Raw genomic sequence first — 267,618 nt, 5'->3', positions numbered from 1 at the left:
AGTGGAAATATCTGTCAGTTCCTCCTCTTGACAGATGAGCCATCATACAGAACCGCTGACCAGTTGGCCTGGTGGGAACAAATGTCTATTTTTATTTTAGTTAAACCCAAGATGGAGAAATAAATTGTGTCACAGAGCAGGCTAAGGCATCGACTACGGAAACAAATAGCCTATAGCGAGCACACCATGATATCCTCATTGTACTTGTACATTGTAGGCTACTTTGCCATTTCTGACTTATAAATAGTGCCCTATGAAACGAAACAGCTTTATAAAATTGTGAGACCAACACTTTTCGCAACGCATAAAATATTTTAAATGCTAAGCCATAAACTCTTTTAATTGTCCAACTATTCACACTTGGCAGTGACCTTGTTGCCAGTGCTTGTTTACAGTCTTTGTGTTGAGTAAACAGTGGCGTTAGCCTACTCTTCAATGAGTCCTAAACTGCGTGACTGCCCTAATATTGGTGTACCAATCATTGTTGCCTAATTGGTAAAAGCCTTCATTAATTAACGCACTGCATTGCAAATCGTTCACAGTCTTGCGTTCGCTATTTATTTTGTTCTGTCACTCGGCACATCACAAGAGCCGATCCGATATGACCGTGTAATGATTCGTTCTGAACGCAAAAAGAGCAACGGCATGTTGTTTTCCCTTTGAAATGCCCACAGAAAGAAGAAGGGGAAAACTCAATTGGCACAACTTTGTACCATAAAAGTTGAAAGCATTCCAGCAGCTGGCCTATAGTAGAATAGTGTATGAGAAATGGGACGGGAGATGGCGTAATGGAATTGTTTGAAGTATTAAAAGCATAATGAGGATAGCTATACATTGAATATATAATTTATATATAGGATATATAGAATCCAATATTATTTTAAGGGCATGCAGCCTATCAGGTTTGTTAAAATGTATTTTTTCCCCATGTCATTCGAAGAGACAACCATTTTACAATGAAAATGACAGAATGACAAATATTGAGTATTATGCCTATCCGAAGTGAATTGTATTAGCTCTCTCTCTCTCTCTCTCTCTCTCTCTCTCTCTCTCTCTCTCTCTCTCTATATATATATATATATATATATATATATATATAAACCTATATATAGGCCATATAATCAGTTTGTCTGAGCAGAACAGGCTATGTTGAGAAAACCCTGCTTTCTAAATAATATTTGACAAATTATGTACAAATCTAAAACATAAAGTAAAATAATGCACTGTGATATATAGGATTTTCTTTTTTAAGGGTCATTCCCCCAGGGCAAGATACCGATAAAGATAAAAAACTAGAAGCAGTGCTCTTCCAAGCACAGGTCTCCGCCAGGTCAGGTAGGTTATTGTGGCCCCCTGGTGGCGCTATAATAGGCAAATGTGAAAAGGGCGCCACGTCATCTGCTATCTGTCATGATTTGAGGCATTTTGTTCCAAAAATGTGTTTTGCAAAAATTGAGCTGCTGGTGGTGCTATAACAGGCCATTGTGAAAAGGATGGCATTAGTTATTTGACCTATTGGTGTGCGTGCAAAATTGAACGGAAATCGCAAGCTGTGATTATGATTATGAGGCATTTTGTTAAAAGGCATTTGAGGCATGCTTGCAAACTTTGCAAGCCAATCAGGATGGAATATGAAATATCGGACAGATCAGTTTTGATCACATGACTATAATGTGTACTGATTTGCGTGATTTTGGAACAAATCTGAAGGAGTACAATTTGTTTTACATAAGTCGGCCTCCTGGTGGCGCTATAAAAAGCTGATCGAAAAATGCAGGGCAAAGGTTTTTCCTTGGCCTCTAGGGAGTGTGCATAAAAAGTTTAACACTGATCGGTGGAGTTATTGGTAAAAACACAAATCGGTGTGTTACAGCGCCACCATGAGGCTGATTTGAACAATTTGAAGTGGCATTTCTTCCTCTGCCTGGGAATGTGCGTGCAAGATTTCACAGAAATTGGATTTTGTGTTCATGATTTGAGGCATTTTGTTCAAAAGGGAGCACTCTTGCAAACTTTGGGAGCCAATCTTAGCCAATCAGGATGGAGTATGAAAAATCTGAAAGCTGTTTCGTTTCACCCTGGCCACAATAGGCGATGCAAATGGCATGAATCTGCAGACACCGGAAATGCCGCGGTTAACAGAAGATACGTCATGCGTTGCAGTCTTCCGGTGAAATTCTCCCGGCGAAAGTAGCACCGTTTCATGCCGTTTCAGCCTGTTGTTGTAACCAGGATTTTCTCTTTGCAGATGAGTAAGCCTGGCTACGCGAGGCTAGTTTCGTTTGATGACTAAGATACTGTGTACCAAAATGGGGGCAGAAGTTCTGCTCTGGCACCCAGAGAGTGTGCTTGCACAGTTTCGCTGCCATTGTGCCAACGGTGCCTGAGATTAGCTTTACACTATAAAATAATACTGATTACACTAATTGACACAACCCAGTTACACCACTTGAGAATTACTTGCAGTGTGTGTGTGTGTGTGTGTGTGTGTGTGTGTGTGTGAGTGTGAGAGAGAGAGAGAGAGAGGGGGGGGGGGGGGCAGGGGGGGGGGGCGTAAGGGAGAGGGTAGAGACGCAACATTTCACACAGTTTCACACTGATCAGTCCAAGGGTCCTGGAGATAGCTGCTCACAGACAAAAGGACACATGCACACACATGCACACACATACACCCACGGACGGACGGACGGACGGGCGGGGGTATTAACATAATCTCGGCCACGCCTTCGTCCAGGCGGAGCCAATAATGTCTCATATTGTTGAGGAAGGTGTTTTTATTTCAAGTGTTTTCACACAGTGGTGATCTGACATATTGAATGCCATCCGGATCGAGACATATCATACTTTTTCTATTCTCCTCTAGAGCACAGCTACACAAACTACTCTTACGGTCAGGCTATTCAAAAAGCCTACCAGGCAGCATGACTTTTTCAATGTGTCTTTGCTTTACTTTTGTAATGTAAACCAATAGCTCTGTCAAGGTGTGAAGCTGTCCTAATAACAGGTTCACTGTCTGCTGCAGCTTCTTTTTCATTCTGCTGCCACAGTGTGAAGAATGGTATCCTCTTCTACTGCTGTCAGACCTGGGCCCTATAACTATTTGCCAAAATGATTTTCTATCCTGTATGTATGCTATAAAACTGAAAAACATATTATTATTTAATTCTAATTTAATCTATAAGCACTTAGAATTTGGATGTAGACTAAACATTTTTTCAGGTAAGAACATTGTGCTTGGATGGACGTACAAATTCAGTAAATGAGAGTGTTGTGTGCTGTAGATGTATTTATTTTGTCCTGCCACCTCTCCCTTAAACCTCAAATATGCCATAAAACATCTGTTTGACGTGATAGGCCGGGCTGGTGACACAAGATAAATGGAGACGCTTCACAAACTGATGGATAGGGTACTTTTATTTTGTGTGTAAGTCCCCTTTTTTTTTTACAGCGAATAGAGTGTATGCGTGTGACATCATCATGATACCTGGAAGTTATGCGGGAATGCCTACTGAGTGGCAAAAAAACTACTTTCTGGCGCATACCCTCTATTGTGATTTGGTTTTAGTCATAGTCTTTTGAATAACATTTTCATTTATTTTTAGTCATATTTCAGTCATCTGAAATGTTTTAGTTTTAGTCTAAAACAGTATATGATAACCATAATCATCAATGTATGATTATTTCTCTAATTATTTGTTTCAATGTCACCTTTTCTTCTTCACATGGCCTGTTCCGTGGAGGAGTTGAGTTTAGCTGAGTTATTAATTCAGTTAGTATACTATCTATGTCATAAACTAGAAATGACTCAAGTCCTTTTATAATGGCTTTGATTAGTCATATATGATGACGGTCGTATGACGATGGACCCCCATCTGCAATTATAATTTGTGCCAGGGACTCCCTAGCTGTACCATGTTTCAAAAATATAAAATGTTGCACTCCCCCCCAGAATAAAGCCAAGCAATAGGCCTATTGCTAAAACAAAGGTTATGGGTGGCACCTGTCAGTAATGTGCCTGCTTGCTGTGGATAACTATGGAAATATTGCTTCCCATGGCTGTTTGCAATTGCTTTTTGAAGCGGTGAAAACCATTTCCAATGAGTGGCTTTGTGTGTCCCACGCCCATATATGGTCATTTCAGTCCAGAATGAACAGGTTTTTTCAAAAACAAAATGTGTGTTTCATGTCCATATATGGTCATCTCAGTCCAGAATGAACAGGCTTTTTCAAAAACAAAATGTATGTCACCTCATGTCCATATATGGTCACTCCAGTCCAGAATGAACAGTTTTTTTCTGTCCCGTACGTCCAGAATATCAGTCCAGAATGAATAGGCTTTTTCAAAAAGCAAAATATGTGTCCCATGTCCATATATGGCCATTTCAGTTCAGAATTAATAGGTTTTATCTGTCCTGTACGTCCAGAATATGTGTGTAGTGTCCCTCCCGGTCTGATGAATGGATACTTTGAGGATTGGTCAAGCTTCACATGATAATTTGGCCTTCAGGTTTTATCTGTCCTGTACATGCAATAGTTCTCACCTACTGCATCCACAACTAATGCTACTATGAAAACCTTATTCAAATAACAATTCAGAATAGAGGTTTTATCTGTCTGTCTGTCTGTCTGTCTGTCTGTCTGTCTGTCTGTCTGTCTGTCTGTCTGTCTGTCTGTCTGTCTGTCTGTCTGTCTGTCTGTCTGTCTATCTGTCTGTCTGTCTGTCTGTCTGTCTATCTATACATAGAAAGTATAGATCTAGAACACAGAATGTATAGATCTAGAACACAGATTTCATAGCTCTAGAACACATAGAATAGAAATTCACCGCTTCACTTCGAACCGAGGTTTGATTTTTATACATTAAATATGTCAAGTTTCCCAACATTCAATACTAACAAGCACAGCTGCTAGTAGTTAAAATGTTTTATAATAAAAATCGCCGCTCTGTCACTATCACACACTCGGGAATGTAGACCTATGTTTCATGCAGCACACTGTGGTCACCGGAGAAGAGCCGATCACCTGCCCAGGAAATGTGCATGAGAGGTGGGGTGATGGAGGCAGACAAAGGCCTACTCAGAAATGGCTTTCGCCTACTTATTTATATAAGTTAATATCCATTTTGATACACAATCTTCATTAACACGTCACAGACGACACGGTCCTGTGTCTTTGTGTGTTGTCTCTCTCTTTCCCACCATAGCCTGGAGCGCGTTACCATGGTTTACCATGGCCGATCTAAGCTGTCCTGTCATTGGCCATGGTTAGCCAATCCTGGAACTAGTTGGCCGTTACCATGGCCACCGTTAGCCAATCCTGGAACTAGTCGTGCAAAAGTTCCCCATTTGGTCACAGCTCCTTTAGAACGGCTTCTGCAAAGCTGTTAAAAAACTAAGTCATGCAATACTTTTAGTTTTTGGTCTTTATAAGGTAAGGCACATGGAGGCAGCACCGCCACCCTTCTCACACTCAATTTTACCTCTAGGGTGGAGGAGGAGCATGGAGTAGGGTGACCAGACGTCCCGTTTTACCCGGGACAGTCCCGTTTTCAAGCTACGTGTCCCGGTGTCCCGACAAATATCTCTAAAACACTAATATGTCCCGGTTTTCAACATTCACTACAAAATTGTCCCGGTTTTCGACAGAATTAAAATAATAATAGCTGTTTTCAGTGGTTGCATAGACATTTATCATGTTCTTTTCATGAAAACATGCTCACCTAACCAATCAGAAAAAAGGAACAAATTCATTGCGTGTCTGAATTCAACACTGAGCCTGTTTGTCAATCACTCACTGCCAGTTTGCAACCCTGCGCTGCGCGTGTGCGCGTGCACGAACGTTAGAGAATGGGCACACGCGTGCGCGGTAACGTGCGCATTGCTTTTAGGGTCCCAGTTTTAGGCAACAGTGTTTTGCGTCCCGGTTTGAGTGGCTGAAAATAATGGTCACCCTAGCATGGAGGCAACCCACCTCCAGAGGTTTAGAAGCTTTAAGCTGGCTCTCCACCAAACAGACTACAAGAGACTCTTTCCAACTCCTTCAGACTGGCATTCTGTGGCATTTAGTTGGCACAGACTAAGCACAAACTCTAGTCAGCGGAAAGAACATTGTTTTTGCGCTTATTTGTGATTGCCAGTGTGTTGCCAGGTCTGCTTATTATAAGCAACTTTGGGCTTGTTTTCCTGTAAAGTCAGCTTGTAAATAATATTATTTATAGTTGCGTGTTGCTTTAGTTTGGGCTTCTTTTCTGAAGTGTAGTTGCTTATTTGGGCTTGCTTTCAATATTATTATATATATTTTAAGATGATATAGGGCTCAAGTGGTGAAAGTGGTCACCTCTTTTGGGCTTGTTTTCATAGACTTGTTTAACTCTCACACACACAATATGGCAAATGTGGCAACACTCAGCGAGTACTAGTTTTGCTTTGTACGGATGGGAAATTCTCTCTGCAGCAGTAGCAGACTAGAGGTCCACAGTACAGTGAAGTATTTAGCCCCTCATCTCTACAGTCTCCTAGCAGGGACGGCAAACAATTGAACATGTTCAGTTCTTCATCGATGGCAAGCGTCTCTTGCCGAAAAGGTGAGGACAGCAGCTTGTCGGCAGCAGACGCTTTCCAACTTAATCCGTCAGCGAATCGCCGCCGAATCTGTACGGTGAAGAGCCAGCTTTAGACAAGGCAAATGTATTCTTATTAGATTTTTTTATTTAGTGCTTCACATCATCATTAGTGCAGCTGTTTTGTTTGGAAAGCACATCCATTGAGACATTTGATTTTCACCCATGTTAGTTTTGCATTGAGACAATTTCTTTTTATTTTTTTTACTTTTTTTAAAAAAGTTTGATTTGATAGATGTTTTATGAAAGATGTCCCTTCTGTTTATAAACCCCTGACTTATCGTTTGAGCCACGTTTTAGCCTTTTGAATTTAGAAAGTTTAAATGTTCCCAACAGTGGTCTTGAACAACAAAATGTGTTAGTAAAACTCTGACATCCCTTGTGCTATGGAAACTACCAGTGACAAGTTAATACCTGGTGGGATTTAGATGCAGAACATTTTCCCACTGGTGGTTTCAAACCACAAACCTTCTGTATACAAAGAATTGGCGCTTCCCAGAAGCATGGCAGACACAGGTACTAACTATATACATATTTGTGTAGGATGGTGATGATTGAGCCGCACAGGAACTGACTTTGTCATTGTATCCACAATGTTGCGTTGGGGATCTGAAAAACGCATCTAAAAGCTTTCATTGTCGATAAAAAAACAACCAAAATTGAACATGTTTTGTCCATATTCTCATTCTGGCATAATCTTCAGTGAAATATTAGAGCCAGTGCAAACTTAGAAACTAGAAAAGAAAATTCCTACGAAATTTTAAGTGTGCCTGCAGTGTGTGTGTATTAGCCTTTTTGAAGCGGTGAAAGCCGCGTCCAAGGAGTGGCTTTGTGTGTCCCGTTTATGTCCATATATGGTCATTTCAGTCCAGAATTAACAGGTTTTATCTGTCCGTAAATGTGTGTCCCATGTGTGTCCCCTCATGTCCATATATGGTCATTTCAGTCCAGAATGAACAGGTTTTATCTGTCCGTAAATGTGTGTCCCATGTGTGTCCCCTCATGTCCATATATGGTCATTTCAGTCCAGAATGAACAGGTTTTATCTGTCCCGTACGTCCAGAATAATGTGTGTAGTGTCCGTCCCGGTCTGATGATTGGATGATTAAAAATGTCCAATGAGACCATACTTTGAGGATTGGTCAAGCTTCATGACAATCCGGCGGATGGAAATGGCAGGAGGAAATGGCACAGCGCAGAGGTTTTCCACCTATGCTTTCCACCACTTTCCTCCTTTGTGGAAAACATAGGTGGAAAGCCTTTGTATTGTGCCATCTTGGTGGATTTTTTCAACTTTTTTTTAATAAATCTTTATTCAAAAGTCATGACATACAAGACAATACAAAACAGACAGTGAAAGACAGAAAATGCTTTTCACTGGTCTTGAACCACCAACCTTTGCTTCTCTAGGCAAAGTTCTTTCCTCTGTGCTATAAAGCCATGTATTCTAATTGGCTGGTTAAATATTACATTCCTGGTTAATTCTCCATGTCAGCATGGCTCAAAAGATATATCAAGGTTTTATATATTTTCATATAAAAAACCTTGATCAACATTTTCACTGTCCATTTGAATTCTAAAAGGTGGTAAATATTAAATTCCTGATTGGTTCTCCATGCCAGTGTGGCATGGAGAAGTCATGGGTTTATATATGAAAGATATTGGGTTCAAAACTCAACTTCAACATTTTCACTGTCCATTTGAATTCTAAATGGTCGCTTAAATATTATATTCCTGGTTATTTCTCCATGTCAGCATGGCTCAAGAGATGAGTCAAGGCTTTAAATATGAATGTTCCGGGGTTTAAAACTCATGATCAACATATATTTTCACTGTCCATTTGAATTCTAAAAGGTGGGTTAAATATTACTTTCCTGATTGTTTCTTCATGTCAGCATGGCGCAAGACATAAGTCTAGGGTTTATATATGAAAGATCTGGGGTTCGAAACTCAAGGTAACCGTTTTCACTGTCCATTTGAATTCTAAATGGTCGGTTACATATTACATTTCTGGTTATTTCTTCATGTCATGATCAACATATATTTTCCACTGTCCATTTGAATTCTAAAAGGTGGGTTAAATATTACTTTCCTGATTGTTTCTTCATGTCAGCATGGCGCAAGACATCTCAACTTCAACATTTTCACTGTCCATTTGAATTCTAAATGGTCGGTTAAATATTACATTCCTGGTTATTTCTTCATGTCAGCATGGCTCAAGAGATGAGTCAAGGCTTTAAATATGAATGTTCTGGGGTTCAAAACTCATGATCAACATATATATTATCACTGTCCATTTGAATTCTAAAAGGTGGGTTAAATATTACTTTCCTGATTGTTTCTGCATGTCAGCATGGCGCAAGACATAAGACTAGGGTTTATACATGAAAGATCTGGGGTTCGAAACTCAACTTCAACATTTTCAATGTCCATTTGAATTCTAAATTGTCGGTTAAATATTACATTCCTGGTTATTTTTTCATGTCAGCATGGCTCAAGAGATGAGTCAAGGCTTCAAATATGACAGTTCTGGGGTTCAAAACTCATGATCAACATATATTTTCACTGTCCATTTGAATTCTAAAAGGTGGGTTAAATATTACTTTCCTGATTATTTCTTCATGTCAGCATGGCGCAAGACATAAGTCTGGGGCTTATATATGAAAGATCTGGGATTCGAAACTCAAGACAAACATTTTCACTGTCCATTTGAATTCTAAATGGTCGGTTAAATATTACATTCCTGGTTATTTCTTCATGTCAGCATGGCTCAAGAGATGAGTCAAGGCTTTAAATATGAATGTTCTAGGGTTCAAAACTCATGATCAACATATATTATCACTGTCCATTTGAATTCTAAAAGGTGGGTTAAATATTACTTTCCTGATTGTTTCTGCATGTCAGCATGGCGCAAGACATAAGATTAGGGTTTATATATGAAAGATCCGGGGTTCGAAACTCAACTTCAACATTTTCACTGTCCATTTGAATTCTAAAAGGTGGGTTAAATATTACTTTCCTGATTATTTCTTCATGTCAGCATGGCGCAAGACATAAATCTGGGGCTTATGTACGAAAGATCTGGGGATCGAAACTCAAGACAAACATTTTCACTGTCCATTTGAATTCTAAAAGGTGGGTTAAATATAACATTCCCGATTGTCCTCCTGTGCCAGCGTGGCTCAAAAGATGAATCAAAGGTTCATCTATCAAAGGTTGAAGGTTCGAAACTCAAACAAAACTAAAAGCCAACTCAAAAGCTCAAACAAAACTCAAAGTCAACTCAAATAAGAAAAAAAAAACACAAAAGCCTCAATAAAATAATAAAGGGTGAACAAAAAAAATGCAGTGGAGTAAAACCACAATTAAACAATAACCATCCCCTCAAACGTATCATACAATAATATGTAATTATATAATTAATATGTAAATGTCCTAAACTCCTCCCCCTGGAGGCAGGCTTTATCTAAGCTCCACCCTCTCCTACCGATTAATATGTAAATTTCCTAAACTCCTCCCCCTGGAGGCAGGCTTTATCTAAGCTCCACCCTCTCCTACCGGAGCTAAAAGAGGGCGTGAAGAAGAGGTTGGGCCCCTCCCTCTCCTACCAGAGCTAAAAGAGGGTGTGACGAGGGCGGTGGGCTGCTTTCATGCTCTTCGCCTTAAAAAGACCAAAGTTGAAGACTTTCCAGTAGTGGGATTCAAACCCACAACCTTCAGATTGTGAGTCCTCTGCTTTACCACTGCACCACCAGGATTTTCACACTAATAATGTATCGGAGGTTATATTTAAAGTGAAAAGGCTAGCCGACAGGTCAATAGATGAAAATCCACAGCAAACACCTCTACCCCTGATAGAGTGACTGAATCTACTAGATACACCCTCTTATGACCAGGGTTCATTATGACAACTGCAATTTAGGTTGTTCTTTAAAACCATCTTATCAGAACATCCAGATTTACACGTTCATTGAAAGCACATTTTATTAGTTTCAGATGATCAAGAAAGACTATAGCAGTTTCAACCAAGTTATTTCTTTAAAATATTTTTTTGTTAAATCAAGTGCATTTGCGGGTTTCACGTTTGAATAAAAAATATGACTATGTTTGCAACTAGTTTCTCAATGTGGTATTATAACCATAGCTTCATTGATTAGCTAAATTAAGTTTATTCGAGAAAACATCTGAACTGCATTGTTTTGAGCTGTTCTAATAAATTACGTAAATTGAAAACTACCACTTCCATTTTATGTATTTATTGCAAAAAACACCAATTATTTAAACAAACAACTGATAACTGTACTGCAAACAATTTAGCCTCACAAGAAAGTATGACATTATTTTTTTAGCATGACGTTAAGTGACATTTTTCATAGATTACTCCCATAAAACATACTAAACCCCGTTTTAGTCAGGGTGTGACTCAAGTGTTAGTCAAGAGGCAGAGCAGATCTAATAGACAATGTTTTTTTCTACCAAACACAGGATCACAAGAATAAGCATAGGCATATATTGAGAACACTAAATCGTAGCTACTGCTACTAAACACTGTGTAAACGTTTAACTACTTGCAGAGGGCTCAAGAAACTGAGGGTTTATATACTCACAGGGTTAACCAGACACAGGTGAACACAACTGACAATCAACACAGGCATTGGCTAAGAGACTAACAGGACACAGGTGGAGAAAACTAGCAAGTGCCATGCTAAAATTAAGACAGTAACAGAGTAGAACAGGAAAAATAAGAACAATAATGCCTACAGAATGAAAGGAACACAAAAATAAAGATTAACCTAAAAACAACAGGACACACTGAAATAATGATACAAAATAAAACACAAGGATTTTTAAAATAAGACAGTAACAGAGTAAAACAGGAAAAATAGGAACAATAATGCCTACAGAATGAAAGGAACACAAGAATTAAGCAAACCTAAAAAACAACAGGAAACACTGAAATAATGCCACAAAATAAAACACAAATGTTTAATTTCTCTAACAAATTGCATCAGAACATTAAGCAATATTAAACACATATCAACAGTTATATGATCAAGACCTGTGTGATCTTCCATGGTACTGCTTAGCTTCTAAGGAGATAGTTTGACAAAACCTTTCAGTGCTTCTGTGGCAGCAGACCTATGTCAGTGGTTTGAAAGCTCACGGTTTGCGGTTCTAGACCACATTTGTCTTTGATACTATGGCGCCATGCTAATCTTTTCTGTATCGTTCCAATTTTAGCATGGCACCATACTTATCTTCTCTGTATCGTTCCAATTGTAGTACCACTTTACCTCATGGTTCCACCTCATATAGTAATAAGGTAAAGTTAGCCTATTGCTAGACCAATCTGGGAACTAAATCTAAATCACTATAGCTTTCTTCACAAATGTATTCATAAAGGTAATCTACTATCACCCTTGAACTTTGTCAAACCCAACTCCCTTGACATACTTTGTGGGAGCCAATCAAAGTTGGGGGTATCGGGATACCCAGGGCCTTGGATTAAAGGGGGAAAAATAGAAAATGGCCAATATGAACATATGAGGTGTGTAATTAGGGTATTGTTGGGCGGCTGAATCCATTCCAACCATTAGTTTTCAGTTAAAATTACTCCTTGGCCCCCAAAAAAGGCCTAATTGGCTAAGGCTTAGCCAATCATGTCATTCGAGTTCACCTGTGTCCTGTTAGTCCCTATGTTTTAAACCCTGTGTTTGAGTGTTCCTTGTCAGATTGTATCATGTTATCATGTGTGTCATGATGTGCGCTCACCCACCTGATCTTAAATAGTTTTCATGAATCGAAACCCTACTCCAACCTTTTTTTTTATTGCCAATATGTCTCATGGACACACAAAGGTAGGTGTGGCCTATTTTATGGCCAAGGAGTCATTTTAACTGAAAACTAATGATTGGAATGGATTCAGCAGCCCAAAAATACCCAAATTACACACCTCATACGTTCATATTGGCCATTTTTATTTTTCCCCCTTTAATCCCAGGCCCTCGGGATACCCAATAACTTTGATTGGCTCCCACAAAGTATGTCAAGGGAGTTGGGTTTGACAAAATTCAGAGGTGATAGTAGACACCTTTATGAACACATTTGTGAAGAAAGCTAGTGATTTAGATTCAGTTCCCAGATTGGTCTAGCAATAGGCTAACTTTCCCTTATAGTCTCAATAAAATATAGCCTCCCAAAAAGTACCGCCCCCTTCTCGAGGGGGTCCAATAGGAAATGGGCCCTGGTGTGACATCACACCAGTCCCCTTTTCAGGAGAGAACTGTTCGGACACACTCACTCAGAAAATCACAGAAATTAAAACCAAGGCTTAAAGTTAATGAATTGTATTTTTTGGGGTGGAAAAATACACTGGGAATAATAAAAATAAGACATTTTTGGGCATAAAACGACAAGGGCGTTTGACTCGCATCACGGCAACCACACTTCTTCTTTCTAGTCTATTCATGAAATTACTGAGAAAAATATCAGAGCCTGCTTACCATCCAGAACACGATGAAGTACTGTAGGTCTGTAGCGGTGATGAACAGGCAGTAGACCAGTTTGAGATTTGAGGCATTTTGTCAAAAACGGACCAATCTTACAAACTTTGAAAGCCAATCTCAGCCAATCAGGATGGAATATGGACAATCAGACAGATCCATGTCGATCACATGACTGTAGAGATACTGTCTACCGATTTGCGTGATTTTTGGACAAAATCTGTAGGAGTGGCCAAAAGGTAGTTTTGCACAAATTAGCCTCCTGGTGGCGCTAGAACAGGCCCATGTGAAAAATGTGGGGCAGAGGTTCTGAATTGGCATCCAGGGAGTGCGCCTACAAAGTTTTAAACTGATCGGTGGAGTTATAGGTAAAACCACGAATCGGCCTGTTATAGCGCCACCATGAGGCTGATTTCAAAAAGTTGAAGTGGCATTTTCAGCCTAGTGGGAACGTGTGTGTGCGATTTCATGTTAATTGCACTCTGCGTTTGTGATTTGAGGCATTTTGTCCAAAACGGACCAATCTTACAAACTTTGAAAGCCAATCTCAGCCAATCAGGATGGAATATGGACAATCAGACGTCGATCACATGACTATATAGATACTGTCTACCGATTTGCGTGATTTTTGGACAACATCTGTAGGAGTAGTGTACAGAAATGTGTTTTGCAAACAACGGCCTCATGGTGGCGCTAGAACAGGGCCATTTGAAAAATGTGGCGCCGGAGATTAGCTGGTAACAAACTTGGAGGACGGACGGACGGACGGACGGACGGACGCACAGACGCACAGACAGGGGCGAAAACATACTCTCCCCCTGCCTTCGGCTGGTGGAGACAACAACTCGAAAGGAAAATAAACTAGAAAGGGTTTCACAGCCAGACGCACATGAGCACCCTCCCTGGAAGGTCCTGAGAGGTCAGAGTCAGTACAACTATAGTTCCGTCATCCTAGGTTAGGAAGGTAGTCCTCCTCAATCGACCTTTATGTGTCTCATTGTACAGCTTAAGGGCAGCCGGTACAAAAGACTTTCCTAGTCTCTCGCAACTCCGACCTGGGTAGACAAAACGGTCGTTTCCTCTCTTACTCCAGTAACTGAAGATCTCCAGATGGAGGGGGTGGGAGGAGTTCCTCAAGATGGAGTCCAGCTTCTTAGCCGTTCGCACCCTGGTTACTTCCTCCACCCCCTGCAAAGAGGACCCAGCGACAGAGCCCACTTTCCTCACCAGTCTGTTTAGGTTAAAGGAGTCACCTGCTCTGTTGTTGCCACCCCAGCAGGTTATTCCAAAAAAGAGGACACTTGCCATGACAGACTGTAGCATCCTATTGCACACACCAAACAATCTCAGTCTTCTCAGGAAGAACAGTCTGCTTTTCCCCTTGCTGTGAATCGCCTCCGTGTTGTCCGACCAGTCCATTGAACTGTTCAGGTGCACTTCTAGGAATTTGTAGTTGTCCACTAACTCAACCACCTCTAATGGTGCTTGGCACTGGGGGAACTCTCTTGGAAGTGCGGAAGTCCACCACCATCTCCTTGGTCTTGCTTGCGTTGAGCCTGAGGTGGTTAGCCTCGCTCCACTGCACAAAGTCCCTTACCACACCATCGTGCTCAGCCGTGTTGTCACCCGAGATCTGGCTGACCACTACGGTATCATCTGAGAACTTCTGCAATGGAGGAAAGAAGCGGCCTGTGTGCCTGCCATGCAATGGCAAAACACTTATAGTAATCCGCCATACTTAGTTAGTTAAGTGTGCCTGCCATGCAATGGCAAAACCGCCATACTTATTAAGTGTGCCTGCCATGCAATGGCAAAACACTTATTGTAATCCGCCATACCTACTTAGTTATATAACGTCACCACAAATTTCGGCAATAACTGCCGGCAATAATTGCTGCACGATTTACGCCACCCCCGCAATATATAACTCAAAACGTGCAGCTCGGCCGGGAATGGGGTGCTATTACTTTTCTTGCAAAACAGTGTCGCCACTCCGACATTGACTTCTTATTGTCGGAGTGGCAACACTTCGATTTAGGTTAGGTTTAAGGTTAGGGTTAGGTATAGGGTTAGTGTCGGAATGGAGTCATGTCGTAATGGAGTCATGTCGTAATGGAGACATGTCGGAATGGAGACATGCAACCAGAGCAGAGTAGGAGTGAAAACAGCTCTCCATGTGCCAAGAGGCATGAGGGTAGTGGTAAATGAAGGACAGCACACAGTTAAAACACAGGTGAAAGAATTACTCTGTTTTTTTTTACTTAAAGGAGCTATAGTCAACTTTTTCATTGTATGGCCGACACTTTGTTTACATCCTAGTCTATAGACTAGAATGTAAACAGTGTCGGTCTGACAATGGCCAAAATGATTATTTTATCATTATTTTACGCTTGTTGTGGTCATTTTTGAATAGAAACGCATATATGAAGCTTATTTATTTATAAAATATTTTTGAAACATTATTTTTATTTTAGCATCCGTTTTTCAAGAAAAAGTTGACTATAGCTCCTTTAACTAAAAGTAGCAATTTTACAGAAATTTTATATCCAGGAATTCACATTAAAGACACTCCCATTACCTGTCCTTCTAACAAATTGCCTACAATGTCCCACTTCAGAATCAGAATCAAACTTTACTGTCACATGAAATTCTTAATTGTGCACGCCCATCATCAATGCAGTTAAAAGATAGAGAATTGAAGAAAAAGTGGCAAATGTGAATAATAATTTAACATGCCTGTAATTCATTCGAAACTTTGTTCTAATCTTTTTTATAAGTTGTCCAAAATAGGGAAGCTACTGATAATGTCATAGGCTTTTAAAAGCGGGACTCGTACATGGGTTGACATCGCCCTTTGCTTCTCAGGTCTCTTGCCGATGAAAGGTTAGGGTGAGATGCTCTCATGGGACAAAAGGCATGCCATGGCATAACACACTCATGTTCTGCAATGTATCAATTGCTGTATTCATCTGTTCTGTGTTACCATTCATACTATCAGCTTGGAGGGGTTCAGGAGTTCCATCCCCCTTGAGATCAAAGATGCTATTGGTCAGTAAAGGAGACAAAAGGGTCAGTTAGGCTGGAGTTAACGTGCTGATCCCAAGACGTGCATTTAATGGTATCTTGACGTTTAAGCTAAATTCCTAAGTTGAGATAGCCTTTTAACAATTTAATGATTAATGGTTGGGAAAGTCTGTGGAGTACTTTAAGATCTCATGAAACACTTTTAAAGGAATTTCAGTGTAGTATTTAGGCATAAATTACACTTGGAGATTCCGTATGATTTCGGGCCACCATCTCCAAAAATGTTCCACTATTTGCCGGATTAAAGTCAAAGATGTCTGGAAAACGAATGAACTGCTTGTCTGTTTGAAGTTTTGCGCCACAAGGCAGGTGACGATGAATTGTCCCCCAAAGAGTTAATTGATGAAGAGGAGAAAAACAGGGAGAAGTTCAGTTTTCTATCTCCTCGTCCCGTTTGAAGGAGATGTGAGTTGGCAGTGCAGGAGAGGCTTGAAGATTAATGTTGCAAAAGGGGCTCTGACAGGCTTTCCGCTGGTTGCGGTTCTCTTGGGTGGCCCGATTGGTCTTGGATGTCACTTTTGCTACTTAATCTTGTGTATGTGAAACAGGCTGATTCGGAGAGACTGGGGGCCTGTCCACTAAGACAGCAGCAGGAGACAGACATCTGCAAACTTTCATCTGCAAATTCTTGGTTTGGTCCATTTTTCACAACACCAAAAATATTTGTTCATATGATTGACTTACATTTCGTATTGTGTATAGTGTTTGCACCTTCATTTTTTCCATTTTTTAAACTGATTTTATGGAAGATTGCACATTAGCGTTGCTTCTAAGTGGTTTGTTTTATGAAAGCTTGCTCTGTTTATTTTCAACAATACACAAGTATGCATATTCTGGCGATTTCGTTTTATCAAAAGTACAACAATAAAATAATTTAAAGTTAAGGATACGCCTTCTTCATGGATAGGGATGAGCCATCCACTAATTGGGGAAAAAGGTCATTCTGAATAAAATTTCTGAAGATATGCCGGTCAAGATATAAGTATGTGGTTGTTTTGTCCAACATTTGTATGGGAATTCCAATAGATATGTTTTTATCATGACTAAACGAATGAATTAATATAGTATATATTAAAAACAAATCATATGTAAGCTTACATTCTTTTTAAATGTGCTCTCATTATGGATGTTATAAAAGGGGAACACTGGTCACAAAATAATGGTGGTTGGGGACATAGTTGCATTGAGATGCTGTACAGTTGTCATCCATAAAGTGACTCAGCTTGGTATACAGCCAGACATGTTTCCCTGTTAAGTGAGTCATCCTCTGGCAGGTAAAGAAATGGAACACATTTTCTTCTGCTGAACAACTATTGGCAAATCCCATTAGAAGATGTTTAAAGGCCCAATTCCTAAGACAAATGTAAACAATAGGGTAACACTGCCATGGAAACCCAAATCAACAGACTGAAGACATGTCTCAATTCTCAAATGAATTAAACAAATAAAACAAAAAGAAAGAAAAAAAAAAAAACACACACACAAAAAAAACAGATCATTTACATTGAATGCGTAAATGGTTTGTACTATCTAAATCTAAACCATTGGTTCTCAAAGTGTGGTCTGGGTACCTCCAGGGGTCCTTGGGGTGTACCAGGGGGTGCCCGGCAAAATGTGTTAATATAGCGTCACAATCATCTTAACTACTTCATCCAATTTATAGGTTGGCTATTCAAAAATAGCAGATATACAAGCTCACATCGCATCACTGCGAGCTTATAAACATCTGCTATTTTTGAAAATGTTTGGAACAGTTTGAATAATTTAAAAATAGTTTTTACATAAATCATCTCTTCTGGGGGCCCTGGCACAAAACCTTTTCAGATGGGGGTCCGCGGCCAAATTCAATTTGGTCATCAGTGACTCAAAGAGAACATATTTAATACTATCAAATGTCTGAAATCAGGGCCATTTCTGATGTTACTGTGATTTATGAAGAGGAAGCAGCCCATTCATGAAGAGGCCAGGTCAAGACCTTGTCATTATGCCATGTTGGACACATGGCCTCGGTCACTGTTAACATGAAATTCATATGAAATACATAAGATGCTTTGAAATTAAGCATGGCTGGCAAGAGGCCAATTGTCCGTGTAGCTCCCTCCAGCTAACATCAATAAGCCAATCTAAACTAGTACCTTTCTTGACCTGACTTTTAACGCTAATCCTCGACACCTTAAAGCCTATTTCTGGCAACTATCCTAAGCCTGTTCCCATTATTTAACCCCTATTTGTCTCATATTCACAGCGGAAGAAGTTGACTTAGCCCAACTCCCTATATCTGAAGCCTGCTTCTCTGAGCTCCATACTAAGCTGTTGTGGTTATAGGTGAACAACATCAAACCATTTCGTAAAACACAGGTGTTCTCTCTGTCCGGAAATCGTGTGTTTACTAGATTGCGCCTGTGAAAGAGTCACTTTTCTTCGCTTTTCTCTTTCACACAGAACGTTTGTATTTCTGAGAGCTGCAAGCTGCCCACATAGTGTCGTCATCAGAGCTGCTTTCCCCTGTAAACTGTTTGGATTCAATGAACTAATCCTCCTACAGAATTTGGCTCTGTGCCACGCAGCACACCAAACAGATTGTGCCGTATAAAAGGCACAATTTACAGGGGGCTATTAAATATTTACAACACATTAGCAATTGATTAATTAACTGTGGTTTCTTACGACGCAGTCACTGCTATGCCTCATTAGAGAACGTTGAATTACTGTGCTGAGGACACAGGCCAAGAAATAGCTGGTCTTATCTTTGAAACTGGAGGCCAATGCTCATAAAAAAATACTGCAAAACGCTGGACATGTTCACGTTTCAAACCTGTGCTTTTGACTCCAGATTGACGCAAGAATTATGTCACAACTTGACGATGTGCTGACAATTTCACTTTGATTTACAATGACCCCATCCTGTGGAGAGAACCTCCCCTCAAGTTACTGTCCAGTTGTATCCATCCATATGTGCTGACCGTGATCCATGTTGATATCAATCGAAGGTTTGCAACAGTGAAACGTAAAGGCCCCATTATCATTTCAGAGTGCAGCCAAGCCACAGCTGTATTCTCCACATATTCATCCAAGATCTCAGGTCTCCTGCAGAGAAGGAATGGACTCTCATCTGTTTTAGAGACTTCTCTTATCATACCCCTATTTAATCATTATAGAATTACAAAATGGCAGTAATTATACTACTAATTGTACTTAACCACTTAAACCCTATATATTTAGTTGACCGGAGTCCCCCAGGGGTCTATACTCAGCTGTCATTTCCCCCGAATGTTCGCCCCAGGAGACGGGACTCTACAGTTCATGCGGTTACTAGAGAACATCAATTATATAATAACTAGTCCTTACCCGTTCAAAGATATGAGCTCCGAAATGATGTGCAGTGTGCACACGGTATATGAGGGATGGAAAGTAACTTTAACTGGTACTTGCATGATAATATGTAGGAGCATCAATGTAAGAAATACCCGTTTCGTTTAATGGCTATGTGTGTGTGTGTGTGTGTGTGTGTGTGTGTGTGTGTGTGTGTGTGTGCGTGCAGCGGTTTGGACCGTGAGACCATCCGCAGAGTAGTCTGTGTTTCTTTTTGAGAGGGTCGGTCCGCCTGAAAAACGCGTTTTGGAACGAAACGGTTACGTTTTGCGCGTTTGTGACGCCCTCTACGGGTGGAATTGGAAATGCTTCTGGGGATTCGTTGAGTAAGCCACCCGCAACCTGTGGCAGAAATTCAGTGTTGACTCGACGTTTTGTTTGTGATTTATGGCTATTGTTTGCAAAACGGGCCCCTCCCGCTAACTTTGGAAGCCCGTTACGAACGAACGGTATGGACTATCAAAATATCCCTTGACTATGTTCATTGCATGGGTTCAGAGATCATGTGTACCCATTCTCGTGACATTTGAAGAAAATATGTAGGAAAAGGAGCAAAAAGTGTGTTTTGGAGAAAATTCAAAATGGCGGAAAATCTATCCTGACGCAAATGGGCGGGGCCTATATGGGGAGATGCGTATTGACCCAAGGAATCCAGGGAAAAAAGAATTTTAATTTTTCGACCTACGGTTCAAGAGTTACAGGCCGAAACGTAAAGTGGACTGTTATAGCGCCACCATGAGGCCAACTGACAAAGTTATTTTTTATTTAATCCTTGATATCATTATAAATCTCCTCTCAGAGTTTTGTAACTGTAGCCCCTATGGTTTGCGAGAAAAAAAATATTGAATGTGAGTTTTTGCGATTCCCATTATAAGTCAATGGGAAAAATTAATTCACTAATAAATTAATATCAATTAAACGATTTGTGAAAGTGAAAAAAGGGCTTCACAGTTGTGCCAGGTGTGTTCATATGCTAATGGTGATGCGATTTCAGATCAATTGCTCCAGCCACTGAGGAGAAACGCTGTTTCAGACACTCACTCAGACACTCACTCAGACATTTGGTGAATTATATGTTAGATAGATCCCCATAGATATATACAGATCATTGGAGAGTCGTGCCTGTTCCCAGGGCAAACGTGACAAGGAGAGAGTCACCAGTAAAAGAAACAACAACCTAAAAACAAGTCTGATAGCCATCAGTGGGTTGAGGACTCTAGTAAACGGCGCACTGAGAGTCTAGACCGTTTGAGACGGGCATGTTAGGGTCACGCTCATAAAAGCCCTGTAGACATGGTGCTCCTTGCAGCCCTTGAGGGGAGACTAGGGGAAGACAGACCATGAACCACCTGCACCAGATGGACCAAGTGCTGTTATGCTGAGGGTTGCTGCTGGGCCCCATCACAGAGCCTGGGATACCAATAGAAATCATACCGTCGCTCGCTGCAGGGCGGAAAACGTTTATGTCCAGGACCGTTACTCTGGTAAACGCCATACAAGGACCCTGTGTTCCAATGGATCCAAAGTTGGTATTAGACGCAAGCTCTTGTTGATATATTTTATTGGTTAAGTAATATTTATAAAATCCACATGATAGACTTAACCATTTTCAAACTGGCGTTCGGTCTGTCATTGTAGGTTGGTTTTCAACAAAATTCGCAGAATTATTCAAAAAGTGTGAAAACTGAAAATAGCTGATCCACAAGCTCACATCATTGAGCGTGGGGACCTGCTATTTTCCACTTCTTTCGTGGGACAACATTACCATGATGATGTATAAAACAGAGCGTTAATTTATTAAAAAAGAAAAAAATCAAACCTTGGTTCGAAGTGAAGCGGTGAATTTTTATTCTATGTTTTCTAGAGCTATGAAATCTGTGTTCTAGATCTATACATTCTGTGTTCTAGATATATACTTTCTATGTGCTTTAGTTCAATATTTTTATGAATTCTGAATGAATGAATGATTTTGTCTGGAGGGCCAAATTGTCATAAGCTTGACCAATCCTCGATTCTGCATGCACGGGACATGTACGGGACATGTATGGGACAGACAAAGCCACTCCTTGAGAATCTATGGGAATCCTCAAAAAAACATGTACGGGACAGACAAAGCCACTCCTTGGAAGCGGCTTTCACCGCTTCAAAAACATAAACAGATAAAATACGGATATACAAGGTTTCTGCCCGACAGTGACGATATGCACTGCACCGTGAATAAGGGCCCAGGTCAAATAACTCATGGAGAAGTACAGAGTGTTCTGGCTGAAAATCACTGCATGCGGTAGGTAGAGAAGAGAGTGTACCGCCAGGGACGTGCAGAGAATGTTAGAGAGGCAGGGGCTGACATTTCTAAAAGGGCATTTTGGTGACAGCACCAAAAATAGCAGGTGCTTGATACAACACTGAACTAAGCATAATCAAGTCAATACTGGAGATGTGACGGATGGATTTCTACACAGAAAGGGCAATTCTTTCAACATAAGATGCTGCATTCAAGTTCAGGAGAGTTTGGACAAGGCAATTCTCTTGAATGCTGCCTTTAGGTATGGCATGGAAAGGAGGGCATTTGCATTTATTTCACTATAGTAAAAATTGCATTCATGGTCTGGAGAGGGCACTTTTTACAGACGGATAAAAAGGCAGGGACTCAAGCCCCCTTTGATGTCTATGTGTGCATGTGCCTGTGTCCACCGCCACAAACAAAAGAAACGTAGGTTGCAACGGGATGGAGGCGTCAACAAATTGCGAGCAGAGGAGGGTGTTTCTGGTGGTGGTGGTGGTGGTGGGAGAGGGGGGGGGGGTTGCTTTTGAGCAAAGACAATATTACATTGCTTTCTATCATATCAAAGACTTGGGGGTGTCTCTCAAAAGGCCTATGGCAGGTCCCCTCTGTTTGACTTTTAAGCATCCACAAAGATCTTCCAATGGCCACCACTAGCTGACCTTTCGGAGGAATGCGACGCTTCGACTTGACTGACGTTTGCTTTTAGCGGCTTCTGTGGGATGGGTGGGGAGGTGCTGGAAAGTGATAGCAGGGGAGATCCTCCAGAGATAAACTGTCATGCCCCCCTGTCCCTCAGACAACAAAGAAAGTGAGTGATGTTTGTCTGAAAACCAAGAGCTGGGATGGCCTCTTGTTTTGATGTGTGGGCCACCAGGGATGTGGGTCTCTCTCCATCAGCACCGTGGCTTTAAGAGAGAGGAAGAGAAACAGGCCTCATTCCCCAGGACAAACAATGTGAGTGACAAGCCCACCGGAATCCCACGGAAGTCACCCAACAGACCGAGCATTCAAACTCGCATAGAAAAAACATCTATGGCATGGGTCTTAAACAGGGGGTCTGGGACCCCTAGGGGGTCCTCAGAGTTACTACAGGGGGTCCTCCAAATCTTTGTGTGATAGAAACTTTTTTTCTCTTTTTCTATATAACCACTTGAACCCTAGTGTCCATATTCTAAAAACTTCAGCCAAAAATAGCTCACAACGCCTCGCGCTGCGAGGGGTTGTGAGCTTGTAGATCGGCTATTTTCGGCAAAGAGGTTTGGAGAAAAAGAGCAGACTAAGTACAGAGTGAAAGGACAAGTTTTATAAGTATTGACGGTTCAAGTGGTTAAATATCTGAAAACACAAATTGACATGAATCCAAAATACACTAATGATTGTGCTGTCATTAAAACAGTGAAACTATATGGAATCTATGAAAAGGTTGTGGGGGGTCCCTGCTTCATCTCCCTCTCAACTAAGGGCCTGGGGTCCTTGGCCTGAAAACATTGAAGACCCCTGATCTAGTGGCCACAAAGGCCCAGATGGAAAATGCATGGCATGGATTCTTTTTGGTGGAAACACTTTGATGGCAGGTGATTTCCAAGATACACAGCACAGCAAATAATGAGAGCAACACAGCTGTCATACACACGAAATCTTCATAACAGTGAAAATGAAATTAACCCATAAAAGGCACCGCTCACTTCACACTGGAGAACTTGTTTTGTTTGCTATTTTTTTACAGATTTGTAGTTGCTTTGATAAGGGAAGAAAACATACGCACCTGCTTGGTGTAATATTTGTTTTTAATATTTTAAAGCCTTTTTTATGTTTCTCCCTGTAATATCTATAATAATTGAAAAAGAGAAAAGGGTTCAAGGGTTCAATCTATAAATTAATACAATGGTTGAGCTCTCTCTGGATGATTATACTATAACATCAGTTCTGAGTTTGACTTTAGTATGCAGGGAAGATACCTGGCTAGCCTGCTCATCCTTGGCAGGTTATCATCTTGGTTAAGGACAAAAAAGCTCTTGCATATCAGAATTATAGTATGGCCTAAATAAGTGCCAAAAATCCTTTCCTGAGTGAATGTGTCATACCGTATATCATGGGTAGTGTGCAATAATGACCACAGTACACAAAGTAAATGATAACTGCATGGGCGAATAAAACAAAGGATAGTTGAGTTAATCTCCATTGCCTCAAAATGTCTTAAGACTGGAAGCAACACATTTAGAATACAGTAAAGGCACAAATTAAGTCTAGAGATTAGATGGCTATATTTAAAGCTTAAACCAAAGGGTTAAACTATGAGGTTCAAAAAGACGATGTAATTTCAGTGACTCACAAAGTGGTGTTAATGAAACCCAGTATACCACTTCAAAAAGTATCTGCACTTCAGATCAAGTCAGATATTTATTAGCTATGATGTCATGGTGGCAAGCATAAACAACACTGCTAAGATAATTTGGCAAGTTGCTTCAGAGTGCACTTAGAGCTTGGCAAGGGTGTAACTCATTAAGATCATATCAGGTTTGCGCTATTCACACTATTCACCACAAACTGACAACCAGAAACATATGCGAGACTGAAGGAAATCCTCTTGTCTAATTACATTCATCATCACAGCCTGTCTGTTTTCAAAGCAACCTTCTACAGAGCAGGGGTTCCCAAACGTTTTCAGCTCTAAAGACCCAAACGAGACATTACAAAATTATGAAATAATCACTTTGTGTTATCCATTTCTAGCTGCCCACTTAAAGGACAACTTTGTTTTCCTCTCTTTTTTACAAAAAGGGTTCATATTTTAGATTGTAATGAGAGAAAAGAAAATATGAGTGTTAAAATGTTTTCATTGACTGCTTTCTATTGTTTTAGCGATTTTAGTTTTTTGATTTCAGTGGTTGGGGGCATGTGTACGTGACTTATTTTTAGACACAATAAGCCATACATTTCTTTGTTACTATTTACACCTGCCCCATAAGTCACATCTGCCCATGAAGGATTACGGTGCATCTTGGGAATGGGTTTATTGTGTCTAAAAATACATATTTAGCCACTTGCATGCATGCCCCAACCTGGGCAACACGAGTGATGGCTACAAGCTTCCATGCCATTCAGGGGTCATCGCCATGGTGGCTTGTGGTGGAAACTTTTGTCTAAATTAATTTTACAAAATGAGTGGACAAACACATCAAAATAAGAACATTATAATGTTTTGTACAAAACTAAAAATCCAAAGATTTGCCACGGACAAGGCCAAGTCTTGCCACAGACACATTTGTACGGACGTATTAATGACCTCCATTGCACAGAGCTCTTAAGAACTCTCTGGATGTCTTCAGTTGTGCTGTGTCTGGTGGGAGCTTATCAAGGCTTGGTAGAGGCTTCCACGGAGAGGCCTGAGAATGTGGGCTGTCCTGCATAGTCCAACCGATGGCAGATTATTTTGGTCCTAGATTTTTGCTCCTAGATGAGTCTGGAGACCACAGATTACCCATGTTTTGACCGATATTTTGTAATTAAAAAAAGAAAATCCAGAAAAACTTTGATTATAATTTCAATATTATGAAAAGAACGTTTAATCTAACTTATACAATGAACAAGAAAACACATAAGTACACTGAACAATTTAACTACTAAAGACCTATTGGGTAAAAAAAAATCTTTTTAACTACTCATCACTACACAATACGGATATATTGGCCTGGCTATAATCCTCCTTCACCTATGGAAGGCAGAGCAGGGGTACAGGGCCGAGATGGATGTCATGGGAACATCTGTTCCACCTCGGTAGGGGCAGGACCTTATCAGCGGAAACATTACCACGTAGATTGGACCGTGAAAAGGACAGGACGACAGGACATGACACAGAAGAGGAGGCATTCTTGGTAGAGTTTAAGAAAACATCCCCGCTTTTGTTTGTGTTTGTGTAAACGAAAGTCAGGTTCCCTGTCGGGTCGATAATCTGCATTTCACAAATGTCACGGGGTTCAGCGGTCTGGGTGTGAACAGATAGATCTATTTGTCCTACTGCTGATAGGCAAACATTTGACATTATTTTGGTTCTAAACAGGCACGTGCACACATAGACATCAAAGGGGGCTTAAGCCCCTGCCCTTTTATCCATCTGTAAAAGTGCCCTCCCCAGACCATGAATGCAGTTTTTACTATCGTGAAAGAAATGCAAATGTCCTCTTTCCATGCCATACCTGACGGCAGCCTAGGAGAATGTCCTTGTCAAAACTCTCCTGAACTTGAATGCAGCATCTTATGTTGAAAGAATTGCCCTCTCTGAGTAGAAATCCATGCCGTACGCCATGTCTCCAGTATTGACTTGATTATGTTTAGTTCAGTGTGGTAACAAGTACCGAAAATACCCGACCTCCAAGCTGTGTGCTTTTAGAATTTTCAGCCTCTGCCTCTCCCTCTCTCTGCACGTCCCCGGTTATAAAAATGGTGAAAAGGCTCCATAGCAGGAGAGCAATCATTATGGAAGGGGGATGACATGACATTATTCACCCGACATGACATGCAATATTATATTTTTATACAATTTTTGTCATTTGAATCACATTTGTATGAATTTGGGTGGGACCTGGGACCTGCTTGTGGGCCCTGCTTAAGAGAACATTTGTGAAACCTTTTTGAAAAATAAAAAGCAATCTAAAAGTTCACAATCTTGTGAGCTTGTGGTCTATTTTTGAATGTAGCCGGAAAATAAAATGTTTGAACTGTTCCTCATTTTGCCTGCAGGTCATCTACAGCACACAGCAGGTCTTGACTCTTACCTCTACCTGTCCTGTGTCCCACTCACCAGAGATCAATAAAGGTTTGTCTCGTCCAGTGCATATACATATTATGCAGTGGTGGAAAGTAACAAAATACATCTACTTACTTTTTTCCAGTACCTTTACTTCTAATCCGCAATAGCCTATCTCACAGGCAAATGTTGTACTTTTACTCCACTACAAGTATTTGAAAACATTAGTTATTAGTTACTTTTTAGATTTTGATTATTATTAAATAATGTACATTAACCACTTCATCCCTATATACATTTGAAAATAGCCAATCTACAAGCTCACAATATGCATTGCAATATGCTTGAGCAAGCACGTTTTGATGCTAATCCCTTTTTACTTCTACTCGAGTACATTTTGAATTCCGAACTAAGGAAGGGCACAGTCACACCGCACTTTGATTCTACCTGTGAGGGCGGATTCTGCCAATCATTTCAATGGGAATGGATACTTTTATGAGCTGTGTCGCTGTCCTTTGAGACTACTCTGCCCTCAGTGTCCTGTTTCTCTACTATCTTACCCTACTATGAATGTGAAACGCAAAATCTCTGTATGTCTGTACGTCCGTCTGTTGTTCACTCGATAAGCGGCCCACCAGCTGACTTCAAACTCGGCGCTCATATCGCCAACGACCCGGGGTAGTGCCTTGCCCAGTGGCGAGTCATGCAGGATAGGTGGTTGTCTAGAATCTTGTTTGACTGCACAACCATCAAGTGTTGTGCATGTTAAATGTTAGTTTGGTTACATATTCTCTGCTAATAATACGTTGGATTCACGTTAATGTGTATCTTCAGACATCACACTTTTTTGGAGGGGAAAGTACAGAAAGAGCTCCCGTCCCATCACTCAAATAATTTGGCAGCCCCCCCCCCCCTCCGTAGTAACTCTAAGGACCCCCAGGAGCCCATCACCCCCTGTTAAAGGACTGCACAGGTCTTGAATATAAAAAAAAAAAAAAAATCAAGCAAAATAAATAAATTAAATTATTATATTGCTTTGGATTTTAATCTTTATTGCATCATTATGCATCAAATCAGACGAGGCTTTGTGCTTTGCGTTATTAACCTCTTTAAAGGGATAATACTCATGACTCCAAGCTCCGTCTAGACTGTGGTAATGGACATCCAGGTTCAAAAGTCCAAATTGCGTTGTCGTTTGGCGGTTAAATATAGCACTCCATCCACATTCCAGTCTGAGGAGAAGGGCACTTTCCTAGAGGCTTTCTTCTCATCTGAAGAGGGTATCCACATGCTGGAAGGGGGGGGGGGCATCTGAAGACTTAAGGGCTAGATATACTTAGTAGATCTACAAGCTCACATGGAAAATAGCAGATCTACAATCTCAACCTGCTGCGACCTTGCACTGTAGATCTGCTATTGTCAGTGCCTGACACCGGCGCACAACTAACTAAAAACCCCATATACTGTAGGTGACTGGAGTCCCTCAGGTCTATATACTAGTGTCTTTCCCGTTTTCTGTTTGTCGTGGGGGGAGCTTTCCTGAACATAACCGATCGGCATGCTTGTCGATCGGCTATTTTCAGTGAAAGCTTTCCCCCACAATAAGGATGGTTTAAGTGGATAAATCCGTCTTCATCTGATAGCACCAACCAGGGAACCTCAACGCTAAAGACAACACACAGGTGAATGTGTTATCTTGTGGCTGTAGGAAGATAGGCGGCATCGTCGTTCATTCTTACTTGACAGGGAGAGGGTTAAGCTGTCTGTGGTGGGGAGGGAGAGAGAGAGAGAGAGAGAGAGAGAGAGAGAGAGAGACAGAGACAGAGACAGAGACAGAGAGACAGCAGTGGTGGAAAGTACATTTACTTAAGTACTGTCTGTACTCAATTAACATTTTGAGGTATTTGTACTTTAATTCCCAAAGTCCAATATTTTACTTTTACTTCACTACATCTCAGATCCAAATATTGTACTTTTACTCCACTACATTTATTTGAAAACTTTAGTAATTACAGTAGTTACCTTGTAGATTTTAAATATTATTACAAAATGTAAATCAGCCCTACATAGACCTCAGCTATTTGAAAATTGCCGATCTATATATGCTATTTTCAAATCATCCGATGCATTTTGAAAACATTAAATGGAAGATTTCTGCTTTTACTTTTAAATTCTGAATACCTAGACTTCTACTTATAACAGAGTTACAGTATTTCTGCATTGCAGCATTGATACTTTCACTTTAGTAAAACATTTGAGTACTGAGAGACAGAGCTCCCCCCCTCCCTCCCCTCCCATCGCTGTCTTCTCCTCCCTGGGGGGCTGCTGGGCTGAGGTCCTGGCCTCTCCTGCTCCCCTGGGTGCCCATGCTGAGGGGAGGGGGCTCATCCAGCATGACCAAAGGGAAGCAGAGAAAAGAGAGAAAGGGAGGGAGAGAGATGTGTGTGTGTGTGTGTGTGTGTGTGTGTGTGTGTGTGTGTGTGTGTGTGTGTGTGTGTGTGTGTGTGTGTGTGTGTGTGTGTGTGTGTGTGTGTGTGGTGAGGAGAAGAAAGCAAAGCGAAGAGTGAGACTCAAATAATAAACACATAGAGCAATGGCTAATTCGGGTTTAGGGGTGAAAATCTGGCATAAATAGCTGACAATTATAGGCTAGCTAGCTATAGCGCCACAGCCGTACAATGAGATAGATATAAATCAGGCTTTTAGGAGAGAGGCGCGCGGGGGGGGGGGATATGTTATCGCGATAAAATATTCCCAATATCCATTATCCTGGGGCAGAACACGTTGTGAGCTTGTAGATCGGCTATTTGGTAGAGAGTGGGAAAAAAGGCTGTATCAAGGAATACCAGAAGAGTCGCCGGAAAGAAACTCGCCTGGGCTGATGGTTTATGCCTTTTGATTGATTGAGGTATTTATTATAGGTATCTCTAACCCTTACCCTAAACTTAACCTCTATGGAAGTGTCGCCACTCCGACAATAAGAAGTCAATGTTGGAGTGGCGACATGTCGGAATGGAGAGCTGTCACCCAGTTTCATGACAGTACAGTTCACAGATACAATTGTCAACTAAAGGAAACTCGAGTAAGGCAATGCTTATTTGTTATTTTCCATTGAGATCCTCAATATCCTTCCTTATATACCTCTGTAAACTATGCCTAAACAGTTAAACCTAACCTTATTCCTAACCTTAACCTTAGTAAAACTGTGCCAAAATCTAACCCTATTCCTGATCTTAACCTCAGAAAGATATGCGTAATCCTAAAGTTATTTCTAACCTTATTCTCAGTAAAACAAATAGAAGAATAAAAATCTTGGCAAGTTTCTTTCCGGCGACTCTACCGGTTACCGTATCAAGTACGTTATGTACAGGTCAGTTTAACCAATTATAGAGGGTTTAAGTGTTTCTGGATATGCAGCCCAGCAATTAAAAGGTGAATTGATGATTTCACGATAAATTAAATCTAATAAAAACGTTTTTTTTTTTATCACAATAAACGATAATAGCGGTTATCGTCCCATCCCTGGCTGTGAGCCTGTGGCTGTCTGCGAGCGGCAGCTTCCCCATCCTGAGCCACTGGGAGAGCAGCCGACTGCAGCGAGCCAGCGAGGTCTGTCTCAGAGGAGAGGCAGGGAGGCAGGGGTGTCGCACCAAATTCTGGGCCCTGGGTACAAGGATTCACTGTGTTATTTTGTGCTTTAACTATTGAAAAATAGCAGATTATACAAGCTCACAGCGCTGCAAGCTTTTAGATCTGCTATTTTTGAAAAATCGTGAAAATGTGTGCAAGTCTTCGAAGGTTTTTTGAAAAAAACTATGTTTCTATGTGAGTGGTGCTCAAACTTTTTCATGTGAAGGACCCCCAAAATGACATGTATTTGGCCACGGACCCCCATCTCAAAGTATTTAGTTCCAGGGACCCCCCAGAAGAAAAATGTGGTTAAAAAATACATATACAGTATTCAAAGATTTGCACACATTTTCACGCAGATCTACAAGCTCCCACTTTTCCAGACCAATCCCCCCCCCCCCTTGTGATGCCCCTGCATGATGGGGGGACTGGAAAACAGGATCAAAGACATCGCCAGGGCAACCTGCGTGACACACATTGTATTAAAGCCACGTGGTTCATTTGGAAAGAGAGGAGGGAAGAAGGACAGTGGGGGAGAGGAGAGGAAGAGAGAGAGAGAGAGAGACAGAGTGGAGAGAGAGAGAGAGCATAACAGTGCAGAGTGGAGTGTATATGGCGTTGTGTCATGAGCTCCAGTCCTGTCTCACTCGGTTACCCTCCCGCTCAAACTCCCTGCAGCCGCTAACATGCTGCACTTTCTCCAGGTGCATTTTTCCCTCCTTCCCGTTTCTTTTCTACCCTCAGTGAGACCTGCATCTGTGGATCCTCACTGCCCCGATTACCCTCCATCGAGCCAGAACCTGGAGGAGAAGAAACAGTCCCCTTCAAATCCCAACCCTCAACCCCAAAAGACGCACGCACGCACGCACGCACGCACGCACGCGCACACACGCACACACACACACACACACACACACACACACACACACACAGACAGACAGACAGACAGACAGACAGACACAGTGAAAGCCTAATGAAAACGCAAACGCTGTTCTCTCTGCTAGTTTTGTATACTTTTATACTGTTCGAATGGGTACAAATATACACTTCAAAGAACCAATAAGAATTGAGAACCCTTCAGATCTTACAAGTTTCTCTGGTTCGACTACAAAACAAATAAAATGCTACAAAGCTTTTTTGGAGGGGGCTGTTCTGTAAAGACATTTTCCACAACTTATAAAATGTCATTCATAATCGCTTTGTGCTGTAGACCAGGGGTCTTCAACGTTTTCAGGCCAAGGACCCCTTAGCTGAGAGAGAGATGAAGCAGGGACCCCCAGATTCCATATAGTTTCATCGTTTGACAGCACAATCATCAGTGTATTTTGGATTCATGTCAATTACCACTTGAAGCGTCAATACTTAATAAACTTGACCTTTCACTCTGTACTTGGTGTGCTCTTTTTTCCCCTCTACACCAAACCTCTTTGCCGAAAATAGCCGATCTACAAGCTGACAACGCCTCGCAGCACGAGGCATTGTGAGCTTGTAGATCTGCTATTTTTGGCTAAAGTTCTCCGAACATGGACGCTAGGGTTCAAGTGGTTAATATAAAAAAGGAGAACAAAGCGTTTCTATCGCACAAAGATTTGAAGGACCCCCTGTAGTAACTCTGAGGACCCCCTAGGGGTCCCGGACCCCCTGTTGAAGACCCCTGCTGTAGATGCTAAACATTGTCAACAGCACACAAAAATAAAATACACAAAAGGTGCAAATGACCTCCAGGTGAGAACAACGTTAACACTTTGCAGCACGTTTCTCTTGTTTTACTGCATGGTTGGAGAGTGAGACATGCATCTAAAGCTGTGGTTCTCAAAGTGGGGTCTGGGGAGTTCCAAAGGGGTCCCCAGGAGAGGCAGCTAAATGATTGATAGTTAGGAACCAAACGAACCCTTACAGGTCTGTAACTCTCAGAGTGTACATTTGTACATTCTCAAGATTTATGGGTGTCTGTGGACTGTGGCCTAAAGAATAAAATCTGGATGTCTTTGAAATATAAAAGTTTGAGAACCACTGATCTGAAGGAAGTTTAATTTATTACAAAAAAAGGCAGAAGCAATGAAAAACAGAAATGATCTTTTAGTAATTTAGTTTATCTTTCAGCTTTAATTGCCATTGAACAAAACTCATAATTGAGTTAAAAAACAACAGTGAATGTGTGAAAGGTCTAATGTGCAGGCAGATGTGATACTGGTATACAGTCCCTTTTCTAATCAGTTCATAGTGGCTTCATCTCATAATTGAATGTGCACATCTGTCCACATAACAAGACAGGCTTGTTGGCAGATCTCTTGTCAGGTAAGAAAGAAACAAACAAACAAACAAACAAATCAAATGCTTCTGCCTAACAGTCTATAGTCTATACATTAGAAGCGCACTTCAGTTTCGCCATCGCAGCATAATTAAATCCTACTTTAAATGAAATTTGCCAAAGCCTATCTACAGTATCTTTTTGCTCAGCATAAAATGGAATTCAAAAATATATAAAAAAAATATACATTAAAACCATTAAAGTCTACCATACCGGCCCGACAAAAAAAAAGAGGATAGTCATTTTTTTATTTTAAAACAAAAATGTGGACACCAGAGTTAAAGACACTTTTAGTGAACACCACGTTGTGATTGGTCAAACATCTTCTAGCCTGAACAGCGGATGGGTAATTCTTGTTCACGACTTTTACGAGGCGGAGTTACTGACTCCCTTGCATTCGAATATTGTGGAAGAGTTGCCTGGGTTGAGAGACTAGTGATAATAAAAAATAAAAGAAGAACACGATAAAGACAGCAAAGGTAGATGTAGGTGTAGGGATGGGACGATAAGCGATATTATCATCTATCGTGATAAAAAACTCTCACGAAAATTGTATCGTGGGGAGATTACATTTATCGTGAAATCGTCCTCCATCATGTACTGGGATCAATTCACCTTTTATTTGCCGAGCTGCATATCCAGTACCATTTAAACCCTCTATTGGTAAAACGTACTTCTAATATACCGGTAGGTACTCGATATAGCCTTTTTTTTCACTCTCTACCAAATCTCTCTGCCAAAAGCAAATGGAGGATAATGGATGTTGGGGATATTTTGATTATCGCGATAATATCGTAAATCTCGATTTCCCGAACTAGTTCCCCAACTAGTTCGGCTCTTTTGTCGGCAAGCGACACTGTCCTTACCGTGAGCTGATTCTTGAAAACGTAGGTGGTCCAAGTCGTCCTACGTTTACTGACGTTAGTATCGTCATATTCCGCCGATTTATTCAATGTAATCCAATGCAGATGGCCAACTTTGAAGCCCATTTTCTCTGAATCTATGCTTTTCTGGACGAGGACAGCCTTTATTTGCGGCAAAATATCCGAAAAATTGTGCTTCTAACAATAACATTAGCCTAGAGGTAATGGAAGCCAAGGCCTTCTGGCGCATATTGAGGACACGCACGAAAGTCATCGCCACGGCTGCGCAGAGCTTGCGCAGCTACAGCGTTGGTCAATGGGCTATATTCCGGCCATTGAGCAGGAGTTGGGCTCCATCTAGTGGTGGCAATGGACGAGTTAACACATTCACCGCAGAGGGCGTACATATACGTTTTATCAAATCTAGCGATTGAGTGCCAGAGACGTGTATTTTTACGTTTTGGGTCTTTTCAGTGGTTTACGATAGATTTCTCTCTTCTGCAGCCCAGAGTGATGCAAAGACTCAAATCTCATGATCCATATGGAAATTACGTCATCTGGAAATCCTTCTTGCCGCCCGGACCAATGTAAAAACTGGATGAATCTCGGATTTATCTCCCAGATTGCGTTTTTGGTCAAAACAGACCATATAAAGCACGGATGATCGTGGTTATCATTTTTCTTTTCCGGGTGAACGAAAAGCCTGCAGCTCCCAACGTTGTGTGAACACACACACGGTGCATCCCTAATGGCTTCGGGGGAAAAAAAGTCGAAACGTACAGGGCCTGGGTTGGGAATAGGACGTGGTTCAGATATCAGATGGGGTGGGTTTGGGGAGGTCGGAGAATGGGGTGAGGGGTGAGGGGGGGGGGGGTCCGCGATAGACGGCAGCGAGGTGGCAGACGGGGAGGGGTCTTGGCAGACAGTTGGAGGGCATTAGGCTGTCGGACAGGGACTTGTCAGATGCAGCTGTTGTCGGGGCTGATTGATAGAGTTTGTATTCTGTCATGACGGGGAGAGACCACGTAGAGCGCATGGCCAGAGCCAGAGATGGGAGTGTGTCAAATTCAGAGAGAGAGAGAGAGAGAGAGAGAGAGAGAGAGAGAGATCGACACACGAAAACAGAACCTATACTGACAAAAACACACAACAAAACCAAAACATCGTGAGACTTAAAGACACTTAAATGAATGCTATTATCCACCACATCTCTCTATCCCACAGACGCACCGAGTGAAGTCAGTCCGTTTTCTTCTTCTTCTTTTTTTTCCGTTTCGTTTTTTTGTTTTGGTCTTTGATTAAGAAGGACTCATGATGGTTACTACAGTACAATATATAAAAATGTAATAGGAGCTCTAACAGGTTAATTACGATCGAAGAGCTATAAAACATAGCCTAAGCAAAGTAAAACAAAAACAAAAAAAGCATTCAGACTTTTTATCCAGACCCATTGTCTCTGCATGGACTCATTTGTCCTTCAGGTTAGCTGTCATGGTGTCACACGTTCCATCACAGTTGGCTACACAGCATTATGCTTCTCTTTGCAGGTACACAAAACTCCTTGAGATATTCAGACTACTAGACTATTCAGACTAGATAATACAACATGTGTGGGACACGGATATGTAACTACAGTACATAACACGCCACGTAAGGCTTTGGACTATAAGTACTTCAATCACACAATGACATTCTTTGTTAGCGAGTCAGAGGAGAAGCGCGCTCGACCACCATTACAGTAAATTTCTGCATTTCAGTGGAATGAACATCAACAGTGTCCATCCTGCAACATCTTGTAAAGTCACTAGCAGTGATGCTAAACATATTTACAGACAACCTGATCTCCACTGTGTATGTGTGTGTGTGCGTGCAGGTTTGTGTGTGTGTGTGTGTGTGTGTGTGTGTGTGTGTGTGTGTGTGTGTGTGTGTGTGTGTGTGTGTGTGTGTGTGTGTGTGTGTGTGTGTGTGTGTGTGTGTGCCCAATGGCAACTTAAGGAATGCCACATGTCCAAGCCTTAAGGTGTCATAGATAGTGGTAAACAGGAATTAGATTTCTTACAAAGTTTGATGATTAAACTGCATAAAGTTGAAATGGGGCCTGGATGGAATTGCCTCTGCAAAGATGTAGTGGTTGACTCACTGTTGCCCTGCATCCACTGCCTTCCATTTAGAAAAAGGAGTGAGCAGTGAGGATGGGGGGGGGGGGGGGGATCTAACACACGCCGCCACACAGAGAGGCCATCATCTGCCATGTCTATGTGTGTTTTGCCTTGGTGTGTGTTGTGTGCTATGGACACGGGCAGGATGGTTTGTTTCGTCATCGGTAGCCGCTAATGTCCTTTTTTCTTTCTTAGTTTTTGTCACTAGCAGGGTTAGCATCATATCCTTGCAGGCTCTGTGTCTTTGTCCTCTAGCAGGCCAATGAACTGACCAAAGCTCTCCTTCACCACGTCCATGTTGTCCATGGTGGTTCCTTCCAGGATCCAACGCTTGCCCCTGGCCAGTGGTTCCAGCTCAAAGTACTTCTTGATCTGCAGGCAAAAACAGAGGATGAGAACAGAGTTATTATCTAATTGTCACGCACGGTGAAGCTTCAGTCATACTTGCCAGAAATGACAGATTTTCAACTTAAAACTTTCTTTTCTCTTTCTTTCCTTCTGCCAAGTCTCACCCTTTGAGAATGAGAGTCAGCCATTTAACCTCTTCTCACGCCACACTCATTTACAGAAATCCCACCTCTCCCGAAAGTTGCGGGAGTCTCCCGGAAATTTGCCACTGCTCCCGGACACCCGCGAGTGGCAGTAAAGCTCCCGCAAATGCCGACCATATGCGGGAGAATGGCGGGGTCCGGTCTATTACATAGTTCTACCGTAGTAGCCTAGAGTTATTCATTTTAAGAACCTATTTAACCAGTGAAATCACATTCAGACGGATAAATACAGGCTATTGGCCACATCATCTGGACGGTGTTCTCTCCTGAATGCTACAGTGTTGCGTGCTTTGAACTTGAGGGAGCAGCACTGACGTTAATGTTTCATCCGTGAGACACATGAACCTCTTAACGTCTTCCTCATACACTGTCAATGTGTAATACTCAAGATAACTTAATTGAAAATGCAGTTTAATGACTTTAAAGTAACGCGTCGGGCGATGACAGCGTCACCACAAGGCGGGTCTTGGCACCAACGCGGTCAGTAAACACACGTGCTGTTGTGTTTCTCCCAAATAGGCAATGCATTATATTAGCCTATTAAGCCTATTTCTGCCGCTGTGCAGAACCGTTTTTAACCGAACCAGAAGCAGTGTTCACTGTTCAGCCTGTAGGTTTGTTACACTTGATCAATCATTCCAGCCCAAGGACTCAAGGAAAAGCTGGACAGAAAACGTAATAATTATCACACTTGCGTGCTTCACATGTGTTCATAAGGAACCCAGCCGCCCCAATGTCTCACTCCTAACTTTTCCTGAAACTTGGCAGCCCTGATACATTTTCGTACACCAAACTGTAAATGTGCCATTAGAGACCATATGTTCAGAAAACTTCGATCGAAGAATTTGCAATGCCCCTACTTTGTTTTAGGTGTACATCAATTAAAAAATTTCAAGGCACACCTGTATTTGTGGCAAAAATAGACGATCTACAAGCTCACAAATATCATCTATTTTTGCTATTTGTTGTCCAACAAAGGGTATAGGGCTAAAGTGGTTAACACAGTCACTTGAAAAAGCCACAGGGACACACAAGTGAAGCCCAGTCCCCCCCACCCCCACCTCCAGACACTGTGGCTCGGAATTACAGAATTACAGTACGCATGTACACCAGAACCAAATCTATATATAAACATAAAATAAAAAAAATAAAAAGTAAGCTATGGTGTTCAAATCTGGGGAAAATGTGGATTCTTAACTTGGCACAAAATGTCTCTAACAGTTGATTATGAACATCATATGTTGGCTTTACATGCAGTGCCTGGTTTACTTTATTGTGTTGGCAGCTCACGACAATAGAGCCGAGAGAGACAAGCAGAACCAGCTGTCATGTAAAAACACATCTGAGCAGCAGGGAAACGATGGCTGAGAGACCTCCACTGAAGGCACCGCAACTTGAGTAATGGCAACAATTTAGTGTGCCTGTTGCAAATATGTTTTGGTGACCTCCTAATGCCTGTCTGATAGCCATCAGTTGAACGTTGAAAGACGTGTAGCGCACAACTAACTCACGCTGAGCTGTTTCTAATGAGAGCCTATTCATGTCACTGATGCAATAAAACAGCATTTATTGGCATTTATCTTAACATATGTACATAATTAGGTCCCCTGGCACTCATATTCAGTGGTGGAAAAAGTACTCAAATGTTTCACTTGAGTAAAAGTATCAATACTACAATGTAGAAATACTCCATTACAAGTAAAAGTCTGGAATTCAAACTGTACTTGAGTAAAAGTATGAAAGTTTGGCAATCAAAATGTACAAAAAGTAAAAGTACAAAATGTTTGAAAATAGTAGATCTACAAGCTCAAAACGTGTCGCGATGCTACGTGTTGTGAGCTTGTAGATCGGCTATTTTCAAATAGCCATGGTATAAAATAGGGCTAAAGTGGTTCATGTGTGTTTTATAATATTATAATTTATATCTGCAAAGTAACTAGTTACTATAAAGTTTTCAAATAATTGTAGTGGAGTAAAAGTACAACATTTGGATCCGAGATGTTAGTGGAGTAGAACTAAAAGTACTGAAAACTGGAAATACTCCAGTAAAGTACAAATACCTCATAACTGTATACTTAAGTACAGTACTTAAGTAAATGTACTTAGTTACTTTACAACACTGCTCATATTAAGGTTATGGACGGGCAAAGTTTTCTTCTTTTTTTTTTTTTTTTTTTTTTTGAGGGCCAGTTCGTTTCTATTTTTATCTACCGGAGGGAAGTAGCGATGACAAGATTGCAGAGGCCAGCTGAGTAAAGATAACATGCCTGGTAATCTGATGTAGTGAATGTTTTAGTACAGTATCTCTTTATTTTTAAATCACTCAAACCGTCCGGTTAATATAGCAACAATATGTCTTTATCTCCTTGTAACAGCTGATGGAGAGATTTGCCACCTATTCTGTACTAGGAAAAGATAAGGTGAGGTGTACTTTCACATATCCAAATTAAGTAGCTTCTTCCTTCCTACTACAGTATAAACCTGGGTTGGTCTCTGAGCATTTGTCAGACATAAGTCTCCCCAAAAAAGGAGTATTACAATGCTTACTAATGTTATATTTCTGTTAAACATTGAAATTACAATCTGAACATTGACACAAATGGAAGGTGCTTTTTCTACAGATATTCCCTGCTGTTCAAAACTATAAGGAGGGGGAGATCATAATTACAATAGTATAATTATGCCATCATCTTCACAGCTTTATCAAAATTAGAAACTTCAGGACGGAATTCACACAGGACGAATACATTTGCAAGTGTGATTTGAGTTGCGGGTTGGTTGTTTAAAGCCCTTTGCACACAGGACAGTTGCGTTTTTTTTTTTTTTTTTTCATTTGCTGCATGAATAAAACGCATTGGATTTGGTGTGCAATGCTGTGCGTAATCGGCGCTGCGGATCCCAAAAGGAGTCATAAAAGGAGTGATGACTTTTTTACCGCATGCGACAAGACGCACAAATCGAACTGGGTTCGATCGAGAAAAAAACACACGGCCGCAGCCACTCGTCGCACGGCTAATTTGGATCCGGTGTGCATGAGGTCGTAGAGAATCATAGTTTTCTTTAAAAAAAAAAAATCTGTTTTATCCGTGCGGATAAACGCACCTGTGTGCAAAGACCTTAACTCATTCTGGGCGATGCCCGTAGAAACCGTAGATTTCCCGCTGTACCGCGGTGCCATGCCCGTCGAACCCGGAAGTTTAATTCTATTGTATGGGCATTCCCAGATATGGGCTTAATATTGATGGGCATAAAAGGGATTCTCCATATATGGAGATCAAGGTGATGATTCAGTCGTCTCCATGTATGGATATCCAGGGTTTGATCTTTGATGAGGTGATGTCACAATGTCAACAAACAGGTCAGCAGCTATAGACATTGAGGCGTTAATCACGATACGGACAAGATGTGCCGGTTTTCATAGTTAACTGAGACCAACGGTCGCAATAATAGTAATATTATATTATTACAATTGCAACAAATCTATTGTCCATCATTTCTATCCTTCCTATGTAACAGAACATGGTGAATAATCTCTGTCTGTTGAATGTGTGAGTGTGTGCGTGTGTGCGTGCGTGCGTGCGTGCGTGCGTGCGTGCGTGCGTGCGTGTGTGTGTGCGTGCACGTCAACACACAAAGCATGCAGACAAACAGACCGGTGTGCTTTGGAAACACCAGCAGATCCACATGAGTGCCTACCACACCGTCAAATGACTTCAACTTCAAGTGAAATTGCTTTTGTCTAGACCTTGCTGAGCTGTCTAGCTGTGCCATGGTGTGTGGCATGAAGAACAGGAGGAGGGGGAGGGGAGGGGAGGGGAGGGGAGGAGGAGGGGAGGGGTTTGCGTCTGCTCCTATCCAACCATCCACTCTGTGTGTGTCTGTGTCTGCTCCTATCCAGCCATCCACGCCAGTGAGTGGGGAGAGTGAGTCCATGCAGCCTCTGCCCCCCTGAGTTGCCTCTGTCCGGGTGTAACGTGAGTTTAATGACAGATTAAGTCACCTCAGCCGCGTTTGGCCCAGAGGCCTGGCTGGAAAGCCGAGCGGACCCAAACAGTGTTAACAAATCTGTCTGGGTAACCTGAGCTGCCCTAGTCCCGACTCTAGCTCCAGACCTAGACTGCAGACGAAGCGGCTGGCTGTCTGTCTGGCTGAATGGCTCACTTGTCTGCCTGTGGCCAAGGCCCTCTTCTGGAAGAGTCTAGCCCCTGCACTGGCAGACTGTCAAAAGGCCAGCAGTGACCTCTGTTTGAGCGCAGACAGGCTCAGGATCCGCTTGCCTCCCCTCCTCACCCCGCTGGCCTGCAGAGCTTATACCCCAGGGCTGTCTGGGCACAGTGCTCTAATGACATCTTTAACCACTTGAACCCTAGCATCCCCATTCTGGGGGGAACATTCACTGGAAAAAAAAGAAGCCGTTCTACAAGATCACAACTCATTGCGTTGCGACACGTTGTGAGCTTGTAGATCGCCTATTTTTGGCTAAGAGATTTGGTGTTGAGGGAAACCAAACACAGAGCAGCAGATTAGTTTGCTAAATATGAGGGTTTAAGTGTTTTTTTTAATCATTTGCCATAGACTTCTCTGCTAATGATAACACAGCTTGTTTGGGTTAATGAGTCCAGTCAATGCAGTGAGTATAGAAGCTTTCAAAATGGTCAAATCCAACTGAGAAAATTAACAGCGGGTGGATAAATTATGTCCCCAACAACACCTTCACCTTATACTTCTTTTTACTCTTTGACAGTGTCAGAAATAACTGATTAAAAAGAAAAAAAATGAAAGAAAAGACAAACATGACGCCTCAAGACTATCAATTGTGCTTCACGCATGCTGAAGGAACCCCATGACCTTATCTTATGGCTGGGCATAGCCCCACTCGCACTTCCCAGTGTGGCCAAAACCAGTTTCTCCCAGATTAAGTCCTCCTAAGCACACTTATGCTTGCTTAAGGAGTTGCGTGAGGCTGCGGTAAGGGTAAGCCCTACAAGACGTGCTTGCCAGATGGCTCACTGGGATGACCAGTGGGTCAACCAGTCTAGCCTCTTCTAGGTCAGCCAGACACCGAACGCCTTGTCTTGTCGACGGGAGAAAGCGGCTTATGCTTGCAAAAGGGCGTCAAAAAGTTACAACACCACGCCGTGCCTGTAGAAACTGTGTTCCTGCAGTCAGGTTGCAAGGATAGTTGGCCACCCGTCTGCCCGTCTGTGCTCTTGGATTCTGGACCGCATAACTCTCTTGGTCTTGGCTGCAGGCCCTGCACTGAGTGACTGCATTGTTATTACATCCAAGCTTAAGCTGTGCGGCGTGTACCGTAGCGAGACTAAGTGTTTTGTGTGTGGTGCATTTTGTCATTGTTGCTTGTACACTGTATAGCCCTGAGCGTTCATTTAACTTCCATATTTATACTCTCTGAGTTAAATTAACACTCATGTCTTTGCACTCTGTATAGCTTGTCACGTTGCTCATTTATACGTTTCGATATGCAAGAGGTTAGCTGTCTATAAGAGGGTCGGTCGGTGTGTTTGTCTGTCTGTCTGTCTGTCCGTCCATCTGTCCGGAACTTATCTCGCAAACCACTGGGCCGACACACTGTCAGTAGGCTACAGAAGTAACTCTACTATTTTCTCCCTATGTTTTATACTTTGACACATTTACCTTTATAATAGAAGGTCGGGCTACACACATGCCCAAATTTGGAGTTGTACGTCATAGAGATCCACATGCCCTGCCCATGTAGATCCTGAGTTCCACATGATTAGATTGTTCCAAGACAATTACTCTTTGCATTACTACAACGCTTTACAGGCACTATTAAACAATTCATGCTTCAGTGTCTTTGTTTGGCATGGAGGTGTGTACAAGAGTTCAATCGGACAGGTTACAGTACAATTGACTCTGTGCTGAGTGATTGAGAAAGAGAAAGGTGTGTGTGTGTGTGTGTGTGTGTGTGTGTGTGTGTGTGTGTGTGTGTGTGTGTGTGTGTGTGTGTGTGTGTGTGTGTGTGTGTGTGTGTGTGTGTGTGCGCGTGCGTGCGTGCGCGCGTGCGTGCGTGCGTGTGTGTGTGTGTGTCTGTGTACACGTGTGCACCCACATGTGCGTATGTGTGCGTGCGTGTGTGTAATACATAGAGTTAGTGTGTTGTATATTTTCTTTAATCCCCATGGGAAAACAGGCTCTCAGGCCAACCAAAGGACAGGTGACACTAGCCCAACCAAGCATGAGATGACCGGTGTTAGCTTCCATGACTGGCATATCGCTTCCCTGCCCTTTTCTTAGTTAACTGTCGAGTGTTTATGTTAAATGTAAATATTAAAAGTATTTCAAAGGGTGATTCTCAACCTGATGACACACATCACTAGCATGCTGGAGAGAACTGGGTAGCAGATGTATATGAACAATCACGTGAACTTGTATATCGGTAATTTATTTCATGCAGTTCATGGTGTATTTATTCTAAAGCAGTGCATCAGATAGAAAGTAAGGCAGTTTTTCATGGTGTATCTATTCTAAAGCAGTGAAATTGGGCATCCGTTCATGAAACAAATACAGTAACACAGTGGTTCTCAAAGAGGGGTCTGGGCATTGGAGGGGGTCCCCACCCAGCTAAATTTGTTAATACTGCGTCACAATCATTTGAACCACTTTAGCAATTTATACAGAAAAAAAAGAAGAAAAAAATAGTTCTTGAATGTTTTAATAGTACAAAACGTATCTTCTGGGGGTTCCTTGCTCAACATTATATTCAGATGGGGGTCCATACTGTACAAATCAATTTGGGGGTCTCTGACATGAACATGTTTTAGAACACACACACACACACACACACAGAGTAGAGACACACATGCACGGTACAGTATCCTAACACACACACACAAACAGAGCATAATGTTGATTTGCCACCCGGTGCACTCGCGCAGCTCTGCCGTTAATCTTAAGCTGCAGCCCTGCCAAGCCTGCTTTAAGGGCCATAATGACCGTGGATAGTCGCCCATGATGGTGTAAGCACAGCAGTGCACACAGCTGATATCTGGCCCTGTTATCATTATTATTATTACACTTATTCTTCTTCTTCTTCTTCTTATTATTATTATTAGAGTGGGACGGAATTCATTATTATTAATATATATATCGGACCAGTTACCCATAATGGAGGTTGTGTCAGTAGGAAGATACGTTTTTTCTGGCAACGTCATCATTAAATAGCCAAAGAGAGACCAGCATTCCTGGTGATGCCAGTGATGTCAGCGGAGTTTGGTATATAAAAGCATTCCTGGTAATGTCATCATTAACATTATATTCAACATTATAGCAGAGCGCACCTCATGGCACGCTCTGCTGGCGCACAAGTAGGCCATGTATGGGGTAGAGAGAGACAGAGAGAGAGAACTCTGTCTCTGTCTCTGACAGAAGTATGTCCTGTGTGGCTATGGTCAATGAGTTACTGTGGGTCAGGCACTGAGAGAGCATGTGTGGAAAGCCCCAAACAAAACAACAAAAAACAGCCAACATTGAACAAACGTTCAACCAAAATAACAAGGCAACACAGTGACGAATGACTGCAGCATTTGCTTCTGTTGCCAAACATCGTCATCGAGTCATGATGAGCATTTTTTTTGTTTCAATCAATTGTACAGCCTTGATGATAAATGGTGATAAGGGCAGAAATGAGTCACATGGTAATTATACATTTACCCACCCACGGCGAGCGCACCACATCCCATTGGCATTCATGCAGCCAGGCATGTGCTGATCAGTGGTGGAAAAAGTACTAGTGTTTTCCTTAAGTAAAAGTATCAGTACTGCAATATAGAAAAGGTCTGGAATACAAAATTATACATTTACCCACCCACGGCGAGCGCACCACATCCCATTGGCATTCATGCAGCCAGGCATGTGCTGATCAGTGGTGGAAAAAGTACTAGTGTTTTCCTTAAGTAAAAGTATCAGTACTGCAATATAGAAAAGGTCTGGAATACAAAATGTACTTGAGAAAAAGTACAAAAGTATTGGTATCAAAATGTACTTTAAGTACCACAAGTAAAAATACTCATGCCTAGTGTCCCATTTCAAGTTTTCGAATGTAAAAAAGAATCATTTGAAAATAGCAGATCTACAAGCTCCCAATGCACATTGGGAGCTTGTAGATAGGTTGTTTTCAAATGGCCGAAATGTAGATTGTATAGGGTTGAAGTGGTTAATGTATGTTTTGTCATTTAATTCAATTAAATTCAAAATTATTAAAGTGTCAAATCATAACAAGTTATCTCAAGAACATGATAGAAAATGATAATCAAAATCTATAAAGTAACTAGTAATTAAACTTTTTTAATAATTGTAGTGAAGTAAAAGCATAAAACAGGGTTCCCACACATTTTACCAATTAATTTCCAAAACTTTTCCAAAACCTTTCCAGAATATTTAACCCGATTTCCAGGACTATATAACAATAATTCAGCTCAATAACGAGTCGCTTACTCCTACTGTATGCGCAATGCACAAAGACAGGTAGTGTATGCCAGTGGTTCTCAACCTTTTCAGGCCGTGACCCCCGAAATAATCATATTTGAACAGGGGACCCCGGCACCCTGAAGAGCACTAAGAGACTGAGGAATTTTGTATAACACGGTGTCTATTGTTCTATTGTGTTGCGTGTGAGCATGTAGATCTGCTATTTTCACAATTTCTGACTCTAATATTTGACAATTTGGCCAATGTTTAATTTGTCATTTCAGAGGTATTAACAAAATCAATAACCAAAGACAATGCATAGCTATTTTTTCCAGGACCTTCCAGGACCCTTGATCAATTCCCAAACTTTTCCAGTACTGGAAAAATATTTTTCTAATTTCAAAATATTTCCAGGAATTTCATGACCATGGGAACCCTGATAAAAGCATGTGCTGATACAGTGGCAGGGGTCCAAGGCGTCAGAGCACAGCACCCGCTGCCAGTCCATCACCGCGTACATCGTGTTAAGGATCTTTCAGATAAAAACAGAGCTGCTGTGGTTCGACGGTGCTGCGCTATGCAGGGATATATTTTGTGTGAAATCTAAAGCTAGCGCACTACATAAGCATTCTTACAGAGGTTAACAGCAAAGCCAGATGGAACAGAACCCAGTTTGTTGGATACACTCCTGCGGGAGATCGGTATCTTAAAAAGAAAGTTAAATGACCCGAGCTGTCAACTCTCAGTTTCTCATTGAAGGTACGTTTCTTTGTCCAGTCTGGCCCGAGAAGCAGCCTCGGGGTCCAGGAGTCTGAGAAGAATATCTGAACTTAATTCAATAAATATCAAATAATAGTAATAATCCCTTCCTGTTTAAGCAATAAGATCGTAAAAGTAAGAGCAGGAAATGTTCACTTGAGAAGGTTTTGCCTTTCAGCAATTATATACTGTATGTATATAAAAAAAGAAGCCATTACATAAAGGGGAGCCGATAAAGAGAAGTTATCCTACAAACACTACTGCTGCTTGCCTGCAGGCAAAACTATCCAAACTGCTCTTTAGAGCAAGGGGAGTTTTACTCAAACTCATTGGAGAAAAGAGAACTATTTCTGCCTTGAGGTTTTTTCTATGGATACATTTCAACAGAGGCCCACTTTCAATAATAACATCATCTATTACTCAACACCTATCTTAGAGTACACATGCAAAAAATGCAGTGGAGGAAAAAGTACTATTTTTCTTTTACTAACTACTGTAATATAAAAAATACTGTGTAAGGGTACGGTCACACCAAACTACCTATGAGAGTGGATTCCCGATACTGCCAATGTAATTCAATGGGAATGGAGCAGTTTCCTGCCAGTAGAGGAGTTCTGCAAAAAACAAACAAAAAAAAAGCTCCATTCTCATTGAAATGCATTGGCGGAATGGGGAATCCACTCTCATAGGTAGTTTGGTAAAAGTCCGGAATTCAAAATGTACTTGAGTAAAAGTATGAAAGTGAATTGGCATCAAAATGTACTTAAAGTACCAAAATTTAAAGTACAAAATGTTTGAAAATAGCCAAAGTATAAAATAGGGCTAAAGTGGTTTATGTATGTGTTATAATATCATAATTAATATCTGCAACGTAATTAGTAACTCAAGTTTTCCAAATACGCATAGTGGAGTAAAAGTACAATATTTGGATCCAAGATGTAGTGGAGTAAAAGTAAAAGTACAGAAAATTGGAAATACTCAAGTAAAGTACAAATACCTAAAAAATTGTACTTAAGTACAGTACTTACGTAAATGTACTTAGTTGCTTTACACCACTGAAAAAATGACCTGCCTGGCTGATGCAGCGAAAAGTGGCCTCACAACATTCTTTTGCCCAAACTAATTTGAAGTATTCACCTCATGCTACCAAATAGCAGCCATAATAGAGGGTTAGGGTTAGGGTTAGGGTTAGGGTAGAAGTTGCCAATGGCAAAATAAAACCTATCCTATATTGTAATTACAAAAATAAATTAACGTACTGCATGGTCATCGTGGGCCCTTTACAAAGACATGCTGTGAAAATATGTCTATCCCACTTGAGCTTGTCAAAAGCTCACCACACGAGCAAGCTTTCAACTGGAGAGGGAACCATTAGGGAGTCCACAAACTAGGGAAAGTGGCCTACTCAAATATCCAAGACAATCAATTACTCCATCGCCTGACATGTTGGCCCCTGTGAAGATATCAGTCACCTGGAAAGTGGCCCACACTGGAGACGGCATTGCAATGGGAAGTAATGCGAGATCCTCTTCCATATAATAGATATGCCTTTGTTTGCCTTCCTGCCTCACCTAAACAGCCTTAAAGACATGAGGGGGACTGGAGGTCCCCTGGAAGGATGTGTTGTTGGAAGGATGTGAAGAGCAAAAGGTTCCCAGCACATTCTGGGAGGGAATCCAACCAAAGGACCTACAAGTCTCTTAATAAAAAATATATAATCTTAAAACCCTATTTAGGCAAGGCTCTGACACCTTGGGAAATGGATGCAAGGTTTTGTGTGAGAGGGGGATTACCACCCTCAAGCTTTTCCCAAGGAAGTTAATGCCCCTATCACCTTAAGTGAGAGCATTAGCTGCACGTGGGGAAAATGCACTATCACCTTTGGTTCCAGATTATGTAGAGCGAGATGTTTGAATCTTCACTGTTATGTGGTACTGGTAGGGAAATACCTACGGCGATAAGAACGGTGGAGAAAAAGAGACATTTACAGAGATGATGGAGGAGAACTATGAAGATATTAGAGAGAGACCGAGAGAGAGAGAGAGAGAGAGAGAGAGAGAGAGAGAGAGAGAGAGAGGAGAGGGGAGGTTTGCATGGGTCTCCATTTGAGTCCCACCACTCACTGAGGAAGCCGTCTACACCAGGCCAAGACCACCAATAAGCCTGGAGGCCACCCTGGCGACAGCCCAGAACTGTACAACTGTTGGGACAAGTGCTCAACTGGACCAGAAGGCCAGGCAACAAATTAAGACATTAAGCCCCGCTTCGTAGCAGAAAAAAAAGAACTCTGCTGCCTGCAGATTTACTGTCCTGCTTGGCTCAGGTGGGGCCGAGGGTGTCCCTCAGGCTCAAGCTCAGCACAGGTTCAAAGTGATCCGCTCACAACACGGCAGTCCTCAGTCCTCAAGCCAGCTGACCACTGCCAGATCAGAGCTGTCCTCTGGGGCCCTGTAAATCTCAGCTCGGCCGTGCATGGGACTTTCACTCGTACCGTCTCAGCGTGCGACTTGGAACAATGCTATTGCACTTAAGGCCCGTGGATGTGATAATGTTCTTTCCATACATGCAGGCATCCCACCGAAAATGTATCTAAAAGATGTGCTTGAGAAGATTCCCACTTGGACAATGAGCGGGACACGGCTTGCTTTGTTGGTACAACCGTGGGAGAGACTTCTTGTTTTTATTTCTCTCGTGGTGCATAGCTCAGGTAACTTCCAAAAAAACACCAGCTGCCAAGGGAATCGACCTGTACCTCCATCTTTGGCGGTTTGCGGGGGGAGCAGATGTGTGCGGCGCGTTCAGAGAGAAGACGTCAAACCAGTCCTGGAGTTGGACGGGTCAGGTGTTGGGAACTTGCCCAGTAGGAGAAGATAATTCAGAAGCTCTCAACACGACACACAAACACACAAAAACATAACTTAAAAGCTGATAGTCCTATTTGCCAGTACAGTATTTTATGAAACGTTTCAAAAAGACCTCCTGTAGTGGTGTTTACATCTCAGAAGGTATTTCACTTCGGATCAGGCCTCTGGGAGAGATCAAGGACTGTGGGTCACACACATGGTGATGTTACAGTACAGAAGCATGAATGGAACTCTCTTCCCTGCGGGGGCCTGGGGTGATGCAAGGGTAGTTGGGGAGGAGGGGGGGGGCATGAAGGGAAAGGAAAGTATCCCTCCTCTCATGCAGGATTGAGAATAATTGGCAGGGTCAATGGCTGGGCCACGACCCCTTCACCAAGGCTTGACCTGCAAGATATTAAGGAGAGGCGAAGAGGGTGGGGATAGGGGGTGGGATATAGAGGGCTGGAGGGGGTGAGTTTGGGTCAGATCCATGTTTGCCTTGACTTATTACAGATTTACAGTAACTCAATTTATTAAAGCCCAGAGAGCTCCCTGACGGGGAACATCTGGTCTGTGGGACTTGAACGGGCGAGCTGGCAGCTTGCCCGCGTTCCCTGCTGCAGGGGCCGGCGTGCCGGCACCTTCCCCTGGAGCTCGCCTCCCCGCTCTCACTCTGGCTGCTGCTTGCGAAGGGCCCACACAGAGGGCCTCAAAGCCCAGGAGGTCTGTCACAAGCCCTCCTCCCCCTAGGACCCCCCTAGTGGGACCCCCCTCCACCTCTTTCACTCGGAGGCCCCCCTCACACTGACAGTTGACCAGCTTGGAAAGCGGGTTGCAGCCCCCCTATGCACCCATGTCAGCACACACGTGCACACACGCACGCACGCACGCACGCACACACACACACACACACACACACACACACACACACACACACACACACACACACACACACACACACACACACACACACACACACACACACACACACACACACACACACACACACACACACACACACACACACACACACACACATACACACACACACACACACACACACACACACACACACACACACACACACACACACACACACACACACACACACAGCACTACAATCAATGTGTTCCCCTTCGCGGAAGATTTAAACCATGCACCAGGTTGCCGTCTGTACACATACGCCACATGTCTGAAGGGCCATCGTTTCAAATTCAAGGTTCCTTGTGTTTTCCTATGTTATTCGCCTTGCATACCTTCTCCTACTCGTAATCGTGACATAATTTAGCATTGTGTCATTGTGCGCGCGCCTTTTGTGTGTGTGTGTGTGTGTGTGTGTGTGTGTGTGTGTGTGTGTGTGTTTGTCTGTGTGTGTGTGTGTGTGTTTCTGCAAATTGATCGCAGAAACTGAAATTGGCCTCAAAATAGATAGCTACAGTGTGGAGCAGACAAATGGGGCAGGAGAGTAAATTAACTCAAGGCTCATTTCTGCAACAGGACCCACGCAGGCAACAGTCCCCATGCCATCCACAGCATCCATATCCTGATGACAGTACGCAATGTAACAAACCAGACAGTTAAACACACAACTTCAAAGGCTCTGTTTGTGCACTGCATTGTGTGGGTGCTGCACGGACAGTGAGATTCAATGTACTTTAAGAAATGTGTTTATTTTTATGCACTATTAATTCCCTCTGGTACAGAACTGCTGCTGGCTGGTTTTAATCACTACCAGGAAATCATGAGCGTGTCAGCCAACGCCGGGCCCGAGCTAAAGCATTCCCAGCCACAGTATTGACAAACTTCAACATGTGCATTGCACTGCTATCAAGGATAAAAGCTCTCTGGTAAGCAGACATTCTTTTAGTTTTTTTTCCCCAGTTAATCACAACTTAATAAATTGCCTCAAAATGGATAAATAAAAGTGAGGTATTTAAAAGCGAGAAACAAAAGCAGCTCCACATGTCACCACGCGGAGCTGGTCAAAGCCAGGCACAGGGTGCTCTCTCTGTTCCCCTTTCTGGAGGAGAATGTCAGAACCATCTCTAGCAGGAGTTTTTCTATGTCTAAAACATTTCTATGCCATCAAGGAAAACCCTGAGAAAAAGAAATCATTAGTCATTTGGATTTTTTTTTGTCAATGGGGGAGAAGTCTCAATGGAAGAGAAGAGAACCCCCAGAGATTCCCCAGAACGTTTGATCCCTGGGAGTCAGAGCCCATGGTGGGGGGGGGGGGGGGGGGGGGTCAGAGCGCACGCTGAATAGACTTTTCGGAAGTCTTGTCCTGGCTAGTGGCGGCTGGTCGTCCGACCCCGCTTGACCACTAGACAAAGAAGGTGGGGGTGAAGGGTGGGGGCACGGATCACAATGAAAAGACGAGGGGTCCTTTCTCCTCGAGTGGAGAGTCCAGCCCTGAATAGGGTCTGGCTGGGCTGAATTGCATATCCCACTGATTTGGAGAGCGAGGACCCACCGGGGTCAGGGTTCAGTGGCATTTGACGCAAGCTGTGTGGGAAAAGTCGAGGGCGGTGCCCGCACAAACCTGCATGCCACTGCCCTGTCACACACATGGTGCCCCTTAACCTGCCCAAGGGAGGGACCACCAGCCGAGGGATGACAGGAAGATAAGGCCTGTATGGTGGGGTGGGGGGGTGGGGGGGGGGATCAGGGGCGTCACAAGGGGGGGAAAAGTGGGACTGAGTTACTAGGGCCGAAGGTGGAGGGGCCTTCATTATTTTATACTTCAGCTATTGAAAAATAGCAGATATACAGGTGCAGCGCTGCAAGCTTGTAGATCTGCTATTTTTGAAAAGTTGTGAAAATGTGTGCAAATCTTTATATGTGTATTCTTTAAGCGAACATTTGTACCGTAACTCAAATTTAGTTTTTTGGGGTCCCTGAAACTAAATATTTTGAGATGGCCAAATACATATCACTTTGGGGGTCCTTCACATGAAAGAGTTTGAGCACCACTAGTCTCTCAAGAACAGACGAACTGAGCTCGAGTTACAACTGAGCTCCAGTTAAACAAGTGAAAAGGATCGACCTTTTCTTTGACGATGGCTAGCCAGATTGGAGCACCACTGACATAGAAACATAGGTTTCTCAAAAAAAAACTTAGAGGGATTTGAAATATTCAAAGAATTTTCACGATTTTTCAAAAATCTACAAGCTCGCAGCGCTGCATATGTTCTATGTATATTGTATATGTGCTATTTTTCAATAGTTAAAGCGCAAAATAGTTAAAAGCTCATGGGGGGCCGCAGTGAATCCTTGTACCCAGGGCCCAGAATTTGGTGCGACACCCCTGGGGGGGGGGGGGGGGGGGGGGGGATAGACAGGGTGGGAGGGCGAAGGGTGCTCTCAGAGGAAAGACAAAGACAAAAGAGGTAAGGAAGAGAAAACATCAAAGAAAAATAAACACTTCTCTAAGTAGCTTCACATATTGTGCTCCGAAATTCTAGCACGCAGTCTCGGGAGGGTAATCAATATGTGCCGCCTGACTGCTTTTCCAACCGCCGCCTCCCACCCAAGGTGGGACGCGTCAAGCACTGTGGTGGGTACACCTCTGGGAGGGGTCTCCTTACATGTGTACACTCCTCTGTGTTGCAATTACGGATAAACAGAACGCTGAGGATTGTACCGTGTGCAGGGGTGTCGCACCAAATTCTGGGCCCTGCATGGGTACAAGGATTCACTCACATATTGTGCTTTAACTATTGAAAAATCGTGAAAATGTGAGCAAGCCTTTGAATATTTCAAATCCATATGTCCTTATGTTTCTATGTCAGTGGTGCTCAAACTCTTTCATGTGAAGGACCCCCAAAATTATGTGTGTTTGGCCACAGACCCCCATCTCAAAATATTTAGTTCCAGGGACCCCCCAGAAGCAAAATTTGAGTTACAAATGTTCGCTTAAAAAATACATATATTCAAGGATTTGCACACATTTTCACGACTTTTTTGAAAATAGCAGATCTACAAGCTCGCAGCGCGGCACTTGGTGCCGCGCTGTGAGCTTGTATATCTGCTATTTTTCAATAGCTAAAGTATATAAAATAAGTAAGGCCCCCCCTCCGCCTTGGGCCCTAGTAACTCAGTCCCACTTCCCCCCCCCTTGTGACACCCCTGACTGTGTGGTCTGCATGTTTTTTTTCTTTTGCCCCATCTCACGCACAAAAATGGATCCTGCAGATAACGTGATGATAACAATTCTTTCTATACCACAATTCATCTGAAAAATGTACAGCAAACCCCTAGCATTCGTTTAATTCCGCGAGCATCAAAATGTACCCATACACACAGGTTTATAAGCTCTGTGTGTTTGTAGATCACACAAGCGTCCAACACAGTATAAAACAGGCCGTGGTTAAATTAACACTCAGGATTTTATGGTGTGCTTGTGCATAAGCTACCAATGTGTTACCATTTTCGCACCTTATGCTTATTGTACATACATACTTACTAACGTACATACGTATCTTGATATACTATATACTGTAGATCTATTTAATATTTGTTTTTCTCCATGCGCCCTCACCCCTTTCTTTCTTCTCCATTTCTGGAAAACAACAACAATGGTGGAGCTTACGCAAACAAATAATAATAATAATTTCTTAATAATTTATTTACACATGTAAACCAGTGATGTGACAATAAAGTTGATTCCGATCATGAAAAAGCCATGTGTTTGATTTCAGCTAAATGACCTGGTCAAAATAGCTTTCTTTAGAATGCATTTTGATACAAGACCACCTGACATGTTTGCATAGTAATATAAGTCCAACATTTCCATTCTTTAGATGTGCCTTTTGGACAGCTGGGCACCGTGCCAGACAGTAAAAAAAGAAAAACTGATCTCCCAGGGGCGTCGATTGGGTATGGCAGGGGTATGCAGCTGCTATACCCTGGGTCCAAGGGGGGAAATAAAAGTTACTTTTAAATATAAATCCATGAATGTCTCTTTGTCTATCTGTGCTGGTAATTATGTTGTTAAATTACAGTAAAATAACTACAAATGAAAAATTTCACTTTAACAAGGTATTATAATTATATTCTCCACACTTGTATTCTCCCCATCTTGACAAAATGGTATATTCCCAGTAGAGTTGGAAAATACTTGAGTAAAAGTACTCAAGTAATTTTTAAATGCTTTACTTTTACTCTTACTTTTAAGTAATTTAAAAAGTAAATACTTGTACTCGTTACTTTTCAACTATACAGGTTTTTGACATACTGTGAAAGCAATATGGGACTGCTGGTTTCCAGCAGGTGGCAGTAATGCAGGATTATGTTTGCCCTTAAAACCAAGGGAGGAGGAGAAGAAGAAGCTCCAGCAGAACCAAAACAAAACAGACAAGGCTAACGTCTATGGGAGAACTGATTGATTGATTGATTGATTGAAGACTTTATTAGAAGTTTGCATAGAAAAAATCACACCCGTGTGAACTGAGCGGTGGTCGTGGGGAGGGGGGGGGGGGGGGGGGGGTGCCTGTGTGTGTGTGTGTGTGTGTGTGTGTGTGTGTGTGTGTGTGTGTGTGTGTGTGTGTGTGTGTGTGTATTGCAGTTGATGCTCAGGGCAGGCTAGACTCAACAGCACCTCTCTGGTCACCCAGGGTACTCAGGCTACACCAGAGGCTACATACAGACAGACCCACACACACCACCACGTATAGGAGCGTTGTGACCACCGCTCAAAAAACGGTGTCTGTTTAAGCTTTAACCGTCACATGATCGTGACCCGGAGCGTTTGTTCCAATCCACGCACGACGGAGATGTCCATCTTTTCACGAGATATCGACCGACACACACACACACACACACACACACACACACACACACACACACACACACACACACACACACACACACACACACACACACACACACACACACACACACACACACACACACACACACACACACACACACAGTCACGGGGGGGGACTTCCACAATGGCCCACATGTTTAGTGTTAGAGCACCATGAGGAAGGAGGACCCGGTCGGTGGCCGAGTGGAGCTTAAGCCCCGACCAACGTCAGGCTCGTAGCGGCGTCCTCTCTTACGCATTCCACGCGCGGCCATCGCGTGCCGTTCCGGGGACGAACCGTGGTTGTCTTCCGTGTGTGTCTGAGTGTCGACGCGTCGAAGGCGGTGCACTGCTGCTGCTACTCCTTGAGAGCGAGTTGCGCACGGCAATCGTCGCCCGCTTGGGTCCGTCACCGTCCGTGTGTGTGTCTCTTGCTGGTTCCCCTTCTTCTTTAGCAACACACACACCACCACCACCGCGCGCACACACACACACACACACACAGAGTCTCCATTTGCAACTCCATCTCGCCCCCCATGGGCGTGCACGAGGCCGCGGGCAGTGACGCAAATGACACTGGTGGTGATGGTGATTCGCGAAATGTCATTATATCCTCCTACTAATTCACTGTCGCGCGGCGTGTCGATACCAGACCGAACTACTAACACTGTGGGAACGTTACTATAAAATCCCATCGGTGGAACCACGCGAGTGATCCCCCCGATCACTCATCGGGGGGATGTGTGTTGCATAACTAACTCAGCCAGCAAACTTAATAAACACCGTTGCGCTTAGGTTCACCGGGAAATACTCGGTCGCCATTGTTTGTGTGTGTGTGTGTGTGTGTGTGTGTGTGTGTGTGTGTGTGTGTGTGTGTGTGTGTGTGTGTGTGCGCGCGCGCGCGCGCCCTCATTGCTACCCGTGTGTGTGTGTGTGTGTGTGTGTGTATGCGCGTGTGCGTGTGAGAGAGAGAGAGAGAGAGAGAGAGAGAGAGAGAGAGAGAGTGTGTTGTCTGCCTGCCCTGCTCAATAGCGCCCCTCCTTTAACGTGTGTGTGTGTGTGGTCTGTGTGTGTGGTCAGGAGAGGTATGGCAGGCGACAGACATACACGGCCAGCCAGCCAGTAACATCTTGAAAGCGAATTACAGGAGCGGCGGGACCACCGCTCAAAAAGTACAGTTTCATGCCGGTATAGTTCACTGGTACAAAGTCAACTAAAAGGAGATCCTAGGAAAGCACTTGGCTTATTTACACAGGAAACCATTAACTGACTGGGAAAAAATGAATGAATCTGAATCTGACAATGATTCTTTGGATATTGTCGGACCTCCTGACAGCGGAGCTAGCTCATCTGACAAAGTAGGAGAAGGAGAAAGACAAACACGGGAAAGTGAACAATGTGCGCATCCCTGGCCACATCTGAACACGTTTTTCATTATGAAAGGAGTTAACAAGAAGAATGCAAACTACAGTATATAATGCAGTGTATTAAAAGTGGTTTTCTGATTAGTGTTTTTCTCTTCCTGGTTAATGACATCGCATTGGGACAGCTTAGGTAACCGGTAACGTGCAACATGTAATTAATGTTAAAAAAAATGAAAAGGTACTTTTACTTTTTACTCAAAGAGTAGTTTTCAAATGGGCTACTTTTTACTCTTAGGGTGCCCTCACACCAAAATACCTATGAGAGTGAAATCCGCGTTCCGCCAATACATTTCAATGAGAGTGAAGCGGTTTCATGCCAGCAGAGGATTTCTGCAAAAAACGCTCCCTTCTCATTGAAATGCATTGGCGGAACGCGGATTCCACTCTCATAGGTATTTTGGTGTGAGGTCACCCTTACTTTTGAGAAATTTCCTGGACTAGTACTTTTACTCTTACTCTTACTAAAAAAGTAACAGTACTCTTACTTTGAGTCGTTCCACCTCTAATTCCCAGGTTCCGCAGGTCAGCTGCACACACAGGTGCAATTCATTATTGTTAATTGTGACACGTATACTAAGTTTAGCTGCACTTGAACAACTGTTCCAGGCTGCCATAAGCCCAAGAAACCATAGAAACCAAGGCAAAAAGCAGACAAAACCAGATTCTTCAACATGAGGACTCCCATCTTTTCCATGCCTTTGCTGAACTGACACCACTGTGATCTCCCCTGACCCCCCGGGAGCGTGTCACTGTTACTACATCTCATCTTTTCGACACCCGACTCTAACCCTCACCCTAACCTTAACCTCCATGGAGTGAGTCGCTAACCCTCCGGTCGAAATGATGGGCGTTCGCAAAAGCGAGATTTCCCCGACCCCCCCTCCCCCATCACACACACACACACACACACACACACACACACACACACACACACACACACACACACACACACACACACACACACACACACACACACACACACACACACACACACACACACACACACACACACACACACACACACACACACACTTCCTTGACCATAATGTGATAATTGGTGATTGACATCCACAAGCTCTTTCTGGTTGCCAGTAGAAGAGTGGAATCCTTCCTGTCTGAAGTCCTTCCAAGAAGAGCATATGATAATGGGACAAGGCTGACACTCCGCAAAATGCATGACTGTCATCCGCACACTCTCCAGCAACCACTTGGCATTGTTCTGCTTCCTAAGAAGAAAGAGCTTTGCATTGCTAAACCCTTAAACTGATTTATTTTCCGGATATACTGCCATTAACTTCACAAAGTCATTATACTTTGATTCACAGCCATCAGCAGACACTGTACATGACGCAGAGCGAGTCTTTTACATACCATAAATAAACAATATGCATTGTTTATAGAGCACTACCTTGCGGTCAGTGATGTAATCACATTTTGCATGTGCGTGTCTAATAAAATGTCCTTCCAATGTCTGCAGCATGAAAATAAACACATTTCAGTTCCATTAGGGGATTGAAGGAAATCTTTGCCTCGATAACTTTAAGATAGCGTGACAGAAATTACCTTACTGTGTCTACTGCGTAGTTCTCCGTGAAACGCTGACGTTTTGAAACAACAACATATTGCAGAGAAACACACCAAAGACACAGGGTATATCATTCATTGATCTCCACTAATCAGAACAACAGCATTCAGGTTGAAGATCTGCGAAGTTTCCCTTTAACAGACAGAGTGGCTGAAGGACACATTTAATGTCCTTTGAAGAGGGCGAATGTACAACGGCGTAATACCACCTGTCAACACTGAGCTTTACAAAAGGGGGGTGGAGGTCAGGGGCTATGAAATAGTCTAGCAGCAGGCAGCGCCCGGTAGGGCTGGATGGATGGAATACAGGTCTGTTCGCCCTCCCGGCCGTTCGCCTCGGGCGTCTATCCAGTGTAATGTTAAAACATAACGTTAAAACCTTTACGTTTACATTTTTTTTAGTGAAGTAAAAGTGCAATATTTGGATCCGAGATTTAGTGGAGTAGAAGTAAAAGTATTGCAAATTGGAAATACTCAAGTAAAGTGATTGTTTTTTAAAATACCTCAACTACAGAGTTTAGGTCCTATACTGCAGTGGCTGGCTCGCCTGGCTGGTAACTCTAAACTGTCTAACCCTTATTTCTCATATTATCCTCTGTAAAACAAATACGAGTACAGGCTGCCCAAACAGCCCCACCGAGCGGTCAGCGCGGTGAGCGTGAGACTGACAGAAAAAAATAAGGCGAATGGCCACGAGGGCGAACAGACTTTATACCGATGGATGCATCTCAGGGGTCATCAATATTGTTCATACATGGACAAATGTGTCCATGATAAATTCTAGATTTAATAGAGTAGTGAAGTGTGACGTAATTTACACATCCTACCTGGTTTGCGGTTTTCTTCCCCCATTCTGAATTCCTATAGACCTTTTTCATATCGCGTCATATAAGAACTGTGTTCCAATTATAAACAAATGATCTCAGCGGTTTGACTCGTATGGATATGAAGAATCAACTGATGGTGAGAAAACAGGCTAAACAGGCTTTATCAAATATGAGTGACTGACTATCATAAACCACACAGAGCCACCTCGCCGACAATATCGCAAAGACCGTTTGTTTATTTTTGGACCGCAATGCTTATATGAGACGATTTTAAGATGACTCAATATCATCCCCCGGTTCCAATTAAGTAATTCTTCATTGGAACCGGGGGATGAGCAAGTCACGTCATGACTTCGTTACTCTATACACACCATTATTATGTTCTCATTTTGATCTTAAGACCTAATTACTGAACATCAAGTCTCCAGGTTTTCTTCGGAATGTCTTCAAAACTAGTACTAGTGGTTCTCAAATGTTTTGTTTGCAAAGACCCCCACAACTCTGAGAGTGTACAAATGGAACCAAATGAACCTGTAAAGGGTCCATTTGGTTCCATTTGTACAATATGTGTTTCCGGTGACATTGTCCACAGATTTTTGTAATGTCTGCTTCAAACACAATGCCACACTTTGAGGTTGCCACACAGTTACACCTCAGCGGGCAGCAGGGAACAAACAGACTCTGGACATTTCTGCAGTATAGTGAAAGTGCCCTGCAAGCGTCTGTGTGCAACCACGCTTCAGTCAATAAAATAACATGTGGGAATAAAAAACTGATGACTGATACCCCCCTGCGCTGTTAACGATGGAAAGAATAAAACACGCTTTTGTTGTTGCTGGTGTCAATGTCAGAATGTTACAACAGCACCACGTGTAAAAACCTTCAACTTCCTGTCCAATGACTCATTGCCCCTGCCGCCACCCACCCACCCACACACACCGACAACACATTTTGACACAGTAATCCAACGGTGACCACAATTATGACAGGAATGCGTTATTTACTACCGACTGCCAAACAGAGAGCTTAAGAAGTGACTCATAAAATCCCAACATCAAAACAAGCAGTAGTAGTTTCACACTGGCGGCGCCCACACTTGTATTCACAAAAGCATCCCCTCGTTTAACCACTTAAACCCTCCATACTTTATACTTAGTTGACCGGGTTTTGGTTCTGTACTTCGACCGCTCTTTTTCCCCTCAACGCCAACATTTCAAGCTGACAAGCTTGTGGATCTGTTATTTTTGCAGACATGTGGATGGGGTGCTAACGCCATCATGTACAGTAAATGCAAAGAGGTCCAGCAGTAGAGTAATCTCCTCTGTAACGCGCTGTCACGTCGATGAATAATCATTAAATGTAATTAAAAAGGCAGACTGGGCCACAGTACAGTCAGACAGTGCTTCTTTTCCTCTCTGCGCTGTCGGGGGTTGGCGCGAGCTGGCAATCAGTCGGGGTCAGTATGTTTATATAATGTGGCCATTGAGCTGCTTTACACTTGGCTGGCGCTGCATGGGGGGGACAGAGCTCAATAAGGTCACCTGCTCCTCCATCCGTTTCCCACTGTAGCCAGCACTCAGGGGTAAAGGGGGGGGCTGAGGCAGGGGGGGGGGGGGATGGGGGGCGGGGGTTGGTTGCTGACCGGCTTCAGTCTAGACGGCTCAATACGCAGTTGACTTTTTAAACCCGCTTGTCTGGAACAAGAGCAGACGTGAGGTAAGAGGGGGGGTGGGGGTGGGTGAGTGGCAGAAGAGGTGGTGTTTTCTGGCTGCTACAGCCAGCAGGAGAGAGTGAGAGAGAGTGAGAGAGAGAGAGAGAGAGAGAGGGAGAGGGAGAGAGGGAGAGAGAGGGAAAGAGAGAGGGAGAGACAGAGAGAGAGCGAGAGAGGGAGAGGGAGGTGCTATCAGAGAGAGCTATCTGAGTCGCTGGCTGTGGCTCCATTGTCAAGGTCAGTGAGCCAGTGAAAAGTCACGCCACCTGACCCTATAGATCTGATATTTTCAACGTGCAACACGGGCACGCAACTAAGTATAAATCAGGCCCAAACAGGGACGTGCTGGCCATTGGGAAAAGCGGGACAACTCCCGAACGGCCGGTTCATTCCCGGCCGGTCCAGGCCGGCCATTAGGGAAAAAAATAAAATAAAATGTCGGCCTTTGTTCAGCGAGGCGTTGTGTGCTTGTAGATCTGCTGTTTTTTAAATGATAAATACAAAACAAACGGTTTTGGACATACAAGGTTTCCACCCGACAACGACGAAATATAACTAATGTAATTGGCCCACTGGCTTGTCACTTGTCATGATCTGAAATGCCAAATCTTTGAGTAGCAGCAGCGCTATAGAGAGAGATCTCTCTCTATAGCGCGCAATGAGGGCCTCTCCAACTCTTTTTCCATGGCTGAATCATTGGCCCAGCATGTCCCTGACGGGCACGCAACTAAGTATGAATCAGGCCCAAAGGTCGTCACAATGTCATCATACTACAAGTTCCACTATTTCAGTCTTAGGACAGAAATCACAAAAAAAGATAAAAAATAAATCACTTCCGCCACTCTTTCGAGTTGCGTGCCAACAGTGTACGTGCGTAGAAACACGACAGTGCTCTCCCCTAGCAGTACAAGCTGTCATATTTCAACGCTGCATAGCGACAATTCCACATCACTGAATTTCTGAGGTTCATAGCATGATGTCTGCCGCCCGAGAGAAAGTGGAACTTTTGCTGGCTATGATCTGCCAAGGCGTTTTACGCGGACAGCAACTTTAAAAAATGCTGATCGCACCACTCTCAGTTTTCTTTAGTTCCCAGTGTGCATGATGAGAATGATTTGGTATTGAGCAATGATCTCATCCTCACAACACTGCCAATGGACCCTTTTGGACACTCTCAATTATTATGCTGCAGAGAAAAAAAAAACAAGAAAGATGGGATTGGCTCACGTCTCGTATTGCAACATTACTTAACTCTCTTATGGCAGAGGCAATTCACTGAAGGATACTGACATCTGCTGAATCATTTGACAGGCTTTGACGATAACGCGGCCCCCACCCTCATTATTGATCCCCCCCCCCCCCCTTTCTTCATCTGGGATGCTCATTCATGTCCATGACACTCCACATCTCCATAAGTGAGTTATGTTCAGCATCCTCGGGTCAGCAGCACACAGACGGCCACTTATTGTCGTGTGCTGCTGACCAGACGGTCCTTCCGGCAGTGACGTACGTGTAAAAACAACTCGCCAAAGCAACGGTGACATCCTGTGCTGTGTTAAATGTGTTGTCACTCCATCTTGAGCTTAGCGCCAGTGTTTATGGAACAGGAGAGGCAGCGCTGCGAGCTTGTAGATCTGCTATTTTTGAAAAATTGTGAAAATGTGTGCAAGAAACGTATGTTTCCATGTCAGTGGTGCTCAAACTTTTTCATGTCAGGGACCCCCAAGATGATATGTATTTGGCCATGGACCCCCCATCTCAAAATATTTAGTTCCAGGGACCCCCCAACAGCAAAATTTGAGTTACAAATGTTCGCTTAAAAAATACATGTATTCAAAGATTTTCACACATTTAAAAACAGCAGATCTACAAGCTCGCAGCGCGGCTGCGAGCTTGTAGATCTGCTATTTTTCCATTTCTAAAGTATAAAATAATTCCAGGCCCCTCCACCTTGGGCCCTAGTAACTCAGTCCCACTTCCCCTTGTGACGCCCCTGCATATGACCCCCCCCCCCCCCACACACACACACACACCGCTCCCCTCCCCACCCTTGAGAGAGCCTCTCAGAATATCACCGCCGTTTCCTTCCCTGAAAACAGCCTGCACAAACACAACAAGTGGGACAGCGCGTACGAACCGAGGCCCGTGGTGATTTAGACACCGAAACAGAGTGAAATGGACACTCAAAGAACAAAGTGATCCTCTTAGGGTTGTCATTATGAGGTGACCACATGCACGCACATCGGCACATGCACAAACACAAACACACACACACACACACACACACACACACGCGCACACGCACACACACACACAAATTAGGGACATACTGGACAGTAAGGTATTCCGGTCGTCATACTGTATCTACAGCGTTATCAGTTTTTGTCAGATATGTATATATATAAATTAAATCATTCTTGATATGTGCTGATATGGTGTGCCAACCACGTTGAGGCATTGGTGGCAGAACTATATACTGTTTAAACCTACCTACAGGTGTAATCTGCAGTGGCTGTGATGTGGAATCAAAATCTCTGAAAGTGCCCAAGAATTTGACATTTGCAATTATGCTACTGCTAAGTTGCATCATGTGAATTTGAATGCAGATCTCCCCCAGGCTGGGTTGCCTACCCAGAGAGCTGTGTCAGTCATGGGGTGTAGCCGGCAGAGATATAGAGTTTGTACATCATCATGGGTGGAATTGAAATAGCTTTTGGCTCAGCATTTCTTAGAGGCCTCTCAATGTGAGATTACAATTAGGGATAAATCTGCTGCTGTGTTTATGATTCGTGCCATTTATTGCTAAACGAGCCAATACTATCTGACTGATTACTTGACTCAAGAGATAATAATGTGTTTTGGGAAAAATCTGTAAGAATAGGCCTAGTAGCAAAAAGTGTTTCAGACATGATCCATGGAATACAGTTTTTGGACTGTACCACCAATCATTTCTTTTTTGGGTCTCGACCTGAAAAGTTTGGGAACCATTGATCTAAAGTTTAGATCAGTGATTTTGAACGTTCAGGTCTTGGTACCCTTTAGATTCTAAAGGCTACTAAGACCTGAAAGTTCAAAATGTAGAAAAATGGACAGAGGACTGTGGTGTAAGTGTTCATTGAGGTAACTTCCGTATTGGCGTATGCCTAGGCAGACTTTGATGAATGGACTGTGAATTCAGAATAGTTTTTCCATCCATGAGAGCTGTTTGTGCCGCTGCATGCAGTCAGACAAACGTCTGCGTTTGTCACGACAGAGAAAGAAACAGAGACACAGAGTTTTCCCCTCAGGCTATCGGAGTCCTGAACAATGACCAAACTGCCAGGTCAACTGTAAACATTCACTCACAACAGAGCACACACGTTTTTTATTCGTATCTCCACCAGGCCGGAACAGCTGGGGGTGGGAGATGTCCCTCTACATCTGTGTTTTGGCTGTGTCTTGTCTATGTACAGTACAGCTAACCTCGGGCACCGCTGGACTGAACGGCGTGAAAATCATCATCGATCGGCATGAAACTTATATCAAATGGTAACATGGTCACTATCATGTCAGTATTATGTCAGTATCATGTCAATATTATGTCATTATCAGGGTCAGTATCATGGCCAGTATCTTGTCAGTATCATGGCCAGTATCTTGTCAGTATCATGGCCAGTATCTTGTCAGTATCATGGCCAGTATCTTGTCAGTATCATGTCAATATCTTGTCAACTCAGTACCATGCCAGTATCATCTTAGGTATCATGATCAGTACGCACGCACACACACACACACACACACACACACACACACACACACACACACACACACACACACACACACACACACACACACACACACACACACACACACACACACACACACACACACACACACACACACACACACACACACACACACACTCTAGAACACATAGAATGTAAAAATATAGATCTAGAACACAGAATCTATAGAACACAGAATCAAAAATGTAGATCTAGAACACATACTGTAGAATATGTACGGTACAGTAAGGTACAGTAAGGTACAGTATGTGAGCGAGCAGACACATGCCATGTGGGCACATTTCCTAATAATTGTGACACAACTTTCCTTTGAGGTGATGCGTAATCAAAGTAACCAGTTAATCTGGTGCACTGTTTCTCAATCTTCGTTCTGCAGAAATGATCTGTATCTAATTCCCAAGAAATGTTGTACCCCGCTCGGCGGGGCGTCATGGGGTTCATCGTCGCCTAAGATGGCGCGCCTTCGACGTGGTTTGGTCAATAAAACGAAAATGTCGGGGGCGGCGCCTCCGTCTCAGTAGCGGTCTCAGTAAGAGCGCATGGCTAGAGTTCCCAACCTGGTAGTCTCGAATCCCAGCGTGGGTAGGACTTTTTTTTTTTTTTGAACGTGTGTTGGCGCATGAGCATTGCAATGACAAGACCAAGGGTGATAACGGGTCTACCACCTCCTGGGAGCTGGTAGTCAGACTACTGAGCCTTAGCTAAGGGATGACAACAGTGATAACAGACCCATACCAAGGGATGATAATGCATGTATCAGGTGGTATAACTGATCTCTGACTTGTGCCTCCTGGCAGAACTACCGTACCACTGACATGAGTGTTATTGTGAGTGCTGTTCTACCCATGAAATCACACACACAAAGCATAACCATCACCACCAACAGTAGAATATTGTCTGGTCTCCTGATTGCCTCATCGATTAACGATTGATCCAGACCTCCACGACAGATGAAAACACAAAACCTGAATGAATATTCGGATACATTTGCAGCGTGTACTGCATAGAGACATGGGTCTTCAACAGCGGGTCCGGGACCCCTAGGGGGTCCTTAGAGTTACTACAGGGGGTCCTCCAAATCTTTGTGTGATAGAAACTTTTTTTCCTCCTTTTTTATATTAACCACTTGAATCCTAGCGTCCATATTCTGAGAACTTTTGCCAAAAATAGCAGATCTACAAGCTCACAACGCCTCGCAGGTGTAGAGGAGAATAAGAGCACACCAAGTGAAAGGTCAAGTTTATTACGTATTGACAGTTCAAGTGGTTAAATATCTGAAAACACAAATTGACATGAATCCAAAATACACTGATGATTGTGTTGTCAAACAATTAAACTATATGGAATCTATGAAAGGTTGTGGGGGTCCCTGCTTCATCTCTCCCTCAACTGAGGGGTCTAAACATGTTGAAGACCCCTGGCATAGAGACATGGGGGACTAATATGCAGATGATGAGCTATACTGAAACAGCCATACAGATTTACCTAGTAGAAACTATTATTTTATCGAAAATTAATCATGTTTTTGAGGGCCTAAACATACTCAAAAAGTTGCACAATTTTGTATACACATCACAAGGGGCAAAGATTTTTATAATTAATTGGCATTTTGAATTCATTGTGGCGTTTTAGTGCATTTTAAGATTTTTACAGGTCGTACATTAATGAGCTTGAGAGTTTTAGTGCATTTTATGCCATTTTCACGGGTCCTCCTCGGAGCGTGGTCAGATCCACCTCAAACTCGCTCAGCATACATAAAACACCTTAACGATGAAAAGTTATCAAAAGCATGTGTTTTCGGAAAACAGCGTGACCGTGGCGAAGCATTATACTTCCATCTCTCAGTGAAAATAGACGATCTACAGAGTCAAGTTTTTCCTTTTGAGGTGATCGGCATACAGACTTGTGGGTAATGTCATTGGACTTGGTTTAAAGATGATTTATAATCTGCATTGTGTGAGCAGTATTAATTAATCAGCTTAAAACCCATTTAGGCCTGAAAAATACCTAAAAATTTCTTTTAAGCCGTTTTCTGAAAAACGTATGTTTCTATGATCTATGGTGCTCAAAACTTTTAATGTCAAGAACCCCTAGAAATATATGAATTTGACTGCCGACATCCATCTCAAAATATTTTGTTCCAGGGACCCCCCAGAAGCAAAGATTTACTAAAGTTTGCTTTAAAAATATATATATATTTAAAGATTTGCACAAAAAAATTGCAGATCTACAAGCTTGTATATCTGCTATTTTTCAATAGTAAAAAGCATAAAATAATGGTTAAAGTGGTTAAAATCTGAAGCGACATTTGCGTTCCCGGTCTAAATGGTAAGGTTGTAATTCTAACTAATTACTTATTTGGATTGCAACTGCCAGATCGCGTGCTAGCAATTACAGGGGACCTACTCACATTTGGATCACATTAACATGGTCTAGGCACTGAGAGGGGAGGCAAGAAGCGGCATGTACTGGATTCACTAAGTTATGCAAGACTATAGTGCTAGCAGCTGCAGTCAATATTCACTTGATAATTATTATTCAAGTATTAGACGGTAAATAGACCATGCCATGATTGTGATCTATAGAAACTTGGAAAATCCCGATGGCTATCACCTACTGCAGGTGAAACAGAAATGTCATATTTCACATAAAGATTGTTGCTTTTACATTAACCTTGCCATTACCAAATGACTGTTGGAGGACGTTTTGAAAAGCACTTTCAATCTGCTTCATATTGAAAATTGTTAAAGCACTAGGACTGCTCTATTTCATCTGTCTCTCTCAAATATTTTCTCCCTCCCTTCCTCTGGTTCTTTCCGAAACCACGAGGTACCCATTATGAAATACTTTCAGACATTTCTGCACTCGATTATGTGTTGTTCTACCTCCAAGTTGCTATAGATGTATATGGTAGTGCTTGAAAGTTTAAGAATCCTTTAGAAATTGCTGTACTTCTGCATAAATGTGACCCAAAACATAATCAGATGTTCAAAAATGTTATCATCTATTTACTTATTATGTCATCTATTTATTGAGGGAAATGATCTAATATTAGACTACATACTAGCCTACACAACCTCTAGGATTTGAAGTTTAGTAGTGAAATTAGTCAGGTGTTTTCAATCCCACAAACAGCCCAGTTGGTATGATAATATGCTACAGGCAGAAACAAATGACGCATACTGAAATTATGCTTTTTCATGACGTGACCCTACTCACCACCTCTGGTATGAGACATTGAGTGCATCTCTCCACTCCGACATGTCTCCTTTCCGACACTAACCCCATCTCTAACCCTAACCCTAAACCTAACCCCTATGGGAGTGTCACCACTCCGACAATAAGAAGTCAATTTCGGAGTGGCGACATGTCGGAATACATTGCCTTTTCTTGAGACATTAACATACTGTATGGCAGGGGTGTCCAAACCTTTTTCAAAGGGGGCCACATTAGAAAATTAAACACCCAAGGGCCAACTATCTCCTGACATAATGTACTTTGAGTATGCATCACATTTAAAAGATTTTATTTAACTATCATCGTCAATATTTAATATGGTCTGTTGTCAGGTGTCTGCTCTGAACAAAGCGTAAATAATTCACAGATAAATAACGCCTTATTTCATGTCACCAAATGTAACCAGACGTGCAAGGTAAAAAAAAACCCTGCTGTATGGGTTTACTCAAAAAGGTCAGCAGGACAACAATGGGGTTCCAACAGTATACTTAGTTACTGTCCACCACAGATAATTATAATTATATTAAGTGTCAAACTTTCAATCACCACTGATTACACGCCCCCATATCAATGCCTCTGCATACGGGAATGAATATTCTTGGTGCTCCTCGTGCATTATGATAACTGAACTGAAATTATATCAGCATTTCTTTCAATTAACTCATCGCCGGGTCAGATCGCTCTGTGCTAATAGCAAACACACAACATCAAGGCTCTGCGCATAAGCGATGACAATGAGAAATGTCTGCAGTTAATGGTGTTTGTATTGCTCCGTGCTAATGGAGAGTTGAGTCAAACAACTGTCTAAGTAAAAGAGATAATTACACTGTCACGTCGTTGAGACTTCCTCCAGAAACACAAACAGTAACAGACTGTCAAGGCGGTCCGAGGGAGCTCAAAATCATTAGCGCAAAACCCCCAGTCTTCAAACACTTTAGTTCAAACTAATGCCCTTAATGTACAACATGTAAATAAAAAGAAACACCCAAGTCGTCTGTGCATGGTGCAACGTGATCATTTGTAAATCCTCCGTCATTTCTGTTTGTCTTCCACCGGTTTCAATGCTGCCAGTGCTGGCAATGCTAAAAGCCATATTAAGGCTTTAGGACAGTGGTTTTCAACCCTTTTCATATCAAGGTCCTTTGTTTATTGGGTATTTGAGCCACGGGCCACCGTTTCATGTGATTTATCCTCTCAGACCCAAAACCTTCGAATATTTTGTTGTCGTTGGATAAGATTTTGTCCCCAATTCCATGCTGTATGTATTGATGTGGGATAGGAGATGACAGGCAAACATTGATCAAAATTGTAAATTGAGTAGTGTAGATGTTTAACAATAAGTTAACTACGGGTCTATTTAGTTTCATTTTACGCTCTCAAGAGTTAAAGATCTATAAGGGTCCATTTGATAACCAATTCTCCATAATTTAGCTGGGGACCACCTGGAACCCCCCCAAGGACCACTGGTGGTCCCTGGACCACTGGTTGAAAACCACTGCTTTAGGGGGATTTCAGTGACATTCCTAAACAAACACATAATGCCTCAGAAATGACAGTGTATCGGTTGAGGGTAACAGTATATTTTCAGGCGACATCCAGCTAACACATAATTAGCGGCGGAGCAAAGGTGAGAGCTCTGAGAAAAAGCCTGAACCCCATTGTCATCTGCGAGCTACCTTGGAGTGATTAAGTGCAGCCTTCACCACAGGGAGTGAATTGGTATATTTTGGCTCAGGGTCAAATGAACATTAATTACAAATTCAAATCAAAGGCGATAGTAGCGTCGCTTGCTGACGGAGCATTGTTGTGGTGGCTGGACTCCTTCCAGAGTTTGGAAGAGGCTCCATCTACCTGCTCAAAGGGCTGTTCATTCTTCTAGTCCTCCCTTTCATCCCACTCTCTTCAAACTCCTTTCCGCCCCGTCTACGTGTTCAGACCATTGGGAGTGCACAGGAGTACCACAGGGGTATTACATGACCAGTTTTAACGATGACAAACACTGCGCTGAAAACAAAGAGTTCCCAATATGGCGCCCGGTGGTGAAGTAGCTCCGCTGGCGGTGTGAGAACAAATGGTGTGGTGTACATGTCAAGTACAGAATAACGACCCTCAGCGCCTGTGCATTGCTTCCACAAGGGCTCAATTACAACAGATTATGAGATGTAAACCTTTCCGCTTAACACACCATTATTATGCATGTATACTGTTTCCACAGGCAAGTGTCTGGGGTGAAAACATCCTCTCCGTCCTAAATGACTGGCAGCTCCGGTGTTGCTTATTTAGGAAGTAGAGTGTGGCGAGTCAGAGAGAAGGCAAACATGATGAGAGTTAGTTTCGAACTTGGGTCCTTGGTGCACATTGTTTGGATGTGCGTGCCTGCGTCTCTCAGTCTTGTCATATCACATCACCGGAGGGCTTCAACACATCATCATTGTGAAGACCATTTGCTCATTCCAAGTCTCTGCTAATCAAGGGCACCACTTACAAAGAGTGAGTCATTATCTTAAACCTGAAGGGGATTTTTTAGGCCTCATCATGGGAGTCATATCCTCATATCAACTCTTTATACATGGTCCCTACCACATGTATGGATAGTGTTCTGCATGCAGGGTTGCAACATCCAAATGCGTTAATTTAATGTTTTCTGCCTTTTGTGTGGAGCTGAATAAATGGACAGCTAAAAGGGACTTTAAAAACAAGAGGCTGGCATGCTCCTTACACCCAACTAGCAAAGTGGCTTGTCCTGGCGTTGCCATTCTCATTAAGGTAGCTCTCCACCAAACAGACTACTACAGATTACTACAGTCTGGCAGTTGAATTACTGTACGTCGGGAAATCAGACAGTTGGAAGGTCTGAAAACTAGAAAGATGAAATTCTGGGAAATTGCAAGTGTGGTTGCCCTGATCTTGTCCCTATATTGTCCCTATTTGAGCGGTGCTAACCATGCCCACCTTTTTCCTTTTATGCCCATATATGGAGATCCCTGATGTCTGCAATATTAAGCCCATATCTTGGAATGCTCATATATGGACATACCTTTTCAGTCTCATGTGGTCTATGACGTCAGACATCTCCATATTTGGAAAATTAATTCACGAATAAATTAATACAAATTACATTTTATAACGTATCTCTTAGCAAAATGCAAGAAGACGAATCCTAATGATGCCGAAGAAATGGTTGTTGAACCTGAGAGCCGACACCGACAGATGGCTACTGTGGTGCTGACCAATGGGGTCACCAGAAACAATAGGGCTCAACCGTGTAAATTTGATATTTTGGCCTGCAGGTGGCACTAGAGGCAAGGTCCTGGGGCTCAAATGGTTAAGGTTCATCCTCTGTGGAGCATGAACATGCTCGACTAATAAGCTCAGCATAATACTTTAACCACGTAAACCCCAGCATCCGTATTCTGAGGGACAACGTTGGCAGAAAATAGCAGATCACCAATTTTCATCTTTTTTTTTTGTATTTGTGTTTTTGAATACACCCCACTACATTTCAGAGACAAATATTCTGCTTTTGACTACAGAAATGTTCTAGGAAAGGAAAAACAACATTATAAATAATCATTTTCACTAATAGTATTATTATGAAGTGATGAGTGACCACAATTAAGTACTGAACTTACATATTGCAATAATAGTGTGTGGCTGTCTTAAAATCCCAAGGCACACCTGAACTTGTCTCCTGTGTGCCCTGACACTAGTGGCTATTCCACCGTGCCAACCAAAGGCAGGGACAAACCATACCGCCAGACCACATTTCCTTCATGGTATAATACAACATGGCACACTGGAGAACAACATGCATTTGGATTGGTGCTCAAATACCCACACTTCAAAAGGATGAATGGCTGGTTCCAATAATCTGGTATATGCCTGTGGTTCGGAAACTGTCCAGTTTCATCTACTGTACTTGCATGTAGAAAAGTGATGAGAATTATCAACTTCCACTTTGGATGTGGAAGAATAACGTCCCATTGTGGGAAAAAAAGGCAAATTTGCTGTTGAGATATTTAACCATTGCCACTCTTAATAGCATCATGTTAGGCGTAACAAAATGCAGGCATTGTAATTGTCACGCTCATGATTTACCATACAGTGGCTCAAAAGAGCCGCTAAACAGAATATGCATACCAGCCTTTAAATGTCATGGGTGAACAGTCAGGAAGACGTGATCCAAACCTGCACTCATTTCAACTGACACACGGGAAACTGGTACAGGTTTGCCGGGTAGCCAAGAATGGCCTTTCCCGAGGACTTTGTGCTGTGTGCATATGGGCGTAGGCCTGAGGTTCAGGTGTAGGCCCCGAGGCTGGATTATCCTACTGCTAGAGCCTGCCCCATTGGACCTGGTATTGAGGAATGTAGCTGTGAAGCATGCATGTTAATAAGGTTTATTAAACAAATGTCTGTTTACCGTCTCGTGCCTTGGATACCTAATGTTGGTGTGATGTCATGACAGACATGCGATTGGAGAGGGTTAGTGGGAGAGAGAGAAAGAGAGAGAGAAAAAGAGAGGGGAGAGAGGCAGAGAGCGAGAGAGAGAGAGAGAGAGAGAGCTAAGGTTATTGAGGAGTATTTTCACTGGCGAGTCTAGACAGCAAGGCAGAATGAAAATAGCTCAAGGGGCAAACAAGGTAACCTTTTTCAAAAGACGCTTCAGGGGGTGTCTGCCAAGTCCCACACAATAGTGTCTGCAGCGAGTGTCTGAGTTGCAACTGTATTGCACCATTGAACAAAATATATTAAAATGTGCGCATGCATTCTCTCAAAGAAGATCAGATCTACCTATTTAATCCAGTGTTGCTCACCTGAGCCCTAAAACATCTCTGCACTGTCACGCTCATGCGTAACTCTAGACGTCTTTTGAAAAAAAAAATGAAAAAAAAAAACATTAATTTGGAATCAAATAAAGGTGATATGGCCAGCAGCCTGCACGTCGGAGTTGTGAAATATTCAGCGCTATAAGAGAATGAAACTGAAACTTGAGCAGCACCTCCCACCTGACACTCAAATTTAACGAGGTTGATTTTATTGGCAAATTGGTTGATCAGGAAGAGAATGAATTATGTCCAAAACCGTTACTTTTCACGAAAAAAAAAACTGCAATCCAATGGTTCCAATGTAGTTCAATGTAGCTTGTAGTCACACAAGCTCTTGTTAATAGTTTTCATAAATTAAATATTCATAAAACCCAAAGACAGACAAGTGCTCTCAACCCGACGTCCCTATTTTAGGCACGTCATTATAGGTAAAACTATTCACTTTCATCTGCTATTTTTGCACAGCACTGTCATAAAACAAAGTATAACATAGATAGGGCATTCATCTATTTAAAAAAAATATATATAAGAAAAACAGACATGAAAAGATAAAATATGGAGATACAAGTTTTCTGCCCGACAATGACAATATACTGCTTGAGTATGCCAGTTCAATGGGTACATAAGTAGTCTACTGTGAAGTAGTCTACAGTATCCAGACAGTATGCAGACATCTACAGCAAGAATGGCTGCAGTATTCTGCAGGAGCGAACTGTTTTAGATTTTGCACTATTAAAGAAGTTAGCATTTGGTTTGAATTGGGACATCTGGAACACAGAAATAAGGCATCCATAAAATTATGATAATCAATATGGGGGGGATGAGAAGAAACGATGGCAGTTAACAGTATCTTGTAACCAAATCCACAAATAGATATGTTCCAGTTTTGCACACAGTTTTTGTAATCTGTCTCTTATTTGAATTACAACGATTGTCGCGTGACCATAAAGTATGATATCAAACAGGGTCAACTTTAAAATGTCCTAAAATCTTTTATATTGTGTATGAACAGAAATACAGAATCTAAAAGCTCTGATGATGGCAACGTACACTTTGTATCAAGGCCATGGACAATTGGAGATCTCTTGTTTTCATACGATGACATGGTCCATGCAGAATAGACCATGAGCACCCCGTACAGGGCTATAATCAGACGTCCTACATGGTAACGGTTGTTAAGAATAAGACCCAGTGGAAAACACTTCCCACTTTACTTGAAAGACGAGCATATCCCTTCTAAGACATCTCCATGATTCATGGAAAGGGACCCTGTCATCGGTGGGGGGGGGCATTCAACAAGTCTGGGCACATCCATGCCAACCAAGCCATGCCCATGAGGGGGCCACTTGGTTCTAAAAGTGGAGAGAGATGGGGTGCAGGGATCAAATAGCCAGTTGTTCCTGAAGGTGTTTACCCACTGCCATGGACAGGCTCTTCAGAGGCAAGAGAGCAGGTGATGCTCTGTCTCGCTCAGACACCGACAGAAGCAGGAGAGCACGAGTGGAGCCTTGCATACAGACAAAAAGAAAGAACGAGAGTCAAGTTCAAGAACATGTCTGACATTCTTTGTTCAAAATGACTAATTGGTTTACTCTTTCAGGGGGAAAAGATGCACTTGACTTCAGTGAGGGTTGGCTGAGTATAATCCAGGCGGAGGCGGGGCAGTGTTATTTCTCTAGGTTATTCAGGGTGCCAGAAATACAGCCGTCATTAAAATGAAAGGGGATTTGAGGTCACAGGAAGGGGAAGCGCACATGTGAAGAGGGGGGCAACATTAAATTAACAGCAGAGCTCTGCAGATATTAAATTCCCCAGATGCATCATACAACTTTCACCGGAGATACGCTTTTCAGCAACAATTTACAGTAAATGCAAAAGTACTCGCCTAAAACTCTCTAAAGGAAAAGAAAACTAGATGAAGACAGTCTAAACCCCCCCTAATGGACCCTAGAGGCAGTGCTGCTCACCCAACCAGACCACAAGTGATGTCATTAGAGGCGTTTTACATGGACAACATTTCTTTTGTCCGATTGAAATCATTTTGATTAGACATTACAACTTAACAGTTTATCTGCGTCACACGCCACAAAGATCTTTTGACATGAGCAAAGGGATTTTGTTTCTGCCAACTTTCAAGAGGGACGGGGTTCTGCTGGTCTTTATAAATAAACACATTTCCGAATTACACGATGGTCATCCATGAAATTATGCACGTTAAATTAGAATAAAATATGGATATACCAAACAAAACACATTTTAAACTATACAGGAATCATTTTGGAGGAGCATGGCACGCTTCGTTCGGGTCGTGGGCTCCGGGCACCTGATGGCGTGAAGTTATTTCTGCTCCGGCATTGATCCCAGGCTACTCAAACGGGTACAAAGACATTTTGGGCTGATTGTGGAACTAGTTGTCACTCAAATCTGAAGGGTTCACCCTCCAGGAAATCCCATGGCAATCGAGCCAGTAGTAGCAAGATTAATTATTTGTGATGAAAGTGGAAGACGGACATGGCCATCCTAAAAATATCCCATCACTAAAGCCCATCACCTACCTCTCCCTTCAACACAAGTCAAGAGAACTAGGCGTTCCACAAATCAAGAGGAAGTAATGTAGGCAAAACATTGCCACAATTGAACTGAAAGGGCAGGAGTGGTGGATTTAAGTGCTACAGAGTGACTGACCATGTCCTTCTTTTGTGTCCCGGAGCCAGAATACATCCTCTACAAGTCCCCTGGCTCGCCTAGGCCTCATTCAGAGGTAATGTACCAGACAGAGAGTAGATTACTCTCCTTTCTCTCTGCTCACCCGAGGAAGCCCTCCCGACCCATGTCGACTTGTCAACTTTCCCTGTTTACTAGCATGGTGAGACCACAAGTAGCGTTGTATGAATTTCAACAAATGACAGATTCAAATGAAAGACAACATAAATGGCAACACAACAAGTATAGGTCTGAATATGTCAATGAATTCGGGAGGGGGTTTTCTTCCACGTTTTTTCGAGTATTGCTGAATAGAAAAAAAACACTCTATTACTCTGCCCATGTGGCTCTCCAAACAAAACTGAAATGATCTGTGGCCCACTTCTGCATCAAAACATATTGTTAAAGAAACATATCTGCCCACATCAAGCAAAGGCTACGAATCACATCATGAGCACAATCAATTGTCTCCGAGAACATCAGTTCATATTCAACAATTCCCAATCAACTCTGAGTGAACACTTAGGAGAAGGAGATCTCTGGAGACAAAGCGTAGAGTAGCAGCGGTCAACTTGTCTATTAACGAATCCTTTGAAGGCACTCTGAAGGGCTCCACATTGGTTGTGCGCAGTGAACTGAGTCAGGACCCTGTGCAGTGTTTACATACACTCACTCTTCCATCTCCCACAACAACGGTGATGGAGGAGTGTTGGGCAATGAGGCGTTCAGGGCCAGTCCATGGCCTATTTGTCTCCAATGCTCAGCAGCCGCTCAAATGCAAATAGCTGGGAAAACGTATTAATTACCGGTCTCTTGACTCACGACCCTGGAGTTGGAAAAGGTACACTGTCCCAGGAAGGGAGACAACGAACGCCCCTTGACATGATTTGTAAGATGTAATTGACACGATAATTACCTTTAAGTATTCCCTTTCAAGTGTGTAGAAAGGGAATTTTGTAGGACATGGGGTAACTAAAGAAAGTTTAGAGAGATTAAGCATGAGCACTTTAACTTAAATGATTAGATTACATGTGTACACGTCCTTTATGTTAAACCACCACCCCCACTGCCACTGGTAATTGTATTTTGCCTGGCAAATCAGAGATTCTACATTGTCAATAAAATGACAGAAAGGCGTGTGTATGGAATGCTTTCTGGATTGTGTAAAACTAGAGGTTTGCGGGCCTTCGGCCCGCTCACATCTAGTTTAAAAAAAAAAAAAAAAAAAAAAAAAAATTAAAAAAAAAAAAAAAAATTTTAGAGAAAAAAATTTTTTAGAGAAAAAAAAATTTTGAGAAAAAAAAATTTTTGAGAAAAAAAAATTTTTTTTTGAGAAAAAAATATTTTGGAGAAAAAAAAATTAGGATAAAAAAAAGTTTTGAAAAAAATAAGAAATAAAACGTATTGGTGATGTGTGCGTCTCTCTCTGTGCATTTCCCCCCCCCCCCCAAAGTGTGAGTCTCTCTCTGTGAAGTCCGTTGACTGTGGACTGCCCTGTGCCCTGTGCCTATGCTCGAGTGTGGGCGTGTCTCAAAGTCCGTTGACTGTCCTGTGTCCGTTGACTGTGGGCTGCCCTGTGTCCTGTGCCCTGTGACAAAGTGGGCTGCGGCCTTAAGCCAAATGTAAATATAAGATATAAGACACAAGCAGAAAAATCCACATTTTCAGCTTGCCCACCTTGTGTACAGGTACATAAAAGTGGGTTACTCAGACATTGTAGCAGCATGAATAAGAATAAGAATACGAATAAGAATAAGCGCAATAGTAAACAATCAACAACACGTCGCTTTTGCTGTATACAGGTCAGCAATGATATCAGAATTGTGACATCGGACATTTTTGTGATGTCAGAATGTCAGAATGTCAGAATGTCAGAAATGTCAGAATTGTGACATCGGACATTTTTGTGATGGAATAATCCAGACATGTTGCTGTGACATAACCGTTGCCTAACAACATTGATTTGTAGCCAATGAATTCCTCCCACTGCTTGTCCTACTCCACCCGTTCAACATTCCCCGCTGACAGTGGTGTAAAGTAATTAATATCACTTAAATACTGTGCATAAGTACAATATTGAGGTATTTGTACTTTGCAATTTGAAAATAGACGATCTACAAGCTCACAATGTGGCGCGACGCATCGTGAGCTTGTAGATCGGCTATTTTCAAAAGATTTTTATACATTTTTAAAACTTGAAATGGGACATTCTGCATAATGATTACTTTTTACTTTTGCTACTTTAAGTACATTTTGATAGCAATACGTTTGTACTTTTACTCAAGTACATTTTGAATTCTGGTATTTTACTTGTAACAGAGTATTTCTATATTGCAGTATTGATACTTTTACTTACAGTGAGTAAAACATTTTAGTACTTTTTCCAGTACTGCCCGCTGGCAGGTTGGTATAACCGCTCAGTCAAACCGGATGCACCACCGTGGATTAAAATCCCTTGACTTTGCAGTGGCGGGCATTTACTTATGCCCAGACTGACGCCTTATTTTGTGACATTGTGTTGCAGAAGCTTTCAACATTGCAGCAGTCAACCGTCTATTCGTTGAAACAGGGTGCAACTCTTCAAGTGGGTAGTACTTTGCAGACAGTATTATCCATCTCCATTTTGGCCCTGCGGAAATTAATAAGTTCACTATCAGTGAGCCACACAGATGGTCTCTGGACCCTTTTACCAGTGACTTAGACATTGGCACTGTCACGAAGTGACGGGCAGACAGAGAGAGAGACAGAGAGAGAGAGAGAGAGAGAGAGAGAGAGAGAGAGAGAGAGAGAGAGAGAGAGAGAAAGCACTGGCATATGAGTAAGGTCCACAGGTTTGGCATCCAGCAGGGCAGGAGGAAACAGAGCCAAAGACGGCTGAGTGCATTCCCAGCGCTGGCAGAACAAATGGAACTGTTGTTTGGGTTCAGAGGAGCTGGCCCTCGAAAAGGACACGACAGGAACTGGGAGGGAGGGGGACGGGGGGGGGGGGGGGGGGGGGTGTCTGCAAGCCAGACAGGGACAGACGAGGACACTGGAGCGGGGTGGCAGTATTGCACAGCTCACACCACCCACACCAGATCCAACAGCGAAATCGAACAGTTCCCAGAGGGGGGCGCTTGTGTGTGTGTGTGTGGTTGTGTGTGTGTGTGTGTGTGTGTGTGTGTGTGTGTGTGTGTGTGTGTGTGTGTGTGTGTGTGTGTGTGTGTGTGTGTGTGTGTGTGTGTGCGTGCGTGCGTGCGTGCGTGCGTGCGTGCGTGCGTGCGTGCGTGCGTGCGTGCGTGCGTGCGTGCGTGCGTGCGTGCGTGCGTGCGTGCGTGCGTGCGTGCGTGCGTGCGTGCGTGCGTGCGCGCGCGCGTGTGCTTGCGTGCGTGCGTGCGTGCGTGTGCGTGCGCTTGCGTGCGTGTGTGCTTGCGTGCGTGCGTGCGTGCGTGCGTGCGTGTGTGCGTGCGTGCGTGCGTGTGTGTGCTGGGGGATAAAGGTGGAATGATGAACTGGATGATGTATATGTAAACTAAAAACCTGAGACTGCTTCGGGAATCTAATGTCGAGAGGAAAATACTGACTAGAATTTACAAAGCAACAAAATGGCATGGCGATAAGACCACTATGTAAAAACATCATTTAACACGCGCTCTAGGCACATTCAATTATTTAGCTTGCACCACTGCGTCTGTCTCAACATCAAAGGGATGTTTTTGACTTTGCTCTCCATGAAAGTGACAGTAAAGTCTGATTAACCAATTAAGGAAGGTGTTGAGGCTGGGGGGAGATTCTTCCACCTCAAAGTGTCTGCAAGAGCGACTGCCGTCGCGCGGTTGTTGCTCCGACGGTTTCCCCAGTGTCTCTTTGACTGCGCGCTCACTCAAGGACTTTAAGGGTGGTCTAATCTACATCAGAGGAAGAATGTCTCATGTGGCTCAGACAGCCCAGGGGACTTGTCTGTCATCTGGCACGATTAAGTCACGAGTCAACTCTGAGAACGACGAGCCCTCCCAGATCAGCACAAACGATCAAGCAGTGAACACCTTCAGGGGCGTAACAAGGGGGGGGGGGGGGGGAGTGGGACTGAGTTACTAGGGCCCAAGGTGGAGGGGCCTTAATTATTTTATACTTTAGCTAATATAGCAGATATACAAGCTCACAGCGCGGCACCGAGTGCCATGCTGCGAGCTTGTAGATCAGCTATTTTTGAGAAGTTGTGAAAATGTGTGCAAATCTTTGAATATAATCTTTTTTTTTTAAGCGAACATGTATAACTAAAATGTTGCTTCTGGGGGGTCCCTGGAAATAAATATTTTGAGATGGGGGTCTGTGGCCAAATACATATCATTTTGGGGGTCCTTCACATGAAACAGTTTGAGTACCACTGACATAGAAACATAGGTTTTTCAAAAAACCTTAGGATTTGAAATATTCAAATTTTGTATATGTGTTAAAGCACAAAATAATGTGTTCCCAGTCTAAATGGGTTAAACCCCCTCCCCCTATGAAGAACATTCATGGGGGGCCCGCAGTGAATCCTTGTACCCAGGGCCCAGAATTTGGTGCGACACCCCTGAACACCTTGACATGCAGGATCCACTTGGGGTAAGAAGATGATGTATATGGCTGGGCTTATAAGATTGGTTTTAAACTTTGCGGCAATAAGGCTCAAACTAAATCACAGACTTCAGAATTATGAACGAGTGTGGTAGATGCAGGGCAGGCTGTGAGGGGAGGTGGAGCTTCCCAGTGTTTAAGCGTAAAGGCACACCCGTAGGTTAAGGCAAGGAGGGAGGTGAAGGTCTAGTTTTAGTTTAAAAATCACACTCGTGTGAACTGAGCGGTGGTGTGTGTGTGTGTGTGTGTGTGTGTGTGTGTGTGTGTGTGTGTGTGTGTGTGTGTGTGTGCCCCCTGTGTGTGTGTGTGTGTGTGTGCCCCCTGTGTGTGTTTGTGCCTGGCCTATGCCTGGCCTATCCTGAACAACAGCGCCCCTCCCTTAACATGTGTGGTCAGAAAAGGTTACTGCAGGGCCAGGCTACATACCCGGAGACAGACAGACATACAGACATACAAACAGACAAACAGACAGACAGACAGACCCACACACACGGCCACGTATAGGAGCGTTGTGACCACCGCTCAAAAAAAAGTGCCAACAGAATTCATGGGGCACTTGCAGGATGTCTTGTAAGATGTAATAGCGATCATCTAAACTAGAAAAATAAGAATAATCTCTTAGGACTATAATGAAACCTCAGACTTCAGAACTAACTGGCATACCATGCAAGGAAAATCCAAAAGAATACAAACACCCATACGGATTCAATTTACAATTTAAGTGAAATAGTTTTGTTCTTTCTAGTTTGCCTTTTAAACACTGGACTCAAAGCAGACTCCTAGTGCAGACTGCAGTGAAAAGTAGAAAAGTAGACATACTGTCAGTAGACCAGAAAGCTTCCTGTGTATAAGAAAACACCCAACCCTTTAAAATTAAAAAGTAGGGAAATGCAACCTACGGTAGCCTACTACACATGAAAGTGCTGGTCACTGAAACAGGAATGGCTAATGTACTTTATCTCTCAGGCACCATACTGTATGTTATCCATGCTCCCTGAAGAATGTTTGAAATAATGCCTCAGCTTTCCACATAATTCAGGACGCCTTTGTGGCACACGTGGGTTTGAAACCCTGTCAATCACATCTCCATTTTTCGCAGACATTTCTCATAGTGCAATGTTATGCCCTGTCTGTCTGTAGACAGGGTGGCTCTGGCAGTTTAACAGCTTGCACTTGGCTGGGAGGATAAAGGGATTCTGGGTGTTTCAGAATATTTAGAGAGATAAAGTGTGTGAGAGAGCATGAGAGAGAGAGAGAGAGAGAGAGAGAGAGAGAGAGAGCGAGAGAGCATATGGGGGAGAGAGAGAGAGAGAGAGAGAGAGAGAGAGAGAGAGAGAGCAAAAGCATTTAGGCTTGGACACAGGTCACTTATTTTAACAACGTGGAATGTAACTACTGTGAACCTACAGTACAGTACTGTAGACTGACACAGGTCATGGACAAACATGCAATATATCTGTATCTACTGTACAGATGTGTTGAGAAATTAGCTGTCATTTAGCAATCTAAATTAAACAGACCGATGTTGTATGCCAGGGTGTCGTGAAAAGGAGATTGTTTTAAGATGTAAAGCAAATTAAAAAAAATCTGAAATCTGTGCATCCCTGATGCACCTCCCATTTTAAACAACAGTGTGTAAATATCCTGATAATTATTGTTAGATTGGTTATTTTCAGTAACAGGATTTGGTCTGGAAGAAAAGAGAGGATCAAGTACAAAGCCGGCCACGATCAAATAGGGTTTAATGGGTTTAAGCTCTGTTTTTATCCATTATTAAGTTGTTTTGTACATTTGCACCATGGAGTCAGGTTACATAAACACTGTAATCTTTACCATGGTTGGAGACATTCTCCATATTCTGCTCAACTCCAGTAGTCACTCTATCTTAACACTTATGTTGCAATGATTTTTTCTCTTCAATGTCTCGCGTTGCCATGGTTACCATAGACTTCCATGTAATTGTGCAAGTGTGTAAAAAGTGCACGCCCATGCCTAGATGATGCGCCACGTGTGTAGATGCTGTTCACAGCTTTCAAACAAAAAAATCCGCTTGGAAATCCGTTCAGGCATTCATGATTTATCAGCCATTATGTTTTCTTCAGATGTAAACAAAAATGGCTGCCATGTTTGAAAGAATGGGTTGGTATGGGGGTTAAACATGCAATTTCGCGATCGCGACCATGCCTAATACATTTCTGGAGGTCCAAAAAAAAAAATTGAAAAAAAAATTTTTGAAATATTTCTTTTTTTTTTTTTTTCAAAAACGGCCCAAACTCGGGAAACTCGGGGTTGGCACAGCACTAGTACCAATACAAACTCGGGAAACTCGGGGTTGGCACCATATGTGTTAAAAGGTAGGTAATTGATATTTTCTGGTTAGAACAAAATTCAGTGTTTGTTCAGTAACAGGTCTGTCTCTCCAGTTCTTTATTAACTCAATTACTGCCGGGCGCCGCAAGGTGCCGCTAGAGTGCCAGCCATTCTCCCGTAGACATTCACTATCACATCCGGGTCCCCAGCCTGAGCTGGCTTGGCTTTACACTGGAATGAGTGCTATGCTAGCGAGCCGGAGGAAGTTAGCTTTCAGTTAGCAATCGGCTCTGTAATTTTTTAGAAGACCGATCTAAAGTTATTCAGCCGCCAAAAAAACTTTTCTGCTGGCCTCGGAACACAATCCGGAGAAAATCCGCTGTAAAGATGTGTTTTTCTATTGGAGTGGGCGGCGTGGCGCGGCCTTTTTTTCCCATTACGAGCCGTAAACAGAATCGCGGCCTTGTGCTTGGATGGAAAATTCGACCGGGGCTTCGTTGAGGCCTCCGATTATTTAATTCATTTTACTAAAGGAACCGAAAAATGTCGGTTCTTGTAATCCTTAATACGTCTTGCTGAAACAGCGTTTTTTTGGGGGGGCTCTAAACTTTTTTCTAAACCATTTTCAATGGAATAAATCATCGGGACAAGTAGAATGGCTCGTTGTGAATAGGGTTGGGACCCGAAACCGGTTCTTTTTAGGAACCGGTTCCATGATAGCGGGTCCAGAACCGGGTCAATCATTTTTGCCGGTCCGATTCTCTTAACGGGTCTCATCAGCGCGCATTAGCTGTGTGCATTCCATTACAAGCAGCTGTGGTGACGTCAGGCCACCTCTACAGAAGAAATGCTGGGAATGTCCGCGTCACTGAGCAGCGCGAGTCGGCCGCAGCCGTTTGTCCTTTGGGGGGGGCCGTGTGTCTCGCTCCACTCCAGCGTGATAGCGTCACCTCCTTCTCACACACGTGTTAATATTAACAAGCCAACAACAACAACAAGATCAAGCATGAAGCCATCAGAATGGTCGCCGATGAAGAAAAGAAAAGACAGCGCGCTGTCACACCGCATGCATGGATGTTACACCGACATTCCTTTGGAACCGAAATGTGTGACACCAATGTCTGAGTAACATTACCCAATGCAACTATGCGATGCAGTCACACATTTCTTTGCCAAACCGATGTCGGTGTAACATCCATAAGTTCCACACGCACGCTGACAGACAGTCACAGAAGCTTGTTCTTCAACAGGGAACAAAATGCGAAAATTGGATTTTACAAAACGGACCCCGTCAGCGTCGATCCCGTTTTAAAGAGGAAAAAAGAGCTTAAAACCAACTTGCTAGGGTTACGTCGTCTTGGTGTTGATGAAGACAAGTTTATATCGGATCTGCAAGCTCAAAAGTAGTCGCGCATAGTTGTCTGAGTTGTATGAGTGGAACATTAAATCAGACGCACTGCAGTGCAATTATTTACTATAAAATCTACTATTACATTTGCGTGTACAGTACACTGGGACTTGGGAGTTAATCTGTTATATGGGGCTCGTGATCGCGCTGCTGCTGTTGTGATGTGTTACATTATAGACATGATGTCTGCAAAAAAAACACTTTCTTTAATATAGAAAACATTTGTATCATAGCCTATTCTTCTTCCTCGTTGTATTGTTGTTTTTAATGTAATGAAAATAGGGAGCTTTAATTATTATGAGGAAAAAACTGGTGTGTTTTCCCTTTTAAAATTGGGTAAAATCGCGCATTTTTAAACACATTTCCTTAACGGTTATCACTTATGTAACCGATAAACTTTTGCTCCCGACAACCCCCCCCCCCCCCCCCCATGGTTTAAGTTGTGTTTATTATGTAATTGTATAATGGATGTCAGAAAATATGAAAAAATATATATATTGGAACCGTTAAGAGAACCGTTAGGAACCGGAATTGTTAAGAGGGAATCGCTAAGGACTCGGAATCGTTAAAATCCTAACGAGTCCCAACCCTAGTTGTGAAGCGGTGGACGAGCCAGGACCACCCACGTCGCTACTAGCAGCTCAGGGTAAGCGAAATAGATTAAAAAATGAGTATGGGAATGGAAAAAAGAACCGAAATTATTCGGTTCGGGCACTAAATGAGTTAAAGAAAAAAAACATTTTCAGGTGGCAAAGTTTCAGCCATTATTCAACATTTATAAGCAGGGGGCAGAACTGACTGAATAAATACCAATTAAATACTAATAACCTGCTTGGGTTATACCTTTGATTAAATTAAATAGTAAGTTCCTAAGTAAAACGTGAAATCTGAGCTCACTCAAATTGGAGCAGACAGGACTGAATACTGCCAGAATGTTAGGGCTAGCATTAGAGGGCCATCTGTTATGACAGTTTGAAGAAGAACTTGTGTTTCTATCATTACTGGCCAGCACTCTGAACATTGTCACCAAAAACTACCTTCGGCAGACTTTTTCAAACACAGGCCTTCGATTTCATGCTAAACCAGTTTGCTCTGATAGGGCTGGCCAAATAACCACAAATATACCAAAACCGACATTTAGAACCGGTCACCGACTTTATCTTGCTCATGTTGGTTAATTCTCAAATGGATGTGTTCATGAACTGTCTCCTTAAGGTGTCATTTAAATCAAATCACTGGTGCAACCAGCTTCGTTCCCAGCCTTTTCTCATCTCAGAGGCCCGATGCCCGATGTGTCTAATAGGGTGGGGTGGGACTTCCGTCGCAAGTACTCCCCCTGAAACGATCTTTTTCGACCAATCACAGCACTCGTTTCATGAACGGAGAATGTTAACATATTTGTAAAGTCTCAACATAATTTGGGAGGCACTTCTGCCAAATTCTAGTACTTCCGACACTCAACCGGCTAGTTCTTGCCCAGTATGCTAATTATGTACAGACAGAGACACTTTATCAGAAATTGTCTAATAAAGTTTCAACTACCATTAAAACAAGGAAGAGGCATTGAGTTACAGTGAACATAGTAGTTGTTGCTATACTCGCCAGTATCACTCTGGTATGAAGCCAAAATGAACAGATCTACAAGTTATTAATTTAATGTGCCAAATCACACTATGTTGTTAGCAGTGGTGTGCTGTGGATTTGTCAGCTAGTGGAGCGGTCACGGTCGTGAGCACGTAAACGCGCATGTAAGCGATCGCCAATTGAAATAACCTCTCATATGTAGGCCTATAATCCACAATATACTGTTCATCAAATTGTATTCTATATTTACTTGCATAATGGGGAAACTTTAGTGTTGTCATAATTATGTATTTACCTCGCAGCCACCTCTGTAATGTAATTAGTTCATCAGCCACACTGTTATCCAACTCTTTTGACTGCTTCAGATAGAACTTCTCACACCTACTAGGCTACTATTAGCAGGTCACACAATGGACGGACCATTGATATGCATCAACCAGGTCGGTCATTGCTGTTAATTCAAGATGTGACAATTCAGCGTCGATCGGCATCTTTTGTTAGCGGTGCGAAAGCAGTCAATGGTGCCTGTGAGGGCCTGCGCGCAGCTTCAAAGCTAGTGGAGCGGCGCTCGTCAACGAATGTTAACAAACAAGTAAAATGAACTTTAAAACGAATATGTGACCTTTTTCTCAGGATGATTTCATTTCACGATATGTACTGGTTTAAACTTTAAACCTTAAAGTGTTCAAAATGTTCCAAAATACATGTTACATGTGCACGTTTATGTGCATAAAATTACCTCTGGTGTTAGGTTGCGGTCGCGAGTCAATGACAGCATTATTTTGGGATCGGGGACTGAAAAGATTGGGAACCCATGCTTTACTGTAGGGTGTGTGGAGAAAAAAATATTTTATGTTATATTTATGTTATATATTATGTTTAAAATAAAAAGGATAAGATATGCACTCCATCATTAGCATATTTACAGTACAGATCATAACAGAGAACTAACTTCTATGAGGGCAGTGTAAAAAAAACTATACAAAATAGTTTTCATCATAATGAAGGTTAAAGGTTGAAATAATTGTGATATTGAAGCCCAGGCCTAGTTCTCCACAACTGACCTTGCTTGCCCTACAAGGAAATAAAAGCTTTAATGATGTTTAAGCATTTTTCTACCGTTGTCCTAGACATAAAGCAGTGCTTGTATTAAATGATTTTGTTTTCTGCAGGCTGTTTATAGAATCCAATGCCATAACTCTAATGTCTTCATTAAATACATTATTGTAAAGTACTTTATATAAACTGAATTATTTCCAAAGAAACAAGACTATGGGTAACAAAACATTCCCGCTAAAATACCTTATAGGCCATAATGCTCCTTCCATACACCCAGCCAGACAAAAGTGGTTTGAGCCTACCGACATTAGCAACCTACTGTATTCGGGCTAATAATCTATCTATAAATGCGAGAAGTCTCTGCGTGTCTGTCTGTCTGTCTGTGTGTCTGTCTGTAATCCGCGTATCTCGAGAACCGTAACAAAACATTCCCGCTAAAATACCTTATAGGCCATAATGCTCCTTCCATACACCCAGCCAGACAAAAGTGGTTTGAGCCTACCGACATTAGCAACCTACTGTATTCGGGCTAATAATAATAATAAAACAATAAAGTTGACATTTTGGCCTAAAGGTGGTGCTAGACAAAAAGGTAACCAAAATCAGTACTGAATAGGGATTATCATCTGGGAACATAAAGGTAAAGTGTGAGATGTTGGATGTTGCGTTCAATACAGTAACTCTAATTAGCAGTATTAGCACAGCCACTATTATCAAGTAGTAAACAACCTCTGCCAACTACACAGTAAAATCCTCATTTATTCTATGCACTTTGTGTGCCTTAATGCACTACGCATTGAGGCACACAAAGTAAATCACATGGAAACATGCCACTTTGTGGCAAAATGTTACGGTGTGGTGTACATTTTTGACTATTTTTGGAGTAAAAAATAGGCATGAAAAGTGCTCAAATCCGGGCGCCCGCTGGCCTAATGGTCCGGGTGCATACCACTTAGGCATTGCCACATAGGCATGAATGCCTGGTGGCGGCGCCGGTTTGATTCCCAATCCGGACGACCGTTGCCGCGTTTCACTCCCCATCTCTTCCCCCCATTTCCTGTCAGTCTACTGTCCTATCAATAAAGGCATAAAAAGCCCAAAAACGAATTCTTTTTTTTTTTTTTAAGAAAGGAAAAGACAAAACATATTATACTACAGATGTGCCGTTTCAACTCTTCAGTATCTACCGCTCTTTTCCTGAAAATGCATTTTTTCCCTGTTTTGCTTTTCTATTTTTTACGGAGAACAGAGCTTATTTTTGCAGAAACTAAAAAATAGCTGATCTACAATCTACATTTTCTCAGAATCCCCTGAAAATGTACTGTCTTGCCAATGGCAGGACGTGTGAAGTTTTGAAATAGCACATCTGTATATCATGATTATCCCAGACCGACGATATCTAATCTCCTATCACAACATTGATATAATATCAATATACCTGTATTGCTCTGCTCTACTTTCACATGGTAAAATGAAAAATGAATAAAATGGAAACACACATCTTCATGTTTCCACCCCCATCCTCTCATCACACCACCTCCTCTTTCTGTCATTTGCAACAACAGGTAAAAAGCCATCTGTATTGTTTACAGCAGTGGTTCTCAACATGTGGGTCGGGACCCCCAGGGGGAGTACCCAAAATATTTGGGGGGGTCCCCAGATGATTAAATTAATGTGTAACATTGTTTTCTCACAAACCAACACGAAGTTTAAGTGTATAGAGGGTATCTGCACATTTCTAAAGTGACAATTTAAGGACTTTTTAATACATCTAAAATGAAAAATGTAATATTGGCCAAATTGTCAAATATTAGAAGCTGAAATTGTGAAAACAGCCAATCTACAGGCTCACAACGCCTCGCAACGAGAACCCCTGGTTTACAGTACGTTGAGATTACGCTTTTCGATGCCGATGAGTCTCCGACTAGCGACTACCCCCCGTCTAGCTCACTCTCCTCATCTCTCACTCTCTTTTTTTTCTTTCTTTTTTTGGTTGCAAAGCATACAGGCTTCCACCTGGATGGGCTTCAACTATGTGCCAAGGGGATATCACGGCAGCTCCATATCCTCTGTGTGACAGTGTAATTCCTGCTGCCCTGCAGCTATGTCTGAAAACTCAGACAGTTTACATGTTCATGTAGCTACATCGTACTGGGGAAGAGCAAAGCTAGCCAAGTATTCTCTGCGTTCATTTGATTTCTGGCACACGTCATTTAACCCCTTCAGCAGCAGCCATCGCAGATGTAATAAAGTCAGGGGGGGGGGGGGGGGGGGCGTGTTTCATCCTTCACCCAGTGCTTGATTGGGTGTCATGTCCTCTGCTTTGTTTCTTATTATTAATACATAAAGATGGCCGCCTACAGATTTTTGGGAATTGTAGTGCTGCTGATTGACAGAGTAATGATAAGTTACAATGCGGATGAATGGATCTGGTGTAAGGTGTCTTGTCAAGTCCTAGACATTATTTAACCCAGGCATGCAGAAAGAAATTGTGCTATAATTAGGTAATATTGTATTTCACATTTGATTAGACTACAAAGGTATATGAGGTAATGTGAGAAAATTAATTTACCATCAACGTTAGCCCTATAACATTAAATCAAACATCCTAAAGAAATAAAAAATAAAAAATAAATGTGGGAAAAGTTGAGCAAACAAACATTAAATTACAGTAAGTTCATTATAATATACATCTGTCAGACAAAATGCCCCTGGCTATGCTATGAGGACTAAATAACCACTATACCAATGTGCCTAAAAATGATTAAATGAATGTGAGGTTAATAATCCATAATACTTAGTTGACCGGGGTCCTCCAGGGCTCTATATTAGATCCACAAGTATTTCCCCCCATATCAAATGTCTTCGTCAAAAATAGCCGATCTACATACAGTACATGATATCAAATGTTATTGCTAAATTGTCAATTACATCATACTTCAAATAAATAATAATTTGCAGTCACTCTTTGCGAGTCTAGGGGTTCTTGACATTAAAAGGTTTGAGCACCACTAATCATAGAAACACACGTTTTTCAGATAACCGGATTTAGAAGACATTTTTAGGTACTTTTTTCAAAGATGTTCAAAATAGCAATAAATAGTTAGATATACAGCTATTGTCATTACCTTTGCATGACACTGTTGTGCACTGCAGTCATTGAAATACCGTACGAGGTTTATGTCTGACAGCAACTATAGACAAGTCATAGTTTTGGTATTTGGTTTGTTTTGCATTTGTACGGTATATTGTGCACTCAGCACCTAAAGAATGCCTTCCATTCTAGAAGGGGTTCCCCTCTTTTGTGTGCCTTTCCAAGGTTTCTTTCTTTTCTTTTCCTTTTTTTACCCTTCTCAGGAGTTTGATTAAGGGCTTTGAAAGTAAACTTGACTTCACTTAACTGATAACAGGAGGACATGCTGTAGCCCTTAGAAACTCTGACGCCGCAGTGGCTTGGCGCACGTATAGTGTTCATAGACTTACGGCACTGTATTGAGAATGCATTTTGTACATGCTGTCTTTTATCAGCTGTCTGGCTGTGGAGACTAGCAGGACTGTACATGCACGCCGAGGACTGTAAATCAATTATGTATGCAGTCAGTAATGATCTATGCAGCATTATAATAGACTAGTGATCCACTTTGAAAGGCTGTCCATTTAGAACTGAGATAAATCTAACCTGTCTCAAGTATTTTAGCTGGAATATTCTTTTCTAAAAGGCTGAGGCAATGAGGGGAAAAAGGTCAGCAGGTAACTGTTACACAGCTGAATAAATGCCCAGTTCAGCAAGTTTTAGTAGCCAATGACAGAATAGATGGAATACGATGTACTGTGCATGAAATGATGAGAGAATTAACTTTCAAACAAAATGCATCAAAAGCGGCGAACTGACAATAGAAAGTTCTGTTTGGCGGCAGTGGCTCAGGAGGTAGAGTGTACGTTTTTATTTTTTAATTGTTTAAACATTCAATGTAATTCCTTAATTTTAAATACAAATATATATTTTTACTTATTTAGGATATCTCATTCTTGCCATGAGGGAAAAGTTAAATAGAACTCAGGATCGTCGGCATAGGAGGCAGATGAAATGGTGTCCAAAAATTGCAGCTTGAGGCACACCACATAATGAGGAAATATAATAGCCAGTGAAGATTTAAAATGTTCTGTCTGACAGTTCAGACCATCATCCTAACAACGTTCTCACAGTGCAAGAAACAACAGAACCATGACTAATCTGTGATGTCACAAAGACCAACGCTGTCACCAGCGTTACAGTAAACATTGGACTGTAAACCTAGTCCCAGATGACAATGTTTTATTATTATATTTATTTGTGCTCAGCTGCTCACAGAAATGGATGAAGTGCCATGTAAATTATGTTGCAGAGAAGATTTTGGTCTTAGCCAAAACCAACAGGCTGAATATTCGTTTGTTTTCTCACTCACAAACTCACAGAGTCATTTGGTTGAAGTTCAGGGTGCAGGTTTGGCTGAGGAGAGCAAGTTGACAGTAAAGCGCTGCACTTATTATGGCATGGGTTTGATAGACTTGTATAAGACCTTAGATCCGTGCTACTCAACCCGCGGCCCTTTCCGCATGTCTGTACGGTCCGTCATGATCATACAAATAAAAATATGATTTTTCTAAGCCTGTCAAAGTTAACGCGGTGATGTTTGAGCCTCGGTGCACTCTGTCGTCCGTAGGTTAGGGATACGAGTCAGGAAGCAAATGCAGTCAATGCACAGAGTGCACGCATTCCAACAGATCGCAGCAGCCAGGGAACTATGCTTATTGTACCACAAATCTCCTCCAACGAGCTGTTGTGTTTTACAAAGCTCAAAGCATCAAACTGTTTTACAAGTGTACAGTGCAACTGAGGCTGACTTGAGTTATTTTTCCATACAACAACTCTTCACCAAAAAAAGCCGATCTACAAGCTCACAGCGCATCTTGTGGTGAGCTTGTAGATCGGAGTTTGAGTGATTGAATAATAAGTATAAACGGCTATTTACAGGTCTGGATCAATAACAGCCTGTCAGGCCATGGCTACAGCTGAAGTCAGATGATGACATTTTCTCTCCGAAACCCCTAAGAGACTTTTTGTCTTGTTTTAAAACAAGATTTGTATTCTATTTTATAATTTATTTTATTTGTTACATTAAGAAGAAAGACTTAATTTCATTTCTAGGATATCATTTGAGTCATTGATTTGAATTGTTGCACTCTGACTGTTACTATCTGTTCAATTCAATTCAAAGGAGCTTGAGCTTTATTGGCATGAGAAAACATATCTTTACATTGCCAAAGTTCACTAGCCTCGCATACCCAGACACTGTTGTGGATATTAGTCTGGTCCTTCTCAGTGTTATTTATTTCCAAGGGGCGGTTACAAAAAGACTGAACCAGATCTGTTCATTTTCACTTCGCATTTTGTGAATAAAGCCTAATTTGATAAAAGGTGATAATTTCATCATTCCACCCATGACAATCTTTTGGTTCAATGAGGTTTGGCCTGGCTTATATAGGTGGAAATGTGTCTGTTTCTGTACGTTTCCTTAATTATTAGACTTGTCATGAAGTGTGTTACAAAATCATTGTAAACGTCCAAAATGGGACCGTCATTTTTAGCTTGCGGCCCTTTGACTTTTGGTATTTGGCTGAGTGGCCCCTGAGCCATCTTAAGTTGAGTAGCCCTGCCTTAGATCTTCTTGACCAGCTACAAAGTGTCAGGCGACATGTCAGACAATGATTCAGTTTGCCTGTCAGTCTGTTTCACTCTGCGCTTCTGTTGATTGAAAACGGAATCTATTTGACCTGTCTGTGTAGGTCTTTTTGCCATCTGCACTGAAGAAAAATGGACAATCCTACGCATGCTGAGGGCTCTGTAATAAACTTAAATAGATGTGTGAGCCGAATGATATGACAATGTGAAAGGATGACTTTGGACAGAGCTAGGAAATAGACTAGGGCACAAGCAGAGACATATGTTCATTTTTTAAACCGATTCTCCATTGTAGACAGCCAATGCCGAGCAGACTTGTTCCCCTCTAAGCTAAGGCTATCAGACTAAATCTGCAAAAGTAAAATGACCTGGTGGACTGTTAAAGCCCCTGTGAGAGTTTCTATCTGCTTTCTAGGCTCATCTATCAACTGGGACTGGATTTGGCCTACTGGAATATATTTATCACGTGCCAAAAACATGGCAGCAACGGCTGATGATCATCACACAATATGACTTTAAATTAGAAATTAAAAAGCTCCATAGTTCCATTTGGGGAGTGTATTAAATGTATGAAGGCTCATGTACATCGTTACTGAAAAAAGAAAAAAATACTTAGATGTGGAAACCTGTCCACAAAATCAACATGTAACTGAATGGGGATTTAAACCCAAATCTCTGCAATGTTCACAACACTGAGAGGATTTAGGGAGAGTTGTTCAGGTTCAGACACAAGCTGTAATAAGGTCACCTTTTATCCTCTGAGACGTGGATGTCTGGGAAGCACCCATGGGTGGGGTCCTCCTGGGCATGCTCTCTCCCCTGCCTCTTCCCTTCTCCACGGCCAGACGGGCCACAATGCTGTGGTCCTGCCCTCCCGGCCCACAGGTCAGCGGACGCGCCGATTACCCACAAGACCTTGACACAAGGCAAAGCTGTGCGCTTTCATCTGTGTCGGTGGGTCGCCCCTCAAAGCCTCGTTACAGGATTGGCGCTCACCAATTAGCACAGCTCAGGGTCAATTAGCTTTTGGCAAGCCGCCGGGGGCGTCACATGGCACCAGCTTTGCGCTGATGGTACCTGACAGGCCCGCAGATCAGTAATGTCTGCCATGCAGGGGGTAGGTTGGCTGCGGCTTGGACAGGAAGACAAAGATGCAGCGGGTGAAGAATATAAAAAGAAAAAACATCACTCCCACACAGATACACACACATTGTTGGCAATGGGAAACAAAGCATGCATGAGAAAAGCTCAGTGGAAGGTTTGAAATATCGCAGCGGAATGGCGAAAGACTAGCGAACTGGCCGAACTATCGCTTTGTGACAAGTGATAGATTTTGCACGAAATAAGAAAAAAGAACTCACGATGAAGCATGTGTATTGTGAAATGTAGAGTACTGACTTACAGCTGGGGTGGTCTCATTAAATCACTGTGAAGAAAAAAAAATCACAGTCATCACAGTCATTATAACATGATGAAATTCAATGACAATGCTCTGGCTGGGAAAGTACAAGAAGAACAAGGCCTTGACAGAGCCCGATGACAAGACTTGTCAAGGTTATTTTCCAGGGTCTGTTTGTAAGTTCACAGTTCTACTACATCGAAGCTGTCATGCTGCTTTCATAGGTATATGGAGAGACTTTTTGTTTGTGAGGCCTGGTTCCCTTAATGTTTTATCCAGAGTGTCCTGTCCAGAGTTGGGGGCTCCCATGTCAAAGCCTTTTGAAGAGATGAAAAACATTGGCAAATAAAGTGGCTTTATGAGGGAAAATCCTACTGGTGCATGGCTCCCCTGTGTTCCCAGAAAGAGTGGAACATGGGTACAGCGGGAGCCTAACCGATGCCAGATTTTGGGGTCTATGCCGATTCTGAATTTGGGTCGTTCCTAGACCACTGATTACCAGTATTTACACCAATATTTGATGATGAACAAGCAAACAAGAAAATATTAAATACTCACATACATTTTACTTTATTTTCATGTAGTATTTGAGCTTGTAGGTGTGCTATTTTTTTTAAGGTTTTGATACTTTTGGAAACATTTTGAAACTTTTCAAAAAGTGTTGAAAGTGAAAAGTGAAAGTTTAATTGCTGATACTGATGTTGTAAAAAAAAATGTGAATAATAAGCACAATGTCATTTACAAGCGCTTCAATATATTACCATCGATCCAAAAAGGTCAATGAACAAAGTAAAACACATCTAAATAAAAAAATCGAATCAAATAATGGCAGATATATCAGGCATATATATCGTATTAGGCAAGGGTCTTCAACAGGGGGTCCGGGACCCCTAGGGGGTCCTCAGAGTTACTACAGGGGGTCCTCCAAATCTTTGTGTGATAGAAAGAAAAAAAGAAAATCTCCTTTTTAACCAGATTCTTAACCAGATTCTGAAAACTTTAACCAAAATAAATAGCAGATCTACAGAGCTTGTAGATCGTCTATTTTCGGCAAAGAGGTTTGTTGTAGAGGGGAGAATCATTGACAGTTCAAGTGGTTAAAACAGCAATTGACATGAATCCAATTACACTAATGATTGAGCTGTCAAACTATTAAACTATATGGAATCTATGAAATGGCTGTGGGGGTCCCTGCTTCATCTCTCTCTTAACTAACGGGTCCTTGGCCTGAAAACGTTGACGACCCCTGAACATCTGGAGGTGCTTGTGCCAAGAAGGAAAGTGAGCCAAAGGGGACAAAATACAGAGCATCTTCTCATCAACGTGAGTGCGACTGTCTGTTGGAGGGACACAGGTGTGGACTCCCAAAATATTTAGATAAAAGGAGGGTTGCCAGGGCAGCAAATCATCAGACAGGGGAACTGGTCAGGATATTTCAGCCTGTGCTTCTTACAATGCACATCACCCACAGTATCTTTGGCAAGCATCACACAGAACGAACGGTTCATTCTTCTCCACAGACCAAACAAACCTCCTCATTGTCTGCCTACAGACATGTGTTAATATGATTATAGAGTATTAAAAAGGGGGGAGAAGTGGGCCAGGGCTGTCCATCTTTTCCTCATCAGCGATGCAAGCGCTTGATATGGCTGTGTTGTAGCATATGTCACCAAAATAGATCAGTTTATGAAAAGGCATAAACCACAGGCATAAATCCATGGCCTGGATACAATCGCTGTGCTGATATAAGGGCCCTAGACGATGGGAGGGGAGATAGACGGGAGAGAGAGGTCTGGGGGCATTTGCGTTCCACCACAATACCTTTCTCGTTTGCGGCTTCGTGTTTCCTCTTCCCCGCCGGTGTGTAATCTCTGTGGCGGGCTAGATTAAGTATCTTAGGTAAGGCTGGTTTCAGATCCGTATCTCCCTTCAAAACAGCTGACCAGGAAGCACTCGGTCTGTCATTAGCACAATTCAGTCCACACTGTGGTTTTCCTCTTTGCATCAAATCCACTCTTTACAATTTCCTACCCAGGGCCCTCCTGCGAGGCGGGTGTTGTTGTTTTTATTTTTGGGAACCTATTCAAGCAGAGGTGTGTAAAAGGAGAGGATAGGGAGACCGCAGCGTGCATGTGTAGGCCAACTACGTGCGTAGTGTAGCTGGTGCTCGGCTGCATTCCTGAGGGTGAGCGGTGCATTGCGAGCACACCGCACTACGCTGTGTGTGAGCGTGGCAGAGGGAGATCACCAGCACACAGGCCTGTCATGATCAAGACGTTTTAGTTGACTGTTAATTGTCATATAAATAGTTGTGATTAATGATTTCAATGTTGTCGTTTTTTTCTTGCATTGAACATTGAAACATTGAAACAAAAAGTGCACAGGGGGGGGGGCAGTTGTGACAAATAACTTAAATATAGTATACAAAACCCATTAAGCCTACTGAAATACACGATACAAAGAAATAATGTACCATCACTACCAAAATAGGCCACAAACATTAATTGTTATACTTAATTTGAAGTGCCTAGCTTGTAAAATCTGCAGTTTTTGGACATTTTGAACATTAAAAAAATGTTATGTGTTGCCCTAAATTCCAAAAATAGGGACACCATGTGTTAGAAGGGTGTGGAAAACGTCATGGAAATAATGATGGGAATATGACATTCATGTTAATCTCGTCCAGCTGTATTTCTTTTTTGTTTTTCTTTTTTTTTACACAGTTGAACGGAAACAATTCTAATGGTTATGCAAAAATAATCATGATTAGACCAAATAATTGTTGCAGTGAGGTGATTATGTAATAACTGTGACAGGCCTAACCACAGACAGGACAGGTTTGTTGATGTGAAACACAACTGTATGTGATTTCTATAAGAGAGTGTGTGTGTGTGTGTGTGTGTGCACGAGGAACGTGCACATCCGCACAGCTGCTCATAGATGGTCGTGTTGGAGCGACACACCTCGTCTAACAACACTCGGGCGCATCTGGAGGTCTTGAAGAGGAGACAGGTTAAAAGAGTGACTTAATTATCCAGCCTGGATACCAAAGACACGCATATGAAAACATTCCCCACATCTCTCCTTTCTTCTTAGCTTTTTTGTTTTTTTCTCCTTCCTGTCTTGGTGTTTCTCCCGCTCACACACAAAAAAAGAAAAGAAAAACAAGTGTTAGACGCATGCTATCCACATGAAAGTCTTAAACGTAAGTGTGGACCAATCGTCGGTTTCATAATTGCTTCAGGAAAGCAGACAAGGCAGTCTTGAGTTATCGTATCGTGTACACGCAATAAATATTACATGAAGTGTGAATTATGTCAATCAAACTAAAATCAAAGAAAGAGTAAAGACCACAAACTCCCTCTTTAATTCATCCACTTTCACCCCTCTTTCACCGCCAAAAAGAGCAGATGTACAAGCTCACAAACACAGCTAAATCCTGAGTGAATACGTTAACACGGGGGGAGTGTAAAAATGTAACCTTACTCTGGTTGCACACTGCTGCGTTTTTCGTTGCGAATTGCGTTTTTCAGGGCAAGGAGAGAGAGAGATAGAGAGAGCAAGGGACCGAATGGTGCGCGAAACGGGCGGCAGTGTGCAAACGTGACTGACATAACGTGAGGTTGATTTTTTTATTCACGCGCTCCGAAATTCACCCCGATATTTGGCCCGAAAAACGCAGCAGTGTGCAACCACCTTTACTCTGGACTTTACGGCGTAGTAAAAGTAGTTCATGACAATGAAAATGTCATCGATTTTATTATCGCGATAATCAAAATATCCCCAAAATCCATTATCCTGGGGTGGAACATTTGCCAAAAAAAAGCAGATCAGCTTTTTTTTCTTTTGCTTTTTTAGAGTGATTTTAGAGTGAAAAAAAGACTGTATCAAGTACGTTATTTCCAGGTCCATATTACCAATTGTAGAGGGTTTAAAATGGTACTGGATATGCAGCTCTGCAAATAAAAGGTGAATTGATCCCAGTGCATGAAGGAGGATAATTTCACGATAATTTTAAATCTCCACGATACGATTATTGTGAGCGTTTATTATCACAATAAACGATAATAACGATCATCGTCCCATCCCTACAGCATAGCCAAGACTTTGCCAAATTCCGGGAACTCACAACTTTATGTATAATTCTTGTTCGAACAAGTAAAAACTTGTAACGTTTAAGAATCACAACATACATTTTTTTCCACATTTTCAAATTCCACGCAGACCGTTGTCAGCAAACATTAAACAGACCCGCATCGGATGCTAGACAACATCAACAGTTGAGTGCACAGAGCAGTCGGCTTTTGGCGTGGATTTGTGTGAAAGGCTCCAGTCTGGCCACCTTGTCACAACATTCTGTGTGAGCCCAGAAGACGGAGACGGCGTTATCCTCTTATTGTCATGGAGAGTAGTGCCTCGGCGACGGAGACTCAGGACACAATGGCAGGAGAAAAGTTGAGCCTGGTTTATACTTAGTCGCATGACAGCGCCGCTTGCTGGAAAGGGAGAATCTGCGAGTTCACAACGAGTCTCATCGTGACGTGCAGATTAGTCCATGGGCCATACGAGATGTCGCTCACCGAAAGGTGGCAAAGGTTACTATGCATTTTTTTAAAGTTATATATCTGTAGATTATATTTTGGTATGATAACCCTTTCTGAGACACAGCTAAATTGGTGTCAGCTGCTAAACTGCGGCCCCACAAAACTATGGTTAATGATGAAAAGTGATGAGTCATCACTTTTCACAGTTTTGTGGGGGCTGTTTTTAGCCCAACGATTTTTTTTCACTGTATAGTGAAGTTAATGGGACACCGACTTTAGCAGCTCATAACACCAATTTAGCTGTGTCTCAAAAAGGGTTATCATACCAAAATATAATCTACAGATCAAAAATGCATAGTAACCTTTGCCACCTTTCGGAGAGCAACATCTCGTATGGCCCATGGACTAGATGTAGATGTGTACAGATACTGGGGGTTGGGGGGGAGGGGCACTCCACACTGCCAGGTGCATTCCACACTACTTCAGTGCCACCTGTTCAGTGTCTTGTCAGTGTCTTGTCAGTGTTCGGTGTATGAATACTGAATCAAATCAAAAGGGTTGTTTCAAAACACACTGGTAATAGAGAGAAGAAGAATTTATTTTCACTATTTCAAGCTATGTGAACTCAAGTGTGGAGCTTATGGCAATGTGTGCGCGTGTGTATGTGTGCGTGCGTGCGTAACCCATGGTGATCACAAAGTGAGTAGAGAAAAGCAGCTCTTTCCAAGTTTGATGTCTTAAGTGGGCTCAACATCCACCTCAGAAAAGCATGCACGCACGCACGCACGCACGCACACACGCACACACACACGCGCGCACACACACACACACACACACACACACACACACGCACGCACACACACACACACACACACACACACATGCATGCCCGCACGTACGCTCATTACATCCTCAGATGGAATATTTACCCCCCCTGATCACATTCCCTACAGCATCGTCCCCTCCCCTTGCTGCATGCATGCACGCACGCATGCACACACACAGAGCAGGTCAACGGAGAGATTAAGACTATTCAAATGGTGTCATGGAGATCAATGATCAAACAAGGGGTCGAGTCCCCCACCCCCCCAATACTCCGACTCCACCCACTATTTCAGCAAGCCTGATAATAGAGACAGAAAGGCTGGCCAACAATCACTTCCCAACGTCATGACCTCGGCACCCTCTTAAGCCTGAGTTATGCTTGGTCGCGCACGGGTGTCGCGCACCGAAAATAGACGATCTACAAGCTCACAGGGAGCTGCAGCGCGAAGCGCTGTGAGCTTATAGATCTGCTGTTTTCGGTTGCGCGACACTGGCACGCAACTAGGTCTAAATCAGGCTTAGTGGTGGCAGCCTCACCTTATGGCCGACACTGGAACCTGTGACACTATGTGACAGACGAGACGCTCACCAAACAACAGCTCCGTCAATCACTGAGAAGCGCAACTTCATTCATTCTCTGGGGAGATATCTCAGAAGGGATAAATCAGCATTAGCCTACATATTTAATATTACATTATACAATGATTATAATGGAATTGTCAATGAGGGTTGTATAACTGAAGATAAAATTTGACTTGATCTTAAATCTTTAACTGGCTTAAATACCTTAACTAGCTAAAGGCAAATTCCCTCACGATGTGTGCGGTAATTTTGAAACGTGAAACACACACACACGCACGCATGCAATCACATGCACGCACACGCACACATGTGCGTGCACACACACACACACACACACACACACACACACACACACACACACACACACACACACACACACACACACACACACACACACACACACACACACACACACACACACACACACACACACACACACACACACACACACACACACACACACTCTCTAACTAACTTTACTCCACAGATTTATGAACAGAGCCACCAAAGCCTCCACTGCCTTTTTTTTTTATGCAAAAAGTTATTTCCCAGAGACTCGTTGCTGCTTCTCCCTCATGTCTCCAATCTCCGTATGTGGCATCATTCTATATCAGTAAGTGCTCCATAAAGTGAAATCACACATCTCTGGTGATTCTCAGCTTTCTCTCTCCCGCTGTTCAAAGTGCGCTCAGATTTCCACTGCGCGGCCGTCTCTCACAAGAACATGTCGGAAGAACAATTTGTTGGCTCTCGCATCATTGCGTGAGCCACATTCCGTCAGACCACAGGAGAGAAGAAACTGGCTTCGGAAGGAGCCCACTCAACACTGAAGCCTCAGCTATGTTTTCGTCTTGTGCCGGTGTTGCGCGCCGCACACAGCAGATCTACGAGCCCACAGCTCTGTGGGCTTGTAGGTCTGCTGTTTGCGGCGCGCGGCGCCGCCGTACGACGAACCACAAGCGGGGCTTCAGTTGTGGGGATTAGGGAGGCTGTTGCCGTCAAGAGGACGAGCCCTACGATGAGTTATATGCTTTCAGCGTGCTGGAGGGGGTTCAGGTTTTAGCAAAAAGGAATGCAGCACATTTTCATTGGGACATTGAGAGAGTGAGGAAAGGGGACAAAGGGAGAAAAGAAAACAGTTGATAGAGTTATGGGCAGAGGAAAATGAAAGAGACAGAGGAGGATGTACTGTACCAGTGCCTAAAGACAAATGCACAGCGTGTGGCATCAACTGCAGGTGTGGCATCGACTGGAACCACTGTACACAGTGCACTGCAAAATCCTTAGTGTTTATTTAACTCAGAGAGCTAGTGCACAGATGCACAATTGTACACTTTTAGAGTTACAAATGCATAGATTAACACAGGATTTTACTCTGATGTTCTCAACAAGGGCAAGTGGTACAGTTTATCACCACAATGCAAAAAAAAAGAAAGCTAAGTATCAAGCATTACACAGCTTTTTACATTTTGTGATAGCAAAATGTCTTTAACTAGCCCCTGGAAGTCACTTTGGCAGTGACGTCAGAATGGAAAGTGGATAAATGTCCCTTGATGATAAACGCGGGCGGTTCTCTCGGCTGGCTCCACGTATTCTATTGAAGTCAGTGGGCGCCGCCCCGCTCAGCGTGTAGATCATGTGGAATCAACTGCTCCTCCTTCCGTGGGCATTGCTAGTCGCTTTTTCGCCCCCCTTCTTTGGTTTGGGAAAGGCGATAAATGTGTCAGAAGGTGGATGGGCGGGCGGCACGAGGCTTTCTCCTCCTATGCAGTGCCCTCGCTATAGCAAATATGTGGAATCGAGCGCCACAGCCCACCAGCCTTCCCTCTTTTGTGCCTTGGTTTCATAGGGGGAGTGGTCTTCCTTTCTCCTCTACGGTTCTATAATATAGCGTACACAGTACACTGTAGTTTTACTCACGTTCAGAGCGATTTTTTGGACTATAGAGACATTGACAGCCAAGAAAAATCCATCAGAAGGACTTCGCCGTCGGAAAGTTCACTTATTATTAAGCACCCATGTGCTCGGATATTTTTAATTTTTCAACGTGTTACAACACCGCTATGGGTTACACCACGGACAACCGCTTTTCGCTCGCGTCGCGCGTGTGTGTGTGTGTGTGTGTGAGAGTGAGTGAGTGTGCGTTAGAGAGACAGCGTCTATAAAAACTGCGTGTGTATGATGTTTTAAGCATTGTTGTTTCCCAAGTACTGGGTCTCGACCCACGGGTGGGTCGCGGAATGGGACTGTGACGTGTGTGTGTGCCAATGTTGTGTATTGTAACTGCGTCTTCTATTGCAAACAGTGCTAAACTCTTCAGTCAATCAATCAGTCTATACAACAACCTCGCGAATTTGCCTATACAGCCCCCACCCCCACACCACGCAAAAGTCCTCAATTTGTCAGTAAAGGTACAAAAGTATTGACTTGATTTCATAGGCAATTAATTGTTAGCCTACTGTCAAATCTTTTGTCCCAGTACAGTTTTTGCTGAAAGACTGTCAGCCCAGACTACACTGGACGAATACAGGTCCACTCGCCAAATTTCCAACTCGCCAAATCAACTTGCTAGGACACCTCGCCAATGAGCAGGGTTGTCAACATTGGACTGTCAGTCCAGGAGAATCCAGGAGATTTATTTTTTAGGGGGTACACGGAACTCCCCAACAGGGGTCTGGTGGTCCTTCCCCCAAAACTTCTTAACAGATATATTTTCCTGTGTTCTGTTGAATTTTGTGCATGTTTGATACTTTTATCAGGCTTGCTTTACTAGCATGGGTACAATTTCAGCCTTAAAATGCCAAATGTAGGTGTACAGATTTGATGACTGAAGCAAAGTAAGACATCCTTAATAATGACTTCTCATCTGGGGGTCCTCCCCCAGAAAATATTTAACATAGTAGATGTAATTGCCAATCATCCTGGCAAATCCAGGAGCATTGACAAGCCTGCCCAATGAGTGTGGACAATTTGGCGAGTTGGATTTTTGGCGAGAAGACCGGTTACCCACTGGACAGTGGACACCTTACACATGACAGTTCCTGGGTACCCAAAAAATATATGTAATGTCGGTACTGCCTATCGGTTCCTAGATGTGATGCGCAAAAAAAAAAAGACAGCACAAACAGCACAAATTGCACAATCCAAGCACCGCGATGCATCGAAGCATAACGCTGGAGCGTCTCTGTGTTGAAGTTCGGCGGTCCTTCGGGCCACTCACCTCTAGAGTTCGGGCCACTTCTAGAGTTCACAGCAAGATACTGTGTGTGTGTGTGTGTGTGTGTGTGTGTGTGTGTGTGTGTGTGTGTGTGTGTGTGTGTGTGTGTGTGTTGCTAAAATGAAACTGAAAGTGAATTCTCCCCAAACATTGGCAGGCCTATTATAGTAATAATAATAACACAATTAGGCCATAAATGTGCAATTATGCAACTGGAGACATATTTCCTTTTATTACCCAATAAATAAATAAATAAAGAATGTTTAAAAATAATGTGTGTGTATATATAATTAAAAAAAAAATCTCTATTCAGTTTCAGCTAAAAATATATATTTTTAACCATTTTGGAACCGAAATAGGAACCGTTAGGAACCGGAACCGATAAGCAGAACCGGAACTGGAATCGTAAAAATCCAAACGATACCCATCCCTTGCCTGAGCACCACTAAACCCCTTATGTTGATCAAATATAGAGCAGTTGTGCCTGAGCGCCCACAGGGCGATCTGTTTTTTTTCCGACTGCTGTCCTCTGTTCAGCTCAGCCTCTGGCCGGACACCTAATTGTCCGGTTTTCAGAGTGGTGTTATTGCTTTAATGGTTACATTTACATATCTCTGCTAATCTCCCGTTTCATTGGTATAGAAAAATAGCAGATACACAAGCTCACAGACACACACGTGTGTGCATTTCATTTATAGAGCTCGCTCGGCAGTCATCGCTTACACTGAATGCTCCGGTCCACCGTCACTCCTCCGTCCTCCCACGCTTATTGTGGATGAAACCACGGCGAAAGTAGTTAGATGAACTGCAGCTCAGATTTGCCCAAAAAACGCCGAAACGAAACGTCATTTAGCCAACAATGGAGCAAAGTAAATTAGTTAATAAAGAAGCGCAGAATTGACGAGTATTATCATGCACTTTGCAGCACTGTGTGCAGTGGCGTAGGGGAGGGGCACGCAACCCCCGCAATGCAGAGGGGGCCCCCACACAGCACACACCCAAATGCTCCCTACTGCTCCAGTCTAATTCTCTCTCCCCCTCCCCCGCCTGCTGGCCCAGTCTCCACACAGCTGTGTGGAATGTAGTTAATGAGCACTCCTTTAGCTTTCCCTTACCAAGAAAGGAATATACATTTACTGCACCCAGCATTTAGCTAGTGGTCGTGTTGGAGCGCCTCAGTCCGCCAGCAGAGTTCATGTGCAACTTCTTCCAGAGAGATTGATTGATTGAAGACTTTATTAGAAGTTTGCATAGGAAAGGGTACAGTTTCATGACAGTACAGTTCACTGGTACAAGGTCAACTAAAAGGAGATCCTAGTAAGCTTTTCAGCTTATTTACATAGGAAACCTTTATGTATGACTCATATAACATTGAACAGATATAACTCCGTCATCATTTGCAAAAGGGCCCCCACCCCCCTCCTCGCAGGGGGGCCCCACAATTTTCAGGAATGATGTCAGCAAAGAAAAGGTAGAACGCAATGCATTTTTAGGTTTTCCTCTTGTCACTAGTAACAAAATAACTGCAGCTGAGCATAATTATATCCACAAGTCTCCCCTTCTCTTCCCCTCTCTCTGTTCTATTATTTGTGCTATGCCAGTCATGTGGATTAGATTTCTAATGGGACAATTTAACTCAAGAATAATTGCAAAAAAGATACAGTGTAGGGCCATCATGAAATAAAATAATTCATGAAGGGTATTTGGGTGCATAATAAATAAAGGAGGTAGGCTAGTCTTAGTTTCAGGGCCGTGCAGCCCATACAGGCAAAATAGGCAGCCGCCTGGGGCCCCACACAGGCTGGGGGCCTCATGAGATTTTTTTTTTTTTTTAACTAACATGGGCATGGTGATTCAGCAGTGATTCATGGTGGTCCATTGGCTAATAAGTGTCAATTTAGGGGTCCTTGACATAAAAAGTGGTGTAACTTGGAGGGCGCTGGTTTAAGCTTCGCTTGTTTAGCCTTGGATCAAGACAGTCATAGGTCAGTCTTGTTAACTCAAATATTTACTTCTGGGGGTCCCTGGAACAAAATATTTTGGGATGGGCAGGCCATGGAGCCGCTCCGTGGACCAAATACATATCATTTGTGCATTTCCAGGGGTTAGCTGACATTTGGTGGGTGAACACTAGGCACAATCATTGTCATTTTGTGCCATACATTTTAGGCAGATTACCCCCCCGGACCCCCTGCGGCTTAACACATTAAGAAAACAACAAGCAACAAAATGTTATTATTGAAATATTCAATTCTAGTTTTAATATACTCAGTCCTTGTTGGTCAGTCAAGGCATTCTGTGAGCTTGTATTTCCCAATACGCAGACCACTGTTTTCCCCGTCAGCTAATGAAATCATTGTTAAATCAAGATTTCATGTAATTGATTTCATCCATAAGTAGCTGTGTACTGAATGAGATCATTTGGATTTCGGGAACCAGATTTTGGGAAAGGTTTGAGCACGGAGCCCCATTGACTTCAATTATAAAGTTAAATATTTAAAAGTATAAAACATATGTGAAAACTGGAGGTACGTCTGTGGCCTCACTGGCAGTGTGCACAATACATTTGGCTCCGATCGGTCCAGCGGTTTGCAAGATTAGCTCCGGATACACAGAAATGCACGCACACATGCACACACACACAGACTGAGTACAGAGGAAACGGCATCTGGCACGAAACTGACACTACGTCGGCATCACGTCATGTGATGTAATGATGGAATATGAATGACTTCTGGAGAGTTCAGAGTTTGGACAGAAGACTATACACGTTCAGCGTTAGACAATTAACGCTAAATGGTACAATAGAAATGGAATAACCTTAGCGTATTAACTAATAATAACCATTTATAACCTCTGCTTTGATTGACTTGCCTGGTAGAAAGCCTGCAGTATTGAAGCCTGCGTGAAGCCCATGAGGCCACTGGTGAGCGCCCTACCTCTAGGGCTGTCACGATTATGACATTTTACATGACGATTCATTGTCACTCAAATAATTGCGATTGACAATTTAATTGTGTTTTTGTCATTGACAATTACATTTCTGTTTGGCTTTTAGGCTTTGAAGTTTCACATGGCAGATATGACACATAAATATACAAAGAAATGTCTGACATATTTGACAACTTTATACTTTAAAAAGAACTGATAGTGGAAATATAGTTGAACGCATTGCGATGCGACGCGTTGTGAGCTTGTATAAGCTATTTCCACTATTTTTTTAAATGTTTGAACATTTTTCAACATGGAAACGATTATGACGATTATGTCAAATAATTGCGATTAGATGATTATTATGTAATAATTTTGACAGGCCTATCTACCTCGCTACACTGTGTAGTGAGGAAGCACTCATCTCCCAACCTGAACCTGCCGTTCTTTTAACCTAAGCTCATTAACACCTGTAGTGACATAAACAATATACTGTACCACCACTGTACAGCGCATTCTCCACCGACCCCCATATAGACGGCTAGACTCCTGCAGAGCCACACCATAAAAAGAATGGCGGCACACTGTAGCTCCCCTAAGTGCACTTCATTGGTAGATCCAATGAATTTGCAAGCCCATGGGCTCGAAACGTCACCCTATGACGCCAATAAAATGCACTTAAGGGAGCTACGGTGTACAGACATTCTTTTTATCTTCTATGATTTTCTTTGGTCCACCATCAGCTTTAAATGGTTTATGGATGAGCCCAACTATTATGAACTGTCAGATAAAAACAAGAGACCAGCGCCCACTAGAGTATATTGATGAATGAAATCTGTGGGGGGAAAAATAGCAGGTTTTTGTAATGGAATACAAGCATCTTGTGACGTGTTGCCAATTTAAATGTCATTTGGTCCCTATACAGTGATATGACATGATGATATGATATAGTACTTAATTGTCAGTTCACACCAAAATTTTTCTTGCGACACAGCAGCCATGTATGCGAAAATATATATACAAACATTTGACATAAACAACAAATGAACGAAAAAGGATTACATACCGGTACATAACGATAATACAGACAAGAGCAATGTCCACCGCCTAGCCTACCTCCGGCCAAACTGCTGATTAAGCCTTAAAGTCGACTGATGGACATCTCTTCCACAACCTCTAAACTTCACCCAGTAAAAGTTAAAGGTGATACACAATGAAATTTCACTTTTCCTATTTTAAAACCTTTTTTTGGGGTCCCACTAGCACCTTCTATCCTCACAAAGTCCCATTTCTGACCATTGTGTCTTTCTCTGTTTTTGGGAAGGCGGAGGTTAAAAGCTTTAGAGGGGTTCTCAGAACAGGCTGTCCTGAATTGCTGCCGTCGCTGAGGTCAGCGACAACACTACTTGCATTTCCCCTCCCCACCCTTCAGGTCCAAACCAGAAGAAGCAAGCTGTCAAAATCCCATATTAAATAACCTGCCACAAATGCATGTCCCAGAAGTAAACAATCTACTAATGTCAGATTAACATACACAAGTGTACTAGTTATATTTTCTAATTACAGTAGGTGCTTCTGAATTGTTCCAGAACGTCTCATCTCTACTGCCGACGGGGCAGCGCAGCGTCTGTCTATCGGTGTGCATGCAGTGCTGTGCAGACAACGTTGTGTTACGTGCGTTGTGCTCGCATCGAAAACACTGTGTATCGTGACAACCCTGCTATTGTACAGTGACCATGAACATCTTATCATAGGTGATTCTGCTAGCCCTGCTTACCTGGGGACATGTCAATACCATTCTGTATGGAACAATGAGCAATATGAAGAGGCTTATTATAGATCATATTTTCTTTAGGATTAGCCAATAATCATGTTTCATGTTACAGTAGGTGTAATACTGTAGCCTAATTCAGGTGTAGGACCTGTAGTGTTTGTATTGCGTGTCTGTGTCTAAATGCAGTTTTCTATGCAGTCTTGTGACAATCATTGACGTGAGGATGTCATTCAGTCTTGGCCAGGGGTGGACTGGGTATCTGGCATACTGGGCATAACCAAATTATCTTTTCCCCCATTTTAGGATAGTTAGGGTAATATTTGGTCTGGGCGGCCCACAGAGCAGAGAGGCATCAAGTGATTGGCCCACTGGTATGTCTATCATCTAAATACCGGCCTAGTAGCCCAATCACAGGCTACTGTGGTCCAGGAGTCCCACCCAAACATATAACAGCTGATTAAAGCCCACAACGCGTCGCTGCCTCGTTCAGTTCCAACTGGTTGTGGTGGGCCGGTCAGGGCCAAGACGCCAGAGCCTAATTCCACTTCTCATGCTGAGCGTATAGTGTATTATTGTTTAGAGAACAGCTTGTGACTAAGAAAAAAAGCTTCCTCTCATGCATGTGTATAACCATGTTCTGATCTTTGCTTTTGGCAGAGAACTACTTGACCACTGACCTGTGTTAAAGTTACTTCTCCGATGACTTCATGTAATAAACTTCTAACTCACCAATACTCAAGTGTCTCCGACGTTTACTCAACATCCTGATTGAATCTGAATTCTTTGACACAAACTTCACTGAAAAACAAAGATAGACATGTATATTCTGTAAAGGCAAGATTATCTTAAGAGAGGCATTTACACTTGTTTTCCCCTCATCACTGACGTGGGTAACAGCTGCGCACAGTCTCGCTTTACATAGAACTATAGGGCATACAGCTATTTTGATTATTGCTGCTGTTGTTGGCTATTTAAAGGCAGTGTAAGTAATTTTGGTTAAAACTCTTATGTTCTGATAGTAATCATTGCTATATAGAGTGTTTCTTCAATAACAAGGGTCTTCCTGTCTCACTCCATCTCTTTAATAAACAGAAGATAGATTTTCAGGTGGGTTGCCAATTTCCTTCAATCATAAAGTGTTCTATATGTGTTCTAGTTTCAATTTTGTCTGCTTATTTCTGTATTATCATTTCCAATTCCACGTGTTAATCCTATATCCTGTATGAGTTCTAATTGGATAACGTTATTATCCCGACCAGAAAATGCATTTTCTGTTTACTAAATAAGCTGGAGAGATAGGGAGAACCATGTTACTGAACAAAAACCCTGTAGCAATGATTGCTATCAGAATATATATCTGAACAAAAGAAAACAATCAAGTCGAAACCCTAAATTATCTCGTCTTGCCTACTGCCCAAGATTCAGTTCTGATGTGATAACTGCTTAAGCCTTATATACTTTGTCATAAGACAATAGAAATAGAAAAAATAGCTGATTAACAAGTTCACAAGCTTTTAGGGATGTATTCAAGAATACATGATGCCATCTGATTAACAGAAAATAAAATGTATGTACTGTAAATGTGAAAATCCAAAAGCTCAAAGCCAGAGGCAGGCAGCCAACAGTGACTTCATCCATTCAATGCAGATGCACAGTCTCACTTCACCAATCATCAGATCCAAGCTCCATGGAGCTGCACTGCTCTTTCTCACTGTCCATCACTCTCTGTCTTTCTCAGACCCACACTGAAAACATTTACCCTTATGGGCCTCTTACACAGTAAAATCAGCAGTGTTCAATTAACAAATAACCAAATGGACCCATATTAAAGAACAAATGAACAAATGGACAAATAATGTATTTGTTCATATCAATTGTCCCTTTTTCTCCCAATTTAGTCGTTGGTCTTCGTACTGCCCTATGTGTGGTAGTGAAACCACATGCCTCCACCAGAACACATGGAATCACCTGCCACCTCTTTTCATCTGGAGGAAACATGTTCAGAACAATCCTATTCCTCGTCATATTGGATTGTGAGATGATAGGCCCCCCCACCCTGGCAGGTACACTGACCTGAAGTCAACACCACAATAACAAGAGGATTTACTGTGCACCCCCCGGAGACAATTGCAGATCTAAATGCTATTGACATGTGAAAAAGTATATCGGGTTTACTGTAAGTGGTTAAACTGTCATTTTGCAATGTACTGTAGATAAACAATGAATACAGCTATAACAGATAATGCCTTGAGAGCTCTCATCTGGCATCACTGATAGTGATATCCATGCAGATAATATGTTTTCAACCTTCACAGGGAAAGCCTCCCAGTGTTAAAGGGATAGTTCACCCAAAACAGTTTTTTTCCCCTATCGATTACTCTCCATGGGATAGGGGAAAACAAGTCATTTTGGGGGTGAATATCCCTTTAAAGGACAACTTTATTTTTTTACAACAAGGGTTCATAGATTGTAATTAGGAAAGATGAGTGTTAAAATGTTTTCATTCACTGCTTTCTATTGTTTTAGCGATTTTAGTATTTTGATTTCAGTGGTTGGGGGCATGCGTACAAGTGGCTTTTTAGACACAATAAGCCCCAACCTGGGCACATGCATGCAAATCAAAATCAGTAAAATCACTAAAATGATAGAAAGAAGACACTCATCTTTTCTTTTCTCGAATGACTATCTAAAATATGAACCCTTGTTGTAAAAAAACGAAATCCATTAAGTCCATTTTCACACTTCAGAGTTAACCACTTAAATCCTATATACTTCATCAATTGGGGTCCCACAGAGGTCTATCCGTGGCACCCTCCTTTTTCCTCTATACACTAAAACACCTTGCCGAAGATGGCAAAATCTTTGCCTATTTTTGCTGAATATTTTGCCTATTATGAAAGGCCTAGAATAAGGACGCCAGTGTGGTTAAATCAACACTGTGGATTTTACGGTTTTGTAGGCACAATGCAAAGTCACTGAGACCACAAAAAGCCAGGCCCACAGCTGAACCAGCTGTTTCAATCACTGGTTTTGAAACCCCCTGAACGCATAATAAGGGTCATTTATAGAGTAACACCTACTACAGTCACTTGTGCTCTGGAAACTGATGGTGAGAAAAAGGTTGTGCGAGAGCACAGTGGTTTATAGAAGCTCTGAGACTCTTCAATTAGACCTGCTGCACAAAATGGCCATGTTTATTCAATCCCTGACAACAGATGAGGAGATGTTCTGGGCTTGGCACGTGATCGTGTCAACAGCGGTCAACAGCGGCCCGGGAGTAAAAATAATACAAAATCCCTTTTGTGAGGGAAGTTTGGTTGCTGGGCCTTTTCCAGCATCGGTGGCGGATGAAATAACCGAGGGATAATCAAAACAATCTACAGTATGCCCCCATCAATTAATGTGCATTATTGAGTTTGTATGCAAGTGCATGTATGTTTGTGTGTGTGTGTGTGTGTGTGTGTGTGTGTGTGTGTGTGTGTGTGTGTGTGTGTGTGTGTGTGTGTGTGTGTGTGTGTGTGTGTGTGTGTGTGTGCGCGCGCGTGTGTGCGTGTGTGTGTGTGTGTGTGTGTGCGCACGCGCATGTGTGTGCACATGCACATGTGTGTGCACATGCACATGTGTGCGCATGCATGTGTGCGTTTCTATCAAAACATTGAAAATTGATGATTGATGATGTGTTTGCTTGGTGGCTGTGAAGGTTAAAATCTCACATAATTCTTTTGCTGCTTGGGAAACATTTTTTCCATCTGTGTTACTTGATTGTCCGATGCTGATAAAAAAAAAGAGAGACAAAAAAGAAAGAAATATCTGCATAACACTTTGGCCGGGAATCATAAAACACATTTTGCTGGCGCAGCGCGAAGAAGGTCCCACAAAATGTATGATGTGTTTCGAGTGCTTGCTTGCCTGTGTGGTGTAACTTTGTCACAATGCATAAGCAACATCGGTTTCAGCTTTGGTACACTGAAACCAGATGTGCCTCAATTCATACCAGGCATTGTTTTCCTCACAATGGACTGAAGCGTAAAAAGGAGTGTTGAGTTCTGGATTGACTTGTAGGGTGTGGGTGAGAGAGAGAGAGAGAGAGAGAGAGAGAGAGAGAGAGAGAGAGAGAGAGAGAGAGAGAGAGAGAGAGAGATATGGGGGGTATGGCGTACTTTTCCTTTTCGGTCACTGGGGACCAAAATGTTTCATCACTTCTGTGTTTCTAAGGGGAGTCGTCATCACGGTTTTCGAGGTTAGATATTGAAGCCCCGCCCCCACTCTTCCTCCATTTATCTCTGTCCACTCTTGAGCACTTGTTCCCAAGCACTGGGTCGGGACCCATTTGTGGGTTCGCGGACACGTTTTTATGCGTCCCATAATTTTTGGTTTCCTACATTTGTTTTTTTAATTATTATTATTTCAAAACATAAAAAAGCTAAGATGTTCATGAATATAAAAAAGTTTTTCTATGTAATTTAAATAATTAAAACGTAAACTAAGAAATTCCATAAATTAGAAAACAAAATGTCTAAGAAGTAGTGAAAATAGTAATAGCCCATCTACAAGCTCACAACGCGGCACAGAGCATCACGTTGTGAGCCTCTAGATCTGCTGTTTTCACTAGCTTGGGTCCCGGGCAAACGTCTAATCTTTTTTGGGTCACGAGCTAAAAAGTTTTGGGAACCACTGAGCTATTCCATATTGGTACCCCCCCCCCCCCCCACACACACACACACACACACACACACACACACACACACACACACACACACACACACACACACACACACACACACACACACACACACACACACACACACACACACACACACACACACACACACACACACACACACACACACACACACACACACCTCTGCCTCCACCAAGTACCATTGATAGTGTCTCAAGCAGCCAGTGAGCGTTTTCCATAACAAGAGACCGTCGTGGACGCAGTCCATTAGGCCCCGCCATCCAAACAGACCTGCTTTGTTGAGGTGTTACATCAACAGGGCGACCTCCCCTCTGCTCCTCTCCGGCTTCCTTGGGCCCCCCAACGGCAGGAGATTGATGTCAACAAGGAATTCTGTCCCACATCTCCCCTTCTACCTCCTCTGGGCCCTCTGTCCCAAAAAAAAAAAAAAAAAAAAACTCTCGCAGCGACACAGAGGGCCCCAGTGAGGCCTTAACAGGCCCGCTGAGCCGTATTGCCACCCCTCCCCAACTCAGCCTCCTTCCCCGCTAACCCCCCCCCCCCCCCCAATTTCAACAGTGCCAGAAACAACCCAAGTAACCGACGTGACACTGTAAACAAGGAGTGCCCCGGAAAAGCTGCACTAGCAAATGAGTGTGTGTGTGTGTGTGTGTGTGTGTGTGTGTGTGTGTGTGTGTGTGTGTGTGTGTACAGGGGGGGAGGGGGGGGGGGGGGGGGGGGTCGGAAATGGGCCTACTTTTTCTGTCAACAGAGTGGCCGCTGTGCGAACAGGATGACGTCATCTGTATACAGTGTCATCGCCAGAAGCTGCCAATACAGTTCAGACCAACAGAAATTTTGGGCCTGTTTCACCGACAGCGTATGTCAAACATTCAATAGCCACAAAAGGCAAAAACCTGCTCCACAGCTGCTGTCTTTGGAGGTTTGCATCGCAGAGCTCCAGTGTGAACCCACCGTAGGAGCATGGGAACCAAACAGGGGTGCAGTGGTCTGCTTGCAAAACCCTATACATGATCCAATAAAATGCTGGAACAGAACATCAGTTCATTCTTCTGTGGGCCTAATCTAATTCTGCAATGCAGATCATGAACAGATCTCTAGTGATTGGTGCACCGCGTGCCTTTCTCTGGAGTCCTCCCTCCACGGGGCTGAAATGTTATACGCCATGTAATGACTATCTGAGGAAATGTGTGTTTTCACATTTGAATTCAGTGTTTCTTTAAATTCCACACAGACGCTGACAGTAAAATTCCATTTAGAAGTAATTTATTGATGCCCATACCATAATGGTGTTCTTTCAAAAGCCTGTCACAGGCATACGTGATCATGGTACTGCATACAATAAGATCGTACCTCCATTTATATCCTTCTTGAAGCGAGAGGTTTGCAAAGAAATCAAAGTAGATTTTAAAACAGAGACCTACAGTAAAGTTAATGGACGTTGATTTAGAATGTCAAATATCTTAGAGAAATTCGATCATGTCATCTTTTCATTTATCACTACTGCCCTACTACTAAGCTAGTCCCAAAAAGAACGTTTTTGAATATTTTCAAACCTCAGCATATGTTTCTACGTTAGCGTGATTCTGTGTTCCACGATAGTGATTGTGTATCTCTAAGTGCATTTTTTTGTAAACTTTTTTTTTCTTCTTTGCTTTTTGTATATAAAGATCTTTTGTGAGAGAAATCAAACACCATAGACTGTGTTTATACCCTCAAATTCTGCATCTTAAAGCCAGGGACTTTTTTTCCTCCCCCATCTCAACGTTCTGATATGTTTTCAAAACAAAGTAATTCACACCAGACACAAACAAGCCTGTCTTCTCTTCTGAAGACTACTTTAAAATCAGGGTACTTTGTGTTGTAATCATTTCTACTGCAGTTATTAGATGAACCGACCAACACTTTACATGCAGGTAACTTACTTGTCCACGATAAGAGTGAAATCTGGTGACGTTTTCAGTCTCTGGAGAGAAATAAATACATTTTTATATGGTTCTACAAAACACAGCATTAACTATTAGCCTACTGTATAACCAATTAAGCCCTACTCAATTGGGATTCATATTATGTTGTGATTTGGGAAAGTTTCAGAGATCACCAATTATTTTATTTCCATGCAATGACTTTGACTACATGAAATAATGGAAGAAACACTCTATTTCAAATGGCCCATCATGTAACTGGTGCTAGCTAAATCGTTTGTGTTTCTTTCTATATTATTGTTATTCTACCACCATGGCAAAGGCCTAGTGAATGGTGTTGAGTAGCCTGAGAGCAACGTTTCTAGGTGTGGCACTGGCCTAAACCGACTCTGAGCAGGACTAGTGTTAAGTAAATATTCTAATATAGATAATGAACACATACAGTACGTGGATTCGAGGGTCCATGTGCTAGGCCTTTATAGGATACAGTTGAGATTATTTGGGGACCTGCAAATCAAGAGGGCGTTGCATGGGCACATAGGAGCTTACAGATATTTCTCTACTGAGGGAAAGAAGATACACAGTTGAAAACTTAGAAAAATTGAATATGCTGCACTGTTCAATATACAGGGGGAAAAAACTCACATGATACCTTTGAAATGTTTGTCCCACAGCCCTCTTTTAAGTCCACATCAAAAGTCTTGAGTATTAAAAACACAATATTTACATAAACAATTTTTGAAATATATCCTCAAGCATCTATTCAATGGATACAATCAGTACTCAATATCAGCTTTTCCCCTCAGGCTGTAAAAGCCCTGAACAATGACTAAACTGCCAGGTCAACAGTCTTCAATCTGAGCAAACAGAGCACACACAGGTTTTTATTCTTATTTTTCTTTTTTTGTCAAATCTCTTGCACATTTAGGGCTATGTTTATACTTTTTACCCTACCCCCTTCCAATGTCGTGTCTGTGTGGTGCATGTGATGACAATGTTGTGCTATTGTGAGTGTGTATAAAAAATGGCAATGGAGGAAAGGCTATGATAAATCGTTAAATGCCTTGTGGCAATTATGTTTGTACAGGGCCGGACTGGGAACACAAATCAGGCTGTGATATTGCCTGATTGATGTCCCATGCCTGTCCAAACTGACATAAACATAATGAAGTAGTCAGAGCAGGCAGCCAAAGCGCTGCAAACCAGCTGATCTGTCAATCTATGAAAGTAATATACACTAGACTAGACAATTTAGAGAAATGGCAAAGTGTGGTTGGTCCACCGCAAGATGTGGGTTACAGCCATCTAGCATCCAAGGAATGTTTCTGCAACAGGGAGATGACCTGAAGAGATGGCTGTTCGTGGCTACAGTAGAATCAGCGCTGCTAATTGGTCCGGGACATGGATGCTCTCACAGTACAGGCAGAGAAGGCTCTTCTGGATGGTGTCTACATAAGAATGTTACAAATGGCAACACAAGAGAGGACCACATCAGAAATGTGGCACTCGGTGCTACGCTGTGAGCTTGAATATCTGCTATTTTTTAATAATAATACTCAATAATGTGTACCTGTTCTGAATGGGTTAATTGAATCATATCTCTTTTTTTTTCTTCTTTTTTCTGTATATTGCTAGCCCCAACATTCCCCTGCAAATACTTCTAAGGGTGAGGGACAAATACACCTTCTTTAATCTGAAGTAAGTAAAACTAAATAATACAATCCATATTTTCAGGGAGGTGCTACTGTATGGACTATACAGGGATGGATACTATACAGTACTGTCAGTACATGACCTGACACTTCCTCAAGTTCATAAATCAGGTCTGCATTTGCATTGAGCAATGCTTTGAATAACTCTGCTGCTTGGGATAGTACAGTTCCTGAAAATAATCAGTGGCATATGTTTAATTGAGCTCATAGCCCCCACCAAAGAGACAATGCACTCGCATCAGGACATCTGGGCATTCACATTGTGCTACAGTAAATTGTCGTTTGCCACCCGTTTTTGACATGCGTACATCCGGTGGAATATTTTTCATTTCGCCCTAGAAATGTATTTTAAGCGTGTGGTGGGGGACCCAGACGGCATCCACTAAGTAGAGTAAGCTTTCAACTTGGTTTAGTGAGTAGCGTTACGGTTTTTGCTATTTTCGGACCAGACGAGAGGGTTTTCTGGTTTTGCTAAGCAGGTGCGGAGGTAGATTAACATTGCGTTAGGCAGAACACTCCTCTAACGCTATGGACCAGAGCTAACTAAATACCATATTCTCAATCTCAACTCTTAATTCCTATACCAATCGACTCCAAAGGAAAGCTAGTTAGTCCTGTGTTTTGTTTTGGTGAGAGAAAACACGCAGGGAGAGGAAAACCCTCTCTGTCACATTCTGTGAGTGAAACAAGCGTCCAGGTCTATGAAAACAAGCCCAAACAAATGCAACCCACAACTAGAAACTTCAAAGGAAAAAAACAAGACCAAAGTCGCTTATAATGAGAAGACCTGGCAACACTACCAAACCAGCGCTGCAGGCTACCGAGGTGTCATCTGAATGCGATGTTCTGACTTTTAAATGCCAAGTTTGCCAACTAATTCCACCAGACTACAACAGACTGGCAGTTTGAGGTTATTAGATGTAGTCTGTTTGGCATGGAGACACCTTAACTTTCATTTAACCACATAATCTGCTATTTTCTAAACATTTCTATACATATTTAAAACTTGTCAAATGGGACATTCTGCATAATGACTACTTTCTACTTTTGGTAATTTATTTAATTACATTTTGAATTCCTGACTTTTACTCATGAGAATTGCAATATTGATCGATTACTTTATTAACAGTTTGCAGAGACAGGTACAGGGAAGAACAGTACAATACAAAGTCTACTAAAAAAGATTTTTTTCCAAGAAAGCCTAAGAATGGCTTGTTTTCAATGGCGTATTTTTGGTACAAACTTCCTAAGAACAATGCATGGAGCACTTGGGAAACTGAGGTACCAGTACAATCATGTCCATTGTGGTGAAATGGTTAGCATGAGTGTGAGTGTGGTTTTGTTGCGACCATAGGTCGCAGTTACTTCTATACTATCCAAACCTCCACCGGCTGTCAGTCCGTCAGTCAGTCCGTCCGCCTGTCCCTCCGTCACGTCACTCGTCACACGTCACACTTTCCCCCTACTCATGTCTCCGCCACCGTTGGCCCGATCCATGCCAAAATTTCCACACAAACTCCTTGCCTGCCAAACTACAACCTCCAAGGACCCCCGGAGCTCCAGGGACCCCCAGGTCCCTGGGGGACCCCCAGGTGTAAAAAATGACCAAATGTGCAAAAAAGACCAAATGACCACCCCAACGGGGCTGCACACAGGGAATTCCCGGGGACCACCGACACCTGGTGCTCCAGAACGGATGCAAAAGTGGTGGCGCCCCCAGTGGAGGACCCCCTCCACTGCAGCGCACATAAAATGCCGTAACTCGGGCTAGGAGCGACCGGGAGAGCCGGGGCCGGTACCTATTCGTCCGCTTCGGCGGCGCGGAGACCCCACCCCTCATTTCTCACATGGCCCTCTTCTAGCGCCAACATGAGGCCGATTCTTGCAAAACACATTTTTGGACACTGCTCCTACAATTTTTGCCCTAAAATCACGCAAATCGGTACACTGTATGTCTACACTCATGTCATCAACTTGGATCTGTCCCATATAACGCCACCTTCAGGCCGATTTTTTAAAACACATTTTTGGACACTGCTCCTACAATTTTTGCCCTAAAATCACGCAAATCGCTACACAGTACGTCTACACTCATCTCATCAACATGGATCTGTCCCATATAGCGCCACCTTTCAGGCTGATTTTTTAAAACACATTTTTGGACACTGCTCCTACAATTTTTGCCCTAAAATCACGCAAATCGCTACACAGTATGTCTACACTCATGTCATCAACATGGATCTGTCCCATATAGCGCCACCATCAGGCCGATTTTTTCAAACACATTTTTGGACACTGCTCCTACAGATTTTGCCCTAAAATCACGCTAATCGGTACACAGTACGTCTACACTCATCTCATCAACATGGATCTGTCCCATTTAGCGCCACCTTCAGGCCGATTTTTTAAACACATTTTTGGACACTGCTCCTACAATTTTTGCCCTAAAATCACGCAAATCGCACAGTATCTCTACAGTCATGTAATCAAAACGCATCTGTCCCATCTAGCGCCACCATCAGGACGATTTTGGAAAGACATTTTTTTTTGCCTATTTGTGGAGATAAGCGACCAACGGTCGCTTATCTCCCGATTAGGGAGTCTTACTGGTTAGTGAGTGTTTGTGCATGTGTGAGTGCGTGTGAATTGCTCCTGGTCAAACATATTGGACGACCCCTGCCTCACAGAGTTACTGTGCGTGGAAGTTTAGTCTACTGACAGTACAATGACATCTGATAGTAGAAACATTTATTTAGGTACAATAGGCGAAAACGTTATTTTTTAGCATGTCGTTCCACAAGCTATAAACATTTATGTGAAGAAATAAGGAATGACAGGAAGATCTGTTTATTAATACATTTAATAATTCATTTGTCACGGTAACGAAACGTTTTCGGCCATCTAGCCTTCACACACTGACGGAGACTGGACTGCCAAAAATGTTTTGCGGCGTGACAAATTAATTATAAGATCAAGTAAACAGATATTTTTGAATGCAACCGAGTGCAGTGTAGTACAGTACATTGCTCAAGTCAGCAAAATCCCTCGAATAAGCCAATAAACATGACTTTGCTTTTAACAATTCTCTTAATAGGATGGACGGTTAAGAAGGATATTGTCCTAAATCACTAAGTCACAGTCAGTTGAACGGTCTAACTTTAAACTGACATTTTACACTTAATACATCTGAATGCATTTAGTACCAGTCTTTGGGGAAACAGATCCTCGAAGATTTTTCCCACAGTCTTTTGTAAGGATTTGTTTTGACTCAAATCACTATAAAGTCATTTCATAACAGTGAGTCTACAGTAGGAAATAATTTGCAACAGATATTCTCTTCCAAGACCACAGCCATGTGCTGGTGCGGATAAGAATGTCTATTGAGATGCAAAGGAGAACTTAAGGATTAGCATCTACGAAATATTTGATCTGGAGATGTGGCGACAACTCAAGATCTAGATCTGGTTGGTTTAATTATTTTACCACTTGGAGGAGGTCTCAGGGGTAAATAATTATATGGTTGATCTCATACCACACAGAAAAGCCCTGTTTCAAGAACAATGGCACCATTTTGTTCTCAACTGAATCAAAGTGAATGGCTTGGAAGTGAAGGGAAATGTGTTTTTCAATTGATGAAGTCTGATACAAGTTGTGTGTACTGTAGTTTACACATTGCCCTAAACCCTTGCGTGACTGTTTTTAAAAGTGATGACCTGATGATCCTTTTAAAAAAGGATGACGTTATAGAAAAAGGACAGGGTCAGAGTATTCTTCTATAGTTCCTCTCACATGGTGCTTGTGGAACTTTATAAAGCGTATTCATGAGACCGTTCCGATGTATTACTAAATTTCCCCCTTGGGATAATAAAGGTATCTATCTATCTTGTATTGACTCATTTGTTAACTTGGTTACGCAGCTATACAAATTAAGTCATTACACATTATACAAGCATCAACACATCCATTTTCACCATCTATAAACACAGACTAGAGGCATACACAGCGTACAAAAAAATAGTTATAGAACAGCAGCACAACTGTACTATTAATCTGTTTCCCATTCAGCACTGGGGTATTTCCCATTCTTGTCACCCAAATGCAAAATGTTAAATATTGATCAATTAATGTTGTTTTAAGTATCACTAAGTCATTCTAACAACGGGACCGTTTTGAGGTCACCTTTTACACTGTGTGCAAGGATAGGGATGAGAATGTGGCAGTGACTCCAATGGCTGGGTGTACTGTAAAGTGCCATTCCAACCAGGCATGATAAAGATAAAGATATAATTAAAGAAATCGTTCTCAACTCATGTGGATGGTAGGGTCCACACCACAACGATAACGCAGACATAATTGACTTGAACGCCGACATAATTGTTATTGTTATCTTTAACGTGCCCGGTGGGAATGACGCTTAAGAATGTGCACATGACACAGTGAGAGGAGGATAAATATAAGATGAGAAGTCAACCGCAACCGTGACTGCCTTGACCTTCCCTGGCCAGTGTCAGCTGGGTTGGCCCTCGTTAGGGCAATGCAACAAGCACCTTTCAGAGACATCCGCCTCAGAAATCCCTTCCCTTCAAAGGATTCCAGAAATGGTTACCGGCTAAATACAGCAAAGGACACAGCTCTCTCAGGCAGGTGGCTTGTGGGCTACATGCTGGCAGGATCTAATCAGCCATGTTTTGTTCATACAGTATAGTAAACAATAGAACCAGTGATTTGTGGCTTAACACAACCAATAAGCCATTCCACGTATCTATAACTTCACCGTGGGTTTTCGGGACGACGAGGACCCAAACACATGCATGCAACCAATGCATGCCAATTGAATGAGCTTCAGGTGGAGTCATACTGTAAGTTGCCCTTCACTTCACATACCCCAGTCCTCCCAGAGTAGAAATAGTGCTGCTGCAGGACAGACAAGGCCAGGCTTTAGTCCCACAACACTACGGGTCACAACAGAGGGTTTGTGTGGCATGCACTGTACAGTATGTGTGCAGGGGCGTCACAAAGGGAGGGAAAGTGGGACTGAGTTACTAGGGCCCAAGGTGGAGGGGCCTGGAATTATTTTATACTTTAGCTATTGAAAAATTGCAGGTATACAAGCTCACAGCCACGCTGCGAGCTTGTAGATCTGCTATTTTCAAAAAGTTGTGAAAATGTGTGCAAATATATGTATTAACTCAAATTTTGCTTCTGGGGGATCCCCTGGAAATAAATATTTTTAGATGGGGGTCTGTGGCCAAATCATTTTGGGGGGTCCTTCACGTGAAAAAGTTTGAGCACCACTTACATAGAGACATAGGTTTTTCAAAAAACCTTAGAAGGATTTTGAAATAGTCAAAGACTTGCACAAATGTTCATGTTTTTTCAAAAATAGCAGATCTACAAGCTCGCAGCGCGGCACTCGGTGCCGTGCATTGAGCTTGTATATCTGCTATTTTTCAAAAGTTGAAGTACCCAGGGCCCAGAATTTGGTGCGACACCCCTGCGGGTCGCCACAGAGGGTTTGTGTGGCATGCACTGTACAGTATGTGTGTAAAGGGAAGTGGGGTTTCGTTTTTTTGAAACATGAGTGAGAGCTACACAGGGGATTGTAGCCATAACATCCCACACCAAGAGAGGCCCCTTCTGAAGTGGAGAGTGAAGCGTGAGAGAGCCTCAGACCGACTACCTCAGTTACGCTGCGTTCTGTCCCTGCCTTCCACTAGCAGTGATTCATTTTGGCCTGTGGAGTGGTGGTGACATGACTGGTGACATTTCTGCCAGTGTCTTAACTGTTACAGCCTGTCTGTCAGTGAAGCGGAAAGTTGTTAGGCAGGGGAAGGAGAAAAAAATGAAAAGAAAAAATAATCTTTGCGCTCTTTTATTCATATGAAAATTGCAATAAACATATAGCTAAATCCACAATCCGGAAGTTATATATTGACACACACACTTTAAGTATGTTGAGGTACAGAGAATGAACTTAAAGCAAATGTCTCAACCCATTTTAACATTTGAAATTGCAGGTCAGTCTCACATCATGACAGTGACTGTGTCATAATATGATGCATAATCTCCAAAACATCGGGATGTTACCATTTACAGATGTCTGTCACGGCAGATTAAACGATGTCTAGCATGATGCGTTTTATTGTCTGGAGCTGCATAATTAAAACAATGGACTCATTATCCTTGTTATGGAAGGGCTATAGAGAGGTCTCCAGAAACACTCTACACCATGGGTCTTAAACAGTGGGTCCGGGACCCCTAGGCGGTCCTCAGAGTTACTACAGGGTGGCGGCCAGATCTTTGTGTGATAGGACCTTGTTTTATCCCTATACTGGGGGTAATATTTGCTTAAAATAGCCAATCTACAATCTATAAGCAATCTAGAAACTCACAACACGCTGCAGCGTGACGTGAGTTGGTAGATAGGCTATTTTCGGAGAAGAGATTTGGTGTAGAGGGGAAAAAGAGCAAACCAAATGCATAGCCAAAGGCCAAGTTTACTAAGAATTGAGTGTTTAAGTTGGCCTGACACGCAGCCTTTCATTTAGTTTCACTCCATTATTCAGTCTGAAAGCCCTCTCGGTGCAGTCGTTTTCTGAGATGGGGACATGGCCAAAGAGTCTTTGGCAATTGGTCCATACTGGATCATCCCCATCCCCATTGGGTTGAGAAAACCCCCGCCTTCGAACGCGTTACCAACACTAGCCTTATGTATCCATATGTACGGGTGACTTTATGAACCTGGCCTCTTTATTTGTCCAGGGCAGTGTTTCGGAAGAGCTACATCTTAAAGTGATCTTAAGTCTGTGCCAGTGGGAGTTCTGTGCGATGGCCACTGCAAGGGGGAGAAGCTGGGTCTATTGGTAACGCGTGTGCTTCTCACGGCACACTTAGTAGTGCAATTGTCTGTCTCCAAACGTTGCATAAATACAAGTCATGCGTTGTCACATTGACCAGGCTAGTTTTCATGCTTTTAAGCGGCATACTATATTTGTTTAACATTTAGATTTTGCCCCAGATTTTGCACATGCGTGCACAAACAAACCATATCACAGTATACGTTGGGAGCTACTGCACAGGCTCCACCCATGCACATGCGTCACTTTCTGTGTCACTTTCTGACACATGACTCGTGGACAATGAATCGATCTGATGTTGTACAAACATGGACGTTGGACATAATTCTCGAACAGTTTGTTATTAAATGTGGCATTATCACTTTGTGAGATGCTACAGGTAATCTTTTCAATGTGTTGCGTGTGTTGCACCGTTCTTGGACACAGAATAACGAGAAAGAATGCAAGCACAAGTCTGTAAACAATAAAACAAACTTGCTGGGTGCACGACTCTAAAGTGCTCATCAAAAGCAGAGTAATGCCAGCAGTCACGGAATGTCCTTCAGAATCAGAATCAACTTTACTGTCACGTCACGTTTACAGGTGAAAAAATAATAATATATATATTACTTTTTTTGTATGTGTGTGCCTGCTCCATCATTTCGTTGATTTCGAGACAGAACAGAGGTAGAGAGAGCAGGGGAGAAAAGGGGACACAAAGGTAGACTTCCAGGTGGGCTACCCTTTATGGGTTAGGGCTAGGCACAATTATCGCAGACACAATTATCGCAGACACAATAAGCCCTTTTGCAAATCCCGCCCCATTCTGCCCTGTTACTATGATAGGACATTTGACCCTGGGCAGATTGTTTTTATAGTGGCAGTGAATGGGATTTTTTTCCCCCTTCATAGCCTCATTACAGCTATATAAAGTACCAAAGGAAAAACATCTAGGTGATATTAATAAAAAGGGAAGACAAAGGTACAGTAGTTACATTGCAAAACAGGGGGTTTACCCGAAAATATATGTTTTAATTTGTTTAATCCCAGTGGGACAGAATCCTCTTTGCAGATTCTTTTATAGTGGTAGTGGATGGGATTTGTTTTCCCTTCATAGCCTCATTACAGCTATATAAAGTACCACAAAAAACACATCTACGTGATATTAATAAAAAGGGAAGAAAAAGGTACAGTAATTACATAGCAAAACAGTAGTTTTCCCCCCGAAAATAAATGTTTTAATTAGTTTAATCCTCTGGATCAGAAAGAGAATAGACCGCGCATTGCATCCTGGGTAGGAAGAGGACAGAACTATAATCCTAACCTCACATAATAGGCTGGCTTTTCGTAATTCTGCCCATTTAAAATATATGTACCCAATCGTGACTCTTAGACCATTGATATGGTCCATGTGAACTAGTTTGTTGAAGCTTATTCATTATGATGAGCGAGATCACGGCCGAGATCGTGGCCGTACCGGGCGATCGCCGTGTCGCGCACTGCGGACAGTTTTGAAAGCCACATTTAACATTCTCCACTGCACAAACTCCACCCCCGATAGCAAAAAGTGAATGTTTTTTTCTGGTTGGCCAGTCAGGGAGTCTCAGGGACCAATCAGAAGGCTGACAAACGGTCTATAAGTCTCGCTCACTGCCTTGTGTAGAAAAACACCACTTTCTGTGTGTGTGTGTGTGTGTGTGTGTGTGTGTGTGTGTGTGTGTGTGTGTGTGTGTGTGTGTGTGTGTGTGTGTGTGTGTGTGTGTGTGTGTGTGTGCGTGCGTGCGTGCGTGCGTGCGTGCGTGCGTGCGTGCGTGTGTGAGACTGTATACGTGTCGTGACGACTGCTGAGTTACTTTATGTCTTTGCCAAGACGTCACTCCCACATAGCCACATGTGTACTCCCATATTAAAATGAACTACTGTATCTATGAACTGTTAGATAAGGAGCAACAGGAATACAGCAGCTCTTGATATGCCTTCAGGTAGGAAGGAGGCAAAAGCCTAGAAGGGTGCTTTTTTCTAGTCAACATAAATAAGGATTAAGCGTTATACTGTCGGTAGTAGTTGGCTGTCGCACACTGAAAACAGACGTTCTATAAGGAGATCTGCTGCTATTTGGTGCACAACACCGTATAAGTAAAAATCATCCTTTAATTGTGGGGGGAAAGGAAAACATTCTGCTCAATCTGGATTCTGCAGGCCATCACTTAGACCACTTCTGCTCATTAACCTCAGCTATTTACATATAACATAGAATAACATTTGCAATGCAAAGTCAACAGTGCATGACATGCTTCTGACATTGTATCAGTGTACTGCAATCATCTAAACTGACTTAATTGAATATACCCGTATGATCTGCTACTTAATGTCATACAGTATGTTTGAATGAGTCTGACATTAAGTAAGACTCATAAAACCTGATCCTAGTTATGCAAAAAGATTATGTCAAACTTCAGCTGCTGAACAGCCTGCGGCAGATCATTCTATACAGTATGTATTCCAAAACACCTGACCAAAAAAAGGGTCTGGATTCTGTGTTCTAGAGCCCAAACGCTATTCTGTGTACCATTTACTGGCAGTGGAGCAGAGAACATCTTGGGAGCACATGCCCTCCGAGTTCCTCTCATGTCGAACCCTAACACTGTCAAACCAGATGAACTCATTATGAAGAGAGAGCCAAGATGGAAGAAATAAGGCTGGAAGAGGCATACATTTCAGATCAATAGACAGTCAGTACCAAACAACTTGTGTTAGACATACTGTACTGTATGCATATGGCTTTTGGCTTCGCCCTGTTGAGTCAGGGACTTAAATGCATTGGACTTACCGGCGCGTGTGCATGTGCGTTGTGCTCACGAACATCAGCGTGCATGACGGGCACACATGTGATCTTTAGCGTGGTGAAGTTACATCGTGACCTAGACTGACACTGACAGAGCCAGGAATAACATGGTTCCTGTTTACAATGGAGCGCTATGGGGGTTTGAAACAGTGCAGAGAATGGAGCACTGAGCCACTGATCTGAATGAGGAAATGTACCCGGTCGGATCGGCCGCTAAGCTTGATGGGAAATGTAGTGTTTTTGCTCACCTGGTGCCAAAACCCTATTTGGCACCTGGTAATCATGGCAACCAGGTAAGACGTCTGGGGACGTCTTAAGGATTTTATGGAGCCCATTGTGTTTTAAGAGACAGGCTGGTGTGGAAAGAATGTGGGGAAGTATTGATCAATTATTGTGAGCTTATGTGTGTCCGAATGTTTGACCCAGAATATGGATGCAAGGGCTCAAGTGGTTAATAAACTTGCTAGGTACCGTACCTCTTGAACATGTACATATATTGCCTAAGACACGTTTGTTTGTCCCTCAACACCAAATCTATATAGCTGATATATCGTTACTATAGCCAATTACAATACTCCTGTCTCTCTGATTTACCGCATATACTATACTAGCCAATCATGCAAATATCTAACATAAAAGTTGTCTGTGGGGTTGTCTTGTCTGGGTCCTAGATTATGCCCAAATATGGACAAACACCCATATATGGAGATCACCGTAGGTGTGTTAAGTCTACGGTTTGTGAAGTCAGACCAGAGCTCCATTAGGGAGAGAGGGGAGAAGGAGAGAGGGATGAAGAGAGAGGGAGGGAGATTGTGTGTGTGACATCAGACCAGAGCTCGATGAGAGAGAGAGAGAGAGAGAGAGAGAGAGTTTAATTGGACAAGTGGCCGGTTGGGAAAATGCTGTTATTGAGCTATTTCATCGTTTAAGCTTATTAATATTATTATTTTGATAAAGTAGTACAACCATTAAAACCTACCATTTAAAGTTTTTATCATGATCTGACTTTTAATGTCAGTGTGGTTTAATTCCCAGACAGCTTGCTGCTGGGGGACTGCAAATAAGTCTGACTGCCCACTGCTAATGCCGCTGCCGCTTCTGCTGCGTGTAGTAATAGATCATCCTATTCGTCGTACGGGGTGTAAGCGTGTTGAAATATCCATATTTGTTCAAGGTTTTTTGAAAATAGCAGATCTACAAGCTCACAACACAACGCATCCTGAAAGAATTTGCTATTTATAAAGCCGATGTATTCTTGTACCTTCAAAAATGGTTTAACTGATTCTGATGCTAGATCAACACATTTTGCAAGGACCCCTGGGGGTCCCTGGACACCACTTTGAGAACCACTACTCTAGCAATAATTTCTATCGGAATATATACTGTAGCTATTTTACGGTAAAACAAATTATAAATCAATTACACCCCTTTTAACTAGTTGTTCATGAAACCTAAACTGACTGACACATTTTAACTTTCAAAGATACATCTACAGTACATAATGAGAGTCAGACAATGCAGTATTAAACTAAAACATCCAACTATACTGTATGCAGGGCATTACACCCTTGTAATTGGGCCTGTTAATTCACATCTTAACATGAGACCTGACATGAACCTACTTGAAGAGCTGGGATTGTCTTAAACACTTAAACTTAAATTATCTACATTATGGGTCGTTTCAGTCTTCAGCCTGAACATACCTGCTACTGGACGAATCACTGTGCGGTGCCAACTGACAAGAAGATGTATGTGCGTGCAGTGTGTGGATGTGAACATCATGGTGTGTATAAGGATGTCATGAATAACTGTCTGAATGTAATGGTTTTTACTTTGATGCCTGAAATCAGCATGTGGAGGGAATACCATTATATACAGTACATCTCCATGGGGATGGTGCCTCGCTCGCATTCCATCACGGCACCCCGTCTTTAAGTAAAGACATTTAGTACTTTTACCAGCAGGATAGGAGGAGTGTTTGTGGTGCCTACCTGGTTTGGCGTGCGCGCGGCAGGCTTGTCCTGGTGGTTGGCCAGGATGAGGAAGGGCAGGGTGCAGAGCTGCGGGTGCTGCAGGGCCGAGTGGAGCTCGTTGCGCGCCGCCTCCAGGTCCTCGTCCGACGAGGCGCTGTCCAGCACGAAGACCACGCCCTGTGAGCCCTGGTAGTACCGGCTCCAGTACTTCTTGATGTTGTCGGCTCCTGCAGCAAGACAAGGTAATAAAACCATTTAGACTGTGAATGCACTTTAGATTTGAACCACTTTAACCATTATTTTATGCTTTATCTATTGAAAAGTAGCAGATATAAGGGGCACACCACTTCTGGAATAAAAATAAAAATGTATAAATTCCTACTTCCCTCTCTTTATCCACCAAAATATATTTTTGAACTGGTATTCGTTAATGAATTGTGCATTACGGTTTCAATGGAGAAGAAAGAAAAACAATGTAAAAATTTATAATGATGATAATATATTCTTGCCATTATTTCTGCAGATACCTTTATATTAGTTTTGATTCTGATGTCAGTCAGTCTAAGCAACAGGAGCGACAGATATGCATTTGCACAGGCATGGCATTTCAAGTCTCCAGGCTTTAATGCTCTTTTCCTGCAAATGCCCTGCAAATGTAGACTATTTTTCCACAGGTTTCTTTCCCTGTTTTGCTTTTCTAATTTTTATGAAGAATGGAGCGTATTTTTGAAAAGCCTTCATAGGTAGATTTAAACTTCAAAGTCAGAGAAGGTCATAAAAATATGACCAATGGAAATCTACTGTCTTGCCAATGGCAGGTCGTGTGAAGTTTTTAAATGGCATATTTGTATGTGTTAGTGATATTGTCCTCACACAGAAAAGACCTCAAGCCTCAACAGTAAGGGATTCATGTTTGAGCGGTGCTAACCGTTCCTACATCTGGCTTTGTTAGGTTGTCCGTATGTCCATCCCACACTTGGCTCATTGGTCAAGCTTCGCGGGACGCTGAATGAATTGAACTCATAAAAGGCACCACTCACTTCACACTGGGTGTGATTTTTATGTACATTATATAGTAGGTGCTTCTCCAAAATGATGATCATTATTATTATGATTTATTTATTAAGGTATTTTTGCTTTATTACAATAGAGACACTGCATAGAGACAGGAAGATAACTGAGAGAACATACAGAAAGAAACCTTGTGCGGATTTGATATGGCCCGGCCGGTAAAGGGCCGTAGCTTTATTTATGTGGTCTTACCAGGTGAGCCCGGCCTCCAAAATGTGATTTTGAGTGGAAACTCTGGAATGATGACTATGAAAACAATCGTGGCACATGATACAATACGTGATAATTCACAATTCAACAAATTCACAAGGTATAAAAACAAAACAACAGAGTTTCAACAAATTCACAAGGTATAAAAACAAAACAACAGAGTTTCAACAAATTCACAAGGTATAAAAACAAAACAACAGAGTTTCAACAAATTCACAAGGTATAAAAACAAAACAACGGAGTTTCCCTTTGTTTTCAGTCAGACCAGAAAACCGCTGGGTTTTTACAATGTGAGGCTTCAACTGCCACTTTGCACGCCAAACATCTCAGCAGCTCCCCAAGCCACTGTTACAACACAAAAGACCTTGTATATCTTCAAAGTAAGAACAGTAACCCTTTGAATTATTCAAACACAGTCCGGGATTATTTTCAATTCCCCACAGTGAATGTGGGATACAAATGCCGTCCCCCCCCCCCCCTCCCCCATTCGATATATAGTGAACAACATATGGTTCCTTTTTCTGTGAGGTAATTTGGGGCAAGCACATCCGCTCACCAAGGTTCAGTGCGCCACAACTTTATTTGTTAGTGTAAGTAATTTGAGGAAGAGACCTACATGCTCACAAAGTGAGTCATTCCTGTCCCCCTTGACACCCCCCACCCCCCCATCCATGCCGTTTCCCTTTCACTGACAGTGTGGGCAAGGCCTGGGGGAGGGAACAGAGACCGCCCTGCTCTCTTTATGAAAGACCAACTAAAAAGCAGGCCAGGATTGCTAAAAAAAATAAAGAGTACAAATAAAACGTTGTCAATCCAATTATGAAACATCCCTGAGAACTGTCAAAACACGAGAAGTCACGTTCTCCAGCTCAGTCCACTGGTTCAGTCACTAAGCTGAATAAAATGAAACCAGATGGCTGAGAGATGTGCACCTCGAGTCTGGGCGCAAACAAGTGTTTAACAAACTTCTCAAAGTCCCTTTAAGGGGAATGGCCATAGTCCTCATCACTACTGGAATTTATTGTCAGAAATGTCCTTTGGGATGAATAAAGTATCCATCCATCTCTTGTCACTGATCATTACCCCTCATGTTGATTCCAGCTGAAGTGAGTAATACATGTTTGATTTGACAATGCCACAACTACGCCACTGTACATATCATACACAAACACCTTGCAGGGATCGACAAACATGGCCTGCTGGCCCAGAAGTACTATTTAAACTATATAGACCAGCAGAATGCACCATCCACTAGCCCAGTAAAAATAATGTCTTAACTCACACACTACCAATGACGCTGAGATCTGACAGATTATTGTTTTATCGCTGTTTAATCAAGTCCTCGCTCTTGTCCCACCTCTGAACATCGTATCCAGCCGTATCCGGCCAGGCTAGGCTTATTTCCGTATCCAGAGATTTTGATCTACATCCGGGTCAATGGTGTTTACGTCCACAAAGGGTCGATTATCTCCGAATCTATTTTTGCAGTATGCAAGCCACAAATGTGTTTTTCAAACGGGCCTACTGTAGCAATAGAATGGATTATCGTGGTCCCTTTTTTTTAACAAGTGATCCTCCCGTACCCAGTCGACGATGTTTTTTGGACATCGTATAACACACGTGCACCCGCGCACGTCCATATAACACACCTGCGCCCCGCGCACGTCCGCAGATGATCGAAAATGTGGCAAGATTCTGGTAGTGGGGGCTTTATAAATGAATGTAATTAATTCTGGTGTTAAAAAAAAAACATGAACACGTAATTTCACATTATTTTCTAGTGGTACGTGGTGTTTTGTAATGATTATTGTGACATTTTCTTGTTAATTATCGCTACATGCTTCGTAAGCCCGATGTATTAGTTGGATGGAATACAGAAGGTGAGTCAGCCCAGCAGAGCGCAACTGCAGTTCACTTGCTCTCTCCCATGAGACATGCGTGTTCACTACACATTCTTTCAGCGACATATTCATCGATTCATCTCTGTGGTAAAATGCTTTTAGAACCACCGGTAACCAGCCAAATTCCTGTAATAGTACTCCATTTACTGATTTACACATGGAATAACTCCAGATGTGTTTTTCTCTACGGGGTCAATTCTTGATAATTGTTCCTAGGCCAGTGGTTACAATGGTGGGGGCAATAATCTTGATTTGCCACTGCAAAACAAAACAAAAACAATTACAAATTTCCCAATCCCAATTTCCAGGCAATTGGGATTGGGAAAGGTGCCAGACAACTAATCCCCTGAATGGTTTTTCTTCGGTCAGTTTTTGTTTATTCTCGACATGCCAGCCCATGCTAGACATGTGTACAGAAATTGTCGGTATGGAACTTCATTCCACTGCTATGCTGATGCTGACACCCAACTGCAAATGAGAACACCTTAAACCTCTCTCTCACCTCTTCACAACATCTGCACTCTCTTAGGATCTTAGTCAGGATTTTTCAGAAGCTCCACCAGATCCAGAACAGTACTGCATGTAATGAGAGTGTGAAAACACCACATCACATCCCACCCTATGTTCAAATGACTCCCTGACTCCCCATCTCCTCTAGCCCTTATCCTGACTTTTCAATGCATCCACAAAATACCCCTTAAACGCCAACCTCAGATGTTTATCCCCTAAACCCATGTGCATAATACGTTCTAAACTTCTCCATACTTTCCTGGACTAAACTCTACACCACCAGAGGCTCAGACATCTTTCCTCTGCTAGTCCCCGGCCCGAATGGACCATGAATTCTAAGGACATCCCAGACCCAGAGTCTGGATTTGAAAAACTTCCGTGTGTTGAAGAGCCCTCTCTTGAACTGCTAAGCGGTTAACCACAGCATTTACCCATTATTGTATTTTATTGAGTTCGGAATAGATTCCATATCAAAGGCAAATGTGTTACAAATATAACTGCCGTGACAGTGAAGCAACACACCAGTTTTATTTGGGCATATCCCTGCTACATATTCTATTCTATTCTATACACCAGTATACTTCTTCATGCTTACGCTAAAGATTCATATTCAATTGTAAACAATACTGATACTAAAACATGCATGGTTTCTGGTAAAGCGTTCTTCTCTGATTTCTGTTGTATTTAACATAATACAGTTTTCACATACTAGTGTATGTAAAGATTCAAAAGTCAGCGTCCAGTTACTTAAAAAGTGGTCGCAAAAAGTAGTCGCATGCACATCAAACAAACCACAGTAGGCCAGGTGCTGGATAAAAGGATTTAGCTTCAGTTACTTGTGTGCATCTATTACTGTAATTTATAATTTATATTATTCTTTCATCAATAATTTACTGGGGAGGCACAGATTAAGTGACCACAATGTTGTCGTTTAGATTCTGTCTGGACACATACAGTACAGTTATGTCATCATTTCCCTTCTCTGCCCTCAGCTTCCGTCTCTTCACTATCCTACAAAAATGAAATATACCTTTCTGTTCACCTTTTATTTCTGAACTACTACTTTGCTTACTTCATGCTTGTATCTGTATGCATGCTTTTCTACATAAAAATGGGGCTCTATTTCTTTCCAAACGTCAATCTCATAACGTACATGTAGATAGATATATTGTACTGATACTGTATTGACAATGTATTGACAATGTTCTTCATTTTATTATTATTATTATTATTTTTTCCAAAAGTTTTATCCCACAATTTTGTAACCCATTTTTCACCCAGTGCCAATTGCCTAAGCTGTAATCCTGGGCGCTGCTCTCCCTCTGCCAACCTGGGGAGAGCCCCGAACTGAGCTCATACTTCTTTCAGTGCATGAGGAGTGAGCAGGCCTCTTCTTATCACCTGACAGGGGGAGCTTCCCCGATTGGACGTAGCACGTGGAAGGAACATGTTATTCCAACAGTTCCTTTCCCCTCCATCAGGCGCCCTGGCTGGCTAGGGGGAGGCATTATAGAGACCAGGAATACTGAATATTTCTATGAGGGTAACTGGGAATAAACCTGTTCGACGTCCCATCTTTTTGGCGCTGGTGAATTTTAACTTGGTGAAATGATAACCTGCCGACGCTGGTGAGTAGCTAACTGCAGACGCTGGTGAATGTTAACCCCTAAACCTAACCCAAACCCTAACCTCAGTAACCCTGACACTGGTGAGTAGCTAACCTGTCGACTCCCTTAGTAGTCTAAATGATGGGACTTCGAAATAGTGAAATTTCCCCAGGGTACCTACCCTAAGAGACATGGGGAGAACATGCAGGGCCCTTTCGCCAACCACACCTAGGGTGTAGGGCAGGCACTGATGACGCGGAGAGGAGAACACGCGCCCAGCGCCCACAGCGTCCCCCGGCGAGAATCAAACCCAGGACCTAGCTGTGAGGCGACAGCACTACCGACTACGCCACTGTGCCCCTATTGATACTGTGTTTATTAATGTAAGTCCATGTGTGAGGGGCAAGCAAGGTATTTCGGTTCTGTAGTAACCATAAGTCTGGTGCTTCTTTCCTAGTCCCAGTATAATGCTACCTGCTGAGGCTTTACGGTACATTTGCATCTTTACCATTACTATCTGTTATCACCTTTTTCTTTTTTTTGTATCTGCCCTGAATTTATTACAGCTGTACTGCCATTGACAAATAAATGAACGCCATGGGATCAATAAAGGTCAGTCAGTCAGCATGTATCCTGACACAAATGATCACTCAATCACATTGATATACTACAAAGGGTATGTCTACTGTATGAGAAAAACTACAGCATGTCCAGCATTTATTGCAGGGCAACCAGACTATAGTACTTGTCCGACTTTATTCCATCTTCCATCGTCTCCTAACTTAGTAAACTTTATTTATATAAACTAGAGATACAGGCCTTCACAATTTATCTAGATTTACAGATAGCTGCTCCAGTGATTAATTTACAATGGCTTTATATAGGAAGGGGAGCCCCACGTGGTATAAAAAAAAGAAAACATTCGACGAAGGTCACAGTTTACCATGAGAAATGTCACAGCTTGTCCGCGTGTAGACGGACGTGTACACATTTTTACAGTCTATGGGTTTGCCACTCTGACATCATGCTCTGATGTCGCTGTGATGTCCGGCACATCTTGTCCACGTATGTGGTTCCCTTGACACATCACTGTGACATCACCTATGTAAAAGTCCATATATGGGTATTCCCCAGAATCCCTTTTATGCCATATGAAGATCTCTGATGTCATCGATATATATCACTGGCCAGATGACATGGTTCAGATAGGGATCTCCATGTATGGGCATAAAAGATATTGTATGTTGTGATGTCATGGGAACCACTCTAACAGAATCCCTTTTATGCCCATATATGGAGATCCCTGATGTCATCAATATTAAGCCCTTATCTAACAGGACTTCATATGGGAATGCCCATATATGGAGTAAGACAGCCCATATCTGCGGCAGGATCAGACAGGGATCTACATGTATGGGCATAAAAGGGAAGTACGATATACAGTACATGGATCTCCATATATGGGTAACTGGTCCGATATACATCACTGGCCAGATGGCCAAGAATTGGCGCGGGTGAGGTTGCATGTCACTAGTATCTTTGTTTCATGGAGTGTACTGTATACATAGTGCTTTTGAGAAGGTTCTCTTTATCGATACATGCATTTTGTCTGGAAAGATGTATGAAATGAATATGGAATATGATCTGACTTTCAGTGTCTTCATCTGTGAGTTTGCCTCCGGTGATATTGTGATGTCATGTGAAACATGGTGATTTTGTGATGTCACGGTCCATGCCTCTGGTGCATTGTGAAGCATGACATCAAAATCTATTGTAAAAAGTTAAGTTACTCATCATGTAAGTCTGTTGAATATAGGAAAGATAGCCTATAACGTGCCCATGCCTCTGGAGAATATTGTGGCGAAAACCCAGTTGATTTTGAGTGTTCCTGTGCTCGCCATATCAGACCCACACCGGCGATAGCTAATGCCGTGCCTGTGTCCTACATTTTGTGATATCACATCAAGCATTCTCGTCTTTAGGGCGTCTTAATGGTAATAAGGAGATTTGTGATGTCACAGTCCATGCCCGTGGTGATATTGTGATGTTACATGAAGTTTAGAATTACTCATCATGTATGTCTATTGAAGGTAGGAAAGATAGCCTATAATGTGTCCTCTGGAGAATATTGTCGGCGAAAACCCTGTTGATTTTGAGTGTTCCTGTGCTCACCATCCTGGGACAACGAATTAGGGGGACCCCTCGGATTATAGTAGTTAGATGTAAATGTGAACACATTTTCTCCATTAACTTTAATTAAAAAATAAACTTTTCCTAAATATGGAGAATTGGAGATGGCTGACATCATACATGTCTGACACATAGAGTATTATATATATATATAATAGAGAGCGGACAGCCCCGTCCCCAGCCATTCACTTCAATGCAAGTGCTCAGTGGCGTTTTGAAGCATGCGGAAGTAGCTGAATCCAGGTGCATTGTGGGTGAATCCAGGTGCATTCTGGGGGATTTGCATTTGGTTCCAAAATGTTTGACGTCGAGACGTAATGACGTCACGGACGACGTCGACGTCCATTGAACCCTATTGTAGACCCCAGCGGCTCGCTCTTATGCTCGTGCATGTATGTTTCACCCCACCTGAAATTCCAGCTTTGGCCAGTAGGGCGGCCGCTTCAACGTTTACAAGCCGTTCTGGGGGCTTGGTCTGACATCATAAACCACATGAGACTGTCACAGTATGTATGGGCTTTCCAAGATATGGGCTTAATATTGATGACATCAGGGATCTTCATATATGGGCATAAAGGGGACAAGGACTGACACAGAGATCTCCATATATGGCCATTCATTTATTTGTGAATTAAATTTCCCCATTGACTCGAATGGGGAAAATTCAAATGGTAAGGGCGAAATTCTTTTGCGAAATTCACATCACAGCAATCACACTTGCGCTTTCCAATTGCATCTTTCTAGTTCAGAATTGTCCTCCTCCGTGCTTAACTGCGGTTGATTTATTTGTCTTCATGTTTTTGTTGTTGTTGCTCATAGCAAGGTAATTGCCAAGCAGTGATGAAGTGTGAGGCTGCCAAATGTCTAAACATCACGCAATGCTTCCATGACATTTACCCCTCTTCTTTCCTTCCTTCCTTCCTTCCTCCCCCACTCCACAGTCCTCACACCTCCCATTGGAGTGGAAAGTTATCAGACAAAGTGGCACTTGAGAGATTGCCTGGGAAGTTTCTCTCATCTTTGCCTGGAATTGAAATCGGACGGAATGTCAGTCATGTTTCAGTGGCTCTCACTGGCAACTTCTGCCACCTATTGGCCTAAGAGGAGGATTTCCAAACATCACACGTTGGGGGTTGCTGTCTGCTCTACTGCATACTGTTACTTATTGTTAATTAACCACTAAAGGTTTTGTATATCAGTTTGAAAGTGGTTAAATGAACGCTGGCAGACTAGAGCAGATTAGTGATGAATGTTTAATTCATCCATTCCCTCTTTTTAAGTGTGCCTGCCATGCAATGGCAAAACACTTATTGTAATCCGCCATACTTATATAATAATAATCACTTCACAAAATTTCGGCACGTAATAACTGCCGCACAATTTACGCCACCGCCGCAATATATACATCAAAACGTGCGGCTCGGCCGGGAATGGGGTGCTATTACTTTTCTAAGAGAAAAGTTGTATCGTTTAATTGATATTAATTTATTAGTGAATTAATTTTACCCATTGACTTATAATGGGAATCGCAAAAACTCACATTCAATATTTATTTTCTCGCAAACCATAGGGGCTACAGTTTCAAAACTTGGAGAGGAGATTTATAATGATATCAAGGATTAAATAAAAAAATATTTCGTCAGTTGGCCTCATGGTGGCGCTATAACAGTCCACTTTACCTTTCGGCCTGTAACTCTTGAACCGTGGGTCGGAAAACCTAACCCAAACCCTAACCTCAGTAACCCTGACACTGGTGAGTAGCTAACCTGTCGACTCCCTTAGTAGTCTAAATGATGGGACTTCGAAATAGTGAAATTTCCCCAGGGTACCTACCCTAAGAGACATGGGGAGAACATGCAGGGCCCTTTCGCCAACCACACCTAGGGTGTAGGGCAGGCACTGATGACGCGGAGAAGAGAACACGCGCCCAGCGCCCACAGCGTCCCCCGGCGAGAATCAAACCCAGGACCTAGCTGTGAGGCGACAGCACTACCGACTACGCCACTGTGCCCCTATTGATACTGTGTTTATTAATGTAAGTCCATGTGTGAGGGGCAAGCAAGGTATTTCGGTTCTGTAGTAACCATAAGTCTGGTGCTTCTTTCCTAGTCCCAGTATAATGCTACCTGCTGAGGCTTTACGGTACATTTGCATCTTTACCATTACTATCTGTTATCACCTTTTTCTTTTTTTTGTATCTGCCCTGAATTTATTACAGCTGTACTGCCATTGACAAATAAATGAACGCCATGGGATCAATAAAGGTCAGTCAGTCAGCATGTATCCTGACACAAATGATCACTCAATCACATTGATATACTACAAAGGGTATGTCTACTGTATGAGAAAAACTACAGCATGTCCAGCATTTATTGCAGGGCAACCAGACTATAGTACTTGTCCGACTTTATTCCATCTTCCATCGTCTCCTAACTTAGTAAACTTTATTTATATAAACTAGAGATACAGGCCTTCACAATTTATCTAGATTTACAGATAGCTGCTCCAGTGATTAATTTACAATGGCTTTATATAGGAAGGGGAGCCCCACGTGGTATAAAAAAAAGAAAACATTCGACGAAGGTCACAGTTTACCATGAGAAATGTCACAGCTTGTCCGCGTGTAGACGGACGTGTACACATTTTTACAGTCTATGGGTTTGCCACTCTGACATCATGCTCTGATGTCGCTGTGATGTCCGGCACATCTTGTCCACGTATGTGGTTCCCTTGACACATCACTGTGACATCACCTATGTAAAAGTCCATATATGGGTATTCCCCAGAATCCCTTTTATGCCATATGAAGATCTCTGATGTCATCGATATATATCACTGGCCAGATGACATGGTTCAGATAGGGATCTCCATGTATGGGCATAAAAGATATTGTATGTTGTGATGTCATGGGAACCACTCTAACAGAATCCCTTTTATGCCCATATATGGAGATCCCTGATGTCATCAATATTAAGCCCTTATCTAACAGGACTTCATATGGGAATGCCCATATATGGAGTAAGACAGCCCATATCTGCGGCAGGATCAGACAGGGATCTACATGTATGGGCATAAAAGGGATGTACGATATACAGTACATGGATCTCCATATATGGGTAACTGGTCCGATATACATCACTGGCCAGATGGCCAAGAATTGGCGCGGGTGAGGTTGCATGTCACTAGTATCTTTGTTTCATGGAGTGTACTGTATACATAGTGCTTTTGAGAAGGTTCTCTTTATCGATACATGCATTTTGTCTGGAAAGATGTATGAAATGAATATGGAATATGATCTGACTTTCAGTGTCTTCATCTGTGAGTTTGCCTCCGGTGATATTGTGATGTCATGTGAAACATGGTGATTTTGTGATGTCACGGTCCATGCCTCTGGTGCATTGTGAAGCATGACATCAAAATCTATTGTAAAAAGTTAAGTTACTCATCATGTAAGTCTGTTGAATATAGGAAAGATAGCCTATAATTATATATTCACTTCAATGCAAGTGCTCAGTGGCGTTTTGAAGCATGCGGAAGTAGCTGAATCCAGGTGCATTGTGGGTGAATCCAGGTGCATTCTGGGGGATTTGCATTTGGTTCCAAAATGTTTGACGTCGAGACGTAATGACGTCACGGACGACGTCGACGTCCATTGAACCCTATTGTAGACCCCAGCGGCTCGCTCTTATGCTCGTGCATGTATGTTTCACCCCACCTGAAATTCCAGCTTTGGCCAGTAGGGCGGCCGCTTCAACGTTTACAAGCCGTTCTGGGGGCTTGGTCTGACATCATAAACCACATGAGACTGTCACAGTATGTATGGGCTTTCCAAGATATGGGCTTAATATTGATGACATCAGGGATCTTCATATATGGGCATAAAGGGGACAAGGACTGACACAGAGATCTCCATATATGGCCATTCATTTATTTGTGAATTAAATTTCCCCATTGACTCGAATGGGGAAAATTCAAATGGTAAGGGCGAAATTCTTTTGCGAAATTCACATCACAGCAATCACACTTGCGCTTTCCAATTGCATCTTTCTAGTTCAGAATTGTCCTCCTCCGTGCTTAACTGCGGTTGATTTATTTGTCTTCATGTTTTTGTTGTTGTTGCTCATAGCAAGGTAATTGCCAAGCAGTGATGAAGTGTGAGGCTGCCAAATGTCTAAACATCACGCAATGCTTCCATGACATTTACCCCTCTTCTTTCCTTCCTTCCTTCCTTCCTCCCCCACTCCACAGTCCTCACACCTCCCATTGGAGTGGAAAGTTATCAGACAAAGTGGCACTTGAGAGATTGCCTGGGAAGTTTCTCTCATCTTTGCCTGGAATTGAAATCGGACGGAATGTCAGTCATGTTTCAGTGGCTCTCACTGGCAACTTCTGCCACCTATTGGCCTAAGAGGAGGATTTCCAAACATCACACGTTGGGGGTTGCTGTCTGCTCTACTGCATACTGTTACTTATTGTTAATTAACCACTAAAGGTTTTGTATATCAGTTTGAAAGTGGTTAAATGAACGCTGGCAGACTAGAGCAGATTAGTGATGAATGTTTAATTCATCCATTCCCTCTTTTTAAGTGTGCCTGCCATGCAATGGCAAAACACTTATTGTAATCCGCCATACTTATATAATAATAATCACTTCACAAAATTTCGGCACGTAATAACTGCCGCACAATTTACGCCACCGCCGCAATATATACATCAAAACGTGCGGCTCGGCCGGGAATGGGGTGCTATTACTTTTCTAAGAGAAAAGTTGTATCGTTTAATTGATATTAATTTATTAGTGAATTAATTTTACCCATTGACTTATAATGGGAATCGCAAAAACTCACATTCAATATTTATTTTCTCGCAAACCATAGGGGCTACAGTTTCAAAACTTGGAGAGGAGATTTATAATGATATCAAGGATTAAATAAAAAATTATTTCGTCAGTTGGCCTCATGGTGGCGCTATAACAGTCCACTTTACCTTTCGGCCTGTAACTCTTGAACCGTGGGTCGGAAAATTAAAATTCCTTTTTCCCTGGATTCCTTGGGTCATGACGCATCTCCTCATATAGGCCACGCCCATTTGCGTCAGGATAGATTTTCCGCCATTTTGAATTTTCTTCAAAACACACTTTTTGCTCCTTTTCCTACATATTTTCTCCAAATGTCACAAAAATCAATACACACGATCTATGGACTCATGCGATAAACATATTTAAACGATATTTTGATAGTCCATACCGTTCTTCCGTAACAGGGTTCCAAAGTTAGCGGGAGGAGCCCGTTTTGTAAGAAGTAGCCATAAATCACAAACGAAACATCCAGTCAACACCAAATTTTAACCACAAGTGGGGGGCGCTATACTGAACATATACCCAAAAGCATTTCCACCTCGACCCATAGGGGGCACCACAAACGCGCAAAACGTAACCGTTTCATGCCAAAACGTGTTTTTCAGGGGGAACGACCCTCTCAAAACGAAACACTAACACCAACCGCTACACAAGGTTGCACAGACTTAGCGAGCTGCAGGCACACTTAAAATTTCTTAGAAATTTTCTTTTCTAGTTCTTACTCAGTTTTGTCCAGGCTTTCTCCAGGACCTTGCAAGACATACTGTACAGTGTAATTATGTTTTAACCTTGTGCACTCAAACGACTTACAGCAGGGGTCTTCAACAGGGGGTCCGGGACCGGTCCTCAGAGTTACTACAGGGGGGGGGGGCCTACAGTGTACAGCGCAGTGAAAGGGCAGAGTGAACGTTATTATGAATGAATGGAAGGATGATGTCACTCATTCATCCTCTTTTGAATGAACTGATTTTCCCCCTTGGGATAATAAAGGTATCTATCTATCTATCTTTTCCACTGATTGATTCACGCATGGATTGTACTCTGAGATTGGCTAATCCAATTCCCAAAAGTTTTTAGGCTCGAGACCAAAAAGAGAAACTTTGTGTGTGTGTCTCGGACTCAAACTACAACATTAATTACATTACACATCAATTAATCACTTAAGCAATGTTTCATGAATTGTGAAAATAGCCGATTTGCAAGCTTACAATGGCCGCATTATGCACTGTTAACCCTTTTTGTGCCTATCCCGAACAAGTCCGTCTTTTTTTCAATACAATACAATATTTTTTATGCTATTTTACTTACCCTGAGCTGCTTGTAGAGATGTGGGTGGTCCTGGCCCGTCCTACGCTTCCCAACGACCGAGGCTAGATGGTCCAACGATTTATTCCATTGAAAATGGTTTAGAATAAAGTTTAGACCCCCCCCCCAAAAAAAACTCAATCTATACCGAATCCAATACAAAGTCACATCTTTGGAGCTCATTTTCTCTGAACTGTGTTCTAGCGGGAAAGTTTTATTTACGGCTAAATCGATCTTCTAAATGAGTGTTAGCCTATAGCAATCCTGTAGCCATCTTCATCCGGGTCCTTTTCATCACATGCACAAACGTGACCATGCACGTCACTGCTACGTGAGTCCCTGTATGTTGCAACGCTCCTCTATGGAGTGGACCCTGGACACTCAACAGACTTTGGCGCCCCCAAGTGGCCCGGCACAGTATGAGTTAACTTATAAATCTGATATTTTCACCATTCATTTCTTGTCTCCACCAGGCCGAAAGCCGGCATGCATGGCCAAGACATCTGTCTGTCCGTCCATCTGTCTGTCTGTGCACACACTCCCTGGATGCCAGAGCAGAACCTCTGCCCTGTATTTTTTGTTATAGCGCCTCCAGGAGGCAGATTTTTGCAAAACAATTCTTTTTACAGTAATCTTACAGATTTTGTCAAAAAATCACGCAAATCTGTACACAGTATCTTTATAGTCATTAAATGAAACAGGTTTTTTATATTCCATCCTGATTGGCTAAGATTGGGTTCCAAAGTTTGCAGGAATGCTCCGCTTTTTCAAATCATCCTCATGGTGGTGCTATAACAGGCTCATTCGTGTTTTAACCTATAACTGCACTGTTCTGTGTACAACTTTGTACAGGGGCGGTAACATAGGGTACGCCTGGGAGCTCAAGCGTACAGCTATGAGAGCCAGGTCTTTTTGGACCGGACCGTATTTTTGTCTCTCTTTTTTCCCCCAAACGGCGCTATAGTCCCAACAATCCCATTGTCTTGCTGGAGGTCGCCGCGACCCCCTTACACATGCTAATTGCTTCTAATCTAATACACAAGTATGTATGTTTATGCATGTGCTAAACATGTTCAACCGGTTCTTAATGTCTGTATCCCAATTGTTGCTGTTGCTGATTACTAGCCTACTCAAGTAGCCTACTGTAGGCCTACTTTATTTTTCTTTATGGAGTAGGCTTATTTCCAAGTTTCAATAGCCTATACTTTTACTTCTACTCCACTACATCTCAGAGGCAAATATTGTGGGCTACTTTACTCCACTACAAATATTTGAAAACGGTTAGTTACTTTGCAAATTCGGAAAGGGGCGGGGTCAAAAACGAGCACCCAGCTCAATATTGAAACTTCATCGCCCCTGACTTTGTATAAGTACTCCTTAGAGGCCAAGGAAAAACATTTGCCCTGCATTTTATAGCGCCACCAACAGGCCGACTTACTTTATGTAAAACCCATTTTTTTATATAACTCCTTCAGATTTAATCAATATTTGTCGCGAATCATGATCAAGATGGATCTGTTTGATTCTTCATATTCCATTCTGATTGGATAAGATTGACATCTAAAGTTTGCAGGAGTGGCTGGTTTTGAACAAAATGTCACAAATCGGTACACATTATGTCTATAGTCAAGTAATCAAGACGGATCCATCAGATTTTCCATATTCCATCCTAGCCATAAATTATAACTTCCAGGAGAGGGCGCTAATATTCGGACGTTATGTCTCTCCTGGAGTTATAAGCCAGAGTCATATGGCTCTCGCTGGTTGAGCCCCAAAGTCCATAATAGGCTCAAAACATGTAAAAATCAATAAGTTGCTCACCGAGTCGTCGAAACAGCTTTATATCTACCGGCCGGCACACTCGTTGGCATGTGTTAGTCCATATGTTTCTAATAAATTAATGTTTACTAAAACCTCTCCGAGACTCACGTTTCCTCCTCGCCTTCAGAACGCTTCAGAACTACAGAACGTTGGAATACTTCCGCATACAAAAACGTCATGTCCTAGTATGAGCGAATCGCAACGGCGATCAACGTCACGTGATATGTTCGGCCATTTTTACCCAAGCAGTTCAAAAACAAGGAAAGCGATGAGACTCGGTGAAGTTTTAGTAATTAATTTATTAGAAACATATGGACTAACACATGCCAACGAGTGTGCCGGCCGGTAGATATAAAGCTGTTTCGACGACTCGGTGAGCAACTTATTGATTTTTACATGTTTTGAGCCTAGTATGGACTTTGGGGCTCAACCAGCGAGAGCCATATGACTCTGGCTTATAACTCCAGGAGAGACATAACGTCCGAATATTAGCGACCTCTCCTGGAAGTTATAATTTATGGCTAATTCCATCCTGATTGGTGAATTCCGAACATTGCTGGCCCACAATAACCTACCTGACCTGGCGGAGACCTGTGCTCCAGGGAGCACTTTTTCTAGTTTGTTTTGTTTTTTACTGGATATTTACTCGGGGGTCGACCCATGAAAATGGGCCCTGTGTTTGTGAAACACTGGGTTAATTCATTCATTGTGTTGGCTTTGACCATAAATTGAATCAAGCCAGACTAAAATATCCACAAATATTACATTAACATGAAATTCCCATTACATGAACAAAGGCAAATTGGATAAACATACAGTAAGTGCCTTAATTCAAAGCACAATATCTGAAAATTCCACAGATAGCAATGTTCACCGTTTACATTGAGTAAATGTAATAATACATAATGCTCGCATGCCCAAAATAGCAGATCTACGAGTTTAACCACTTAAATCCTCGATTCGTAGTGAAACTGACCTGGGTTGGCTCTATACTTGGTCTGCTCTCGTTTCCTACAACAACCAATCTTTTCGGCAGACATAGCAGATCTACAAGCTCACAACACATCACAAACGTGATGAGCTTGAAAATCGCCTATTCATGACAAATGTTCACTCCAGAACAGGGGGCGTTAGGGTTAAAGTGGTGGAGCTCCTGCAGTGGAGGCCCATGCTGTGAACCTAACCACATTAACCCTGGTGTCCTAATTTTGAGCAAACGTTCAAAGAATTTCAACGTTATTAAACATTTTTCAAATTCTTTGCTATTCGTCAAAGTACGTATAGCACATACGTGATTAATCAAGGTACAATATGTAGACCATGGATGTACAAGACATGCTGTGCATGGCATAGCATGCCTTTCAGTGATTCACTGTCAACGCACAACCAGCCTTTTTGATTTAATGTGAAAGGTTTGATGTATCCCCGGTGAGATATACTGTACGGTACTGTACCGTACCTTTTAAGCTACATAAAGTCCCAGATCCACATTGGAGCCAGCTCTGAGATCCACAATGGAGCCACAACCTTCCCATGTGGATCACGAAATCCACATGATTCATTTTCTTTGGAACAGAGCTACATGGCAAACAGCTTAAACCACAACCAGGGACAACATTTTTGACATAAAAAGGGGAGTGGGCTGCGTAAAAGAAAAACTAAAAAGCAAAAGAAAAACAAAAACATTGAACATTCCATGGAGGCTATGGCTAAACTATTGATAGAAAAGAAAGAGAAGAATGAAACAGGCATCTGGTCACACATACACTTGTGTTCAAAATACAGACTCCTTTGCCCCAGATTGACTTTGGGCTAATAAACTACCCTGGGTGGCAAGGCTGTTAGAAACATAAGCAATAGATTACACGGCAGACATGAAGAGCAGACAGTCATATCAATAAGCCACTATTCTCTTCCGCTTGCATTTGATGACCGGTGTTTCCGAATTTGGCCACGAATTCAAGCAGACTTTGATGATGTCGTTTTCAAAAAAGTGACTTGACATATTTTGGAATCAACCGAGCTGCATTTCCATTTGGTGTGCATTAGGCTACTGTTGAGGTCTGTCATGTTCGCTGTTGGGCCCTGACGTCGGCACGGTTTCAGATTCACGGTCAGCTCGAACAACGCGTTCTCATGTATGGCTGCCTCCCCGCGCATGAGGTTCTCTCCAAAGTTTTACCTTGAACAAAATACAAACATGTTGCTAATCGGGCCTTTTTGTTCCGCTCTTGAAAGTTGAACTACAGTGAGAGCCATCCTCTTTGAAGTCTTCCTAACCAAAAACAGGCAGCGCCCCCCACCCTCTGCTACAAATGGAGAAGTTACAATACAATGATGGGAAGGAGCAGGGTTCCATTTGCTGGGGGAGGGACATCCATGCCTTTACTGTTGATATCCCCCTCTGGTCATTCATTTTTATCGCCACTTTTATTTCCAATTTCCAATACTTTTACTTCTACTCCTCTACATCTTGGATTCAAATATTGTACTTTTACTCCACTACATTTATTTGAAAACTTTAGTTACTAGTTACTTTGTAGATTTTGATTATTATTACAACACATACCTTACCGACTTATAAGTTACTTTGCAGGTGTAAATTATAATATTATTATATTGACACAACGCTATTTTGGTCCTTGTGTGTGACACTCTTGTATGATGAATTAAGGCATTAATCTACAAAAAAACTACTATATACGGTAGGGCTACAGAATATCGTCACTGTCAGGCAGAAACCTTGTATGTCTAAGTTTGAAATGTGTATGTTTTCTTGTAAATTAAAGCCCTACTTCATCATACAAAGTTGTTGCACAAAAGTAGTGAAAATAGCAGCTTGTCGGCTATTTTCACTATTTTAAATCGTTTTTATAATAACAAAAAATTACATACAAGGTTTCCACCAGACAACGACGCTATGCACTTTTTTTTCCTTTTTTGTGGGTGAGTGAAGGAGCACTCCTCCCATAATAAAGCTGGCTTACTTCTTTGTGGAAGGAGCTGGAGCTGGAGCGAGGTGGAAAACACTTGAGCTGTTGATACAGCCATCAAGCTGCAGCCACAGCCGTGTCTGTTTCTAAGTAAACACTTCCTATGCTGTATGTGAGGCCTGACCTGCACCAAGCACCAATCCCCAGGCATTACGTTCCCCATAATTAGCAAAACACGCTTTCCATGTTCCAGGAATATATATATATATATAAAAAAATTAAACTAGAAAAGTGTGCTCGTCGGAGCGCAGACAGGTCTCCGCCAGGTCGTGATATGCTCCCAGGGCCTGCAAACTTTGGACGTCAATCGTAGAGTTATACTGTATGCCTAAAACGTGATAGCGGCACCTTGGCCTACAGGGATTGTTCATGGCTTACTGCATTTTGTGCAAAACAGACCCCTCCCGCAAACTTTTGAATCCAATCTTAGCCAATCAGAATGGAATCCGAAAAATCTGACTGATACATCTTGGACACATGACTCCAGAGATATTAGTGTGTACTGATTTGTAAGAGTTTGCAAAAACATGTGTATTGAAGAGAACACAAAATTTGATTGTACTGTTCAAGACCGTAGAAGAAGAAGAAATCGTAAAGTGAGCTGTTATAGCGCCACACTGAGGTCAATTTGAAATATGCAGGTGTAGGTACTTAATACTGGGAATGTGTACGCAATGTTTCACACCAATCGGCCCAGCGCTGACGGAGATTACCTGCTCACAGACAGACACACGGATGGATGGTAAGATGGGGACGTATCCAGCCTGGCAAGGACAATAACTACAAAGGGAAGCTCTGTGGAGTGTGGTGGTGTGCTTTAGAGAAGACCTGACATGGAGCTTTGTGGAGTGTGGTGGTGTGCTTTAGAGAAGACCTGACATGGAGCTTTGTGGAGTGTGGTGGTGTGCTTTAGAGAAGCCCTGACATGCCATTCCAATTTGGCTTTGAATGAATGTTGTCTTCATGATACAGTATATGACATGGTCTTTGTAAGGAAGAGGCCCCTCCCACTCATTTTGGGAGCCAATTACAGGCAAAGGGCATGGAATATCAAAACCCTGTTTGACACTCATTGTCACATGACTGTCTCACAATTATTTGTACCTAATTTGGCAGGGGTGGTGGGGGGAGGGGGCTTGTAGGTTAAAACGTAAAGCACCCTGGTATAGCACCATCATGAGGCAGATCTGAAAAATGTATGGTGGAGTGTCTTCCTTGGCCTACTGCAATGGTGTGGTCTGATCAGCCCATCTTTTTTTTTTTGGAGCTGTGTGAAACACAGGCTCCCTATACGTGGCTGTGTGGGTCTGTCTGTGTGTCTGTATGTAGCCTGAACTTCCTAAACTTCGGCACGCTACTAGTCCCACAGTTTTGCCACCACACACTCGCGCCATATGTCAAATCGACCGGCTTACTCGGGAATCGTAGGCTAGTAACTTGCTAAGAGAAAGGTTCAATAGTTTAATTGATATTAATTTATTAGTGAATTAATTTTCCCCATTGACTTATAATGGGAATCGCAAAAACTCACATTCAATCATTTGTCTCTCGCTAGAGTGAGGGGCTAGAGTTTCAAGTCTTGGAGAGGAGGTTCATAATGATTTCATGGATTAAATAAAAAATAATTGTGTCATTTGGCCGCATGGTGGCGCCATAACACCCCACTTTACGTTTTGGCCTGTAACTCTTGAACCGTAGGTCGGAAAATTAAAAATATTTTTTCCCTGGATTCCTTGGGTCATGACGCATCTCCCCATATAGGCCATGCCCATTTGCGCCATGATAGATTTTCCGCCATCTTGAATTTTCTCCAAAACACACTTTTTGCTCCTTTTCCTACATATTTTCTTCAAATGTCACAAAAATCGGTACACATGATCCACACACACACACACACACACACACACACACACACACACACACACACACACACACACACACACACACACACACACACACACACACACACACACACACACACACACACACACACACACACACACACACACACACACAGCTCCACTTCACACGGGTGTGATTTTTTTTTTAAGATTTGTTTTTGGGCTTTTTATGCCTTTATTGATATGACAGTAGACTGACAGGAAATGGGGGAGAGACAGGGAGTGACATGTGGCAAAGGTCGTCCGGATCGGGAATCGAACCGGCGCCGCCGCCAGGAATCCATGCCTATGTGGCACTGCCTAAGTGGAATGCCCCCGGACCAGTAGGCCAGCGGGCGCCCCGGCCCATCATTTTCTGAAATTAACTTGTATTTTTTTTCACATGTTTTGTATTTTTTTATAAATATGCATTTCATTTTATAAAGGAAGTCAGCGGGGCTCAGCTCAGACCGTGGCCAAATTTGGAGTCATCCATTATAGATATGTCATAGACGACTACGACTGACAGGCAGGCTGGCCACATTAAGCCTGAGATCCACGTGAGGCCATACTGCGCCCATGTGGATCTCAGGATTCACATGATTAAATGTTTTCTCTACTCTGTCCCACTTGCGAGAAGTCCATGTTTCTTCAATAAAGAATACGCGTTAACAGAAATCATGGTTTCGATTCCTAAGCTACATTATTGAGACAAAAAGACAAAAGACAACATTTCAACATGTCCATGCTGCCTTCATCAGTAGGACTCTTAATCCAGTCTTAACCCTGATGAAGGCAGCATGGACTGCGGATGAAACATTACTTTTTTTGAATGTCTGTGCCCCATAACTATGATTGTGTGGAAACTTTTGCTTATTGAAGTACAGGTGTGTGTTTTATCCTTTTATAGCCCATTAAAATCGGGAAGGCATCTGTGTAACCACTTTAACCATTACAGTATTATTTTATATTTTGGCTATTCAAAAATAGCGCATATACAAGCTCATACTGTAGCACTTTGTGCTGCGCAACAAGCTTGTAGATCTTCTGTTTTAGAAAAATCTTGAACATTTTTGATAACTCTTTGAATATATATTTGATTATTATATATTTTAACTCAAATCTTTGCTTCTGGCGAGTCCCTGGAAAGAAATATTTTGAGATGGCGGTCTGCAGCCAAACACATATAACCTTGGGGGTCCTTGACATGAAAAAGTTAGAGAACCACTGACATATAGCAACATACGTTTTTCAGAAAACTGGATTTAGACATTTGTAGAATCTGCCTCAGGTCAAAGAGCTGTGATGTTGACATTGGGGCCTTACATTGCAGTTACTTCAGCTAAACCAGATTTGACTAAATGACTTACTCCATATACTTCATTGACAGGGTCCCCCAGGGGTCTATACTTTGTCCCCTTGTTTTTTCTTTTTACCTCAATACCGAATCTCGTCAAAGCCAATCTACAAACTCACAACGAGTCACAAGGTAATCTTACAAAACATTGTGTATCGCAAATACCCAGAATCAGAATGCTATAGGGTTCAAGTGGTTATCAATGGGCTGTCCATTGCAGAATCTGCGCAGCCTGCGCCCTTCTCTGGGCACCGGCCAAGACTGATAGGGTGATATCTTTGCATGAAGCCCCAAATGTACATAAGTCCCACAGCTGTTTCTTCAAAAAGGCCTCAGAACTCAAAATCAGAACAGTCTGGAAGCATCTGCTTTGAGCCCAAATGACAATTTACAAATGATTTCAATTTGGGGTGGACCTTTTCCTTTGCACAGAGGACCATGCCTCCCTGCTGGGCAAAGCAAGCCGCATTGTGGTCCCATTTGATAGTAATACGAACCATGTTGCTTTGAGTACAATGTCGTGGTTTTGTCCTGAGGACATGTGCTCACATATTTACTTTGCTCGATGGTGGCCACAGCAGACTGGTTAGTGTTCTGTGATGTTCTTACTGTAATTCCCCCGGTGGCCTGTGTGTGTGTGTGTGTGTGTGTGTGTGTGTGTGTGTGTGTGTGTGTGTGTGTGTGTGTGTGTGTGTGTGTGTGTGTGTGTGTGTGTGTGTGTGTGTGTGTGTGTGTGTGTGTGTGCACGCGCGCGCCACGTGCGTGTGTGAGTGTGAACAGCCAATGGAAGGCAACATGGAATCCACAGAGTTCAATATATGCACATAATGTCCTCATTCACACACATTTTTAAAGTCCAACTCATGTGCCACCAAATATATTGTAGGCCTACAGTATATTCATGCACAACCCCACTCGGGCACAAACGGGTTTAACCCCTATGTGACACAAACACTCAACGTTATGTTCGTATGCAAATACACCGTTTCTTTTTCTCCCTTTAAAAAAAATCCACTGACTTTCATTAAAAGCAATTTAATTGGTAAGATATGGATATATACATCGCAAACGTCAAGAGAAGTACATTGCAGGCGCAAAGATCTGCCAGGCTCCTTCAAATAGAATGCCTCGACAAGACTTTACCACCGCCAGAGCACTCAAACACAGCGGCGATGAGTGCCTCTTATTATGACCACTACTTCATCAGCTGTCATCGAGTGTCATGCACGCGCGCGTCGAGATGGTCCGTCTAGACTCGACGTCATTCCCAGACGTGCGCACACGCAAACACCGACACGCACGCGCGTGCTCAGACGCCATTAACGGATGCCTCCCTGTGTCGCTGGTGATGCCCTTCCCACCTAATCCCATACCTGGCACCAGCTGGGTCGGAAATACTCGCCAGACTCTGTCACTGCACGCAGCTGGGAGATAGCCGGACGCAATGTTGTGTCAATGTCAGCCAAAGCACAGCTTGCTAAAAAGGACTCAAGTCTACCCTTGATATGGGACAAGTGCACTCGAGTTCAGGTCTGAATATCAGAGTGGAAAAGACGCATTTCACCTTAACATGCACTAAAACCTCAAGGAAATTGATGTAATCACAGCAATGGCAAGGAGAAAGAGAGCTGCAACAGCTCATTACCTCAGATCAACAGTCTGCGAATGCCAATGAACACTTCTGGCCGGAAATGTATTTCGATCTCGGAGCAGATTTTCCAGTTTGACCTCTAACTGCTGCATGAGTGTGACAGTGTGGGATCAGACTGACATGATGGTGACAATGCCCCCCCTGCAGCAGCCTTGCACCTTGGCGGTGAGTGGCTACATGAGAGCACAAGATAAACCGGCCTACTTAAAAAATGGTCTATTTATACCCAGCTGGTGTTAAAATGGTTCAGCACACCAACAATGACAGCAAACACGACTCTTATCGGATAACCGTGTGTCTGAGGTCCAACGGGGCTGGAGGATGGCTTTCAAAATCACCGAGAAAGGACAGCAATGAGAGACGGGGAGCAGTGTTCCTTCCGCCAACTGAAACTGTGACCGTGACGCTGACTGCCTTTTTTCACTGACAAAAACTCAATAAAAACAAAGCTATGATGACTAAAACTAAGACTAAATATATTGACATTTTCGTCAACAAATAAAAACTTGACTAAAATGTTAGGTAGGGACTAGTGGAGAAGAGATCCAAGACAGGTAATTTTATGTTTGGTTTGCGCTCCGGGGTTGCGCTCTGACAAAAATCATATCTACAAGCCCACAATGCATCATGGTAGATCGGCTATTTTCAGCATGCAACCCGGTGTAAAATCAGCCATTACGACGCCATCAAGGCCTGCCAAAATACATTTTTGTCGACAAAATCAAATGTAGATTTTGTGGACTAAAATCTTAAATTTAGTCAACTATAATTAGACTAAATTAAAATTAAGTGAGAGAGACATTGATATCTACAATCTATGAATGAATCCTATTGTGTGCTCTGCTTGGAGTATATATATTGGAGGATATACTTATTGATGTTTTTATTGTTCTGCTTTGTTTCGTTGTTCTCACATTTGGTATCATTTGATTGTCTTGTGTTTTTTTTTTGTTTTTGTTAAATGTTTTGTCCAATTGTGTTGTTGTGGTATTGTCGTTGAGGACAAAATGGTAATTCTCAAGTTGTTATTCCTAATAAAAAGTTACAAACAAACAGAAAAACAGGATGGAATGGAAAACTGAGAAGAAGAAGAGAGACAAACACAATGAAGAAATGATGCAAGAAACAATGAGACAACTTGTAGAATAGAAATCAAAAGCTTAATACATTTGCCACCAATTACAAAAGTATAAACTTGAAACAGAATGCTATTAATACCCACAGGCTTCCAATAGTTGGGCGATGCAATATATGTTTTGCTTTACAAGTTGACCCAGTGTACTGAGGGGGAAAGAAAGTTAAAACTAGAAATATGCACTCAGTAGAGCGCAACATAAGAAGAAAAATCACACCTGTGCTCGCATGGTATCAAACGCGACACACGTACAATTACATCTCTCCTTGTATGGGCCGTTCTGTCCATGACGTCAGTTATCTCCATACATGGAGATCCGTGTACATACTTACACACGAAGCCAGACGTAGGAGTGGCTAGCACAGCTCAATAATATAATAACCAGTAAGACTCCCTAATCGGGAGATAAGCGACCGTAGGTGGCTTATCTCCACAAATAGGGCTAAAATTTGTTTTTCCAAAATCTTCCTGATCCATGTTGATGACATGAGTGTAGACATGCTGTGTAGTGATATTCGTGATTTTAGGGCAAAAACTGTAGGAGCAGTGTCCAAAAATGTGTTTTAAAAATCGGCCTGAAGGTGGCGCTAGAATAGGGCCATGTGAGAAATGAGGGGTGGGGTCTCCGCGTTGCCTTGGCGGACGAATAGGTACCGGCCCCGGCTCTCCCGGACGCTCCTAGCCCGAGTTACGGCATTTTATGTGCGCTGCAGTGGCAGGGGGTCCTCCACTGGGGGCGCCACCACTTTTGCATCCGTTCTGGAGCACCAGGAGTCGGTGGTCCCCGGGAATTCCCCGTGAGCAGCCCCGTTGGGGTGGTCATTTGGTCATTTTTGCAAATTTGGTCATTTTTTACATCTGGGGGTCCCCCGGGGACCTGGGGGTCCCTGGGGCTCCGGGGGTCCTTGGAGGTTGTAGTTTGGCAGGCAAGGAGTGTGTGTGTAAAATCTGGCATGGATCGGGTCAACGGGTGCGGAGATATAAGCAGGGAAAAAGTGTGACGTGTGACGTGTGAGCACATTTGGTCATTTTTTACATCTGGGGGTCCCCCCAGGGACCTGGGGGTCCCTGGGGCTCCGGGGGTCCTTGGAGGTTGTAGTTTGGCAGTCAAGGAGTGTGTGTGCAAAATTTGGCATGGATGGGGGCAACGGTTGTGGAGATATGAGCAGGGCAAAAGTGTGACGGACTCACTCACTCACTGACAGACAGACAGCCGGTGGAGGTTTTGGTAGTAAATGCGACCTATGGTCGCAATAATGTAAGCAGTGAGATTTGTACCTATAGTCATGAAACAGTAACTCGGCATTATGATTAAAACTTGTTCATATCTCTCTCTCTCTCTCTCTCTCTCTCTCTCTCTCTCTCTCTCTCTCTCTCTCTCTCTCTCTCTCTCTCTCTCTCTCTCTCTCTCTCTCTCTCTCTCTCTCTCTCTCTTCCCCCCCCCCCCCCCCCCCCATCCTCAGTGTCTGACTGTTAATACCTTGTGTCAATTATGACGGGTGTGTCAATCGGGTTGCAAAATGTAGTTAGCCTGGTTCCACACCATAGACCCGCCCACTCCACAGTGTGTAGAACAACTGTTCAATATCCCCACATTTGCTTCACTAGATCTGTAATGTCAATGACATTACGGCTACACAGGTTGCTAAGTATATGCATGTAGGATGAGATGTGCACAGCTCTATCTGAAAAGTGTCTGACCATGACAGCATCAGTGGTGTAAAATAACTAAGTACATGTAATCAAGTACTGTATCTGCCAGATTTTTATCTGCCGCGCTGTGAGCTTGTATATCTGCTATTTTTCAATAGTTAAAGCATAAAATAATGGTTAAAGTAATAATACGTAATAAGCAAGGTTAACAATAATAATAAACGTTATTTGTATAGCACCTTTCATGACATGAAATGCAGCTCAAAGCGCTTTAAAAAGCAACATTGTACAGACTTCAACTGACAACCAATCATGTCACCACCCCAATATAAGGAGCTACACTAAAATACTTTGGGATTGGTTCTGCAATGCAGGTTTCTTGTTTAACTCTTTAAATTATTCTACACATGTGGGTGCTGGGGGCGTGTTTCTCCCTCCGCGTCATCAGCACCCACACCCTAGGTGGGGTCGGCGATAGGGCCTTTCTGTGTGGAGTTTGCATGTTCTCCCCGTGTCTCCTAGGGTTGATACCCTCACAAAAACATGCAGTAATCCTGGTCTCAATAATGCCTCCCCCTGGCTAGCCGGGGCGCCTGATGGAGGGGAAAGGAACTGGTTGGAATAACGTGTTCCTTCCACGCCATGTCAGGTGAAAAGAAACAACTTGGACTACTCATGCATTGAAGGAAGCATGAGGTCAGTCCGTTGTCTCCCCAGGCGCGGCAGAGGGAGAGCAGAGCCCAGGATTACATAGGCAATTGGCACTGGGTGAAAAAATCACACCTGTGTGAACTGAGCGGTGGTCGGTGTGTGTGTGTGTGTGTGTGTGTGTGTGTGTGTGTGTGTGTGTGTGTGTGTGTGTGTGTGTGTGTGTGTGTCTGGCCTGAACAACAGCGCCCCTCCCTTAACATGTGTGGTCAGAAAAGGTGCTGCAGGCTCTGCAGGCTACATACAGACACGGACACACGCACACACACACGCACGCATACACACACGGCCACGTATAGGAGACGGTGTAACCACCGCTCAAAAATGGGTTGCAAAATCGTGGGATAAAAAATATATATATATATATATATATATATTCTACACAATTTTAACAAAAGCTGGGAGATTGTCTTCAATCTTTATCTGAGCGAAGCAGTTAGAGTCTGACTTATGATACCGTAATCCACCGTAAAAGGTGCTGAAGACTGCTCGGACTGAGTTGAATGTGTGCAGACATTAAAACTGCACTATGTAACTTTCCTCTTCTACCCCAACCCCAGATCTGAACCCGGTTTCTTGAGCCGCTGAGATTTTTACCATTGAGCTAATAGAGCATGCCTGCTTGCTCAGGGGATAAATTGAATTTGGGAACTTGAGAAAGCCCTGCTGGGCGAAACGGGAGGTGCTCTCCATTCCGACATGTCTCCTTTCCGACAGTGACTTCTTATTGTCGGAGTGGCAACACTTCCATAGAGGTTAAGTTTAGGGTTAGGGTTAGGGATGTTAGTGTTAGTGTCGGAATGGAGACATGTCGGAAAGGAGACATGTCGGAATGGAGACATGTAACCGGGCAAAACGTTGTTCGTTGGTTGAGAAATAAAAAGAAGAGACGGGAGAGCATTATATCGTGTGCGGACATTGCCCTTACGTTGTTTGTTGGTTGAGAAATAAAAAGAAAAGACGGGAGAGCATTATATTGTGTGCGGACATTGCCCTTTGTTCATCCACTGTTTGTTCCTGGATCCAGCACCGTTTACAAAGTTGTGGGGATGTGCATATGCTATTCCTTTGGTCATGAATTGAATTTGGACCATCAGGTTGTGACCTTTGACACAAATCTAAATGTCTCAATAGAAGAGCAGGGAGACAGAATACAACCACCCCAATCATATTACAACTTTGTGTTTTTTTACAACAAGGGTTCATATTTTAGATTGTAATTAGAGAAAAGAAAAGATAAGTGTATTATTATTATTATTATTTCTATTTTATTTTTTTATTTTTTTCATTTCACTCCTTTCTATCATTTTAGCTATTTTAATGGTTTTGATTTCAGTGGTTGGGGGCATGTGTGCAAGTGGCTAAATATGTACTTTTGGACACAATAAGCCCATTCCTAAAATGCACCGCAATCGTTCATGAACAGATGTGACTTATGGGGGTTAGTAGTGTTGCAATAAATAGTAATAAAGAAATCCCTTGCCTCTAAAAAGCCATATTTAGACACTATTACGCGAGGGACACAGCACTGCCCATATTGACAATAAACCCGCTTGGCACCAGCGGGGTTCTGACTACAAAATGATGTCACAGCTTAAGAAGCCCACTCCACAGAGTGAACTGGAAGCTTCAGTCTGAGTTGAAATCAGGCTAAAATGTAGAACAAGTGTTCGATATCCCCACATTTGCTTCTCTAGATCTGTAATGTCAATGACATTACGGCTACACAGGTTTGATTGATTGATTGATTGATTGAAGGCTTTATTAGAAGTTTGCATAGGAAAATGTACAGATTCATGACGGTACAGTTCACTGGTACAAGGTCTACTAAAAGGAGATCCATGAAAAGACTAAGCTTATTTCAACAGGAAACCATTAAAGTATCTCATATAACATTGAATGACAGACAAATAGAACACAGTACTATGCAGTAGATATGTAAAGAAAAAAAGAAAACAGTAGGTCTATACAATCAGTAAGTACAGTATATACAATATATACAAGGAAGGGGCAGGTAACAGTAAGTCTAAACAATCAGTATGTACAGTATATACAAGGAAGGGGCAGGGAGGGTAGGGTTGGGCTACCCTCCCTAAGTATATGCATGTAGGATGACATGTGCACAGCTCTATCTGAAAAGTGTCTGACCATGACAGCATCAGTGTTGTAAAATAACTAAGTACATGTAATCAAGTATTGTATCTGCCAGATCTTTATCTGCCGCGCTGTGAGCTTGTATATCTGCTATTTTTCAATAGTTAAAGCATAAAATAATGGTTAAAGTAATAATACGTAATAAGCAAGGTTAACAATAATAATAAACGTTATTTGTATAGCACCTTTCATGACATGAAATGCAGCTAAAAGTGCTTTACAAAGCAACATTGTACAGGCTTTGGAAACCAATCATGTCACCACCCCAATATAAGGAGCGACACTAAAAGACTTTGGGAATGGTTCTGCAATGCAGGTTTCTTGTTTAACTCTTTAAATTATTCTACACAATTTTAACAAAAGCTGGGAGATTGGGTTCAATCTTTATCTGAGCGAAGCAGTTAGAGTCTGACTTATGATACCGTAATCCACCGTAAAAGGTGCTGAAGACTGCTCGGACTGAGTTGAATGTGTGCAGGCATTAAAGCTGCACTATGTAACTTTCCTCTTCTACCCCAACCCCAGATCTGAACCCGGTTTCTTGAGCCGCTGAGATTTTTACCATTGAGCTAATAGAGCATGCCTGCTTGCTCAGGGGATAAATTGAATTTGGGAACTTGAGAAAGCCCTGCTGGGCGAAACGGGAGGTGCTCTCCATTCCGACATGTCTCCTTTCCGACAGTGACTTCTTATTGTCGGAGTGGCAACACTTCCATAGAGGTTAAGTTTAGGGTTAGGGATGTTAGTGTTAGTGTCGGAATGGAGACATGTCGGAAAGGAGACATGTCGTAATGGAGACATGTAACCGGGCGAAACGTAGTTTGTTGGTTGAGAAATAAAAAGAAAAGACGGGAGAGCATTATATTGTGTGCGGACATTGCCCTTACGTTGTTTGTTGGTTGAGAAATAAAAAGAAAAGACGGGAGAGCATTATATCGTGTGCGGACATTGCCCTTTGTTCATTCACTGTTTGTTCCTGGATCCAGCACCGTTTACAAAGTTGTGGGGATGTGCATATGCTATTCCTTTGGTCATGAATTGAATTTGGACCATCAGGTTGTGACCTTTGACACAAATCTAAATGTCTCAATCAGGGGAGGCCTTAGCTATGTTTCACCAGTTTCAATTGAAACGGGCCTCAGCCACCAGGGGGCCTCCAAGAGCTAGCCAGCAAGCCTTGTTCAACTTGCAACACACTTATAACACTTTTTAATAATCATGTATCCTTGTTAATATAGCACCATTTAGGTCAATGCTACAACATTATGTAGTGATATAATAATAATATATTAATAGCAGCCAGTCATTGACTATAGGTCAACTTCTGTGTGCAATTGTTGCGCGGCTGCTGTGGCCTCGGTACGCTGGCGGCGGCGCGGGGGGGCCTCATCAATAGCTCTTGAAACGGGCCTCCAGATTACTAAGGCCGCCCCTGGTCTCAATAGAAGAGAAGGGAGACAGAATACAACCACCCCAATAGTTTACAACTTTGTATTTTTTTTTCAACAAGGGTTCATATTTTAGATTGTAATTAGAGAAAAGAAAAGATAAGTGTATTATTATTATTATTTTTATTTTATTTTTTCATTTCACTCCTTTCTATCGTTTTAGCTATTTTAATGGTTTTGATTTCAGTGGTTGGGGGCATGTGTGCAAGTGGCTAAATATGTATTTTTGGACACAATAAGCCCATTCCTAAAATGCACCGCAATCGTTCATGAACAGATGTGACTTATGGGAGCTAGTAGTGTTGCAATAAATAGTAATAAAGAAATCCCTTGCCTCTAAATGGGGGCTAGTAGTGTTGCAATAAATAGTAATAAAGAAATCCCTTGCCTCTAAAAAGCCATATTTAGACACTTGTACGCATGCCCCCAACCACTGAAATCAAAATCTCTAAAATGGCTAGAAAGAAAGCAGTACATGAAAACATTTTAACACTCATCTTTTCTTTTCTCTAATTACAATCTAGAACCCTTGTTGTAAAAAAAACAAAGTTGTCCTTTAAGTCAAGGTTCATTGAGGGGAACAAGCCACTAAGGTATTGTAGGGTACAAGGATTGAGAGGCCAGGAAGTCACTGTGCGTCACTGGTGCGGTATCACAACACATACAAATAAATCAAGTGTGTTCGCTTGTCTTAAAGTTGCAGGAAAGGAGTCAGGAGGAAGCCAGTATACAGTAGACTGTCACTGTTACAACTACACAGTGGAAGTATAAGGCTGGATTCTACTTGATTTTCATTCAAACCCTCAGTCCTTGGATAAAATGACACACTCAATGACATTTTTATTTAGCCTTCATCATTTACGAGGGTGTGAAGGAGTATTGCATGATCGGTGATATTTCGGGTCAGAGATAGATTTGATCGCTCACTCTGAGGGTGCACTGCAGTGAACTTGACCCACATACTTAGCGGCCTGGTGGACACTTGACGTGATGTGAGAAAAACAATGTCCAGTTTTTATGACGGAGACAGGCGGAGCGGCTACAGGACGCGTACCAAGACGACGGAAATGGCCTGACTGGGATCCAGCAGATGACGAAGAAGAAAGAAAGATCAAGCAGCTTGTCAATCCTGGCGAGTGGGACGTTGAGCAAGAGTATACCCATCCCTCCCACCTCAAGATGAAACTCATAAACACTTTGGTGCTCAGGGACAGCACACTTCCACTGAGCCAAACAAAGGGGCCAAGCGCCTAAGAGCACATTTCGCCTCAAGCACGACCCAGTTCCAAAATAAGGCAGCGGTCAGTAGAAGCGTGGAAATATCTGCTTGTTTTTACCGTTGGCCGTCTATCCATAACGGATGGCACCATAAATCGCTCAAATTCCTAGGCTGTGTGTATTTACAAGAAAGGGAGAAGGGGGAGTATAAGAGAGGTTGTGAATAGGGAGGTGGGGGTTAGAGAGAGAGAGAGACGGGGAGAAGTGATTTCATCATCCTTTTGCTGGGGTGGTAGCCCACCTCCACTAAATCAAGTGCGTCAAGCGTGGGACCAGTGCTTTTCCAACCACAATAATATCCCACCAGACAGGCTTTGACCCAGTCCAGGAAACCCTCTCTTTTGAACCTCCCAACGTGCTCTGTCCAAATTTGGTAGCTCCCTCGTTGGTGGTCCCCAACCGCCTCTGTGTGTGTGTGTGTGCGCGCGTGAATGTGTGCGTGCGTTCATGTTTCGAGGAGACTAGGTTGGTCTGCTTTTCAAAATATGCACTGCACCTGTCACATGCCTGGTGTGGACAAAACAACATAAATTACTTTTACTCTCAACAAAATCATAAATTGCGTGGCGGTAAGGAGGTGAGGGGTGGCAGGGGGGGGTCATTTATCTCTTTTTCTCTCCCTTCCTCACCGTGGACGCCCCTCATTGCCTTCGCTCTGTTTATCTGCTCCTTGAGATCTCCAAATGGCTGCTTGTTCAAACTCAAACAGCTTCCTCCAGTGTTGCTCATTTCCAGGAAACATGTCTCAATGATGTTAGTAGGGTAGATCAGAGGCTCCCAGAGCACCCCAACGACATGTTTTCGAAACCTGTTTTTTTAAGACCCTTATGGTGTCTAGTTGTCTCCACCAGCCGAAGGCTGAGGGAGAGTATGTTTTCCCCTCCGTCCGTCCGTCCGTCCGTGCGTGCGTGTGTCCGTCCGTGCGTCCGTCCGTCCGTTTGTCCGTTACCAGCTAATCTCCGGCGCCGTTCGCCCGGTCGCTGCCAAACTGTGCACACACACTCCCTCGACACCAATTCAGAACCTCTGCCCCAAATATTTCACATGGGCCTGTTCTAGCGCCACCAGGAGGCCGACTTTTGCAAAACTAACTTTTGCCAGTACTCCTACAGATTTTGTCCAAAAATCACGTAAATCAGTAGACAGTATCTCTACAGTCATGTGATCGACATGGATGTGTCAGATTTTCCATATTCCATCCTGATTGGCTAAAACTGGCTTTCAAAGTTTGCAGGATTGGTCAGTTTTGAATAAAATGCCTGAAATCCTGAACGCAGTGTGCGATTTTGGTGAAATTGTGCATGCACATTCCCAATAGGCAGAGGAATAAATGCCACTTAAGAAAAATCAAATCAGCCTCATGGTGGCGCTATAACAGGCCGATTCATGTTTTCACCTATAACTCCACCGATTAGTGTCAAACTTTGTATGCGCACTCCTTAGAGGCCAAGGTAAAACCTTTTCCCTGCATTTTTTACATCAGCCTTTTATAGCGCCATCAGGAGGCCGACTTATGTAAAACACATTACATGCCTGACCTGGTGGAGACCTGTGCTCGGAAGAGCACTGCTTCTAGTTATGATTTAATCTTGTTGCCGTGGTCAACTAATGTCCCATGGGGTTCATTTTTAATGATGTCTTGCACCTACCCATTCACTTACTTACATACATCATTACCCGATTTTTGTTATGTGACACTGTTGTGCAAAAGTAGTAGAAACAGCTGATCTACGGGGGAGACTGTGGAGCAGTCGGCAGCATGGTCGCCTCACAGCTAGATTGTGGACACTGGGGCATGTTCTCTCCTCCACGTCATCAATGCCCACACCCTAGATGGGGTTGGAGAAAGGGCCTTTCTGTGTGAGGTTTGCATGTTCTCCCTGTGTCCCCCAGGGTAGGTACCCTCACAAAAAACATGCAGTAATCCTGGTCTCTATACTGCCTCCCCCTGGTCAGCCGGGGGGCGCCTGATGGAGGGGAAAGGAACTGGTTGGAATAACGTGTTCCTTCCACGTGCTACGTCCTACCGGGGAACCTGCTCTCTGTCAGGTGATAAGAAGCGTTACGCAAAGTCCTCATACATTGAAGGAAGCATGAGCTCAGTTCGGGGATCTCCTCAGGTTGGCAGGAGGATTACAGCTTAGGCTATTGGCACTGGATGAAAAATGGGTTACAAAATCGTGGGTTGAAAAAAAAAGAAAAGAAATAGCTGATCTACAAAGACATCACAATGTGACAAACTTGTAGATAGGCTGAGAGTAATTAATTCATAACACCTACTAGTAAGACGCCTCAGGGCGACATGCGACCGAGACCCCTGGTACCCATATATGGAGATCCATGTTCTGTATATGGAGATATGCTGTGAGAGCCCAAACATGCTTACTGAGTTATTTGTTATGTGAAAGTCTTATGATGTCTATGACATCTGACATCATACCCTTTTATGCCCATACATGGAGATCCCTGTCTGTAGAACCAGCCACACAGATATGGTCTGACTTGGCCATGCGTCTTGGCCATATATGTATTCTGTTAGTGTGGTACTGTATGTGGCCGATGTGGCCTCCATATATGGGCATTCCCATATGAAGTCCTGTTAGATATGGGCTTAAATTGATGACATCAGGGAACTCCATATATGGGTATAAAAGGGATTCTGTTAGTGTGTGTGACATCACAGTGAAGCCAGAGCATGATGTCAGAGCGGCAAACCCATAGACCGTAGTGTCAGGGGAACCACACTGTCAGGCGTTAAAGACAGTCAGACAGACAGACAGACAGACAGACAGGCAGACAGACAGAGATACATACGGTCAAGCTGTAACCTTTCACATACTTAAACTGTGACCTACGGACGCAAGTATTGCTTCCTAAATGAAGGATGGTTTTTTTCACTACTAAACTAATTTAGCAATGTAGCTAATAAAATATGATATCAAAGAGACTAATGAAAATGTTTTCCTCAAAAGGAACAAAGAAAGAAAGATAACGTGGCAAATACTAAGTGTGGCGCTGAAGCATGTCAGTTAGTGTGAATGAACGCTGATGAGGAGGCAAGTACCTTACCTCCAAGTTCCTTTACGTTCAAGACAGCATTTGGAAATGGCACTGCTTTAATGCTGAAACCTAAGAAAGGAAAATAAGAACAGAATAATATTGGTCGGGACCCATTTATGGGTTAAAAAAGTTTTAAACGGCACCAAAGAAATCATGAATTAGAGACAAATTCAATGTTTTTCTCAAAAGATTTTCATACTTTTTTATTAAAATCAAATAAATTCCATGAATTAGACCACAAATGTTTAAAGAAGTAGTGATCTACCAGCTCACAACACGTTGTGAGCTTGTAGATCTGCTATTTTCACTAGTTTGGGTCCTGGGAAAACGTCCAATTTATCTTTTGGGTCACAGGCTAAAAAGTTTGGGAACCACTGATAAAGACTTGTGTCCTCAACAAGAACAAATGGGGACTGGATTTCACAAATCTCTAGTCAGAATATTTGATGTACCTTTTCCAAACCACCAGCTAAGAATCACCCACAGAGCTGACAGTGTTGTGTGGTAAGTGAAAAGAAAACAAAGGAACTTGTTCTGGTGTCGGGGTTAACTAAACAGAACCATGTTTTCTTTTTTTTTTCTTTCTTTCTTCTGTGTTGAGGTTGGTGGAAGACAGCGCTCGTGACTAAAGTGCTACTATGTATTATGTGGTTGGTTACAGTGGTTTCTCTGGGCTGGAAATGGCACAAAACCAACTAAACCCAATAGAATGAGAATACAAAACGTCATTCAAATAGTGCTAATGGGATTTCTCTGCCTGCGAGTGTTCATACATAATGGGACAGGCCCTGGAAGAGCACGTAGAGCCAGTCCAGACCGCCTGATCAGAACCACAAAAAGCCCTGCTCTGTTTTGTTGGCACGTTCTTCAACTCAACATTCATAGAAGCTCATTGATCATTTATAACGTAAGCGTGTTGTGGACTGAGTGAGTGAGGCTTCATTTTGGCAGATGTGCAATGCAAACCTTGCATTATGCACGGCATTTGTCTGTTTGTTTTTTTCTGTCATTTTAGTTTTAGCTTTTTTTGTTGTCACTCTTCCACTATTCCTTCCCGAGTTAAACAAACAAGGGTGTATGTGATTTGCTTGTTTTGTTTTTGTATCTGTATTTTTGCTCTTGTTGGCACTTTTCCCTGCCTTCAGTTAAGTCAATGTCATAAAATAAAATAGCGAAATAAAAAATATTATTCCTAAAAAAATGGAACTGGATCCAACATCCAAGGACCTGGAATCGGTTCCGTCACATTTGGAACCGTTTACGGAACCGTTTTTATCACACCGCCAGGAACCAGAATCGTTAAAATCCGACCTAAAGGATCCCAACCCTAGTAAGAGGTGGAGAGAAGCTCAGGAACTCCCTTGCTTATGACGTCCTCCGCTGTGCAGCTGTTGGCAGATAGAGATCGCTAATTAAATCTCCAATCCCATTTGAGAGAAGGTTGCTGACAAAATCCCTAGTGTTAACTTGTAACCCCAGCGGTGCACAAACGTAACCTAAATGGACCTATTACACTCCCGGATTTAACACTGAGGATTTTACTGTGTACACAACTCTACGCAAAAGTAAATAACAGTCAGCATTTTTCTTCTATTGATGTCCTTGATGACTTTTGGAGTTGGACACAGGTGGTCACTCCTCCCCTTCTGTGAAGTGTACACTTTAGTCTAGTACAGCTGGGGGTTTCTTTATACAGTAAGTGGCTAATGACTAAACCCAACAGTGGGATTCCTGCAAAAGCCTACAGTAATCGTGGATGGAGTGAAAACTGATGGCCATCTCCTTGAGGGTTTTATGCTGCGGTCAGGGGCGTCACAAGGGGGGGAAAAGTGGGACTGAGTTACTAGGGCCCAAGGTGGAGGGGCCTTAATTATTTTATACTTTAGCTATTGGAAAAATTGCAGTGCAGTGCTGAGAGCTTGTAGATCTGCTATTTTTGAAAAGTCGTGAAAATGTGTGCAAATCTTTGAATATATGCATTTTTTAAGCGAACATTTGTAACTAAAAGTTTGCTTCTGGGGCGTCCCAGAAACTAAATATTTTGAGATGGGGGTCCGTGGTTCAAATACATATCATTTTGGGGGTCCTTCACATGAAAATGTTTGAGCATTTGGGGGTCCTTCACATGAAAATGTTTGAGCACCACTGACATAGACACATAGTTTTTTCAAAAAACCTTAGAAGGATTTGAAATATTCAAAGACTTGCACAAATTTTCACTATTTTTCAATAGCTAAAGCGGAAAATAACGCGTAATAATGCGTTCCCAGTCTAAATGGGTTAAACCCCCTCCCCCTATAAAGAACATTCATGGGGGGCCCGCATGCAGTGAATCCTTGTACCCAGGGCCCAGAATTTGGTGCGACACCCCTGGCTGCGGTTTTATGTATACAGGAAGCGGGTTGTTTTCTTTTGCAGGTGAGAGATGTACAGACCCTGAGGACTCTGACACACTTAAGTAGCTTGTGGTGGGTGATTCCTAGAAGAGTGTGTGGGTTGGAGAGAAACAGCTTAGCTGTGCCGTTGTCAATATCAGGGGATTAATTTAACCACCTAAACCCCAGCGTAGCCGGTCGACAAGTGCTACGCGTACTTGTCGATCAGCTGTTTTCATCCCCACAATGACTAGAACAGTGGTTCTCAACCTTTTCAAGCCGCGACCTCCAAAATAATCATATTTTAACTGGGGACCCCCCACCCTGACGAGCACTGAGAGTCGAGGCATTACATTTTGTATAACACGGTTCTATTGTGAAAATAGCAGATCTACAGTACATACTCACAACGCCTCGCGTTGAGAGGCGTTGTGAGCATGTAGATCAGCTAGAGGTTTAGAAGTATTAAAAAGTCCTTTGTCACTTTAGAAATGTGCATATGATATACCCTATATACACTTGAACTTTAGGTTGGTTTGTTTACTGAAAACAATGTTGCACTTTAAGCTGATCATCTGGGGACCCCACAAAATAATTTGGGAACCACGCTGGGGGTCCCGACCCACAGGTTGAGAACCACTGGACTAGAAAACTGAAAAGACACCAGTACAGAGCAGTGTTGTTTTTGACAGCAAATTATGATTTTGTTTTAGTCATAGTCTTTTTTCATAGTCTAATTTAGTCACCTGAAAGGTTTTAGTTTTAGTCATAATTTAGTCACCTGAAAAGTTTTAGTTTTAGTCTAATTTTAGTCTACTAAATATCATAAGATTTTAGGCGACTAAATCTACAGTTGATTTAGTCAACTAAAATGTATTTTGGCAGGTCTTGATGACATTGTAATGGCTGATTTTACACTTGGTTGCATGCTTAAAATAGCATGCAACAACTGAGATCAACCAAACATAAAATGACTCTTCTCCACTAGTCCCTCCCTAACGTTTTAGTCTAGTTTTTATTTTGTTGACGAAATTGTCAGTGTATTTAGACTTAGTTTTAGTCATCACAGCTTAGTTTTTATTTAGTTTTCGTCAGTGAAATAAATGCAGTCGACAATACTTTTTTCGTCATTACTTTTAGTCGACGAAATCAACACTGGCACAGAGCCATGGACGCTGCCTGCCCTCGTCTCACCTGTGGTAGGAAAGATGCCCTCGCTGCCCTCACTGCAGAGGCGTGACAGCAGGCTGGTCTTTCCAGCACCCGTCAGGCCGATGCAAACCACGTCATACTCTGGTCTTGGCGGTGGAGGTCCTTTACAGCACAGTGCCCGGAAACACTGAAATGAAACACACAACATGCTCCTTTACTAAATGAAAATAAAATCACACCAGCGTGAACTGAACGGTGCAGTCTGCGCAACAGCACTCTGGGTGGTTGCAGCGGGGGGTTGCTACCTTTAAACGCATTGTAAATCTTTTTTTATGTATCCACAAGTTTCCGCGGGAGTTTACTGGAGACTATCGGGACCAAACTTCCGGGTTTAACAGCAGACATACAAGCTCACGTCGCGTCGCAGATGCAACCCGTTGTGAGCTTGTAAATCGGCGCCGGAAGCTCGGTGCAGACGTCTGCGCAATGCACTATGGGGCGTTGGAAACTCGTGGATAGTATTTGTGCTGCAACCGTTCTTCCGAGGGAGGGGGCTGTGTGTGTGTGTGTGTGTGTGTGTGTGTGTGTGTGTGTGTGTGTGTGTGTGTGCGTGCGCGTGTGCGTTCAACAGAGCCACTTGGTCGCACACGCACACACACACACACACACACACACACACACACACACACACACACACACACTCCACTATTGCAGTGAGTATGCTACAAATAGAAAGACGTAGCTAGCTACAGACTCACTCCTAAGAGCGATGTATGCACAGCTCAAACATAGAAATGATAGTGGAACAACACACAGTATGTGAAAAATAACATTTTAACACAAAACAATCCACATCCAATGGGGGGGGGGGGGGGGGGGGTACCCTTTGCATTTCCTCTGACTATGCACATGACAGTTGTTCCAGGGTGAGAGGAGACACCGTTTCCTTTATCAGCATCTTGGTAACAGAACCAGTACACCAGTCTCAAGCCTCTGCAGCCACAAGCAGACACGTTAAGGCCAGCATTGAACCTGGTCAGAGACTTCTCCTGGTCTATGCCGAGGCCCACTCAACCCTCTCCGGACCACCCACCCTGACGAGCACTAAGAGTTGAGGAATTACATTTTGTATAACACGGTTGGTTCTATTGTGAAAATAGCAGATCTACATGCTCACATGCTACATGCTACATGCTCACAGAGCATGTAGATCGGCTATTTTCAATTGGCCAATGTTTAATTTGTCATTTTAGAGTAATTAAAAAGTGATGTAATTAAAAAGGGATGTAAACAAAAGAGGATCGTCTTCTCTTTCAACCGGAAAAGAAAATGTGTATCTGAGACCATTGAGCCGGATGGAAAGAAACATTTTGGTTTGACATCATTTCCGGTTCTATGTCTCGACTGGCAACCTAGCAACATTCATACGTTGGCGAAGAGCGCCCTCTGTCACAATCACTGAAAACCAGGGTTTGACATACAGATCACGAGGTAGATCCACGTCGATGGCGGTGATTGTGTTAAAAGTATACAGAAGTTTTCCAGGCTTCTTTTGTAAAGGGGTTTCAGGCGCATTCAAAAGATTAAACAATTTGTGGGTACGGGAAGGGTTGGGTCTGATTATGTGCAAATTCCATATGAAAGAACGAGTCACTGAGAGTGAGAAAAGGTCTGTTACTCGGCGTTGGCGCTTGTGTGTGCTTGACAGCGTGTGTGTGTGTGTGTGTGTGTGTGTGTGTGTGTGTGTGTGTGTGTGTGTGTGTGTGTGTGTGTGTGTGTGTGTGTGTGTGTGTGAGTGCACACACACATCTGACTGCTGGCGTGACGTGTTTGTGTCTGCACTCAGTGTGTGTGTGTGTGTGTGTGTGTGTGTGTGTGTGTGTGTGTGTGTGTGTGTGTGTGTGTGTGTGTGTGTGCGTGTGCGTGTGTGTGTGTGTGTGTGAGGTGGGGGGGAGGGGGGGGTACCCTGTCTGATTGGGCCCTCATGGCAGCCACAGGCAGACCTGTCAGTCCATGAATCACAGCCTGGAACTGGGGGCCTGCTGTGAGACATTAAGGGGCAAATGCAGTGTGAACCGTGAATGAGATCTTTAAAGCTTGTGTGGAGAGATCAGTATCCAGAACTAAAAAGAGATCTCTTTTATTAGCAGGACGGGGACCAGTCTGGACAAGGCAGGGCAGAGACCCTGTTTGTCTCTCCGTGTCTCTCCCTCTCCCTCTCTCTCCCTTTTCCCCATCAACTGTATCAGATTTCAGGTGGAAGAGCACCACCAGCGCAAGGTTGCATACTGCTCTTGTCGGCAGAGAGCTGTTCTGCTGTTCAGCACAGCACAGTCCGACTACGCTCAATCAAGGCACTCCCATATAGGAGAAAAAACACGCACGCACGCATGCACTCACCGGTGCATGAGAAACTGACAGTCACAAGCACAGTCTCCAGGTGTGCTTCGGCATGCCATAAAAAGGCATACCTTACAAGAGAGAGGATAAACAAACAAAGTATTTTCGTCTCACTGTCAAGTATCGTTTGGCAAAGCGTGCTGAAGTTGGGCTCAGGGGGTAAAAGTTGAGACTTTTATCACCTTCCGGCTTTGTGCTCTCTCGATAAAAAAAAACGCACTTTCATTTCGTTTCCTGTCTCGACTTGAATTAGGTGGCCCGATTGAGCCCACAGTGTTTTCCTTTTTTGTTATTAGGTAGCGTTGCTTCTGCCAGACTGGGGATGGGGGTGGGAGGAGGGGGCACAGAACAGGAATACAGAACACAGAAGTGGCTCAGAGGGCACGGTGGACTGGAGTCTCCCCCAGGCCCCCAGACGCCAGTGACCACCAGGGTCACTCTTCAGAGCCGTGCCAAAACAGCGCTGCCGTTTGATGGAGATGTGGGGAATCTGCTTCAACGGAACCAGACGACGGTCGAGCAACCCGACCCCCCCGACTCCTGCTTGAACCCGTCGGGTCTGCTCAAACAGGAAACATTCCCCTCCCCAGAAGAACGGGCGAGATCAGAAACACACGCGTGTCAGAGAGGGGAACACATGTAAAAGTTTGGTCTGATGGTTTGATGAGGTCATTCTGTTTCTCTCTCTCCATTGCTGTTGTCCATGTCTGCCCCTGACCCCCCCTACACACCAGTGTCAGTGTGGCCCATGTACAGATTTGTGTGCTGGTTGAAATGTGCCCCTTCAGCTGTCAATGATCTGAGGGGTCAGGAATCACCGTCCGATTCATCCCCCCGGAGAGACAGTGAGGGTTGAGGTGAGACGAGAGCGGTGCGAGGTAGAGGTTGGTGGGGTACTTGTGGTGAAAGGAATTACAGCATCCACCCCTGCACCCCCCCAACATGTCTCTAGCACAAGGGTTTTCAACAGGGGGTCTGGGACCCCTAGGGGGTCCTCAGAGTTACTACAGGGGGTCCTTCAAATCTTTGTTTTATATTAACCACTTGAACCCTAACGCCGCGCAAGACCACACTAAGTACAGAGTGAAAGGTCAAGTTTATTAAGTATTGACGGTTCAAGGTTCAAGTGGTTACATATCTGAAAACACAAATTGACATGAATCCAAAATACACTGATGATTGTGCCGTCAAACAATGAACTAACTATATGGTATCTGGGGGTCCCTGCTTCATCTCTCTCTCTCAGCTAAGGGGTCCTTGGCCTGAAAACGTTGAAGACCCTAGCATATTTTCATCACGTTACCTCTCTGACTTGGCGATGGAAGAGGATCCCCCCCCCCCCCCCACCAGCAGAGGTGGTGGTGGTCCGACCGGCTTTGTGTGGGCTTGGAGCCAGAGGTGCCAGCGTTCCCATGAGCACGGGAGGTCGGGATGACTGCCCCCACCGCTGCCCCCCCTACCCCCAACCTGCCGACGCGCCTCTCCCTCCCCGTACAGTGCAAACTTCACAACAGTTGCCGAAGGAGCATCCAGGGCCTGACCCCGGGGCCCCCAGGCACACAGGGGCCCCTGTGAGAGAGAGAGAAGAGAGGTCCCACCTCTGGCCCTCTTTGACAGCGGAAGATTGACGAGGAGCGCTCGGTCAAAAGGCTCACAGGAGAAAAATAAATATGTCCAGAAGCCCTCCTCGCCGACTTCAAGTCCTGCCCCTCCCCGATCGGCCACACTTTGAAGGATCTGGAGAGTCCCTGCGCCATGTCGCTAAAACAGAGAGCTGAAATGAGACAGTCCTGTGGCGAGCACTTCTATTGACCCGGTGAGCATGCAGCCTGGCAGCTTAGTGCAGGGATCTTAAACGTTTTCAGGCTAAGGACCCCTTAGCTGAGAGAGAGAGAGAGATGAAGCAAGGACCCCCTCTACATATTGTATAAATGTGTGATGGAGATTTCATAGAAATATTCATAGACTTGTTTGACAGCACTGTCATCTGTCTATATTGGATTCTTTTTTTCCCCCCAAATTAAATCGGCGATACTTAGTAAACGTGTCCTTTCACTCTGTACTTGGTCTGCTCTTTTTTACCTCTACACCAAACCTATTTGCCGAAAATAGCCGATCTACAAGCTCTCAGCACCTCGCAGCGCGAGGCGAGGGTTCAGGTTGTTAATTTAAAAATAATTATCCTATCACACAAGGATTTGGCGGCCCCCCTGTAGTGACTCTGAGGACCCCCTAGGGGTCCCAGACCCCCTGTTGAAGACCCCTGACTTAGTACATTCAGACTAGACAAGCTACTGTATACAGTTATTCAAATGTCGTTTGAGCTACTGTAACATTCAAAGCATGTGCAAATGACAATGATGTTTGAGGGTGTGCTCAAACCTACGGTAGTACAGTATGACTATTTGCCTTCACAGCCTCTCGTTCAGCTCTAGTTTTTGATCGAGGCTACTCAGATCTGTCCATGAAAAAGAGGGAAATCTTCAGGACAAAACAAATAAAACCCAATAAACCCCTTGGCAAGATGCTCTCCATAAACTTCGACCAAATCCCAATGCTTAATTGATTGACTGCCTCTTATAAGATTGGACAAGTTTTAATTGTGCTTTCCTGAAAGACCTCGACGAGACATTACCTCATTGTTGTTGTGAAAGCTGATTAGGTAGGTTTTATGTAAATGAAGAACACTGCTGGGTATAAATATCCGCCGTGACACGGTCCGGCTGCATTTTCAGATGAAATGTCTCCCTAAAAAAGGTGCATGACATAAGGAGAGTGAAAAAGGCAGGCAGCCCCCTCAACCTTCAATTTGAAAAAGCTGTCAAGACATCAAACGGGTGATATAATTAGGCCTCTTGGCGGAGGTCCAAGCCTGGCAGAGAGAGACACATTGCTGGTAGCCCACTGGCCGCTAAGGGCTAGGCCAGGGGTCTTCAACAGGGGGTCCGGGACCCCTAGGGGGTCCTCAGAGTTACTACAAGGGGTCCTCCAAATCTTTGTGTGATAGAAACCTTTTTTCTTCTTTTTTACATTAACCACTTGAACCCTAGCGTTCATATCCAGAGAACTTTAGCCAAAAATAGCAGATCTACAAGCTCACAGCGCGAGGCGTTGTTAGCTTGTAGATCGGCTATTTTCGGCAAAGAGCTTTGGTGTAGAGGGGAAAAAGAGCAGACTAAGTACAGAGTTGTTGTTGTGAAAGCTGATTAGGTAGGTTTTATGTAAATGAAGAACACTGAACACTAAATATCATACCAGACTTGGACTAAATACAGAGTGAAAGGTCAAGTTTATTAAGTATTGTCGGTTCAAGTGGTTAAATATCTGAAAACACGAATTGACATGAATCCAAAATACACTGACGATTGTGCTGTCAAACGATGAAACTATATTGAAGACCCCTGGGCTAGGCCATGCAGCCGCATACTGTAGCTGGGCCACAATGTGGTGGAAAAGGCTCTCACAAATAAGGAACCGTTCAGCAATTAAATTACTGGAGCACTACAGGAGAACATTAAAGCATGCACCATGCATTATAAAAAATATACTTTTTGTATAAATATTGGCCCATATTATGTTTTATACAGGTTTAAGTCTATACAACTACTCAGATATTTAATTTTCATGTTCTGTCTGTCTGTCGTTCCAAGCCTTTTCTGCTGCAATACCAAAATGCCCTTTGTTGGCAAAGGGACGCTATTGTGGCTCTGTCAATCCCCGATCATGAAAATTTGAGCAAATCTTTGAGTATACTATGTATATTTATAAAGCAAACTTTGCAACTAAAATCTTTGCTTTTGGGGGGGTCCCTGGAACAACATATTTTTAGATGGGGGGGGGGGGGGGGGGGTCCGCGGCCCAAAACATATCATTTTCGGTGTCCTTGACCCGATAAAGTCTGAGAACCGCTGATGATAGAAAAAAACTCAAAAACCTCAGAAGGATTTAGAAGACATTTTGACGAATCGGATCCTCGGGTCTTAATGGGTTTAAGATGTAATTGGAAGAAAGGACTGGAGCAAGGCAGCTCTGCCCGGGCCATGAGCCATCAGCGGTGCTTATTCACCTGACGCGGCTGTCAAGGAGCAGAGCCAGCCTCTTTTTAGACAACCACCTTGTATTTTTAGAGGTAATAAACGTGGGTTAGGGGGAAGCCACCGTCGCAGTTAGGCCAGTTCACGTTTCACTCTCTCGTACTCTGGCCACGGCGGAGACACCTCTCTGTAGAGTATCAGCATGACGCCACCTTCCAAATCCAGACAGCTCGTCAAGCACTCTGCTGCCACACGTACGCAGAGCGCTGGTGCATCCGTTAAGGCCACTTCACATTGAGCCGATCCCGGGGCCGAGGATCCCCGATCAGATTTCGGGAGGACCCCCCGGGAAAATCGTTTGGTCGGCCCCGGAATCGGTCTTGGGCTTGAACAGTACCCCGACACCATCGGATTATGTTAATTAGCTTTTTTATGACCTCGGGACTCGTCGGGAGCACTCACGATAATATCAAAAAAGCTTGATATTTTCGGGTCATCGGGTAGGAATCCTTTACAATTATTGTCGTCTGAATGAGCTCACGGGATTGCTTCAGATTATATGAAGCCAGCTCCTCCCTTTTTTTAGAGTGTAGGCTATATTCTGTCACCTCACAATAGAACAGCCTACACTTTTATTATTATTATTAGCCTACTTACTTTTTACTTTAGCCTACTTTCTCTCTAAAATGTTGTAATCACTTGTTCAAAAACGTTATAGCCTGTTCTTTTTTTTTCTTCTTCTTCTGCGCAGTCATTTGGCGACAAGGCAGTGTATTCTATCAACTCACGAAAGCCTTTCCCCATATATAGACCTATATATAATATATGTTTTATATTTATAAAAGATAATACCATAAATCACCATTTGAAACGCCTGTTTCAAATAAGCGCACGGTTCGTATAAGCGCCTGGGCCGTTATTTCTTATTTGCAATTAATATTATCCTCATTATGTTTTATATAAGATCCCGGGCTATTATTTGTTTGGTTGTTTGGTATTATTTGCTATTTATTCAACTGGTCATTTATGTTGCATGGCAGTGGTGCGCTGAAAACAGCAAATCTACAAGCTCACAGCAGTGCTGTGACAGCACGTTGCAAGTGCAACGCACCTCGCTAGGGTCATATGTTGCATGACGGTAGAGCGCTGAAAACAGCAAATCTACAAGCTCACAGCCCTGTGGACAGACACTTCTAAAAATGTATATGCTGCCCAGCCCAGCCCAGTCAGCCCAGTGCTACGCTACTATGTGCGTCGGGGAACAGATTGCCAAAGGACTCCAAAAAAAGAGAGAGGAAAAAAGAGAGAGTCTGCTGCTCTCTGCCACTGCTGGATCAGAATAACTCATTACCTGTTGTTGCTGCCTCTTTTTATCCAGTCCGCATTGTGAAGAAGTAATCCATTATTTTGAGGTGCAAGGGATATGTCCCTTATATATAAGGGAATGTCAGGATAGTCCATTTGGTTACCATTTGGTCTCCATCATTAAGCTGGGGATCACCTGGAACGCCCTCATTGTCAAAACATTAAACAATGTCCCAGAGAGAGAGAGGTCCTGTCGTGTCCAGCATTTTGAGGTGGAAACATGGAGAATGCACAGGCTGATCATACATTTGCTGACGCGTCGTTCGCTTCACGCTGTTGGTTATAGGCCTATATTCATTATTTATTTATTTTGGTCGGCAAAGCCCATGTTCAACTTCAAGTTCAAACTCTGTCACGCAACATGTCGCTTTGATGTCATGCAGATGTAATGGGCAATTTCCTATTGATCAGATACACACCTGAAAGTATTCACGCTGATTAACAGTTAATTTGAGCAGTGATGGTAAAAGTAGGCCTAATCAGTGAGAATGCTTTCAGGTGAGCCTTTCTCCGCGCTCAAAGGCCAAGTAAAAAAAAAGAGAACTTGAACTCTGTCGGTCTGACTGTCCCACCGCCTCATCCAAGCCTTCAACCAACTGTCCAAAAAGGAAAATGGACATGTAGGATTCATTTAGTTCCATTACACTGTCAGGGTATTGCATATCACCTAAAACCGGATTAATTCTTCAAAATGTGGACTACATCACATCACAGATGCAGCACTCAAGGTAATTAAATGTCAGACCAAACCTCACCGTTGTGACTCCGACCAAGCCAAATATATTATTAGCCTATCTTATATAAATATAATAACGATATTATATATCCCCACGTGTGGGGAAAGGCTTTTTTGAGAGGTGATAGAATAGGGTGGTAGAATAGGGTGGTTGGGCCCATTAAATATTAAAAAAAAACTCTTTAAGAGGCTGCGCAAACGAAGAAAAGGAAAAAAAAGCAAAGGGGCAAATACACGTTATAGCCTACACAGTAGGTCTATAGGCCTATGTAGGCTGGTAACGTGTCCGTTGGCTTCACGCTGGTCGCAACGACTTCACTTTTAGCGTTTCTTGGTTATAGACCTATTCATTCTTTATTTTTTATTCTATTGGTCGGCAATGTGCGAGCCCATGGCACCATCCGCGACCCCACGTTGGGTCGGGACACACAGTTTGAGAACCGCTGCCACTTTCTCAATCCGTGGAGGCTGTAGCCTTGTTTCTTTATTCAATCAACTGCCAGAAAAAATAAAAGTGAGTGAAGAAAGAGAGAGAGAAAAAAACACTCTTGATTTTATCCCTCTTGAGGGGGCGGAATTTTCATCTAGTCGTGTCTCTCATGGCACCACCCCCCCGAGATCGTGGGTGGCTAGAATCGCGAGACGTCGGTCTCATTTGTAATGGTCTGAGATATTTCACTTGGCACAGCGGGATATACCGGGCCCGATCGCAAGACAGAGGATCGCTGTCGTTTGAAATGAACACCGATAAACCCCCGGGCACGACATCTGATTGGATCCAACATCGCAATTCGTCTGGGAGGCCTCTTACGGAGCGTCTCGTGAGCGGGAATGGTCTTCAGGGGCTAAACCACAGTAAAACGGCCCAAAACAAATGTTCTAGATCAGTGTTTCCCAAACCAAATATCACGTAAGGAAGAGGCAAACATTTTGAAAATGAGAATGTTCAAAATAATAATTTAGGGAACTTCTTTTCCCCACTGTTGTGATGTACATTTGCACTCACGTGAAATGTGTTACCCATCCTAACATCCTAACAAAACTCTCAGAGTTACAGACCTGGAGGGGGTCCATTTGGTTCCTATCAGTCATGGGGACCCAAGGACTCCTGGGGGTTCGCAGACCCCAGAATATTGATATTGTATTGTGCCAATAGGATCTTTTATTCACATGAGGATTTTAATGTGATTTTAATCTGACGCCGCCTTGTAATGCCATTAGAAACCTATACAGTATCAGCAAAAAAGGCTTGTGCCTTTGTGCAAGCACGCGTCACTAGCGTGTAGCTCTTCTTACACAATCACAATCATGCATATCGTCTCTGTCGGGTGGAAACCTCATATGGCCAATACTTTTCAGGATTCAAATTAAAAAGCATCAAAGGTAGCAGATCTACAAGCTCAAGACTTTGAATCTGCTACTTTTGATGCACTTGTGTGACGCTGTAGTGTGATCAAGTAGGGCGTTGATTTACGAGAAAACACACAAAGTTAAAACATGGGTTTAAGAGGTTTCCGCAACGATATGCACACACACACACACACACACACACACACACACACACACACACACACACACACACACACACACACACACACACACACACACACACACACACACACACACACACACACACACACACACACACACACACAAGCACAGCCAGGACACTTGCGATGAAAGACAGTGCAGTAGGTCAGTGGTTCTCAACCTTTTCAGGCCGCGACCCCCCAAATAATCATATTTGAACTGGGGACCCCCCACCCTGCACAAGCACTTAGAATTGTAGGAGTTGGCAATACTTTTAGTTTGACTCAATTAATTCCATTGTGAAAATAGCAGATCTACATGCTCACAATGCCTCGCAACTCTAATATTTGACACTTTGACCAATCAGACCAGAGGTACTAAAAAGGTCCGTAAAGTCCTTAAATTGTCACTTTAGAAATGGGAAGATACCCTGTATACATGCTGTATGTTGGTTTGTTTACTGTTGAGTGAGAAAACAATGTTTCACATTAAGCTAATCATCTGGCGACCCCCCAAAATTATTTGGGGGACCCCTCTGGGGGTCCCGACCCACAGGTTGAGAACCACTGCAGTAGGTCACGTCTTTGCCCAGCACGCCCGTGGCAAGGCACACTTCCCCTCACAAGCTGGGCCACGCATCAACCGATATGCTTGAACTCCTCACACTGGGGCTCGGTGGAGGCGCTAATCAGTGTAGCGATGGCTGTTAAGCGGTGGTATCACTTGTTTTCTTTCCCTCCAGGCAACAACTACCCACGGTTAGACATGCCAGAACCCCCAAACCATGACTTCCTCCAACGGCTGCCAGATTACACAAGCCCCCGGTATCTTGAGTTCCAGCAGGCGGTAAAAAGCTGGGGCGAAAAATGGGGTGGAGGGGGTGGTGGAGAGGGGTGGCTGCGGGGTTCGTTGGGGGAAAGGGAAAGGACACTGGAGACAGGGAATGACCGCCACCACAAACAGACAGACAGACAGACAGACAGACATAGGACACTGGGACAGGGACGGGCAAACAGCCCTTTTTTTCCAGACCTGGTGTCGGGACAACACTTGTGTGCAGGGCTCACTGCTGACCTTTGGAGATGACAGTCCTTTATATGGGCGTCCCCGGCGGAGCAGCGGCGCTAACAGATATGTGTGTAATACACACCGGCCACAGTCATAACACAGGCCTGCACACATCAGGGTGGGTGGGGGGCAGTTAGGCAGGGATGGAAGGAAGAAGGGAAGGGATAGGAGGGGTGGTGGAGTTAAGGGGGGGAGAAGGACGGAGGGTGGAGTGGTGGTGGTGGTGGGGGGGGGGGGGGGTGGAGGGGACTGGGGGGGTGGCAGGGGGCACATTCATTCATCCTCATTCATCTTCTACTCCCACCCCACCCCTTCAGTTGTTGTTGTTATTTGCCGCTTTGAAGCCAGGCGGGGGGTGCACGGTGGGACACATAGCAGAGCTCAGTACAGTGAGGCCAGTGGGTGGGGGGGGGGGGGGCTGTTGGGAGTGGAGTGGGGGGGGGGGGGGGGGGGGCACTGCATGCCATTGTCGTTAAGGGGCGAGAGAGAGAGAGAGAGAGAGAGAGAGAGAGAGAGAGAGAGAGATGCTAGACACATAAGGCTGCTCACTGGACTCTTCCCGTGTGCTCGGTTGTTAACGCACCAACCGCTAACCATTTGACCACCCCCATCCCCTACACCAGTGGTTCTCAACCTGTGGGTCGGGACCGTCCCCAAATTATTTTGGGGGGTCCCCAGATGATTAACTTAATGTGCAATGTTGTTTTCTCACTCAACAGTAAACAAACCAACATAAAGTTTAAGTGTATAAACAGGTATTTACACATTTCTAAAGTGACAATTTAAGGACTTTTTAATACCTCTAAAATGACAAATTAAACATTGACTAAATTGTCAAATATTAGAGGCAGAAATTGTGAAAATAGTCGATCTACATGCTCACAACGCCAATTTTCACAATAGAACAGTGTTATACAAAATGTAATGCCTCAACTCTTAGTGCTCGTCAGGGTGGGGGGGTCCACAGTTAAAATATGATTATATTGGGGGTCGCGGCCTGAAAAGGTTGAGAACCACTGCCCTACACAACCACACACACACACACACACACACACCGCCTCTTTTCCACAATTCAACGAAAACATACATATGGGTGCGAGTTGTATCAGTGTTTTGATAGCATCCCCACCCTCCACCTCCACAGTCACCTCTCCTCACTCTGCGGCGTATTCTCCTCCCCTCCAAAGAGGGGAGAGCGAGATGACACCGGAGGCGCGAGGAGCGATGCTTGCCGTTACAGGCCGTGATTGACTGGCTCCTAAAAGCCTTAATTGCGAGATAAAGCGAATGCAATGTGGCTTTGGCAGCCGGCGTGGTGCTGCGCTTTCAAGTGTGGCTGCAGGGTGATGAAATCCAAGATTTACTGCACATTCAAAACGATGGCCAACTAAGGACACTAAGCAGGTGCCATTCATTATCCCCGACATCAGAAATAGATCCGCACGCAGACACACCCACACACACTTGCACACTTGACGCTTGCGCAGGCAGTGCACATGCACAGACACACACCGTAGCGTATCGTAGTGTCTCGGGAGATACTTTTTTAGGTCTGTGGTTCAAACATACAAATGAAGCTGTGTGCAGAATGTTCACAGGATGCGGGATGCGCCCACTGTGGACATCCACAGAGTGGGGATGCCCTGCTGGGGTGAGGTGACAGACAAACGTACGGCAATAACACCATGACCCCGTCTGCAGCGGCCGTCTGGTGAAGTAGACCGTATCTTACTTAAGTTGGCAAAACAACTCGCCATCCTTTGTGCGGGCGGGCGTGCATGCGTACGTGTGTGTGTGTGTGTGTGTGTGCGACGGTGTGCGTGCGTGTGTGTGCGTGCGGGCTGTTTAAAGCTGATTTTCTTGTCACTGTTTTGCAGGCACAACATCACCCCCACAACCCAAAGCAATATCAACTCTCTCTCTCTCCATCGTTCTGTCCCTCGTCCCTCCACCCTCTCTTACCCATTTCACTCATCCCTCTCTCTCTCCTCTGTCTGGCTCCCTGTTTCAGAGTCTGAACACTACTGCTGTGACGCTAAGGAGTCTGGACAAGGAAACAAGCCTGAACACACACACACGCACAGTCATCCATGCATGTGTGCGCACACACACACACACACACACACACACACACACACACACACACACACACACACACACACACACACACACACACACACACACACACACACACACACACACACACACACACACACACACACACACACACACACACACACACACACACACACACACACACACACACACCATTGAGTAAAGCTACAGCGCCCCCCAGCTTTCTCTGTCACCACACAGCAATCCAGAGGCTGGGGAATCAGAAGCTACACATTTTCAGGACTTGAAAATCTAAATATCCTTTGGGGGAAACTAACTAAAACCATTTAACCAGGTGAAACCTTTGTTTAACACAGTACACAGAATGGTAACTGTCTGTGAATGAAACATCATTCACCAGAACGACCAACAACAGCCTATCGAGCTCTTGACAATCAAAACCAGAAATATCACATTTGAGCCCATGTGCACAGTGTTGACATTGTTTTTAGGCATGGTGACCCGATATTCGTGTGGTTAGACCCACTACATGGGTTCTAAAGCATGACGGTCAGTTCCCGGTTCATTTCCCAACCGGCCTGACCATTTGATGCAATGACACATTGTTTTTCGGCCATAGAACACCCAAGTCTGATCATGCATCTGAGAATGTTTCGGTCTATTAGACGTCTAACATACATCTAAAAGCTTAAATCGGTCTAATCAATGTCTAGAAATGAAAGTTTTTTTCTATATATAGACCGTCTATATTTTAGATGTCTAATAGACGTCTCTATATAGACCGCCTATATATATATATATATATATATATATATATATATATATCCGTTGACATAACGTCTAATCAACATCTAGTCTAAGCTTACGATGTCTAAAAAACTTTCCTTTCTAGACGTTGATTAGACCGATTTTTTTTATTGCTCAGTGGGTCATTTACACATCCTACCTCCCGTTTCTCCCCCATTCTGAATTCACATAGACTTTTTGAGCGGTGGTCACACCGTCTCCTAAGAGGGACTTTGTCCGTTCCAGACTATGCATGCATGCATGTTTCCGACTATGTCTGTAGCATGAGCTGCAACTGCAATACCGCTGGTGAACAGTGAAGGCCAGGCATACTCCATTACAAGTAAAAGTCCGGAATTCAAAATGTACTTGAATAAAAGTATGAAAGTATTGGTATCAAAATGTACTTAAAGTACCAAAAGTACAAGTACTCATTATGTAGAACGTCCCATTTCCAAGTTTTCAAATGTATAAAAATCTTTTGAAAATAGACGATCTACAAGCTCACAATGCGTCACATCGCAACTCATTGTGAGATTGTAGATCGGCTATTTCAAATGGCCGAAATGTAGTGTTTAATGTATGTTTTGTATTAATAAAGGTACAATATTTGGATCCGAGATGTAGTGGAGTAGAAGTAAAAGTATTAGAAATTGGAAATACTCAAGTAAAGTACAAATACCTCAAAATTGAACTTAAAGGGGCACTCCACCACTTTTCAACCTATCTTCATATAATAGGTCCTCACTAATGTTCATGATAAAATCATCACAATTTTTTTCTACTCAGTTTGGGTCTCATAGGAGAGCTGTGGCTGAGTCAAATCCTTCCTACCGGTGACATCATCAATGGGAAATGCAAGCTAATAGAAACTGCAGGCTTTCTATTCCTGAAAAAGTTGCAATGTTAAAGTGGAAGCCATTGTTCTCGTGATAATAAAAATCTTTAATATGTTTTTTTTTTTTTTGTCAAACGACAACGTCACCGGTAGGAAGGATTTGACAGCTCTCCTATGAAACCCAGACTGAATAGAAAAAAATTGTGCTATTTTATTATGAACATTAGTGAGGACCTATTATATGAAGACAGGTTGAAAAGTGGTGAACTACTCCTTTAAGTACAGTACTTAAGTAAATGTACTTAGTTACTTTCCACCACTGACAGACACGCGCGCACACACACACACACACACACGCACGCACACGCACGCACACGCACACACACACACACACACACACACACACACACACACACACAAACACTGATTAGTTGGGAAACTTAACTAAATGAACTGCTCACATCCACCATGGCTCATACTTCAAACATGGGTTTGATTTTTTCATATTGCGTCATATAGCCTAACAAAAATAAACAATGATCTCAGCCTTTTGACTCATATGGATGTGAAGAATCAACTGACGGCGAGAAAACGCTAATGTTACAGCTGCAGAATTAGTTAAAATGTTGAAACAGACCGTCAAATTATGACTGACTGACTATCGTAAACGATACAAAGCCACTTCCCCGACAATATCGCAGAGACCACCACGATTCTTATATGAGACGATTTAAAGATGACCCAATGTTATATTCTCCATAGAGAAATTACTTCCGGGGACCAGCTGGGATCAACGAGTGACGCCAGGACTTCGCTACTCTATACGGTAGACAGTGTTTATGTCGAAGTGCTCCTGAAACAAGCAAGACAGCAGAGGTAGAGGAACGGAACAACAGCCTAATAATAGTAGTGTAAAAGGGGAGGCCAGGAACAGGTCTAGACTCTGGGGGGAATGAGGGGCAAGACTTGGAAGAAAGAGAAAACAACAAAAAAGAAAAAGGTTGAGACCTGGGACACCCCACCCACCCACCCCCCTCTCTCTCTGTCTCTCTCTCCCTCCCTCCAACCCTTGCAGTGAGAAGCTCCAGCGTTGGCCCTCTCTTCCATGGCCTAACATGGTAGCTTGTGACCCTGCGTGGTGACTGGATGCCAGATCAAAGGCGGAGGAGCAGCCCTGGAAAAACATTTGGGCCGAGAATGGACGGGATATCTGTCAGGAAGCCTTTCCCACTGGGCTCACTAGCGCCAGGGCTCGGGGATTGGGTTACGTTCCGAAAACGCCAACATGAAAGAGGGGGGGATGCAAATCCACGTACATATACATCCCCCCCCCCCCCCACCCCCGCGCCCCGCCAAACACACACACTCACCACACCGCCACTAACATACACTCCATCCAACCTCCGCCTCCCGTCAAGCATCCCAGCTCGCAGCAAAATGCTCCACCATAACCACCCTATATACTTAGTTGACGTGTTATTTGGAAACGCACATGAGTTTTGAGCAAACCCTGCCAACGGAAGCTTCTGATTGGCTGAACCAGAGCTAGGGAGGGCTCCTTTGTGTTCGCTTGGACCGTGCGGAGGTGCGACCACCTAAACCTAACCTTAACCCTAACTAACGCAGGTGAATGCTAATCTGGTGAAATTCTAACCCGCCGACGCTGGTGAATGCTAACCTGGTGAATGTTAACCTGGTCTCCGTCTTGGTCAATAGAAAACGAGCGGCTCTGCCCAGAACTCATGTGCGATTCCAAATTGCGCTTAGTTGACCAGTGTCCCCCAGGGGTCCATGATGGGTCCGCTCCTTTTTCCTCCCTGTCTAGACCAAATCTCTTCACTGACATAGCCGATCTACAAGCGATCAGCGCGAGCGAGCTGTGTCGCGGCATGCTGTGTCTGCGTGTCGTTTGCCTATTTTTTCCACTGAATGTTCACCCCAGCATAGTTCATATGGTTAACCATTCCCCCAGTAAGTACTCCCCCAACTGTCCACTGTCTCAGCCCATTCATCGCACAAACACTCCAACTTCATCACAGAGGATTAGCAGAGAAACCCATTGTTGTGGAAGGAGGCTGGTGAAAGGGGTCTTTGGGTGGTTCTGCCACCCCATGGAGCGCGGGGACATTTCACAGCCTTGGGATCTACCTGGCAACCTTGCCGTTACGCATGCACCCACACATACAGGGCGCTTTTCGACCGGCAAAGAACCGGTTCGGGTTCTTTCTGAACCCGAATGAACCAGAGGTGAGCTTTTCCACCGAGAACAGAATTGGTTACGAACCGTAAAAGTTGGTCCGGAACGGGAACCACAAAATCCTTGGTTCAATCTGGTTCAATCTGGTGGAAACGCAAGCCGGTTCGCAAGAACGAACCAAGGTTCCAAGAAAGTTGAACGGCACTGGTTCTCGCACCAAGGTTCTTTTGGTGGAAAAGGCCCCACAGTGTAAACCAGTGGTTCTCAAAGTCGATTCCAGGGACTCTGTGGGGGTCAAAATTGACCCGTACAAGTCTGTAACTTTGGCAGTGTACACTGCCAGAGTTAAGGGGAGACCTCGAAATGTGAAAGTTTGAGAAACCCTGGCATAAACCACCGAGTGTTGCTCAGTAACATGGGCAGAGAGGCGGGAGTAGGGAGGGACGGCGGCTGGGAGCAGGGACGGGTGTGTGTTTGCAGGGGGCAGTGGGACGAAGAAAGCTCATGGAGTGTGGGGAGATGGTGTGTGGTGGTGTGAATGTGCGTGTGTGTGTGTGTGTGGGGTGGGGGGGGGGGGGGGGGGGGAGTGGGGGTCAGTGCTGTAAATCTTGATGTCACTGACAGGAAGACTGTTGCGGACCATTACCATAAATCTGACAAACGCTAATTTGATGGGAGGCTGTATCTGTCTGGTCAGGGGCCAGTCTAGACGGCCCTATTGAGGGTTCCTACAGCGTAGCCCTGTTTGTTTCCAGCACCATCTGGATGTGGCAGTAAGTGCCCGCCGCCACGGTTCACATACATACCCATATAAAACACTCACACGCGTGTGTGTGTCTTTGTGTGTGTGTGTGTGTGTGTGTGTGTGTGTGTGTGTGTGTGTGTGTGTGTGTGTGTGTGTGTGTGTGTGTGTGTGTGTGTGTGTGCGCGCGTGCGCGCGTGCGCGTGTGCGTAACTGTGTATATATACGGCATCCAGACCTACTGTATACAGTATAAACAGAGCTGATACCTTTAAACACGTTTTAAATGTTAGGCTTGTTTCTTTCCCTTCATTTGTATGCTATTGAAATTGTATTGAGAAAAAAGAAATGCTGATATGTGTTCCAAAAAAGCTTCATACCCAGTATATACATAACGACAAAATGTGACATAGCTCTGTTTACACAATGCTGTAACTCCTCCAACTGTATATATGTTCCCCATTTTCAACTGTTTTTATTATGTTTTGATTCGTGCTTTGGCAATGTAAACCAAACGTAGGTTTTCTCATGCCAACAAAGCTCCTTTGAATTGAATTGAATTGTGTGCGCGTGTGTGGGTGCCTGCAATCTGCAATCCATGCGACTGAATTGCATGTTGTTCAATACAACAGAATCTATAGGAGTTGGGGACTACAGGATTTGCAGACTTCACTAACGCACTAATGTGCTTGCTTGTAAAAAAACCTAGAAAAATTACTGAGGAACCAGAACTATTACAATAATTTTACTCCTACACGTTTACAAGATGTAACAATACAGAAACATTGAACTAATATGATCACTAGATTAACATCATGTATATTTCTTTTGCATACTAAGACGTGTGAAAGGAAGGAAAACAAGGGGGTCGAGTGTACTAGTAGCCACGTTTGATTCTGCTTCAATAACCTCTTATCAAGTACATTTACTCAGTTACTGTCATGGCTCTGTCTGAGCTAAAGGAACCGTGAGCCTCAGGAAGTCACTCGAGCGTAGGCCTGTCACAATTACAACATAATTGTCTAATCGCAATTATGTTGTCATAATCGTCATAATCGTTTCCATGTCGAAAAACTTTCATATATTTTCAACCCTTTTCAAAAATAGTGGAAATAGCGATCTGCAAGCTCACAACGCGTTGCATTGCGGCTCGTTGTGAGCTTGCAGATCGGCTATTTCCACTATCAATGTTCCTTATTAAGTAAGTCAAATGTGACGTTTTAGCGGGACCCAAACTAGTGAAAATAGCAAATCTACAAGCTCACAGCGTGTCACTTCGCGCACATGTGTCGTGTTTGCACCACTTACTTCGCACTGTTGCGATTTTTCGATGATAAACCGAGAGTTTTTGCGTATTTTTTTACTTTTATATATGTATTGATTAACTTAACCACTTGAGCCCTGTTTATCTACTTCATCACACAATATAAAAATATTGAAAATAGCAGATCTTCAAGCTCAAAACGAGTCGCATCGCTATTTTTTTCCACTATTTTTAACCTATTAATGAAGAGATAATCAATTGAATCAATTAGGTCCGATATATAGGCAGATATGGAGAACCCGTTAGAGAACCGCCAATCTGACCAATATGCCCATATACAGGCATCTATGGAGGTCTGGTTGTCAACTGCAAACTTCCAAGATGTCCAAATATAGAGATATGGATCATGTCATCAAAACTAGATGTCATCTGATGTTTGCCATCAAAGATTCTGCGACCGACTTCAAACTGCATGCGTCGGCGAAGACCCAAGAGAGATGAGGGTGAGGTCGCGCCACAGTGATGTGGACATCAGGGATGTGGACATCAGGGACCTCCATATATGGGCATAAAAGAGATTTGTTCCGCTGGCATCACAGGGATCTCCATATCTCCATATATGGGCATAAAAGGGATTTGTTCCCCCTGGCATCACAGGGATCTCTCTAACAGGGCATCATTAATATTGATGACATCAGGGAACTCCATATACAGTATGGGCATAAAAGGGATTCTGTTAGTGTGACATCACAGTGACATCAGAGCATGATGTCAGAGCGGCAAACCCATAGACCGTAAAAATGTGTACACGTCTTACACAGACGCGGACAAGCTGTGACGTTTCTCAAAGTAAACTGCAATTCATTATTGCCACAGAATTTGGATGTGTACTTTTTGTACTGCCCATAATATACTTTGTGGGTGTTTTCAGCGAGCCCATGCAGTTTCTCTAGGAACTGCATTTCTAGTTTCATGAAGTGTCCCGCAAAGCTTTCCCAATGAGACCCTGGCCATACAGTCATGTTTAAAAGTATTGGCGCCCTTGCATTCGTTAAAAAAAAACACACAATCATCTAGATTGTGCACAGTGAAGGAACATCAAGGTCTCTGGAGATGGACTTGGAGCCTTCAGATTGTCCATGTTTGGCTACAATCTGAACTCATGACAATTCTCTCCTTTTTATTTGGTCCATGCTCAGTGCGTGACACAAAACAGCAGAATGAGGGATTTACTTCATTTAAACTGGGTGGATTAAGTCAACTTGGACTCACCACAGGTAAGTTCCAGGTGAATAGCCTGCTTGAAATTCAATTACAGTGTATTTAAGTATTTATGCAAAATTGCAAATGTCTGTGTAGAAGGAGCTAGGATTCTGTATTTATTCTAGTTTTATGTTGTGTTCCTCTGCAAACCAAATATTGTATGTTGATGCAAAATATGTTTTCTTTTGCCAAGCTTCTGGAAGATTTTTTCTTTTTTTTGTTTTACAAATGCAAGGGTGCCAATACTTTTAGCCAAGACTGTACATACAAACAGACACCAATTGACCAATGACAGTCCGGACAGACATCGAACAAACAGACAAAGCCAGATGTAGGAGCGGTTAGCACTGCTAAAAAAAAACACTCAGGAAGAGTTGACCTGAGGAGAACCTGGGATGGACACAAGAGCCCTGGGAGCTCCAGCCAGTGCTGCACAGGCTCTGTTTATGCCGTTGAGCCAGGCCAGAAGCACGAGGCTGGCTAGAGCACTGGTTCTCAACCTTTTCAGGCCATGACCCCCAAAATAATCATATTTGAACCCCACCCCGCACAAGCACTTGGAATTTTAGGAGGTGGCATTACATTTAGTTTGACTCGATCTTGCGAGGCGTTGTGAGCATGTAGATCAGCTATTTTCACAATTTCTACCTCTAATATTTGACAATTTGACCAATGTTTGACCAGAGGTACAAAAAAGGTCTTTAAAGTCCTTAAATTGACACTTAAGAAATGTGCAGATACCCAATATACACTTACTGTATACTGTATGTTGGTTTGTTTACTGTTGAGTGAGAAAACAATGTTAAAATTTAGCTAAACATCTGGAGACCCCCCCTCCCAAAATAATTTGGGGGTCCCGGCCCACAGGTTGAGAACCACTGGGCTAGAGCAAGGTTACATCTTACCATACGTTACTTCTCAGCCCAACCAACTCTCCCTCAAACTGAGCAAAGAGGCACGATCTTCATCTATGTTTTGCCACATCATCACAAACACGCACGCACGCACGCACGCATGCACGCACGCACGCACGCACAACTTTGTAAGAGATTGAAAACCAGTAAGACTCCCTAATCGGGAGATAAGCGACCGTCAGGTTGCATACACAAACTTTAGAAGGCAATGGTAGCCAATCAGGAGGGAATATGGGAAATGGGACTGATCCATGTTGATGACATGACTTTAGGGATACTGTGTACCGCTTTGTGTGATTTTAGGGCAAAATCTTTAGCAGTGTCCAAAAATGTGTTTTGCAAGAATCGGCCTCATGTTGGCGCTAGAAGAGGGCCATGTGAGAAATGAGGGGTGGAGGTTGTGGTTTGGCAGCCAAGGAGTGTGTGTGTGCGAAGTTTGGCATGGATAGGGGCAACGGTGGCGGATATATGAGTAGGGCGAAAGTGTGACGTGTGACAGACAGACAGACAGACAGACAGACAGACTGACTAACTGACTGACTGACTGACTGACTGACTGACTGACTGACTGACTGACTGACAGACAGACAGTCGGTGGAGCTTTTCATAGTAACTTGCGACCTGACAGTCGCAACAAGCAAGAATGTGAAAAGGACAGGAGATGAGCAGCAAGCAACTGCATTCTCACAGTTGGTGTGGGTTGGCCCGTTTCATTGCAGAAGTTATGAAAGCGCTTGTATGGAGTGAGACCTCAAACCGGGTGGAGGTGGCGGGACGTTAGATGGGTGGGTGGGGGAAATATTGACAGGAGAAATATGATCCAAGCAGCAGGTTTTACAGACAGCCAGAGGGGGTTGCAGAGCCGTGACTGTTCCCCCCAACAATGCTTTAACATTTATCTGTCTGAAGCCTACCTTGGAGCCCAGAGTGCGCTTCAGGACATTTACTGTTGAAGTACATTAGATAAAGAATGAGAGGGACGGCAGCAAGGGGGCCCACCCACAGGAATGTTTTCATGGTACCCTCTCTCTTTATAGAAGAAAGCGAGGGGCGAGGTGGCGAGGCAGCTGCATTCACAGACAGAGAGATACCTTTACGCCACAGGAAATCCAGAGGGTGGATGGGGGGGCCACCGAATGGAGGGAATTGGTGGGGGGTGCATGCCATTGGACGCCATTGCAGAATATAAATCTTGTAATTGGGACGGGTGATTAGCTCGGCTGCATTAGCATACGGTGGCGGCAGATATTTTGGCTTCCTGGGCACAGTGTAGGGCAAAAAGATGTTTTTCCGCACCCATATAGAGGATCAAAGCCTGAGGGGCCCCCTTTTGAAGGCCCAGAAACCAATGTGCAAGAACCAAGGGGGGTGGGGGGCGCCCCATCTCATAGACATAAAAAGGGTGGGTAGATGGGGGAGCACTTGTCCCACTTACATCAGTTATCACACATTTTCATACAGCATCTATCGACGATGGACTCGATTTTTAATAAAAACAAATCTTAGGGCCCCCGTTCTCTCTGAAACAAGTGTGGGAAAGTTTCCTAGCTTAAGAACATTTCCATTAAATGTGAAAAGCCCCTCCCTTCGACTATTTCTAGGCCCCATTGAGACAAAAAAAACTGATGGGGACCAAGTTCTGAACAATAAATCTGTTTTTATACATTGTGCAGTGGCCGAGAATTAGGTTGACAAGTGGGGGAACGCACTGGAAAAGCCTTTTCAATTCAAACGGAATCTCACAGGATATGGAAAGGCTTTGATTCCTTAATGGAGGGGTCCATTCTTTACATCACATCATACGAACAAGGCTGGCCGCCGCCATCATTCTCAGCATCCCCAGTGACCCCACTGAACACATCTAGTGTGCAGTGTAGGAGAGGAGAGGAGAGACCAGAACAGCCTTTCCCCTCTTTGTTTTTGGTCGGTTTATGATGAACTGCTTTAAGGCAGAGGAGACAGATTTTCCTTTTTTTTAATCCTCTATTTTCCAGACCCAATAGAGAGGAATCAAACAGGGAAGCCATCAACAGGCCTCAATGATCACCCGACCTGCTATGATAGCCCGTTCAATGGAAAGGAATTACATCCAAATCCAATGTTTCACACTGACGCCAGGGTGGAAGACCAAACAAGTTCAGGAAAAGGAAGTGAGGAATCACAACCATTGAGTATTATTTAATGTTGCCCTGAGCAATACTCAATGGTTGTGACGCCTGACCTCAGTGGCATAAGTCAGTGATTCTCAAACTTTTTACTTTGGGGTCTTATTTGGTTGCCAACTATCCATCATTTAGCTGGAGATCCCCTACGCCCTTCAAGGATCCCTGGGGGTCCCTGGACACTACAATGAGAACGAGTGCCATAAGCAATAAAAACACATCAGTTTAGTTACCTGCTCAGGCAACTTTGCTGTTGTATTGTTTATCTTATAGAGTATCTCTATATTTAATCTACACGATATCTTGAAATAATTCAACTACTATAGGCCTATACATATTATTCCTGGTTGGCTATGTGGAATTTAGTCTAAATTCTTTCTGCAAGTTATTTTGAGTGTAAATGGTGAAAGTTTGTAACTGATTAAACTCCATGCAGTCCTGGATCATGTCTTACTTTGTTTTACTGACAGCACATTTACACAGAAGGCCACAATTGGCAGCAGCATCTCCAAAGTGCAAATTACCTGAGATAGTAGAGATACTGTACATTCTTCTTGTGGGTGGGGTGGGCACTGGGCATTATCATTCTTTACACAGACATTGTGGGTGCTTTTGTATAATTGCCTACAATTAGGTTATACTTTAATACTGTATGGTGACAGATTTCACTTGTTTTCCAGAAATATCACTGCACACAGTTCAAGCATTTTCATAGTCAAATGAGTGCCAATTATATGATAAAGTTCAGATTTCAACCTGGAACAGCTTTCTACTCTGCTGACTGCCAGTCACATTTTACATGGGGACGATGACAGCCATGAATGAATGTATTTACAAGACTGCATCAAGGGATCACGCATCACGGCCCAGCGCTAAGTGGTAGAGATGGGACGATATGAAAATTTCACATCACGATTATTGTGACAAAAGAAATCGCGATTTACGATATTATCGCGATAATCAAAATCCATTATCCTGGGGGGCGTCACGCGTTGTGAGCTTGTAGATCGGCTATTTTTTGGCAAAGACATTTGATGGAGAATGAAAAAAAGACTATCAAGTAGGTATATTATAAGTACCTTTTACAGAGGGTTTAAACGGTACCTGATATGCAGCTCGACAAATAAAAGGTGAATTGATCCCAGTGCATGACGGAGGATGATATTACGATAAATTAAATCTCCACGATACGATTATTTTTTTATCATGATAAACGGTAATATCGCGTATCGTCCCATCCCTACTAAGTGGTCTGTTAGGGTGTAAGTGTGCATGTGTGTGTTTCCACACCAGTAGGAGCCAGCAGCCCCCTCCAAACCACACACCTTCAGCACATACAGGTCCACTCTGGCCTTTTACTGGACTGCTGGTGTTTAATGGTCAAACTGTGGTTGGTTCCACCCTTCTCTCTGATAATGGAGTAACACATGTGCCTCTCACAAAAGATGTTTACCCCCAGAAGGAGCAGCTTCGATATATGGCTTATAGACTGTGATTCTAGTGGACCCAAATTGTGTCACATACAAAAAAATCACACCCGTGTGAACTGAGCGGTGGTTTACCCACCAACCCGCCCCCCCCCTCCCCCCTCCCCCTGTGTGTGTGTGTGTGTGCGTGTGTGTGTGTGCCTGGCCTGGCCTGGCCTGAGAACAGCGCCCCTCCCTTAACATGTGTGGTCATAAAAGGTACAACACCACAGGCTTGAGGCTACATACAGACCCACCCACATACATACATACATACATACATACATACAAACAAACATACATACCTACACACACGGCCACGCTATGGAGACGGTGTGACCACCGCTCAAAAAGAAGAAAAAAAACAGTGATTTTTAAATATGAACAGTAACTTGCATTTCTCCAATTAGATTAATAAAATTTGCTGACCATGGCCTGACATATATGGCTTTGTCAATTGTCATTTGCTCTGCTGGGTCCACCTTATGCTTTTGGCGAAAGGTTTTTGCCTAAAGCGTTCCATGAGAAACAAACATTCCTGATTTGTGTGAAAGCAATTTTCCTCTGAAAACAGCACTTATGAGGCAGCACTTCAGAAAATCTCTCGGCGATCACAATTCTTTTCTCTCCCTCTCGTAGCCTTAGATGACCCATAGTGAAAACAATGTGTGAGGCAAACATGTTTTTCTTTGGAGCAGCCTATCTGTCTCAAATTGTGATATCCAATACCATACACAATGACCATCCACTTTCAAATTTGCCTGCTTGTTACGAAGAGATGGACGTGATTAAGAAAACGATCAAGAAACAAACAAACAAAGCCAAACATCTGGTGAACCCTCGGGTCTGGGAAATCGTGGGTTGTTCCGTACCGTAACCCCTGCCATTCAATTTGATTCTTTGGGACGTCGGGGCGTTTCGGCACGTTTGTCGGAAGTTAACCAGACACATTGTTTTAACCTTTGCCGGAGGAGCCTCTGTCTCATTCCCAGGGGCTGGCTGTGTAAAAGGGTCAGTGACTTCAATAGGCCTTCATTAACCACAGTTAGTGTCAACAGTTAATTATGCAAATGAGAAGAGCGCACCCCCCCCCCCCCCCTCCGTGTGGTTTGTGGGTCCCAGACCCTCCCCCCTTCACCCCACACTGCCCTCACACACATACATTGTCTTACAGCCACTGTACGGCTGGGATAGTTCGCATATTACATTTCCTCCTCACTGCGTCCATTTCCTGTCAGGCACTATCAAAAACAGAGTGTTATGGTGCCGATTCATAAATGGAAAACCAGTGAGGGCCCCTGAGGGCCCCCAGTGGCTTCTCTTGCCATCAAAGAACCTCCGGAAGGTTCTTGCTGGGTGAAGCTGAAAGCCCACCAAGTTCTTCGTCATCAAGACTATGGGGTAGAGGGTGGGGGGGCGTCGGAGCTCCCCTCCACGACAAAACAGAAACAAAACTTGCATCAAAACAGTCAATTAGACAAAAATGCATGACAGCCAAATTCTGCCATTGTTTCAGTGATGGTAATGACAGGCCTTTCGCCCCTCAGCCTCTGCCACACATCTGATGTCTGCGGCCCCCTGACTTTGAAAGGCTGGGAAGCCATCAGTAATTAATAATCACACGCTTTGGGCCCCTCCAACTTGACTGGCGGACTCTTTGTAGGGCCAGCCTCATCTCCACCTCAGATCAACCAGTACCTTCCTCTCCCACCCAGCGTTTTTTTTGCCATTTTAGCGCCCGTCTTCCCAGGCGAACGTCTACTGCGGCTACCACCACTGGGGCCCAGGTGCAGCGTTTGTCCACGGTTTGAGGGGCGCCACGGCATTTGAAGAGGCACTGTTGTGGATGGCATTATATCCACCCGCCCTCACACTCAACCAACCCCCCCTCTAAACCCGTTCACCTCCCGCTAATTGTCGAGAAGACGGGAATGTGGGGTGCAGAGGGTTAAAATGGCCTCTACTGTGAGCTGAGAGCCAATCAAACAACACCCCCAGAACTGTTTACATGCCACATTTGCTTTTGGAGCCTCTCTACTGTTTGTTATTTTATTTTTCTTTGCTTTTTGCCTTACTTTTTTTTTTCTTCTCAAAGCAAACGTCTCAAAAACAACAGTGCCTTGAAACGCTTATGTAATAGCAAATCAGAACCAGATTGCGGCCTTTACTATTCCAAGCCCACCCAACTGAATCTCTGGGAGCCGAGTTCCTCTTGCCCTCGCTATGTGATACAGGTGTTCTGAGATCAAGGCACTTTTGACGGAGGCAAGGACAGGCTAACAGAGCAGAGACCGCCGTCAGGATACATGCACAGCCACACAATTCGACGGGTGCTGAATCAAAAATGGAAATACTGAAGGGAAGAAAAGTAGATCTGAAGGCCGTCTTATGCTCCCAAAATAATTGTATTAACCAAGCGGTAAAAATAAAACACAATGTTACGGCCTGCGTCAGGTGTGTACACCTGGCGAAGGCCGTCAGGTGAATTTCCCAGTTTTACAGTAGCTGTACTGCACTTAATGCTTCCTGTCAATTTCAGAATAGATTTGAAGCTTCTTTTCTTTACTTTGCACGGCCTGGCCCCTTTATACTTGTCTGAACCTTTGGAGCCCTACACCAGTGGTTCTCAAACATTTTTGTCTCAGGGCACCCCTGTAAATAACTTTTTCATCCACCTCACCCCTGAATTACATTGTTACTTAGCACCTTGTGCCATTACGGTACTTAAATATGTCAATCTTTAAGATACAGTTGGCTATGTCACAAAGAAAACTTGAGAGAATATCCGTTTCCATTAGGACAGATTTTATACTTGCCGTTTAACCACTTAAACCCTAGCATCTCTATTCTGGGACAATGTGTGACACGTTGTGAGCTTGTAGATTGGCTATTTTTGGTGAAGAGACTAGGGGCCCTATTATGATCCAGGTCTTATGCATTATGCCTTAACTTCTTTACCTTTTTTTCACTATTTTGAAAAAACATTTTTAAATACTTCAAATGCTGATCTACATCTGCACGTTGTGAACTTGCAGATCAGCTATTTGAAATATTTAAAAAACAAAAACAAAATAGTAAAAAAAGGCAAAGAAGTTAAGGCATAAGGCATAAGACCTGGATCATAATAGGGCCCTTGGTGTACTGCAGTGCAAACTGAAAAGTATTTTGAGCCACCCCTGGGCCACCCCTGGACTTGCATCAAGGCACCCTTGGGTTGAAAAATCCTGCCCTACGTCCCACACAGAGCACTGAGGTAGGCCAACCAGTTGCTCTTACTGGTTCCCAAAACCGGTCTGAGGAGACATCGCCTTTGCTGCAGCCACTCCTAGGCTCTGGAACAGCCTCCGCTTCCATATTTTAAGTGCAAATTCTATTGAGACTTTTAAGTCCCTTCTTAAAACACACTTTTCTTCTTTAGTGTGTTTACATTTACGTCTTGATCCGTTTTCTTGTTGATTTTTTTGTTTAACCTTGTACAGCATTTTGGTCAATTTCGATTGTTCTAAGCAAATGAAATAATAAATAAAGTTTGATTTGATATACTGCATTTAGCCTGGAAACCAGACGAATCTGCCAGTGTGAGAGATATTAGTCTGGCCATGTCAGACTAGCCTCAGGTCCATATACAGTACTGTATGTAGGTCCTTTTCAGATGGACCGACAGACACCAGTGGGGAGTCAATATTTTGGACCCGACTGGGTTCTGGGGCTCTGGTCTTCAGGGCAGACCCGCACTGCCCTCTATTGTGTAGAATGATTCAGGGAACGACCCCCCCCCCCCCCCACACACACACACGAACAATCCAATCACACTGTAATTTGTGTATATTTATTCATAACACCAGGATTTTTCTCCTTACATACTCTGTCATACAGCATCATTCTCCAAAAATAGCAGATTTACAAGTTCACAATGTTAGCTTGTAGATCAGCTATCTGCGAAGATTTTGTGTAGAGGGTAATAGGAGGGAACCCACCATAGACCCCTGGGGGACCCCTGCCAACTATCTTTGGTCTGTACTAGACTTTATCCAGAATAAATCCGCACGTGCTCAGTTTAATTTATGGGTGTTGCATGGTGCAAATCCATGACTTCATTGCTACTATGGTCCAACACAAGCACAGAGTAAAAGTATTGAACAAATCAACAATTGGATGTGCCAGAATTTACTTCAATTACTGTAAACAAAGACAAAACTGAAGTAAGAGCCAAGGAAGAATTATTAACCACATGAACCACATCCCTATTCAGGGCAGGTCATAGTAGCCAAACATTTGGCAAAAAATAATCTTTGCACTCAAAGGACCACAGTGGAAATAAGCTCTTAAAGGGGAAGACCACCCATTTTCAATATTGAACTGTGTCATTAATATACCTTAGAGGAGTTGGGTGGAAATAGAAAAAAAGTTCCCCCCCTTCTGTGTTGCCTAGAACTGGAGGATTGATTTTGGGGTTTGTATTGTAAAGTGCAACTTGATGACATCACACATTGTACTTTACAATACAAACCCCAAAATCAATCCTCCTGTTCTAGGCAACACAGAAGGGGGGGAACTATTTCCACACAACTCCTCTAAGGTATATTAATGACATATTTCAATATTAGAAATGGGTGGTCTTCCCCTTTAAGCATTTTTCTTCTTTTGTGTTTTATCCTTTTGGTAGTTATGTACAAATATACGTTCATATATACATTTTTTTTCAATCAATCAATCAATCAATCAAGTAATCAATCAATCACTCTACAATACAGCGTTATGAGCTTGTAGATTGGCTTTTAGCGGCAAAGGCATTTGGTGTAGACCAGGGGTCTTCAACAGGGGGTCCGGGACCCCTAGGGGGTCCTCAGAGATCCTATCACACAAATCCTTGTGTAGGATCATTATTTTAAATGAACAATTGAACCCTCGCATCCCTATACTCTGAAGAGAACTTCAGCCAAAAATAGCAGATCTACAAGCTCTGGAGCTTGTAGATCGGATATTTTTGGCAAATAGGTTTGCATAGGTGCGCATAGGTAAAAAAAGAGTAGAACAACGATTTATGATTGTAAGTGGTTAAAGGGGAAGACCACCCATTTTCAATATTGAAATATGTCATTAATATACCTTAGAGGAGTTGTGTGGAAATAGAGAAAAAGTTCCCCCCCTTTTGTGCTGCCTAGAACTGGAGGATTGATTTTGGGGTTTGTATTGTGGGGTAGTACAATGTGTGATGTCATCAAGTTGTACTTTACAATACAAACCCCAAAATCAATCCTCCAGTTCTAGGCAACACAGAAGGGGGGGGAACTTTTTTTCTATTTCCACACAACTCCTCTAAGGTATATTAATAATGACACAGTTCAATATTGAAAATGGGTGGTCTTCCCCTTTAAAAGTGTCAAACAAGTCTATGAATCTATCTATGAATCACACGTTTATACAAATGTAAAGGGGGTCCCTGCTTCATCTCTCTCTCTGCTAAGGGGTCCTTGGCCTGAAAACATTGAAGACCCCTAGTGTAGTAGACTACAGTGGAAAAAGTAGGGGGCCATGTACAGATCCCAGGGAACTCTGGTCAACATAGTATAGACTATAGAGTTTAAGTGGTTAAAGGTCAGTGCTCTGCGGTAATGTTAAAAACCACAACGTTGTGTAGAAATCTCTGTGTAGTCATGGACTCAGAACTGAATTTCAACAGCCACATTAAGAACAATTACAAAGTCATCCTACTGTCAGACACAGTACAGTGATTATTTTCTTTCTTTAAAATCACACGAAGCGGTACACAGTATCTCTAAAGTCATGTCATCAACATGGATCTGTCCCATTTCCCATATTCCCTCCTGATTGGCTACGATTGCCTTCTAAAGTTTGTGTATGCGACGTGACGGTGGCTTATCTCCCAATTAGGGAGTCTTTCTGGTAGAATATATGTTAAAAGAAAGAAAAACTCACACCACACGACACACGTGCATTCTTCTTGTATGGGCCGTTCTCTCCGTGTACATACAGTACATGGAGTTCCATGCTCATACGGACACTCATACATTCACACAAAGCCAGGCGTAGGAGCGGTTAGCCGGTTAGCACCACTCAAGAAACGATCAGACGACTGCAGTTGATTGGAAACACTGCTGCTCCTTAATAACACCAAGAAGTAGACCATATCACTCCAGTTCTTAAGGCTTTATATTGGCTCCCTCTTTGTCAAAGAATATATTTCAAAACACTACTGTCGGCTTATAAAGCATTGACTGATTTAAGGCCAAAATCCATTTCTGAGCTTGTACTACATCATGAACCATCCAGATTTCTCAGGTCGTCTGGGACGGATCTAATTTCTGAAAGAGTCAAAACTAAATGGGGAGAAGCAGAGTTCGGTTGCACGCACCACATGTGGAACAATCTCCCAGAAAGCTGCTACAGCTCTGTGTTTGAGCGGTGCAAACCGCGGACTACATTTCACTTTGTGTGTATTAGTACGGATCTCCATGTATGGATAGCCAAAATGTATTAGTAGATCTCCAGTGCGTATGGAGACACTTTATGTGCTCACTCACATAAAGTAACTGACATGTTAACCAGCTCAGTGGCCTTGTGGTTAGAGTGTCCGCCCTGAGACTGGGAGGTCGGGGGTTCAATTCCCCGGCCGGGTCATACCAAAGACTATAAAAATGGGACCCAATGCCTCCCTGCTTGGCACTCAGCATCAAGGGTTGGATTGGGGGGGTTGATCACCACCACCAATGGGGATCCTGTCTGTCTGTCTGTCTGTCTGTCTGTCTGTCTGTCTGTCTGTCTGTCTGTCTGACTGACCAGCTCAGTGGCCTTGTGGTTAGAGTGTCCGCCCTGAGACTGGGAGGTCGGGGGTTCAATTCCCCGGCCGGGTCATACCAAAGACTATAAAAATGGGACCCAATGCCTCCCTGCTTGGCACTCAGCATCAAGGGTTGGATTGGGGGGGTTGATCACCACCAATGGGGGTCCAGGGACTGCAGATGAAAATTAGCACGCGGCGGGCTAACTCTGGCTCATTTACATTGAAGTGAAAACTGACATGTCCATTAATGAGCACGGTCCCTGTCAAATAAACAGATCTTAACTTAACATCACGGACAGAACGGCCCACACAAGGAGATACTGTATGCACGTGTGTTGTATTTACACCACTCACTTCGCACAGGTGCAATATTTTTATATCATCATTCACTAATAAAGGCCTTTCTGTTCGCACCAACACATGGTGAAAATGTATGTATGTATGTATGTATGTATGTATGTATGTATGTGTGTAATATATATAAATATATATACATATACACACACACACAAACAAACACACACATGTGCATTGATAAGCATTTACAATAATAATCACTAGACCTGTGACAGCAACCAATCAATAGTTTAGCAATCAGTAGTAATCACTACTTTCATGGAGTGTTTTAAAGTACTTTGTGTTTTAAAGGCTTTGAGTAAATGATCAAAGCCTGAGCACAGGGGCTGCTAGTGAAAGAAGTGTCTATTCAGAGAGTATTTTATTGGATTATCCTGACACCTGCTGGATGGCCAGAGTTTCTCAAGTCTCTTTGAAATGTAGTTGCAGATGACTCTGAAGATATATATCGGTGCCTTCCGTGTGGAGACTTTAAGTCTAAGATTAAATCTACTGGTGAAACACTGTGGATTGAGGACAGAAAGAATCCAGCACAGTCGAGTCATACAACTAAATGGGAAACAAATGAGTGTAGAAAAAGGTTAGAATTGCGCAAAAGCAGCCAACAGGTCTGTACAGCATACAGGAAAAGGACTCAAGATTAATATCAAAATGATGGTTTAGTGACACACACACCCACAGATGTTGTGCGTATGGTAGGATTGTGCAAAGGGCCTTCACTGGAGCGAACACAGAGGGAAAGATTTAGTTAGTCAAAGACAGGAAGGAACCGACAGAGGCCAACTGTGTCATGAGTCATTATGCCTACATATACCGTACAATGAGATTTGGAGGTAGTCTAAGCCTTTTTTTCAGGAATGGCTTACTCTGGCTTACTAAATGGATAAGCCCTGCAATATGAGGGGGGAGATCTCTGTAAACAATTACTGTACTATGTACCTGCGTTGGGCTCAGGTTTGGTTTGTGCTTTCTGTAGCTTACCATACAAGAACCTTGTTATGAATATATAAAATATATATAATACTAATAACTAGAAAGGTGCAATTCTGAGAAAGTGTATGTTTGCATGCCTATATATTATGATGTTAACCGTGAAGCTTGACCAATCCTTAAATCCATGATATTGTCCAATTTGAAAAAGTTACATAAAAGGTCCACTGAACTCAATGGACTTTTGGGGTTTTGAGATTACTCTAGATGTGGTTGTCCTGTAGGCAAACACACTAATGAATTTGATTTATATACAGTAGCACATTTCAAGAACCCCAAGGACAAACCATACTATACACCACAGGCATTGACTACCTGCCCCTGGCAGGTAAATAAAACTTTCGGGCAGGGGAACTTTGCTTTCAGCTCATTTGAGAGGGGACGCAACCGTCTATAACAGGGGTGGGCAACATCTCTTTCCAGGGGGCCATACTGAGTTTGATAAAGCGAGTGAAGGGCCACACGTTGGACAATTGAAACTTGAAACACATAGTACTGAATTAAGTTAAAACGGTATGAATTTGAAAGACACGACAGACAATCATATTGCCTATTTTGCGTGGTGTCTTTAAGGCTTATGAATTATTTTATGAATATGGATCCATGTGTGGCAGACTGTTTCACTGTTACATTATAAACATTTAACATTTGAGTGCATACGGATGGAATATGGAATGCAGTATATACTACTCAACTGGTACATAGGCCTACGTATTAATTACTAATAATTAATTGGAGTTGCGTTAAATTGATTTCCTTAAAAGAACATAATGCTGCCTTTTAACATGTAGATTTTATTGGGGTAATTTTATTTTTCTTGAGGACTTCGAGGGCCGTATTGAGATGGACCACACAATGTTGCCCATGTGTGGTCTATAAACATAACACCAGATATCTGTCTAAACACCTGAACATGGCCAGCACGCTCTGTTTTCTGGTCTGTGGAATGTAAAATAAGAGCACGGTTAACCTATAATGTGCTGTTTTTACTACAAGGATTCACTGTGGGGCCCCTGTGCTTTAACTATTGGATGTGCATGTCATATTAGTCTTCCCACAAAAAAGATTAAACCCAGGAATAACCGACATCAGACGTAAGATCTCCCTGTTATAAAATCTGAAATAAAAAAACGTAAAAAGCGAGACCTAGGTAGTCATGTGCACTGTTCGCAGTTTTTAAACTGTACACTGTTACACTGTATGGTTTTTGTTGTTTTTGGGTTGTCTTGGGTGACTTGTTGTTGTCTTGTTGTTGTGGGTTGATGTTTTTGTGTGTAATAAGGCTGAGAGTGCTCCTGGCACAAGCATTTCATTGTATGTCTGTACCTGTATGGATATGCATGTGACTAATAAACCTAAACCTAAACCTAAACCTATTGAAAAATAGCAGATATACAAGCTCACAGCGCTGTGAGCTTGTAGATCTGCTATTTTTGAAAAATCATGACAATCTTTGAATATTTCAAATCCTTCTAAGGTTTTTTTGAAAAACCTATGTTTCGATGTCAGTGGAGCTCAAACCTTTTCATGTACAGGACCCCCAAAATGGTATGTATTTGGCCACGGACCCCCATCTCAAAATATTTAGTTCCAGGGACCCCCCCAGAAGGAAAGATTTGAGTTACAAATGTTTGCTTAAAAAATACATATATTCAAAGATTTGCACACATTTTCACGACTTTTCAAAAATAGCAGATCTACAAGCTCACAGCGCGGCACTCGGTGCCGCGCTGTGAGCTTGTAGATCTGCTATTTTTCAATAGCTAAAGTATAAAATAATTAAGGCCCCTCCAACACCTTGGGCCCTAGTAACTCAGTCCCACTTTCCTAGCCCTTGTGACGCCCCTGCACAGATGGATAGAATTGTAGGTGAAGTAGTTTATGTATGTGACAGTGGTGGAAAAAGTACTCAAATGTTTTAATTAAGCAAAAGTATCAATACTGTAGAAATACTCTGTTACAAGTAAAAGTCTGGATTTCAAAATGTACTTGAGTAAAAGTACAAAAGTATTGGTATCAAAATGTAATTAAAGTACTAAAAGTAGAAAGTAGTCATTGTGCAGAATTTCCAATTTCACACGTTTCAAGTGTATAAAATCTATTGAAAATAGCCGATCTACAAGCTCACAATGTGTCGCATCACGGCGCGTTGTGAGCTTGTAGATCAGAGTTTTGCACATTCTGTCCCCACGGCCCGCCCAGGGCTTTTCTAGGTACCCCGAAATAGACTCCATTGCAGTAGTCATGACGGGAGGTGGTGAAGGTGTGAATGAGGGTCACAACCACAGAGTCCGTATTAAACAGATGGCCACCATATAAGGACTGCAAGAGAGCTAATTATTCCACGAAACTAGAAAAACAAGGACAGGGGGGTATCTGACAGTTACCTGCAAGGAGAGTAATTGAGGAATGGTGAGGTGTGCGACGTGCGTGCCTGCGCACACACGTGCATGTCATATTAGTCTTCCCACAAAAAAGATTAAAACCCAGGAATAATCGACATCAGACGTAAGATCTCCCTGTTATAAAATCTGAAATACATTTTTTTTTAAAGTATTGTCCTACACATGCAAGAAATACACAGTCTGTCATCTGTTTCTCTCTCGTGAGTCGTTTTAATTTCTCACACTGAAACGTCAAGTGAAGTCAGGCAAGGAAAGCTGATCTTATGGAAGTCTTCATGAGTATAAAAAAGAGACCATGATGAAATGATCATTGGCTGAAGGTTTTAATAGAGTGTGGGGGAGAATAGTTCCAGTGTTTAGTCATCTATGACAAAGAGGGTTTTGAAACATTTCATATTGTTTGGCCCCAGGCGCTCCTCCTGCTTTTTAAGAGCAAACACAACTTCACATGATGAACGACTAACTATCATGTTTAATGAGTCAAATGCCTTTCACGCTCTGAGAGACTACCTTAAACACACCACAAAGATTTAGCATTGTTGACTTGCCCTTTAGTGCATTTTACTTCCTCCTATGACTTCCCTTGTTAGTGCCTTGTTAAAAGGAACCACACATATATAAAACTATGATTTAAAATATCCATCAAAAGACAGAGGAATTTCCTCCAACTGGGTTAAGTTACCTCATTTGACCTCTGGAATGGAACAGCATATGGCACATGTTTTAAACCTTCGGATCCCAGGGCCCCATCCAAAACTTGTGAAATTATGACATACTAAAGGCAAAAACTCTAATTTCTTTAAGCTCAGGAAAACTACGAGACAAAATAACTGATGCCTATCACAATTATAATTAAGCATGTTCTCTCCATCTATCTGCTCAACTTATTTCAGCCTCATATAATGATTATATGTGCTCAAGTGATGAGTAAAAATTATTTGGGACAATTGGAGACTAAAGAGCACCACCCGGAGGGAATATGGTAAAATAGCAATAGCACATTGAGCACAGCCTCAATGAATTTAGGGTATGTACTGTATTTCTATGCACAGCCTCCAGTTCTGTCACAACTAACTTTATGAGAATGAAGGGTAATCCAGAACCTTTCATAAAAGATGAAGTTCTGTGATAGTTTCACGTTTACGTTTCCATTTATAGCTTCTAACACACCTGAAGAGGAAGTAATAAAAAATAGCTCATAATAAGCTTGAAGTTTTTGCTATTTTAAAAACATTTTGAAAGTATAAGAGAGAGAGGGAGGGAGAAAGAGAGAAAGAAGAAAGCAAGAGAAAGAAATACAAATTTCTATGAATTGTATTCGATTGTTGTGTAATGTTGAGTACTAATGTGTTGTAGCACCGCCTGAGCAGGTCTGAAATGAACTGCAGCGTATGAAAACGAACCCAGAACATGTGATGTACATAATACGTTAAACGGCACGACCCGGTCCTTGTAGTTGAAAAGAGCCGTTAGATGCGCTTGGGTGGCGCAGTGGTAAAGTCCCTGCCCACCACCACCATGGAGGTTGTGGATTCAAATCCACCGTGGTGCATCCGGCTTTGTCGAGTGTCTACTCTACACCACGGGTCAACAGGGGTCCGGGACCCCTAGGGGGTCCTCGGAGTTACAACAGGGGGTCCTCCAAATCTTTGAGCGATAGAAACTTTTTTTTCTTCTTTTTTATATTAACCACTTGAACCCTAGTGTCCATATTCTGAGAACTTTAGCCAAAAATAGCCAAAAATAGCCAAACTAGCGCAAGGTGTTGTGAGCTTGTAGATCGGCTATTTTTGACAAAGAGGTTTGGTGTAGAGGGGGAAAAGAGCAGACGGTTCAAGTGGTTAAATATCTGAAAACTGAAAATTGACATGAATCCAAAATACACTGATGATTGTGCAGTCAAACAATGAAAATATGGAATATCTGAAAAGGTTGTGGGGGGGGTCCCTGCTTCATCTCTCTCTCAGCTAAGGGGTCCTTGGACTGAAAACGTTGAAAACCATGTTCAGTGGGGGGAGGGAAGCCGAGCAGGGAGGGTGATAATTGTCATTGCATGTACTGTACTCCTGTCCTGCCGGCTGGACGGCACCTGTCAGCAGGGACTGGGAGTGTTGAGCGGGAGGAGTAGAATGAATGCTCTACGTCAGGGGTAGTACAGGCACTGGTGCCAACACTGGCACAGGGGAGGGTGATCACTGGCACACCGGCTTAAGTGTGAGTGAGAGGGTCTCTCTCTAGGTCGTCCTCATGAGAGTGAGAGGGTTATATACTTTATATTCAAAAAATAAAAATAAAAATACATCCTGCACATAATTCTACATTCAGACTGGGGAGGGAGTCTGGGAGATGGTGGGTATGCACGTGACATCATCATCATACCCGGAAGTTATGCGGGAACGCCTACTGAGTGGCAAAAAAAACAACTTTCTGGCCTTGACAGCCCATACATCCAAACATATAAAAGTCCTATCTGATTGCATTAAACAATGTTTAACGACAAACACTTTGCCACTCGATCTGCCATTAACTTTATGCATAGCCTCTATTTAGTTTAATAATGGTTACATCCTGGTGCGAAAGAAGATATTTTTAAGGAGGAAGAGAATAAATAAATGTATATGGACAATCCAAATCTGTTATATTTATGATGTGGTGTCATAAAACTAAATGTTCATAATGGCACACTGACTATAATCAAGATAATAAAAACATGGCACTTCATGTCAAAAAGGTTGCCGACCCCTGCTATATGTCCTCCTGGTGGGGGCTCCGTAGGACAACACAGTGACAACAGTGAGTTCTGAGGGGAAATTTAACCCATTTATACCTGAGGACCCGATTCTACAAATGTCTTCTAAACAGTTCTCTGAAAAACATGTTTCTATATCAGTGGTGTCGAGGACCCCCAAAATTATATGTATTTGGCCACGGACCCCATCCCAAAATAATTTGTTCCAGGGATTTGAGTTAAAAATGTTCACTTTAAAAACACATAAATTCAAAGATTTGCACAAACTTTCAAGATTTTTCAAAAATAGCAGATCTACAATCTCGTATGAGCTTGCATATCTGCTGTTTTTGAATAGCCAAAGTTTAAAATGATGGTTAAGTGGTTAAAATGTAAAGTGACTAGATTTTTTACCCTTCTCAATGCACTTGCCTTTATCCAACAGTAGATGGCACCATTACACTTTACTCAAATGCGCCTGTTCTTCATTATCATCAAATAAGTATGGAATTGTAACCAGTGAAGCAACCCTAGTTGTTTTTACTACTAAAACTAGGCTGTGTCTCCTAATTCAAATTCAACAGGAACAGTATGCATGGTAACATACAGGAAAATGAGCTACATCTAGTTTAAGCTTAACATGTCTTTACACAGTAAGATAATAACACGAATAGGAATAGGAATAAGAATATGAAATATAACTTGTGTTAAATAGGAAATTTAAGTTAAATTTAAGTTAACTGTCCAACTTTAGTCGGACTTTAAATTACATTTTCTATTTTCTTATTTAAGTTAAAGTCCGACTTAAGTTTTTAATTCTAAAGCTGGTGTGTAGCCTAAAACAGCATCCAAAGTTTAAATAAATATGCTTAGGACCACAATGGAGTCCCCAGGACTTTTTATCCTTTTAGCCTTAATGTCTCACTGTACCACGTGCTGTGGTACAGTAAAATGTTTGACTAATAAAGTATTCAATCAATCAATCAATCAATCAATCAATCAACAGCTATTTCATCATATACTAATCATAAATGATATATCAGGGATACTAGAGACAGGCACTGTGCTACTGCTTATGGTATGTGAATGCTCACATGTGGAACTTTGTTGCCTGATACTGGATTTTGGGGGCAATGCCTATACCAATATTAAATAATGATACTACTGCCAAAATGAATATCAATGCACTGAAACGTTAAATAAAAAATGAATAATTTAAATTACCCCAAGCCTCATTTTCTGTGTTATGTAAATACATACACAGATATACACTGGGCTCTAGGCCTGTATGCTTCTGTTTGCAAACAGACCCAAGTGACATGCTCACTGCATGGTGTTCTGTTGTATGAAGAAAAGAAGAGGAAAACTAAAATCAGGCTAAACTATCTGCTCTCATTAAGGAAATCCCTGTTCTATGGGATTGGGTCTCACTTAAAGAGGATTAAAAGCAGGACAGAGGCTCACTGGTAACAACATTGCTGTGATTCACAAAAATGAAAACTACCTTTGTTGTTTCTGCACCCTGTCGGAGTGATCTAAAAGTCTACAACAAGGGTTCCCAAACTTTTCAGTGCCACAACCCCCCCAAAAGAATCGTATTTAATTTGAACTGGGGACCCCACACCATCCTTACAAGAAATTGGAATTGTGGGCATTACATTTAGTTTGACTTTTTTCCAGGATAAATATTGTGAAAATAGCCGTACTACAAGCTCACAACGCCTCGCACTGCAAGGCGTTGTGAGCTTATTGATCGGCTATATTCATAATGTTTGTCTCTTTCTTACATCATATTTGACAATTTGGCCAATTTGGTATTAACTCATACAGTGCCATCCGGCCACAAGGGGTGCTAGAGTGCCAGAAATTTCTCCATAGACCTTCTTTATAGCTTTCGTCGACCCTCTCCCAACTGGCTTGTGTTTTCACTCCAGCCAATGCTATAGAGCATCGCAGCGGAAGTGGATTCCTGGGGTCACTACGTCATTCCCCATTCATTTTCGCCATAGACTTTTACAAAAATATTTATAACAATTATGTTAAGCCTCGAACCAAGCCATCCAGGATGGAGGTGAATCATGACCATATAACCTTTGATCCTATGTGAAAACATATTTTAATATTACATTATTTGATATACTACATTTAATAACTACCCTTTGTTTAGCGATTTTCAAAATGTTCTTTTCATAGAAAAAAAGGTTATATGGTCATGATTCACCTCCATCCTGGATGGCTTGGTTCGAGGCTTAACATAATTGTTATAAATATTTTTGTAAAAGTCTATGGCGAAAATGAATGGGGAATGACGTAGTGACCCCAGGAATCAACTTCCGCTGCGATGCTCTATGGGTGTCGAGAGGAGGAAGCTAGCTGACACGTAGCCAAAATGCTAACCCATTGAGAAGCCCGATCTAAAGCTATTTCAGCCGCAAAAAACTTTCTCCTTGGGTCTGGGGACACAATCCGGAGAAAATCCTGTCTAAAGATGTGATTTATTATTGGAGTGGGCGGCGCGATCCGGCCGTTAGCGCGAATACGGCCCGTGGATGGCCGAGTCTAAGTCCCGGCCAAGGACGGACGTCTAGACCGGGGCTTCGGTGAGGCCTCCGATAAAATAATTAATTTTATTAAATATCCCGGACTAGTTCGGGATAGGCACCCTGGAATACGTCGCGCCGCCTACAATGAACATTGGGTGAACATTGGGGGGGTCTAAACTTTATTTTAAACCATTTTCAATGGAATAAATCGTCGGAGCATCTAGCGTCTCTCGTTGGTGAGCGCTGGGCGAGCCGGGACCACCCACGTTGCTCCAAGCAGCTCGGGGTAAGTAAAATAACAAATAAAAAATTGTTTTTGATCCCGAATATCCCGAACTAGTTCGGGATAGGCACTAAAAGGGTTAAGAAGGTCTTAAAAGTCATCAAATATGGGGTGCGTTCGGAGATGCGCACTCAACGCACTGGTGTGCCATGTTGTCGTTCGTTTATTCGGTGCACTTGGTGCGTTGTCGTTCGGAAATCCAGTGTGCGGTGCACCGGTGTGCTGAGTGCACGCACTGACCGACCCTACTCAGAAGATGGGGTTTGACGGTGTGGTGCGGCCGTGCGGTGTTTTGATTGGTTGGTTTTCATGGCCGTGTCTCGAGCACTTCTCAGCTGTGAACAATGGAGGAAATGACAGCAGAATGCAGCATTTGCAGCTTAATTGGTCGTTTGGGCTTGATAGTTTCACACGCATCAACGTGTAAACTAACAGCAGGTATGCCAATGTTATGAATTACATCTCCTTTCACTGCTGCTTTTCAGAAAGTTTACCTTCAGAGTTCAGAGCTTAACTGGTCGTTCGTAAATAAGCCACACTGAACGCACTCACAATGTCACCGCCCACTGCCCTGACTACACTGAGTACACACCCAGTGCGCATTTCCGAACTATTTTCACTAGTCTGAGTCCCGAGCAAATGTCAAATTTCTCTTTTAGGTCACAGGCTAAAAGGTTTGGGAACCGCTGGTCTAGAAAACCCTCTGCTTTTCCCTTAATTATGTGACCCGGTTTTGTGGTGTGAGATTATTGGTAGCAATCATTGCCTGTGATTACCGAAAAAATCGAACCTCTGTTCGAAGTGGAGCTGTGTGTGTGTGTGTGTGTGTGTGTGTGTGTGTGTGTGTGTGTGTGTGTGTGTGTGTGTGTGTGTGTGTGTGTGTGTGTGTGTGTGTGTGTGTGTGTGCAACAGCGCCCCTCCCTTAACATGTGTGGTCAGAAAAGGTTACTGCAGGCTACAGACAGACAGACACGGAGACAGACAGACAGACAGACAGACAGACCCACACACACGGCCACGTATAGGGAGCTTGTGTTCCACACAGCTCCAAAAGGGTTGGGTGTTTCAACATGCTGCTGAAAACGGAGCTGTCAGAAAGTGGAACAGGAGCATGATCTGTGTCAACTCCATTGTCATAATTAGGAATCCTTCAGAGACTGCATTGTCAGTGCATCTGCAGACCGTCATTACAGCACACTGCACAGTGAAAGACTTATGCAATTAATTAATTAATTAATCAAAAATTATAAAACACATAATCAATTGTAATAAAATGTTGATTTTGGTTGGGAAACTATCAAAAAAATATCAGCTCTACAGGCTTCTAAAAAAAACTGATACAATTGTGAAAAAAAAAGATTTAAGTTAAAGTGGTCAAGTCTGTCTGTGGGTTTTGTGGGAATGTGCCTCATATTTAAATACCTGTATTATATGCTTATTTGATTGATGAACGGCCAAATTACAAGTGAGAGAACCCCCCTCCATTCTCTGTCTGACAGCCTTGCCAGCGGTCTAATACGACAGTAAAATGATTAAATTACATCATTACTTATTATTAATAACTATAACATTTTAATTAAATTTGCTATAAACAGTTACAGTATGTCGGAAAAAGACTATTGAGAGTAGATCATGATTTCCTACCTATCGTCATTATGCCAATTAATTCCTCCCTCACACACATTTCTGTGTGTTAATACTGCTGTTGTACCTTACTGGCCCACCAGCTAGTGAGGAGGCCCCACTGGGAGGATGCCTCCGACCCATTCCTCCCGCCCAACAGTCCCTGCTGACAGGTGCCGCCCCAGCAGCCCGCAGGAGGATGTGCCGTACAGTGACAAATATCACCCTTCTCGCCCGCTTCCCTCCCACGAATATGGGCCAGCTGTGTTCATATCTAGATGCTCCACAAAGCCGGGTGGACTGCAGTGGATTCTAACCACTAGACTTCCCTAGAAGTTTAAATAACTTTTTATTGGAAGCCTAGCAGTTGTGCCACTTACACAAACGTCTTGTTTTGGTTGTGTGCCTGCGTGCAGTTACTGATGGCACCAGATTACATTCACTGAATTAAAAGTCAACGCAGGCGCAGGTGGGGCTAAAATGTAAAGTGTACAGTATTATTATACACTGTGTGAACATGGCAAGAGGAAAATGTAGGTGGTTCAAAGGCCACCCATGACCGATGCTCGTGTCAATTAGACTGGTCTGCTGGGAGAAGGCTCCTTGAAATATAAAAAAAGAAAACAGATGAATATAGTAATACGAAAATATTGTTACTAAAACTAATGATGTCTTGTTCAGTAGTTTTGACAATAAAACTTTCCAATGAAGCTTTAATGTTATCTTGTGAAACAACTACAAGGTGCATGTGGCTAATAGGACTGATGCTAGTGGTCTCTTCAGGACAGTCGTAACACATACATTCACCAAACTAAATAGCAGCAAGCCATTTAAAGAACGCAATAAGCCACATTGACACACATCTCTAAATGCTTGCTGGAAAACACACATGTACCAGCCTGTGAAAACAGACAGCCATGACTCAGTGCTGCAGCCTATGGACTTGCAGATCCACTGTCAAACTGAAACGATCCAGAAACAGAGAGTGCCCCCTGGCTTAGATTATTAAAGCAAATTTGCAATTCAACAAATGTCTGCTAGATAATCATATTCCGAATATAGCATAAAGTTCAAAGTGACTGGGGTCCTTGATGCGTCACTGTAACAAGGCCATGTTGTAGAATACGTACAAAGGCTCATCGTTTCACAACAAAAACCTTCATAAAGGCCAAGGGTTTTAGCTGAGGCAAGAGGCCATTTTGAAGGAGGTCTCTCAAACTACAGTGAAGCAAATGTATGCAACCAGGTAATGTATGTATGGCCACTACCACTAATAGACATGATAACGGCTAAGTAAGGATGAAATCAATTATGGTCATTATGAAGTCACAGACTTTGTTCCTGAGCAATGTGGTTTTGCAATATGCCAGCAAACTATGGCAGCGCTTGTTTGCATATTTTATTTCTTTGTGGCATGGCCTTTTTATGTAATTTCTTGATGAAATCCCACAGAAGAAATGTATGCTTGTCCTTTAACCTCCAGTTTAAAAGAGCTATTACCAGCTATAACTGCAGTTAATTCCTGCATCCACCTGCTTCACTAACTTTAGTAACAACAACTTCGCCAGACAGGTTGGACTCAGCCTCAGCACCTCCATAATGCAACGGGCAAGCTCATCAGTAAGGACAGCAAGACCCCAAAAGACATCAAAGTAAGGCTGGGAAAGGCTGAGGGTGCGCTTTGAATGAAGATCTTCTTGTATAACAGAAACGTCAAGTCTGTTCTGCTGTATGGTTCAGAGAGCTTGCAAGTGGTCAAAACAGACAGGTGCGGAGTGTATCTTTTTACACAATGGATACCTCATACAAATATGCAAGATCTTTCCAATCATCAATTTGTACAAGAAAACGGGGCCAGGGTTAGGGTTTAGGGTTTGTTTTGTCTTAGATTTTTGGTCCTTAACCACTTTTCAATGTTTATGCCCCAAATGTTGGATTTAACCGGCTGGCTACTGTGAGACTAGTCCCAAGTTCTCCAACATAACTTCTCTACAATTTCCTTTTTGCCTTCCCTCTGCCTTTGTTATGTGGTGCACCCAACTTATAGTCACAACCAGTGTGGCTGGCAAGAAGGATGAGAACAATGTACAGTAATCAAAACTCTTGACATTACAATGTGATTCCGAACAATCACTCATGTTATGCTGAACTATTCTGTGCGTGAGATACTTCATATAAATGGACTCTACCCTGAAGGAAATGCTTAGTGCAAAGTGCATTCATTCATGATCAACTCAACAGGATGAGGTCACAAAATAAATCTACTCAGGATTCCTGGTATATGGTACACATAGTCCCAAAGTTGCTCTCCAGTACAAATCTAGCAGGAAGTTATCTTTCGTCCAAGAAGCTTGTTCCTTCCTTAAATGCCCTTGCTGTGACGATAACAAATTGGTCTGGAAGGAAGCTATTGTTATCGGCTGTGGGGAATTGTGGGGAACCTTGCTGGGTGGTGCGTGGGTTGCCCCTGGAGATCCCTCAGTCATCACGGCACCAGGTCCTGTGGTTATTTTAAAGTGTGGGACATTCATGTCCCAGGATGAGGGCAACGACTGCTCCCATCCTGCCTTTCAAAAGGACGGAAGCAGGTTGGGAACATGGACTGCTCACATGCTGGGAGGAGGGGGACTTATTTAAGGTGCAAAACATTTTCTATAACATACCAGGGATAACATAAATCAAATTCAGTAACCATGAATCTGACAGGAAGATAAACAACTATCTATTTTAAGCTTGTGGGCCGGCCAGTTGTCTCCGCCAGACCGAAGGCGTGGCCGAGACTATGTTTTCGTCTGTGAGCAGCTAATCTCCGGCACTGTTGAACCGATCACTGTGAAACTTTGCACGCACACTCCCCGAAGGGCAAGAAGAAAACACTTTTTGCTTTTGATTTTGTCCAAAGTATCTATGGAGTCATGTGATCAAGATGTCATCTGATTTTTCAGATTCCAATTGGCTAAGACTGCCTTCCTAAGTTTGTGGGCCCTGGGTAGCAGTGATGTCATTACGTGCGCATCCCGCATCAAAAACTCATTCAAGTCACCCAGGGACTCATTCATGTCATGGTCCTGGGGTCCCGGGGATGCGCCTCCATTGGAGTCCATGTTAAAATAATTTACTGCGTCGCGGTAAAAGAAAAAAATAAATGTCCACAGACACCACCATTGTTCATGGGTGAAAGCATCCTACTTTACCCTACGTTAACACAAATAAAATCCACGTAGAAAGTCTTAAACAGGCAATAGAAACGTCAATGTTTTGATTCCACCGTCGTCCAACGCCATTTTGCGCGCGTAAACTTTATATTGAGGACTCATAAAACTTTTCTGGGACCCATTTGAATGACCACCTGTGGGTCCCGGGACCCATTACATTGAAAACCTAGTACCGGTAACATCACTGGGGTAGGCAACCCGACCTGGTGGAGATCTGTGCTCCAAGATGCACATTTCATCTTCTGGCTTACACCCCATTGATCAAAAACTGACCATTCTGTTTTGCAGATGTATGCTAAATCTAATTTCCAGAGCCACTTTAAGTGAATAGTATATCATTTTATTCTACCTAAAATGTTATAAGATTATCACATTATAATTTCAAGATGTATTACTTTCAAGATGTATTACTTTCAATACTGAGTTATCCCCTGTTCATTTCCTTCCCTAGTTACAGGAACACTACAAATAGCACTAGAATAACAGGATGACTTGTGTTTGGTTAATAATATCCCAAATAAGAGGCTCACACATTATAAAGTTCTGGTATTAAAGCAAGTGGAAATTATGTACATACTGTATGGACAGGGGCGTAGCCGTAGCCATCATTTCAGTAGTGAGAGGAGCAGATTGTTCAGGAGTAAGACAATTCTTATTGAATGATTTATTAAAAAATACCATTTGAGTTTCACTACCAGTAGGACTCCCTAATCGGGAGATAAGCGACAGTCACGTCGCATACACAAACTTTAGAAGGCAGTCGTCGGCAATCAGGAGGTACTGTGTACCGCTTTGCGTGACTTAAGGCCAAAATCCGTAGGAGCTGTATCCAAAAATGTGTTTTGAATAAATCTGCCTGATGGTGGAGCTAAATGGGACAGATCCATGTTGATGACATGACTCTAGACATACTGTGTACCGTTTGTGTGATTTTATGGCAAAATCTGTAGGAGCAGTGTCCAAACATGTGTTTTGCAATAATCGGCCTCTTGGTGGCACTAAAGAAATGGGTGGAGGTTGTGGTTTGGCAGCCAAAGAGTTTGTGTGACAAAGTTTGGCATGGATAGGGGCAACGGTGGCGGAGATGAGTTGGGGAAAAGTGTGACTTTATGGACAGACCGACTGACAGACTGACAGACTGACTGACAGACTGACAGCCGGTGGAGGTTTGATAGTAAGTCAGGCGTATTCATGATGAATACGCCTGTAATTACTATCAAAACCTCCACCAGCTGTTCTGAGATGATGAATAATTCATCATCATATACACAAAATCTATAGCCCATAGTTTTGTGTTAAAATTGTGATGGATGAACAAAATCCTCAGCTACCATTCAACTAAAACAGGCCGTGTACCACAATAAAAATCTCCAAGTTGTCAGTATGTCATAATTCTGAGACCTTCATTTCCTTCCCGTCCGGTGCACATGCATCCCTATTGTGATCAAAACAAAAGACGCAGCATGAGTTATGAGTCGCACTTTTACCCTGCCCCTGCTTATAGCACACGAGTGTACAGATAGGCTGGAGTTAAGGCTGGTGTGTCACACGGTCAGCCTTCCAATCTCGCTCCACTCCGAATGGAGAGCTGGAGAAACTCTCACTCTCCCAATTTAAAAGACAAAAAAAGGGTCATGTTGTGAGCTTGTAGATCTGCTATTTTCACCCAATGTTCACCTGAAAGGGACACTGCCCGAGGTACAGTATGTACACCAGTGTTGCCAGACGTACGATAATTATCGTATTTGTACGATAATTTGACCCTCTGTACGATGTACGATCAATAATTCCAAAAATGCCCAAATGTACGATACTTTCGGCATATCATCAAAAAGAGCGTGAATTCACTATTTTCCCTGGCTGCTGATCTGGGATCTGGTTTGGCTTCTCAAAATAATCCAGGAAATCAGTCAATCTGACCCTAGATCTGTACTTAGAGGCATTAAAAACACTGGTTGCATCTTTCCAGACCAGTTTCAGGCTTTTATTTGTGTAAACTCCAAGAAGTTGCCTGCCTCCACACAGCATATCTGATGCGTTTTTGTCACGCAGGAGTCTAAAACGAGGTTGTTTCTTACACTAAAGACGCATTTTTTGGTGAAATTACGTTTTTACGCGAGTGATTTCTCTTTTTTTGCCGTGTACGATAGTTTCATGTCAAATACGATAATTCTGAGCCTCCGGTACGATAATTCAACATTTCCCATCTGGTAACACTGATGTACACTGTTCTTTTCAAATCTTTTTTATTAAAGCACAATGTCATAATGAGGCAGGTACACATATTGATGACACCCCAAGTCCCATTCCCATCACAGTAATCATAGGTACAAATTAGCACGAGACCTGAGGCCATCACGGTACATACAAATTTAGTACAAAGAAGAGAGACCCTACCCATGAAAGACAATAAAAGAAAACATTTTATCCCCTCCATATACCCAATTTAGTTAAGCCAATTCCCCCATTCCCCATGCTCTACGCTAGACCATCCCTGCTAATCCCCATAGTACTCATTGGGAGGGTGAAGACAACAACGGGTCTCCTCCGATACCCGATCCGTCATGCCACCATCTTCTTTTCACCTGACATTAAGGAGCATCACCGGGGGGGCGTAACGCATGCGGAGGTACACGTTATCCTCCCCAGTTCCACCCCTCTCTGAACAGGCGCCCTGACCACTGTCAGTATGTACACTGTTGATCAGCACACCTGGGCGAGCCGCCGAGTCCATCCATTCCCTAGGCTTTCTTTCCGAGAAAGCAAGTCTGGGGGCAGAGGTTAGTGCTGCTGTGTCAGTACCCTTTTTTTGGGTTGCTAAAACTAACTAATTGTCACAAAATTAGCACAGAATGTGTGGGACAGAGACAAGGGAACTGTGTGTCATGTCCCCCTCCCCTGTTTGCCTCATCTTGTCTGCAAGGGCCTTGCACATGGGAGTGTGTAAAGCTACCAGCTGCTGTCAGTGGTGTTTTGGCCAGATTTTATTCCACGCCAATGTTGCTTTTGACAGCAAAATTTAGTTTATAATTTTAGTCATATTCTTTTGAATACAATTCTGTTTAGTTTGTCATATTTTAGTCACCTGAAATGTTTTAGTTTTAGCCTAGTTTTAGTTGATCATATCATAAAATTGTTGTCGACTAAATATAATCCAATCTAGCGAAGAACTTGTCATTTTTTATATAAACAAGGCGTGTGCGCACCTGTGCATGTGATGTCATTGAAATACCGTACCTCCAGAAAAAGAAATCACCATTACAGCACCACTTCACCAGGTATGCCAAAACGATGGAGTTAGCTTGCACAAAAAACAAATTTCACACACTGCTATACACCTGTAAAACCTGGGATGTGACCATAAAGTTCATTCTGATTCAAAGTCTCAGGTAAAGTCCCACTCACACAAAACATTGTGTGGCTCCTGAAAAAAAGAGCCACACAAGAAGTCACAAATCTCAATTGCTCTCTTTTTCTCGGTATGCAGTGTCTCTAGCCACATATTTTGTCTCCGACAGGTCAAAGGCATGGGGAGACTATGTTTTGCACCCTGTCCATCCATCCATGCGTGTGTCCGTCCGTCTGTTACCAGCTAATCTCCGGCGCCACTGGCCCAGTCACAGCCAAACTGTGCACACACACTCCCTGGATGCCAATTCAGAACCTCCTATGTCCCACATTTTTCACATGGGCCTGTGCTAGCACCACCATTAGGCCGATCTTTGCGAAACACAGTACAGTAACACTGGACAGTACTCCTACACATTTTGTCCAAAAATCACACAAATCAGTACACAGTATCTCAGTATCTGTCATGCAGCGTCCGATTGCCGTGCAAGGCCGAAAAGACATGGCAACCTTTTCACATTGGCCTATTACAGCGCCACAAGGAGGCCACAATAACCTACCCGACCTGGCGGAGACCTGTGCTCGGAAGAGCAGTGCTTCTAGTTTACGTTTCGCTGGACCGGACACCAGATTCAGCTACTGTAGGCCTATATCATACTAGTTTGTGTCTAAAATGTCAGTGATTTTAAAGTATACTGCCTAAAAGAATTAAGGAACTTTACAAAAATTCAAAAAACATTACAGTTTTCGTTAGCTCATGAAAACTAAAATTATAATCTCTTCATTCTTTGAGCAGTAGATTTTAAAAGGTGCACCAAGAAGCAATTCGCCGCTTAGCAACTATAAAAACAACTTCCAAAGAGCAGTGTTTATAAGTGACATTGTTCCTCTGAAGCTGAGTGTTTCTAAGCTACACACTGTTCCCATAACCTGGAGAGGACGGCTAGTACACACTGCAAGATTAAGCGACACAGAAAACAAGAAATGCACAACACATGGGCGCAAGGAAAAGGAGGGTCAACTGGTTGACCCCTGGCTGAGAGGTAATCATCATTCCAACTTTATTCTCTGGTTTTAACACAAACTCCTAGATGCACACCAAAACATCCCTCTCAACCAATCCCATGAGCTTCATGCTGATAATGTACACTCCCTCCCATTGGCCAGCTCTCAGCTACAACTCTGCTATAAGTCCTGTGAAATGTCTTGCAATGTGGGATCCCTTCTCGGCGATCAACCGTGCAGTGAAAACCACAACGATATTATGACAGCCGATTTCAAGAAAGACACTTTAACGATCTGATGACTTCCCGCCCACTTCAATATCTTGCAGTGTGTACCTGCCTTAACACTCGGGTGACTGAAAATAAAAAACTTCCACTCTGACTGCATTTACAGGTCAAATTGACAAGTAAATTATCTCCCTTTTTGTCCAGGAGAGCAACACCTCCTCCCCTGATGCCAGCGGGGGTTCTATTGTCTTCTAATAGAACCCCCGCTGGCAGCAGGGGAGGAGGTGTTGCTCTCCTGGGCAAAAAGGGAGAGAATTTACCTGTCAATTTGACTGATAAATGCAGTCAGAGTGGTATAAATGTATATTATTTCATACTTAGGAAATGTTTCAGAAGGGGAAAAAAAACGAGAACATATGTCTTGAGTATTTAGGAAAAGTCATGGAAGGGGAAATTTCTGAGACCTTCACGGGGAGAGTTATTGCACTTTGCAATCTCAAAATCACCCATGTGTTGTGACGTCATTCCAAAACCCTGGAGCAGGGGTGGGCAACTGTGATGATGGTGAGGGCCACTATATTTCCACCTTCACTCCAGAGGGCCACATTGCATATTGCTACAGTCTACTTTGTCATTCTAGTATCTCATACAAAAGAAGCAAAAATAGCAGATCTACAAGCTCAAAACGCATCACGCTGCGATGCGTTTTGAGCTTGTAGATCGGCTATTTTTGCTTCTTTCGAATTGGAATCCTGAATCATTTTTTGTTATTTTTTAATTGGAATCCTGAAATGTAACATTTTAATTTAATTTCAAACACATTTAGTTATATAGTCATGTTAACTTTATGTACCAAAAATACAAAGATAACATGTCATTAGGTCGAACACCCTTTGGATCGACCACCAAACTCTAACCCAAACCCTAATCCTAACCTCAGTAAAACTATGTCTAACTCTAACCCTAACCCTAAACCTAACCTCAGTAACCGTGACGCGGGTGATTATCTAACCTGCCGATGCTGTTCGACCCAACGGGAGTTCGACCTATGGGGCAGTTCCCAAATACAAATACATTGGACATAAAAAATACATTTTAATACTACTATACTAGTCATTAAGCTACCAATATAGACTGACGGAATTAAAGCAGGTCATGTTTGGAATTGTAACAGCTGAAATCAATAATATGTCAGTATTCCGGTATTAACCTGCGGGCCGCATTAAGTGGAGGTGGGGGCCGCATGTTGCCCCCGTGCCGCCAGTTGCCCATGTATGCCTTGGAGGAACATGTTGGGATAGGCACATTGTAATAGTCTGTTTGGGTGTTAGATAACTGCTAGGCCATTATGTAATGATTAAGTAGTTTAATCTTTTGATACATTTCTGAAAGAATTACAATTTTTACTAAGTTATATTTCATGCTACAGCCGTACAGGAACTGCTGCTGGTTAAATGACACTCAAAGCCACGGTAAGACATTAAGACTCCCGAGCATGGCACGAGTCTGACTTGGGGTCATGGCCAGCTGTTGGTCAAGCAGCCATTTTCCACTCCATTGACAGCATAATGAGATGACCGTGGCGTGCAGCACCTTAACGAGTTCCTTTAAACTCCTGCGCAGTTGAAAGCCTCTTGCCTAGATACGGTCCATGAAGCAGTACTAGCCATGGTATCCACAGCACAACATCCCTCCTTTTACCGTCTAATGTTCTGCACAATGTTCCTCAAGTCAGGACCAAGTGTTGTCTCAAAATTGTGCCCTTGGGTATGGATGCTGCTGTACAAGCTCTCAAACGATTTACTGTAGCAGGTTTGTGTTTATTTGTACTTTTAATTGCAACTGTTACACATTAGAAGTACTGTAGCTGAAGACACACGTATGATCAGCGGTGGAAAACATTAGAAGTACTGTAGCTGAAGACACACATATGATCAGCGGTGGAAAATGTCCTTACTTTCCACCACTGAATATGATGCGCAGACAATTTGGCAGAGACTACGTTTCCCGTCCGTCCGTCCGTCCGTCCGTCCGTCCGTCCGTCCGTGTGTGTGTGTGTCCGTCCGTCCGTCCGTCCGTCCGTCCGTCCGTGTGTGTGTGTCCGTCCATTCGTCAGTCATTCCGTCCGTCTGTTACCAGCTAATCTCCGACACCGTTGGCCCGGTCGCTGTCTATCTGTGCACACACACTCCCTGGATGCCAATTCAGAACCTCTGCCCGACATTTTTCACATGGGCCTGTTATAGCGCCTCCATGAGGCAGATTTTAGCTAAACATATTTTTTAACAGTACTACAGATTTTTTCCAAAAATCACGCGAATCAATAGACAGCATCTCTACAGTCATTTGATCAACATGGATCTGTCCAATTTTCCATATTCCATCCTGATTGGCTAAGATTGGCTTCCAAAGTTTGCAGGATTGGTCCGTTTTGAACGAAATGCCTCAACTGAATTTTCTCAAATCATGAACGCAGCTTGTGCTTTCTGTGAAATGTTGCACGCACATTCCCACTAGGTCAAGGAACACATACCACCCTTTTCACATTGGCCTGTTATAGCGCCTACAGCAGGTTGACTTTAGCAAAAGACAATTTTGGAACAAAATAATGCAAGCAGCATCCGATTGCCGTGAATGGTCGAAAAATAAATGGCACCCTTTTCACATTGGCCTATTATAGCGCCACCAGGAGGCCACAATAACCTTCCTGACCTAGCGGAGACCTGTGCTCGGAAGAGCACTGCTTCTAGTTATTATTTGTATTTGTATTATATTAATATTTTATGACATTTGATTTGCATTTATTAATAAGCACACTGGTACAATATAATATTTAATTTTAAGTGACATTGTTCCTCTGAAGGGACGGCTGCGTGTTTAAGCTGTGGGCCTGATATTTAAGTGTTTTCAACTGTATACTTACAATGCTATAATACAAAATGCCTTTGCTGTTATACAAAATTATAAAGGAGAGCTTTTAACATGGTCATTATTCAAAATCAACGTGTATTGAGATACATATTCTATCTGTGGCCTCAGTATCGTGATACGCGCTGTATCGCAACGTTGTAGGCAATACCCAGCCCTAATCGCCAAGTTTGATGTCGATCGGTCAGACGGTCCTCGAGGTACACAAAGAAGAGATACAGAAGAGATTTCACGCATAGATGGAACTGCAATTCATGTGTTATCTGACCACTAATGTGAAGTTGAAATTGAAGTTCAGACAAATCCGCTTCCTCTGCCTTAGTACAACGTTATCTGACCAGCAGTCAGTCAGCACCACAAATAAGGATACTGAGGCTGCAACTAAAAATCAATTGTAACAGGCTTTTAGAGTTCCACAAGTGACTAAGGGCAAAATAGTATCATTATGATTATATAGAACTAATTAAAGCCTTTCATTTAAGTGAACACAGAAGCTTATCATCTGCTCAGGAAACCCTAATGATCCTCACATGGCATTATCTGAAACCACCCCAAGTAAAGTCAAAGTCATTCCACAAAACAGCATGCCATAGGACCTTTAAACCAAAGCATATTGTTGATATGGTCTGTAATGAAGATGCCTAAACTAGAAAGATCTTTAGACATAGATTTATTTGCAATAAGCCAAAAAAAAGTAGCTCATAGTTTTGTTTTGTTTTTTCGCAAGTTGCATAATTTCAGGGCGTTTCTAATGTTTTTCTAATCTATTGACGTTAAATATTATACATTACAGCAGTAGGACACCACATTATAAAGTTTAGACTGTTAGAATGACTTTGTGATATAGAAAATAGGATTTTAATCTGCTGCAACCGATGCAACCGATGCATGCATGACATTCGTATACCAAAACATTGCCTGTGCTGTAATGCTGAAAGGCCACACCACTGCACACTTGTTTTGTTATTACAGCGGGACTCTGCAGGAGACTGGACATCTATTAAGAAGGTCGTTGAGGTTTCTATGGTCGATTAAAATCTTAATTGACCATTAAATATTAATATTCCTGGCCACCGTGGTCAGTTTGAAAAAAGTTTTGAAAAAATCTAAAATATAGATTTTAATTTTTGACCATACATTATCTGGCAAATCGTCAGTGTGGTTTTCAGAGAGCCTGCTGTCCTCCTGCGCCATGCCTGAAACACAATGTTCAAAGACAGGCACTGCATCACAGCAGTAGCTACTGAAGGATAAAGCCAAGGCGTCATCTTCAGAAAGATACACTCATATTGCAGCTCAAAGTTGTACATGTCACTTAATGACATCAGTCTTCAATTTGTTGCAATGACCAGGTTGCTACGATCTGTAAAAGAATCAAGCAAAGTGACATGGTCTTGGAGACGTTAATGGACCAAGTGATGTTAGAATTTGCTGAAACATTGCAGGCAAGTTACTTCCTTGGCATCATGAAACAGCACACATGACACAAAAAAGGCAGATTATAAAGCTACAAAAATCAACAATGCAAAGCCCGAAAAATGCTCAAGACTAGTTGATTTATATTCTGTAGTATGGTGTCACGTACGACAACGAGCAGATGTACAAGCCAATACCACACAAAATACCACACGTAGTAATCTTGTTGATCTATTGATAGCTTGTAGATATCGCTTGTCTGTCCTGATTACTTTGTTCTTTTTGGCAAGCGAAACCCCTCTATGATGGAGAGTAGATAAATTATGCTTTAGGAAACTATTAACACATCGACTGCCCACAAGGTGGCGCCAGAGCCCCAGCTAAGTGCCCAGAGAGACTCTATTGACTTCCAAAGAAGAATACAAGGCCCTGTTGCGTCAATGCATGCGTCATTACGTCACTTGGTCACATGAGCGCAGACAGGATGTTATTGTGTAACTTACTGTACACTTACAGTATACACAAAGAGGCCTGTAAGTGGCATTGGTTCCACCCACAAGTTTGTCCGACAAACGGTTGATGAGTAAAGCCAAATAAAGGTTCGGCCAATCAGAGGAGGGGGTGGGGCAAAGTTAAGCCAATTAAGGTGAAGGACTCTTAATGAAGTTAATTGACACCACTGACAAGTGTGTAGGACAAACAGTTAATGAGTAAAGCCAAATAAAGTTTGGGCCAATCAGAGGAGGGGGCGGGGCTAAGTTAAAGCAATTAAGGCGAAGGACTTTTAATCAAGTCAATTGACACCAGCGACAAGTTTGTAGGACAAACGGTGGATGAGTAAAGCCAAATAAAGTTTCGGCCAATCAGAGGAGTGGGCGGGGCAAAGTTAAACCAATGAAGGTTAAGGACTCTTAATCAAGTCAATTGACACCACCCACATAACAGGTTTGTACGACAAACGGTTGATCAGTAAAGCCAAATAAAGTTTTGGCCAATGAGGGGAGGAGGCGGGGCAAAGTTAAACCAATGAAGGTGAAGGACTGTTGGAGCAGCAGAAGTCATGGTCCCTGGGAATTCCCCGTGAGCAGCCCAGTTGGGGTGTTGATTTGGTCATTTTTGCACTATTTGGCGGCGGTGGCAGGGGGTCCCTGGGGGGTCCGTGGAGGTCCGGGGGTCCTGAAGGTTGTGGTTTGGCAGGCAAGGAGTGTGTGTAGAAAATTTCACATGGATAGGGGCAACGATGGCGGAGATATGAGTAGGGCAAAAGTGTGACGTGACAGACAGACTGACGGACTGACTGACTGACGGACTGACAGACAGCCGGTGGAGGTCAGTAAATGCGACCTGACGGTCGCAAATATAGCTGATCAATTTACCATTTTCCCTGAAAAATAGAATCTTGCAGTCACGTTGGCTGGCCATAAAAGTGCCAAATTGAAATCCTGGTTGGTCTGTCTCTCTGTTTGTGTGGTTTTTCCAGAGCTAATCTCGCACCAAATTAGTTAGATAACTTGGTACCGGCACAACTTCTTTTATACTTTTGAAAAATGTTAGTTTAATTCTATAATGTATGTCAGTGGGGCTCAGATCAGGCGGGCACCTTGACCAAATCACTGTCATAGATGGCTGATCACATTCACAGGCTGGGCACATTGGAGCCATGCCGTTCCTCATATCAATCCTGAGATCCACATGATTCGATTAGATTTTTTTATTCTTTTATTTTACCAAAAACTGATTTGGCTTTCAATATTTAGGTTACTTTCTTGGTCAGCTCAGCTGTACCTTTCATTTTAACTAGAATCCAATTCAAAAGTGTGATAAAGATTTGTTTTCTCATGTTTGCTGTTGCTCAAGGTGAGTATATAATGTATTTGGTCAATTGGGGGTAATGCAAATTGCCAATCATTTCATATTATGCCATAATTTGTGTGCAAGTACCTTTGCTCTAGTGCACACATTTCTATATGCTGTAATTTAAGGATTTTAATTTCCTTCTAAATTTCACAATCTTATTTGAACCACATGAACCCTAGCATCTCCATTCTGTCCATATTATACAACCTTGACAGACACATTACAGACCCTAGCAGTGACTGTATATGTTTTAGCACCTGGCATCACAAAGGCTGCTCATTCCTAGTATTCTAGAGATGTTGACCCACATCAACAACACTGACTGATGGAACATGACATTAATTATGAACAACATGAATTATTTTTCACACTATGTACAGTACAGTGTGGGCGAGTACATTTTACAATGGGAACCTAGTGTCCCAAAGCTATAAAAAATGCAGGGATTATATCCAGCCAAGTGTGCTTTGTTGTTCAAACAGAGCCAGATCAGAGCATAAATGGAAACGTCTATTTCATCACTGTTGGAAATGTTGAATAAAGACACATAATTATAGCATGTTGACTCTTCGCACCTAAAGCAACTCTCCGGGACTTATCTTTGATGAATAAATAATGATTTGAACTTGATGGCAGACATTATAACTAACTACATCTGCAGTGGTTGGAGGTGGTCTCCCTGCTTTTCCACGGAGATATTTCGACCTTGGTGCTGAGAAGGAGTAGGACACCTCCTGGTTGAGTATGTCAATAAAGTTATTTGAAGCGGACAGCTACTCAGATTGGACAATAGGAGCTATATTTTTGTCCATGCCTTACTAAACTTCTTTGCCTTTTTTTTTTTTTTACTATTTTGAGAAACATTTTAAAATACTTTGAATAGCCAAACTACATCAACACATTGCAAGTTTGTAGATCAGATATTTGAAACATTTAAAAATGTTTTTCAAAATAGGAAAAAATAAATAGGAAAAGAGTTTAGGGATAAGGGGTAAGGCATGGACAAAAATAGGGCCCCATATGTGCATGTGCGATGTGCCGCCCGCCACCTTTATTGCAGTTTGGACATTGCCATCCCCATCAGGAAAGGATTGTAGCTTTAAGTTCTCAATTAGCCTACATTGTATAACACTGCTTTAGGTGATTCACTTTTATATTATCAGTTAAAGGCTGTATTTTAGGCCTGTGATATTTCATGTTGTCAACAGGAAACAAATATTTGGGTTAATAAATCACAATGAACGCATCATCTATGTAGGCCCAAGTCATTGCTAGATTGTGAACACCACTCTCCATAGACAATATTAATTCAACAAAGAATCTCTGTGTCGACAAACCAATAAAAACAATCACTCCTTCCAGCATCCCCACAGCAGCCTTACATTGATCCCATTGTAATCACTCAGTAAGCCTCTGCAAATATTTGCACTGGGCATGAAATTAAACACTTACTTTTTGTTTTGCATTTCCAAAAATGAGCGTAAGGAGGAATACACTATTTTCTTGATGTCAGATTTACACTGTTGTGTTCATGTTAAACTGAATAATAATAAACTATTACTATATTATTATAAATGCAATTATTATTACAAAAAACTAAAAACTAAAACAAAAATCTAATCAGAGTTACAAAGTGATTTACAGATAAGCAAAACACTATAAATTTAACATGCGCAATATAGCAATAGACAGATTAGACACACAAAGCTAGTCTGCAAAAATGGGATTTGAGAAGTGATTTATGGTAGAACCTTGGACTGTACAGCCTGGGCATGAATAAGCCCAAATATTGTCCATCTTACCAGCTCAGTGGCCTTGTGTCGGGCTGTCGGCCACAGACTTGGGAGGTCGATTCCCTGGCCGGGACAAAAATAAGACAAAAATAAAAATGGTACCCAATGCCTGTCTACTTGGCATTCAGCATCAAGGGTTGGATTGGGGTTAAGTCCCTGCGACAGCGTTTTTGGGCTTTTATGCCTTTAGTAGACTGACAGGAAATGGTGGGAGAAACGGGGAGTGACATGCGGCAAAGGTCGTCCGGATCGGGAATCGAACCGGCGATGCCGCCAGTCATCCATGCCTATGTGGCAATGCCTAAGTGGTATGTGCCCGGACCAGTAGGCCAGCAGGCGCCCTAATAATATATTTTCATATAGAAATTAACTGAATCCAAAGGCTTCCTCAACTAAATCTAACAAACTGCAAATGGTTGTCAGTATACCTGAGTCCAAGTGGGTTAAACATGCCAGAGTCAGACCACCAGTACAGTCCTTTATAACGGGAAATCAAGGCAGGAGCCAGACTCTGATGATCCTCTAGCCTTAAGTAATCGATCCGTCTGTATACATTTTAAATCAAGCCTAAAACTAACCCAAGGTCAGTGTAAGTGTAAAAAGGCAAAAATTGGGGTGATGCGCTAATATACTGATATTGACCCCAGTGCAAAAAAACAACAACTGTAAAGGCAATGAAAGTTAATCAGCTTGTCTCATGGATTACCCAAAACAAATGGGAAAAATATCCTATATATAATAACTTAAGGCAAATATCAATAAGATGCAGGCTTAAACTTCAAGAGATCCTGAAACTGGGCTGGAAGCAAACCTATAGATTCTTGAGGATGAAACACAGTGTGGATCACTGAAACAAAATAAATCTGTGTTGTGCTTAGACAGATGATGCTATTGGAAACTTGCCATATTGCCCTGTATTTAATTACAATGGGAATGATTTATTTCAAGGCTGTGTTAACTGCCATGAAACAAAACTTACATTAAAGGCGTAGTTCACCCCCAAATTTGACCTTTTTTCTATCGATTACCCACCCCATGGAGACTTGAGTTCAATAATATTTTTTGTTTTTGTCGCTTTCCTAAGCCAATAATTTGAGGAGACTCTTTGTAGGCCCATTGATTCCGGATGGGGAACAAATATTATTGAACTCAAGTCTCCATGGGGTGAGTAACTGATAGAAAGAAATTCATTTTGGGGGTGAACTACTCCTTTAATCTTGCCCACATTTTTACATTGCAGATGATCTAGCCAGCATAGGCAGTACTGGAAAAAGACATGGGAGGAGGGATGGCATTCCAGTTGGTGATGGTTGAAAGGTAAAGAAGGTAATAGAGTTATCTCCACTTCCAAAGTATTCATAGATAGTGTAGTACAAGTCTATTAAAACAGACTGGGTGCTGTAAAGCTTGTGTCAGGCAATACATTTTCCTATTCCTATTTCCTAGTCACACCCCTATCCTTCATATCATTTGCTTCATGTAATTTGCTTAATTACTAGTATACTTTGTTGGTGGTACCAGAGGGGTCTATAATTGATCTCTTCCTAGAAAACAAAAACATGAAATGATAGCTTATTATGACATGCCCATGCAGAATCAGGACGCTAGGGTTAATAAGACACCATGTGGACCTTAAGTTGTCCACAACATTAGCAGAAGACCTACAATGCCATGACTTGATTCAACTCATGTCCTATACTATATCCCATTTACAACACATACTATACAGTGCTATCAGAAGAGCCAAGCAGGTAGCACTCCACAGACGATAGATACCCCCATGGGAACTGGCAGGAGCACAGGTCTGCCCCATAGAGTTATAATAAGAATAGAGAGGACACCGGATATCCCCGCCCGTCCACTTGCATTGAGTTGCTCACCTAGCGCATGAAGCGTACTTCCGCGTTTGAGACGCCTCTGAAACGTGACGTAGTGTCTATTTTGCTTCTGTGACGCGTTTTGCATCATAGTTTGTGTTCATGGACGCGCCGGGGCTCTAATTCATGAACGAGCACTTCCGGTATGAACGCGCGTCAATACAAAGAAGCCTAGATGCGCGTTCATGATTAGAAGCCCCACCTGCAGTACCTCAAACGGCCACCATGTCCATTTTGTTTCAGAGCGCCCCCAGGGTTCTGGGGGCTTGGTCTGCCCACATATCGTTGCTGTTGGGCAGAAGTCTCACATGTCCAAAACAGTTACTTTCCAGGAAATGGAAAAAAGAACCTGTGTTCAAATGGATCCAGTGTAGTTATTATTTAGTCACAAGCTCTTGTTAACACTTGTCATTGGTCAAGGGGCAGACTAGGAACAACGTGCATATTTTTCCTTTCCGGCCTTAGCCTGGTGTGTTTGTATCTGCTGTGGTGGGCCGAACACATTTATCTGGACAATATCCATTCATGTTTTGAAGCCTTGAGAGAAATGTAATACTAGGGCCGGGCTGCTGGCCTTGCGGTCCGGCACCTACTGTAGGCTATAGTGTAGCCTGCAGTGGCAGTGCATCGCGGGTTCGAGTCCCGTTCTCCACGATCTTTACTGCATGTCTCTCCAGATTTCTCTCTCCCCGTTTCCTATAAAGGCAGAAAAGACCCCAAAAATATCTATATAAAAAGCCTAAATTGAGATGCTCACAAGAGCTAGAGTCTACTATAAGTCCAAAGTCTCAACTAGTCTTTGGTCAAGAGTCCAAGTCAAGTCTCTTACAGTTGTAATGAGCGTTTTATCAAGATTGATTAGTTGTTTGGTATGTGATTTGCATTAAAGAGGCATTAAAGAGGCTATTAAATGCAATATAAAAACTCAATGAATGCATGAGGCTATATTAGCCCTGGGCGATATACCGGTTTTATCGTATATCGCGGTATCAAATGACAATATCGATATTAAAAATTTATACCGTAAATATCGTTTTTTTTTTTTTTTCGTTTTTTTTGCAAAACAAACGCCCAACTACTTTTTTGTTAAGCACTGTATCTGTAAATTTGATATAATTTGATGTGTCTATTTCAGTTCTATTTTAAACAAGACCCTCTTCTACACATGTGAGGAGAAGACAAGCTTTATCATTGGGGAGCGGCCGGGTGACGTTGTGCCCTGACGCTGTTAAGTAAAGCAAAGCACACCGCATACACTTACTTTCTTATTGTGGGCAGTCTCTGTATCAGGTCTGAAGAAGTCATAATGTTCCGATGGAAATGGTTGACCATATCATATGGCATGAATAATATATAATCCAGGGGACATCAATATATCCGTAGTGTATATGGACAGATGATATGTGTCCATGGCGAGAGATGTCAATATCCAGGTTTGATTTGCTACCAATGTGCCACGCACATTATGAGTCCACAGTCCACTGTAGCAGTGGTTCTCCAAATGTAAAATTTCAAGGACCCCCGTAACTCTGAGAGTGTATAAATGGAACGATGGCTCTTGCAGAGTCCTGCGTGACTCCTCCTGATTATATAATCCCAATCATAGTTGAATTAGTTCTGTCGGCTCCATAATAACAAATGGAACCAAATGGACCCTTACAAGTCCATTTGGTTTGCATTGACTCCTAATTGTCTCCTGATATAGTTTCTATCATGTTCTGTTGAACTTGTTCTGTCGCTAAGTTAGCAAAACTGCTAAAAACAACTCCCAGCCTTCTTTGAAGCCCCGTAATAATACCGTTTCAAGGGCTCGCACGCAGCATTTTTCATCTCCTGTGTGTTTTGCAGTGGACCGCTGCCCCCTCTAGTGGCGTAAAAAACAAAACACTACACTTAAAAAAAAATAATAATAATAAAAAATAATATTTTTTTAATAGACGATAATATCGAATACCGCGATATTATTTTTAATATCAAACCGATATTTAAAAAGGAATATCGCCCAGGCCTAGGCTATATCACTATTATTTTCTGAATGCGATGGGTATTAATGACGGGTCCAGCTGGTCACTCTCAGAGTTAAATTAAGACAGAGGATTTTACTGTGTCATTTGAAGCCGTATTAAAGGTGGCAGCCAAACACAGAGTTGATAGGCTAACAGACTGGGATATCATTATAATGCTTCATGCATTCAGCTATGAACAGTAGGCCATTAGCCTATACCAGTAAGACTCCCTAATATCTCCACAATTACACCAAAAATGTGTTTTTCCAAAATCGTCCTGATGGTGGCGCTAGATGGGACAGATGCGTTTTGATTACATGACTGTAGAGATACTGTGCGATTTGCGTGATTTGAGGGCAAAATGTGTAGGTGTCCAAAAATGTGTTTTAAAAAATCGGCCTGAAGGTGGCGCTAAATGGGACAGGTCCATGTTGATGAGATGAGTGTAGACATACTGTGTACCGATTTTTGTGATTTTAGGGCAAAATCTGTAGGAGCAGTGTCGAAAAATGTGTTTTTAAAAATCGGCCTGAAGGTGGCGCTAAATGGGACAGATCCATGTTGATGAGATGAGTGTAGACATACTGTGTAGTGATTTGCGTGATTTTAGGGCAAAGATTGTAGGAGCAGTGTCCAAAAATGTGTTTTAAAAAATCGGCCTGAAGGTGGCGCTATATGGGACAGATCCAAGTTGATGACATGAGTGTAGACATACTGTGTACCGATTTGCGTGATTTTAGGGCAAAAATTGTAGGAGCAGTGTTCAAAAATGTGTTTTGCAAGAATCGGCCTCATGGTGGCGCTAGAAGAGGGCCATGTGAGAAATGAGGGGTGGGGTGTCCGCGCCGCCTTGGCGGACGAATAGGTACCGGCCCCGGCTCTCCCGGACGCTCCTAGCCCGAGTTACGGCATTTTATGTGAGCTGCAGTGGAGGGGGTCCTCCACTGGGGGCGTCATCACTTTTGCATCCGTTCTGGAGCACCAGGAGTCGGTGGTCCCCGGGAATTCCCCGTGAGCAGCCCCGTTGGGTTGGTCATTTGGTCATTTTTGCACATTTGGTCATTTTTTACACCTGGGGGTCCCCCAGGGATCAGGTAAGGAGTGTGTGTGCCAAATTTGGCATGGATCGGGGCAACGGTTGCGGAGATATGAGCAGAGCAAAAGTGTGACGTGTGACGTGTGACGAGTGACATGAAGGACAGACGGAGGGACAGACGGAGGGACAGACGGACGGCCGGTGGAGGTTTGGATAGTATAGGAGTGCAAGTAACTGCGACCTACGGTCGCAATAAACATTAAACATTCATGTGAATGTTTAATGTTCATGTCTATGGCCTAATTGTCAATAACAGTGCAACCATATTGTGACAACTAATGATAGTTCCTTGCGACCGTTAGGTCGCAAGTTACTATGAAATTTAACCTCCACCGGCAGTCCGGCAGTCCGTCAGTCAGTCAGTCAGTCTGTCTGTCACGTCACGTCACGTCACGTCACGTCACGTCACGTCACGTCACGTCACGTCACATCACACTTTTGGCCCTACTCTTATCTCCGGCAACGTTGCCCCCATGCCAAACTTTGCACACACACTCCTTGGATGGCAACTCACAACCTCCTCTTCTAGCGCCACCATGAGGCCGATTTTTGCAAAACATTTTTGGACACTGCTCCTACAGATTTTGGCCTAAAATCATGCAAAGCGGTACACAGTATCTCTAAAGTCATGTCATCGACATGGATCTGATTTCCCATATTCCCTCCCGATTAGCTACGACTGTCTTCTAAAGTTTGGGTATGCGACCTGACAGTCGCTTATCTCCAAATTATGGAGTCTTACTGGTAATGTACTGTCAAATGTTGTTAACATCATCACTCTCACTGCACTGACTCTCATTTGCACGCACATGATATGCGTGTGCAGGCACACACACACACACACACACACACACACACACACACACACACACACACACACACACACACAGCCCCGTTGGGGTGGTCATTTGGTCATTTTTGCACATTTGGTCATGTTTTACACCTGGGGGTCTACGGGTGTCCTTGGAGGTTGTAGTTTGGCAGGTAAGGAGTGTGTGTGCCAAATTTGGCATGAATCGGGGCAACGGTTGCGGAGATATGAGCAGAGCAAAAGTGTGACGTGTGACGAGTGACGTGACGGACAGACGGAGGGACAGACGGACGGCCGGTGGAGGTTTGGATAGTATAGGAGTGCAAGTAACTGCGACCTACGGTCGCAATAAACATTAAACATTCATGTGAATGTTTAATGTTCATGTCTATGCCTGGCCTAATTGTTGCGACCGTAGGTCGCATTTACTATCAAAACCTCCACCGGCTGTCACACGTCACACTTTTGCCCTGCTCATATCTCCACAACCGTTGCCCCCATCCATGCCACATTTTGCACACACACTCCTTACCTGCCAAACTACAAACTACCCCCGGAGCTCCAGGGACCCCCAGGTCCCTGGGGGACCCCCAGGTGTAAAAAATGACCAAATGTGCAAAAATGACCAAATGACCACCCCAACGGGGCTGCTCACGGGGAATTCCTGGGGACCACCCACTCCTGGTGCTCCAGAACGGATGCAAAAGTGGTGGCGCCCCCAGTGGAGGACCCCCTCCACTGCAGCTCACATAAAATGCCGTAACTCGGGTTAGGAGCGTCCGGGAGAGCCGGGGCCGGTACCTATTCGTCCGCCAAGGCAACGCGGAGACCCCACCCCTCATTTCTCACATGGCCCTCTTCTAGCGCCACCTTCAGGCCGATTTTTAAAACACATTTTTGGACACTGCTCCTACAGTTTTTGCCCTAAAATCACGCAAATCGCTACACAGTATGTCTACACTCATCCCATCAACACCAGTAATACTCCCTAATCGGGAGATAAGCGACCGTAGGTCGCTTATCTCCACAAATAGGGCAAAAATGTGTTTTTCCAAAATCTTCCTGATCCATGTTGATGACATGAGTGTAGACATGCTGTGTAGTGATTTTCGTGATTTTAGGGCAAAATCTGTAGGAGCAGTGTCCAAAAATGTGTTTTTAAAAATCGGCCTGAAGGTGGCGCTATATGGGACAGATTCATGTTGATGGGATGAGTGTAGACATACTGTGTAGCGATTTGCATGATTTTAGGGCAAAAACTGTAGGAGCAGTGTCCAAAAATGTGTTTTAAAAATCGGCCTGAAGGTGGCGCTAGAAGAGGGCCATGTGAGAAATGAGGGGTGGGGTCTCCGCGTTGCCTTGGCGGACGAATAGGTACCGGCCCCGGCTCTCCCGGACGCTCCTAGCCCGAGTTACGGCATTTTATGTGAGCTGCAGTGGAGGGGGTCCTCCACTGGGGGCGCCACCACTTTTGCATCCGTTCTGGAGCACGAGGAGTGGGTGGTCCCCAGGAATTCCCCGTGAGCAGCCCCGTTGGGGTGGTCATTTGGTCATTTTTGCACATTTGGTCATTTTTTACACCTGGGGGTCCCCCAGGGACCTGGGGGTCCCTGAAGCTCCGGGGGTCCTTGGAGGTTGTAGTTTGGCAGGTAAGGAGTGTGTGTGCAAAATTTGGCATGGATGGGGGCAACGGTTGTGGAGATATGAGCAGGGCAAAAGTGTGACGTGTGACGTGTGACGGACGGAGAGACAGACAGACAGACAGACAGACAGCCGGTGGAGGTTTCTGTAGTAAATGCGACCTACGGTCGCAATGAATCTGTCCCATATAGCGCCACCTTCAGGCCGATTTTTAAAAACACATTTTTGGACACTGCTCCTACAGATTTTGCCCTAAAATCACGAAAATCACTACACAGTATGTCTACACTCATGTCATCAACATGGATCAGGAAGATTTTGGAAAAACAAATTTTTGCCCTAAGCATGGATCGGGGCAACGGTTGCGGAGATATGAGCAGGGCAATAGTGTGACGTGTGAGGTGTGACAGACAGACGGACAGACTGACTGACTGACTGACGGACTCACTCACAGTTTGTGCAGGTTTTGATAGTAAGTGCGACCTACGGTCGCAATAACGGGCTGACTGCTGGTCCATTTTAATCATCAGCCACTGTGCATATACTATGTAGGCGAAGACTTTTTAACTTTTGGCAAAAATAGCCAATCTACTAGTTCACAAATGAATGCAACACTTTTTATGTGTTGTGAGCTTGTAGATCAGCTACTTTTGTCTTCTGTCGTAAGACGAAGTATAAAATATGAGCACATTCATTTATGAAAAAAATAATAAAAAGTCACCAAGGGCTGACTGTTACTTTTATACAGTATATCGTTAAAGCCCAAGTAAACTAATGACCATCTGAAGCTTTCCTAACCATTTGATCATGACAGGATGAGCCATGGATAAGTTCTTATTGCTGTACATAACATTCTGCCATTTATTTTGAATTTCAAGGTGAAACTATAGCTTTTTGAGTCGTAAAGGGATTTCAAAATACATTAGTGGCCTATGCGTCTACGTCACAAACTACCTCCATGCACAAGCCCTTGAGTCAAGCCCATTGATCGAGGCAGTTTAGCTCGTTCATATTTTGGGCCAAAGCCTGCAGAACCAAAGTTAGCCAGTCTGAAACTTTTGCTTCAAAAAGACCTCCCAGTCCTGGGGGCTTGACTGTGTCACTGAAACATTCTTATTGCATGTTGACTCCCAACTTCAAAGTAAAGTTAGTTGTTGGAACATTTCAATCGTCAAGCAGAGAAACACCAAACAACATCAAACCACACCAAAACATTTCCATCTCTGCACCTGTTGCACAATATTCACTGTATGATACCATTCTCATCTACAATCTCTTCATATAGACCGATTCAGAACGGCAACCATAACTGTGGTGTCAAGCGGCACCTACTGTATGTGTGTGTGCGGCTGTACAGTGACACCGCAGCTACTGTACATGGCAGCGCTCAGGAAAAAGGTCTACTACAAAACACAGATCATTCTAGGAGCTGCAACATAAGTCACCAGTCTGTCATCTTTGCGGCCTTCCTTGATTAATAAAACCAAGCATTATCTCTCTTTTACACCTCTAATCCTGTTATGCTGTATATAAAGTTGTTCAATAGCACTCTGAAATTCTGCGCTCAAAAGTTCATGGGTTATTCATGTGTCTCTAATAAATGGGGATCCTTTAACCCATTTAGGCCTAACCTATAGTTAGGCCCAAATCAGAAATTAGCCTACAAAAACAAATATGTTGATACATACTGTACATGTACTGTAAGCCCCTCCCATACACTAAAATGTGTACCCGGCCTGAATGGGTTAATAAACATGAACATCTTCCCGTCACTATAGAGACTCCCTTGTTCCACTTCAATATTAATAATCATATAATAATAAACATTTATAATTTGGTCCCCACTCCTTGGGGGACTAATGTCAATGTAAATTTTGTGCATATTAAGTGAATTTGTACTCTGCTTTTATCCATCTTATAACTGGCCTACGGTATATTAATAGCAGCGAGGGCTATTAGTACACAGTGCTCAGTGAGCAGCTAGGGGTGTCTTGGCCAGGGACACTTCGACACTTCGTCCCTGGGATGCGAACCAGTGACCTTCTGTTTCCCAGGTGGTCTATCTACCATATTGGCTCTCAAAGTGGGGTCCGGGACCCCCATGGGTCCTTGGGGGTGGTACAAGGGGGTCCCCAGATCAATTTGTTAATGTAGTGTCACAAACATCTTAACCACTTTAACTATTATTTTATACTTTGGTTATTCATAAATAGCTGATATACTGTACAAGCTCAGAGGACGTCAATTTGTGCTGTGCTATGAACTTGTACATCTGCTATGAATGAATATACATTACATCTATTTTTTAAGCGAACATTTGAACTCAAACAACAATTTGGGGGTCCTTGGCATTAAAAAGAGAACTCAGCTACAACCACCCCAAATTAAATAGGACTTAGCAATATATCAATATTATATTGATATTGTGATATGAGACCAGATATCGTCTGGGATTTTGGATTCTTTTCTGAACACATAAGCCCTATTTCATACTTTCAAGACTTTAGAAATGTTCATGATAGCGTAACAATGTCAATTATCAAGGTATTTGGTTAAAAAAAAAAGATAATTGACTTTGTCCATATCACACAGCCCCAACATTAACACCCACTCAACTGAAAACAAGCGTACTCTCATCCACCGAGTCACCGACCAAGCAACAGTGCACACCTTTTGTGTTAAAGGGACCAAAATGTGCTGCCAAAACCTTCACACTCACAACACGCGCACCTTCTGGTAGGGCAGGCAGGCATACTAGTGTTTCCTTACCGTGTAGAGCCCAATCCTGCACAAGGCAAGGCAGAGCTGCATGTGCTCCGACATTGTGCTTCGGCGACAAGCGTTACCCCCGGCAACAAACAAGCCAAGCTAGCCTAGAGTAATTGAATGGGAAGAGGAGGAGGAGGAGGAGGAAAGGGGTAGGGGGGGTGGAGCACAACATTTTCAAGTCAACAACAGGAGACCAGCCCCCACCCTCACGCCGTTATTACCATCCAATAGCCACAAGCCAGTTTTCTTTGTATTGGGGAGGCGGGGGGTGCTCCTGTCAATTCATGAAAAGAGGGTTCAGCAGACAGCGAAGAACACAAGATAATTTTATAAGGATCGACAGAGACAGTGAGAGAGTTTGTATTTTGTGTGTGTGTGTGTGTGTGTGTGTGTGTGTGTGTGTGTGTGTGTGTGTGTGTGTGTGTGTGTGTGTGTGTGTGTGTGTGCGTGCGTGCATGAGCAAAAGAGAGAGAGAAAGAAAGAGAGAGAGATTACATGTTATACTGTAACTGAGGATTCAGAGTAACACAGCAAATTGGATTAGTCACTCACCATCTCTCTCACGCACGCACGCACGCACACACGCACACTATGTATCTGCGTGCAAATGTACACGCTCTAGGGCTACGGTCGTCAAAACATGTTACTTCCTAATTCCTAATACAACAGGAGCAATGGTCAAATCAGCTCATGATGGATTTTTTTGTGGGTCTGTAGTTGGATGAAGTCCTGTGAGAAGTCCTGTGAGAAGTCTGGCCGAAACGGCTTGCCTTGGTCAGTCATACTCTGTAATTAATGGCAACACTTGCTGCCATTCTTTAGGGATCAAAATATGTGACCTGTCCTTATCCCTTTGAAGTTCGCACCAAGAAAGAAGCTGTCAAAAAATAATTTCTTTGTATTTTCTATTCCCTTTAGGCATTAATAACAACAATCAATTGTTTTTTTACAATACACCCACCAGTTTTTTAAATATAAGCCTCTACCAAACGGTAGAGATGTACGTTAATGTTAAGGGTGCATAGCTAGAACAATGAAACTTCTCCAGTTGATTACTTACATTAAAACAAATAAAAAATGTATTACAAGTTTTCTGAAACTTTATTTTTAAATGTGCAAATTATGCATTATATGCGCAAAAATGCCTAATTTTCATGTATTTTGGGGGCATATATCTGAAGATTGGATAATGGCAAATTCAAAAATATTGTTTCATTCGCTTGACATATTAGTGACAAAATAAATATCAGATGATGAACTTTAGATAATATGTTGAACTTTGATAATTAGGGTTGAATAGGTGAACAGGTGTACTGTGTATGTTGATTGGACACTACTCTTTTACCACTAACAGACATCTCAACCGTTTGGTAGAGCATATTTTTTAAACAAGAATAAAATCTTACTTATAGAACTATTTCAGGATATATTATAATGAAAAAACATTCAATGTATCATAATAACAACAATGAATTAGTAGAAGTTGTAATTATTCATAGTAAATAGTATGTTTTTAATACTTTAGTTTTACTTGCACTACCTTTACCATCAACGGACACATCTACCGTTTGGTAAAGCATGTTTTCAAAAAAATTATTTGACCATTATTACATTTATTTTGATTGCACTTTGTTACATATGCATGTTCAGTAACATCTCTGAGATGATTATGTAAAAAGAATCATCATAGCTTTGAAATTCCTGCAGGAGAGAGCTCATCTGTCAGGAGTGTTTTTCTTGTGTCAGATTTCCTCTGTGTCACATGACTTGAAAAGCATGGTGTGTGAAGTCACTGCACCCTCAGGTGGATATTATTGGCCATCAAGCACCTCAACCAAATGGTAGAGTTGGCTGAATGAGGTTGAGTTCTTTTCACCAATATGGACTTAAAATGTGCTCTACCATTTGGTTGAGAAAAACATCAAAGGGAATCGAATGTTATTTGTCATGTTAAAATGTAAAAACTACGATATAAAATAAGAAATTCGTAGTGAATCCAAAGCTTCATGTGATGTCTACACTTAACCTTCTTACTAATTCATTGTCTCTTTATCCTACAAGGATACAAGCAAGAGTCTTCACAACAAGCCCAGTCTTCCAGACCAGTGGTTCTCAACCTGTGGATGGGGACCCCCAGGGGGTGATTTAAAAATACATTTAAAAAAATCACGCGATATGGGAAAAGAAGCCCATAAATGCATTTTACTGCAGCCAGGAGAAATACAATCCAACGGGCGCCGGAAGTCGCCGGATGTAGTAGTCTGCGAGGCATCAAGGGAATCTGAGTCTTTTCACTCACTCCCAGCGGTATAGCTATACCATGGTAACCAGTTAACACACAGGTAACATGTTAACAGGCCGTGGCACTTCACGGGGGGGGGGGGGGGGGACTCGTTAACACGTGTGGGAACGTGTTAGGCACTTCGGGTGTTTAAGTGACAATTAAAGGACTTTTAAAACCTCTTTAATGCTTAAAAAGAATTATACTATAATAAAATATTTGACACATTTTCAAATAATACAAGAAAGAGGCAAAACAGGAACCAGCCCACATGCCGTGATGTCCTCAAAGAAACACAAAGCAACCCCTCAAAAAAATCTGAATTGCTAACTAATTAATACTGTAAGTAAGTTATTTTTAACTTTTACTTTTTACACCCATTTGTCCCACAACACTTGTGTGACAACATAAAAGAGTAAAAGTCCTGCTCTGTCACAAACTTAAAGAAATTACTTTTACATGTGTTAGGCCTGTGAGTGATTAGAGAAGAGGGGAAATATTTACAGAAGGATGAACATTTTCATGTTTAGAAATTATCCATCTGATCAATTAGGATCGACCGCTAACAGCAAACTCACTCTGGTTTTGTTCGACAAAGCATCATTATTAAAACCTATCCCATTTTCAACTGCAACACTAATGCAGTTCTGGGATAACGCCAAGAGACGCTGTTGCAGTGGCATTATAATGCTCCATACAGGTATCATTGCACTAGCTAGCCAGGGAGGGAGAAATGAGGAACCATTTAGAACTGGCTGCAATCGATACACTACGAACTAGAAACAGTGCTCTTCCGAGCACAGGTCTCCACCAGGCCGTGCGTCCTCGTGGTGCTACTGTATAATAGGCCAATGTAAAAAGGGTGGCATATGTTCTTCACCTTAGATCTTTCATGGCAATCGGACGCTGCATGCATGATTTGAATCATTGTGTTCCAAAAATGTGTTTTGCTAAAGTCTACCTGCTGGTGGCGCTATAACAGGCCAATGTGAAAAGGGTAGCATTTGTTCCTTGACCTATAGTGGGAATATGTGTGGCAAATTTCACGGTAATCGCAAGCTGCGTTGATGATTTGAGGCATTTTGTTCAAAAACGGAGCAATCCTGCAAACTTTGGAAGCCAATATTAGCCAATCAGGATGGAATATGAACTAGAAGCAGTGCTCTTCCGAGCACAGGTCTCCACCAGGCCGTGCGTCCTGGTGGTGCTACTGTATAATAGGCCAATGTAAAAAGGGTGGCATATGTTCTTCACCTTAGATCTTTCATGGCAATCGGACGCTGCATGCATGATTTGAAGCAGTGTGTTCCAAAAATGTGTTTTGCTAAAGTCTACCTGCTGGTGGCGCTATAACAGGCCAATGTGAAAAAAATAGAATTTGTTCCTTGACCTAGTGGGAATATGTGTGGCAAATTTCACGGTAATCGCAAGCTGCGTTGATGATTTGAGGCATTTTGTTCAAAAACGGAGCAATCCTGCAAACTTTGGAAGCGAATATTAGCCAATCAGGATGGAATATGAAATATCAAACGGATCGGACTTGATCACATGACTATAGAGATACTGTGTACCGATTTGCGTGATTTTTGGATAAAATCTCAAGGAGTAATATCCAAAAAGGTGTTTTACATAAGTCGGCCCAAAGGTGGCGCTATAAAAGGCTGATGTGAAAAATGCAGGGCAAAGGTTTATCCTTAGCCTCTAGGGCAGGGGTGTCAAACTGCCATTTCGCGGGCATTTTGCGGCCCGCGAAGAGGTCCAATGCGGCCCGCGACGGACCCCCCGGCGGCCATCTTTGAAAGAAAAAAATATTAATTTTTTTTTCAAAAAACTTTTTTAGGACCTCCAAAAATGTAGTAGGCAGGATCGCAATCGCGAAATTGCATGTTTAACCCCCATACCACACCACATTTGAAGAAAACATAATGGCTTCTATCTCATGAATGCCTGAACGGATTTCCAAGTGGATTTTTTTGTTTGAAAGCTGTGAACAGCGTGCACACACATGGTGCATGATCTAGGCATGGGCATGCATGATCTGTGCACTATGAATTACATGGAAGTCTATGGAGACTGAGGCATCCTGGTACTTGGCAGCCATTTTGAAAAAGCAGCGAACTTCAAATTGAGTTGTTCTACTTTCAATGTTTTAATTGGGCTCCTTAAAAATGCATTGTTTGTTTTCAGTGTCTATAATTAAAGTAGCTACAGTAGTGAGTCAGTTACTGAAATACAATGCTGTGTAAAGGCTTATTCACACTGAGCACTATATACGTATAACTTTACAAATCTTATGTATAAATGTGTGTGTGTGTGTGTGTGTGTGTGTGTGTGTGTGTGTGTGTGTGTGTGTGTGTGTGTGTGTGTGTATAAACACCTTTGACACAATCTAATTGTCTCAATAGAAGAGCAGGAAAACTAAACACAATCATCTCAATTGTTATATTGTAACATACACTACCATTCAGATTAGTAATAAAATGTGATTTTATTGGCCAAGCAAAGTAGGCCTGCATAATACAAGTGTAACTATACAAGCTGAAACTCTGGAGTCTCAGGTGATCATAGCTGAAACCTCAGAGCAATAGCCACACATTAGCAACCATAACTACAGATAGCCACCCATTAGCTAAAAGAAACTGCTAATGTAAATGATGGAATGTTGGAATGTTAAAAAGGTAATCTCTTTCACTTCAAATTGCATAAATTAGCTATTGTTCATAAGTACTGTAGTTATAGAACTGACTGCCAACAGACTGAAAAACAATGCTGGTATTCACACTGAGTGTAATAGTTTGGACAATTGTTTGAAAATGTTCACTGTGTGTGTGTGTGTGTGTGTGTGTGTGTGTGTGTGTGTGTGTGTGTGTGTGTGTGTGTGTACATATGTATATGCATATGTTTATATATATACACACATGTTTATTATATATATATATATATATATATATATATATATATATGCACACTTAATGGCACTTAGCTGGATGTGTGTGCGCGCACGCGCGCTGGCTGCGGCCCAGCTCAAGTCACCTTTTGACCAATGTGGCCCTCAACCCAAAATGAGTTTGACACCCCTGCTCTAGGGAGTGCGCTTACAAAGTTTGAAACTGATCGGTGAAGTTATAGGTAAAACCACAAATCGGCCTGTTATAGCGCCACCATGAGGCTGATTTAAAAACATTTAAGTGGCATTTCTTCCTCGGCCTAGTGGGAACGTGTGTGCGCGATTTCATGATAATTGCACTTTGCGTTTGTGATTTGAGGCATTTTGTTCAAAACGGCTCAATCCTACAAACTTTGGAAGCCAATCTTAGCCAATCCGGATGGAATATGCAAAATCGGACAGATCCGTGTCGATCACATGACTGTCGAGATACTGCCTACCGATTTGTAGGATTTTTGGACAAAATCTGTAAGAGTAGTGCACAGAAATGTGTTTTGGGAACATCGGCCACTAGGTGGCGCTAGAAAAGGCCCATTTGAAAAATTTAGGGCAGAGGTTCTAGATTGGCATCCAGGGAATGTGTGTGCTCACTTTGGCAGCGACCGGGCCAACGGCGACTGAGATTAGGTGCACACAAACTGCGAGGACACACGCACGGACGCACGGACGGACGGACGGAGGGGAAAACATACTCTCCCCCATGCCTTCGGCTGGTGGAGACAAATATCAGACGGATCGGACTTGATCACATGACTATAGAGATACTGTGTACCGATTTGCGTGATTTTTGGATAAAATCTCAAGGAGTAATATCCAAAAATGTGTTTTACATAAGTCGGCGCTATAAAAGGCTGATGTGAAAAATGCAGGGAAAGGGTTTTTCCTTGGCCTCTAGGGAGTGCACTTACAAAGTTTGAAACTGATTGGTGGAGTTATAGGTAAAACCACAAATCGGCCTGTTATAGCGCCACCATGAGGCTGATTTCAAAAATTTGAAGTGGCGTGTCTTCCTCGACCTAGTGGGAACGTGTGTGCGCGATTTCATGATAATTGCACTTTGCGTTTGGGATTTGAGGCATTTTGTTCAAAACGGCTCAATCCTACAAACTTTGGAAGCCAATCTTAGCCAATCAGGATGGAATATGCAAAATCGGACAGATCCGTGTCGATCACATGACTGTCGAGATACTGCCTACCGATTTGTAGGATTTTTGGACAAAATCTGTAAGAGTAGTGCACAGAAATGTGTTTTGCGAACATCGGCCACTAGGTGGCGCTAGAAAAGGCCCATTTGAAAAATTTAGGGCAGAGGTTCTAGATTGGCATCCAGGGAATGTGTGTGCTCACTTTGGCAGCGACCGGGCCAACAGCGACTGAGATTAGGTGCACACAAACTGCGAGGACACACGGACGGACGGACGCATACACGCACGCACGCACGGACGGACGGACGGACACACGGACGGACGAAGGGGAAAACATACTCTCCCCCATGCCTTCGGCTGGTGGAGACAACAAACAGTTAAAAGCAGGGGTTCGAATTTTGCCACTTGCCAGGAATGTTGTGTAAGGTATTTCACACTACAGCTTGAGGCTATACACTTTTAGACAAAGGACAACCTTATCAGCTGTGACAAACTGGCCCAAATGCACGATATGGGATCTCAATTCACAGAGCATGAGTACCAACGCTTTCCAAGACAAAAGGTAGCTTTTCAGACCAATATTGATTCAAGGAGGAAGAACAACATTTTCAAGGCATTTCATTGCATCCCCTAGGTTTTTGCAAGAGCGTAAGCTTGTCTACAGTTAAGCTAAAAACTGTTCATGCTAATGCCAATCTACAGATCTTGTAGATCTATTTTTGGAGGATAAATGATAAATTAGGCTTAAAGGGACAGTTCACTGAACCTCAACCCCAAAATGACTTTTTTCTATCCATTACTCACCCCATGGAGACTTGAATTCATGGATATTATTCTTTTTAGTTTTTGTTGCATTCCTAAGCCAATAATTTGAGGAGCTTCTTTGTGTCTCCATAGGGAACAAAGTGGGCTCTTTGTGTCTCCATAGGCATAGGGAACCACTGCTGGTCATCAAATTATTGGCTTAGGAATGCGACAAAAACTAAAGAAATATCCATGAATTCAAGTCTCCAGTAATGGTTAGAAAAAAGGTATTTCTTTGGGTGAACTATGCCTTTAAGAAAGTTATTAGTAGTAGTACCAAAGAGGTGTTGAACAGTTATCAAAGATGATTGGGCTGAATGAGAAAGTCTTGCATGCCATCCTGTAGGTTTGCCAGCTGTGCTCACACGATGCCAAGAACGCTTCTTCAGCTCTCTGGCTTGACTGCTTTATCAGTGAGATGCTGATCTGTTGTAGCCCACTGTGTGCCCTTGAACACTGCTGTGTAAACCTGAAAGTCCTCAAACCTTTACCTGAGCATTATGCTGTCTCTGTCGTGCAGAAACCTTGTATATCCATATTTCATAATTCCCTAATTGGGACCGAAAGTCGCAGTATACCATGAGAAATGTTGCAGCTTGTCAGTCAGTCAGTCAGTCAGTCAGTACACATTTTTACAGTCTATGGGTTGGTTCCCTCGTCACTGTGACATCACAGGTGATATCACAGGTGACATCATCACCTATGTAAAAGTCCATATATGGGTATCCCTTTTATGCCCATATATAAAGATCCCTGATGTCATCGATATATATCACTGGCCAGATGGCAAAGGCAAGGCCCCATATCTGTGTGGCTGGTTCAGATAGGGATCTCCATGTATGGGCATAAAATATATTGTATGTATAGTGTATATGGATACATTATTATTATTAACCCATTCAGGCCGGGAACACATTTTGCTGTTTGGGAGGGGCTTACAGTACATGTACAGTATGTAGCAACATATTTGTTTTGTAGGCTAATTTCTGATTTAGCCCTATTCTATAGGTTAGGTCTAAATGGGTTAATAAAGGATGAAACAAAATAAAAAGACCATATATGGTCATTCCCAGAAACAAAATCCCTTTTATGCCCATATATGGAGATTTCTGATGTCATCAAATATTCAACTGCATGTGTGAATATCTAAGAGCTTGTGACTAATAACTACAATGGATCCTGTTGGAACACTCTTTTTCCATTTCCTGAAAACTAACTGTTTTCGACATTAGGTTTCCACCTGACTGCGGAAATGTATCCTCTGATTAAAAAGCTCTTGGATAAACGTTGCAATAATGCATCAATATATTATTTCAACTTTTCAAGAGTTGTGATCCCATAATGTATTATACAGTACATCAGCTGATCAAAACGCTAAGACTATTAGACACTATAGAAATACATCCAGGAATTGCACTAAACAGGCTAAACTCAGAGAGACACTGTTAGTGGGAAAATATAATGATACATGGATGTGTTTCATTGTCTCCATGTTCATGTACATCAATTTACAATTTAAGCATTTAGCAGACGCTCTTAGTCTTAATCCAGAGAGCGATTTAGAGTAAGCAAGGAAAAAGGTGATACATCAAATGAACTGAAATAGTCATCTAAGATCATACTGTAGGTAAACCAAGGACCTATCCTCAGTCTAACTATAAACAGTATATCAAGAAAAATCATTCATCTGTACATTAAAACTAGTGCCATATCTTTGGTTGCTTTGCAGGCCATGGATCCCCATCTGTAAAAATGTTCCAAAATGTACTGTTCTAAATTATATCTAAGTAAAGGGTCATTATTCCTATGTAGCAGAATATCCCCAATGAGGCCTGCAATGCATGCACAAAGAAAAAATCAAACCTCGGTTCGAAGTGGAGCGGTGAATTTGAGCAGCTGTACCCTATGTGAGTGAGTGAGTGAGTGTAAACTGTGCCTGTGAGTGAGTGGTGAGTGTGCCTGGCCTGCACAAAACAGCGCCCCTCCTTTAACTAGTGTTTTGTGTGTGGCCACTCAAGGTATTGCCAGACTACGGACACGGCCAGCCAGCCACCCAGCCACCCAGCCACCCAGCCACCCAGCCACCCACAGACATACCTGTTCATTGGGAGCGCTTTCACCGCTCCAAAAAGTTGCGTAAGACCATAGAAAAGGCCTACAGCGAGTGTGAAATTGCCTCCTCCACAACAGAGCACTTAATGCAGATGGAAGAGGTCTAGTTCACGAATCATGAATAGGATGAGTGAGAATTTAAGTGTCTGTACAGGACATCAACAATGCTTGCAAAAGTGGCCTACAGCGCTACACTTTGACACATACTGTATACTGGGCGGCCATAGCTGAGTGGGTAATGTGTGGTACAAAGGTCACAGGTTCGCCCCCCTGGCCTGCCCATTATAGTTGTCAAAGTGTCCCTGAGAAAGACACTTTAATTATGAACATCTGAGCAGCCATCAACTGGGTGAAGCTATAACTACATTTCCCAGCGGGATTAATAAACATCTCCTCTACTAAAGAAAACACACCAGAAGTACAGTATATCGCCTACACTGCTAAATCTATCGCCTGCAAAGAGATCAACTCCAAAGAGAGTACAAATGGAACCAAATGGGCCCATACCATTTGTACTCTCTTCTGAGTCATGGGTCCTTTTGGTTCTATTTGTACTCTCTTTGGAGTCACAGGTTCATTTGGTTCCATTTTGTACGCTCTTCTGAGTTAAATTAACACCAAGGATTTTACCATGCATGGCCGTGTCATGCTTGATTTTAAATACAGTCACAGTCTCACAAACATCTTGGAAGTACGGTAGCTGACAATACATATTCTGTTGACGACAGATTAGGGTCCAGGAGTCCTCCACGTGGCACACTTGTAATTTGGTAAGGCGGTATCATGGCAACAGCAAGCACAGAATTCCTCCCTATAGGGCAGCCGTTTTGTGAGTTATGTTTTTAACACTACACAGTCGCTGTCGCTGACCATGCAGCAGCGTGCATCTGCAAGGTGATCCTGGTCCCAACTGGAACCAAAGCCACTGTATATGCTCAATGTCATGCTGACGACATAGGCCGCCGAACAGACATGATCTCATACATACAGTCTATTGATGTTGCCCTCACTTATGTATAACTTGATTATTTCTATTTGATGTCTCTTTATTTGCACAAGAGACTGCGATATTCTGTCTAATCTTTATTTCTTTTTTGAGCGCTATTTATTTGATATTGATGTCTTGTTGTCACCCTGAGGTGTCTTACTAGTTATAATTGTTTTTCTTTTGCTTCCTTCTCTATTCTTATGACCTTGTCACCCATTCTCTTACACCGTTAAACTTATAGTCTATAACCTATGTATGTATTAGGGATGTCAAGAATTGACCTTTATCAAAATCGATTATTCTATAGCAATAATCGATTATTAATCGATTATTAATTATTAATACATTTTTTTTTTTTTACTGGATTGCAATGCACATTTACATATGTACAACATGGCTCTTCAGGTAATTGGTAGTCTAACTACTACTCTCTTCATCTTTCTTTTTAGTGTGTCAGTGTACTGTTCAGTGTACTGTTATTATTATTATTTTTCTATTTTCGATTATGAAATATTAAAATGGATTATTGATTAACACCTTCTAAGCCAAGGGGAGCCCCTTAATGTTAAAACCGTACTATATCGCACATCCCCCCAGGGACTCTCAGCCACGTCGTACATTCCCGGACTTTGTCTTTAAAACCGGAATAAAAGCTTTTGATCCGAAAATCGGCGATCGTCTAACCTTCCCTAGTCACCACTCGTGCACTGATAGCTCATGCAGACCGTGCATGAAGCAGAGGTGACGTCAGCGCCTCTCCTTCTCCAAGGCACCTTCCACCCATCCGTTTACTGTCTACACACTCGAGCTCCTCCTGCAGCCATGCTTGGGGCTATGCTAGCGAAACTTTTCAGTTCTGTTCTTCAGTCACACATGGACTATTTGCGGGGACATTTACGTGAAAGGATCGCGCACGCGAAACGCACGGGGACATCGACGATCGGCCAAAACCCCCATTCTATCCCAACGGAAATCGAGAAAATCATGGTGAGTTACTGGCCTGGGGGGAAAAAAAAAGAAAAAACAGCGGCGCTGTTCAAGATGGAGGGGCTGCGGGGTCATGTTTATAAACATAATATTATGTCTCAGATCACAATACAATAATAGAAATGTCACGGCTAATCTACCAACCACCATTCTATTTCGGACGTCAAGGTGTTAATCGATCGATTAATCGAAAATCGATTACTCGTTGACATCCCTAGTATGTATACGTATTTAGACTGTAGACATCTACAGTACCATCATGTCAAGTCAACATGCTAAACTGCCAAAGAAAAGCAATATAGAATAGCAAATAAGCATTAAAACTTTCAATCCTTGCCTGTGAGAAGAACAAAGCAGCAGTAGCCTTGGTCAAACTTGGGTTTTACGATGTGACAATAAACTTGAGGTTGGAGTTGATCCAATAGTGGTACAACTACAGTACCATCATGTCAAGTCAACATGCAATGCAGACAAAGAAAAGCAATATAGAATGGCAAATAATGGCAATAAAACCTTCAATCTTTGCCTGTGGGAAGAACACAGCAGCAGTAACCTTGGTCAAACTTGAGTTTTCAAATTGCAGCCATAGTTAGAGCCTGTGCTTTCTTTGTGCCAGGTCTCCAGTGCTGCGCAGCAGGAGAGGAGGCCCAGTACCTATTGAGAGCCTGACCTTTGAGGACAGCGGAGCACTCAGCTCCGACAGGCCACAGTTACAGCTGTGCTTTTTTCCCCCACCTCGGACTGGACCCATAGTGTGTCTCAGAATAATAGCTTAAATCTCTGAAGCTTGAAATCGTTTGTAAATGCAGCCCACCACCAAACCTGCCCTCATCCTTGGTGTAAGGTAAATGTACTGTACTAACAAATCTAATCTCAGACATTACATAATAATAATGGGTAATAATAATAATAAAGTTTAGGTGGAGTTTAAAAAAAATCGTGAAATTAAAATGAAATCATGCAATGTTAGACCAGACCAGTTCAGCATTTCACTGGTGGCCAACAGGACAATATGAATGAAAAGCAGCTATATATCTCCTCTTATCATGAGTCAAGGAGAGAGAGAGAATTTTAGTTTAGAATTCATGAGGGTGCTTATTTTGGCAATACTGATGAATATTTTCAGTTCCAACATCTTTGCATAAACATCTAACTGAAGCAATGAAGTAACTCTCAAACTAGGAAGACATTTTCTACATGGGACCCCCTTTCTTGCAATCTGTGTGTAAACCTAAGAATTTCACAACACAAACATAAGCCTGATTATTGAGAATAAATTAAGCAATATACAGTCTCAGACATTATTTAATCTGTGTGAACTGTGACAAAACTAGCCTATATGTTTTGCAAATAAATGAAAAGCATATTGCTCTACCATGTGAACTCAGCCAATGACCTAATTATGGAAAAGTTCAAAGTTCCATGTGTTGTGAGGCTCATTATAAACAAGCTGATAACACTGGGTGGGGGAACTCCTTAAAGAGGTGGTGCCATAATTTTGTAATTTTTCTGTTTTGTACAGTGTGTGTCTATGGAGTTAGCATTACTCTAACTAGCCCTTACCCGTTCAAAGATATGAGCTCCAAAATGATGTGCAGTGTGTGGGTTATGGGATGTGCACTGTGCACACAGTATATGAGGGATGGAAAGTAACTTTAACTGGTGCTTGCATGATGTACTGTAGGAGCATCAATGTAAGAAACCCGTTTCGTTTGTGGCCACAAACATAATTTTAACACTTTCTGTATATATATTTTGGGAAAAAATCTTCCTCCTAGTATAATCATAATACCTGATCATCATGTTTTAGGGAGGGAAAATCATGGCACCCCACAGTGTCTTATACTGTCTCCTTGCAATGTGACACCTAAAATACGTAATTATAGTACTCACTGACCACAAAACATGCGTAAATTACGTTATGTAACAGTTGCACTATGGGGCTTTTAACTCATTCCCTGCCAGGCCCGATAGTCCCGAGATTATTCCAATGTCTTTCCCCGCCAGGCCCGATAGTCCCGAGAATTAAAAAAAAAAGAAAAAAGAAAATTCAAAAATAAAATTTTTTCAAAAAATGTTTTTGACCCCAAAAAATGGAGTAGGCATGATAGCAATCGCGAAATTGCATGTTTAACCCCCATAGCAACCCCATCTTTCAAGCATGGCAGCCATTTTGGCAGCCATCTTTGTTAAACATAGTGGTTGTTATCTCATGAATGCCTGAACGGATTTCCATTCGGATTTTTTTGTTTGAAAGCTGTGAGCAATGTGGACACACGTGGTGCATTATCTAGGCATGGGTGTGCATGATCCGTGCACACCCAATTACATGGAAGTCTATGGAGACGAATGGCAGGTGGGAGTACGGAGGTATGTTAAAATGGCGGTCAATGTGTTAAGCCGTGACATCATTTTGTAGGCAGAGGAGAATCTGCCCCCAGAGCATTTTCTGTCCCTCGCTATTTTCAACAGATCCGAGACAAAAATAACGACTAAAGTATAATTCTAACACTTTCCTTTCAACAACAAAGAGAAGAAAAATGTGTAAATAGTAAAAATAGTAAAAAGATTCACGGAAACTGGGGGCAGAAATTCTCCTCTGCCTACAAAATGATGTCATACTTAACAGCCCCATAGATTATTACTGATTGCCACCATCGGTATGCAATGGTTGAACGGTGCTGACTGCTGAGTGGACATCGCACTGCTCGCGTGTGGGCACTCCACACCACTTCTGTAACACCTGCCTTGTTATTTATCTAATAATCATCACGTTTAGCTGCCACTGTATATTACGTACATTATGTATCTTAATACGTACAAAACATAATCGTATGACTACAGAAATGCGCAAGCAAGTACTTGACGTTATCTGAAATTGTCTTTAAAGGGACTACACCATGAATTTACATTTTTCCAATTTTTATGTATTTTCTTGGTGTCCCACCAGCAACTTCTATCCTCACAAAGTCCTATTTCTGACCATTGTGTCTTTCTCAGTTTATGGGCAGATCTATGTTAGCATGTCTCAGAACGGTCCTGATTGTGAAAGGTCAGATTTGTGATGTCACAAGGCCTGAGAAGGAGGCAGGAGGAGCTGGGAGAGGGTTGGGGAGGGGTGGGCAGTAGAGATGCAATTTATGGCTCTTTGAAGTGAGCCAGAGCCATGGCTCTGGCTCACTTGAAAGAGCCGTTCAAAAGAATGGCTCATTTGGCTCATTGCATATTTATATATTTTTGTTGAAACATGAATCCACAAGGTGGCACGGTCTGGCACCACATTCCTCTGCTGACAGTTGAGATCACAATTTTGTATTTACCCTTTTTATAAAACATGTGTGTGTAAATTAAGCTACCTTGACTAATGTTATTCATGCAACACCTTAAAAAAAACAAGCAGGCAACCATGAACTCGCTCCTCCCCTAGCGGTGTATATAGCCAGGATTTAACAACTGGCTAGGCCTGGCACAATGTGAGCTTGTACATCGGCTATTTTAAAATAGCAAACATTTAAATATTTACAGGGACATAATAATACAGTCATTTGTCATGGAAGTGGACTTCCTAAGCAATATGGAGACGTTTTAATTATAGAAATCGCTTAATAATTGTCTAAACTATGATCAAATCAAACTGTAGTGTCTTAATTTGCCTCCTAGATAGCTGCACATTGCCGCGCCGCGCCGCACCGCGAGCCAATTCAGCCAAATGAACGGCTCCCTACTCCGCGAACCGGATCCCATCGTTCACTTCAAAGAGCCGTTCAAAAGATTCGATTCGTTCGCGAACGTCGCATCTCTAGTGGGCAGGCCTGAGAAGGAGGCAGGAGGAGCTGGGAGAGGGTTGGGGAGGGGTGGGCAGGCCTGCTGAGCAGGAGGTGGGGAGGAGTGTGGGGCCAAAACTGGCTCAATAGCGCAGTCCTCCCACTCAGGACAAGGTGGTACTGCAGCTGAAAATGCTCTGAAAGCCAGGCAGAAATGACAGGGGCTCTGTATTCAGGAGTGGTAATTTAGCCTCAAACCTTTTCAAAAACGTTTTTGGGACACAAACAGTGTTATATAAATTATTTTTAAATGCATGGTGTAGGACCTTTAAGAATCCATTGTATCATGTTTTCTGATAAGACTGCGTTGAATATGATGACACAGCACCTATGTAACCTGTTTTCCCCCTCCAGCTCCATAAATTCCCTTCAGAAAAGCCTGGAGCCCTTGTCAGTGGAATTGCATTGCTAGGGAACAACTATAGGGCTAGGGAACAACTATAGGGTCCAAGTTGTAGAGGTCGACCAATGTTATTTAGAAATAATGCATTGCGACATGTTGTGAGCTTGTAGCAATTTTTTGGCAAAGAGATTTGGTAGAGAGTTAAAAAAATGACTGTATCAAGTATGTTATTTACAGGTCTCTTTTACCAATTATAGAGGGTTTAAGTGGTACCGGATATGCAGCCCGGACAATAAAAGGTGAATTGATCCCAGACGGAGGACGATTTCACGATAAATTAAAACTCCACGATACGATTATCTTGAGTGTTTTTATCACAATAAACTTATCGTCCCATCCCTACTAGTGACATGAAGATACAAAGACACTAGAAGCCGACATTAGAAGCTGCTCCAAAAACAGTAACTACAAAGCCACAATTACAGTAAGTTGCCATACTGTATGTACTGTATCTAGCGGTTAGGATTCCTGGTTTTCACCCAGGCGGCCCGTGTTCGACTCCTGGGAACACACATTTGAGGGGGCGTCAGTGGTTCAGGGGTAGAGTGGCCGATAGAGCGGCCGGATGGCAACTGCGAGGTTCGAGGTGTCCTTGAGCAAGTGTCCTTGCATGGTTTCCTCCACCATCGGTGTATGAATGTGTGTGTGAATGGGCGATTAATGCACAATCTATGTAGAGCACTTTGGATAAAAAGTAAGCAATTTACCCCGAGTGAGAGGACATTATGCTCTCATAATGTCCGCAGTGAGGGTGTTATCGGACGAGGCGCAGCCGAGTCCGATAACACACTCACTCAGGACATTATGAGAGCATAATGTCCGACCCCGAGTGGTAAATAGCTTTTCTACCACTTTTTCCCGTATACATGAAAGAAAACACATAGTTGTAACTTGCAAGGATCTTAAGTTACAATCATTATTGCCTATAAAACTTCCGCGAGACAGCAGATAGTTCCACCAACAACATCTTCTACTCACCAACAGATGGCGCCAACTCCATACTAATCCATGCGTCTAGCTTACAGCTAAGCTAACGTCAGTTAAAAGCACCGTTCCGGCCGTAAATAGAGGCTGTTCGCTTCCAGAAAGGCATAGGTTCAGAGAAAAGGGGCTTTAAAGTTGGCGGATTGCATTGGATCCAAATAAATCGGCGACGATAGTACGCACGTTAGTAAACATAGGACCGCTGCGACCTTCATTTGTTGGTTGGGGGACTACCTCCTGAAGTCCCCGGATGTACACTGAGGCGCATTGATCTCGGACACACAACTTTGCGGCAGTTGTCCTCTCATAACCTCCGGAATTTAGCCAATCAGAATCCAGTATTTGAACACGTGACTCGAAAAAGTGGTAGAATGCACCATTTACCACCTGATTCCAGGCAGGGATGTTCCACATTTTTTCTTTTTTTACCTTGCAAGCACTTTAGTTAGATTTTCTGTTATGTGTTTACATTTTTTAAATTACTGTATCAATACAGGATAATTGAAATTTAACATATTATTTCAGAAATATGCATAATTATTAATTATCCATTTAGTAACAAACAAGATTTGGTACAAAATATGGTAAAACCTTCCCGCTATATCAGTCAAATAATATCGGAATCTATCTCTACAAAGTTTATTTATGACCAGCGGCAGCTACTGATATTCACAAATACAGCAACAGGAAATAGACTTAGAATGTTTATGTTGTCAAGTGTGAAATGGTCTATAGCTGCCACTTCCTCTCTATTGTTGCACTGTCCAAGCAGCGCCATTCCCATCCCTAGAATGTGGGCAAGGGCCCAAGGCTATACTCTCCCAGGCCCAGGTTGGAACTATCAACTGCAATGTAACACAGTGGTTCTCATCCCTTTCAGGCTGCGACCCCCAAAATAATCATATTTTAACTGGGGACCACCCTGGCACCTGGTGAGCACTAAGAGTTGAGGCATTACATTTTGTATACACGGTTCTATTGTGAATCCAATCTATACTCACCACGCCTCGCGTTGCAAGGTGTGGTGAGCATGTAGATCTGCTATTTTCACAATTTCTGCCTCTAACATTAGACAATTTGGCAAATGTTTAATTTGTCATTTCAGAGGTATTGAAAAGTCCTTAAACTGTGATTTTAGAAATGTGCAGATATCTCTATACACTTAAACCTCATGTTGGTTTGAGTGAGAAAACAATGTTGCACATTATGTTAATCATCTAGGGACTTTTTCCATATTTTTTACTTGAGTAAAAGTATCAATACTGCAATGTTACAAGTAAAAGTCTGGAATTCAACATGAGCAAAAGTACTGAAGTATAATTGGTGTCAAAATGTACTTAAGAGTACTAACGTAAAGTATTAAAGTAGTACTCATTATGCAGAATGTCCCATTTCAATTTTTCAAATCTTTTTGAAAATGGCAGATCTACAAGCTCACAATGCGTGAGATGGATGTATGAACACAGAGGATTTGACTATGAGTAGCTAGAACTGTGGGGTGGATCTAAATCTCATAATATGAGACTTGGAAATATGAACAAAGCCTGTTGAAGCACTGATAACAAGTTTAGTGGCCAAGCCAACTCCATTAGCTACTGTACTGTATAACATCATGCCAAATCAAAGTTGTCATTTTTTTTTTAATGTCATGTTTCAGATGAAAACATGGTAAAGAAAAGTCTTTACACTAAAATGTGGTAGCTGCACACAGTTCAACCACAGTTCAATGTGTGTGAACTGTGGTATCACAGGAGTCAACTTATGTGTGACTGTCAGTGTTGACAATGCGTGTCAATGTTGACTTTAGAACAACAACCTGCTTTATTGCTGACTTTGCAAGATGGTGAAAATGTACCAAACAATGAGGCTCGTTCTCTGCCATGGTTATTACAAGTTATTTACCAGCAAAACACGTGTAATTTATTAGGCCTATTATGCATTAACAAATTGTTATTGCACCGCAAATGTGTCAAAGGCTGGAGCCCTAATTGTGTTGAATTCAGTAAGCAATGATTCATTAAGCAATCTCAAGTCAATTAGGCTATTCATTTGGCGAATCTAGGAGTTTGTTCAATACAGACATTGATGTCACCTTTTTGGAATAGCTCTTTTAATTTGTGGCTGCTTGCTTCATACCTGTGAGACAGCAAACATAACATGAAAACACTTTTACTCCCTTCAATAATTGTAGCTAGTCTACATATTTTTGTTTTGATTGTATTGTTGTGTACAGGTTTATTTTGACAAGGTAAACGTATATTTTCTCAAGCCAATAAAGCCATTTGAATTGAAAATGCAATTGAATTGAATTGAACATTGACAGCATTGCCATTGTACCTGGATGAGGGACCAAAACAAACAAGAACATTCCAAATACTCACCAGATAATCCATGTACTACCGTTACTTCCCAGTCACGCTGCACGAATTGGGAGTTGTAGTAAATCCTGAGGTTTGTTGTTTCTTCTGCGACAGCAAAATGTAATGGATATGATATGGAACCACATACACTTGGCTTTGTATTCCCCGCCTTATGACACGGACAGCAACGAAGAGGATAGAACCAGTGTATATTATCCGCAGAAAAAACCGCTTGCTTAAAATAAAAGCAACCTTTTAATTCGGACCGCGGCTTCGAGGCATCATCGAGAGCGTTTGCTTATGGATGGAGAAGTCCCCTTCGTGCGTGTGTTTTCATGGAGAAAGGTCCCTGTGCGATACTGTCGCCCACCCGGCTGTTCACTTGGTTTGTTCACAATCAGACACAAGCAGCGCTCGCTTGAGAGGAAACTAGTGAAGCTGACGTCACTCGTGTGGTGGTGGTCGTACTACGGCCGGTGTCGCGCTCGCCGAAAAGGGCCGATCCACAAGCTCACCGCGCTGCGCGCCAGCGACTCGCGGTGAGCTTGTGGATCGGCGCGCGACACCGTGGTACGACCGATTTCTAGGTCTCTGGACCGAGCAAGGCCGTGGTCTTTTAAAAACGTAAGGAGTCACGTGACCAAACACATGGCCCATGGGTCCCCTATTTTCATTCTGTGAAGGAAACGCAGCCGCTTTATGTTGGGGCTTGGCTGGGTGGGAGCTATGGGTGGGAGCCATAGACTGTTACCTCCTCTGTAGAAGTGGGAGCATGGGTGGGAGGCAATGTGTGATGCTGTTCCTGTTTTTGTTTTTTGCTGTTTGTTACATTACAATGACAATTAAGGAGCAGTTAACCCCATAATGGCCTTTTTCCTATTGATTACTCATGGAGACTTGAGTTCAATAATATTTTTGGTATACCCCCATTGATTCCGGATGGAGACCCAACCGGAATCAATGGGGCTTAAGGGGTCTTTCACATCACATGGGTTTACTGCACTTCCCTAAACATGTATATTTTTATTTGATAATTATAATAAAGCAACTAGCAAGCACTTTTGCAATTTAATAGGATAGGATAGGATAATTGCGACTGTAGGTCGCAGTTTACTATCAGAACCGTCACAGCTTGACTGTATGCTGACGGGTAACACCTGACACTGTGGTTCCCCTACCCTGACACATCACTGTGACATCACAGTGACATCATAGTGATATACTCAGAGCAGGGATCTCCACATAATGGGCATAAAAGGATTCTGTTAGGGATCTCCTAATCTCTCAAGACAGCCTCAGAGTCGCTACAGACCGAGTGGGCGTCACCCTTTCTTTGAAGATGGGTTCCCAGATTGGGGATCTCCATAAATGGGCATAAAAGGGATTGTATCCCAGATGATGCCCTGTTAGGCACTAACAGAATCCATATATGGCCAAGACAGATGGCGCGACCTCGCTTTTCGCCCTTTAGGCGTCTTACTGGTAGTATGATGGATAATTAAATGAGTTTCATGTAAACAATGTTGTCAGTTTCTCCATTAGCATTACCTACAATGAAAACTTTGACAGCACTGGTTTTTAGAGGCTGAAAATACTCAAGTAAAAGTACACAAATAAGTAGGCCTACTCAAGAGTATTTTTTTTTATCTATAATGTCATTTTTAATTTTAAATGCTCTACTTTTACTCTTACTTTGAGTAATTCAAATAGTAAACACTCTACTTTTATTTTGAGGACAATTTTGGACGATGAGTATAAGAGTAAATTAAATTCAGGTTTTTGTCATACTTATGAATGCATTGGGACTGCTGCTTGCTAACCCTAGCAGGTGGCAGTAGTGCAGCATTATGTGACGTGTCAGACCATGAATATTTGGTTGAGGTTGTTTTAGATCATTATTAAACAACTCTGCTTTACCTCTCACTCAGCTGGGAATGTTGCCCATCTATGCCCAGATGTAGAGGGGTCTATGTAGAGTTTTTATTTAATTTTATTTATTTATTTTATTTTTGTACAAGCGTTATAAAGGGGAGAGGGGGCCATGGGGGGGCCATTAGCGAATACAGTCTGGGGTAAGTAGATGTCATTCTCTAACCTGACTGGGTGAATCTCTTTACTTCTTTCATGGTGACACTCACAAATAGCACTGCTCATGTCACACTGGGTGTGATTTTTTTATTTAATTGTATGTTGATCAGAGCATTCGACTACAAATGCATCATTCTCTCTAAGCAATGCATCATACTCCAAGCACAGTACAGTAGCACACAGCCATACACACACATCTGATACAGTATGTCTTTGGGGGGCAAGCTTAACCAATCCTCAAGCTCACACCACTCCTCCATTGAACTCAATTGACTTTTGGGGTTACAAAAAGGTTACAGAAAAAGTCCATTGAACTTAGTGTACTTTTTGGGTTTACAGAAAAGGTTACTCTATGAAATAAAAACTGGTCAGAATTGACCATAACCCTTTCCCCACCTTGAATGCCCACTAGAGTTCTCAAATCCTGCCCGAACCCGACCATACCCGAACCCGACCCGACATTTAGGGTAGGGTAGGGCCTAAAATGTATGCTAATTAGTCGGGCCGGGTAGGGCCTCGGGCTCAATGAAAAAAGAAAATATATATTTTTTATTATTTTATTACTAGTATAACTCATTGATAGAGTAATGAGAACCCGACCATACCCGAACCCGACCCGACATTTAGGGTAGGGTAAGGCCTGCCCTAATATGTATGCTAACTAGTGGGGCCAGGAAGGGCCTCGGGCCAACCCAGTTAGGGCCCAGTTAGGCCTTAATTTTCAGGCCTGTTGAGAACTCTAATGCCCACCCCTAAGAACAGAACTATCAGCTGTGCTGCTAAAACTTGCTCCATATATGCGGAGCCGAGCAACACATGAATCTCCATATTATGTGACTGTCATCATCCATATATGGACATCTTGTGTCGTCTCAAAATAACCAGTGTGATTGTCACAACGTGAGTCACACTTGCAAATTAATTCCGTCCTTGTCCCTTTTATGCCCATATATGGAAATCCCTGATGTCATCAATATATGCCCATATCTGGGAATGTCCATATATGGACATATTGTGTCAGTCTCTGTTGTTTCAGCACGACCTCACCCTTTGGGGCGTCTTACTGGTAGGCTATATAAATCTTGATAATCTAAACAATGTAAACATATTTATTGCTAGATTATAAGACATTTAGAAATAAAAGCCTTATGTCAATGAGTTTCTTTTTGAGTAGTTCATTCAAGATGGGTAGGTGACAAAGCAGTTAAATGTTAATTAATTTAAGTGCATAATAAAGGATGTATTTACCGTAATAAAGTATTGTTTTAGACCAAGTATGCATAAGGCATACTGTCAATAAATGTAAAATAGGCTCTGCAGGCTTCCATAGCTTCATATGATTGCCTCTGCTGGCTGCTGCGATCAATCAAATGAACCAATGAAATCAGTCAGTCAAAGGAAGCTATGGTAAATTGAACCAGAACAGGGAACTGGTATGCCACTTTCCAGAGAATCCAGGACTAAAGCTATGCTCCTCTGTGCATATACTATTAGACTATTATAGTAATAATCTGCCACTTTCTGGCTGTGCACTATAGACATTTTCTCAAACCTTAGCTATGTGTGAAATGTGATAATGGCTTGAACTGTGAACTGTCCTTATCTTGGGCTTGGCTCTGCAACACGTATTGAAGGCTGTACCATCATGTTATGCTTTGCAAAAAGGCAAATGAACATCAATGAGAAGAGAACGTTTCTAGGCTCCTCTAGAGGCCACAGGTCTTTAGATTCTCTCCACAAAAAGCTGCATTAGATATTCTGTGCCAAGCAAGACAGCATCAAATTACAGTAACATGACTGACATGAGGCTCACAGCTTCCATCCAGTTCAGACAAAACAGTAATGTACTCTTGTCATAATTAAGGGAGTAGCATAATGCAGACTGCATGCTGAAGTAATCCATTCTCTCCAGTCTCCACAGATCACGCTCCTATTCAATATTTCATGTGAGTGAGTTGCCCTCTGCTCAGATCTGAAGACGATGATAAATATAGAAAATATAGTAAATAATACATTCCATGCTATTATGCAACCCATTTGTAATGATGTGAATGTGAATGAATATCTTATATGTAATCAATTAATTAAAATACTAATGAGTTAGAATGACAATACTCATGCCCTATATTAAGTTAGAGACAGTTCTTAAGAGAACCTGAACAATTATACCTCTTCAAAATTCTTCTCTCATTTGCATGTGAAATGAGTGACCTCTGGTGGCTATCACGTGTATATTAATGTTGGTACCGAAAGGGGGTCAGAGGGGCCCAAATGTCCCTGACAGTGAACACACACACACACACACACACACACACACACACACACACACACACACACACACACACACACACACACACACACACACACACACACACACACACACACACACACACTAATGTCCCCTCATTTTCCCCTAAGCAGAAGTTTTCAACAAAAACAGATTTTGTTTCTAGCTAGTATATGGGACTTATGGGTGCCCGAACAGGGGCAATTGTTACTCTAACCGGGGTCAATTGTAACAATGTGTTACAATGTAACTAAGCAGATGCTTTCTGTCAGGGATAGGATTACATACTTTTATGTTAGTTAATGAACATATTTCACTACATTACCTTCTTCTCCTTGACTCTTGCCTTGGTGTCCAGCACCTGGCCTAAATACAGGTACAAGATGTGCACACAATCTCCTCTGTGGGAATGGAAAAAAAATAAAAAAAAAAAAAAAAAAATAAAAAAAAATATATATATATATATATATATATATATATATATATATATATATATATATATATATATATATATATATCACACGCCTCATGTCATTACACAAAGATGACATGAGTATGAGTATATTTCTAGTATGAGTATATTTCTAGTTGTTTTTGAATTATGAAGGAAATGTAAATAGGCCTAATGTTACTTTTGCCCCCCAGTCTCCACTATGTGAAAGCATAACCTCTATGAACCAAAATAGCACAAGCCAATAGCCACAAGGGGGCAGTATCTACTAGAGGAAATTGTTAATTTTAGTCAGTGAATGCCGTTTTGGTTTTTGCCTAGTTGACGAATTATCAATCCAAAATATGCATATTTCTGATTTGATAAAATAAGAGTCTGTCTCATAAACAGTTCATCTTGCTAATATGCCAGTAACAATATTTGTAAATATGAATGATTATATCATTGTGAACCCAGTGCGTAACAGGGCTCAAGGTTCAAGGTTGTACTATTGTTATGTCTTTTGTACAGGTACATAAGAGTAAAACTTATTTTTTGTTCGGCTTCCTTACAGACAATGCAATGGTGTATATAAAATAACAGCAGGGGAAAAAAATAATAATAATAATAACTTAGGGCTCAACAATATCCTAATAATATCCTAACGATTCTAAGGGTTTTTGATAGGCTATTAATAGGTAGAATGATTTATTGTATGTATGATTGTATAATCAGTAGCTAGGCCTATATGTACAAAAATACATTTCTCCCTGGAAAACTGTATATCCGACCTATATTGCACCCTCTATTTTTATTTTCTTGAAAATGTTTGGAACAACGCTGAGAAGGTAAAAGGCAGAAGAGTAGTTGGATATATTATACTTCTGGCCAAATAATATCTCAATACAGGTGTGAGGTGTTGCTCCAGACAAAGATCCGGCATGGAGCCCATACTCACTAAACAAATGTTTGTTTCATTCCCACAGAGGAGATTGTGTGCACATCGTACCTGTATTTTAGGCCAGGTGCTGGACACCAAGGCAAGAGTCAAGGAGATGAAGGTAAAACATCTGAACACTGGTGTAAAGCTCCAAAATGGTTTTATTTAATGCCGCAACATTAAGACCTTATATAGGACTTCATCAGCGTTCATTCCCACCCTGGACCCTCACCAATTTGCTTACAGACAAATCTACAGATGACACCAGCCACAGCACTCCACATGGCCCTGACCCACCTGGTTAAGAGGAACTTATATGTGAGAAAGCTGTTTACAGACTGAAGCTCAGCATTCAACACTATTGTACCCTCCTGACTCCACACCATGCTCAGGGACCTAGGACTCACCTCCAGCCTGTGCAGCTGCACCTCTGTCCCACTGAAACTCAAGGAGCCCCCAGGGCTATGTTCTGAGCCTCTCCTACTCCCTGTACAGTACACACATGATGGCCAACATGACAGTATAGGCCTGGCCCTGATCACAGAAGATGATTACTCATCGCTCGCTGGACGCTGGAACTCAACACAACAACAACATGCAATGCAAAAAGTTATGTCTTTAAGTGACGCACAACAGGGGAAGGTTTTGATCGCCTGGCGATTGCCAAGATGCTTTCCCGTGAGATTGCCTTCTTGAAATAATACGCTGAGTTCTTGAGGCTACTCGTCATCGCTCTTGACCTGGGAGAAAGGAAAGGCTTCTTTGGAATGCTCCCCACACTCTGAAGAAATGAGGCAGCAGTGGTTCAGGAGATGGAGTGGCCTTGTTGGATTGGAGGTTCCCAGTTCAATCCCTGGCTCCTCCTGGCTGTGTGTCAAAGGTCCTTGAGCAAGACTTGCATGGTTTCCTCTTCCATCAGTGTGTGAATGTGTTTATATGAATGGATGAATGTGATATACATTGTAAAGCACTTTGGAGAAAGGTGCTATATAAATCAAACACACTCACATTATTAGACTCATCACTCCACAAATGAACAGTGAACAAGGAAAGACTGCTTTCATCTTTTACACCCCAGACAAATGGAACAAACTCAAGGACTCTCTGAAACTGGATAAATTTGTCTCTATAGGCATTTAGGGTACTACTTGAGGAATGAGGATGGGTTACATAAAGACTGCTCCTGCTTTGTGTAGCCCTATGTATCTGCATTATGATGTTAAAAATTGTTTGTATTGTAAATTTGTATAATGTTGTGAACTTGTGATCATGTTGCAGTCCATCTGAAGAAGCTATAAGCAGGGGTGTTACACCAAATTCTGGGCCCTGGGTACAAGGATTCACAGCGGGCCACCCATGAATGTTCTTTATAGGGGAGGGGGTTTAACACATTTAGACCGGGAACGCATTATTACGCATTATTTTGTGCTTTAACTATTGAAAAATAGCAGATCTACAAGCTCACAGCATGGATCTGCTTGTAGATCTGCTTTTGTCAGTGGTGCTCAAACCTTTTCATGTGAAGGACCCCCAAAATGAAATTTGGCCACGGACCCCCATCTCAAAATATTTAGTTCCAGGGATCCCCCAGAAGCAAAATTTGAGTTGCAAATGTTCGCTTAAAAAATACATATATTCAAAGATTTGCACACATTTTCACGACTTTTCAAAAATAGCAGTTTTTTCTATTTTTCAATAGCTAAAGTATAAAATAATTAAGGCCCCTCCACCTTGGGCCCTAGTAACTCAGTCCCACTTCCCCCCCCCTTGTGACGCCCCTGATGAGAAGAAAGCTGTAACACGCTTTTTCTCTGATGTCATTGGCACCATTGTGGCAGCAGTGGTCACGTTACACAATTATTAGTCAACAGTCTGCATGCAAAACTATCCCACAGTCACTGTAAGTTTGTGGGCTGAAAAGAGGGAAAATATGTGCAAACTTGCCAACCGACCCTGCAGTCTGGACTGCAATAATGACTTTCCAAGAGTGAAGAGGCTCTTTCTTTCTTAAATCCAACACCATCTTACCCTCTCGTGCACCTGTTGAACTATTCAGCCAACTATCTACCCCCCAGAGGATTGATTGACAGATGAACATTTTGAACAAGTGCTCCTCTTGCCCTGCCTACAATAGAAAACTCCTCCCTGTGGCATTTGATTAAAGATAATCACCCACAAAGACTTGAACAAAAGAAACAACACAGTACTGCCAGAATGTTTTGTACAAGGGTAACTTGTTTAGAGAGAACAGGATAAATTGATGCAAAAAGTAGGCTAATTAGATTAGATTACGATTGTTTTGTTAGAGAATACATAACTTATTACAAAAATTGCCATTTAATATAACATCCAAGATTGGGTGCCATGATCAGGTATTATAATTATACTTGGAGGAAGTTCATTAAGTAGGCCTACAGTATGCCTGGTTGTCAGGTTGGTGGTGACCCAGCTGAAGTTGGGTGTATGATAAAAGTGGAGGGGATGATTTTATGATGTCATTAACTCAGTGATTTTCGATAGGGCCTTTTGACTCAGAGGCGTTCAGCTTTCAGGAAGAAACCAAAAATACAAATACATAGGAAGTCAAATTTGCACATTATATCCACACCTAGGGGTCTATTAGAGTCATGTTAACTCCATACAAAACAGAAAAAGTACAAAACTATGGCACCACCTCTTTCAGTATAACGGCTACATTTCAAAGTAATCTGACCCAACTCTGAGTATGGCTTGGTTGTTTATAACATTGTAACTACAACATTTGCCCTAGAAAAAATATGAATGCTGTTCATGATCCTAATTCCTGAATAGCTTGTTATTATGATGTATTGGTATCATTACAGTACAATGCGAATTTTGTGTGGAGAAAACTGATGGGACATTGAATGTTCCCTGCCTTCTCCTGTAAACTGAATGTAAAACCTTGCTATCTTATCTGGATTTGATAAACTACAGAGAGCCAGTATTTGGTGGGGAGATGAAGGGCTTGTTCCATGGCTATGAATAGCTAAGAATGTTAGTCATGTTGAAAAGGAATGTAGTGCAGCCTATTATTTTCCATTCAATCAATGTAGTTAATTATTATTATGCAGTAGGTTAGCCTGGTAGAAGGCCTATAGTCGTAGTAACTAATAGCAGTCTAGTAGTAGTACTGTAATGAAGTGATATTGTTTATATTCCGATAGTAGCCTAATCATTGTTTGTTCAGTAACAGGGCCCAGCTCTTTAGTAGGCCTACACAGAAAATACATTTTAAGGTCATCAGCAGTGAATGTTTTAATCTATCAGGAGAGAGAACCCAGGATATAGGATAAGTTGAATAACTATCAAATTGGAAGTGATTAAACAAAAAATGTGCACACACAAGTAAGAGCTTGTTTGTGTGGGGGCCCTTGACATGAAAAAGTTTGAGAACCAGAACCACTGATCTACACAGCACACACTACGGTGGTGGTGTGACAAATGACAGCATGGTGGCTCCTCCCTCGGCCCTTCAGAATGATTACGTATGTGGTTGTTGCTGCGCACAGTGCGCAGCGCGACACACAAGAGGTGGAGAGGGAGTGCAGTGCAGATGCCTGGTCGTAGTAAACGTAAATAAACCCGCTTCACTTTGGAAATCGCTGAAATCTCTGGACGTTATGCGCACGACAGGAATCGCGTACGTATTTTTATAGAATGGACTAAAACGTCACCTGAAGCAGGAGCGCGTTGAGAGAGGTTTGCTGGCGTATTGTGATTTAAATTGTGCCTTGTCAAGTGTTGTACACGGAGTTCCAGTAGTTTGTTGGTTTGGTGGGCTGTCTGGCTGGCCAGCCTGCAGCTAGTAGCCGCTTCTCTTCGGCGCTACCGCTCCATAAGTTGTGATTATGGCGCTGCGGGCGAGAGCACTGTACGATTTCACCTCCGAAAACCCGGGGGAGATATCTATGAAAGAGAACGAGATTCTGACTTTGCACAGCGAGCAGGACATTGAAGGCTGGCTCGAGGGCTCCAACTGCAAAGGGGAGAGGGGACTTTTCCCTGCGTCCTACGTGGAGATCCTGAGGAGCGACGCCGCCTCCACGTTAAACAACAACAGCAGCACTTCAGGGGATGCTTACCAGGACTCACGGTACGCCAATGTCCCGACCGTAGGTGTTGACGCGTCGTCGTTCAAAGTTGAGAACTTCTCCAAAGCATCGGCGCCACCTGTCTTCTCCTCTTTCTCAGCCCCGACGCAGCAGCCGCAGAACACTTATCATCAGACCAGCCAGGGGAGCGACGATGACTGGGATGATGACTGGGATGACAGCTCCACCGTTGCCGATGAGCCAGGGACTGTGGGGGGGATCTATCAAGATTTCGAGGGGAATGGACCGTCCACATACAGGATGTCAATAGCCTCGATGTCAAGAGGAGGTAATGCACAGCAAGCAAAGAGTTCCGCCACAGTCAGTAGAAACTTGAATAGGTTTTCAACCTTTGTGAAGTCAGGAGGCGAAGCATTTGTGCTGGGGGAAGCAGCTGGCTTTGTGAAGGACGGGGATAAGATATGTGTGGTGATGGGCCAATATGGTCCTGAGTGGCAGGAGAACCCATATCCATTTGGCTGCACCATTGATGACCCCACTAAGCAGACCAAGTTCAAGGGCATGAAGAGCTACATCTCCTACAAGCTGACGCCCACCCACACTCAGAACCAGGTGAACAGGCGGTATAAGCACTTTGACTGGCTGTACGCCCGGCTCGTGGAGAAATTCCCCGTCATCTCGATCCCCCACATCCCGGAGAAGCAGGCCGCCGGGCGCTTCGAGGAGGACTTCATCTCCAAGAGGAGGAAGGGCCTCATATGGTGGATGAACCACATGACCAGCCACCCTGTCCTGGCCAGGTGTGATGTCTTCCAGCACTTCCTCACCTGCAGCAGCACGGATGAGAAGGCCTGGAAGCTGGGCAAGAGGAAGGCCGAGAAGGACGAGATGGTGGGGGCCAACTTCTTCCTCACCATCAGCACCCCCGCCGCCCCGCTCGACCTCCAGGAGGTGGAGAGCAAAATCGATGGCTTCAAGACCTTCACCAAGAGGATGGACGATGGCGCCTTGCAGCTCAACGCCACTGTCAACGAGTTTGCCCGCAAGCAGATCACCGGTTTCAAGAAAGAGTACCAGAAAGTGGGGCAGTCGTTCAAGGCCCTCAGCCAGGCTTTTGAGATGGACCAGCAGGCATACTCTGTTGGCCTCAACCAGGCCATCTCCTTCACTGGAGAGGCATACGAGGCCATCGGAGAGTGTTTCGCTGAGCAACCAAGACAGGATCTCGACCCAATCATGGATTTGTTAGCGCTTTACCAAGGCCACTTGGCAAACTACCCAGACATCATCCATGTCCAGAAAGGTAAAGTCTACTATGATGAAAACACGTGACACACTGTACTAATATGAATCCACTCTCCATTTATTAATTGCGCCAGCAGAGCTCGCAAGTACTGGGATCGGTGCTGTCTGTATCCGGCTGACAGTACAAAGGGTGCTGTCTGTATGTATGGGGCTGACAGTACAAAGGCAGGGCCTTTAGCCAAATGAAGGAGCAGCGTTCTTGGTGACGTCACCACCAACCAACAAGTGTCGTCACATACCACATAACCATCACCGATCGCAGTTCTTGCCCACTCTGCTGGCACACAAGTCGCAAGACGCAACAGGCACCTCGACTAGAGTGCAGTCTAGTTTTATTTATTTTATGAGCAATATGTAGGCTATGTTTGATATTTGTTGTGCTTCATACATGAGTATAACAAACAGACTGGTACCCCTGGCTGCTGTTATATTAAACACAACTTTTTGTTTTATTAGACAGGTATAACAACACAAGACAACCAGCTACTCTATGTCTAGATACATTCTAGTTAAAGCTTAAAAAACTGAGGGGGAAAAAAACAGAAGAGTCAGGATCCAATGCAAGAACAGCCCAGGAGACATACCATGGCATGTCATCCAAAACTAAAAGACACAAACACTGAAAAATGCTTCAGAGCTATATACTTGAATCATGTTAAATCAATACATTTGTTGCATAAGAAATATCTACATCTTATTTGTCATAATGTATATGCAAGGCGGCAGTGGCTCAGGGGTAGAGTGGCCGGTAGCGGCTGGATGGGAACCGCAAGGTTCCTATAGTTCGATCCCGGGCTCCCCCAGAGTAAGTGTCGGAAGTGTCCTTGGGCAAGACACTGAACCCCTAATTGCTCCCGATTAGCAGGTTGGTGCCTTCTGCCTTTCATGGTTTCCTCTGCCATCACATCAGTGTATGAATGTGTGTGTGAATGTGTGATGATGTAATGAACAATCTCTGTAAAGCGCCTTGGATAAAAAGTGCTATATAAATGCACCATTTACAAGGAAATGTTGTCAAATTAACAAATAAGTGATTTTCGTCAGGCATGCAAGTGATGCAACAGTAGGCACACCTGTCTGTGTTCGACTGGTGTAGTTCTCTGTCAGACATATCAGCACTGGATGCTAGTCATCACTGTCAGCCAGATTGACTTTGCAATGCAAATAAGGAATGTTTGCATTGGGAAACAGACCCACGTGTAGTCCTCTAGTTACACTTCGCTGCTGAATCAATCATGTGGGCGGCACCCATTCAGCTGACACGCTATGTTTGATTTTCCATGGCCGATGACCTACAGTATTATCTGGTTCTAATGCCAGGAAAACTGAGAATGCTCCATTCTCTATCTGTCTGTCACAAAGTGACCTACTGTAAACCATTTGTTCTTCATTAACACGTTTGTGACTGACCGATTCTCCCATTTCTCCACAGAAAGTCAATGTTTAGGCTGTCTCTGCTGTCCTCCCCAAGAAGAACAATGATTGTTCTCGTTGTCTGGCAAAATATCGCTCCGTGAGTGGCAACGGTGTTGCTAGGGGTGCAGTGTAGTGGTTACTGTTTAGAGGAGGCTCTCCCTAATGTTTAACAGTACATAAGAATGTAACACATTTATGTGCTTTGTGAAAAACAACTATGGCCTTTAGTAGAGTGGAGTTTGCATGCCACTCTGAACCAAAGTAGACACTGCAAACAGCAATTAGTCTTTAAGCTTGGTGAATTCATTCACACATTTATCAATGGGCACAATTGTTTTTGCTCTCTTTTAAGTTGTTTTTAAACTCTGCCTGATATACCGTAAGCCTAGTCCTATCTGAGTGTGACACATTATTGGCATTGGGTGGGTGGGGGGGGCTAGAACACAGTAGATTAGCGAGAGACAGGAAACGGGGAGAGAGAGAGGGAAAGGTTGTCGGGTTCGGGAATCGAACCGGCGACTCAATGCCAGGCTGCACTAGAGCCCATATGTGGCATATGCCTTAACCCTTAGGCTAGCGTCACCCCAGCCTTATATTATTTTTCCAAGAAAACTTAATTTGAAAGTAGCCTCCAAAACATTGCATATACTGTATTAGACTGTATTAGACATTTTGATGATACAATGATAGCGATACATCAACATCAGTGGACTGATTATTCAATTGCAATTTCAATTATTGTTGTTTTTCTGTTCATCCAAGTTATTCATGTACTTGTTGCACCCCTAGTCATTTTCCACACTGCCTGTCATTTAAAAGTTGTGGAAATACTGGAATTAGGTTTGGTTCCCCTCAAACAGTAGGCGTATTCAGTTCCCAATCAAGCAATTGTTTGAAAACAGGATAGGCGGTGTTTTGATGTTGTAGTGGAGGTTAGTCACTAAAGGCTGTTTGCACACCATCCAAATACGCAAATACACAATATTGTGCAATAAGCAGACTAATTGCAATGATAAAGTCTGGTTTGATTATCGAAAGTCTGCTTTGATTGTACAAAGACAAAGACACATCCTTGCTTCAAGCAGGGAGGCAGCACCAACACTTTGGTTATTTTTCAACTGTGGTGCCAAGCTGTTACCATCTGATAAAGCTCCAACACTCCCGGGAGTGAATTGCCTGATCAGAGACACAGGCGGTTTCCACGCTGTAACTAGTACTGGAGCCACAGCAGGATACTGTAACAGCAGTTAAAAAGAGAACAATATGTCACCCATTGCATTTGCTCAATTCTTTTGATTCTCTCTGTTTGTAATGAATGGATTTGAGCTGTCAGTTGCTAATTTACTTCCACCTTTCTATTTTTCTCATAGCAGCTTAGCTTCATTATCAATGCCATGATGTCATGAAACAGAATCTTCTCTGGTCTGCATGACTGTACCAGGAACACGAAACTGAAGCTATTTAACATTATTGTTCTTATGAATAGTATACAGTAGCGGGTGTCGCTCTCCATTCCGACATGTCGCCACTCCGAAATTGACTTCTTATTGTCGGAGTGGCGACACTTCCATAGGGGTTAAGTTTAGGGTAAGGGTTAGTGTCGGAATGGAGACATGTCGGAAAGGAGACATTTTACTATTCACAAGTATATTTACTGTTCACAACTTGTCGCAACACAACGAGTTGTTCGTTTGTAGATCTGCTATTTTCAGTGAAGATAGGCGTATAGAGCTCTTGGGAATCAGGTCAACTAAGTACAGTATAGGGTTTAAGTGTTTAAATGCCTTCTTTTTTATTTATGCTTATATGTGAGTAAAACAGCATACAGGCTGCCAGGCAGTGTTCAAATTCAATAACCCTACAGACACAGTTTGTTGACGTTGGCCCGTCTGAAGTCCAATTATGTTTTCCACTCTGCTTTAGAGATCTTAAAGAAACCCCCTGTGCTCCAATCCAAACCCACTAATACACAATTGAATTGGTTTTAATTAGCAGGAAAGTACATGAAAGAATAGGAGCTTCTAATGAAACTATAAAAGCTGACAGCCTGCAGTTCACCGACTCGTCATTGTGGTTAAGACAATACAGTCACAGTGTGGCTGGGAGTTGAAAATCTGCTCTGTGCTGACGGGCAGACCTGCGTTTTCACACTGACTGTTGCCTCTCTGCCAGACATTCTGTCTGCTTTTCTATCTTCTTCCGCTCGGAACGGAACGGAGGACGGGTGGAATGAGGCTCTCACCTCATTCCACCCCTGTCCTCTTCTCTCTCTCTCTCTCTTCTGTCTCTCTTTCTATTGTTGTTTTTATCAAAAGCATCAAAAGCTTTTTAGAGACCATTTTTAATGTATTTCAGTGTGTTCTTTCTTGTCATTGCAAACAACACCCTGACCACAAACCTCTAACCCTGCTTAACAAATGTCTTGCTGAAATGTCTGTTTCAGTTCTCAGGGTTGAACCTGAAGCTCATCATTGTGTGAGGGTTACTGGATGTCTGCTGCAATCAGGCAGCTCAGTAGAGGAACCACTGGCTAAGCAACATCGTAGTTGTCATTTAGACCAAAGTAGACACTTCCTTACCATAAGTGGCACATGACAATTTTACTTCCTCAAGGAATCACCGTAAAAAAAACAACAACCTCCCTCTAGCATTGGAGTGTTAATCCTAACTCTCCATTCATGGAGAGGTCCCTATGGAGACACAAAGAGTCTCCTCAAATTATTGGCTTAGGAATGCGACAAAAACTAAACGATATCCATGAATTCAAGTCTCCATGGGGTGAGTAATCGATAGGGGAAACAAATACACTTTGGGGGTGAACTATCCCTTTAAGATGAAACATATCAGTGCAATGGTTATCAGCCCTATCAGAATGTGACCTGTTATTTTTAGAATCCTATATCTGTCCAGTGCACAGCACACAGATCCTCCCAGACACACAGGTTTCTATTTGTCCTCGCTGAAGTGACCAGTGAAACGCGAGCCTCCCAGCAGGGAAACTTTGGACGTCACCCTTATCGATTGCCACCTCTACAGGGACACCCATTAGTGTGCAGGCTGGTCAGGTTGCCCGTAACTCATAATAATTTGGTGCCTTTTAAATGTTTCCATTTAGCTTTGCAGCGTAAATGATGTTATAGGGCACATTGTTTTCTCATGTTTCAATCTCTTCTCTAGTTGAAACAGTTTCAGATCCTTAGGTCAGTGATATGCTGTGGTTTTGCTCAATGGTCATAGTTAGTGTTGCCCGATCCCGATCACGTGATCGGATCGGCCGCCGATATGGCCGTTTTTATAAGAACGGAGATCGGGGGAAAAAATCGAAAAAAAA

At 42.8% G+C, this 267,618-nt stretch overlaps 2 protein-coding genes across 2 annotated transcripts in view; one reads left to right on the top strand and one right to left on the bottom strand.

Annotated features, from left to right (window-relative positions):
- Positions 1–35,794: 35,794 nt before the first annotated feature.
- Positions 35,795–232,967, bottom strand: LOC308296133 (ADP-ribosylation factor-like protein 15; the record flags this gene model as incomplete). The annotated part of the gene is made up of 5 exons (XM_080739278.1): positions 35,795–35,947; positions 126,051–126,259; positions 160,832–160,891; positions 164,392–164,536; positions 232,914–232,967. 5 exons carry the CDS (start codon positions 232,965–232,967, stop codon positions 35,795–35,797), a joined length of 621 nt encoding a protein of 206 aa, XP_080595404.1.
- Positions 232,968–261,057: 28,090 nt separating this feature from the next.
- snx18a (sorting nexin 18a) overlaps positions 261,058–267,618 on the top strand; it is a 19,423-nt gene continuing 12,862 nt past the window's right edge. The window contains exon 1 of the mRNA XM_080739277.1: positions 261,058–262,869. Within this exon, the coding sequence (XP_080595403.1) occupies positions 261,363–262,869 (1,507 nt within the window). The 5' untranslated portion in view covers positions 261,058–261,362. The remainder of the gene's footprint in view (positions 262,870–267,618) is intronic.

This window comes from Nannobrachium achirus (genome assembly GCF_963921795.1).
Source record: "Nannobrachium achirus genome assembly, chromosome: 12".
NCBI classification, from domain to species: Eukaryota; Metazoa; Chordata; class Actinopteri; order Myctophiformes; family Myctophidae; genus Nannobrachium; species Nannobrachium achirus.
This window is presented reverse-complemented; position numbering and strand designations above follow the sequence as displayed.